The sequence below is a fragment of the Lates calcarifer genome, linkage group LG21, assembly GCF_001640805.2.
Source record: "Lates calcarifer isolate ASB-BC8 linkage group LG21, TLL_Latcal_v3, whole genome shotgun sequence".
NCBI lineage: Eukaryota > Metazoa > Chordata > Actinopteri > Centropomidae > Lates > Lates calcarifer.
In genome coordinates this window covers 10,147,132-10,431,767 of record NC_066853.1, presented here as the reverse complement: position 1 = coordinate 10,431,767, position 284,636 = coordinate 10,147,132, and the positions used below count along the sequence as shown (strand labels likewise).

Genomic DNA, 284,636 nt, shown 5'->3' with positions numbered 1-284,636 from the left:
TCAGGACGACCTCGCGGCTTTTGGGATCTGTTTGGGTCAAGATCGGGATCAAGAAAAGATACGAAAATGTTGAAAGTGACCGGCAACAGACACGTCAAGGCAACATATCTGAAAAGGGACATGTCCACATCAAGCCACCGTCTTTTCAAAACCGTCAATTTTCTGTCACTGCCAATAAAGCTGATCACACAATACAGCCAGTATCACTCCATTAATTTGATCAATAGTGTTAGTATGGCAGCACAGACATTACAGTTAGTTTTGGTTAAGTTGACTGTAGACATGGTCTTGGACGAGCACCCACCACCATTTCAAAGCTGTTGACCGTACAAACACTACAGATTTGGGTCAGTGTGTTTGACAAGCAGATTACTGTGTTGTTTAGGATCAATCGAGCGGCGCACAGATCACTGAACATGATTTTTTTTTTTTGCATTCCAAAACACATTTGGATTAACGGACACTGCAAATGATTATTCGGTTTATATCCCACAGCAGAGGCATCACAGGCCGGGACAGGGAGAGATGTGCCAACATTCCTCCCCACTGCAGGCTGAGGACTGAGCAGGGACAGTTAGCCAGGTGGAGAGAAGCCACTATGTCTCAGTGCTTGATACTTGAATGCTCTACCTGATACTCTATAGCTACAGAAACACACACATGCAGTTTCTCTCTAAAATCAGCTGCATCAAAACAGCAAATTTTTTGGTCCAACACTGCTTCTACACTACTTTTTTTCTATGCAGTTATCCACCAGTGTAGCTCTCCCTGCGTTGTCCTGGCTTTGCTTTTTGGGGCTTTTTTTTGGACGTACCAATACCAGATCCATCTTCGGCAACTAAGGTCTCCGCCAGCTCTTTGGCCTGAGCTAATCCTGGAATACTTTCCTCAAGCTCCTTACCCTCCAGTGGGCTCTTGCACTCCCCATTCTGAGTGGTTGCAGGCTCTAGAGGCCCGTTTGTGGCGGGCTTCGAGGAGTTTTCTTCACTGTCAGTGGCTGCCTGTGAGGCAGCAGGGGTGCAGTTGTCTGTCTGGTTCGTGCTGTCTGTGGAGACCTCTGTAGCATCAGGAGAATCTGATGCAGTGGTTTGCGTCTGGCTCGTATCTTCATTGTTTTCTATGGATGTTTCTGAGGTTTCTGTGATGGCGGGTGTATCAGTCTTAGTGTCCTTGTTTGCTTTCTGCTGCATGAGCTGTAACGCTGCCATCTTCATGAAGAGAAGATATCTGGAGAGGGAGAGAAGCAACAGTTTACCAGATGTAGAAACTCTCCATGTGTGGAGATGGAAATGCAGCACAGACACCGACCTGTGCTCGACAAAGGCCTCGATGAGCTCTTGGCGAAGACAAGCCAGGCGGTGGCGGTGCTGGCGGGGGAAGCCTTGGCGCTGACTCTCCAGGGGCAGCTCTTCTCCGTCCACAGGCAGGAAATTGAGGTCAGGGGGGAAAGTACGCAGAAGGTCCAGAATGTAGTGTCGGCCATCGTTTCCGATGATGCCTTTACACTCGACAGAGGAGCACAGCTCCACTGAGTCGTTCTTCTCGTTCAGCACGTTGTGTCTCTGGACCTACAATTTACACCGAGTATGTGAGAGGGAGGAACAAAGGATCTGAATATTCATTATCTCTGTGGCGGTATTTGTCAGTGTAACAGTGTCAGTTAGTGTCAACAAAGGCCATGAAAATGCAAAAACAAACAAACAATGCGTTTGTTTTTTGTTTTTTTTCCATACTTCATGACTTCACTACACTGTCTGAGGCTGTCAGATTCAAATGTTTTAGTTCCTGCTTAAGACATAAATATTCAAAAAATGTCATAAATACAAAGTTTCATTCAAAAAAAAAATTCATTTCATTGTAGTAACAGGGCATTCACTGGGGACGATATTCATGGCACTGACACAAAATAAATTAGTATACAGTGGTGAAGAAACATGACAGTTTTTGTACAACAATGGAAGTCAATGGTACAGAGGAATAAGGCCTGTCAGGTCATTACTAGTTTTGCTCTTTTCATGGGATTTACTGACAATAAGACAAAAGCTATGTATGTATGTGAAACAAGACGATTATTGACAAATTAATAATAACTAAGACAATAGTCATGTTACTGACCTTAAGTGGCCTGCTGGTCTTTTCCAGCAGCTCCAGATATTTGCTGTGAGACACAACGGTCTTTCCAAAGTCAATGGAGCCATAGATGACGCTCTGCTCCTGCTCACGCTCCAGGATACCTGGGATGATGGACTGCGCTGTAACGCGGTAGCCTCTGTAGTCCACCACCACTGTTCCCAGGGTGTAGAGACCCTCCACATCCACCGCCCCGTACGCTCGTACTCCATTCAAGTCGTTGGTGGGCGCGGCATGGGCGGCGGCATCTCCACCCAGCTCGCGATAGTGGTCCCGCACATCGAAGCCAAGGCTGAAGAAGATATTGTTCCAGATGAACATCTGCATGCGCGTCTCTTCGCCGGGGTTAATGGCCATCACGTTGCCATCAATTACCGCCATGGCTCCTCGAGTGGCAGCTGCTGCAAAGTCACTGTGGACCTGCAGCAGAACAAACAAGGAGGTAGCAGTGATTTAGTGGAGATGGAAAAGCTACATATCGCCTATCAGCAGAGTGAGTCAGCAGTTTGGGTGATTCAGCTTCATCTGTTCTCTTCTGCTGTTATTGTAAAGACAGATTCAGCACCAGAGGGCCGATCTAACACCATCTGCACAGCTGCTATAACAGGGTTTCTGCAGGCTTCACCAAGTCAAACATAGGACTTTTCTAAAACCACATAAAATGAAATTTAGTACGTGTGTCACCATCATACAGACCAAAGATATTAATGAAAACCAGTGGGGATAAGAAGGCCTGGTATTACTTAGCCAGGTGCATGAATTTATTGACATTTATATCACATTTCTGTCACTCCTTCCCCGCTGCAACAATAATTCCTAATCATTAATTAATCATGATGCACGACCTGGACCTGGACAAGCAGCAGAAAATGGATGGATAAAAGGATGGAGGGATAAACCAGCTAAAAAAAATAGCTTATTTATTTAAAAGGTCCACATGTGGAATAAAATAACATCAAAAATCACACATGAACATTTTGTAACTAATGTTACTGCCTGCAGAAGGCTAGAAAAAATATTTAAGAGATTTGTAAATGAAATGTGAGACTTTTTAATATTTGGAGGAATCTGAATCAGTGTTTTTTTAAGACTTTAAGACTTGCAGAAGCCCTGTATAAACTGAGGCAGATTCACACTATGGGACACAATCCCCGAAAGGCTCAACAGTACCTTGAATATGGCTCGCTCCCTCAGCAGACGCTCAGGCAGGTTCTTCCGGGGCAGCTCTCTGGTGGTCTGCAGCTCCTCGTTCCAATCTCTGGTCTGGAGACACACGAGCACATACAACTTATTAACACTGAAAAAAATAAATAAATAAATAAAAATGACTAAATGATTTATGTGCCTGGTGTTCTGCTGCGCTCACCTGTCCAGGTATGTGCTCCTCATAACCCAGGCGAGAAGTGTAGGCGTCCTCAGCTCGGACACAGTCCATAGCGTGGTCTACCTGCGGAGCTGTCCAGCTGTACACCTGGAAAGGCGTGGCTATCCTCTCAAAGGGGTGTCTCTGGACCCTGAAGCAGAAACAGAAACGTATCAGAGTCCAGACCATATTCTTGCAATTTTTTTTTTGTTTCTTTTTTTTTTTTTATTGTGCTTTAAGACTTTGACCTGCTGCCTCCTGGCCAGATCTTAACTGTAAAAGTAAATGTATTCTCACATGGTTAAATAAAGTTAATGAACACATGAATGAATGACTGTAGAAAAGAAACACTTAAAATAGAAATGTTACAATAATAAAGAGGATAAGCTGTGTAGAGAACAGAGGTTGTGATTCAGCTGAAGATACATTTCATTGGACGACAATGATGAGCACTGAGTTTATTGCTCTAAAATGCTTGATAAGTCATTCAGTATGAAGGGGAGTTGACTGGTGACAGGAGAACAAATCTTATTAAACTAAAGGCAAAGAGATGTTTTCACCTTTTCTTTTGCAGGGCAGTGAAAATTCTTCTTGAAGGCAGGGCTGATCTGGCTCAGCAGCTCCACCAGAGAATGGCTCAGGAAGCTGGGATTGGCTGGTTTGGGATTGAAGGTGTAGGTAGTAGATCTGTAATACACACACATACATTTCACCATCATAACTCACTTACTATGACCTGTAATCTATTTACTAGAGAGAAAAGATTCAGAACTAAACAAGCCTGGGTTGTGGAGTAGTTCTCCTGAGGGATACTTCTCTCTCACACATACCAACTACTAAAACATCAAGTACAGACTTAGCGGGGTGTCCAAACATTTGCACATGACACAATTACTGTTTCTAGCTCATGACAGAAAAAGTAGCAGTGCTTTAACATTTGAAGAAAGGGCTTGTTTTTAATGTTCGGTTTGCTGCAGGGGTGTGTATTTGATCCCTTTCACTTAAAAAAATCTACAGAATATGTAAATTGTCCAATTATATAATGGCTGTGATCAAGCTGTTAGAAACAGAAAAACAACCCTGCTCCAAGCACAATATCTTTCCCAATTCTACTTTCCAGTGTAATCCCATTACATCTCATTAAATTGGCTGCTAAGCCTTCGTTGGCATCCAAAATTAGGATCCTGAAACTGCTAAAAGGCCACTGTGTTCTCTATCAGTACTGTTGTTCATTTAAACAAAGTGGAACTACACACATTATATGATCTGTTTTCTGAATGGAAATAACTACTGTATAATCTGTTATTGATGGTACAGAGTCCTCTGCAGTGAAACCGCGAGCTATAAGAAGATATGAGGCTGAAATGTAAACTGACTGGTTGAGGTAGAAGCCACGTGTGGAGGCAGTAACGCTGACATGGCGCTCCTCCACAGTCACGATGTACAGGTACATGAGGTCACCGTGCATCTTCCTGTTTCCAGGTGGAGGGTTCCAGCCGCTCATGGTCAAGACCTTCAGGCACTGCATAGGCTGCAGAGGATGTCAGAGCCATAAGCCAAAGTGAAAAGCTAATGCCATAATATTTTTTAAAAAGCCAAAATGTTTTCTTTTCCTCTCATATCATGCCAACATGAGGAGCTAAACCTGGGCTGCTCCTCACCTTCCAGTCCTTGTTCTGTGGCTGGAGGGGCACCAGGGGGCGCTCTTTGCTGCCAGGCAGGATGTGCTCTGGGGGAGTGCAGTCGATCTGCTCCAGCTCGTTGCCCTTTTTCTTTCGCTTACCGCTATCTGCAACCACATGAGAAGGAGCGATGTGATGTGCCTGTACATTCCTTCAGACCTGGAACCCTTTAGATTAAATCTGATGAATTAAATATGTTGCGCTCGTGTCTGAATGATAAAAAGTTTAACAATCATCGGGATGCAGCTTGAGAGACGACAAAACAGTTTCTCTCTGTGCAAATGCATCGTGCCGTTTCACCATGTCCAAATCAAGCTGAGACGATCATACAGCTGACTGACAATAAAAAAAAAAAACACACTGATGAAGCCAAAAACGAGAAGAGCTACGGCGTCATACCTCCGAGGTCTCCATCAGTGAAGATGCTGAGGAAGGAGAGGGAGTTGCAGTCCACTCCGTTGTAGGCATCTGAGGGGTCCAGGCTTTTCAGCAGGTCTCTGATGTGACGCACGTGGATGCGAGCTTCGCGCACAGTATAAGGCTCTGCAGGAAAGGGATACAAAAGACAAGCAACACTTCAGCCTCATGAACTATGACTCAATTCTGTTTAGTCTCTGCCAGCGGATACAGCACCAGTAAAACCTCACAAAGCAAGATACTGTGCCAGGCTGTAGCTGGAGGGTAAATCATTAAAAGTGTATATATACGTATGAAGGTGAAACACCACAGACACGACATTTTCTGTGGCTGAGTAACGTGGATCAGGTCTGTTGGGTTGCACTTGTCAATACTGTCTGACTTTATCACTGGCATTAATGGTATATTTGTTTTCACACTACCTGGTTAGTCAATGACATTTTGACTGTGTGCCAATGAGATGAAACACAACACTATAGGCTTCGCTGTAGCTTCAAAACACAGGTTTATGTACATCATTAAAAGACACCGCATGAAGAGCTAGATAGCAGATGGTTAGTACAACCATACAGACTAATAAATAAAATCCTGCAAAGCAAAAAAGTTGAAAGTGTTTTCAATGAGCAGAGTGATTGTGTGTCTCTTCTGCGAGCTACATGCTTTACATACCTGGTTGAAACAGTGGCAGCATTATGACAACAGCTTGACTTTCCTAAGTTAATCATGAAGTAAGCAGCACCAAAACAACACAGCAAATTACCTTCCACCACTTTGAGCAGCGAGCCTTCCTGCAGGCCCTCGATGGACTTGAGCTCAGCAAAGTTGTCCAGCACGTTTCCGTCCAGCTGCAGGGAGAAGCAGGTGCGGTGGCAGGTGTCCTCGCGGTCCATCAACACCTGGTGGATCTCCTGGACCATTTCCTGTGGAGACACCTGAAGGAGAGGAGGGAACAGGGGAGATGAACTGATGTAGATAAGCTTCAGAAATATTTGCAGCTTGATACAATAAGATAGGACACATCAGCTGTGGTGGTTCAGCTAAATGGATTTTATTTTCTATATACTCACACTGCAGAGTAACTTAGTGTTCAGACTGATCAGAATTACCACCTGGCAGACATATGCCTCTGGCAACCAGTCTGAGTGCAGTTAATCAGCATGTGAAGTCTTGAGCGTTTTGTGAACTCACAGTGACCTTGACCTTTGACCCCTGAACACTAAAACCTAATCAGTGCATCCTTGACTCCAAGTTAATGTTATTTGAAGAAATTTCAGAGCAGACCCGGGGGAAAGGGACGGATGAACAGCCTGCCTTCGATCACAGCTGTTGCCAGCACTGAAGAGTAAAAACATCCCTGGGTCTGTTTCATATGATGAAGGAAAGCTACATTTAAGCTCATCTGACACCAAAACACTAAACAGCATTTTATCATGTAATAATGAAGGATTTTACAACTGTAGAGAGTCACGGTAATAACTCCTTCTCTGTTGTGATTATCACCAGGTAAATAGAAGAAATACACAGTCCAGGTTCAAGAGTATTTTACCAGGAACATGTACATATTTTATTAAACTGAGTGAAGGGGGACAACTGCTGCTCATGCAGAGCTAAATCCTCACCTGCAGGTCAAACGGCTCTGTACCAGGTGCCTGGATCTTCACAGTGAAGCCTGTGTCCTGGATCACTATCACTTCCTGTTCGTTAGACTCCTCTCCTCCGTCTGCCTCAGCGGTCCCATCCTGCTTCGTTTCCGCCTCCTCCGTGTGCTCGTGAGCCCCGTCCCCGTTCACCATGGCTGTATCTGCACTGTGCCCTGCAGAGGAGGAGACGAGGAGGTCATTGGTGAATAACGGGCCTCTCAAATCCTGAGATTGAGTCACTCGGATTTGATTATGCCAGCAACTATTCAGATTATTTGTTTAAGTCTGGAAATAGGACACAAAGCAGAGCTTTTACACCTTAAATTCTACATTACAAGTTCACAAATCTAAGATCTCACCTCTTTAACAACCGTCAAATGTGCATCTGCCATTAGTTAATAATCTGAGCAACAGGGAACAGCACCTCCAGACAAGTTATCCTGCCAACAACAACAAAAAACTACACAAACTTCTCTGCCACATGAACACAGAGACGCTGCCTGGCAGCCAGGTCGCAAACAAAGCACATGGACCCAGAGGCTGAACGACCTTTCCGATAACCTTATGAAATATTTATGAATGGGTCAACATAGCCGACAAAGCTAAGCTCTGGTGTGCTGGTGCCGCGGTGTCACTGCATTTAATTCAAACACAAGTGAACTCAACACAAACTACAGAATGACGGCGATGGAATCAATCAATCTGACTGTACAAGCATTTTCTGTCCAAGAACAATCTCTTAAAAAAAGAAAGTTGAAACGACAAAAAACAACAATCACAAATAAGTGTGTTGGAAATTTTACAATAAGTAACCTCAGCTGATCTAGAAAGAAAGAGTACCTCATTTCCAACACCAACCTGCTGAGACCAACACTGTTGCAACACAGGAGGGAGTTTGGCTCAGGGAGCCCTGAGTGACTGAAAACAAAAGATTTCAGCTCTCACAAGAGAGAATTACTGGTCACTTGCATGGCTGATTGTGACTGATGCAATAACAGCAACTCAGCTAGTTACCCACTTGGTTCTTTAATGGACGCTAGAGGAGTGACGTGAATGAAAATGAGGTGTTCGGGTGCTTTAATTCAGAGGAGCAGTTTATGGATGTCAGACAACTGTTTTCTCTCACTGGGACACAACTGCTGCCCAGCCAGTGTGTCCTTGCTCACTTGTCAAGGGTAACACAGCTTCAGTCAGGGTTGCTGAGGAGAAGGGGGCCAGAGGGAGGGGTGGGGCTTCATAACTGGACTACGACCCCGGGTGAGAATGAACGCACTAAAATGGTGGAGGAGCAAAGGGGAGGGAGGGGGGTGGGGGGGGGAAGACAGGCCACGCTCTGAATAACAAACACAACAGGCTTCAGAGCAGACACACAGTTTAATAATGTTACAAACCAGGGGAGAGTGAAGGCTTGGTGTCGAGTGTGTCGGTGCAGCTGTCTGCGTTTCCAGCGTCGGGGCACAGACGTTATCAGATCAGAGAGTTGAAAGGTTGAGACGGTGTTTCACAAGTTGAGCTGGATGTGTGGGCGACTGATTTTGCAGACTAGACAAGGAGAGTGGCCTTCAGGTTTCTAGCAGCCTACATCATCTAGGGCAGTGACTCTCAAAGTTTTTCTCCCCTGGTCATTTAAAGCCCCCCAGTTAGATAAAGTTCTTAAGAAACAAGACCATATCTGTGTTTTCACTGTTTTATAATCATTGTAACCTGAATATCTTTGGAATTTGGGCTGTTGCTCGAACCAAACATGCAGTTTAAAGATGTCGCCTAAGACTCTGGGAACTTGTTATGGATATCTGTCACCATTCTCTGATATTTAATAGACTAAACAATTAATCGATTGACCAAACGATAACCAATTTAACATAACATGAAAATAATGGCCCTATTAGTGCCTCACTTAAGCAACTCCTCTGCAGGAGTGAAAGGGCTGTTAGATGAGGAACAGGGATAGTTTAGCTTTTAGCTTGTAGCATTCACAAGATCAGACAGGCAAGAGCACGAAGCGCTGGTGTGATTGATGAGACAATCCAGCAGCCTGAGGAACGGTGAAGCTACGGTTTAACACTTACAGCACAAAGTCAGAATCTGCTATTGTTTAAGAGGGAAGGAAGCAATAAATTTAGATGCATTTCCTGTTGAAGTGAGCCACGGTGGTGAGATATTATCTGTCAGGATGAGACAGCAGTTTAATCTGATGGGAGAGAGGCAGGACAGGCCATCTGACATCTCTGATGAGATATCAGTGGTAATCTATTACTACTATTACTACTCTGATACTCTGACTTCCTGAAACTGAACCTCAGGTATGTCATGAAGGTATACATGTATGCTTTTCCTGAAGAAAACACTGGCACACAGGGTTAAGAGACATGATGATATGCATCATGGGAAGATTTGTCAGAGGTTTTATGTACCGTTTGTACTGCAGCAGCTGTCCCTGTAATATCTCTGGTTATATTAGCTCATCGTGTGCAATGTTGTAAAATCTGAAGCATAACTGTTTTATGGCAATGCTGGATTTGTATCATTGCATTGCAACATCTATCAAACCTAGCTATTTCATCATTTTATCTCTCAGTTAAACCCTGAATCACCAGACTTTCCAGGAATTTATATTTTTATATAAAACCACAAGATATTTTCTGCATTATCCACCCATATTGCTATAATATAACGTTCACCTCACTCAAAACAAACACTTTGTTGCATCCTCTGGCCTCATGCATTCTCCACTCAACTTTAAATTCTTCAAATCGTATCAAACCAGAACCAGATTTCTCCAGAAGGAATTTACACAAGCGCTCCACTGGTCCTTTCAACCAAACATCATTAAGCAGAATCACACACCTGTGGTGGAACACCAGGCAGAAACCCTCCACCAGGTCGACGTGAAGAATCAAGGAAATTACATAAATCAGATAAAGACAGAAGAGAGGCAAAGACCAGACAAACTGAGACTCTACAGCGAGCGACTGTGAATCAAACTGCTCAGAGTGGTAATTCACATGATCGTCTTTCAGATAACACGATACTTGGACATGAGCTTTTCTTTTGTTCGTCACCACAGCCCACTTCTCTTGTTGACAACAAAATAATAAACCCAGCAGCCATCTCTCTTTCTCTCTCTCCCTCTCTCTCTCTCCACTCTGTAGCCCTTGACACAGGGACCCTGACTGCTGCCATGGCAACATTAACCATCCAGACAACCCTGAAAACAACAACAGCAAAACAACAACACAAGGACTCTGTAATCATGTTTGCAGCAACACAAGGTGGCAAACTCCTGGTGGACAGACAGACCCTGAGTCATGCATCTGCAATCAGATTTTCTATCTACTGAATATAAAGCCTGTTTGGTGTCATGATAACATTAACATCAGAACTCCCTCTGAAGATGGTTATATCATACAATTATGTGGTAGCAAATGCTTCTTTTTTGCTGCTTTTCTTTGTTTTATATCATTTTCAGTTCAATATATTTAAGTTATTAACTGTTAACTAAACATAATAAGTCATTTAAAGACAACATCTTGGGCCCTGGGAACTTGTGGCACATTTTAATCATTTTTTGTTCTAAAGATCAATCAAAAACATCCAACATGTTCATTCATAATAAAAATAATCATTAGCTGCAGATTTACACAGGCTTGCAGGATGTATTTAAAGGGTTAAAAGATGATCACTGGACTAGCAAGAGGTTGAGAACCACTGGTACTGGTGATGAACAAAGTAATGTTGAATAGACACTGTGTGTCTGTGAACTGGTGAAGAGCAGTGCCGGGGTATCAGTGATTAACCAGGTCACTCTTCACCCCACTTGAGCAGTAAGACCCTTAAAACCACTAACAGTGACCCTCATCTCAATACATCTGCTCTGCCACGTGCTGCTTGTTACAACTCACTGACTAGGAGTCTGCTGTTAGCCTTGGTTTCAGACATGTTTGGGCCAGGAGTTCTGTCACTGTCACTGACACTTTGGTGGCAGGTTACATTTATGGCTGCAGTTAATGATCATTTTTAGAGCTGCAACAGTTGATCAATTGATCACTGAGCAGAAAATAAATCTGCAACTACTTCAATAATCAATTAATCATCCTACTGTAAAAATGGTAAATATTTAGTTGTTCCAGATACTTAAATGTGACAATGTGCTGCTTTTCTTTGTCATATGTGACAATAAATTGAATATTTCAGCATTTTGAACGGCTCAAGGTTTTTCAAGATATAACTCTGGGCTTTAGGAAATTTTGACTGTGTAAAAAATTCCAACATTTTTTTCAACGTGTTTTTTCCCCAACACATTTTCCCAGAGTGCAGGGGGGAATCTTAGATGTCTGATTTTGTCTGATCATCAGTTCAAAACAAAAAAACATTCAATGTATTTCAAAGTAAAAGCAGGAAAAGCAGTGAATTCTCTCATTGACGTACCTGTAACCAAACATGTAAACATTTTTGATTGAAATGTTGTTGAGCCTTTATATTTTTAAATAAACTGCAGCTAATTATTATTTTATGACCAGCTCTTCATTCATTCATTATCATTTGGGCCATAAAATGTCCATGACAGTCCCTATAGTGGAAGGTGATGCCATCAAGTTGTTTGTTTGGTCTGACAAACACTTCAAAACTTGACATACTATGTTTATGCACACATAAAACAAAGAAAGGGCATCAAATACTCATATCTGAGGAGCCAGAGAACATGTGGCATTTGTGCTTCAAAAATAACCTAAACTATTGAACCATTATCATAATTGATTCCTATTGTTGTTCAGCCAATTGACTAACTGATTAATAGACTATTTGTTCCAGATGTAAAGTTGTAGTTTATGGGTTTGTGCAGGGACTGACAGACTGGACAGCACATACAGAAGTAATCATCCAGCTACAGAAACACAGGAATTAATCTGCTATCAGATACTTCCAGCAATAAGACGCTCTCGCCTGCGTTTTCCCACTCAATGAAGCAGACAGACAATTCAAGGTCCCACATGTGACACACAGAGAGACAGGCTGCAGTGACTTTTGTTGCTCTACAAGTTGTGTAACGTTAACCGCACCGGCTGACACTCGTCTCGGTTTAATCTGAAGCCTGCCGACACCGCTCCGCTGCTGCTACAGCTTCACGACAACTTTTATCTGGCAGGATACTCACCACCTTACACCGCTGTTCATGTATCCTGAGCGTAACCTTCCCTCTCACCGTGCATGCACCATCATGACTTTTTCTGCGACGACCGACTTCCGCTTCCCGGTCGAGTAGGAACACTCGATTTGATCTTCCCCGGCAGGGGGGCGGGGGGAGCGGTTAGAGGGTAATTACGGAGTGCCGGGGGCCTCATCCACCTGACATCTCTTAAAGTGCTTTTATAGTGCCAAAACAAGGTGGCAACACATCCTTAACATAACCTAGTGGACATATACCCCGTAGATAAAAAAGACACCGTGTGTATGAATCCCCCTGTGTTCGTTCGGACAGTGAGCAGCTCCACTGAAGGTGACCTTCAGTTCATGGCTCTCACATGTTGTTACCGAACATGTGCGTCGCTACGAGTTTGTGCAACACAACCTGCTCCACCTGGTTAACTCAACAAACCGTGTGCCACACAAGTCGGTTCACGCTTTACCTGAAAAACACCGGGCCTCGCTGTCCGCGCTCGTGTTCGGGGGCACGAGGCGACGCGCTGACAGGGACAGGAGCTTGCTTGCTAGTTAGCCGATTAGCCAGCGAGCTAACTAGCCGCGCAGTGAATGGGGATGCTAATGTTAGCATGCCGGTGTTTGGGTTAGCCTCGCTTGCTCGCAGCGACAGTGTCAAGTTTGACTACGTGCTAACAGCTGTGACCCATGGATGTAGGCATGGGTTTGATCCCTGTGTGATGCTTGCTTGCTAATTAGCACAGATAAGTCTAGACTTAGCCTTTTATTATACTGATTAGCAGACGCAACTAGGTGCAAAGTGGACCCCTCTAAACTTGGAGAGGCTACCAAGGAGACGGGTAGGGGGGGAGGAGGAGGAGGAGGATGGGGGTCAACCCCTGTGGGTCAACCCCACAGACCACCACCTTGAGTCCGAAGACTTTTAAGTGACATAAGAAAGCATGGAGGTGAATGTCACCAGCTTTAGTGGATGCTAAAGGGCAAAATAACCAATAAACCACATTTAAAATAGGAATTGCACAGAGGTGTTAGCTACATAAGGATGCATTGCTGCTATATGTATTATAATAGGTGCAATCGGTGTGTGTTTAATGTATGTTAAGTGTTATAACAGCAGATATGAAGCAGTCTGTAGCTGCAGAGTCTCACCACAACCACAGGAATCCTTCAGACGTGTCTTGCTGGTTTCCTGGGCTCCATCCCCGGCTTCATCCGCAAGATCAACCGGATTACAGTTAGGCACTGACGCCGGGATGTCATCTGTCTTGCTCACCATGGTCGGCAGTCAGTGTGGCGACACAAATCCCCCCGTGCAGCTTTGCTTGAATATGTGAGTCTGTAAAAGAAATACAAAAAATCCCCGATCTGCTTCTCCGGCTAACGCAGGCTAGCTGGCTACATGCGAAGGGTACAAGCTTACAAAAACAAGTCTACGAAGGAAGGACAGCGCTGTACATGGTGGTGATCACACGTGGTTTTCTCCTCCCCTCCTCTTGACCTCTTTGCCTTTGCGTCGCACTTCCCCACCCACCGAGCGTGGCGCTACGGAAAGCAACATGTGACAAACCGGGATTTTTGTTTCAACCTTCTTTTTAGTTTTTTGGGGGACTAATACCTTCATATAAATATATTTATAAGCAGCAGTTATTGTTTTGGAGAGTGCAGAGGAGGATAAAATGGTTGAGCAAAAAGACAAAAAACACTGTTACTGTAATCAACATCACAGATAGAGATTGCATGGACCGAACTGACCTTTGACAGTTTGACCCAGATGTCATCAGCTCCTGTCAGTCACTCCAGCTTTTAACCCCTCAGTCTGGTGGTGGTGGTGGTCTCAGACTTGCTGATCCTTGCTGATCAAAATATGAACGTTTTACCATGGCCCGACCAACCTGAGGGCCCTCCAGGGATAAAATGAAATGCAGAGCCACAGCATATAAATACAGGAATACCACCTACTCCAAGGTTTACAGTGTGAAACTATGATGAAACATATTAATTTAGAGATATACAATATAAAAACACAAATACAAATCTTTCAAACTATTAAAAAGTCTTGTGGTTTGCAAACACGTTAAATATTTTCTTCTCTCTACCATTACTCTATTCTCTTTTCTTCTATTCTCAGTTCTACTGTTCCAGACCTCTAACAGTGACCTATGTAAAATTCATATTAGGACCTTAAATGAATTTAAAAAATCAATTCTTTAATTTAATCCATCTATATTCTGCTGCTATCCAGCTCATGTTAAATAATTAATTATATTATCAGGAATTATTGGGAAGCTGGGAAATACTGAAAAAAAAGTCTATAAATATCAACAAATTCACAGACTTTGGTCCTTATCATCTCCATTAAATACTAAATAAATGTACTATTCATACTCAAGCTCATTCAAGGATCAGTTCAATACTTACTTTTTACAAACTGAAAACAAGTAACTGCCTTCACTTCAGTGTGAAAATACACAAATTCATAATATCCAGGTGCTGACACCAAAACTGTGATTTCTGTCTCTAACATCAACACTGTCCCTTTAAAATCGCTTTCATCATTATATTAAGAAAAGTATGTTTCAAGCTCTAATTGTTTCTTGGTCAAGGATGGAGAAAAAAGTACAGGCAGCAGAGAACAGTGTTAGGAGTCTTACAGGAGGTAGAAGCTCCTTCTCTTCTACAGAAAATAATAGAGAAAATGAGGCTGGCCTCAAAACTTTCTAATTGTACTTTTATAAATATAGATTGGTCAATGTGCATATCTATCTATTGTCTTTAATAATTATTATTATTCACACTGAATTACTTAATGTAAAAGATAATATGTATGGAAAGTGAAATAATTTTAGTACCATGTTTTCACAGTGAATACTTTATACACACACACATATATATATATATATATATATATATATGTGTGTGTGTGTGTGTGTGTGTGTGTGTGTGTGTGTGTGTGTGTGTGTGTGTGTTTGTCATACGTGTTTGTTGAAGGTCTTTGGTTAGAGTGACATTATATATATATATATATATATATATATATATATATATAGATATAGATATAGATATAGATATATAGATAGATAGATAGATAAATGATCCAATTCTATATTTCTGTGACAACACAAATCATTTAATCACCTTTAGATATTTTCTCTGGTTCAATAACAAGCAGGCAGCAGACTAGACAATCCTTCATTTTATTCCAATTATGTGTATAGTAGATCACTATAGGAAGCTAACACAGTATATGCGGTAATCAGTCAACAGCTTATGCTCGCCCACGGACCAAAAACCATACAAAGACCCAGAGCAACACCTCTCTGCTTTTCATCGTTGGGTACCACACAGCGTTATTGCTAGAGACCACATAACATGTCGAACAAGATGTTTCATGATGCCACATACTGAAATGTTTCTGTAAGATTCAAAATAAAACTCATTGACCTCAACCAGGACAAGACTAAAGGACAGAGATGATTCTGCTGCTGACATTTGTTAGCATTATAATAATTATTATTATGAGGATTAGTGTTATTATTATTATATAGGCGTTCAGAAAGATGGAAGACATTCTCAGTGGGTGTGAGTAAATTATCCACTGGCTTTGCTATGTTTGAGTGATGCTAGATATGGTCTGCAAATAAGGAAAAAAATTAGGCAGTGGGTTAAGATTTTCTCCCTTTAACTGAAATATTCATGAAGAGACATCTTCATTAAGGCATCATACCACTCGTCTCCATGTTAATTTTAGTGGTGGGCCTCTTTGGCTCATTAGCGTTTTCCCTCAAAGCAGACAAACAAGTCGTCAGTCTCTGAGTTGTACACACTGGAGCAAAGACACATACAGCAGCCAGTGTTTGATTATTTATCCATGATGTTGCATTATGCATTATACCAAAGCACAGATTATTTAAAATGTGAAATGATGATTTAATATGGTGTTAAACTGATTATGAAGGGTGGATGAAGAGATTAATCTACCTGCTGCTTCGTTTGGATGACAAGTGGAAGTCATGAAGTCTAACAGTCTAAGTTCAGGGTTCCTGTTGAGGAAAAAAATGTTTTAAACAACACAGCTTCGTACTTTTATCCCCTACTGTCTCATAAAACTTAAGGAGGAATAGTGCACACAGTTACACTAATGGCTTACCAGCTGAGAGGTGAAATAAAAACCCTCGTCACATTTGCATCTTTGCTAAAAAAAGAAAAAAAGAAGACAAGTTCTTCACCCAGACAGTCTCATGTGGCATAATAATATGCCCATCTGCTTCACATACAGCACATCCTTGGTTCCCCTACTTGGATATGCCTACTATAAACTGTAACATAACAATTAATCATGTACATATTCAGTGACAATCAACAGAACCTTTGGAAATCAATCAAACAATCTGTTAGACAATTCAGAAAAATATTAAGCAAAACATACTGAGCTCAACAATTACAAAATACAAAGTTAAACAATCGTAAAATCTTATTTTCAACACCTCGAGTGTACTTAAACCAGTTGACATGACCTACCAATAATATATAAATATATTGATATATTGCTTTATTGAACACTTACTTCTAAAACATGATCCTAAACCTCTAACCAGAAGCTGCAGAGGGCGAGAAAAGCCTCACAGCAACTAATCACAATTAAATTCAGTTTCACAGGAAGGCTCGTGTCAGAGATAGCGACTGCAGTTACTGATGTTCAGTTAAGTCGTGGCTCAAGTATCAACCAACTCCCGGCAAAATATTTCTGAATGAAAAATAACTGAAGTGCCACATTACACATAGTTAAACCTTTATATGCAAAACCCTCACAGCATCTTATAAAAGTGTTGCTGAAACAGAAAGACATAAGACTTGAGTAAAGAAATGTCTGATGTTTCCACACTTTGTTCTGACTCCTGTTATTTCTCACATCCTCTATTATAAGGCAGTAATTACATTGGGGTATTGATCGGACGACAGTGAAATCATAATCGGCACTGATACATATAAGCAGTAACAGAAAGAGTATGTCCTAGATTAAAATACAACCATTCAAAGTGTTAATTTAATCTTCCTTCGTTCGCTTTTTTCCCTCCAAGAGGCTATTTGTTCATTGTTACACTAGAGGTCTCCGTGTGCATGTGTTTTGATAACACAGGAGAGACACACACACACTCAAATATTTTTCGACTGAGCCTGCCTTCTTGTCATTTACACAGCTATTTTCTTGGCGTGCGTTTCGACACAGCTACTTTGGGAATTTGTGTAGAACAAAAATGAAACAAATTGAAATCAGACCGTGCTTCAGTTGAAAACCACACCAAAACCTACAACTGTGTTCCTGTTTGTCCATTTTTCCTGAGGTGAAAATAAACCCACCCCACCCCACCCCCCACCCAAACGAAAACAACCTCAAACACGAGTGAGTTGAAGAAGTAGTCGTCTGTGTTTGCGTGTGCGTGTGTGTTTAGTACACAAACCACACCTGAGTGAAGCTCATGGTCCAACGAGTCAGAGTTGATTATCACCTGAACGTGGCCTGTTTATACCAAGCAGTCACTATGCAGAGGAGCAGCTGCACACTCATGCCTCAGTGTGTGTCTTTTTAGTAAAACACACAGGGTAAATGTTGTGTTGTTGAGCCCAGGAGGCAAAGTTTGCACATGGCCAACTCTTTCGTTGACTGACCTCTTGTCCACCAAAGACAGGCACTGATAAAAACGCAGACGGTGCAAATTTAGTTTTTGTTTTGAAGAAACAGTTTACAACTGATATAAAACTGAACTGAAGGATAATTACAAAAACATGTTATGAGAGTGAAAACGTGTGTGTGTGTATTATGTGTGATATGTATGATGTGCATTTCCTGTTTTTGATGCTTAAAAATGTTTTAATTTTACAATGTGCCTGGGGTTTGAAATAATAATAATAACAATAAGAATAATGTAAGTAAAAAGACATCACCTTTAAGTACATTATATTAAGGATGTTTCCTAAAGAAGTAAAGGTCGTCTGTGGTAAAATCATGATCCATTTTTTAATGCTTGTGTCTTGCCAGTTAAAACTATGTTTAGTTTATAGCCCTTTTGCACATCAGACATTATTGCTGCGTCTCAATTCGCGTACTCCCACACTCACACTTCCTGTTTTGAGTGTGTGAGTGCGTTCACACAGACAAGTATCCAAACACTGCACTCAAAATGGTCAAAAGTTGAGATGATGGTTACTTCTCACCCTCAATAGTCGCCATCTTGGCTACACAGCAGAAGGGGGAGGGATCACCAACGTATTTTCAAACTTGTGAAAACGGCAGCCGAGGAAAGACGACAGAGGGCAGGAGAGAGTAAAACAATCACTTTTAAGTCAAGTGAGCAAATTAGTTGGCGGACATTTTGGCGAGCGACGATCGTGGTCACATATTGTGATCGTCATTTCCTGTGAGTGCACGGCAGCCGTGTTCAATTTAAGACCACACCACCACTACATGCAAGTGTACTAACTGAAGTAGTCGATTTGAGACAACTGTGTTCGACTTAACTTGAAACACGCAGGTATTACTAACAACATGTGCATCCTGGCTCACTAACAAGACCGACTGAGACACCTAAATGGAATGAAGCCATTGTTACTGTCATTACTAACACCTGCGTGTCTCCTGTCTGCTGTGAAAAAGGTCTATTGTTGCTTCACAATCATTACTGACTGTGATTTAAAACTGTGTTTCAATCTGTTTTCTCCTTAAATACAGTTTCCTGTTGTTGGCGTCAATCAGAAAGTATATTCTGTGGTGTTCAGTGGTCATGGATTAAAAAAATCAAAACAAAAATAAAGTAACTGTAGTGAGGGAAACATATCATTCCTTCCAATCAATATTGTTCTACATGGAGGACTCACACAGGAGGTGCCCACCATGTCAGATATTTTCAGCGGGCCACACAAACATTTGGCCACACTGAGTGATTTATGGTTGGCCTTGAAAGGTCACAGTTGGTCGGGCCACACAGCTGGGCTGTAGTCCACCTAAGATGGCGGCTACCAGAGTCAAACGTACCCTCACCATGAATCTCAAAGGGGTTGCTTTGAAATTAAGGCCCCACAGTATATAGAGCATGTGACACCAGTGTAAACAGATCATTCTAATTTAATGTAAGTCTGACTTAAAGTGACACTTACTGAGTTTTGCCTTGCAAGTTGTTTAAGGTTATATCAAAGTCCATGTTAAAAAAGTTTCTATGGTAAGTGTGATATAATTCAATAGCTAAAACCAGTCTCAGTATCAATTCAGTCAAGGTGCAGAACAACAGTTAACAGCATTAACAGTCAGAAGGAGATATAGTGAACACACTGTAGGTAAAAGCACAGGTCACAGTAGTTGCTAATCTGCCTTTGTCTCAGCAGCAGGGGGCACTGCAGCTGAAGACACCAGTCTGGCAGCTTCATCCTGGGGCTCCACCGGCCCCTCCCCACCCCCGTCCTCTTCCTCTTCCTCCTCCCTCTCTAGACCCAGCGGAGGTTGTCTTTGTGCCACAGTGTGCCTGGAGCGAGCTCTGTGCCTCCGGGGGTGAAGGAAGAGCGCAGGGTCCGGCATGGCCGTGGGCTCCGCAGGGCCCATCACTTTCTCTATGGGCACGCACTCCCGGGCACGCTCTACTCTCGAAGACGCCCTGGCGCTCTTACGCTTGGGTTTCACCACGGGAGAGGAAGGGGAGGCTCCTGACGGCATCTGCTGAGAAACCGAGTTCTGCTCGGCACCGTGCTGGGCCGCCTGACTGCTGGCTCTGGCGAGGAGTCCCTGCCGCTGCTGCATCCGTTGCTGGTGCAGTTTCTGCCTGGCAGCGTGCAGCTGGAAGGAGAGGTACGCCGCCGCCTCTGTTTGTTTCTGCAGCTCCGTGTTGAGGATGGTGGAACAGTGGCTGCGGCGTTTGAGCTCCTCCAGGAAGTGGCGCTCCTTCTCTTTGAGATTGGCTCTGAGGGCTCCCACCAAAGCCCCTTTGTGACTTAGCTCCTTACGAATCTCTCCCAAGGTGCACTCCTGCTCTGCCAGGCGGTTCTCCAAATCCCGACAATGGGTCTCCAGGAGCTCCTCTTCCTCCTGTAACTCTGACACAGAGAAGAGACACAGAGAGAAAGTTAGAGCTTCATAAAATTCATGTGTATGTACACGTTCAACTCAAACATTAACAAAATAAGTAATCTGAGGGCTCACAGTGCAGCAGCAGACAGACAGGGAAGGGGGCCAACTTTGAATGGTGTGTTTACAAATACATTGTTATCCCATAATCCTGCATAGTACACCTTTAAATCAGTGAAACAATCCAGTCTCTAATTTGATAATACTAGCTCGAACATCCATCAAATTTGGACGGTAAATTCAACAGCAGCTACACATGAACCCCATTAAAAGCGAATGCAATCAAATAAAGTCGTGCTGCAACACTACCTTTGTGTTCACACTGTTTCAGAGATTACAATAATATATCTCATAATCATTTCCCAGAGCCAAATGTGACCTCTTTAAATGACATGTTCTGTTTGGCCTGTGGTCAAAAATCTTAAGATATTAAACAGACAAGGCACAAGTTCTCGCATTAGAAAAACCAAGAAATGTTTGGCATATTTGCCAAATTAATGAAGAATCAACCACTGAAGTTGCTGCTGATTGTGTTTTTGTTGATCAATTAAAATCAACTATTCATTTTCACCCTACTGTAGTAGCATTGAGTTGTACTGTATCGAACATTGATCCGGTATTTCAATCAGTTCAAAGTTCATGTCAGAGGAAAGTAAAACCTCCTTTACTCCTTAAAAACAACACACAGTTAACACTGCACTTCAAGTCTTTGTATACCACACAGTGCACAAAGGCTAGTACTTGTAATTCAGTTCAATCATATCATCAACCATCACTGAGAAGACAGCTACAGAGACAGACTACTACTTGAGGTCTTCTCCCCTCTCTTATGAACTTCAACCTCTGTTCCAAGGTCAGGTTTAATGCAGTATACTGCTCTTTTTTTGCTTCTGTAGACAACATTTATGCTCTTTCATTCCAGTAAAATTCCCCAGAGGACAGGGAGGTATGGATGAAAAGCCCTGAGTCAGTGCAGCAACCTCAGGGCTGACTGAGCCCGAGCTCACCAGAGGAGAAGGAGATTACATCCACAGAGGCCGGCGCTGATGTCTCTGCCCATAGAAATAGGGCAATAGTTTGCTGGGTAGGAGAATCCCACAGGGCAGTGGGAGTTTTGGAGGTGAAACTTTTAAGCCTGGGATCCATATTAGGCTTAAATGAAAAAGGGTGCTTCGTGTAGTACTCTGCCGTTTTCCCTTTGATCCTTTTCAGTCTATCATTTTCCTTCTCTATCATCCCTTTCCTTCCATATTCTCCCTCCGTCTGTCCCTCTGAGGACCGATCAGTGTCAGATTTTCTGTCGCCCATCACCGCCACACCCAGGTTGAGCTCATACGCTAACTATAGACTACCTAATGTGATCTTGATTTCCTTCAATACCCATCTCTCCCTCCTCCACGTCTGCAGCTGCCCGCATCCTGCCGCCTCGTCTTTTCCCCTTAATCGCTCTCCTCTCCACCTCTACCTCTCGCTGCCTCTCTCCTTCCACACCTCTTCCTCTCTCTTTTCCTGACTTGAACGTCTCCCTCCTTCTCAGCAAAGTGTGTAAGCGGACACCCCCACCGGGACCTCGAGGGGGGGCAGGGGGGTAAACGAGAGCAGGAAAAGAAAAAAAGAGGATGGATCAATTTGTCAGGGCAGGAGAGGAACAGAGGGCCGGGGCTGTATTGATGGATCGGGGGATAACCTGTCCTGGAAGAAGAGATGAGGGGCGTCTAATGGCTGAGTAACGCAGCCAAGCACAACCCATCCCACCCCCACCCCACCCCTTTTACTCGCTACACACACACACACACACGTTCATACAGCCTTTTGACTCCTCTTTCTCTGGTCCATCTCTAATTCGCTGTGACAAAATGGTGCCTATCTCTGCATCCCTGCGTCCAGACACCACCGATGGTCCTGCAAACGTCAGCTGTGAGCCAAATATGTCGAGGCATGCTGTCTCCACAGCTGCACTCGTACAGCCGTGACCGATTCTTTTCAAAAGGGGGGAAATTTTGGCACTTTTGTGTGGGAAGCAAAACTATTATAAACACACACACACACAGACACACAGGGAAACACAGATGCACTTTGCACCCATGATTTTGGCTGCGTATGGTTTGCCAGAGACTTCCTGCAGCTTGCTGGTGAAGAGATGAGGAGAGAGAGATAGTGATAGGGAGGCAGGGGTGAGGAGGAGGAGGGTGGCTGACAGGGATCTGCCCCCGGGGGGATGGGAGGGTGGGAAGGATAGAGGGAGGCAGAGACAGAGAGAGAGAAGGTTGACTGGGGGGGGGGTTGAGGTTGAGTGCGGTGAAGGCAAACCAGCCCAGAGAGATGTAAACATGTGTCTGTCTCTGTGCCTCTAAACCAGAGGAAGACAACACAGACAGAGAATTATTTCATTATAGATAACTACGAGCATTTAAGGGATTTTTTTTTAAAAAACATACCTATTTGGCTTCTGCCTGGAGGCTTCACCTTCAGCTCACTCGTCAACTCTGAAAAACACAAGACGAAAACACAGGAGAGAGCCATTAAAGAGGCAGAAATATATAATAAACCACATGAAATCAGATTGTTAACTCATAAATATAGATGCTCAGTGGTGCTGAAACGTCTTATTAAAGCTGCGTGCTGACATCTCCTGTTTGCTGCTGCTGGTTAACATAACAGATGCTCGATGCAGTTTCCAGCACATTTTCAGTCAGCTCATCCATAATTTATGAAGCTAAATCTGAAACTTTACATCAAACAACGAGTGCCAGAGACTCGGCCGGTGATGTCCTGTTATTACACTTGTCAACAGTCTGGAGAAAACTTTCTTCAATAAGACATTATTAGCATGATTAGCATTCCTCACTCCTCAGATCAATATTCACTTTAAAAAAAAACAAAAAACTACTGGCTTTGCAATTTGTTCTGAAGGGGCAGCGCAAAGCAAACAAATAGGAATCTAAAAAAGTCAAATAAAATTGAAAATGCTTGTGGTTAAGCTACGTAAGCAGAGTCACATTTATCAAAACATCTGATGTAGGTGAAAAAAAAACAGCTTTTACACAACATTTAATAATCATTTCAACCAAAAGCTGCACTTTCACACTGGAACACTGATGATTTATAAAGGTAATTTGTGATTTTTGCGATTCAGATGCTCTTAAATGAGTTAAAATTTCTGTTGTGTATTTTACTGCTGTGACTTGTGTTTCTTCTGAATACTGGTTCACTCCCTGTGATGTTGTGATGGCTTTAATGTCTTGCATTAGTGAATGGCCTATGCATCCATATTCCCTCTGCCATAAAAACACAGACAGACAGATAACAGACACTCAGCAGCTTTTTCCTGTCTGAATGCTGGAACGAATGATAAAACTGTTTTTATCAAAGACATGATTGTACTTTTTTTTTTTAGTAGTGTAGGAAAGCAATAGAGCTGAATCGTGCTCCTGTGTGACAACGCAGCAGAGTGGTTAGGATTATCCAAATATTACGTGACATGATATCTGGCTCGCTGGTGTTTTTAGATACTGGACGGATTATAGCTCATGTTCTGGCATTACGGCAACGAACGGTTTATGTTTTTGAGAAGATAAAGTATCAGACTGCTGAATGGTACTCGGTTATTAGTGGTGTTGGATTGTCCCTGATAAAAATATTTCAGCTCAGAGTCTCTGGGGTGATTTGCGGGAGGCAGACCGCTGGTCGTGTCTGGCCTGTCACTCATCTCGATGGTCATTCAGGGAGGCCTGACTGCAGGGAAATCTTGACATTAAGCTTCCAGCACACACTCACAGGAATGTGTGTGTGTGTGTGCACTGATTATTAGATTAATGTGGAGTACATTTGCATTTACATTTCATTTTCCCAGAGCCAGAGATGTTCAACCAGCAGCACCAGAAATCAGCAAAGTGGAGATTTTTGGATTCGACTAATTTTATTAAGAAAATATTTGCATTTTGTGAGATAATCTAAATCTCCAACAGCATGTGTTATTTCTAGCCTTTCTTTTCCTCTTGCTCTCTCTGTCACACCCTTTCTCCTTCCCTCTGCAGTCAGCATAACACGCCCACCCATGCAGCTGGCATGAAGAGAGGAGGACAGAGGGAGTGAAGAGAGATAATAGAGAAAGGAAAGGAGGTGAGGAAGGAGGAAAGGAAGGGAAGAAGGAAGGGGGAGTAAACCCAGCTCCAGAAAGACAGACTCCCTGATTGCTGGTTAAGTGTTGAACTGTGACTGCCAAATGTGTGAGGCTTTAATTGTCTGTCGTCTGTTATTATCCTCATTCACTACTGCCAGAAGCATTTACAAAGTTCGTTTAACAGCAGGAAGCCGAGTGTAAGAAATATTTCTTAAAAAAAACAAACAAAAACAGTCAAACAATGAAAACCGGGCGCTCAGCACATTTCAATCCAGTGTGTGTTAACGCTTTGTAGGTCAGGCTTATTTCCTGCAGCCTCACTGAGCGCTCAAGGTTTTTGTTTCATGGTTCGACCTTGAATGTTGCACAGATATCCTGAAGGACACACACACACACACAAATAATTGATTTCTATGACACAGTAAATTACATAAGAGAAAAAGACCCCATTTAAAAAATATTGATTTAGCTCATTGTTCAAGGAGACAGAAAGGTAAGCGCCTTCATGGTGATGAGGAGTTCAGAACAACAACAACAAAAAAAGAGTCAACAATACAAAGCAGACTATACAGCGCCACCGTCAGCTCAACCTTGCAGTACCCTTCCAGGCTACACATTAGCGAGCTGGCAGCAAACACCTATCACACCTACACACTGTGTTGGCCTATCAGCATCCAGCCTCATCACTTCATTTACAGTGTCTCTGCAGTAAAAATACAATCCAACAATTGACTGCCTGTTTATACTTACTGTCAAAATAATATCACCAGCCAAACTCTAACTACAGGATTTCTGACTTTAAATCTGTTAATAAATGTATTTTTGTTGTGGCTGTTCCAGTGAGTTTACTCCCAAAAAAAATCTAATGTTTGTTTCGATCCTCAAGGTCTCCCACATCAACAACAACAACAAAGAGCAGGATATTTATACAGACAAAAAATGACCTAGAATTAGCATAATAATTATGTTCCTGAGAGCTTCTCACGTTGCCTTAAACAACAGACTTTCCACTCTGCCATCAAAGCATCGTAAGGAGCTTTAAAGACGCTCGGCAGAAGGAGTAGATGGTCTTGAGTGTTTTAGTGAGCATGGAGCAATGATGTCCCTGCTTATGCAATCCCACAGAAACCTCTGAGGAATGTGGAAATGAGAGGCTGTGTTATAGGCTGAGCAGATTCATGGCTCCAGCTGCTGCTGCAGCAGGAAGAAGATATATTTGTGTTTATGAGATTTTGAGCAAGGAATGTGATTTTGTTATTAATTAAATCATTTTTATAATGCAAACTATTGTTGTGAAGGTTTAGCCACACTTTGTCTCGTAAATATATAAATATATCGTCAGCTCCACGTGGACAAAAACTGATAAACAGTCAGTAAAAGTACTGAGTGGGCTGCCCCCTGCGCTCGCAGAGGGAGACCCCGTGGAAAGGGAGAGAAGTAAACAGAAACACTCACCCTCTCTCTCTCTCTGTTGGGGTCTTTCTGTCACACACACACACACACACACACACACAGATACACACACACACAGACACATTATAACCACCACGCACAGCTTTATTGACCAGATGTGACTACACAGCAGAGCTACAAAGTGATGGAGGGGGTCGTTTTCACCACAACTGGTCACGTTGGCTCTGAGCCATCTCTGTCTCTTTCTCACACACACATACACACACACATAAACATACACACATGCACACTTAGAACCCCCCACCCCCCTTTCTGTATTTGTTTTACCACAATCCCCTTCATATGGATTACTAAAGCTATGGAATCTATGGATTAACTAAACCATGTTCACACAGATCTGTCTGAGGATGTATTGTGTATGTGTGAGACAATGAATAAATAATGTGTGTGTTTTGTGCGTGTGCCTGCTCCATGTGTGTGTTTGAATTCATACGCTTGTAATAACTTTGTAGCAATACAAAAGAGAGCTTCTCTCCCCTTCACAGACTTCATGTTTGAACTACAACCAGGTTAACGCTACATTCACGTCCCATTGTTTAAACCGTAATTAAGAGCGGCAGAGTGCGAAATCAGGGATTTCTGACAAGATATTTCCCACTTGGTGAAAAGAACTACAGACATGTCGACAAACTGTTGGAGGAATGGCTGAAAATGCATCGCTGCTGGGTGGTACATCAAAATAAAATCCAACACTATATAAGAAATGATACCTAAAAAATCCAAACTAGCTGATTTAAGCTGTTTATCTGGGGTCACTACAAAGTTAGCACCAGGGAAAACCCCCTTGAAATATTGTATCAACGCTCCCCAGTCAGTGTGATGGGTGTTCTTCCCGTTCTTCCTACATTGCATGAATACAGCGTGTTGGGTTTATGAATGTAAGGAAAGCCTCCAGGGAATTAATGAGATTAAATAAAATGTCCTCACAAGTATAGTAATAGGTGTGAGTGTGTGCGTTAATATGCACTCTCCTGATTATATGGACGACCTATCCATTAAGAACCCAAACAGGAAATGATGCAATCTACAGGAATAGTGGCATGACATCACCGTGTAGTCATTGTCTGGCATTGACTGATGGAGCACATTAGATGAACAATGAGGACTGTGTGCACATGGGCTCTATTTGAAATGAAAATTACATTCAGCTGCACTGCAGATTGTAACTACAGAGATATTAAATACTGGTCACACAGTCCCAGAGAAGAAGAAGAAGGTGAAATTCAAATGATTTAATGCTGGATAGAATCATTAGAATATCTGTGTGCAGGCTTGATGGATTATTATAAAGTGAAAAATCCTCATTAAAATGGTCACAGGAACTGTCTTCTTTCCAATAATCCATCAAGTCTGTAATTAAAAACCTTAATACAGCTTCTCTCTGAGGGTAAGAGGTCAATCAGAGGGGTCCTCGCTGAGGAATCGCTTTAATGTGAACTCGTTAGAGCTGAAATGATGGGACAGTTATTGATAGAGGATTTACCTGAAGGTTGACGAATCCTTTCAGTCACTTTTTTTAAAGTAAAAAAGGAGAAATTGACCTCGTTCTGTCACCTCAGACGTGAGGATTTGCTGCTTTGCTTCAGCATACATGATAGTAAATTGAATATCTTTGGGTTTTGGAGTCTTACTTGGACAAATCAAGCAGTTTGAAGATGTTACTTTGGATCATTTTTGTGACATTTCACAGACTAATTATCATTTATCAGGTCATTGATAAGGAAAAGCTCCTACCTGGTAACAAAGGAGTAAATACTTACAGCTTATATATGTTTCTATAAAGCACTGACAGGACAGTAACAACAGGGTCACATGAGTTTCTAGTCTCTCACACACACACAGGATCAGCAGCAGAGTGTCCCTCACCTGAACATCGTTTCTGCAGGGACAGGATCTCCAGGTGGAGACCGTGGAGCAGAGTGAGGTGCTCCTGCCTGAGAAACACCATGCTCCTCTCCACGCTCTCTATCTGCCTGGACAGGCTGCTCTCATCAGCCATGGCCGAGTCTGGAGAGACAGAGGAGATGAGAGGAGAGAGGGAATCAGGAGAGGACGGGAATAGAATAAAGACTTTTTGTTTACTCCACCAGCAGCACTGTGAAGCTTGAACTCCAGCCGACACTGTGAACGCTGCTTTGTGTCAGCCACACACACACACACACACACACACACACAGAGAGAAGTGCAAGTTAAGTATTGAGGTCATGTTGAAGCTATAAATAAGGTATTGATGACCAGGGAAATCAACAGAAACGGGAGAAACCATGCAGCTCCTGCCAGGATGCAGTTAGATCGATAACTAAGTCTTTGCATCAGACTAATAAGTCGATACAAGTGTCTCTGCTTACCTTTAAAAAGATGTTAAGTACCAAAATTTAAGAAATACGATTCGCAAGCGTTATAAAAACGTCCTCCGATCCGGGCATGCTGGCCTCCAGTGCTGGTCCAAATCCTGTAGGCTGCGGCATTCACCCAGAGACATTTTATCTGGAGCGTTAAAGCGTCTTTCAGCTGCATGTGACGCCGTTAGATTAGAGGAGGAAGAGGCTGGATGATAGCTGCGTAAAAATGCAAAACCACCACGACGCATGGCACCGCCGTCTTCTGGCAAAACCGCTCCTTGCTGCTGCTGCTGCGACATCTGCGTCGGGCATCATTAGGATGTTTTCAAATCGCTCGATAGGATGAAAGCTCGCGGAGGAAGTGCGCAGTCCATATTCGACACGCGCACTTTTTTTCGTCCTCCTCGCCCACCGACTGAGACATCAAGCTGCTGTGGACGGCTGCACTGAGGAAGCGATGATGAAAACAAGCCCATCGTGACCAGAACACGCGAGAACATCGTACGACAGAGTCAGCATCACAGCTGATTGGAGGGACCAGCCCTCACCGGCGCTGTACGTAGACTCTGAAGAGAGGATCAATACAGACCTCGTGGGAGTACAAAGGAAAAGTCAATACTTAAATGGCTCGTTAGAAAATAAATCAATGAATAAAAAACTAAATGTGATTGGATTATTATTTTGCTGCAAACCAAGATCAAGTTGTTTATTTTGGGACTCCACACACCGTGATTTGACGGGTGTGATTTCAGCACCATGGACAGAGACAGGCCGAGGATGCTGCAGTGGTTCTCAACCTGCGGGTCGCGGACCTCATGGGGGGCTTCGCAGGAACTCAGCTGTTGGGGTGGGAGAAAAAGTTCCTGTGTGAAGAAAAGGAAGTCACACTAAAAATGAAAAATTTAAATTGCAGGTCAAATAAGTAAAATGTATGTTAGAATAAAAAGTAGTGGTAGGTTCAATGTTCAGATTTTCATCCATAAAATCAAAGAAATTACATCGCTCCCATCTTAATATACCAACACTGAATATACAATTAAATACCCATACATTAAAACCACAGATTAAACAACATGAAACCATATTTGAATCTAAAGTTAATCTATACACATTTTTGTACAAGCTTTCAGTAAATAAACATGAATCCAGCATTTCAGATGTTGTTTAAAGCGCTGAAATGCTCAAAAAGAGGGGGATACTATGTTTTTAGTGTAGTTGAAGATTTGTTTTCAGTAATGTGATTTGTATGTTATGAGATGCAAATACTAAGAAAAAATAGGTTGTACTAGATTTCCTTCCTGCTCAAAATAAACAAAACGGTGGTAACAAAGTACATTTACTCAAGCGTCAGTGAGTGTGAGTGAGTGAAAGGAAAATACAACTTTAATTTCACTGAGCTTTATTTTCACGTTAAACAAATATTGTTATTATATAAACATATAAATTGGAGTTTTAATTACAAAACAATCTCTGCCAAAACATGAAAAAATAAAACTGTTATATTTACACTCAAAGACAAAATTCTGTGTAACGTGACAGTCTAATGCTCCGAGACAGCGGATTTCACTTTCAGAACCTCAGCTGGTCTCGGTCGCTTCTGTATTCCAGGTTTTTCCCCTTAGTGAAGGGTTTAAAAGTCCTCGACAAGCTGCACAGTGTCAATAGTCTTCACCGCTGTTGTTAATTTCATTTTTTAAACAGTAAACAATGTTCAACATTTCACCAATCACCAGGAAAAAGAAGTCTATAAATGAGCAAACAGGGAAATAAAACTGGTCTTATTTGTAGGTTGTGTTAAGGAAATGCTGCTTTTTATTCTCTAATATTGAAGCTAATAAAAAAGCGATGACGACCAAATGCAGTCAACCACCACGTTTATCATGTACAATGAGGAATATGAGGCTGTGTGGCGATACAAGTTCATATCTGCTGCCACTCTCTTGGCATTTCCAAACTTATAAAACCACTGTGTGTGCAGTAATGTTTTGAACTCCAAGTCATATAAGAGCAGGAACTGGAGTGAAGAGAGCGATACAGTAGCTTGTTTTTGGCCAGAGGTCCCTCAGCATCATTTCGACATTTACATGAGAAAGCGTCTGAACTACAAACACACAGAGCAACGTAATAAACAACTCTGGGCTCGTACACATATAACTCCAATTACGTTACAGCCTTGTACAACACACTCACAAATACAAGCTTGTTTGTTAGAAAGAAAGAACTTCAATTGTCACCAGTTGTCTTCACTACAACCACAAAGCTGCCCTACAAATTTAAACTAAAAAAAAAAAAAAAAAAAAATCTACATTCACAACAGAAATTCAAAAAGGGGAGATACTTTTGATCTTAAAAAAGGCAACGGGAATCAACCACAACAATAATTCAAATTCTACTGCCTTCCTCTTAAACAGTGCCGTTTGTTTAGTGCAGCGATGTCTGAGTTTAACGTGGACAAAAAGTTTAATTTGTTTGGCATCACTTAATCAGCTGCAAATACACTCAATTAGCAGTTTATTAGGTACACCATGAAGTCTAATACAAGAGTCCTGTGATAAATCCTCCTTCATGAGGGTTATAATGTTGTTTTAGAGATGTTTTGATTTTATGATCATTCTGGCGGCTGCAGTTTGTGGTGCTGTTGACCCGTGTTGCATTATACAGACAAAACTGAACATTACGGCCATAAAGAATGAGGATTTATTGCTGGATTGTTGTTTAGACTGTTTTAGCTTGGTGTTCCTTATAAACTGCCAACTGAGTCAGTGCTTTCAGCTGACTCTAAATTTACAATTTGGGTGTGATGTTTCCTTTGAACTGCAACCAAGTATGTGAGTGTCACTGAACATGCTGCTGCACTTTATAGTATCAACAGTTTCAAGCTCAGAGACACTGGGTCATGGAAACTGCAGCTGGAGAAACAAAAACTGAACAAAATTATGACCCAAAGTGGCAAAATGCCCACAACAACATGACTTACACGATCAACTTCACTATAAATCGACTGTTTTTCACAACAGGGAAATTCATTGAACATTAAATTCATTCCATCTTTAATCCACAACTTATCGTCAGTACAAATAAATTACAAATATACACAATTTAAGCCCTCAAGACAATGAATATACACCCCCCAAAAAAGCAACAACACAAAACATGAATGGCATCACATATTTCCATGTAAGGACTGATGTGAGTTAGAAGAGTAGGCAGCTGTGTGTATAACAGTTTGCTGTATTCACAGATCTCAGACCTGCTTGTTCCAACACTGACCTCAGGAATTTCTCTGCATTTATTTGTGCTAATTGGCTACTTCATATTCAAGGCAGGATGGCACAGATCTACAAAGATGTTACAAAATGAAGACACCTCTGGTGGTCTTGGCTATGCTGAGGTCACTGAGGTGATGATAAGGAGTTTGCTGTCCTCCACAGGCCGAATGAGGAATAACAGGTTCCTGCCTGTCTGAAAGCTCCTACTGCAGACTGTACACCATCATGGGATGATAAACAATACACACACAATCGTGAAAATATTATTGTCAGTTAGCGCTATCTACTATTATTTAGCTTGTTTTGTTTTCCTGCCATTCTACAGGTTTCAAGTGTACTCAACAAAAGCAGCAGCTGGTGTCAGAGGTTTTCTGACACCGGCCCCTGACGGACACTGACGTCTCTGGTGATGGCTGCTGGGAGGTCTTTTCTCCCTTCTGCCACTGTGATTGATCCGTGAGCCAATCGAGTCAGACTCGATTTAATTTTGTTCCTCAAAGATTTACTAAGAAAAGCAACCTGCTTGTAAGGTTCAGGGTTCTACTGTATAATTAAAATATTTGCAACGTCTGCTAAGACTGATTTACCTCTGATTTGTTCAGGTTTGGTGAATTCTTTTTCCTATATGTTTTAACACAATCTGACAAAGCACTAAATGGCTGTAACTGTTAAATGACTAATTAAGTCATATCTGTTTAATCTAAATGCAACTTCAACATATTTAATCTACATATGACTACCCTCTTTGTCTCCTCAAGTGAGGACTGGTATTTGTTGGATTTCCTTATTCTACAAACTTTCTTCCTATAAAGTTTTACTAATGTTTTTCCTCTATGATAACAAACAACCTGCCAAACACTGACAGTAAAGCTTGTTTTAGAAAGAGGTAAGGAACTATTACAAGCTTTCTGAGGTAGCAGGCGGCTTTTAGTTGAGGACATTTGGTGGAAAAAAAGACATATTCACCTCTGCTGTATTAGTGTTACACAACAAGAGGGTTTGGATTCATACATTTTTTTACTCAGTGGTAAATAAACTTTAGGTGAGATCTTTAAATATCCCACATCAGCATACGTCTGTATTTATGTAAAATATGTTTATAATATGTATAAATAAAAGGTTAATCTTATGATATAATTAAAGATATTCTGTATTTGTTTCTGCTTATGTATACATGAGTGTTGGAGCATTTGTTTTACAAACAGTGTGTCTTCACTTACCAGAAGCTACATTTAGAACAGATTTAGCTGAAACACCCTGTGGGACAATAAGGCGTTTGGTGTCGTTTTACAAAGCCTTGCATTGTTCATAAGAAATATCCTCCATCTGCCATTAGTGAGCCACTAATGGCACTTAAGGATGACGGGAGCACATGAAGCCCAAACTACAACAAAATGTAGCTTTCAGCATGAAGACTGTGTGATCTGCGTTTGGATTGAAGCAAATTGATTGCACCTTGTGTGGACGTACCTGTACAGTATGAAAGACACAAAGACTCCTCCATCTCCCAGCTATGAGAATACTACACACAGGCAAAACAGTACCAAAACTCAGCCACAGGGTGTTAACGTACAGCAATGAGTGTGGTTATGAATCTAATCCTTCTTGTGCCTCCTCTTCTCCTCCTCTCTACATCTCCTTCTCTTTCTCTTTCTTGGTCTCCCGGGTGCTGCTCTTCAAAAAGTCGCTCCGGAGCAGCCGGTAAAAGAGGACAATATTCATGGCCGTCATGATGGCCATGCCCACGCTGCCCAGCGTGTAGGCGAGCAGGGGCACCTTGTCCCTGTTGAGCACCAGCCAGCGGGTCATCCAGGCCAGAGTGTTGATGCGGAACACCACGTACGTGCCCAGGTTGATCATGCTGTTGACCCGGTACAGCGTACCCGTGGCAATGTTGGCCATGCGCAGGATCTGTCTCAGGTGGAGGAACACAGAGTTTATCTCCACCAACAGGGCCACCACGGCAAAGCCAACGTAGCGGCACGACAGCACAGAGAGGCCAAAACAGGTGATCACCTACAGGAGAAGACGATGAGAGAAGAGACAGGGAGGAGGAACGTTACAATGGATGAGGCAGAGCATTAATCAACAACATTTTCAGTATGTAATGTGCTGCATGGTTAATTTATTATGATTTAGCTAATTAAAATAATAAATACACTAATTATACACTTTTAAGTTACTTAATCTGGTGATTTGAAGTAGACAGTATCTGATATATTTTCCACCCATCAGCTGATTCTAATGCCAACATTAGTGCAAGAGCTTTTCAGAAATATTTTTATTAAGGAAAGGTGTTTTTTAATTGTTCTAATGCACTTGATGATTTCACAGGTGAACTCAGTGACTCACTCTTAAAAGAAATGTAGATTCTATCAGGAAAACACAAAGTTCATATAAACACGGCAGTCTATCAGTATTCATAATCTTTCATAACTTTGTGGTGATGACCGAAGATGGAAGGAGGTGATTTCCATGTTTCCACCATGATTTCTTATGCACTCGTGTCTGAATTTTTTCACTCAGTGACCACGAGGAAGGACACCACTCCCATGACTCATTTCTGCTGAGCAGTGCTTATGAAAGTCTGAGATGTAACAGACACTTTGACACCACAAGGTGGCAGCAACGTGGTTCAAAACCAGCCCAAAAAAAGATTCATGAGCACTGGCAACTGAACTGATCCTGTTTGCTGATATTACACTGAAGAATCAGGGGAAAGGATCATGACCAGTATCTGATGTGTTGTGACAGTGAGTAAAAGCTCTGCTGTCTAACTCGCTCACAGCAGCTGTGTTGCAGGTGTAAAATCTGAACGACAGAAATGTGTTGATGCTGCAACAAGTTGTTCGGCCAGCTCTCCACAGGAGCCGGCGACCCACTTGCACCACCACATTTCAACAGCTCCATTCACACTCAGAGCACACTCGTAGCGTAGCTGGAGGACAAACCGTGTCCAGACAGATTGTACTTTGGTTTCAGACCTGTTACAACCTAAGCTGCCATGTTCATAAATCAAGAGTAGATGGCGGCAGTGAAGGGGAGATAGTGAAAGAAGTGTAGAGCAGCCCACAGTAAATCAAGCCTTTGGTTAGTTAGTGCGGGTCATGGGATAAATACTGGTGTGAGAATAACCTGTATCATCAGTCGTGGCTGTCTGGTGTGTGCGTGTTTCCTATGGGGTCACAGGATGCCCTCTCTAATGCAGCAAACAGTCATGGGATGCGCTGTAGCAGGTTAGGCAACAAGGCATGTGAGGGAAGTCAGCGGTAACTGGAATTTACACTATGTGTTCACTGTTTTACACTGACAAAGGTTCAGAAGCTTTTCTTCTCTGGACATGTTCAACTTCCTGTAAAAGCATCAAACACCTGTAAACAAGTTCAATTAGTTTTAATGGGTTGTTAGTCTTAATATTACTTATTAAGTGCATTAAGTGTCATGCTCTTTGAAAATTATTCAAAATGTCATCTGAATGGTTTATGGCGGCATTAAACCAACACGAGTGCCTGGTTCACAGCAAATTACATGTTAGTTCATTCATATGTGCTAGTCAAGGGGAAACTTTGACCTGTAAGTGGCAACCACTACTGCTAATACTGTCGCTGAACAACAAACACTGATTTTAGGATTGGCTGACTTACACACACTCACCTCAGGTAATCATAGTAAAAATCAAACTGTTCACCGGTCGCCAGGAATGACAGCAATGACAAACAATTACAGTGACGACAGTGAAAGCACTGTATTTAGCAGCGCAAACAAACTGCCTCATCGATGTCAACAAGACACAGGGCTTTCCACTACAACAAAACAACACACACATATGTGAGATCATTGGTCGGTCACTCTCTTGTTACATCCCTCTTTGGTAAAACAGGTGCCCCGTTATCAAAATGTTAGTGACCTGTCCACCTTCAGTGGCTTTGGTCCCAGAAAATGGGAAATAATACGCGTTATCTCATTTTTTATTTTAACAACCAACGGACAGATGTTGCATTAACCACTAAAAATCTTAACTTGATCAAAAGTATGCCAAAAAAAAAAAAAACTTAATCTCTTTTCACAGCAGCTCAAAACTTTACTATTAAAATACCGCATATAGATTCCTAACAGTATAAATATGAAACATTTAAAAGAACAAATAATCTGTATCTGTACTGGACAAAGTTTGAGAGACTGTTTTTGTTTTTGGGTTAGACTGAAATGATGTGAGATCAAGAATCCCTTATTTGGGACAAAAACAGAAAACACGGTCACGCTGAAGGACAGTGTCCTCTGTTGTGAGCTCTCAAATTCTTAACGCTGTGACAGTTGTGATACGACACAGACGAGACACAACTCCAAAACAACAGCAGACAAAGACGAGGGATACAGATTCCTGTCAAATGGCTGCAGAAGATAAACTGTGCACCAGGGACCATAATGTAATACAGTGTGAACTAGACAAAAAACACACACACGGTGACACTGAATATGAATCCTCCATTCATCCATCTTTACACACAAACATGAGGGTCGTGTTTTTAAAAAAAGCAGAGATGAGAGGATGAGAGACAGATGATGAGACAAGATATATACTATACAGTGGTGAACATAAACATGCACTCACTGCTTTACAACCACGATACCTACAGTAAAAACAACACGTGAAGAGGTTGTGTGTGTGTGTGTGTGGTATAAATACCCACATACAAGTTAACACACCACACACACACAAACACACAGGCCAAGCCACAGCCTCAGCCACATCAACCAGTGGTCTTCAGCCTGGCTCATCTGACGTCTAATCTGATCTGGGAAGATAAAACACGATAGAGCGGGGGACTGGGAAGGTCAAAACAAACCGTTACACAACTTTAAGTGAAGATGATGAGGATGAAGTCAGTAACAAAGTGGGAAAATAAGGCTGAAAACACAACTTCCATTAATTAAATGACATTAAATTGTAGAGGAGCTTAATAATAATCTAAAAGTTTGAGACATTTTTAGATAGAAGATAAGATACATCAACAGAACAGGTCAAGGAGGACTATAGTTGATCTGACTGCAGCTGATTTGATTTCATTAAACCATAAAGGAGATGGAATCACATCAAACCTCTATTACATTTGGACACTATATGAGATGCTTCCTGAGGCTTCTTAATGTGAAAACATCATACTGTTATGTTCCTCCTGCACATGTATCTAGTTTTATGGTGGTGATCTCTCTTTTATTGACGTCTGTACATCGTCTGTCAGCCAATGAGAGCCGTCCGTTACCTAATCTCACTATAAACATTGATAGCAGAGCAGCTCAGAGTGTCACAATGACGCAATAAAGTTTAAACCATATGTCACTAACACCTACACCTCTGTAATACGTTTTAAGGCTACCAGCAGCAAATATTAACGTGGTGAACCATAAAAAGTTAGGCTGACAAAATGAACAAAAGAGCCACAATGTGTTAATCCTGCCAGTCCAGGGGGTTTGTGACTGTGACCGCTGATCTGACCATACCAGGTCATCACCGGGTGACAATCACCTCATGTGGCTCAGCAGCCAACCAGATACCAGCAGTTTGCCAAAATCATCATGTCGCTCTGTCTGTGAGCATAAGTCATCCATAAAGGACAGAGGTCAGCTCCCACACCCTGCACTGCTGTCAGCACCCTGAGCTCAAAGTCTATGAGGGGGGAATCATAGTAATCCCCCTACTAGCCCCTGGATCTATCAGACGATTGGAATAATTCAGCATTAGCTGGATTTTCCCCGCTAAGCTCTGCTGAAGCTTGATGTTCACATGTGACTCGACAGTTGAGTGGACAGACACCTGTCAGGTCACAGGTGGATTTTGATGACTTCTTTCGACAAGAATAAACTTTCAATCTCAACTTCAACAGACACAGACAAGAAGTTCTTCAAATGCTCATGAAAATAAAAACAACTGAACAACCTTTATCTATTGTCTACTGCTGTTTCCATGTTTGAGAATGAACAGTGGGTATTCATGGTATGGGGACAGAGGAGGGTAGTCTTTAGGTTTAAAAGGGATGGAAGAAGATAGAGCGAGTGTTATTTGACCTTTGGACTGCACTTCTATACATTAACCTCCTGTTACAGCCACCTGTATAAAATCTAAGCAAAGGGCTGAAAAACAAGGTGGTGTGGGTGTTTGTTCCCTGTATTTTCTCCCTGTGGGCTCAATTAAATGTTCCCTACGCACTGGTGAGGGACCTTCTCGTCCCACTTTCAGGGGGGAAACGCCGGGTGCAACGACGGTAGGCAAGTACAGCAAATGGTGGCATGAACAATGTGAAACCTAATAAGCTGGTATCTGTTTTCCTGACTTTTAGCTTCAAAGGAAACAATCCAATCAGATCACAGGTCAACCAAAAAGTGGGGTAAAGTTCACGTGATAAAACAATCAAGATGGCAGGTAGTAATAAACTGTGTGTGTGCTTTTAAATTGGCAAAGAAACACAGCGGCAGATAAAAAGCAAATAAAAAAAGACAAATTTCGCACCAAAAGAAAGATAACAGAGGCTGAACAGGTGCACACTTTTTCAATTTGTTTTGAAAAAGCATTTTTGCCTTTATATGGCATTGCTTTGTCTGCTTGCCTTTAAAAGTTTGCTGTTACTTTCTTCTTTAAATACTCTGTCAACGTTTTATGAAAGTCTGACACAAATGTATTACTGTTATTACAGTATGGACACGGGATTCCAAGATCATTAATCATTAAATCAGAATAGTAAAGGTGTGAGGCTTTTTATGTGTATCATTATTGCAGTGTGTGGTGTCACGTCCCGCCCTCTGCCTGCAGGATTTTCTCTAGTTTGCATTTAAACCGGACAGTCATTAGCCTGATGTGGTAGCACCTGTTAAGCCTCTACCAGACCAACCTGCTCTCAGTCTCTCTCTGCCCCAGGTTTCACATCACCAGGGTCTGGTTCCTTTGACATTGTTTACTGCCCTCACCACTCTCACACATCTATAAACTTACAACACCTCGGGTACAGCGGGTAGTCACACCCCATGCTTGTCCTTTTGTAAATAGCCTCGATCATTTAAAATCAACCTTGGCTTGTTTTCTCTCCTTGTCATAAAGTTTGTGTTACAGTAGTCGAAGCAGACAGAGAGGTTTTTATTATGACAAACCCAGTTTCCTTGCCTCTGGCTGATAACTTGCTGGCTGGCTCAGACAGAGGAGAAGCTCAAGTTTAGTACCAGTGCAGCCCGTTTCTTACAATGGACAAAATGAGTGTTGAATGATAATGAGATCACGTGGAGAAAAAAAAAAAAGAGGAGGGTGGTGCAGTTAGAGGAGGGAGGTCATTAACCCAAGAGGCTCACAGAAGCTTGACACACTCTAGCACATACACACAAACAACCTCCATCCTCAAAAACATGCCATCTCCCTAGAGTCTCATAGCAGCAGGGGTCAAAGGTGTTGGGGTGTTGGCAGCTAAACAGCTCTAAACAGCTGGGTGGAGAGTTTAGTATCAGCAGGCCTGGTGGTTACAGTCCTAAACAACCGCTCTCGCCACAAACATGATTGAGAAAGCACTACTTTCTATCACTCACATCAACAAGACATCTGTATATTCCCTGACCTCCTGTGATAAATACACCCTAAAAATACATTACTGGATGGGCAGTGCTTCCCTAATACAGGTCATTAAGGGATAGGAAGTGGTCTAGTGAAGCTGATGGAGAGGAAAGTAATAGGAAGCTCAGCAGAGAGATGTTAGCCATCTGGTCATAGGCAGACCATCAGTGGGTCGATGAGAGTGTGGGAGGGCTCAAAGTCTATAAGAGAAAATGGAGGGAAGGATGTTCGGCTTGGAAACACGAGACAGTAATGATTACACGCACAAAGAGGGAGTTCAAAGATTAAGAAAACACACACACACTGACACACACTGATGGCGGTCCTAACTATTATCATGCGACCTGCGTTAAACCTCGTCAGCTGACAGCAGCACAGCAGGCCGTTTCAGCGCCTCGCTGTCACAGACATCTGGTCAATTGACCGGATGCGCTCACACACAATTATTCAGGGCAAATATGATCAATTTGCTGTGACTGGGTATTCATTTCTAAGAGTATGTGTGTGTGTGTGTGTGTCACACAGTACGGGCTGAAAGAATGAGTCTTAGTCCTCGTCAGGTGAGGCTCTGTGAGTGTTAGGTGCGGCGTGTTTTGATGAATCACAGTCACTTGATGTATTCAGGCACTGGGTGTGAAGGGAGGAGCAATACTTTGTATGTCCTGGAGGATGTACTGTATGTCTCAGCCATTACCTCACTTCTCAGAGTGGCCAAAGAAGACGGGAGCCAGTGATGGCTTTTCCAATGCATTGTAATGCTCATTAGGACCAGGAAGCACCAGAAAGCTCGTGAGATCTGATGATATTCCCCACTGTTCACGGGCTGCAGCGACTGCAGCATTGTGATCCGATGTTGTAGTGTTTAACTTATCTTTGACAAGCAGAAAAAAATACACATTCCTTTAAGAAAGGAACAATTGCACTCGTCATATTTTACTGATTCACCACTGTTTTTCATTGTTAGGTTTATGTAGTTCCATATAATAACCCCACTGTAAAACCATAACATGTTAGAGGTTAAACAAATAAGATGTAACATGTTCATTTGTAAACTTAAGGGGTGTTAGAAGGCAGATGGACAGAGCTAGAGTAGCTGTTTCCTGTAAATAAATGGTCTTTGCAATTATAACATACAAATATTATATACTGGTAATATACTTTTGGTTAATTCATAATCCTTATTATGACAAAATCCCTGACAATGACTGTAGTTACAGTGAAATGGTTAAATCCACTTACTACAAATATTCAGTGTGAGGCTGTTCCTACGCTGCACTCTCACATGCTTGCATACCGCCCACGCTGCTTTTGGAGTCATACGCAAATACTCTGGTATTCCCACAGCAGGTGGATCTCAGCCAAGTTTGTTCTCTATCTTTTTCATGCATTGGTTCTTGGCCATTAGGTGTGGCGACCGCGGAGAACAAATGCACAGCTCCCACTTTGCCCCACCTTGCTTTTCAGCAGTGACAGGTAGCTTACGAAGCGTCAGCTCCCTCTGTTTTCTAAACCCGCTGATGGATGGATGCCTTTACAAACAGCATTCCTAGTTGTTATGCCAACTGTGAACAAATGCCACCTCCTTTTTTTTCAGGACACTCTGCTTTTCCAGTCTCTTTGGAAAGCATGGCACGTGTGTAGCACAACTGGTCTTCTCTGCTGTCTACCTGTAGGCTGAAGACAGCGTAATGTGACGCTCATTCGAACTAGCCTGCTCTGTTCAGGATGGATGGGACCTGCATCTGTGCAGCTTATTTCTACTTAATTAGATTTCATAGTCCTTAGCCTTGATAAGCAATGTGATGGGATTAAATTAAATATGTCATAAGTCTGTTTTTGCACACATGCTCTCAGCTCTTTTCTTCTTAAAAAATCATATTTTTTTCTTAAATGATTCATTGTTTGCAAGATCTTCTGTTTATTAACTTGAAAGTCCCAACCAATGCTAACAGTTTTCTTTTTCTGTCTTTATGGTCACAACAGGTGTTAATTATTCTCAGTAGTGTGCAGTCTGAGTGGGCATACATTATGTAAGCTTTCTGTGTCTTAAATCCGCATGGTAATGCACAAAGTCAAACATGTTACGCATCTTTAATGAGGCTTGATCTCTATGCTGCTGTGTAATTAAATTCTGTCAACAAACATATGCCTAACTTAAGAAAACATATCCTACCCACACATCCTGGAAGTTCACATCAGTTTTCAGTCCACAGTGACTGCTTTGTGCCTCACAGCAGCATTTCTATGGTTGATAAAGAGACGAGAAGCTGCACTCTTGTATGTGTGGATTTTGTGATGTGCTGCCCCTACATTAGAGGAGTGTGAACTGTTTCTAACACAGAAACAATGGACAAGGAAATTCCTCAATGTGAGACCATTTTACCATGAGGGGGAAAAAAAATCCCCCACAAAAACAAGACATAATAGAACCAGAGCGTGGAGGCTCTCATTGGTTTGTATTCCATGTGAGGGGGCGGCACAAGCTGCAGAGAGTAGGTGGACGGGGGGGGGATGGGGGAGACGCTTGGAGGGTATACAAGACAGTGTGTGTAATATATGGAGTAGAGCTGCAGCACATAAATGTTTTTTTTTTTTTTTTTTGGAAAGGGGGGGGGGGCGCACACATCTGCAGAAGCTCTCTCAGGAAGCGGGAGGTTTGCTGTATGTGTGTGTCTCTCTCTTGGGAGCCTGAGGTTCATGTGGAGACCAGATGTCTGTCCTCCTGTCTGGATATACGCAGAAAGGGGGTACCTCCTGGGGTTCCCCCCACAAAAAGATGACTGCTAAGAAACACACATACATCACGATCTTTGCCAAGAAAACCCATACACATTCCACTTTCCATTTTGCAATACGTGCCTCTCCCCACCTCATTGGCTGTCATTACTCGAAGTATGTGGCGTGATATTGTTGTCTTTGTATCATTCGAGGACCTCTCCCTCAGCTAACTGTGTGCTCTGCTAAAATTTCCCGCAAAAACAACAGTGGCTCCAGCAGCTCACGGTTTGCAAACATTATGTTGACACTGGAGCTTTTAAAAAGTAACACTCGTTCCACGTGGTTTGTTGCACCAAAGTATGGGTCGGAGAGGGGGAGTGGCAGAACCCACAGATTGTGGATGGCTGGAAATATATCTGTGGGCTGGAGAGCAAAAACAAAAACATACCATACATACTCAACCAGTTGCTGCTGTGAAATACCAAGAGGCCCTGGCTGTTTTATACATAATACAATGACACAAGGGTATATTACAGACCACACTTTACACCTCTTGTTGACATTCCCTCTCAGCAACATACTTGCTAATGTTGTTGTCAAACCAAGACTAACCCCTGGAGGAAGTGCATCCATCAGGAAATAGACCAGCTGAGCTTCAGATTTGTTTGTATATAGAGCTGCTGCTGGAGCAACAATGGAGACTTCAAACCAAATGTAAACTGTAAGGATTACAATACTTGCCAGTCAGTATTTGTCTGTACTGCCAGCAGCCAGTGGAGGGAGCAGCCAAATCAGAGAGAAGGGAGCTGATAGAGGAAAACAGACGTATAAACCTGGAGACCATCTTGCCAAGTTTTGTGCCTCTATCTTACACGGTTGTGATGCTGTCGTGGTGATAAAATCTGTCCACAGGCAGACACCTGCCAAAGTACTCAAAACAGAGCAGTTCCTGCCACAGTGGATGTCTCCAGGACCACATTCTGTCATGCTGACACACACAGACTCGCAAAGTGAAAGCTACAGCTGCTACTTGCTGTCGCGACTGGTAATAATCTGATTCTTCAGAGTTGAAGATGCAGAGATCCAAGGCAGATGTGGCATTCCAGTGACATGCGGCATCACACAACCAACAGCATGGCCAACGACCAAATACAGTGTGTTCCTGCCTCCGAAAGTGACATTCCCTGTTGGCTACATGAGACAGCTTCACACTCCTCCCACAAATATCTATTTTCATGCCTGGTAAACTGAGACAAGTTCCATTCATATCTGTGGTTGGTACAAGATGAACCTTGAGGAGGAAAATGTGACTGAGGTTAGATGTGAAAACATGGCAAATATGAGCGTACAAGCACCTAAGATCATTTCCAGACAAATGTGTGCAGCTGTTTCAGTGATAAACTGAAATCTGTCAATCAACTGAACTCCTTACAGAAGGTCCTTGGAGGTTGTGGAAGATGAAAACCATCTTTTTAACGTTAACATTAATTAGTTGCAGCTAAGTAGTATAGATTGTATAGATAGAGGGCACAATTATATGAGCCCATTTACAAAGGCTCCTCATCCAGGTGGAGGAATTATGAAGTAATCTATGAGAAGAATTGAAATAAAAATCCCAAATTCAAAATCCAAGAACCTAAAGCTGATAGACAAATCCAAGAGGGATCAATGTGATCACTGCTATGGTGGCTTTTACTGAGCTATGATGCTTCACAGTTCATCATGAACTATAGGAGAAAATATGACTGAGTTCTCTATTTTACTCAATGTGTGACAGGACACTCAGGCTGATTATTGCAATTTTGGAAATCGCACAAGGCAATTGAGCAATTAATTACTCCCCCAGAGCGTTACAAAATCCTGTGCGTGTTTTCTGTGTGTGAAAGAAAAAATGAAAGTAAAATGTTACAAAATTAAGACCCATGTAAGCAGAATAGTGGAGAGATTATCAAGAGTTCACTGCTTTAAATCTGAAGTGGACAAACTACACAGAGCAGATGTGATTGGAAACAGCATGGATCCTCAAACAGGCGATTAATCCCTGATCTGTTTTAGAGGAGTGTTGCCCTTGGCCCCTACGCCATGAAGATAATTGAATTCTGTCTAATGAGAGAGGGATGACATGTATTTACGGAAGGAAACAGCAAACATGCTGCAAAAACTTCAAACCCCTGTGAGAGGGCAAAGAGAGAGCACAAGGGCAAAACTAATCCACTTGGTGTTTCCACTGTTTATTATCACTGACAATCTCAAAAGAGAACATTGGACATGCTGTTATTCACATGCTTTCCTTCTTCACGGAAAAAAATATTCTGCCCTTCTAGGTCTGCCTGGCATCCTTCTCTACTGGCTCACATTTTAAATTAAAAGCTCACTATTTCCAAGAGTCATGGGCAAACAAGACTGAAAGAGACTCAACACGGGGGACGAGGGTTTTTCTTCTTTACAAGAACAGCAAACAAACCTCGGTTTTACATTAACCATGTGTACATCAGTTAGCCCAGCTCAAACGATGGAAAAATGTAATTTCGCTGTACTCTTTCTACACTAGTTTCAGAGACAACACATTTATAATTATTTTTAAAAGTCCTGTATGTTATTAAAAAGTCACTATATATAGGGTATGTATATGTTTAACCTCCTCAGAGGAAGGCACCCTATCTCTGGCTGAAGTATCAGGACTTCCTGTTTTCCAAAGGAGGCACGAGGTTATGGCTGACAGGGTCTCATCAGGCGTGAGTGAGTGCAGCAGGGCCCGCATGTTTCTCAGACAGAAATAAGAAGCTGTAATCTCCACTTCAGTCAATAAGACGGGGGGAAAGAAAGAAAAAAAACTTTCCATGGAATGTCTGACTTTATTATTTCTCCTGGACTGCGACAACAGGGATCAACAAAACTTGTGTTACACCGCATGCTGCTTCACTATATGCTTGTATAACAGAGGAAACCCTCACGACAGATTATGGATTTTTTTTAAAGGAAAAAATAATTATATGTGCACTTGAGCAGACAGACACTATGGAGGTTGGGGTTAAAACAGAGCACAACAGTAGGGGAGAAAAATGAGATGTGAGAAAAAACACACAAATGTCTGACAGTACAACCACGGCTGGGCAAGATACATAAAAAGCAGATAAAAACTGTTCTAACAATTTAAGAAACTTTTGATTACAACTTGCATCTTCCCTCAGAGCCAATCCTGTAGCTTGAAACTGTCACGCTGATGTTATTTTAAGGCTGAATTAATTACGTCACACCACACTAGTACCAACATTTACAAAAGTGGGTGACAGGTCTGACCACACCTGTAACATTAAAAATTTATTTTCATGATTTGCCTGTGCTAATTTATACCGCACATCTGTCAGCATATGAATATAATAATAGAGCATCAATTGTTGACACAGTGTTCAAAATTTTCCACTCAAGACACCCCCCCCCCCAAAGCATTTTGTCCAGATCTTATAATCACATGAAGCAGCTGGTTTGCTTAGTCACATATTAATGCTTTACATGCAGCAAGGTACGTTTGCTGGGTTACCACATATTGACATTATATGTAGTGTACTGAGAACTACATGAATCAATGTCAAGTTCAAGGTTTGTCTCTTCAACCACGTCACCACATTTATATTTCTGCACAAATCATTGTCATGTCATTTGACCAGGAAATGGTAGATTGAACACAGACTTTGTAAAAGGTATGAGGGACGAGGGAGAAAAGCAAATCAGTGGGCTGAAAATATGAGGAGATTAACCTCCTTCCCCTGACTGTATGACCAGCTGGTCCTGCTTGGTTCAGTGCTCACCTACTGGGTGACTTCAGATGACCACTGTGTCGAGCCCTGATTTGGTTTCCTCGTTTTACAATCCCTCACGAACCTCTAAGACAATAACTTCATTTATTTTAACAGTTACATGAGAGGATCGAGAAAAAAGCCAACAAAATATAAAAGAAAGAGGCCAGATGAGGACAAGATAGCAGAGGAGTGAAGGGAGGATGGCCTTTCAGAAAGGTACATGCCAATCAAGGAGTGAACATCGCTGAAAAGAATGAACGAAAGTCTTGATGATGGTACAATGGAGAAACGAAGGGAGCAAAGAGAGAGAGAGCTAGCTGGCAGAGAAGCACAAAGAGCCATGTGAATGAGAAAGAAATCTCCATCCCTCCCACACTCTAGTGACAATCTGAAGCCAGCTGGACTGGCCAAAGCACCCATTCACTAGGTTTCCAGGAAGTGGAGGAGAAAAAAAAGCAAAAGAGAAAACTTTCTGAAAAAAGGGGGAAACAGCTATCTTCTCTCAAAGTCTGTTAGAGTGAGGATTTCCACCACTGAAACACCGGGTCTCACCTGGGAAAAACTAACTCAGATGTGCCTTTAACTTTGATTAGAAACAAAAGACCCCTGATGTTACAGACTGGTACTATCACCACCACACAAACCCAGCTTACCCCCTCCGCAACCAAAAGCATCATGAGTAGTGAGAACAACGACATTCGAAAATGAGGCAAGGCCAGGTCAGGTTGTTGCAAAACTACCTTTAAAAAAACTACAAACTTCAAAACATATTACGTATTCTAAGAGATTCAATACCAAAAGAGTAAGAGGTGCTACAATTTTACTTGCTGCATCTAGTGAAACGGGACAGCTGCAGAAATTTTCTGACTCTGGTATAGCACTCAGCGACCACTGTGCTCGATGGAAATTGTGACTCTGCAGAAACCACCAAAAGAAATCTTGCAAAGGTTCACCATTCTCCAACTTTGGATCATTTGATTGGTTGTTCTGCCATGTGCCTGTTGCAAGAAACTCCTATATCCCTTATCATGCAACCATTCAACTACCAAAACCATTTTTCCTGGCACAGTCTCAGCCTCTGTGTTAGTGTAAACGTCCCCCCGCTGTGATTGTGTGAGAGAGATACTGAACGTTTTAGAGTTGTTTTGTGTGTAAATGTGTGGAAAAATATCTAGAGAGAACACTTGAAATGCCAGAAAAATATTAAAGATTGTATACATTTACATTGATATACACTGCATGTCCATGTTTAGATATGAAGTATGTTGATACAGCTATTTTTGGCATGTTTTTCCTCTGTTACTTCATCTTGAACATCAGCGTGCAATCTGCTTTTTTCTTACAGCACAAGTCTGAGTGACCTGATTTCTAAATTCTGCAGACAAATATTTCTACATACTTCAGAGTGAGAACGTTCCCGCATCAACACCCAAACACACACACAAATCACTGCTGCTGTACAGCGCAAATACACTCCTATCCTGTCAGAGGAAATTTTAACCAAAAAGCACTCATGAGGTGAGTAATACACTACAACAAGAGCAAGAGCTTGGCAACAGAAAGCAATACACAACATCAGCACGGTCTTGGATGTAGGTCACGCAGCCAGAAGGAGAGGGAAAAAAATATTCATTCAGGATGTAGATCTATATTGCCACTTCAGTTCATTTCCCTATTTATTCTCCATGGTGGTTAAAAGCACGAGTGCGGGGAGGGCTAAGTGATCTGACCTGTTCTTCCCTCAAGAAAATATCTCCCATCAGGCCAGCCTGCTGAGGGTCACCGTATCATGAAGATGACTGGCTCTTGTTGTGTGGTTAAGTGGATGGCAAAAGGCAGAGGGAGTCGGGTGGAGTTCATCTTTCTCAAGGCATGAAAGAAGGTTGAACGTTTGGCTGGGGGGGTGGGGGGGGCTGTGACACTGCAATGATTGTTTCTTTGTTCCTTCCCTCATTTGTGCTTTGTAACTAAACAAGACAGACGGGTATTTTGTCTTTCCCACGTCTGTGCCTCTGACAGGTATGCTGGGGTTTTGGTGTTTTGTCTAAGAGGTGATTACTGTGTATTGAATTCATAAAGGTGATTGGTGCAATGATGCTCAACGATTTCTTACACAGATGTAGAGGTTAGACAATCTCCTGTTAGTAACGGTCGATGTGAAACATCTGTGGCCATGATATAAAATTTTGTAGTGTGAAAGTGTTGTTTAAAAGACCTACCACAATGTGATGAAAGAGAAGCTCCCAGGACTGATTCAGCTTCTGGTTCAGCACCATGTCAAAGAAGTCATAGATGAAGTAACCTGTGGAGAGAGGCACCATTCAGCCAAGGTTAATGTCATTTTTTAGGTTCAACAGTTCATTAATCAACCAAAACAAAACAGATTCTTTTGACAAGAGCAGCCTCGAGCTGATCAAGTGTGTCGGGGGGAACCCTGCTTCCATGACGACAGCGATGGCAACCAAGATGTGTCTTGGAGAGGGGCTATTCATATCCACCACCCTCAACCCTTCCCCGCCACCCGCCGTATCCATGGTGACAGCTTTTCAGAAAGCTGGAAAAATAATGAAGTGTTGAGGATGGGGGACGGAGGGGTGCACTGGAGCTCAGGCCTTTGGTGAGGCTGGAACTAACCCCATTATGTTGGAAATTTGACACCAGGACCCTTCTGTCGACATGGTGACATGTCTGGGTTCCTCTCACCATAAACAAATCTACTTGCTACCAACAACAGAACAATTATTACAAGATTGGTATCAAGCATTTGGTTCGTTTATTTGCATAATCTGGTCTCCATAATAGATCATCTTGTTTCATAAGGGCATTCACAATGGACAAGGCAAACTCCTACCCAATACAGTCTTTTGAACAATAGCTTTTTTTCACAAGAGGTTGAGTTTGGGTCAAGTTTTGCTATGAATGGCCAACTGGAGCATGTGGCTTGTTAAATAAAAGTGCCAATTCACTGATACCTCTTATCTTGCCCCTGTGTTTTTATAACAATTCACGCTGTCATTCAGTACTGTCTGACACACCTGTATTCACAACACTCAGGTGGAAAAATGAGAAAACTGATCTTGCTTTTTTTAAGCATGTTATTTCTGCTTGCGTTCTGCAGCATGGGAATCGAGACCGTCTGGAGTGTGTTACACTGGCACATTCACATGAATGGGGAATTCCTCTCTTAAACCAGTTGGTCAAACAACCAGGTTTCAGGCTGATACATGCCAACGACATGACTGTGTTGAAATAACCCAGCTAAGCAGGTGAAACCTGATTAAGACACCTGGCTTAGTCTGATATTGACCGAGTTACTGCACCATGTAAACATCTTTCTACTGTGGCTTTTGGTTTTTGTGGTCTCTGTAAACTTGACTTTGTTAGAATTATGAATTCTTCTTTATACTGTATCATGAAATGGAGCAACAGTTACTATCAACATGGCTTTCTGTATTAGAGATAACTTACTTTTCCATTTTATTCATGAAACACCAGAGGGAGAGAGTATTCTTTAAACTAGTTACTTGCAGCAACACGGAGAATGAGCAGCAGTGTTCAAGTCACATGAAAACAGCTGAACACACATAAAACATTAACCATAGTCGGTTCCTCTGCAAGACATTGTTCTGGGCACCGGACAAGGTCTTCATTCAATGAGTGGGGAATCATTTGTGGCATGTCACTGCGAGGTTTGCAGCGTGGTATCCCAGCGAGCTGGGCTGAATGCACACATCTGGTGTACAAAAACTTGCTGAGGCCTCAGAAGAATCACACCACATTTCTGGTGGGAGGGTTTGGGAGGAGCAGCCCCATCACTGGCATCTGATGTGAATGGCTCATATAAATCAACCGACTTTTTGCGCAGTTGGTGTGTTGGTGATGTCACAGAACTGTCCCGTGCCTGGGACCGATCATAATGCCCCCCATTGATCTTCACATACCAAGACTGCTCCTCGCTTTGCAACTTCCAGGGCTGGGCTTCCTGAAAGAATGTCAGACATCCAGGGAATCCTTGGGGAGCCCTTGCTGCCCGGCACAGGTCCAATAAATTTGTGGTTTTAAGTGCTCTCACGTGCCACTAGTTGCTCTAGGATACTTTCAGGATTAATGAGGGAAAAGTGAAAACAGGGCGAGTTGCTATTTTAAGAATGTGGGATAGCACATGCTCTGAGGTTTGAGAAATCGTAAGGAAATCAAGCAAAATCTAATTTATGCTAGCCTCTAATCAGGTTTTTATAGAGTAGACTGTGGCCTATATTGTATTGTCACTAGTGGGGAAAAAACAAACTGGATAGAGACAAATTGGTACAATTTACAAGAGTACACACACACACACACCCTAAAACAAACCCAAACAGCTGTAAAGTCCATCTCCAATTAATTCACATTGATAAACCAGGCATGAGAGTGTTTAAATTATAAAGAGCTTGACATATGCTCACCATTGTAAGAACAATATGGTAAATATTAATTATAACTTTAAAGGACATTCTTACAAATAATATACATATAACACTAATTATACAATTCACTGATATTCAGTTATTCAAACTAATTGCCTGTGCAACCAATTACCAAAATACTTGTCAGGTTAAAATGAAATGTTTTGCATGGACTAAATAAACCCTCTGATCTAAAACTGCACTGACACCATGTAAGAAAATGAGAGTAGCTGACCTGGATAATATTACTTCCCCACTTTGCCTTAAGATGGCACTCTCCTCTCCACTAGCCCATTCAGATAAGGTCACAACTTGTAATTTAACAGTGAACGCTGTAGAGATGCTACTCACCGATTGAAAAGGACACCAGCGCATGAGAAAACACAGTGTGTGTTTCTATCAAATCTTCGGCCATCTGTGGGTGACGGAAAAAGCTGGAAAGATAAATGCACGAGTTCAGATAAATGAAAAATGAAAAAGCTTGTGGAGACATGAGAGTGATTTCTTTACAACTAATCCAGCTACATTTATGCACCTTAAAACCAATCCAGTGACCATATATACATTTTTATATTAAACACGTCATCTATTCTCTATCAAACTCTACATCCTGGTGGAGGATCTCAACAAGTTGCATGGTAAAAATCAGAGGCTGGTCGACAATGAATAACATGAACTACTACATCATCCTTTAATGAAGCTAAGCATAGCATATCCTAACTTCATTCAAAAAATAAAACAGTTTTTACTCGGTTACACTCACCAAAGCACGGCCCATATCGCAGTGATGAGACTGTGCACGAAGGATGTAGAGATATTCCTCCATTTCCATGCATTCCTGGCGGCAGATTCAGGCATGGGGAGTTTACTGACCCCTGCGTTGACAAGTCTGAAAAACCCGACGGAGCCTCCAGTCGTCAAAATGACTGAACTCAACTCCATGGCTGAGGTGTCCGTCTGATAGCTGAAGACTTCACAGGCCAATGTGTCCCCCCCACCACCAAAAAAATAAAAATAAAATAAAATGAGAGCGGGTGTATAAACGCGGCAGAGCCTACGACTGTGGTCCAGACAGAGAGAGGCGACTGAGGGCGACTTGTTTGCGACGAACGAGACAATCACGTTAACATACCGGTGTATTCCCCAATCACCGACGGTCACTCGACACTCAAAGAGGCTCGTGAAACGCAGGAAAAAAGCGCGTTTCTTTCACTGTTATTGTCCAGAAAGAGAGAGAAGGTGTGGACAAGACTGTCAAATGATTTCTCCGTCACTCGGACTGGATGTTTATGGTGTTTCTTCTGTAGAAAGCTGTATGGTCACAGGTGTAACCGGTTGAGGTGAAGCCTCGTTTATAGTTGTGAAACCGTCCTGTTGTAAAACCTCATCCCCTCGCTTGTGTAACTTTTTGACATCAACAGAAACCAAACAACGGCGTCTCCCCGCCCTACTATAAAGGGGCGCGGCCAAGAGCACGTTTCATGTGTTGTGCCGCGTTTACGTGCTGTCGGAAATGTCTAACTCACACATTGAAAACATACATACACATATAAATGTTGGAAGTATATTGACAACTTGTGCTTTACAGTTTTGTATTGACAAGAACTTGAGACATCATCGATCAAATTCCGACTATGAAAAGGTACAATCAAATTTGGAAATTTTCAAATCAATTAAAGGCTGCTCATTACTATGACTGTTATTACGAAAACAAATTCTGCCATCTGCTGGCTCCCTCTAAGAGCACATCAAGCCTGTTGCAAAGAATCGTTTTTTCCCCTTTATTATCCGAGTATCTTTTGGCACACACAGTTAATTTAACTCATCCATGAATACACACACATAAATGCAATTGGAGAGGTAAGCCATGAGTACACATGCGCCCGGGGGCAATGACCAGCCGCGCAGACAAAAGCATGTTTTGTGTCTCATGTTACCTTCAGGTGTTGTCGTGAATGTCTAATTCTCAGATTGAAGACACATAATCTACTGTACCTATACCATGCAGTAAACTGTACATCAGCGAAACCAAATTCTCTAACCTCTGGGCCACAGCTGCCAAAAGCATCTCTCCTTCGAGCCGGATTTGAACCAGCGACCTAAGGATTACCATGAGTCCACTACAGTCCTCCGCTCTACCAACTGAGCTATCGAAGGGAGCTTAAAGTGAAATTCCGGGAAAATCACCAGTACCCAGTCATAGAGTGTAGCACATGGCAAAAATAAAATCTTGCCATTTGCTGGTTCCTAAATTGGAGCACATCAAGCCTTTTGGAAATAATCCTCTCTTATCCAAGTATGTTTTTTACAGACAAAAAGGAAAAGTGGTCGTTCATGAGTGGTGAACACATTAACACTCATAATGAGTAGTGGGAGTCGTTAGGGGCTTAGGTGATTTGTTTAAGGGCATTTAGCAGTGGGTGATAAGCGAGGGGAAAGCGCTGTTCATCCAAATGTCCCAAACCTGGTCCTCTAACCTCTGGGCCACTGCTGGCAAAAGATTCTCTCCTTCGAGCCGGATTTGAACCAGCGACCTAAGGATTACTATATTTCTACTACAGTCCTCCGCTCTACCAACTGAGCTATCGAAGGGAGCATAAAGGGCTATTCCGGGAAAACCATCAGTACCCAGTCATAGGCTGTAGCACATGGCCAAAAAAAAAAAAAAAAAAAAATCTTGCCATTTGCTGGTTCCTAAGTTGGAGCATATCAAGACTTTTAGAGATAAGCTTCTTTTCTGAAAAGAAGAAGAATCCTTTCTTGTCCAAGTATGTTTTTATAGACACAAAATAAAATTGGCCTGTGCATGTAATCTATTGATGAGAAGTGAAAACAATAACACTCACAAGGAGTAGTGGGCAGTCGCTGGGGTGGCTTAGGTGCTTTGTTCAAGGGCACTTCAGCCGTGGATGCTGAGGAAGTGTAAAGCACTGTTCATCCACTCACTACAGTTTCCACCAGGGATTCAAATGTCCCAAACCTGGTTCTCTAACCTCTGGGACACAGCTGCTAAAAGGTTCTCTCCTTCGAGCCGGATTTGAACCAGCGACCTAAGGATTACCATGAGTCCACTACAGTCCTCCGCTCTACCAACTGAGCTATCGAAGGGAGCGTAAAGTGCAATTCCGGGAAAATCACCAGTACCCAGTCATAAAGTGTAACACATGGCAAAAATAAAATCTTGCCATTTGTTGGTTCCTAAGTTGGAGCACATCAAGCCTTTTGGAGATAATCCTCTCTTGTCCAAGTATGTTTTTTACAGACACAAAGGAAAAGTGGTCATTCATGAGTGGTGAAAACATTAACACTCATAAGGAGTAGTGGGAGTCATTAGGGGGCTTAGGTGATTTGTTTAAGGGCATTTAGCAGTGGGTGATAAGCGAGGGGAAAGCACTGTTCATCCACTCACTACAGTTTCCTGCCAAACCAGGGATTCAAATGTCCCAAACCTGGTTCTCTAACCTCTGGGCCACAGCTGGCAAAAGATTCTCTCCTTCGAGCCGGATTTGAACCAGCGACCTAAGGATTACCATATATCCACTACAGTCCTCCGCTCTACCAACTGAGCTATCGAAGGGAGCTGAGAGATAAACTGTGGAAATCACCAATACCCAGTCATAAAGTGTAACACATGGCAAAAAAAAATCTTGTCATTTGCTGGTTCCTAAATTGGAGCACATCAAGCCTTTTTGGAGATAATCCTCTCTTGTACAAGTATGTTTTTTACAGACACAAAGGAAAAGTGGTCATTCATGAGTGGTGAAAACATTAACACTCATAAGGAGTAGTGGGAGTCATTAGGGGGCTTAGGTGATTTGTTTAAGGGCATTTAGCAGTGGGTGATAAGCGAGGGGAAAGCACTGTTCATCCACTCACTACAGTTCCTGCCAAATCAGGGATTCAAATGTCCCAAACCTGGTCCTCTAACCTCTGGGCCACAGCTGGCAAAAGATTCTCTCCTTCGAGCCGGATTTGAACCAGCGACCTAAGGATTACTATGTTTCCACTACAGTCCTCCGCTCTACCAACTGAGCTATCGAAGGGAGCTTAAAAGGAAACTCTGTGGAAATCACTAGGTTCCGCCCATTACACAGATAAAGCCTGCCATCTGCTGGTGCCATGTTAGGACTTTTCAAGCCAGTTGCAAATATATTATTTTCTTTTAGAAGAACAATCCCTTGTTGTCCAAGTATGTTTTGTTACACACAAAGGGAAACTGTCCTGCACATTTAACCTATCCATGAGTTGTGAACACACAAATACAAACAAGAAGTACTGGGCAGTAGTTGAGAGGCTTAGGTGTCTCGCTAAAGGGCACTTCTGTCATGAATGATAAGGAAGTGGAAAGCACTGCTCATTCACTCCCCTCAGTTTCCTGCCAGACCATGGATTCAAAATATCCTAAACCTGCTTCTCTAACCTCTGGGCCACAGCTGCCAAAAGAACCTCTCCTTCGAGCCGGATTCGAACCAGCGACCTAAGGATCTCCATGTATCCACTACAGTCCTCCGCTCTACCAACTGAGCTATCGAAGGGAGCCTAAAGGGTGCTTCCATGGAGGTCACCTCTTCACAGCACATGGCAGAAACAAATACTGCCATCTACTGGTTGCCTGTTGGAACACATTATTTAGTTTGACTAACTTAAACTTTGAGCAGCACACAACAAAACTTGAGCAGTGTCTTTATCATCTGAAATATTTCTAAAATACAACCTGTTATTGACTGTGTTTTTGTTGTAATTGTCTAATTTGCTTATCCTGGCTCAGAAATTTTCAGCTTCTTTAGATGTTTTTGCCTAATGTGAAGCAGTTTGTAACATAGATTTAATAACAATAGCTTTATTGTACCTTGTATTTGTATTGTAGCTCCTAAATTTAAATCAAAATTTTGCCAAATTCACACTATACCTTACTTAGGTAAGCACTATGCCTGTAGTATGGCTGCATTTATTTAGATTTTTAGAGACAGCAGCCAATGGCCTAAGGCATTTCAGCAGATGAAAAAAATACTTATGATGAGTTCTTGTTTTATTAACTTCTTAATAGTTTTGTGCTATTTGATTTCTCAAATAAAACAACAGCCACTTACGCAAATAGTATTACACAGTATATTAGGTCTATGTCTGGCAAAAGCGTCAGTATGCACTAGAAAGTACTGTCGGACTGGGAAACTAGCAAATTACGAGGAGCACTTGAAGACAACACATCCATGGATGTATGGAAATAGTAGTTCATTTCACATGTAGCTAGATAATATGTAAGGGACTGAGCATGGTATGAACAGGTGTTTTAACTCCTGTAAAAATCACAAAGTGAGATCACAAAAAGTCTGGATGTGGGAAAAAAGCAGTTAAATATAAAAATTTTTTGCTTTCATAAGTAAAATAAAGTTTTCTAAAATTTGAAACCTACCAATGTTAAAGCTTTAACTACAATGTCTGACACCTTTACGTACGAAGTTAAATTCGTCTTTGTTATCCCCTCAACCACTGAGTAGTACATGAGCTTCTACGTCGACGTTAAGTAGACACACTAAAGTTAAGTACATGTACATCGAAATTAAGAGTTAGCAATTAAGTAGTTACTTTCCACCGTAAAGGTAAACTCAAACAGTAACTAGAGTTGCTGTTGTTATTTCACATTAGCTTCAACATTCACTAAAGTGCTTAACCTACACGTAACAGCCAAATAAAACAAAGGTAATTAATTAAGTTTCTTGATTGACGCCATTGAAGCAACTGAAGCGTTACGTAGTTACACACCTAGCTATTAAACGTCAACCGTTTACGTTTTCTTTACAGAGTCCAGAAAACTGCTCTTCTGAAAACTAAAAACAATTTTGTTGGATACAACTTCGACTATCAGTCTTTCTCATTGTTGTCACTCATCTGAACTCCATCCTCTGGACCTGACGGCGCCTCCAACCCTCCCCGTGGCGTTGGGTGGTGGTGGGAGGAGCTCGAGGAGGAGCACGGGAGCTCCGGCTGCCTGTCACATGGGCGGTCCTCCAACAGAGTTCGTGCCTGTCCTACCCACGTTTGTTTGTCTGTCTGCTGGAAATACAGCGGAGGATCATTTTACAACGGGAGGTGCAACGTTTCTTCTGACGGCTGTCTGAGAAAACGGGTGAGCGCTGATATTTCGCTGAGTCATGCAGCTAAATGTATGAAATATACAGAAGCCTGTATAATAGAAAACGTATGGTGCTTTCATATCTCCTGTATATTTTGATTTTACTTCGCATTACAGAAATCAAGGTGTATAGCAAATAATGTTATTCTGAAATCAGAAGCCTTGGCGTACATTTACAGGAATATACAGTACTGTGCAATAGTAAAGTGGAGATGCTTTAATAATACCATGGTTAGTTTTTTATTAATCAGTTAGCTTTATACAAAAACTCAACACAACTCAGATCAGTATTTGGTAGTCTACTGCACTATACAGTACTGTTCTTTGCAGAGAACAGATTGGTGTTTGCTTTACATAATTATGTTTGTCTGCATTGTTTATTTTGTCATTAAAGGCTGTGTAAGAGGCAGGTGAGAACTGCAAAACACCTGGTTTTTAATTAGCTGTGCCAATGTCTGCAAAGGGGACATGGAATATGGGATTCAAGAATTTTAATTTATTAATTTGCACAAAGAAAATACAAAGGAAAGAGTCTCAACAACAGGTAAATACATAATGTGCAAATGGGAACAAAAAAAGGCCAAAAGAGTACATCACATGATTAGTGGATTCATCTGTGGTTAATTTCTGGCCCTAAGTTTAATGTAAAGAAAAAGCGATTTAAATGTACCTTAAGTAAGCTAAATGGCACTCCTTAGTGTCTGTGTCGGGTGTGTCCTTTTTGCTTTTTGTGTTTTTAGTATGAGCCATTTGTAATGCAAGACAGTTGGCCTGACAACAGACTGGTTTTCTTATTGTATCCATGTCTTTCAGTTACAGTATGAATCGGCACCAAGAACTGGGACAAAGTGAGCAGGAGCAGGAGGAGGTGACTGGGCTGGTATGTCAGGAAGACGACCTGAAAGACGGACAGTATGTCACAACACTTCTCAGCGGAAATACAAGATGATCAAGTTCAAGATGATTATTTGTTTGAGTAATTTGTATTTGGAATCTACATTTTCACTCACTGTTTTTCGCTCCCTGTCTGTTTTGTTTTTATGAAGGATGAAGGAAGTAACTGTAGGCGACCAGAATGTGCTGCTAGTCCGTACCCACGGTCAGTACAGCGCTATTGGAAACAAGTGCTCCCATTACAACGCTCCTCTTGTCAAAGGTAAGCCATCATCTCTTTACACCAATATCTGAATTAATAACTTGACAAAATGTTGTATTGAATTTGAGTAATGTTAACTGCATGTCCTCTGATAATCCAGGAGCACTGGTTGGTGACAGAGTCAGATGTCCCTTTCATGGTGCTTGCTTTAATGTCAGAACTGGAGATATTGAAGAGTACCCAGGTCTGGACTGTCTGCCCAGCTACAAGGTGAAACACAGTCCACAGAAATCAACATTTAATAACATTTCCTGCTCTTTTAACAGGAGTAATGTTTGTAAAATAGAATATAAGTGAAAATATATTAATTCTGTCATTGTGTACAGTATGCAAATCCATATTAACCACCACACTAAAAAGAGGCAGTAAAACTTACAACTCAGACTTATCCCTTGTTCACAACATTGGTAGTTCAGTAACCAGATGTTACTGTTGTTCAGGGCACTTCCTCAATCTTTCAAGATCTGTCGATATTTCCCTTTTTTTTTTACCTCTGTTCACAGTCTGTAAACATGACTCTGAGCTTTTAGATGATTTATCCTTATCCTTATCATTTATTTCTTTCAACAGGTCAAAGTTGAGGATGGCAAGGTGTATGTTTCCATCAACAAAAAGGTAAGAGACAGCAAGTTAAAGGCGCTTAAAAAGACTGCAGTGTTTCCTTTAGTTTTGTGTTAAAATGCGCTGTTATAGCTTGTTTATTTGTTTCTCTCAGACTATTATGCTGACCAAGCGGGTGAAGGAGATGTGTAGCTTGGCACCAGACATCAAACACACTATTCTGCTCATAGGAGGGGGTAAGGGCTCAATGTAATGAATACAGAAACCTTTACTTGAAAGTTTAAAGCCCCATGTTATCAGTCTGGGTTGCTGCTTAAGTATTTTAAAAGGTTTTTATCCATAAATAGGAATTTTGTTGGATGAAGAAAGAGGCTCTGCTACTGTGTTTCCATCTCTGAGTGTACGTTGTGAAAAATTACATTTTACTTGTGTTTTCAGGCCCTGCCTCCCTGGTTTGTGCCGAGACGCTGAGACAGAACTGCTACCAGGGTCGAATCATCATGGTCACCAAAGACACCCTACCTCCATTTGACAAACCCAAACTGAGTAAGGTACGGCCATAATAGAGAGGTAGCTTGTATTCGTATGTGTTTGTATCCAAGCGTAGATCACCCTGTATGCAGATATAAGTTGTTAATAAATGGCGTTGTTTCATTTCAGGCTATGAATCTGGACAGCAGCAGCATCCTCCTCCGGTCAAGTGACTTTTATCAACAATATGGAATCGAGGTGTGGACGCAGAAGGAGGTGAGAAGCAGAGGGGACAATCTGTTTGGGATGTACTCACACCGTCTTTGGGAAAAACCCTCTCTGTCTTTGGTCTTTGTTAAGAACTGTGTTTTGTGTTGCAGGTGGTGTCGGTAAACTCAGCTAACAAGGCGGTGATGTTGAACGATGGCATTTTGCAGCGTTACAACCAGCTCCTCATCTCAACTGGCTGTAGGTTAGAGCTGTCATGCTGTAACTCAAGTCTTTCGGAAACAAAAGCAATAGAAAACAGTGCAGTAAATTGCTGGGGTAGGATTTCCATGTGACACAACAGCAGCATAATAGTCCTTTTGTCCACAGAGCGAGGCCGCTCAGCTGTCCTGGGTGTGACCTGCAGGGAGTGAAGTTACTGCAGAGTTATGAAGATGCCAGAGAGATTCACAACTCCTGCCTCGGCCAGAAGGCCGTCATCATCGGAGCCTCCTTCATAGGTTATCAAATCAGGTTTCTTTACTTTGCAGAATGAAACTGGCACATCATTACCTTCATAGCCCTCTCTCTTGATATTAAAAATGCAGTTTAAATATTTAAAGATAAAGATTAAGATAAAACAGCTTTATGGCATGTAATCACTCCTATTGCAGGCTGTTTAAGTGCGTTTCATGACTATTATACACAACAGGTATGGAGGTGGCATCCTTCTTATCAGACAAAGCTGCCAGTGTGGCCATGGTTGGCTCCACCAGATATCCATTTGAGCGGTCTCTGGGTCCAGAGATCGGCAAAATGACGATGCAAGTAAGTACTGAAAAGTACACACAGTATCATTTTTAGCTTTTATTAAATGTAATTAATTTTAAAGCGCATTTTTCTCTCGCAAGATGTTGGAGGAACAAAATGTGAAGTTTTACATGGATGACAGAGTCACAGGAGATAAAAGGAGAGAACGGGAAGGTAACTCTAATTCTGTTAGCACAGGCCTGGTCATAACAGGTGTTACTACTTACATTAACGATGAGTCAAATGTCACCTCTGAAACTGAAACAGCTAAACCTAAACCTGTGCTTTTTTACTATGACGTTTCAAAATATCTTCAATTACAAAAAACTAAAAATGTGCCGCTTCAAACCTGGTGTATATTCTATTGTAGATTCCTAAAATGACTCCTTTTTTCAGGTGAAGGAGGTGGTGCTGACCAGTGGTACAGTCCTGGAAGCTGATGTGGTGATTGCTGGAATTGGTAATTTTTTTATTCCAATTCAAGGTGTTGAGATATACACATTTCATCAATATCACAGAACACCAGTCAAGTTTAGTACTATTTTAACATGCAGACCTTTTTTTCATATATGGACCGCTGCTGCTTTGTGAACACTCAAAACATCTTATTAGTAACGGTCACTGGAACAATCCATTCAGTCTTTCTTGTGCAGTTCTGCAAAAATCATACACAAAGATCTGTTGTTGTTTTTTTTTTCAGGTGTAATCCCCAATTCAGACTTCTTGGCAGGAAGCAAGGTGGAGTTGGATTCAAGGAAAGCTGTGATTGTTGACAAGGTAACACACAGTCAATATAGGACATAGAGCCTAGAGCTAAAATTAAATCACTGTGTTAATGAAACATAAACGTGGCTTTACAGCTTTATATTTACAACTTTCTTCAACTGATATGGATAGCAATATTCAGTATATACAGTGTACATGTCTTTATGTATTGAGGCTCTTGCTGTAAACACCTTTATCTTCTCTAACAGTTCATGAAGACCAGTATAGCTGATATCTTTAGCGCTGGAGATGTCACCTCCTTCCCTCTGGCCATTTGTGGAGACCAAAGGGTCAACATTGGTCACTGGCAGATGTCACAAGCTCAAGGTCAGAGACTCAAGTCAAGAGGCAAAGGCTGATATGATGTGATTTGGTTTGGGGTTGCTGATGAAGCTGAGTTTTGTTTAACTATTTCCACATTGGACACGTTTTTACAGGCAAGACAAAATGTCAGAAACAACATATTATGAAACATTATCATGCTCATGTCTTTCTTTCTTTCTTTCTTTCTTTTTTTTAATCTTAGGAAGAGTAGCTGCCTTGAACATGCTAAACAAACCAACCAAACTTGAGTCTGTTCCTTTCTTCTGGACTGTGCTGCTTGGAAAGAGTGTCAGATACACAGGTAAATTATTTATTTACTCTATTCACAGATAGATGTCACCCATACATTAAAATATTTAACCCCAGGCTGTGATGATTCTCATTTCCCCTTTTCATTTCCTCATTCTAGGCTATGGGGAAGGATACACTGAAATTATATTCAAAGGCAAAGTGGAAGAGAGGAAATTCCTGGCGTTTTATATAAAGTGAGCAGCTGTAGAGTAACCCCTGAGGCAGGTGAATGTGAATTTATGCTGTTTGTGTTAAATTTCTTTCACTTCTCCTTCATCAACAGAGACGAGGTGGTGGTAGCTGCAGCCAGCCTGATGTTCGATCCAGCTGTGGCCCGTCTCGCAGAGCTGATGGCTAGGGGCCATATTATTAAAAAGGCACAGGCTCAGTGAGTGACATCCTACATTCACACAAACTGGATTATGTGTTTATACTGTTGACATACAAGTTATTATTGGTGATGGGATAAAGATGCTAAATCCATAAAGACTGTGTTAAAAAGCATGCACCCATTAGCTACAATGAATTTAGCATCAACTACTGTATTACACCTGCATTGACTGATATTTTTTTCCCCACTTTGGCCACTTGGGGGCAGCAGAAACAAGTTGAAATGTCATTACCTTTTAAGGTGATAATGACAACTTGATAGCAAATTTTGGTTATTGACACACCTAGCAAGAACAGATCAAGGTTATGAGGATGAGTACAAGAACTGTTTAACCTCCTACCTTAGGCCATGAACTTAATGAGTTACCCTTGTAGCATTCAGTTGGAGTTGTGTTGGTGGTCACTTCCCTTGTAGTTATGTTTTGTTATGTGCCAACTCCAGACAACAGGCAACAGAAATATATGATCCTTAAGCACCTAAATGCTCCATTATATACTGCAGGTGACAGCTGTAGAACCAAAATAATGACCTGAGAGATGCTGAAAAATTGTGTAGAACTGATGCTAACAGTAGAGTTGGGTGTGGGCTGTTAACTTTACGCAAAGTCCTGTGATCAACTGTCAGTGTAAAAATATTAATTATAGCACCTTTAACTACTGTAATACAGTTCGGATTTTCATCACACTTGTGGGATGTTGAGGATATACCTGCCCCAAAAACAGACAGTGAAGTCATGTAAAACTATACAGAGATATAAGTTACTACGTTGCTGTATTTTTTATGTTAACATTGTACATTGTAAAACTCACAACCTGGATCCTGCTCTTTACTGAATATTTGTTTTCATCACTTATCTTTTCAGAGCTGATGACCTGAGCTGGCTGCAGATGTGACCATCGCTGTGCCGTATCTAGGAGTAATGCCTCTCATTGACGATGGATGTCGCTTCTCTCTCTCCCCTGTTCCTGTCTCTGTCAAGTAGTTTCAAACTAGATTGTTCCATTTATTGCCTCAGGCCTCCTGAAAACCAACCAGACCTCTTCTGTGCTTATTCAGAGCACTGTTACCATAGTAGCAAGCACAGCTTTATTGAATTTGCACTTTGTGCACCCAGTGAATAATCTGATCTGTGTGTAGTGAGCGCAGTGTGAGTAAGACTAAACTGACTTCACCTGCATTTATTCCAAGTTTTGACCAAGCTACGTAAATATATCCAAAATGTTTTTATGAACCTCAAATTTTAAGATTCCAAGAATAGTACTTTGTAGTATAGCAATTTTTCTTCAACTTAAAAACACATTCCACTTCACCTGTCTTTTCTGTTGGGACGCTTGTTTCATGTGTACTGTAATGCCTTAATCCATTATAATGCAACTGTTTACAGCTGAGATGTAGCTTATTTATCATTTACTGTAACTGAACTTAAGTGGTTACTTAGAAAATCTGGATATGAATATTTTGTGGTACGAGAGTAATGCTCAGGTATTACATTAATTATTAGGTTTGGGGATTCATCAGCGTTGATTATCTATTTAATATCCTATTTACTGTTGTCAGCCTGTGGGTTCAGTATGAGGATGTGTTTTCTTTACTTTCTTTGCTTTCTTTATTTTTTTTCCCTAGTTTTTTGTGTTACACTTGCTACAGTAAATATCTGTAGATAACTGTTGCTGCCTCATTTGACAGTGTGACAGTTGCTTTTTGCTTTCATGTGTGGTCAAACATTTTTACCGAACATTAGACAGTGATTGCATTTCTGAATCTGCTCTAATTGTTCCCTTTTTGTGCTCTTGTGCGTTTGTGTAACATCCACCATCCACTGTCAGTGTGTTTCTCCTCTATTACACCATCATGGCAGAGAACAGATTTTGGCTACACAACACAACATTAGCAGGATGCTTTGATTCTGGTATTTATACATATTTCATCTCAAGTGATATTCACTCTGGTTATGTGGAATTTACTCAATGAATATTTTGTTGTGACACCATTAACCCCATTGTTTATTATCATACTACCATGACAGCCCTGACTGAACATATTTATAAACCATGTGATTGTCTGTCCTTGACTAACATCACTACAGGCACAGGATGGCTTGCACAGTAAAATATCTGGCCTCTAAAGACAAAATTTACAAAACAACATTTTTTAAAAATGTGTTACAATTTTATTTTTGCAGTTGTTCTCAGTCTTCAAAACTATTTCTTCTGTATTCAGCTGCCTCTTTATTTGTTTGTTTTGGAGCATTGTTTGACACAGGATCCCAGCTTGTCTGCCAACAGAAACGGGTTGAGGTGGCAGCACTGAGGAGAAAAAAGAGTAACAGTGGTCACTCTGTAATCTGTTACTACAAAACCTTAAACAAACTTTAACTAAGTCAAACAAACCTGTTACTATCAAAGCTTAAGCTGTGCAACGGCAATAGAGGCTTATTTTTAAATATGCAAAGCAGCACAATCAATTTAGATAAATAAAAGATCATTTAATTTGATGGTTGCATGCTGGGCCCAAGATACAACCCCTCTGGATGCAGTCACTAATCAGTCACTGAGAATTAAAACATTTTAAGTCAATAAATCCAGAATATCAGCTACCTGTGGTGTTGACTCAGATTTGGTCTGCGGTTTATCCAACATCTGAATTTTGAAATCGGGGAAGAAACGGGAATTCTGGAGGATCGCTGCCATCTCTCCGTCTACCTCCACTGCAACGTCTTTCTGTGTAGCACAAGAGGTAAACATTAACCTGGTCTATCCACTGACATAAATCTGATTTTTGATATTAATAAATACGGTATGTGTTTTTCTTGTTGGAACAATATGCCACAGGTTAGTACATGCTCTTATATAAATATTTATCAGCAATTCAGTACTGGCCTAATTATAAATTTTATTGTACCTTGAAACAATGTGATGAATCAAAGTCCAGCTGATCTGGGAAATCTGCCACAGTTCCTCTATAGGTCACTGTTGCCTCAGACTTGACTGGACCTTTGGGCAGCTTGAAGAGCCGATAGGTGCTTGAAGCATAGCTGATGTCTCCTACAAAATAAACATCTGGCTCGGTTGTAGAACGAACATTGATTACACATCATTAAAAAGTCTGACCCTCCTTTTTTTTTTTTTTTACCTGCTTTTGCTTTGAGCTCACTGTTGTGGACCACAATCTGGCTTGCTGAAACAAGATGTGGAGTGCTGAAACCCACACTGTGGGCCAATGAAATGAGGTCTTGCCAAAACAGAGAGCCGCCCATTCCTTCACCTAACACCAAACAGAAAGACATACTGTATTCTCGCCCTCTATGCTTTATTTTAAATGATAATGTGGTGGCATTGTACCCCACAGGACTGGATCCTGCTTCATGTGGTCAGGGACAACTTTGCTGGCGTACATGTCACTGAAGAACAGTTCACCTCCCTCCTGTACAAAAGAGGGAGGGATGATGTCAGTTGTGGATAGTTATTATATTCATGGCGTAGTGTAGAAATGCTTCAGACTAACCTTCAGGACGTTGTAGGCTTGCTGCAGCACCGCTTTTTTATCAGGACACAAACAGAGCACACAGTTGGACCTGGGTGGATCAGAATTAGAAAAAGCTGTGTTATAGTAACAGACCACAAAGTTCACTGGCAGATCTCAGATCTCATAACGATGCTTTAAACCTACAGCACAACATCCACTGAGTCATTCTGTATGCCAGCTTCACTGAGCTTCTCCATGTACCCCTGGACAAAGGTGACGTTGGGCTCCTTATAGCCAAACTTCTGTTGGTGATACTCAATGTACTGACGAGACAAAGTAATCTAAGGAGAGATGAGTAAAATGAGTAGAGAGCACAGAAATCAAGTGTCAAACAGGTGTGTGTACAGGCATGTGTAATCACCAGCTCCTCTGTCATATCGATCCCGGTCACACGTCCACTCGGTCCAACAAGTTTACTGAAGGCATAACAGTCTCTGCCAGAGCCGCTGCCCAGGTCCAGTACTCTGCAGCCCTCCAGCTTCGCTGGGAATGGAAGACCACAACCGAAGAACCTGCAGAAAAGAACCATTAATGACAACAGTGCATTAACTACAAAACTACTGCTCAATGTCTCAATCTCAGTGCACTGTACAGCACATGATGATGTATCAAAAATCACGATATATAGGTTTATGATGCAGAAGTGGTGTAAAAGGGAGAAAAAACGGAAAACTGTACCTTTTGGTGACCTCTGGGTGAACCAGGTTCAGTGCCTCTGTGACACTTCTTGGCACTGAGCAAGGCATAGCGCAAGAGGCAGCGCTTGTTTGCAAATCACCAGAGGACTCCAATCGACTGCCGTAGTATTTCTGCACAGTACACAGTCAAAAACTGTTTTTACACATGCTTTAACATTTAACTGCACTGCTTTACGGGCTTTCACGCATAAATTTAGTGTTACAAAAATCATATCTTCACCACCATTACATACTGCTCACATGATAAGAACCAGATTTGTTCTGTTAGAAGATTAATCAAAACTTTTCCTATAATTTCTTAACAACCATAAGTACAGAAGTTAAATAACACGAGGACAACGAATCATGAGCAAATGAGAAATGATTCTCTCCTCATTAGTTTTGTTTGCACTCTCCACAAGTTGTTATTTACAAAGCAGTGGACTGTCTATGCCACTGTACTTTGCTGCCATTTTCCCACTGCATAAAACCAAATAAGGATTTAAAAAACATATTTCTTTGCAGGAATTGTGGCATAAACTTTTAAGTGGAATTTTCGATTTAGCTGGAGAAATGTCGATTATTTCAACATCAAGAAAGAAACTTCAGTGTGTTAGAAATGAAACTTGACCGAGCAGCTGTTGAGCAATGTCAGAGCTGCAGCGGAGGAAAGTTCTTTATAAAAACTCAGCATGGAAATAAAACGGACTCAAACTCGTACCTTCACGTTTTCCCGCACGTCGTCACAAGTCGCCATTACGACCAAAAGAGCAACAAAGTGACTATTAAAAGAAAAGAAAAAACTCTACGTGATTGTGAGTGAGAAGCTGTATTTGGGTCAGTTCAGTCCTCCTCTGTTACAAACAATTAACTCTGTGTAATGCACTTTCTTCCTCTGCCTATTTGAACATGCTGCTCGCATCCAAAGTGAACTAACACTACCGCCACCCTCTGTTTCAGGGTGTTTGTGATAACAAAAAGCCCTGATCCTGTAGCAGAACGAGACTCAGGTTTACTGGTAAATGTGTATTCAAGGATTCAAGGATTCAAGGAGCTTTATTGTCATTCCAACACATGCGAACATGAGGTGAAACGAAATAGGATATTCTGGTCCCGGTGCAAGCCAATTACAGAATAAATAACTAACTAATAACTACCTAAGTATGTCCTCCATTTAAAATCTTAATCTGCAAAGTACCCAGCAGACATGCGGGACACGTGCAGGTTGAACAGCCCAAAGTGTGGGCTGAGTGCAGACGCTAAGAAGAATGGTCCCTCAATTGCCCACCAGGTGGCAGGTGACCTATGAGGGGCAAGTGTGTGCCAGTGTGGGCAGGTGACCTATGAGGGCAAGTGTGTGCCAGTGTGGGGCAAATGTGCCGACACATCCTGAGTCATTCTGTACCGAACCGTCACAAACAGTGATGTCACAGAGAGTGACGTCATCAGTGAAACTTGAACGAGGTTTTGTGACGTCACTGATGACATCACTGTTTTCGCTCATGAAATAGGCAGGAAAAGGAAGACCAATTATCATCAGGGATACACCCAACTGACGCACCTGCACAAAGACCATCCTTCAACACTGTGGTACCTCAGGACAATTACAAGACATTCACCTGGAGATCAACAAGTCATCTTGTGACGTGATAAAGAGCTGGGGAGTAGGACCAACTATCATCAAGTCAAGGATTATCAGGATTACCTATTGACGAACAAATGGATGCCCCAAATTTAGCACCAGAGGACCAGAGGAAAATAGACATAGAGTTGCTCCTTGAGCTCCTCTACTGTCAGACTAAAAGAAAACTTGGTCTAAACATGGTCCTCAGAAACGAAAGCGTGACAATAGACCCTATGCTGGAAAAAATATGGGCTGTGGTTCACAATATCCCTTTTCGAATCACAGCAGAAACTTTTCATTTTTTCGAAGATGTGGTGCTAAAAGAACTGATCTCAAAATTAGGCAATGAACATGCAGTGTTACGCTGCATTATCTCTGGAAGCCCTGTAAATGAAAGAATATTCATCAACATTTTCACAAGAAACCTGATCAACCCACAGAACTACGGCTTCATGAGTCGAATGAAAAGAGGTTTAAAAGCTAATTGGCCCATTATTCTGGGTACAGCAGTCGCAGTCACAGCCGCGCTATGGATTGGTAGACCATGTGAGCCTATAATTTATGTTGTAGCAGCATGATCTCACCCACTGACACACCTACACAAAGACCATCCTTTAACACTGTGGTACCTCAGGACAATAACAGTGGACCAGAGAAAAATAGACAAAAATAGAGTTGCTCCTTGAGCTCCTCTACTGTCAGACTAAAAGAAAACTTGGACTAAACATGGTCCTCAGAAACAAAAGAGCGACATTGGACCGTATGCTGGAAAAAATATGGGCTGTGGTTCAGAATACCCCTCCTCAAATCTCAGCAGAAACTTTGGTTTCTCAGAAAGAGCTGGGGAGCAGGACTTCAGCTCTCTGTGCCGCTCTTTGGTTAGTAGTATGGCGGCAAGGGTTTCCTCCGGGTGCTCCGGTTTTTTTCCCATATTTCACTTGATTAGTTTCAATAAACTGTTTCTCATTAATTTCTGTTTTCAAATCTGTGCTTGTTCATGTTTACCTCTGCCTGAAAAGCTGCTGTTTAAGTTTGGACACAGCTCCAATATTACTGGTCTTAGGTCTTGTCCCTTAGTAGGATTATATAAATAAAAAACTGCTTCATCCATAGACATTTTGATTCAATTTATTATCACGCTGCAGCCTCTCCTCCCTTGAGGCCTGTACTACGAAGCAAGTTCAACATACCCAGGATATATCTCTTACCTGGCTTCACTAAGCCCAACAGCTGCAGTCTAAATGTGTCATTTATTGTATAAATGTGGTACAACTTAAAACACTTAAAATCGAACATTGCTTTTAAATACTGGACTATGACCTAAGGCTTCAAAACATTTCACTTTTTGTAGCCTAACTTCAGTCAAAGTGACCTTGGTCGGAGTCCACATTTGTATAGTCAAATATGTGGCATCTGAAATGCAGCACAGCCCTGGATACTTCACAGATAAGCCTTTGAAATGTTAATAATACTGTCAGATGTGAGGGATTCCAACTTAGGGTGATTTGCTGCTAAAAGTTAAAATCCTGCGTTTTAAACCTGTGAGTATGTCTTCTACTAACATGATTCTATTGCTGTTATAGTAAAGCTGGACTGCGGGAAAATACAAAGCATTAAAATCATTTATATCAATATCAACTTATGAAAATGCTTTTTAAAGTTTAAATGTCTAGATGAAATGTCTTATCTACTTTGTGTTATTTTTCTATCGAGGAAAAGTTATTTCCTGATTATAATCATTATTGTTTTATTGCCCAACCCTAAGTCTAACCTCTCTTTTCTCATGTTATTCTGTACGAACATCGTTTGTTTTTGTTTTGTTTTTTGCTTTAATGTCTGCTGTTTTTAAATGGTTTTTCATAAGTTGCTTTTTTTCTTCTCTTCTCTTCTCTCTCTCTTTTTTACTTTTGCAGTGAAATCAGAGATGGATGGTCATGCACTGATTTTGACTTTTGTTGTCTTAGGTAAGAGTCTGGACTGTGATTTTCATAATTATGTGGCTCATGGTTTCTAGTTTGCATGCCCAACACTCTTTAAATTCTTTTGAATGCAGTCTTATAGTTAGTTTATAGGATTATTGGATACACTGAGGTAATTTCTCTCTTCCTGTGGAGCTACAACTTTGTCTATAGCTGCCATACTTGTCTGTCAAAAGTGGCATGTGATAAATAAAAAAGTTTGAAATACCAGTGTATACCACACATCCCCATGCAAGTGCTACATTTATCAATGACAGCAGCGTCACTAGGAGGATGTTGGGGTGGATGGTAGGCAGAGTTGAGTTGGGTCAGCTTAAAATGTTACAATAGGCAATCCCAGTGAAATTCATATCTTTAATATTCTGTTTATCATCAACTCTCAGGATCTGGCTTCACCTTCTTCGCTCACTCGTCTTACTCGCCCATTCACCTCCCCACTCGTAGATATCACTACGTTGACATCCCAATGAACTTCACCCAAGCCCGAGATTACTGTAGAGAGAAATTCACTGACCTGGCGACCATTAGAAACCTGGAAGACATAAGCATGTTGAATAGACCTACTATGAAAAAAGATCTGGCATGGATCGGGCTGAGTGATGATGTGAAATCCTGGAAGACAGCTTTGGTTAATGATGCTAACTCCTGGAGGTGGTCAGTGACTGAGCAAACAAGCAAAACAAATTACTCCAACTGGTATATGGGTGAGCCAAATTTTGGTGGAGGAAAGCAGGTATGTGTGGGAATAAACGTTTATGGAGGATGGACTGACTACATCTGTAGTGCGGCAAAAAAGAGTGTTTGTTTTGGTAAGAAAAACATTTATGGTAAAGAGCTTGAACTGTCAGTGAAAAACAGCATAGCAAATGTGCGCACGCACACGATCACTACTTTAACATCCTTTTAACAAAATCTTGCTGTTTTGAAAACTAAATAACAAAGCAGCACTCACAACAGAAATCATGCCATGCCATAAAGATTCTGTCAGTTTAAATTGACCTGTTTGACATTAAACTCAGCACGGTGTGAATATCGTCAGAGCAAAGATATCCACTCACTGTCAGTCAAGTGTGCAGCATACAATTTGCTAATGATCTGTTTTTATGTCATACGTGTTTTTCTTTTTCTCTCTAAGTTCATCTTCAGACGTTTTGGCTCAATTTAAAAAAAAACTTGAACTGTCTGTGAAGGTATAAACCATGTAGGAAACATACAAAACATCTCTGTCAGTGCAGTTTGGAGGGTGGATTAGCATTTAGTACTTTTCTGTTTTAATGTCTGGGTTTTGTAATATTGGCCAGCACGCAAACATTGTCCTTTAAACTGGCTTGAAATGTAAGAAGAATCATGACGACCCCATTAGGTGCAATTACTCTCCTATGTTATATCTGTAACAACCAGAGAAACCACAAGCAATAAGACACAATAGCACGAGTCAGAGACAGGAACTTTACAAAAAAAACATACTTTACTTGCCAAAAGAGGTTCAGGAAATCTCAGCACTCACAGCAGAAATCATTAAAATGTTAACCTGGTGTATTCGCAAATACAAGTGTCTTTGGTACATTAGGCACTAAAATGACTCTAATAGTCATTACATTGGTTTTACTTTTTGTTGCAGATACAAATGCAAATGGAAAAAGCTATGTGTTCATCTCAACTGAGAAAACATGGCAGGAAGCCCAGGCATACTGCAGAGAGTACCACACAGACCTGGCACTTATCGAAAACGCTGAGGACAACGAAGCTGTGCGTTCCTTGAATGCACAAAGTATTGCATGGATTGGTCTGTACCGAGTACCATGGACTTGGTCAGACAAGAGCAGCAGTAATTTCACAAACTGGGCATCTGGCAGCCCAGATAATATTGATGGAGATGAGCACTGTGTGGCTGAGTATTTAGATTCAAAATGGCATGACACTCCGTGTCAAGACGAAAATACCCTCTTATGCCATGAAGGTAACACAGAAATTCTTTTTGGTTCTATCGAGACACATTCTCAGTTCATTCAGTAAAATGATTATGTTTCTCTTTGGTTTGTAATTGTTTGTATATTGGGCTGTCAAGATGGAAAGTTGAAGTCTATCCTCAGAGTAAAGCTTCAGTCTGATGCTGACCTGACAGATGAAGCTGTCAGCACTAAAATCCTTCAACAGGTACAACCTCTTGTCTCTTTCACTGGCTCTTTCTTTCCCTTTCTTTGAACTGGTAAAACAAAAGGGAATGAAACTACAACTATACAGATAGAAACTGCTACTACAGAGAATTTGACACAAAATGAGAAATAAAACCTTCTGATATTTCTTCCTCCTCAGATGAGTACACTACTAACAAAGCAGGGATGGACTGACTTCAGTCTGCGGTGGAATATTCAGCCCAGAAAACTAAAGGAGGTGAAAGCTGCTGGTAGTGACTGTGGAGTAAAATGAAGTAATGCTTCATATTATCGTAATACTTTAAACGCATTTTCAGGATTGAATTAATACACCTATACTGTAATGTTGCTGTGTTCAAAAAGTGTAAGAAATGATATATTCTATCCTTTATTTTGATGAATTACTTTAGACAGAGCAGACTGTTTATGATGTTTAAACGTGGCAATGGAAAACATTAAAGTAGAAAATTCTTTCATTTATTTAAAGTTCAATGACCTGTTTGGCAACACAACAAATGTAATGCTGAATAAATATTGCCAAAGCAAGGACATGTAAGACATAGTTATCAGTCATTATAAAATATCACTACTGCCAGTGACAATAACTGAGAAAATTTTACTTTGCACTGACAAAGTTATGTTTACAAAGACAATCAAACTGCCAAGTATATCTAATGAAGGTTGACAAAGGTCATCAGTGAGCAAATGTGAAGATAAGGTTCCTCATCTCAGTCAAATCACCTTCTTTGGTTAATCCTCAGCCACCAAAGTCTCGCAGCAAACTGTGTCTTTGATTTGGATGAAATTCAAATTGCCCTTCACATCCTTTGCGGAAAAAGTCTCATCAAGATTTACATTTTAACCTTAAAGGTGAAGGTATACTGACTTTGCATGGCTCAAACTGAGAGCAACAACAATTTGTTGACTCGTAAGATAAGAAATGATGGTTGAAGCTGCAGGTCTTCCTCCTCGAGCCAGGGATGTTTTGCTGGGAAGCAACATGATTTTAGTCAGAGAGGGTAGCATTTGTAGTTAATAGGCTCACTGGCTACTGAAATAATAGTTTGCTTTCATTAAGACAAGTAACATCCAAGATTGACATTTAAAAAAAATATATGGTGAGATGGGTTTTTAACATTTTTCTTTTTTACTTTGACAAACTAAATATTTATTAAGCCAAGCGTTTTTTTGTGAGTAGAGAGCAATGTAGATATTTTCTATCTTTAGTTTTTCAGTGTGGATTTAAAGTTTAAGCCTACAGGTAATACAATAGTTGTGAGTATGGATAACTTTATCTATCTAAGGGTGACCTCTGACTGTGAGTGTAGTAAAATAAAGTAATGCTTGATGTAATCTTAATACTTTAATAGCATTTTCAGAATTGAATAAATACTCATATACTGTAATGTTACTGTGTTCAAATAGAGTGAGCATATTCTACTATTTAGTCAAAGGTTTAGGGTGAATTTCTATCAAAGTTAATGTTATCTGTAACGTTTTACTGCAGAATTTAGCTTTTACTTATTTAATGTTGATGAATGACTTTAGACAGAGCAGACTATTTCTATTATGTAACTGTGGCAATAGAAAATGTGAAATTAGAGGATTCTGTCAGTTGTTTAAATTAATAACCTGTTTGACATTAAACTCAACACTGTGTGAATATCGTCAAAGCAAAGATATGTACTCAGTAAAGTCAGTGTGCAGCATACAATGCGCTAATGATCTGTTTTTATGTCATACGTGTTTTTCTCTCTAAGTTCATCTTTTGATGTTTTGGCTCAATTAAAACCGGACCCAGATCCCAGTCAGCTCGACCACTTGAAATGGTGGTCTTGAGTACGGATTATGTGTAGTCAGGTACAGTCTGCATCAGGTGTGAAAACAGCTGTACTGAAACACAGAAGCAGACTGCTATTTAGAGTGTATAACACACACACACTCACGTACACAAGTATATCAGAACAGAAAGTGATGAATGAATGAGTGACACGATGATAAATCTTCTAATTGTAACACACACACACACACACACACACACACACACACACACATATATAGTACTTATACTTTTCCATATATTCAGTTAGAAACCTCATTCCAGCTTTAAACAGGTCCCAAGACTTTTAGGCTATCAAGCTTTTTGACACCTTGTATGGTTTTTGAATGACAACAGTTTACATTTTATGCCACTTTCTGACTATTTTTGAGTTTATAAGGAGTGTCTATGGGAGAAGGTTAAACTCTGAGCTCCTCTGCTCTTCTCACACACAATTTCTACCTCAAAATGTAAACAATTGGATATGTTTGGATGAAATTCAAATTGCCTTTTTAGTGGATTTTTCCGAATGAGAACAATACAGTTCATAACAGTTTGATCTGTCAGTCAGAATCTCAAATAGCTCTGCGAGAAAAGCTGATATGAAAATACATCGCACAGGGTTTTGACAATCTCAGTTCAGGCTACTGTTGCTGTGGTGACTGACGAGTAAGTGCACTCCAACACTGCAGGGGACAGTAGTGCAACGGAAACAGGATCATACGGGTATTTGCAAAACTGCGCTCATCCAACGTTGGCGTATTTTTTAACGTAGGCCCCTAGTGTTTAGTGGTAATGCCTACGTAGATTCGTACGTATATCCGGCGTAACTGTCGTTTGTGAAATCCTCGAAAGTACGTTCATCGTGTGGCCGCCGTCGTTCGTCGTGCAGCTCCATGAAGACAAATCAACACAACGGGAAACCACAAAAAAGACCTTAAAGCTTTGAATGAGAGATGTTGTGATAGGCGACTGTGTGTGCAATCAGGTCGTCTTCAACGTTAGGAAATTACTCTGGGCGTAAAGGTAGCGAGGTGTGTGATGTTTTCTTTTTTGTTACCTAACATTTAGTTGTTAGCCGCCGTGCTAATTTTAGCAGTCGGCTAGCTTACCGCTTCATCCACGCTTGGCCTAATCAACAACTAGACTTAAAACGCCCGCTAATGTTTCGCAAACTTGCTGTGCGTCTTATTGTAAGGCTTCATTAATTGCAGTTTACCCTTTAAAATGTATCGAATAAGTAACCACTGAAGTCTGGTGGTGTTTAAGTTTTGTTTAATGGTTCAGAATGCGCCGTTCAGGCAGCCATGTTGTTAAGCTAGTCATAAACGGAAATAACGTTAAATAAATTTTACCCACTAATGTTTTATGTTGAGTGTTTAATCAACTTCCATTGTTTTAAATCAAGTTATTACACCCGTTTCTTTGACACATATGTATAATCTAAAGAGTACGATGTGCTAGAACTAGCCAGAGGATTCACCGTGCTAATGAAATGCGGAGTTTAACTTTTGTGCGTTAAAATGCAAAAGTCATTTACTGTTTTCACTTCACTTATAATTCCTCTCCCCAGAGTTTTGATAACATGCAGACACTAAAACTAAACGCTTAAAACTGGGTTAGTGCTAATTGTAATTTTTTGTGCGCTGTTTTGTTTTTTCAGTGGTGAAGCACTATGGCAGCTACCTTCCCCTATAGAGGGGTCCCTGCGGGGATGCCACCAGGTGTACCCCCTCCTGTGCCGGTCCCTGACTACATGTCTGAGGAAAAACTGCAAGAAAAGGGTATGTTGACTTTCAGCTAATGCAGCAAATTCACAGTGGAAAGCTAAGATCTTGTATCATAGTTGGATCCAATAAATTTTGTCATAATGGAGTAAATATTCTTAAACCCTACAGCGAGAAAATGGCAGCAGTTGCAGGCAAAGCGCTACTCAGAGAAAAGAAAGTTTGGCTTTGTGGATGCTCAGAAGGAAGATATGCCACCGGAGCATGTCCGCAAGATCATTAGGGACCATGGAGACATGACCAACAGAAAATTTCGCCACGACAAGAGGGTCTACCTCGGGTAAAAATGAATCATATAGCAGTAAATGTGTTGAATTAAAACTAGTAGTAGAACTCACTTAATCTTTTCTTAGCTGAATAACATCTTCACATGAAGTTTACTGTAAATTTAAGCTTTGAGATTAAGTTTAAGATTGCCTTCATCTACAGTTTAGTTTTTTTTGAATTTCTTTATTTGTTTGCTCATTTGCTGATAGCATCTGTCACTACCCTGTCAATAGCTCATCTTGTATCTTTCTTATTGTTGAACAGTGCCCTCAAGTACATGCCTCATGCAGTGCTGAAGCTTCTGGAGAACATGCCCATGCCCTGGGAGCAGATCCGAGATGTGCCTGTCCTCTATCACATCACTGGAGCGATTTCCTTTGTGAATGAAATCCCCTGGGTCATAGAGCCAGTCTACATCGCCCAGTGGGGGTAAGAAAGAGTGTGGTGTTGAGTGACGCTAAGCACAAGTGCATTGGGTTTATTTGTACTTCCACAGTATTTCTAATTGTTGGTATTCCTTATCTTCCTTCCAGCACCATGTGGATCATGATGCGTCGTGAGAAGCGTGACCGTCGGCACTTCAAGCGTATGCGCTTTCCACCATTTGATGACGAGGAGCCGCCGCTGGACTATGCTGACAACATCCTGGATGTGGAACCACTGGAGGCCATACAGATGGAGCTGGACCCAGAGGAGGACAGTTCAGTGGTGGAGTGGTTCTATGAGCACCAGCCCCTCAAAGACACTGCCAAGTAAGCCTTTACATTATTCTTTAAACACAGATACGTCAGGATTTTTGTGCCAGCAGAATCAGACAGTAATTAATTTGTACTCTCCTCAGGTTTGTGAATGGCACCACGTACCGTCGCTGGCAGTTCACACTGCCTATGATGTCCACATTGTACCGTCTGGCCAATCAGCTGCTGACAGACCTGGTGGATTTCAACTACTTTTACCTGTTTGACCTCAAGGCCTTCTTCACTTCCAAGGCTTTGAATATGGCCATTCCCGGTGGACCAAAGTTTGAGCCACTGGTCCGGGACATCAACCTCCAGTAAGTACCTCCTACTGATCTACAGACTTAATGCTGTTATTTTTTTTCTTAATTTTGCATGTTTCTCATAAACGTTACGCTCCCTTTTATTCCAAACAAAACATCAAGGAAGAATAGATACAGGATGACTTGTGCTTCAGCTGATCCTTCTTTGTTTCTCCCACAGGGATGAAGACTGGAATGAGTTCAATGACATCAACAAAATCATCATCCGACAGCCCATCAGGACAGAGTACAAAATCGCTTTCCCCTACCTGTACAATAACTTGCCACATCACGTCCATCTCACCTGGTAAGTGGTAGTTCACTGAAAAGTATTTCTGATTAATTAAAGAAAAACTAGCTTAGACCACACCCTTGAACTTGCTCCTCTGTTTACTAAATCTGTTATAACATCTCTCACGTTGCCTTTAAGAAATAAGTTGATATTCATGACTTTACCTGTGCAGGTACCACACTCCAAATGTGGTGTTTATCAAGACAGAGGATCCAGATCTTCCAGCGTTTTACTTTGACCCGCTGATCAACCCCATTTCACACAGACACTCTGTCAAGGTAAGTGTGGTGTTTATCCACCTTCCACTTTTGGCAGCTGAGAAAATATGTATAATACCCTCACAACAAAACCTAATCAAAGTTTTGGAAGACATCCTCTTACAAAGGCGCACTTGCATTGGTCTGCTTGCCCGTGCGTAAGAACTGGAGGAACATGAAAATGAATGGTGGCTCTTTTATCACCGGCTGCAGATGCAGTTGGCCTGTCACCATTCAGATATCAGGTTTAAAAAGTTAGAATATTTGGCCTAATTTGAGATAAAAGTTGAGCAATAAAACAGAATGCTACAGCTGACGCTAAATCACTTTGTTGTTTTCATTCTGCTATCCCCTCAGAGCCAAGAGCCTCTGCCTGATGATGATGAGGAGTTTGAGCTTCCAGAGTATGTGGAACCCTTCCTCAAAGAGACCCCACTCTACACAGACAACACAGCCAATGGCATTGCTCTGCTGTGGGCGCCAAGACCCTTCAACCTGCGATCTGGCCGCACAAGGCGCGCCATTGATATCCCCCTGATCAAGAACTGGTGAGCCAGCTACACGCGTTGGAGCGATAACTTACTGATCAGATGGCGTTTGTGGAAAATTCAGTTGTTAATGGAGAGCATTGTGTTATTTTACAGGTACCGTGAACACTGCCCTGCAGGACAACCAGTGAAAGTGCGTGTGTCATATCAGAAACTGCTCAAATACTATGTGCTCAATGCTCTGAAACACAGACCACCCAAGGCCCAGAAGAAGAGGTGAGCATCATTAGACACTTTATTGATTGATTTCCTCTTAATCTGTGTTTTGAATTGAAGCTGTTTATGTGCTCGTCATCTTGTTGTTTCCTGTAAAGATTTTCCCTCTGTTGTCTTTCAGGTATCTGTTCCGCTCCTTCAAGGCCACAAAGTTCTTTCAGTCCACAAAGCTGGACTGGGTGGAGGTGGGCCTGCAGGTGTGCAGACAGGGCTACAACATGCTCAATCTGCTTATCCACCGTAAGAACCTCAACTACCTGCATCTCGACTACAACTTCAACCTGAAGCCTGTCAAGACACTGACCACAAAGGTACAGGCTCGAGTGACTTGATAGAACTTTAAGAGTTTGTCTTTCTCAGTTACCTGTCATTTTTCCCGTCGTTGGATGCGTTATGCGTAAAAAAGTGTTTCAGTTTTTGTCGTTCCATTATTTGTATAAATTTAAAATGTAGTTAACGCTCCCTTTTTTGTTGGTAAACAATGTTACACTGCTAACAAAACCATTGTAAACCTTAAACTTAATTGTTCTTGTTTGTGTCCCATAGGAGCGAAAGAAGTCCAGATTCGGTAATGCCTTCCATCTGTGCAGAGAGGTGCTGCGTCTCAGCAAGCTGGTGGTGGACAGCCATGTGCAGTACAGACTGGGAAATGTTGATGCCTTCCAGGTAGGTTCAGCTACATACTCTACACAGCACATCCCATCTCACTTGAGGGCTAGCTACACCTGCCTTTCTCTGTAGTGTAGATGCTCACAATGTAAAACACAAGGTATGTACTTAAATGATGTTAAATGGTTTTTAGGAACTGTGATCAGTTTGTTGTGGTGGTTACAGTGGTGCTGCTGTTTTAACATTAGATGCACATGGTTTTTTGGTTGTTTTACTTGATAATTTCACACTTGGTTAATCTCTGAACCTTGTCTGTGTTGCAGTTGGCTGATGGACTGCAGTACATCTTTGCTCATGTGGGTCAGCTGACAGGCATGTACCGCTACAAGTACAAGCTGATGAGACAAATTCGCATGTGCAAAGACCTGAAGCATCTCATCTACTACCGCTTCAACACTGTAAGTACTGTGTTGTGGATCAGCCAACTATTTTTTAAATTAAAGATAGTGATGTTGAGTCACACACACTCTCTGCACTTGAAGTTTGACTTCATCTTTGGGCTTATCTGTGTGTGTTTGATCAGGGCCCTGTGGGCAAAGGTCCAGGTTGTGGCTTCTGGGCTCCCGGCTGGAGAGTGTGGCTGTTCTTCATGAGAGGCATCACGCCACTGCTGGAGAGGTGGCTGGGGAATCTGCTGGCCAGGCAGTTTGAAGGTACACACACACACACACCTTTCCATGTTAATTATTTGAGCAACAAGTGGTATGATGCACACACTCAGAGGCATTTATTGGAGAAAGAAACTGTGGCAGTTTAAGCAGCTGTGATTTTTGATTGCCCCCGTCAGGACGACACTCCAAGGGTGTTGCCAAGACGGTGACCAAACAGCGTGTGGAGTCTCACTTTGATCTGGAGCTGCGAGCTGCGGTGATGCACGACATCTTGGACATGATGCCTGAAGGTATCAAACAGAACAAAGCGAGGACCATCTTGCAGCACCTCAGCGAGTCCTGGAGGTGCTGGAAGGCCAACATCCCATGGAAGGTCAGTGCATCTGAGATAACTTCACTGTGACTGAGTAATGCATGGTAGAGGGCTCTGTCTGTTGTTGAGAGCAAAGGATTAATTATGAAATCCCTAAAGTGCTGCTCCATTTTAGTTTAGGATTTGTGCGACTCCAGTGTCTTAAGAAAGATGTCATGTACTTGAAGTGTTTGAGTCAGGTCAAGTGTTTCAAGTGTACCCTGATAGAAATGTCAACATACATTATTTATCTTAATTTATGACCCGTGTGGAAAACACTTGCATTAATATACAGCAAATTTGTGGAGAAGATAAAAATCAAACCGAATAATAGTGGCTGCAAAAGTGACAAGCAATGAATGAATAGAAGTCTGATTCCAATTTTTTTTTCCCCATCACTTCAGGTGCCAGGCCTGCCCACTCCTATTGAGAACATGATCCTGCGCTACGTCAAGGCCAAGGCTGACTGGTGGACCAACACGGCTCACTACAACCGTGAGCGAATCCGTCGTGGAGCCACTGTGGACAAGACTGTGTGCAAGAAGAACCTGGGCAGACTGACCCGTCTGTACCTGAAAGCTGAACAGGAGAGACAGCACAACTACCTGAAGGTAACACACAGAATCTCTCCTTCCCAGTTAATGAAATGCTGTATTTTATGGTAAACTTTAAGAAATTTGTCACCTCTGCCTTTACCAGGAAGTGTGGCAAATTGTCCAGCTCCTTCCTTTGACACCTGTGCAAAAATAAATATAATTCCTTCATAACAATTCCTAGTGAAGTTTTGAATGATGTCCTCTTACAAAGGTGCACTTGCATTGGTCTGCTTGCCTGTGCGTAAGAACTGGAGGAATATTAAAATGAATGGTGTTTTTTTTTTTCATTTATCAGTGGCTGCAGCTGCAGTTCTCCCTTCACCATTCAGATATAGGTTTAGATAATCTATGCAATGATTATACTCCTTTTTAATATTTATATTTTTCTTAACATTAACCTGTTCTTGACTTCTAAATTTATATTTACTTATAACTACTTAATACAGATAGTAATTTTTGCTATTGCAGCTCTGTATCCAAAACCATGTATGACATATTTTTATTGAAGTGTACATGTTCTACCTACAGGATGGTCCCTACATTACTGCTGAAGAGGCAGTGGCCATTTACACCACCACTGTTCACTGGCTGGAGAGTCGGCGGTTCTCGCCCATCCCCTTCCCCCCTCTGTCATACAAACATGACACCAAGCTGCTCATCTTGGCTCTGGAGAGGCTCAAGGAAGCATACAGGTAAACATACTTGGGGCATGGCCAACTTTATCAGCAAATGTTTATTCATATTTGGCACCACAACTGCCAGAATATACATTTTCTACATTATTCAGTTTGTCTCTGTGTCCCCTAGTGTGAAGTCTCGTCTGAACCAGAGCCAGAGGGAGGAGCTGGGGCTGATAGAGCAGGCTTACGACAACCCTCACGAGGCCCTGTCCAGGATCAAACGTCACCTGCTCACACAGAGAGCCTTCAAAGAGGTCAGGACCAAGATGTGCAGATATTTTTTTGGGGAAATTTACACTTACAGATGTAAAAACACAGCATTTCTCATGGATGTAAACATAAGAGAGAAGTATTTCTTATTTATGTTTGGTAAAAGTTGACTATAGTTGCCTTGAATTTCCTCTGTTTTGCCGATGTAAACATATTTCTTGGCCACCCCGTCGTCTTTTGCAGGTGGGTATCGAGTTCATGGACTTGTACAGCCACCTGGTGCCTGTGTACGATGTGGAGCCCCTGGAGAAGATCACTGACGCCTACCTGGACCAGTACCTGTGGTACGAGGCAGACAAGAGGCGCCTGTTCCCACCCTGGATCAAACCCGCCGACACTGAACCACCACCACTTCTGGTCTACAAGTGGTGCCAAGGTCAGGCTCATTGGAAAAGAACCAATAATAGAGCGTTATTGTATGACACCTAATCATATTGTGTAATATGTCATTATGGATCTTGTGTCATTAAACTGACAATCCCACTTTCAAACTTTATCTAAGGGCATTTTGTTTATTCCCTTCAGGCATCAACAACTTGCAGGATGTGTGGGAGACTGCGGAGGGAGAGTGCAACGTGATGCTGGAGTCCCGCTATGAGAAGATGTATGAGAAGATCGATCTGACGCTGCTCAACAGGCTGCTGCGTCTTATTGTCGACCACAACATTGCTGATTACATGACAGCCAAGAATAACGTGGTCATCAACTACAAGGTAAACACACTTGTTCATTTTAGGTCTGATTTATTCCTGTGTAATCTTTACACATGATTCCTTAGTAAGTGATATGTAGCTCAGTGTTGAGACATACTTGATTTTAAACTGAAATGTTTTCCACTCTGTCTCTTACCTTTGTTCTATCTAGGACATGAACCACACCAACTCCTATGGCATCATCAGGGGGCTTCAGTTTGCCTCATTCATTGTGCAGTACTACGGCCTGGTGATGGACCTGCTGGTGCTGGGCTTGCACCGTGCCAGCGAGATGGCCGGCCCGCCTCAGATGCCCAACGACTTCCTCAGTTTCCAAGACACAGCCACAGAGAGCGCCCACCCAATCCGACTGTACTGCCGCTACATCGACCGCATCCACATCTTCTTCAGGTGGGTCTGAATCGCCAAAATGGTATGACGGCCATTTATAACTGTGTACGAGAGTGAGAATAAGTTTTTTTAAAAGGAATTTTTCTCCCCCAGGTTCTCTGCTGACGAGGCTAGGGATCTCATTCAGAGGTATCTGACGGAGCACCCAGACCCCAACAATGAGAACATCGTGGGTTACAACAACAAGAAGTGCTGGCCTCGTGATGCCCGCATGAGACTGATGAAGCACGATGTCAACCTGTGAGTTCCACCTCAACACTGTCAACTTTAGTTAATTGTAATATGAAATCTTATTCAGTGTCGAATGTTGCCTTAGAGTTTGAGACAAAAAGTCGTAACTTCTCTCAACTTACCTCCCCAGTGGACGTGCAGTGTTCTGGGACATCAAAAACCGTCTGCCCAGATCTGTGACCACTGTACAGTGGGAGAACAGCTTTGTGTCGGTCTACAGCAAAGACAACCCCAACCTGCTCTTCAACATGTGTGGTTTTGAGTGCCGCATCCTCCCCAAGTGCCGCACTAGCTATGAGGAGTTTACCCACAAAGACGGTGTCTGGAACTTGCAGAATGAGGTGAGAAGCTGAAGCCCAAAATAAAAAGTTGCTATGCTGCTAACTTACTTCTCATGGTTGCCATTGTTACTGAGTTGTCACACTGTATTTGGTTGTGTAGGTAACCAAAGAGAGGACAGCACAGTGTTTCCTGCGTGTGGATGATGAATCCATGCAGCGATTCCACAACAGAGTGCGTCAGATCCTGATGGCCTCTGGGTCCACCACATTCACCAAGGTCAGCAAACAACTTCATCCCAAAACACTAGATTGGATAAATCAAAAAAGTAACGGTGGGGATAGTTACCTCGTCAGAGTATTTCAGCACATCCATTCTTTACCTCCAGATCGTGAACAAATGGAACACGGCTCTGATCGGCTTGATGACGTACTTCCGTGAGGCGGTGGTTAACACCCAGGAGCTCCTGGACCTGCTGGTGAAGTGCGAGAACAAGATCCAGACGCGTATCAAGATCGGCCTCAACTCCAAAATGCCTAGCCGCTTTCCTCCTGTGGTCTTCTACACTCCCAAAGAGCTGGGTGGACTTGGCATGTTGTCCATGGGCCACGTGCTTATCCCACAGTCAGATCTGCGGTAAGTCAGCATCTCTGTTTTCATTTCACCTCTTGACGGTAAATGTCTTGTAAGTTCATTTAACTGTGGTACCACATCAAACTGGATGGTCGTGTTTCTCTGTTTTACCAGGTGGTCCAAGCAGACAGGATGTGGGAATCACCCACTTCAGGTCCGGAATGAGTCATGAAGAGGACCAGCTGATTCCTAACTTGTACCGCTACATTCAGCCATGGGAGAGTGAGTTCATCGACTCTCAGAGGGTGTGGGCCGAGTACGCACTCAAGAGACAGGAGGCCATCGCCCAGAACAGGTGAGGCCTTGTCAGTGTTGGCAAGAGCTGTGATTCATTGATCTGCTGTTCTACGCGGGTCCAAGTATTTTTAGTTTGAGCACATGAGAGCTGAGGCTAGACGAGGCAAATAGCAGTGTGTTTTCTGTGCTGTAGGCGTCTCACCCTGGAGGATTTAGAGGACTCGTGGGACAGAGGAATCCCCCGCATCAACACACTTTTCCAGAAGGACAGACACACGCTGGCTTATGACAAAGGCTGGAGAGTCAGGACAGATTTCAAGCAGTACCAGGTATATGATGGAGACCCTCCTGATGTGTTGATGGGCAACAGTTTGAGATTAACATTCAGTACTGACGTCCATGTCTTGACTGAGTGCAGGTGCTGAAGCAGAATCCCTTCTGGTGGACCCACCAGAGGCACGATGGCAAACTGTGGAACCTGAACAACTACCGCACAGACATGATCCAGGCTCTGGGCGGTGTGGAGGGCATCCTGGAGCACACACTCTTCAAAGGCACTTATTTCCCCACCTGGGAGGGTCTCTTCTGGTGAGGGCACTTTGACATTAGGAATACTTATGGTGCACTTTGGGAAATAAGGACCATTTCTATCCTCCCTCTCTGAATGTATACTTGCCAGAGGAACTGATTTGTTTACGTGTTATTCAGTTTATTAAAGCAACATCACCTGTGTTTCTGGGCTTTAGGGAGAAGGCCAGTGGCTTCGAGGAGTCCATGAAATGGAAGAAGCTGACCAATGCCCAGAGGTCTGGTCTCAACCAAATCCCCAACCGTCGCTTCACACTTTGGTGGTCACCCACCATCAACAGAGCCAACGTTAGTACAACCAGCAGCTGAAAAATAATTATTTCCAGATCTTTTTATTTTACCAGTCACTGTGGGAAGTGTCTTAAGGGTTTATAGCTCAAACACTGGCTTATGGTCTTTGTCCTTTTTTGTGTCTAGGTGTATGTGGGTTTCCAGGTGCAGCTTGACCTGACAGGAATCTTTATGCATGGCAAGATCCCCACACTGAAGATCTCCCTCATCCAGATCTTCAGGGCTCACTTGTGGCAGAAGATTCATGAGAGCATTGTCATGGATCTCTGTCAGGTCAGGTTCTGGATAGATTTTCAATCTCTGCAGTACAGGGATTATAACCTTAAAAAATTCACTCAGAGAAGAATATCAGATTGAATGAACTTTGATTTGATTAACTGTTTTTAATGTTTTTGTTTTCAGGTGTTTGACCAGGAGCTGGATGCTCTGGAGATCGAGACAGTGCAGAAGGAAACCATCCACCCCAGGAAGTCATACAAGATGAACTCGTCCTGTGCAGACATCCTCCTCTTTGCGTCATACAAGTGGAACGTCTCTCGTCCTTCACTGCTCGCTGACTCCAAGTATGACTTCTATACATATATTTACGTGACTCTGTATATGATTACTTAGAGGAAAAAGTTACACTAGAAGGACCTTACCTTAGCTTCATAGCCTGTTAAGATAAAAGTATTCTACAGGCTGTATATCATGTGAATAAAAATGTTCACCTGCTCCTACAGGGATGTGATGGACAGCACCACCACACAGAAGTACTGGATTGACATTCAGCTCCGCTGGGGTGACTACGACTCGCATGACATCGAACGCTACGCCAGGGCCAAGTTCCTGGACTACACCACAGACAACATGAGTATCTACCCCTCCCCCACCGGAGTGCTCATTGCTATCGACCTGGCTTACAACCTCCACAGGTTAGGATTGTTTCAAGAATGGTTATGTGACCAGTTATGATGACAAATACTAAATGACTAACTTCATCATCCTTGTTTTAGATTAGCTTTATTATTATCATTATTATTAGCTGCTTGAATTTGTTGTTATTTACAGAAATGATAATATACCCTTAAGTAGCATTCTTGGGTCACTGAAGAAGGCAAACCAGTAACTTTACTCTCTGATGATTTGAGTGAGTAGTGTAGGGCATTACAGGTATCTAAAAATAAACTAGAAAGCAGTCAAATTCTTGGCAAATTCTTGATGGCATTTCCTGGATTTTTGCAACCACATGTTCATGTCTACAAATATGTTCTGTAGCATCCTGTAACATTTTCACACTAGCTTCCTAAGCTGTTGTACATGAACACAAGTTTGTCTTAACATCAGATCAGACGGCTTTGGTGGGTATATATACACTGACTTCCCCAAGGGGTGTTTTACTTTGGGTGTCATCAGAGACGAAATCAGAAAAAGAACAATATCAATTTAATTCTGAACCCTGTGTTTGATTTCTTCTTCTGTAGTGCCTATGGTAACTGGTTCCCTGGAAGCAAACCTCTGATCCAGCAGGCCATGGCTAAGATCATGAAGGCCAACCCTGCCCTGTATGTGCTCAGGGAGCGCATCCGCAAAGGTCTGCAGCTGTACTCTTCAGAGCCCACTGAGCCCTACCTGTCTTCACAGAACTATGGTGAACTCTTCTCTAACCAGATCATCTGGTTTGTGGATGACACCAATGTCTACAGAGTCACCATCCACAAGGTGAGGGCCAAACGTTTGACTTCAGCATAATGTGGAAATAACATGTCTGAATAGGTAGCTTTCCCATTGGAATATTTAAAAAATTAAGTTTTATTCACGTTTCTGTGTCTGTCTCAACAGACCTTTGAGGGTAACTTGACCACGAAGCCCATCAATGGAGCTATTTTCATCTTCAACCCCAGGACTGGTCAGCTCTTCCTCAAGATCATTCACACATCTGTGTGGGCTGGACAGAAACGTCTGGGACAGGTACCAACATCTCTATCGCTACTCACTTTCCTAATCACTGCTGCTTTTTGTGTTGATTACTATGATTCTTCTTGTTTAGTCATTTGATCAATGGTTAGTTTTGAGTCGTGTGTACGGAAAAGACCTTTAAAATATCATAGAGTGAATGATATGCAGGGTAACAGAGAATCAATTTGTAATTATCCTCATTGGGATGATGATAAGAGGCAGAAGTAAGTGAAGATATTATATGTTTCTGAATTTCAGCAAGCCCTCAGCTAAGTGACATAGGCACACCCTGTTACCTCCTGCCAGAGTGTCTAAAGTCATTCTTGTTTTATCTCTGTAGCTGGCCAAATGGAAGACAGCTGAAGAAGTGGCTGCCCTGATTCGCTCCCTCCCTGTGGAAGAGCAGCCAAAACAGATCATTGTAACCAGGAAGGGCATGTTGGATCCGCTGGAGGTGAGACTCTTACTTACGAACCGTGACATATCATCTGTGTCATTTCTGAAAGCTGGATACATACTCCAGTGCTTTCCTGTTCTAAAGCCATTGTTTTCTCCATGCAGGTCCACTTGCTCGACTTCCCCAACATCGTGATCAAGGGCTCTGAGTTGCAGCTGCCCTTCCAGGCCTGTCTGAAGGTGGAGAAGTTTGGAGACCTGATCCTGAAGGCCACAGAGCCTCAGATGGTGCTGTTCAATCTCTATGACGACTGGCTCAAGACCATCTCGTCTTACACAGTGAGTTTCACTCCCTCCCACAAGAGATTATTAGATCTGTCTCACTGTGCTGCATCTCTGGAGGTTATTCTGTTGCATTATTGAGGTAAATTATTACACATTAACAAGCTGTTAGAAAGCATCTGTGCTAGTATACCTGAGCTAATTTCCCACCAATCTCATCTGCTTGCATCTATCTTTGGTGAAATCAGCTTTATTCCCCTGTGTGATCAGTTTGTGTTTGGTGGTCTGCTCCTTCTCTAGGCCTTCTCCCGACTCATCCTGATCCTCAGAGCGCTCCACGTCAACAACGACCGTGCAAAGGTGATCCTGAAGCCTGACAAGACAACGATCACTGAGCCTCATCACATTTGGCCCACGCTCACCGATGAGGAGTGGATCAAGGTGGAAGTGCAGCTCAAGGACCTCATTCTGGCTGATTACGGCAAAAAGAACAAGTAAGTGGTTTGGGGTTTGGGATTCATTTTTTGGGGCTAAAGCAAAGGCAGCATGTAGCTCAGATAGTTACTGTCAGTGCAGTTGGGACTGCTGTTTTTAAAAATACATTTTTTTATTTCCCTCCAGTGTGAACGTGGCCTCACTGACCCAGTCTGAGATCCGTGACATCATCCTGGGTATGGAGATCTCTGCTCCATCTCAGCAGCGCCAGCAGATTGCAGAGATTGAGAAACAGACCAAAGAGCAGTCGCAGCTCACCGCCACACAGACCCGCACTGTCAACAAGCACGGCGACGAGATCATCACCTCCACCACCTCCAACTACGAGACCCAGACCTTCTCCTCCAAGACTGAGTGGAGAGTGAGGTGAGCAGGCGGTTACCTATAGTGGTAATAACTTTCAGCTGTTTTTATTTTTCCATGTCAGTTGACGTTAATGATCCGTGTTCGTCACCTGTCAGGGCCATCTCTGCTGCCAACCTCCATCTGCGAACCAACCACATCTACGTGTCATCTGATGACATCAAGGAGACGGGTTACACCTACATCCTGCCCAAGAATGTCCTCAAGAAGTTCATCTGCATCTCAGATCTGCGAGCACAGGTATTCATCCGTAGTCCTGCACTCAAAGAAACAACCTGACTCTGTGGTTATTGAATATGTTCTGAACGTGCACCATGGTGTTCCAGATTGCAGGCTACCTGTATGGCACCAGCCCACCAGACAACCCTCAGGTGAAGGAGATCCGTTGTATCGTCATGGTGCCACAATGGGGAACACATCAGACAGTCCATCTGCCCAACCAGCTGCCTGGTCATGAATACCTTAAGGTAACACACATGTAGTATGAGGGAGTGTTCTGTGGCTCCTTTGTAACAGCTTCATGATTCACTTCTTTGTCCAAGCAATTTTTAACTTCTTTCCTCTCCTTAAACAGGAAATGGAGCCTCTCGGCTGGATCCACACCCAGCCTAATGAGTCGCCCCAGCTGTCCCCACAGGACGTCACCACCCATGCCAAGATCATGGCTGACAACCCCTCTTGGGATGGAGAAAAGACCATCATCATCACTTGCAGGTAGATTTCATCACCAGACACCTGCTGAGCAGCTTGATATTGTTTCCTCTGGTTTTTAATTAGCGTCACAAATAAGCCAGTGTCCTACTTTTCAGAGCTGTAATAGGAAATTGACTGGCACTTAAATTAATTTTACCTCTGGTTTTCAGCTTCACCCCAGGCTCGTGCACGCTCACAGCCTACAAGCTGACGCCCAGTGGCTACGAGTGGGGTCGTCAGAACACGGACAAGGGCAACAACCCTAAAGGTTACCTGCCCTCTCACTATGAGAGAGTGCAGATGCTGCTCTCTGATCGCTTCCTGGGCTTCTTCATGGTGCCTGGCCAAGTTTCCTGGAACTACAACTTCATGGGTCAGTAGCTGTAGTTTCTGTTTTCATCAGATGATTCTGCTTTAAAACGGTTTAAAACCACAGGATCACATCTGTAATATCCTCTGTGCTGATGTTTGTTTTCATTTGTGACAGAAATAGGTGGCTTATATTGATATTTCCGCTCTGTCCCTCTGTCAGTTTGATTGATTTTTGCTGTGCGACTGGTTCACAGCTGAAAATCTATCACTATCCCATGGAACTGCAAATAGCTTTTTGATTCTTTAGACTAATATGTAGTATGTTGTTACTTATGTGTTATAAAAAGTGACTTATTAAAGCAAGACTGTCATTCATGTGATGGTGCTCAAACCGCCGACACCATGTTGTAAGAATACACACAAACCATTTTAACTTGTCTTGCAACAGGTGTGCGCCACGATCCCAACATGAAGTACGACCTGCAGCTGGCCAACCCCAAAGAGTTCTACCATGAAGTCCATCGGCCCTCGCACTTCCTCAATTTTGCCTCACTGCAGGAGGGCGAGATCTACAACGCTGACCGTGAGGACATGTACGCTTGAGATGTTGTCAGTGTCCTGCCCCCGATACGATTTGTAGATAGCCAGAATCATGTGGGAGCCAGTCCAGAACAGCCCTTGTAATATTTCTATTGAACACATTATAACTGTGATGTTTGGAAATTTTTATGTAAAGGCTTTAGGACGTTTTAGAAATCTGTTTTTGATATTTTCTACAGATGTGTTATGTTTTTTGATCCTCACTCTCTCCTCCCTTGTTTCACTAAGGCTTCTTGAAGTAAGTCTTTGATTTTTGTGGCTACTGGTACATTTAAACATATGTGCGTTTGTGTGTAGTTTTCTGTACACAATACTTGAGTGTAATATTTGATGAGTAACTAATTCAAAAGGGTAAAGACTTAATTCCCCATTAGCCTTTTTGAGAAATGAAAGTTGTATTTCCATGCCAGTAATGCCCGTTACCATGTTGTACTGTGACATTGTAGCTTGGCTTTAAATAAAGATCACAATTTTTATAACCATTTGCCATGTGATAATGTAAAATGCAGTTTTTTGTGCAGTTTCATGTGGTGTACGCAGAACAGAGGAGAAAGCATTCATGCTTATTTAATTTTAACAGCACGGGGAACTTTTTTTTGGCTCGCTTCCCTCTTCAGAGAGGCCGGAGGTCAACGTGGCTTCCAGTGACACACTTAGCTTGGTTTGGTTTCGTTTCAGTGACTTGCTCAAACACACTTCTTGATTGATACCAGGGACTTTACAGCCATTGAATCTGGCATATGAAGTCATACTGTACTTTCTCTCTCACACAGCTGCTTTTATTTTGGTCATTTGAGAGGCATTTATTGGACAGCTATAGGTCAGCATTACTAACTGCAAATCTTATAGAGGAAAGGCAATGTTCACGCTCCGGTGCATACATCAGTATGCTCGACTTGGCAGGCGAGTTTGTGCATGTAGCTGTGTGTGTGTGTGTTTGTGTGCTCACATTACATTGGTTAGAAAAGTAGGAGGATCCTGCAGAGAGTAGACTGCAGGATTACTGTCCTGAACTGTCCAGCCTTGTTATACAGAGAGTGTGGGGTACTCGATGTCCTTGGATTTTAATTTGTTGTTGTTTTTTTTTTTTAATCTTTTATTTGTGTGTAGGCTGTGTTAATGTGACCACACCGGGTAAATGCCATGACGTGGTGTTGTCGGAAAAAGCAGCGGGTCAAGTTCAGACGTGTCTGCAGCGTGGGTCTAGCTATTGTAGGCGCTTTAAACTTTACCCCAGCGCTGGTTTGAAAGTATTTTCACATTCATAACCATCTCGTTTTACGGCGGGCTGACTGACATGCAGCGCTGACGAGCCACTGTCGGTTTCGATAGCTGATACAGAGCATGTGAATTGAGCTCAGACATGGAGGGACCCGATGCGCATCCAGACACCAAAAACACGGAGGACTGCTTTGCCAGGACGTGCTCAGCTCTAACCGTGGACGATGTGTACGAGATAGCCAAGCTGATAGGGGCCGAAGTGGAGAAGCTAATCGACGGTTACGGCAAAGAGAGCGTCGTGGGGCTGGTGCCGAAAATAGTGAAAGTGCTGGAGCTGCTGGAGAGCTTCGCGTCGAGGAACCTATGCTCACAAGCTGAAGGAAGAGGAACTACTCAAGACCTTCGAGACGATACAGCTGCAACAGCAGAAGAAACAACGCAGTGGGAAAGAAAGCGAAGAGGGCAGCGATAAAAATGAAATACGGGTGAGGGACATTGGAGCTCTTAATCCTCCCAGTGTTTTGTAAACAATATACCAGCGGCGTCAGTGCTGCCATTACAACAAGTGTGTAACAAGGCAGTGCTTCGTGTTTCTCTCCCGAGTCGTGACCACCGTCTAGGCAGGCCACAGCAGAGAACAGTACAGCCTTCTAAATGTAGCTAAAAGATTAAAGATATAGTAGATATTAACTGAGACGAGTTAAAACGGAAATAGATTCACTTTTAATGTAATTAATTGTCTGAGCCCTGGTGTTATCTGTTACCTGTACTGATATTTCTAACCCCCTAACCCGGAATACCAGCCGTGCCGCCCAGTGTCGTCAAGGCAACCGCGGCGTGACGGTTGGGCTGCTGCTAACGATTTATGTGTCGATACCGTCTATGGTTGATACTCAATTAATGGTCGTTTTTAGTCGTTTTGGTCAACAATTTGTCTTACATTTAAGAATAATGTCCATACCAATTTTTCAGATTCAGTTTTCTGTTGGTAAACTATGCAGTGTAAAAGTAGCGGTTTTAGCTAGCCTTGGTAGAAGTAATATTAGCGACTGTTGTCAAAGCTGAAGCTAGCTAGCTAGCTAGTTAATTAGTTAGCGGCGCTTCTTACTCAAAAGTAGCTAAGTAAAGAAGAGTACTCATTCTTTAATCATGGTAAATGCGGATGTACAACAATCTTTACTGACAGAGGAGTAACCAAAAAATTGGGGACTGTGTATATGTGGTGTCAGTGGGCCCCCTTCACCTGTTCATACGTCAAGTTTTGCACATGTACAAAACATTGGTTATTACTACTGGTTATTAGAGTGATCAATGAGCTTTTTTATTCCATACTCATAATACTACTGATTATAGGCTGTTGTTTTACTTCACAGCACTGCTTATCCATCAGCATATCTAACCCTTTACACTTTAATCCATAGTATCATGGTATTGTAGACAATCCACTGTTGTTGTAGTAATAATGGCTGATAAACTAAGTGAAGAGGTGTGGTTCACAGGAGAATTTTCTGTTGAGATGTCTTGGAGCAATTCCAAATCAGTCATCTGTAATGACTAAATAACAAAAATGACACACCTACTTGGACACAACTTGTTTTGCTTAAGCCAGATTCCTAGACCCTCAAGAGAGTGTCCTGTCTCTGAGAGTCTGGTTTTACAATCTGGGTCCCGTCCTCTCAAGCAGGAGCTGCAGCAGAAGGAGCAGCAGTGGAGGAGGACGTGTGAGGAGCTGCAGGTCCAGGTGCAGCAGCTCCAGGAGGACAGGGAGGAGCTGCAGAGCAGGCTAAAGGGCAGCCATGCACAGGAAGGTATATCCTAGGAGTAAATAAGTAAAGTAAAATGTTAAATGTGGTGCTTGTTTAAAAAAAAATCTGGATTGCATCTGCTAAATTACCTTCCAAATTAGTCTAAAAGCAGCATTTCAGCCATTCTGCTATTGTTTATAATCCTGACATGACTTTTAAAATCCCACCCCAAACATCAAATGTTATGACTCAAATGTTTCCTAGAGCCTGAGGGAATCATTAGGACTTATTTTCATCTGTGAAAAATGTGTGTGAATAACATACACATATAACATTTTATACACTATTGCCTCAGAGACATAAGCAAATCACCTTCAGTTTGGCTATGTTGATTACCTAGTCTCCAGTCCAGGAATGCAAATGTATGTAAAAGATCAACCGTGAAAAATCTTAGTTACACGAGTTACAGTACGGATTCAAAACAGTGGATCAACGGTCATAATTACTGACACTGAAAGTGGTCAAACTGGTTGTTGCAGTGTTAATAATGTAGTTTTTTTGCAGGTTGAAGTGGCAGAAGTTCTCACAGGTGTGTGAGAACAGAGCACAGGGCTGTGCTTACCAACATAAAGAGGATGTTGAATAAAGAGTGACTGACAAATTTCAGCATGCAGAAAACTTACCACAGTAATATGAGCCTGAAGGTGGAGTAATTTAGCTGACTCTTGTTTTCATGTACAAACAAGAAAAACATGCTGTCTTAATACCTCTGTGATTTATTTGACAAGAAGCCATGTGGCAGGTGAAAGTGATCATTCATTTTATGTCCCTGCTGTGAGGCTTCATTTTGAAGTTCAGATGTGCTGTTGATTATTTAAAGAAATTAGTTTTAAGGGACCACAGAATTTGGTTTAAAAGACACACCTCATTTTTGTTGCCTGTATGTCCAAGGGCTCAGTTTATCCAGATCATAAAACAACATCTTGCCATGGTGTCTTACTGTGCGATAGCTTTGGTTTTATTTGCCCATATCCAGGTCAGAGATTTCTGCCTCCAGTCCAATACAATGGATGTGAATTAAAAGTTATCTGTGGTATGTTTGCTTGAAAAAAATATACATCTTGATAATCCACAGTTCTCGCTGTGAACAATTTAACTTTTTAATGAAAAAATAGGTCCTAAAAGTATCCTAATTAACTGGCACTTAGACTCTGGAAAAAGAAGTTGATGAATTTTCCAAATGTTTTCATAGCTGTGAGCAGAACAAACACACTTTTATTTAAATCTTAGACAAGAAAAGTTTTATGCTCTTAAGATGACAGTTTGTTTGTGCTGTTTACATGTGTGTGTTGTGTATACACGTGTTAGACCGTGTCCAGCGGCAGGAGCGAGAGGTGATGCTGAAGCTGAAGCAGGTGGTGGACAAGCAGAGAGATGAGCTGAGGGCTAAGGTCCAGGAGATAACTACCATCTCCAAAGAGGTGGAGGCGGTAAGGAGACACAGACACGCATGTATGTATGTATTTGCACACTGACACTGATTAAAAGGCAAATATTAATGCACAGCAGCTCTCATCACATTTTTCTCTAGACCAGAGAAAGAAGCAGAGAGAGAGAGAGCTGTGATATTTGCCGGTGTGCATGACACATGTAACACGTGAACACACAAACTATTATACTATTATAATGTTTATGGCCGTGGATACAAAGGTCTCCTTCTCTAAAGGCACGCTGACTTCACAAACAACAGTGTGTTTTACAACACTGTCATGCAAACATTTTATGTTTTGTAACAGTTGTAGACATATATCTTCCTAATGTACACACACAATTACACAGTCACGCATCACATGCAGCTTCAAAAGACAAGTTACATCGTGTAAACCACAAGAGTAAACTCACTGAAAGTCAGGAAGTGTGTTATTTCTCAGGGAAAGAGGGCAGACTTTATCCACATAGTTACTAGTTGAGGATTAAGCTGCACTTCAGATAAATCTGGGCAGGGTGTGTGTATTCTTGTATGAGTATTTGCACGTGCCTTTATGTGTGTCAAGGCACGTATACCACATGATCTAAATAGCAGCCATAACTGGGTGTGTTGATGTTAATGCTTAGCTTTAGGAGAGACAGAAAAAAACAACTCATGGTCAACTAAACTAGTTTCTCTGTTTGCTCTAATGGATGCCTAGAATTTTTTTCATCCTTAAAATGAATGCTGCACTTGTCTTCGTCATTGTGTGGTTTCATTCCTATTCCTCTTCTCCCCCCTACACACACACACACACGCATCTGGTCCAAATCCAGTGCGTAGAGACATTTTCACCTCATTCTTATGCGATTGTAAAATTCAGACTTTATATATTGTATGTCTGTGTGTGTGTATGATTGTGTACGTGCAGCTCCAGGAGCAGCTGGACCGCTTCATGAAAATGAATGCAGAGCTGCGACACAAGCAGAATGTGCTGCAGGCTCAGCTGAAGAGCACCGTGGAGAGGAAGGCCGACATGGAGGCCGACCTGAAAGAGAAAAGCAAAGAGATAGAAAACCTCCAGGCACAGCTGGACAGAACCAACAGCAACAGCTCTGTATGCATGTTACGTTTCTGTTTTCTTTCATTAAAGTTCCAGCAAAGTACGTCATACTGTAATCTAATCACATGTATGACGTGTGTGTGGGTTTGTGTCTCACATTCAAAAATATTTATGATATTATAAAAACATCATGTATGATAGTTGCTCAAGATTAATTTTATGTATGATGTATTGATGTCAATCAGAAGCTGGTAAAACTGGTCACGTGACATTGCTTTCAAGCAAACAAAACAAAACACATTATATCTGCCTGTTTCTCTTCAGTCTCCCCGTCCAATGACTCTGTTCTCTCCCATCAGTCCAGTCCGAGTAAAACAGCTCGCGAGTCAACGAAAAAGCCGACAGCTGACCAGAAGGATCCCGATCAGCCGTGCTTCACTAAGAAGGAGGTGCGTGATATCCTTTTCGAGAGGAACGAGCTCAAAACCAACCTGTTTCTGGTGCAGGAGGAGCTCAGCTACTACCAGAGGTGGGTCCACTGTGTGTATGTGTGTGTGTTTTAGTGAACTGAAGTCTGCTGAAATGCAGATGCATCAACTGCATCATTTCTTACCATGGACAAGTGGAGCAATCACAGATTTAATTAACTTTTTCTCATGATTTTACCTGATGGAAATGATTGTGTCTGTCTCTGCAGGGAGATCCTGAATGAGGAGCGGTGTCCAGGTTTTCTATTAGAAGCCGTCCGCTCAGCCATAAAAAAAAAGAGGAGGCTCATTAAGGCCAAGATGCTCGGAATTCCTGTGAACGAATGCAGCAGCAGGTCTCTGACACACATTTATCATATCCAGAAATAACGGTGTGGTGTATGAATATATTCAGGAGCACAGAACACAGTTTTATTCACAGTTTTTGTTGTGTTGTTGTCATTTTTTTCCTCCAGTGATGAGGAGGAGAGGAGTTCTCTGTTTGGGCAGACAGAAGTAGACGGGACAACAGCAGACGAAACTGACAAACCAGCTGAGTCACGCATTCAAAACCTGTGAGTACAACTTCTGCCTGCGCTGCTACACCTGACTGCTAGTACCTGTAACCAGGATGCCTATTCATATATTCACATATTCATGTTTAAGCATCTGTCTTGCCTGTTCTTACGATTTTGTTGTGAGAAAATAGAAGTTAATCGGCTGATAGAGCTGTGGAGGTACATCAGACATAAACGGTTAGAACAGAACAGAATTTTTTTCACACGCTTTGAACCTTGTGGCTTAGACAATGATGCGGCTAATTTATAGATTTTTACGGGCTGACGAACTTCATGCCGCAAAAACATTTAGCCTCATCACATCAGACCAATGAAATTACCGAACAGGTCACAGTGGACCAAGGAAACTGTTTGAATTAGATCAAACGCACTCACACTAAATTCTTCAGATCAGTCATTTTGCGCTTAATGCACACACCCTCATCATGGAAAACACACGAAGAAATGCATATGATGCGGCTTTTGAGTTAAAGGCAATCGATCTGGCTGTAGAAAAAGGAAATAGAGCTGTTGCATGTAAGCTTGGCATCAGTGAATCAATGGTGAGACGTTGGAGACGGCAGCATCAATGTGTAAATATCTCACGTTACAACGTAGACACCTGCGGCTTATAGACAAGTGCGGCCTGTATATGTACTTTTTTTTTTCTTTTTAAATTTAGTGGATGCGGCTTATATTCAGGTGCGCTCAATAGTCCAGAAATTATGGTAGTTCTCTGAGGAGCGAGATCTGCAGCAGGTCAAACAGGTCTGTGTTATCTCCTGACTTCACATGTTTCTGAGGTTATCTTTAATCTGTGTGTGAGTGACCAGAACAAACGCATGTTGTGCACACAGTTTCTTTTTATACAATTTGTCCAAAGAAGAGCACATCATTAAATAGTATATAGTCAGTGTATATATTTGACTTTTTCTAGTAATTATGTGCCCATGAAGCAGAGACCAGGCTGATATTACAGATGATTTCTCTGTACAGGCAATCTCAGGAATATCTTAACGCCATTTGTTTGAAGTTCGGGAGGAAGAAAGATGAACGTCTGGCATGTACCAAAAGTCCTGAGATAGAAATGAACCCTGTTCTTACGATGTTTTATTGTAGCACGATGTTTACACTAAAACACCATTTAACAATTAGTTCTCCAGCTAGTAATTCATCAAATGAAGAAAACTGATTTTAAGTGGTGTCTCGTGTTTGTGTTTTTACCCTTTAATTAAGTCGGTCTTCCTAGAAATGTGCACGTTTAGACAGACCACATTAACTAATTTCAGCTAATAAATTAGGGTAGGGATTGGGAATTACCTAAGACTCAAACTTACCCAGTATCTATGGGAAAGTACTTTGGAGTCGAAATAAATATATGTTTTTGCCCAAAATCTCTGAGACACAAGTAGAGAGCAGATATCATAGTGAATGATCAATAACACTAACTGAAGCACTTTGCAGTAAAAAGCCAAATGGCTCAAAACCACCACTGTTATAAAAACTAAATCAGAGACACAGCTGACATTGTCTATGTCAATCAAAGCATTGGTTTCATCTCTCTCTGCTGACGCTGTCACCATCCTGGGATCTTCATCAATCCTGGTCTATATTTAGCTGTAATCCCTGACTACAGATCTGACCTCAGGCCTGTCTTTTCTGCTCTGCAGCTTTGGCTTCCTGACGCGGTCGGGCAGCGGCCGGAGCCCCACCCACATGAGCAACTCCGCCTCCAGCTGGGAGATCATCGGAGACTCGGAGGCCACAGACGAGACGGAGCAGCGGCCATCATCCTGAGCCTGGTCAGTCATAATGTCTCCCTCTGCTTGAGGCAGAAAATCTGGTTGTAGCTCAGGAGAAATGGTCAGGAAGTCCCCAGTGTGTTTAACAAAAAGCACTATGGGAATATGAGGAAAGAGAGTGCGCGAGTGTTTTTAAACAAACTATTCAGCTTTATTTTGATCATAATTACTTTACTTCCTGTTCTTCTTCCACCAAATGATAAATAAGAGGAACCGTTTTATTACAGTATAACCAGCACACTGTACCATGGTATTAAGATGAATCAGCTCTTCCTTTTGTATGATCAAAAAATATATTTTTCTTCATTATAGGTAAAGTTTTATTGTCTGTAATTTCAGAAAACTGAGGTTACCACATAAAGATATTTATATAAATGCTCCAGTATTTTTAACAAAAACCAAAGACATTACAAAGATTTATATTCTGAAATTAAACTATCCACTCTACTAATATGGGAAACTACATATTAAGTTAACCTCTACTTCACAAGACAGCATTGGTTCATTTTATAACTAATAAGAAATATTTTAGCACAAAAAATAATCATGTAACTTTGACCTCAGTTGGGGAATTTGTAAGCCATGTGTTATACTCATGTATTTTTTTGTGTTTGAAGCACTTTTATGCGCAAGGAAAAAGAAAAAAAATTAACATAGTAGCAGACTCTTCCAGCAGTGAGTGCTTTAATAAGCCTTAACTTGTTAAAAATATATTTTCTTAATTTGCAGTCGTGGGTTGTTGTATAGCGCCAGAGCATTTGGCTGGTGTGTGTTTGATACTGGTGCCATAAGTGTGTGTGTGTGTATACAGACACGTGTTTTGGCTGGTGTACTGGCCTCTGCAGATTGGTTACTTTACTTTTAAAGGAAGTTGTGCGCTTCCTTGTGGAAATGAGAAGTGGTGTGTGTGGGGATTTCTTTTCTCCAACATTAGCTGACAGGTTAATATATTGTAATTATCTGATCATTGCTATATGACGCCTGTTCCCTCTAAAAGTCTGACCGTAGCACTACTCAGACAGACCAGTGGTACTGTATTTATTGAGAGACAATGTATGACCCTCCAATCTGATTTACTGTGTTCGCAATCTGTTTTTGCAAGTGTGTTTTTAATGCCGACTAAAACACGTATGAGATGAGTTGCCATGTGAGTGAATTTTATTGAAAATGTGATTTTAAAAAACTATTCAAAAAGTGGATTTTCTGTAACAGTGAAATTTCAAAATTCAATAAAATCAATTTAACACAGACCTACGCTGAAAAAAAATGTCTCAATCCATTTTTTCCCCATGATTCAAGAAAAATAAGACACAATACTAGATTCAGAAATGGTATTGTGCAACACATCGCTGCTGTTGAATGACTGCTTTTTTACAGGAGCTCAAAGTGACCACGTCATACTTATTTTCCTGACTTATAAGGAGGACGAAGGCTTTCTTCATCATCTCCTGGAAGATTGTCAAAATAGATTCTGGGAAAAAGGGTGAACATCATGGGGTGTGTGTTCATGTGCCCCACCAGTGTGTGCGGCGTGTTTCTTGCGTTAGTGTTCGACCATCTTTAAAAAGCTCTGTGTCTGGCTGAATAGAAGGAAGTGGCTCTGACTTCCCCAGGAAATGGGAAGAGGAAACCCGGGGGCTTCGACCTCTCTGGCTGTGCTGGAGCCACAAGACGACCCACTGGAGCGAGAGAGAGAGAAAGGGAGAGAGGGAAGGGGAAGGAGGGAAGGGTGGAGGGTAGACAGAGAGATACCGCCTCTTATTGTGTTCCCCTCAGACTGGAAGGAGAGAACAAGTTGAGAGGAAAGAAAAGAAATCGGGAACAGACTGGACAGCTTTTGGTTTTGGACCGGTGTGGAGATGAAGTTTCTCCTCAGAGCTCTGAGCGCTCTGCTCTGCTGCTCGCTGTCCTCCTCGAACACCCTGGATCCTGCCGGGAAGAACGTCTGCCACTATATCAGGTATGATCAAACTTAATCTTCACCTCACACTTGGCTTTTTACTATTTGATTAATGATGACTGCAGGAACTAGTCGGTTACAGAAGCTTGTGACCAGAAGATTTTGACATCCCTGGCTCGGGATGAGGATATTAATATTGTTCCTGTGACAAATTTTTAGAGCCATGGGAATGTATTTCTCAAGGAGAAGTACAGGACTTTGTCTGAATACAAGCTAAACATTTATACCCTCTTTTCCTTTTGATTATTTTCTCTGGATTTATTTGCTAAGTTTCAGATTGGTCAGACTGATATGCTCAATTTCTGTATATTCAGAGATCCCTCCACCCCTGTCTGCTGCACTGGATGGCGTCAAGATGGAAGAGAGTGTACTATACGTGAGTTGAACTGTTTTAATGGACATGGAAATTAAGCTAGCAAATTACACTCTAATCCATTTCTGGCATCGCCCATCTCTACTTCTACCATACCAGTCTCTGGTGTGTATGTGTGTTTGACTGCTGCCCAATGTGTTGTATGTGTCTGGCAAAACTATATCCTATACTATACTATATCCAGGCCAAATCAATCACTCTTAGGACTTCTTATTAATTTAGTTAAATACACAGAAGCTAATAGTTCTTAATTGCTCTCAGAAACATTCTTTGGAGAGGTCACCAGTTGTTCATGGACACACAGTTTTAAGGTCAGGTAAGGATAAAGTCCTGGGTTACGACAGCACAAGACAAATATGATTCTCCTACAGTACTCTGTGTCTCTCTGTGTGTGTGTGTGTGTGTGTAGCTGTGTGTGAGGGTGAGCAGGCCTGCCAAAAGGATGAGATCTGTGTGTATCCTGGAGTGTGTCGCTGCCCACCTGGTTACTACGGAGCTCACTGCAAAACACGTGAGTTACAACCAACAACAGAAGCTGTTCAGCATCAAGTCACAGATGCGTCCGTTGTAATAGTTTGATTTGGTTGTTATCAGGCTGTCCTCCCGAGTTCTGGGCATCAGACTGTCGTCAGGTGTGTCGGTGCCACCCACACGGCCGGTGTGACCCTGTCACCGGTGAATGCACCTGCAACCCCAACCGCTGGGGTCCGCTGTGCCAGTACCCCTGCAAGTGCACCCGCCACGGCCGCTGCCACCCCATCCACGGAAACTGTACCTGTGACGAAGGCTGGTGGACGCACACCTGCTCCAAACCTTGCCAGTGCAGCAGCAGCGGGGGCTCCGTGAGCCTCGGCTGTAACCAGCTAAACGGCCGGTGCCAGTGCCAAAGAGGGTACTGGGGGCAGAAATGTTCCCTCACTTGCAGCTGCTACCTGTCACCTTGTAATCAACGGACCGGTGTGTGTGAGTGCGAGGCTGGGTGGTGGGGAGGCAGCTGTGACTGGCGCTGCAACTGTGACCTCAGGCACAGCAGCTGTGACCCAGCTACCGGGCAGTGCCTGTGCCATCCGGGGTACCAGGGTGAGTTCTGTAACCAGCCCTGTGAATCTGGGAAGTATGGCAACGGGTGTAAAGTGAGGTAAGTTTGTGGCACGTGTGTGTGTTTACAACGCTGGACATTTTATTTCTCATGATGAACACTGTCCGGTTCCCCTGACTCTATCTCCTGTCCTTAGTTGTGGTTTCTGTAAAGACGACCAGCGTTGCTCTGCCACTGATGGCACCTGTGCGGCCTGTGCACCCGGCTGGAATGGCACACAATGCGACCGCCCGTGCCCGTCTGGTTATTACGGTGACGGCTGCCTGGAGAAGTGTCCACGGTGCAGGGACGGTGAACCCTGTGACCCGAAAACTGGGGAATGTTGGAGGTGTGACTCTGGATGGACGGGACCCAGGTGTGCACACGTTTGATGTATATGTGACCACTGTACCTAGGTTACACTTTATTTCACAAGCCTTGTACTTCCTGTACATGATGAGACAATGTTTCTTGGGTGACTGTGTGTGATAAACATGCAGGAAAAGTCCGCACATGTATGGGGCAATATTTGCAAAAGAGGAAAAAGCATTTTGGGTTTAGCATTAGAAATCATTGTACTCATTATTTGTGTCCTTGTTTGCTGCTCCCTGTCGCCCAGGTGTGAACAGACCTGCTCTAACAGGACATTTGGAGACGCCTGCAGCTTCCTGTGTAGCCCCTGTTTCCATGGTTACTGCCATCATGTGACAGGAAGATGTGTCTGTCAGCCAGGCTTTCAGGGAGAGAGGTGAGCTGGGTGGTAGAAACACTCACACACACACACACACACACACACACATACGATTTAACCAGCCACACCAACACACTTTGTTGGCAGTGTTACTGTTGTGATACCTCCACAAACAAGACAAACTAAATCGAAACAGAGAGAGGAATGCACGATAAACCGGATGAAGTTTTCACCACATTCTTAGCTAACAGACAAATCTAGGCCAACCCCAAAACAATCATCACTGTTGTGCCTTCCTGAGCCAAAACACAAAAACTACATACGCTCCTGTCAGAGCTCACAGCGTTTTCCCTTACAAAAATGATTATACCAACATTTAAAACTGAACTTCAAACCAGAGGTAAAAACCAAACTAGCTTAAATAAGCTAGCTAAGCTTACATAGAGACTTTTTTGACCTGAAAAATTTTATGACTTTCCTGTCACTGAAAAATCTATTTTGTTGCTCCAGCAGCTCAATTATTAAGTTTGTCACATCATATAAACAAAGTAGTAGAAATTTTGCCAAAATAGTTGACAAAAAGAGGCACCAGATAAGCTAATCCTGCTAATAGCTAAACGCTAAAGCTAACTAGCCAAGTTTAGCCCTTTACATTATTGATCGTCCAAAGGGATTATCATCGTTAAAGGCATAAAATAAAGGTTTAAACCCTCAAACATTTAACCAGTTTATGTCTCGGCTTCACTGTTTCTGTAGTTGCTTGTCTTTGTAAGGTCATCTGACATACTTTAACTACCAGTACTGTTTTTTAGTAATACAGCTGCAAGAATGAACTGGTTCATTAAATCAAATCTAAAGGACAAACAGTGAACAAACATGAAGAGTGAGATGGGAATTTTGTTTTGTTTCTTAAACCTTAACAAGGGGACTTTTCAAACCCAGACAGAATTGTTGAGAAGATCATTCTTGTTAAGTACATGAAATTTGAGGTTAGCAGGTTGAAACATGCAGAACCTCAGTTATGGTCCCTTTAATTTTCCTCTCTACGAACCCACAATGTTTATTAGTCATTACAGTATATTTTCTCTGAGTTCTAAAATAGATCATGATTCAATGGTCATACACAGAGTTTTTTGTTTGCTGTGGTGGTGTAATTACGTGATTCTCTATTTTTTCCAGCTGTAACAGCAGCTGCCCTGCCCTGCAGTACGGCCTCAACTGCTCCACTGTCTGTGACTGTGGTGAGGGGGTCAGCTGCCACCCAGTCACTGGAGTCTGCCCCAACAGTATGTCCACCCACCCATCCATTTATCCATCCATGGATTAGTGTACAGGCCTACATCACTGTGTTTTCTGATGTGTTTGTGTGTGTTTATCAGGTGGCAGAAGTGCCGTAATAGCAGGTGTGCTGGTCCCTTTGCTCCTGTTGCTGTTAGCTGTGCTCTGCTGCTGCTTGTGTTGTGGAGGAGGTCCTGTTGATGGTAAAGACAGGTCTGTACCTCACTTACCTTTGGGTCAGTCCCACCGCTCACACTTCTGGTATTTTGTGAGTCAACACATGTCTACTTGTGTCACTGTGAGACCACCACTGAGCTCACTGGGACAGGCTTGGTTAACAGAGACAATAATTAAGACTCACAGAAATACAAGCACATGGCACATAGAGCCCAGATAATTTGTTAAACAAATAATTAAGATATAAATCTCTGTCCTAGGGAGACTGTGGCTGATGGAGGCTTGTCTGTTCGGATGAAATATCACGTCTACAGCGTCCTGGCAAACATCAGTGCTGCCCTGCCCTGTATCTCTAACTGGTCCTCTGGTCTGCCTCGTGTCACCGGTCAGTCTGATAACACAGTAACTACAGTGTAATACAGTAATACACCTTAATTCAAAAGTACAGCACAGGACAGACCATGCTTTAAACTATGTGCTCTCATGAGGAGTGTGCTCATGCAGTGGAAGTGAGCACAGTTATTTTTCAGTGACATTGTGCTTCATGTTGACTTACAGTGCTGACACATTTATGTACTTAAACCTTCACTTTTTGAGGAGGAATGAGTGCACAACGCATGAACTCAAACTGAAATGTCAACAAAGTTAAGTCACTTTGCTCAAAATATTACTCAACTGTTTATTTTCAGGCTTTCAGCCTTTAGCTGTTGAAAAATGTATCTGACCCCCTTTGCACCTGGGGGTAAAACACAATTGGTAATTCCTGACTTATCAGGAATTACCAATTGTCTATTTTGATTGTACAGCTTCACTGCAATTAATATATATATAACATTTGAAAGTTGTGGAGTTAAAAGGGAAATGTCCCTCTGTATGGTTTGACTAATGTTATCTTTGATATTGTTTAATCTATTTTACACACAGTATCTCACCACGACCCAGAGCTGACCTTCAACCACAGCTTCATCGAGCCTCCGTCCTCTGGCTGGGTGATTGAGGGGTCGTCCTTTGACAGTGACGAGGAGGAGGGAGAGGCTCTGTACTGTGTTCCTCCAAGAGAAGGTTGGAGCTAGGGATACTTCTCACTAAACTTTACATTGCCCTCTTTTGGTGGTGAGCAGAACTGCCACTACAAACTGGACTTAAAATTCTCTTAAACTTCCCACTCATATCCTTGTTGTCTGTCTCTGTCCGTCTCTTTGACAGACATCCCAGCAGTGGCAGGCGGCGAGTTCCAGGAGATGAGCTCAAAGTGCAACATGTTCCTGGATCCATCAGGCTTCAGCAGCGAGGACATCACCTCACCCTTCAACATACCTCGCACTTCCAGCATTGCCAAGTCCAAGCGGCCGTCCGTCTCCTTTGCGGAGGGCACCCGCTTCAGCCCCAAGGAGAGGCGCGGCTCGGCTCAGGACCCCAGCATTCTTCGCAACAAATCCAAATCCGGCTGGGGTGTTTTGATGCTTTCTGCCCTCCAGAGTCAGGGAAGAGGGGACGAGGATGCAGCTAAGGGTGAGGAGAGGGAAGATGAGGTGGATGTGCAGGCGACAGACAACCAGGAGTCAGGCTGTGAGGTAGGGGACCAGGAAGTAGAGAGAGCCCCATCCCGTGCCACCTTGCAGGTCCCTGGGGCATCAGGAAGAAGACGGACCATGTCCAACACAGCTACTCATAAAGGGAACCAGCTGCCAACATCTGGCTCTGATGCTCAGGCAGGGGCCTCAAATAAGGTCACCACAGTGTACATGACAGTGGGTAAGGCAGGTAGACCCGTGTCTGAGACCGAGGGCCCCGTTCAGGCCATGCTGCGGAGACTTGGCAGCCTCCAGAGACAAAGGGAGCAGGAGTCTGGCAAGTCCAAAAACAAGGGAGGCGAAGGGATTACCAAACCACCCAGGAGGAAGCTCGGAGCTCGGGCGACTGTGTGGGAGCAGGGTGGGCCGCCAGCAGGGGAGACTGGTGTTTGTAAGCCCGTGAGGAGGAAACATGCCTCCCACAACTCCTCTGACACAGCAGGAGCTAATGATGCTCCACCCTCGGAGGGCGGCACTCCGAAACGGCCGCTGTCGTTCATTTTGAAGAGCGTGCCCGAGGTGGCTTCAGCTGAGTCAGGGTCAGATATGAGGGCTGAGGGAAGCACGAGGCAGGACTCCGGTACAGGACAAACTGAGAGTGGCTACCTGACCGTGGGACCAGCAGGAGACGCTGCCAGTCTCACTGAGGTCATCGCCAACGAAGGAGCGGTGGTCAGTGCGAATGATGAACCCTGCTATGAAAATGTCATGATTAGCCACTCATAACCACGTGACTTAACCACGTCATCAGCAGGTCTGATCTCAATACAGATGCATATTTATTTTTCTGAAGTTGTTACAGACACAAACTTGCCATTGTAAATCTTTGTTAACAGACCAGGAATTTTTGAATTGTGGTGTTATTTTCAACAGTATGGCTTGCTGCTTTTATTAACAAATGAACACGATTATCAGGACAACTGAGTGATAAATATTTTTATTTGCTCCAGTGATCCACGTTGTGTTAAGTGTATACACACACAAGTACTGTAATATCTGGGAATGAGGTTTATAAGATTTGCTGCTGTACTGATGCTTTATTAGTCATGGATGAAAACACAAGTAAGACCAGACTGGAACAGACTGTGAACATGCAAATGACTGCGACTCACTCTGAATCACTACACAATGCATCCTGTAGACTAAAGCCACTAAAATTTAACAGGGTCGTTCTGTTGGTGCATTGTTGTTGCCCTGTTGCACCAATCAGTAGATGTCAGGAAGCTGCTGGAACTCTAAAAGTGTTTTCACACACTGTCAAAGTGTCCTCGAGCATGAACCCAGCTGTCACTGCACTCTGACCTCTGATGTGACTGTCACATCGTGCTGCTGTTGGGTAAAAACACACCATTGCAATTTGGGGCTTTTTCTTACTCAAAGAAGAAATCTGTATGACCAAGACTTTATGACCTCATCTATCCTGCCACAAGTGTTTTATATTTCCATTTCACTGTATATATGTGCACAACTAGTAATGAGAAAATAAACATGTTGAATTCTGTAGATACATGACTTAGAAAACAGTAGTGATTTCTGGTCTGTGTGGGTCTTTGAATGGATGCAGTGTAACAGACTCCTTTATTATTATGACAATGTAAAAACTAAGAAACGACAAGCTGTGAATTTATAAAACATAAATCCCTATAACTATTACAAATAAACACTTTTTTAGAATACAAACATAGCCTACACTTGACTACGGTTGCGTTTAATAATGTAGGTCAGCTGATGTTAAGAACAGATTAGATAACTCAGCAGAGTTCAGAAAATCAACCAGCTGAACTTTGGCCTCAACAAGCCGTGTGTGGACTTTCACCAAACTCCAATATTTGCTAAAGCTGACGAGCAGCTAGTTATGTGTTACACTGAACATGGTTGACACACTTTTCACAGCCAACACTGCCTGTTTGACTGAGAATGAATCCAAATGATCATATTAAAATAACCCTAAAATACTTTTGAGACTACTTCTCTGCCCCGGTGGTGTCTGAGCAGCCGAGCCAGTACCTAGCGATGGATCTGGGATATGGAGGCATGGCGGGGTCGACTCTCTTGGTACTGAGGTCCACTCTGTAGTATTTATCTAGACAACACATGAAAGAAGACAGTCATTGTGAAAATAGAAACAAATAGCAGTCTGGAAATGTTCACTGTCATTATGTGTTTGGTAAATCATAAACATAAAGGTGAGACATAGACATACACAAGTGCATGCACAAGGGAACCGCAGTTATTTTACTCATCTGTCTCTTTGTCATGCGGACTGATACACATCATGTGAAACTAGTTATAATAAGCCTTGTGTGGTGAGACACAACTAGGCAAAGTTTGATAAAATTACTGAGTCCCTGCCCTCTCTCCTCGGCTGTCTGCTGTCTGCATCTGTAACTCAGCTCACAGGTTTTCTTTCACGAGTCCGTCTGAAAAGCTGAAACATGTTCTTGGGGTTAAATTGGGTTTGTGACATTTCAACTGCAGTATTTTGTGTGTGACTCGATCAGAAAGAGGAAAGACAGGATTTTCTCTGTTGTTTTACTTGATGTTTTCCACCACGTCTCTGTATTCTTTGAACCAAATGAATATCCTCCTTTGACTAATAAAGTTAAAATGGATTTGATCTGATTACGGGCCACATGAGGCTCTGATAGCATACCAGTAGCAAGTGCTCATGGGATATGTAATTGCCAGCCTATCATATCCTGTTTGTATTTGTCTGACCATTCCCAACCTGAATCTGTCCCTGCTGCATTACCTCCTTTGAAGAAGTAGACGCTCTGAATGGGCAGACTCCTCTGCATCTCCCAGTACGACCCGTCGTCCCTAGAGTCGTAGTTGCCTCTGTTGTTCTGGCGGTATCGATCTCTCCTCCTGTCCTGGTCCCAGTCTTGATCCCACCGTCTGTCCCAGTCCCGTCCGAGCCTCTCCTCCATCTCCATCCTCTTCTCAGCCAGCCTCAGACCCATCTCCATGCCCCTCTCAGCGAAGGCCTGACCCATGTTCATCCCCTGCTCGGCCATGGAGCCCCAGAAGGGTGAGCGGCTTTGCCTCCTCCGACCCCACTGCTGCCCGTACTGCTGGTTCCACTGTTGACCCTGCTGCTGACCCCACTGCTGGTCGAACCTGTAGTCGTTGCGGCGTGGTGGCGGTGGTGGCGGTGGTGGCGGTGGCGGCGGCGGCGGCGGTGGACTCCTGGAAGTGACATAGATCCTGCCCGCCATGGCAGCATTCACTGGAGACTTGAGACCCTTCCAGTCTTTGTTAATGAAGTGGTGTTTGTCGTGATGCTGAGGCACTGAAGAGGGTTAGAAAAACATTAAAGTGACAACACCTGCCTGCACTCCAATCATGCAAAGTGATTGATAACAGCAGAACTCACAGTCAGAGAAGAGCTTGCTGAAAAAGTGTTCATAGTTGTTGTAGTATATGTCAGTGTAGCGTCTGAACAGTGTGGATGGAGACCTCTCAGACATGCGGATGCACTCCTCATGAGACGGCTGGTGCAAAAACTCGTACGTGTAGTACTGATCCCCTGGAGAAAACAACAAGATGTCAAATGAAAATCTCTGTGTACACTTGACATTGAAGTAACTTTATGTTAGATGGACTGTATGATGATATCTGGATTTACTGTGTAACACCTTTGAAAAAATAGACTTTCTCTCTTCCGTGGTGACCAGGGGCAGGGAGGGCAAACGCTGCATCCACGTGATCAGGAATTTTGTCAAAGCCCACGCTGATATCTCGAGGATAGTCGTCATCCAGTACGCCGTTATCGAACCTCCAGTACTGGTTTCCCTGTTGAAAGTTTTGATTCATTTGAACATTATTTTCCTGTCACAGCGGTGGTTTAACACACTGTTAGCTGGTGGATTTAATGCAAGATCTCCACCTTGAAGATGTAGGTCTTCCCTTGACAGTTGACACGGGTGAAAGCTGCATCGACTGGCCCGTCGATACCCCACACGTCCTTGATGAGCTTTGGATAACCAGGGAGGACCGACTTCTGGTCCAGTTCAAAAACATACACCCCTAGAAAACACACGAGTTCATAACCATACTCTCCTAAAGCTTGCATACTTCATTATAATCCTGCTACAGGAAAAGGTAGACCGCCTAACAAGCCCCAGAGATTACTATGTTTGAATAGTAGGGGGTCACTCACCTCTGAAGGCATATATAGAGCCATTTTTTAGCTGCATAAAAGAGTCAAAGGACCTCCCGCTGCAGACCTCAGCATCCGGGTCAGGGGCTTCCGTGGTGGCAGTTGGTGATGGGGACGGTGGTCGTCTCAGCTGCTGCATCCATCCCAGGGGGTTTGGTTGTGAAGGGGACGCTCTCTGTAGGTGGGGGTGAAATAGGTGTCATCTGTCTGAAGGGGACTCTCTGCCGAGATGGTTTGACCATTTCCAGTGTGGTCTCTGGATGCTGCTGGGGCCTGCGGTCAAAGTCTGAGACGGTCTGCTCAGTGGGCTCCGGCTGACGAGCTCCACGGGTGAAAGACTCCGCTGGAGTTCGAGGAGGTGGAGTGGTGCCTTCAAACAGCTCGTCATCGTCCTCTGCAAACACAAAGGTGTCCCCACGAGCTGAAGGGGGATGAAAGTGATGTCAGTCGGTCGCCACGCTTGGCTTGCACCTTTTGACTGATGTATTTTAAACAAATGAGCGGAGATGTTGTCGTACTCATCATGCCACAGGTGGCCTCAAAGTCAGAGCAGCAGCTCTGGTAATACTTGCACATGGAGTCACACTGGCACTTCCTCTGAGAGTCAAAGCCATTCTCACAGCGACCCATACAGGACTCTTAAGATGAGATGACAGTGTTAAAGAAAATGATTTGCCTCTGTTGTTTCACTTTATTCAACTTCCTCTGTGTGTTCTTTATTCCTCTGACCTCATGAACTTCCTCCTCTGGATAATAAAGTTAAATTGGATTCAATTTGATAACAGCTCATGGGATATGTTGTTTTTTATTATTTACAGTATGTTTTTCCTGCTTATCGTATCCTGTTTACATTAATAATGGTAATTGGTGCTGAAACAAATAGTTCATTGATCAACAGATAACGAATATTTCTGATAATGGCTTCATTGTTGTGAATCATTTATCAAGTGAAAATGCCAAACATTCATAAGTTACAGCTTTTCTTTTTTTTACAATTCTCTGGCATTTTACAGACTAAAGAATTAACCGATTAACTGTAAAAACAGTCGTCAGATCATCATCCTTTTGTATGAACAGAGCATCCAAAGTCGATACCTCTGACACCTCTGTCTAAAAGTTGGACAAATGAATAATTCAGATAAATGTTAATTATTTTATCTGACTAACTTGTAGTTGAACGTTGTTAAAATGTTAGTACATGACCAAAACAGACAGATAAACTCTGTGTGTTCTGGCCAACATTTTAATGACAGAGACACATTATCAGGTCTGGCTGTAACATTATAATGCTGCTCTGTCTACAAATACTTTAAAAACAGATTTTTAATCTACTCACCGTCTGCAGCGAAAGTCTCTGCGAGCAGAGCGAGCAGCAGGACGGCCCGCAGCCCCATGTTGCCTCTGCTGTGTGAGAGGACAGAATGAGAATAAGTAATGACGGACCGTGTGCTCCCAATCATTGGAAACATGTGTCAGTCACCCCACTTCCTTGTTTGCTTTAATCTTATTTGCAAACCTCTTTCTACTCGAGCAAATAAACAGACACACACACAGAGAGAAAGTGATCGATAGGGAACAAAAGTTGAAGCCATGTGTCTGTCTGTTGACCTCTGACCACTCTGCTTTACTAAGACTAACATTCAGGGGAGACATTTTAGTGCTTTTACTTGAGCAAAAATAATATCTTTATGCTTCATTGTCACACATTTACTTCATTAAGTATAACCATACAGGTTTCCTAAACCAAAGTCATCATTTTTTAACAGTTTTAAGTGTAAGAGTGCAAACTGTAATCGTAAAAAAGTAGCTGTAGAATCACAAAGAAGTGTCTTTGATACAGTAAAGCCCAGTGCGTATTTACATTAATACATCAGGAAAGAAAATAAAGATATTTTGTGTACTTATACATGTGTGATTTCACTTTATGCATCCTATCAAAGTCATTTATATATCTGCTTCAAAATAATCAGTGTTGCTTTGGGTATTGCTGAGTGTTTTCTCAGTGCTTTCAATTTGCTAGATTTGTCCATTGTCCCATTTATCCACACTTTGTCTCTTTCATGTAATCATTTTATTCTCAGTATTGTACACATTCATTTCTCCTTTTTATCCATTATTCCAGGAAGCATTACAATCTGACACTTAAAATATAGTCTGTATCGTTTTAACTATTTAACACAATTCTTAACGCAGGCAAATTAGACTCCCATAACAGATTAATAATACAAACTCAAAGCCTTCACACAGAGCACATTTTAAGAAACAAAGAAGATGTTGTTCTCCAGTTCCTCCAGCAGGGGGCCGGTGGTGTTTACGTCCCCCGGTCATGATGAGCATGCTCTGATCGGGCTGTGATGCAGGAAAGAGGAGGAGGAAGAGAAGGAGGAAGAGGAGGGGGGGTGCTGCCTTCCTTCCTTCCTTCCTTGCACATCGCCGGGCAGTGTTCAGAGCCGGTGGGCGGTGCAGACCCTCAGAAGCCTGTGGATGCTGACCAGAGGAAAGGAGAAGTCAGGTGCTGCTGCTGTTCGGAGAGCGGTGCCACATTTTATACTGTAGCTGGAAACAGTGCGTTGGATGCCGTGGAAGGAAAAAAACTGTATGAGATGAACAGGGTCTCTTTGTCTGCAGGACCCTCTATGAATGCAAGAGAAGAAACAGACAACAATAGTTTATTTTTTCCTTCGAGAAACGAGTAGGATTTGGCTTTGCTGGGATTTTGCCTCTTTAAGGACGCTCCTTCAAACTGATCTGAAGTCAGCTGTTAGCTGCTGGGAGGAAAAAGAGATAAATCAGTAGCTGTGGAGGCAGGACTCTGCGTAAACATCCTCTGACCTGCTCAGGATCTGCTTATGAGTCTTTATGGGCTTACTGCCAGGAGTGACAGCCAGAGAGAGGTGATGCAATTCAGCGAGAGCTGTCACTTTTAATTTACAATTGATGCCTTGGTTGACGCATCTGTGGGAGTAGGCTGTGTTTACAGGACTGGACAACAGACTGGGTATAACTGAGAGGCCTTTGTAAACAAACACGTTGAAGGCCACAGACTCTGATCACACTCGCTGCTGCCGGTAGATGATCTTTTCTCTGACGCTCTTCCTGTGGAGGCTCTATCGACATTTCTCCATCATGTTCAGCTCGGACAGACTCACGGTCCCGGATTATGTCAGCCGGCTACAGAGAGGAAGGAGCGGATCCGGGACCGACCCAAGGGCGGTCTCCCCGGGCATCAATGCCGACGTCCAGGCAGTCTTGGACACCTCGCTCCCCGCCCTGCGCTCCGCCATCAGGAGGCTGAAATCGGCCAAAGATACCTCGCACTCGGACGAGACCCGGAGGGCCATCGCGGAGATCTTTCAGCTGGTGGAGGAGGCCTGGGTTTTGCCCACCGTGGGCCGTCAAGTGGCCGAGGAGATCTGCAACAGGATCCGGCTGGACGGGGGCCTGGAGCTGCTGCTACAGCTCCAACAGACACCTGCCGTGGAGATCACGTATGAGTCTGCAAAACTGCTGGAGCAGATACTGATCTCAGAGAACAGGTACAGTGTGTACAAGGGTGGACAAAATAATGTGAACACCTTAAAAAATCTCGTTGAATACTTTTATTGTTCAGTTTCTGTAGAGATTGAGTCAGACCGGTGTTTTATTTGAATAAACAGAACTATACAAACACTTTATAATATAATAAAATACCAGGTGATGCTCCATAGGATCTTCCAAGGGCAAAGTAACTGAAACATCTTATACCAAGATTATTGGAAGGTTGTTTCATCAGATTGTAAATGTCAAAGGTGGTATTGTTTATTTTTGTTGATTTTAGAGCTCATTTTAATTCTCAACAGGTGATTTTTTAGTTTTCAATGAATCTTAATAACATGTCAGAGAAAAAGTAGAAAGTGATGCCTTGAAATTGTTAGTTTTGTCTAATCAACAGTCCAAAACAAAAAAAAAAAAATAGTTAACAGTGACATAAAACAGAAAAAAGCAGGCAAATGCTCAGACTGGAGAAACTTGCATCTATAAATGTTTGACATTTTGCTTTGATAAATGACTTCAATGATCTTGAATTGTCAAAATGTTCTGCTGCCAAATCAGTTCACGGACTGTTTTTGCACTTGCTGATAATTTGTTCCGTTTAATAATAGATGGCTGTCACCTACAATATTGTGTGAGTCACACTTTGTCATTACATTTACTTTTGTGTCGGCAGAGATTATGTGGCTCGTATGGGTCTTGGGGTCATTCTCAACCTGACCCGACAGCAAGAGGACGCCCAGCTGGCTCGCAGTGTCTCTGGGATCCTGGAGCACATGTTCAAACACACCGAGGAGACATCCGTACACCTCATCTCCAACGGTGCCCTAGATGCCCTCCTCTTCTGGTGCCGGGGGACGGATCCCACTGTGCTGAGGCACTGCGCCGTGGCCCTGGCTAACTGTGCCATGTACGGAGGCCACCGCTGCCAGCGATCGATGATAGAGAAACAGGCGGCCGAGTGGCTTTTCCCACTGGCTTTTTCCAAAGAGGATGAACTCATTCGCTTCCACGCATGCCTGGCTGTGACTGTGTTAGCTGCGAACAAAGAAATCGAGAAAGAGGTGGTAAAATCTGGGACCTTGGAGCTGGTGGAGCCGATTCATCGCATCTTTGGATCCGGACGACTTTGCCCGCAGTTTACTAGACAGTGCAGACTGCATGCAGGGCAAGACAGCAGCTGATCTCCAGCATCTCCTGCCATTACTGGATGGCACAAGACTGGAGGGAAAGTGCATTGCGGCCTTTTACCTTTGTGTTGAGACCAGCATCAAGTCTCGTCAGCGCAACACCAAGGTACAATCACTGTGTACTTTCCACAGAGCCCAAAATTTTAGGTAAAACTGTTTGGTAGCTGTGTTGTGACTGAGTTTTAATTTGTCCTCTCTTTCAAGATATTTCAAGAGATCGGAGCAGTGCAGAGTCTAAAGAGAATCGTCATGTACTCCAGTAATGGTACAGCCTGTGCCCTTGCCAAGAGGGCGCTGAGCATGATGGGAGAGGAAGTGCCAAAGCGTATCCTGTCATGTGTTCCCAACTGGAAAACCTGTGAAGTGCAGACGTGGCTGCAGCAGATTGGCTTCAGTGCCTTTTGTGACCGTTTCCAGGTGGGTAGAGTAACAGGGGGAGTCAGTGCTACATGGGGGCATAGGGATACTCCTCCATGTGTCATATTTGCCATATTTCTAACTATATTGTTGTACAGGAGCTGCAGGTGGATGGAGACCTCCTGCTGAACATCACAGACCAGGATCTGAGCAGTGACCTGGGCATGACTGCAGGCCTCACCCGAAAAAGGCAAGTAGTAAAAACCCTTTAACATGAGGATCTGAGCAAAGGCAAACCCTGTCTAACTCACCGTTTCAATCCAACTCTCCAGGTTTCTGAGAGATCTGCGCGTGTTGAAAACATACGCCAACTACTCCACGTGCGACCCCAACAACATAGCCGACTGGTTAGTTGAGGTGGATCCTCGTTTCCGTCAGTACACCTACGGCCTGGTCCAGTCGGGGGTGGATCGCAACAATGTCCAGAGCCTGACTGATCAGCAGCTCCAGCATGACTGCCACATCGACAACGGAGTCCACAGAGCCAAGATACTGTCTGCGAGCCGCAGGCCTTTAAAACCCTGCCACACAGATGCCCAGCCCGCGGGGCCTGATGTGTTCATAAGCTACCGCCGGACAACCGGTTCCCAACTGGCCAGGTAAGAACTGAAGCAGGATTAGTGGATGAAGAGGTGGGAGAGTGGGTTAAATGAAAGCCAGGGAAGAAACAGCAGTCATATGCTAAAGCCTAAGGTAAAAATATCTGTCTTTATTCATCTGTATTTAAACGTTTTTCACTTCCTGTCCTTGGCCAAAGCCTTCTGAAGGTGCACCTGCAGGTTCGAGGATACAGCGTCTTCATAGATGTGGAGAAGCTGGAGGCCGGCAAATTCGAGGACAAGCTGATTCAGAGCGTACAGCGGGCGCGTAACTTCATCCTGGTCCTGTCCGCCAACGCACTCGACAAGTGCATGGGTGACACTGCCATGAAGGACTGGGTGCATAAGGTCAGGAGCTTCTCACTCTTGTAAATGTAAAGGACTTCATGTTGAAATGTTGGGTCTCATTACAGCTCACTGTTTGATGTTGATACAACAGGTGAGCACCAGTTAGCTGGACTAATCACATCAGATTTGATGAGGGTGAATATAGCGTTCAAACTGGACTGCACATTCATTTGTCTTAAAATTTCCAGTGCTTTGATTTGGGGACTGGGGCTAATCGCATGAATGACGTGTTCTTTTTTTGACCCTAGAATACCTCCTATAACCATTTAACCTTATCACTTTATGACAGCTGAATTTAATAAAATATATCACGACTCTCTTAATTCAAATCAAATATGAATGTGCTACGAGAAGAAGTGGAAAGTTTAGTGGTGTGATGAGCAATGCTGTAACATTTCTAATTATGGCAAATGAACCTAGTGGTATAGTTTTGCATTTCCCCTTTGTTAGCCACATGTCCCTTTTAGATCACTCTCTCCAGATTACACATTCAGTTATGTACTACTAGCTACTTTAAGCATTGCAAATTGTGTGTTATTGTCCCGTGCAACAAAATCTGAAAATGTTACCAGCCTTTATCCTCTGCAGAATGCCTGGGAATTAAAAGTGCTTATCAGTTTGTTCACGTTCATGATTCCCTAGCTGAGCTGTTTGTTCGAATTTGCAGTGAATGCCACATACACAAAATAATCCAAACTAACTAAAATACATAGATACTGGTCATTTGTGCTTTTACATGTCATCATACTTTAGAATCTCACAGACTCAAAGAAATGATTCTTTATCTTGCAGGAAATAGTCACGGCCCTGGCTGGTAAGAAGAACATAGTTCCTGTCACAGATAACTTCATGTGGCCAGATCCCATGTCTCTGCCAGAGGATATGAGAGCAATTCTCAATTTCAATGGCATTAAGTGAGTAACTGAAACACTCTGCACTCTCTGTGTAACTAGGACAGTACATTTTGGTGTTCACCACACAGCAATGTGAGGGAAATCTGTCTCAGTGGGTTTAACACGTCTGATGTAATGGTTTGTTTGTGCTTGTGTGATGGCTGAACAGTCTCTCCTCATGCAAACATTATTAATATTTCAAAGCTTCATATTTCTTTCATGATTTTTCTTTTTTCTTGACACAGATGGTCCCATGAATACCAGGAGGCCACGATCGAGAAGATCCTTCGCTTTCTGAAAGGACACCGAGACCAAATCGATGGCCCAGACACCTGCAAAGAGCAGAAAAAGAAATAAACTGACGTAAACAGAGTTTGAACTCAGTTATGATAACTTTCAATGATGCCAAATTCCACAAGGCCTACAGTGAACTGGCCGGCAGCTTCCCCTGCTCTACCTAAACGCATGTGAAGTGAATTTGATTATGTTTAGATTACATGCTCACATAAAGACCTAATACGATTAGAGCTAATATATTGGAAACAATAAACTGAATTTTAAAAAAGGAAGTTCAGATTGTATATAATAAACTCTAAGCCTTTAATGTTAGTATCCTCATACTGTTGTATATGTGTAATCAGGTACAGTATACGCCTTCTGTCTCTCAGGAACATAACTGTGATAGATCAGCCACAACTGGTGCCCAGCAAAATCATCGATTTCTGAGGCATCTGCTAACACTTAAGTCTTCATAAAAGTTATAGGCAATCAACTCATATGCTGAACATTCAGAGGACCAGAGCAGGTCACATTTTACTGATTTTACTGACCTGATGTCATGATGAGAGTATCCACGGTGGGAATAATTTTGTACAGACATAAACAAGCAACATACTGTATAACTGCACCCTTAATTAAACCAAATACAGATTTAAGGAGTGTACAGGCAACAAAAAACACACACCTAGTATTAAATGTTTTCTTCCATTGGTAAAAGTGGATAAAATCTTCACTCTCTCACGTACATTAACTGACAGTACTCTAAAATGCACTGGTTGTTATGAAATGCTAGAACTAGTCCAGGACCCCTGTGCAGAAACTCTGAGACACCAGCAGATGAGATGAATAATGGGTTTTAATGTTAAGCCAGTGGTTAGAGCACAGATTAGGAGGGACAGACAGCAGAGGCAGGCACAGAGGAGAAAACTCAGAGACAGGAAACAATGGGGGAAACTAGAGGTCATGGGTGAGGGAGGTTGTGACACTGGTAGCTCCTTGAAAATGATGATGATTCAAATTGTTTAACAGTGTCTTGTTGACTGCCACAGCAACAGTGCAATACATTAAACTCTGATTTAATACTGTCGACGTGAGGTTTTATTCACCAGTGTTAACTCAGTGGCTATATGTCCGCTAATTGAAATGTCCTCCTCATTCCTTTCTGTGTATTTAATAGATGCAGTCTAGTGGAAACAAAACGAAATCCAGCAATATGATATGCCAAGGCTTGTGTAAATATATAGGATCAGCTGCAAATATATACCTTTACACCACCTGTGCAAAAAAAAAAAAAAGTCTGCAAATGAACCAAAGCAGTCATCAAGACTTGTTGGTCACATACTGTTCTATAAAACTAACTTACTATAGCCTGAATGCAACTGCTGTTGTGCAGGGATTTTATCTGATCTTGCCTTAATATTGTTTGCCTCCAGTGTCCACCTTGTAGCATTTTTTAACACTGCTCAGTCTAACTGACATTGACAGCACAGGATTCGATTTTTTTATCATGTTTTTTTAATGTTCTCAGTGTGAAACAAACAGAATTTGGTCCCTTTATTTGAAACACAATAAAAAACTGAAAACTTGAAATTCTTCATTTGAGGTTCATTTAACAAATTTATCCATGATCTTTATAATTTTCAATAAATAAACTGATTCCAACTTATTAATATTGCACAAGTTATTAAGATGAAGAACAGACCGTTTTATTTGTCCGTTCTGTCACACAGTACTTTGACCACATGATCCAACCTGCTGCTGCTCTGTGTCAAAAATGATCTTTATACCGATCACCTCACAGTAATTCAGTTATTACTTCACTTAACCTCTTAACTTCCCTCTGTGCATTTTAGAGCTGATTTTGCAGATCTTGTTCCCTCAATGTGCAGCTAGAACGTGACCCATGTGTGTGTGTCAGCTGTGGCTCTGTGCTCTGGGGCTATCCAGTGTTGTTTGTGGTGGTGGGGAGGGGGGGGCTCTTGACTGTGCAACCTGCTTCATGGAAAAATGAGGGAGGGGTGGAGGGTAAAGGTGTAACTCAATAATCCCCCTGCTGCTGCTACAGTCCTGCTCTCTCTGCTGTGGAGTACTGATAGTTTGGTCCGGACATGTCTGGCACAGATGATGCATTAACTCACAGGACAACATGGATCTTTGGTACTGACTCTTTGAGAGTTTTATGGACCTCTTCTATCACTTCAGGTCTGGGATAGCCCTCTATATGGCTGACTCTCCACAGACAGTGTACGAGTACTCAGATTTTTTAGTAAAAGTACCAGTACCCCAGCACAGAGTATTAGCATCAATACTTTAAGTACCAAGCAATCCATTTCAGACTAATGGATGTTTATATTATTGGAAAAAAATCAATGGATTAATGTGAACATCACTGGGCTCAGTTTAACCACTTAAGACAGGTAGTTGATGAGACTACTGAGTCTCTTGTGAATTTGTCCCTCAGGGATCAAGGAAAGTCTTATTTTGTCTTATCTTAACCTATAATAATACATCATCACTTATTTGTTGATTATATATTGTATTATTAATCCAAATCTACTGGTAACTAGTTTTCAAATAAAAGAAGTGGAATAAAAAGTACAACAAACAGACAACAACAAAATAAACAAGTAATAGTATTTCATTGTTTTGGAACAGTGACAATAAAGACTATTCTAAAGTATGAGTCCTCAAAATCATACTTAAGTACAGTTCTTGAGTTCATTTACTTCATTACTTTTCACCACAGGGAGTGTGAACACACAGGAAAATGATGTGGAGGTTGAAATAAGGCTGATCTTATATATCGCACTCTGCATTAGCTGACATAGGTAAGGTCTCCAATTTGAATTTGCAGCAACTTACTGACTACAGCTGTAATTAGGAATCTCACCTGTGTCAGGTGATTTGAAATGTTGCTAGGAATAAATTAACCTCTACAGACACATTATGTTGCACTCATGCTTCATGTTATTGAACAACTGAGGACCTCTTATGGTGAGCACCTCACACTATTGTGTACCATTAGAGCTACTGACATTAACCAATTAACAAATTAAAAATGGAACTGTAAGGCACATTCTTTGACTTGTGCTTTCATTTTGTGATCGTATTAAATCACAAAATGAAAGCACATACAGAATCTTGTTGCCCTGATAAAAATAACTAAATAGGGGTGAATGTTTTGGCCTGCAAAGATTTAACAAAGTTCCAGTGTCCAGTATCTATTTATGAAGATGAAAGAGGCTTTTCAGTAATGTCAGTCAGGAGGGTGATTCTTCATCCTTTGGTCTTGATCATTCTGGTGTGACTTGCTGGAAAAGTCTGATCTCTCAAAAGTCTCTCCCAGCATCACAGGCGGACATGACGGATGTCTCTGTGTCAGAGCTGCTCACCTCACACACACACACACTGACTCCAGGATGAACTTTAACTCTGCAACGTGGCCCTGACCTCTGCATTTCTTCAGGTCAGGATGCTGTTGAGTCTCCGTGGTCTCTCCTCTGGTCTAAACACTGCAGAGTCCTGGAAAGAGGTTTTAAAAAGGGGTGGATTTAGATTTTCTCATTTCATTTGTTGAGAATTTCTTGCTTTTATAATTAGAAGCATCATTAAAAAGAAGGAAAAGAGAGTCAATGAGACAAGAGCAGGCTCACCCAATTATTCCAGCGGGGATGAGGAGGATGATGGCGGCAAAAATGGAAAGGAAAGCCCTTCATGAAGTGCAGGGTGGCCGGGTAGAGCGAGTTGAAGACACCACTTCCTGCCAGGAAACATAAGCTCTCCACACAGGCAACAGAAGCAAACAGGGCACCTGGAGGAAACACGCAATTATGTACACAACCTGCGGGACAGAAGCTGTCCCTTGTGACAAAGGGATGTGTGCTTCAAATTAAAATGCACCGTTGCATCACTAATTCACACAATACACAGCTGACACACTGAGCTAGCTCTGTTCTAATGCAGTCCTCACATCCTTAAATCATTGCACAGTTTGCTGTGTTAAAAACAATCAGTGTTAAACATGTGGAGTCTTTCCTACATGATCAGTGACTGACCTTGCTCTGATGGGTCCACCAGCTTTGACAGCTTCGACCTGAGCACAGGAGTCGAAGCCATGAAGAGGAAACACAGACCATAACCTGGCAGCAGACAAATGAACAAGTTTTCACTCTTGATGCAAAAGTTAATTGTTCAATATCACTGAAATAAACAAGAGTCAGTCAATAAAACTGTTAGACTTTTGTCATCCAGCCTGTACAAGATCCCCTTCATTCTACATTTCTCAAAGAAATTTCATTGTCCAACAGTGAAAAAGATGATGACCACTGCTTTTTCACCTCTGTATATTTGTGAGTACAGTATTTGTTCTCATTCTGTTATGAGATGGATTGTACATTACTGTGTGGCTAGTCCATTGTGGATGACATTAATTGTTCCCATGGGTTCTTAGCAGAGAAATTTCTTTACAAAACCTGGCAGGAAGAGGGGGCAGTGGAGGACACTTAGTTGCCAAGGTGCTCAGCCTGCCAGCTTGTTCAGTCTGTCACATGCTGGGCTGTACTGATGACAGCATTTGGCTGATAGCATGAGATCATTTACACCTGTGGACAAACCTTTTGCTGGAGCTGGGGACGCTGATAACTAAGGATAATAAAAGTAAAAAGGGCATATTCAGTCTGTGTCTGTCTGTGTAATGTCATTGAATGGATATTTTGTGTAGTCTGTACTTTTACTGCAAGGGATAATTCCAGGAAAATGTATATATCATCATGCCTTACAAAGAATATACTGTCTATGAATAGAAAACCTTTATCATAGAAAGCCAGGGCTGGAGAGCATTGACTCACTCCAGAGCCTCTCACCTGTGAACATGAGTTGTGTGGTGTTGGCCACAGAAACGACCAACAGCCCGATAATATTGGAGACAAGACCCACAAGAGCCACCCAGGAGTCCTCCAGGCAGTGCTGCATGATCCTCAGCCCTAGCAGACTGCTCAGGTAGGCCAGGTGCTGAGCTGCTGATCCGTAGCCAATGAGGGCCGGCCCCCAGCACAGCGGTGAGCTTAGCTCATACAACACATACAGCTCCCTGCTGCCGAAGTGTACAGTCACCACCAGAAAGAAGCACAGCGTGTAAAGCCACAGCTTGCATCTGTGAAATCGTCCACCACCCTCGCTACTACTGCCTCCTGTTGAGTAGAGGTGCCAGACAGCCTTGTGGTGGCGAGTGGTGAAGAGCTTCGCACTTGGGTCTGGCTGGACAGACTCACGGACAAACACGTAAGCGTACAGAGCTGAAACCAGGTTGGTGGCCAGGACCAGCCAGAACGGGTTGATGTATCTAAAAACAGGCATGAGTGTATAATGTGTATTATGATAGAGATTCTGATTTTGTGCGCTGGTGTGAATGATAGTGCTCTCAATACTATGACTGTGCACATATTTCTTACCCTTGCGCCCGCCGCCACTGCCCCCCGATAATGCTGGCCAGCATCCCAGACAGTCCCAGACAGGCCTCCAGCACTGCCACCCTGGAAGGTACGGGACTTTCGGTCACTGATGTCTGCCACGTATGCAAAGCAGCCTGCCAAGATGGCATTGAAATCACCTGAAAGGCCACTGAGCAATCTGCCCACGAGAAAGTAGACCACAGGCAACTTCAGGTACATCACCACCAGGTAAACCACTGCCTGCAGTGCCAGGCCGAGGTTGGGGAGGATGAGGACTGGCCTGCGACCTGCGAGGTCGCTCCATGAGCCCAGGAGAGGCACCACCAACAGGCCTACAGAGAAGCCCCCCAGGCTGATGTACAGGTTCCAGTGGGCCGTTAACGTTTCCACCTCCTGAGGAAAAAAAAACAAAAAAACATAACAACCTTGCATCCTCTGTGTAATATTGCCCATCCAATTGCCTAATTATCAGACTGTCCGACATATCTAACCACTACTACTCGCTCTAAATCAGTGTTCCTATTTAAATTGTGCATGTTCATCAAATCCCTGTCACTTACTTTCAGCTTATGACCACTGTTCCTCTTTGTCAAAACAGTTAAGGGAATTGGATGGTAACTTAAAAATGTACTCCTAGATTGATTAGATCTAAGACTGATTAGATCTGTGTGGGGACTAAGAAAAACAACCTTTTGTCCCCACGTTTGTAGAGTTGTAATTGTGATTCCCTGACTTCAGACTGAAATCTGTTTCAGTTTTAATATTATTTTATCTACAGCTATTGTAAATCCAGAGATAAGTTCAGTTACTACAATAAGGCCTTTTTACATCTCCCCTATAGTTAATGAGCCACACTTGGTCCTTATGTAACTACCTGCGTAACTCACTAACTGACATAACCATTAACATGACACTATGAAGTGAAAACAAAAAAGGGGCGAATTTACTGCTTTTCACCACATCCAGACACATATGTTGTCAACAGCAGCACACTGGTTGCACTGGGAGTCATGCTGACGTATGAATGTGACGGTTGAGTATTTAACGGTAATTAACAAACAGACGTTCTACCTTCTGAAGAGGGTGAGGGGGCAGGGAGCCGTTGGTGCACTCTGACCTCTTGGAGCCGTTGTAGCCCAGGTCCTCGCTGATGCGGTCCCACAGGTACTGAGTGGACAGAGGCGCCTGCAGGGCCAGAGAGAACATGGAGAGGAACAACACCGGCTCCACCGAAACCGGCAGCGGGCATGTACACGGTGGTCGCACAAAGCTAGTGCTCGGCACACCAGCCTCGTCTTTGTGGTCGACCGAGTCCGACATTTGGTCGTCCGCTGATGTGGCGTTGAGAACCTCGCCTGGTAGTATCGCTGCGGTGTCGGACTCGTCCATGTCGAACTGGTTCAACTGTAAACATTAACTGTGTTAACGTTAAATCCAGCCTCAAGCGAAACATTAACCTGTTTTCTATTCCTTTCCGTGGCGGCGTAGTCGTTTGACTAACAAGCTAATCATGCTAAGGCTAGTTTGTTTACGCTGGCGGCGTTTCTGGTGGTCTGTGGTCAACATAACCTGGGCTTGACAGTAACTTATCTACCAGCTCAGCTAAATGAAGGAAGCGATACTGGAGCACAATAAAGCGTGGACTCAGCAACGCCATCTGGGCGAAGAGGTGAACTACACTTCAGTGTGTTTTATTTTTTTGCTGAGACTAGTTTTATATTCAGAGTTGGCTAAAAGTGTTGGGACCCTCACACCTCACTGAAAGAAAGCTCAAATCTTACGAAGTGTCATGCACACCTGCATGCCTTTAGTTTGCCACAGAATAAAACAAAGAACCTGTGAAATTAGATGAACTACAAAAATCTTCTGAAATGACCTGGGCAGAATGATTAATACCCTTTAGGAATGGTGATAGGTAACTGGGATTGTAGTGATATTTCAAGCAGACTTTTGTCTTCAATCAATATCACAGGTGTCCTCAATTTTCTAATTAGTCATTCAGCCTGTTTAAATTAGCAAAGTCCTCACTGTGCTGTTCAGTATCACTACTTGCACCACCCTGAACATGGGCAAGAGAAAGAAAAGAAATTAATATGAGGAGCAAGGTCAAGTTAAAGGCTACAAAACCATGTCCCAGGAGCTTGATGTTCCTGTGTCCAAGATGCTAACATAATTAAAAAGTTTAAGGTCAGAGGGTCCCTAGACACGGTCGCAAGAAGAGAACTGAGCACAGATTGAACAGTGTAGTCTGAATGGTAGATACAGAGCAGAGGAAAACTTTATAACAGATACAAGTTGACCCCCAAAATCAGGGTACAACAGTGTCCAGTCGCACCGTATGTTGCTTTCTGAATGAAAGTGGACTCCACAGGAGATGACCCGGGCAGACCCCACTTTTGAAACAGCAAGCATGTTGACATTACACAATGCCTCTGGGAGAATGTCCTGTGGATGGATGAGACAAAATCAGAGCTTTTTTGGTAAGTCTCATCACAGAGGAAAAAAATGAAGCTTTAAAAGAAGAGAGCACAATCCCACTGTACACACTGTGAGGAAGCTCTGTTATGTTTTTTGCTTTGACAGTTAAGGCCATGAGTATTTTGAAACTGTAACCTTAATAATGTTCTCCATCAATAACCCGTGACTAATTGTAATGATGAGGTGTTTTAATTAAAATGTTAAATTAAAAAGTCATCTTAAGTAGATCTGGCTGACTACAGCAAACTAGTTCCATAAGTCTTAACTGATTATTTGTTATTTATATATGAGATTTAATTAAGCCTTTTGTCAGTTCTCACTGCTGAAGTCAATCACTTGAAGTGCTGCACTGAACACACCCCACTACTACCCAGGTCCATTTGCCAGAAATAATGAAAATGAAAACAGTTTCCGTAATTTGTGATGCTTGGCAAGGAGCTCTGTTTTGCATGCTGCAGTTAATTACCACATTTGGAAATTCAGTTTCCTTCTGTGTCTCATCCTTCAGTTAGATGCCAAATACTTTCTTTTTATTTTAAGGAATCTGTGTAGAAAAAAACCTTGCCGCATCATAGGCAATGTGTGAGTTGCAGTTTCCTTTGTTTGCATGGTACAACATTTAAGATATTTAAAACAATGTGCATTCAGTATATCTTGACTGTGTATACATCCTGTACAAATAGCCTGTGAGGGATGCACTAGAGAATTACACATGAACCAAAATACAATATTATGATCATCACAAAAGATTTTTGACATCAGGAAATGCTTAACAATTTAGCAGTAAGTTTGTTGGTCCAGACAAGTGGCTTGTAGTAAGGAGGGCACTACAGGAAGGACAGCAGAGACAGAATAAATCTACTCTGTTGTGTCTTTAGTGATTATCTCATTCACATGGCATTCCTTACTTTATCAGACGAAAATGTTTTTTTTTCATATAATTTATCTGCTGTTTGAAAAGGGTGTACTTTTGTAACTAACACAAACACAATGTGCTGTCCTTGGATGACCTTTCACACGTTTCACACCTTCTGATGTCTAAATATGAATAACAAAGGAATGGCATGTTGCACAGTTGAATCCATTTAACTTAACTATATTCCATTTAGAGTTCACCTTTATGATGTAGGGCTTCTTGAAGTATCACTTTGGCTGTTAAGAAAGTGGAAAATACTTTATAGCTCAATACAAAACCACTCTAAAGGCAAAAAAGGAATTTATCTCAATTTCCATTGATTCAGTTTATTCACAAAATGACAAAGTTTAAAGTGGTGCCGAAAAATGATTCATCAGGAAAGTTTAAGCAGGCATAAATGTTTGCCTGGTGTGTACAGCTGCTTTCACAATTCACTTTTCAAACCTTATTCGTATCAAACTCTTTGATCCTTACTCCAACCCTAGGTATACACTTTACCCCATTCCTTAGCAGGGTTCATGTCTTGACATCCATCTGGTTCGTTGTTGAGAAAAGTTGTTAAAAAAATTAATTATGGTATTATCTTTGCAAGCATTTTGAAACATTGTCTCTAGAGTCTCTGAAGAGAAGTATGTACAAATGTAATGTAAGTCAAAATATAAATATATATATATATATAAATAAATAACTAATATTAAGTACTTTTATTATTCAATTTGAAAGTATTTTCCCTTGTGCCCTGTCAGGGACTTTCACCTTTAGAGTTATTAAATAGAAACTCGAGGGTTGAGGGTTGCCTCAAGTGATAAGATACCAATCATCACACACTCTTCCATGATGCTTCAACCTGTCACTATACTAACACACACAGTAGGAGGATGAGCTGGTTTGTCTGCATTTCAGCCACTGTGGGAGATCTTTCCTTGTAATCACTGCATTGTTTTTTTATGAGTTACACCCATATGAGTTATGTGCAAGGTCTTTAACCCTGTTACATAATGGAACTTTGTTTTTTACAGATTGCCCTTTCCTGCTCCTCCTGGACAACAATACCTTATGGCGCTTTGTAGTTTCTATCTGACATTTGGAGTAAAACGCTTTAGTATTAGTGCTATTTAGTGGTACTTGGTCCAATGTATCTTACTCACTTTGACAATTAGTAATTCATTTTATTTAATCTCACTTTAATCTACCCATTACTGCATTAAATGCCCATAGGTATGAAATAATGTGAGTGTCTTTGTCTAGATGTGTTAGCCCTGTGATAAGCCTCTTAATAACACCTGATGCAGACAAAGTGTCTCACATCTTTACCGTCAAGATCAATATGATAAGTTTTTCTGTAGATTATTGTTCCTGGTTGCTTACCTTATCTACCCCTGTATACACACATGGAAACACACCTTCTACACACCGTCCCCTCACTCTAAAGTTAATTTTTAATCTTTGTTCAGTATATACCCGTATATAAACCGTGACTTGAAATGTTTCTGTGGTCACTAATTATTTTTTCTCTGTGATTCTTCAATACTTTGGATGTCCATCACACCTTGTGGATCATGGCTGGATTTCTTACATGGCTGTGGAGGTATAGGAATTACATTGTGATAGTTCTGACACCTCTCCTGCTTCTTCCTCTGCCGCTGATCATCCCAACCCCGGTAAGGCCATCAACATCTGTGAATGTGGACATATTTTAGCCCTCATGTGAATGAATAAGGATGACATCTCTAATTGCATGATGTAAATTAATTCAAAGCTATACAATATGTGTATAAGCCACCATTATGATTCTTAAAGCCCTCAAATGTTGCAGAATATGTATAGGTTTAAGTCTGTGTTTCTGTTCTGCATTGTTGTTATTGAGGTGTCATGTAAATTATGAGACCTTTTGCTATAGCTCTTATTCCTTCAAAACAAAGAAAGTGTGGCTTCAAAATGCAAAATAATGTACGGTATGTGCAGTTAAAAGTCTGAATTGCATCAACTAAACTAGTGCACTAGTATGATCACTCTTTGAGTTAAATTAGCTTAATATAACATGGCAGATTTTTTTTTTTTTCAAAGCACAAATCTCCTCTTATTACCCTTTAATCTCCTTGGGCAGATGAATAACAAGCTGCATCTCAGCTGCTAAAGAAGTTAGGTTTAACACTTCTATCTGGTAGCTGATCAGACTGACTTAAAATAAATGACAGGTCTTTCCCTTCCTTTACCAAAACATAGAACAGGTCAAACATCAAAGATCACCTTCGGCCAAAGATGATCTGATGCCAAAAACACTAATGGACTAACTCAGTGTGCTCAGCCTTCAACTCATGCAGATGATATCAAACAGCAATTTTCATTACAGAGGGAGACAGCTTAAAAGTTATGTGATCAAGACAAAATAGTAACCTTTTCATCACTAATGGTAATATTAATGTGTAATGTAATAAGAACACACAATGAAATCTTATAAGACAATTATTTTGCTGCTATTTTAGTAGCAGTTTCTTAAGTTAATATGGGTGATACGTAAAGAAAGTGGTAGGAGAGATTGTGTTTGTGGTTCAGGTAAATATTAGAGAGGTGTTATGTGAATAGGGCACATGAAGATTTGTTTTTTGGGGCTGATTCTGTGGTTATCTCAGTTATGATCAAAGAGGGAGAGGAGTTGAGGTTCAGTAGGAAATGATTTTATTTAGTATTTTGTGAATCGACTGCTTTGTTGGTTTAAACACACCCCCTATGTTGCAGTGAGGTGTGCCAGGGAGGGCTTTACATGGATTTTGGGTAGGCTGAATCAAATGAAGAATCTATTTCTGCCCTTTCTGGTGTTTCTAAATTAATTTCCTAAATCCACAAAGTATATTAGAAAAAAACAAAGAGAGATGGTTCTGGTCATACTGTATCCAAATCTGTAGCCAAACTTTGTGATACTATTGCAACAAAATGAGAGGCAATCTTTGATAATCAACAAGGATCATCAGACGTCAGTCCGAAATGCTTTATTTATTGCTTTACATTGTCTTCTCAACAGTAACATGTCCAGGGAAGTCCTCTGTCAGTGACCCTTTGTACCATGTAATCTTTGACCATGACAAATTGTCTCTGTCCTTCATTTTGTCACTTTTAACTTCAATCTGAATAGGTATGATTTTTCATACACATGACAAAGAGTCTTTTCCTTATTTTTAGATTTTCTTTAACATGACAGAAATCTAGCTGCTGCATACAGCTGTTTTGGTGTTCATCTTTAATAACAAGCCATTAGTGGGCCATTATACAGAACATTAGCACTAAATTAGATGGTAATTAGCAAAAACCTCTTGATCGTTACAGCTGTACAGCAGAAAGCAGTTGTTTACTTTGCATTTCTAAGAAAATTATTATGCTATTTTTAACGGCTGACTGCAATTCTTTCAACGACAAAATCTCAGCAGCAAGCATGCATACATTTTCCTCAGAAAATTTAGCTTGTAGTTATAAAAGCATGTACTCCGAATGATTACAACAGTTATCAGAGAATTGTAAACCAGGCTGACTGAGCTCTCTGGTCTGTTGTAGTTCCCTCCCAGGCTTTGATGAGTGTCTCTCTTTCTGAAGTCAGGTGGAACAGGTCAGTTGTGTGTAGTTGAGTGCGCATTAAGGATGTTAAGTGACACAGTTCTTGTTTGTCATTACAGGAAGCAAAATGTGGCTATGCGATAATCCTCATGGCGCTGTACTGGTGCACAGAGTGTATCCCTCTGGCTGTGACCGCGCTGCTGCCTGTCATTCTGTTCCCCATGATGGGTATTATGGAGTCAGGCGAGGTATTTCCAATTGTATATTGTATTCACAGATTTTGATTAGCCAGAATCAGAGTTATCCTCCAACATGAGTTTTTTTTTCTGTCTTTACCCAGGTTTGTATTCAGTACCTGAAAGACTCCAACATGCTCTTTATTGGTGGCTTGCTGGTGGCCATTGCTGTGGAGCACTGGAACCTACACAGGAGGATCGCTCTTCAAGTTCTGCTTATTGTAGGAGTGAAGCCATCTCTGTAAGAAATTGTATTCTGTACACACATAAATATACAGAAACATACTGCAGCTACAGTACACATAAGTATGGGAACCTGTTCACATATCTTTGTCTACTTTTGATCTGGGGCTTTTTTTTAAATGGTTTGGGCGTAGAAATCTTAATTCTTTGTAGAATGCCTGTTTAATATGGGTATTATGTTTGAATGTCCATGTGCTTTTTACCATATAGCGTATGGACTCAAATCTCTTTCCATGTTTTCTTCAACCTTCACCTTATCTAATCACTTGTTTTGTGCCCTTTCCAGCTTGATGATCGGTTTCATGGGCACCACAGCCTTTCTGTCCATGTGGATCAGTAACACGGCCTCTACAGCCATGATGCTGCCTATCGCAAATGCTGTGCTGCAGCAGTTGAGTGACACAGAGGCCAGCGCTGAGGAGAGGGAGTATGATCTGACTGCTGCAAAGGATGGTCAGGAAAACCAGGCGTTTGAGATAAGTGAGCTCAAAGCAAAGGACAGCAGCATCAACATGGGTGTGTGTGTGTGTGTGTGTGTCAGTCTTTGTTTTTGGCCTCTTTTAAACTCTCTCTTGTTGAGGAGATTATTTGGTTGTGGGTTTTTTTTGTTTGTTTGTTTAAAATTTTCTAATGGTATTTTGCAGATGCAGATAAGGATGGTGACACCAAAGACATTAAGGAAATCAAAGAAAACAATGTTATTTCAAGTAGGTTTTCTCACTTTGCCTTTTAAGTAACAGCCTGGTTTAGAAAAGAATAAGAAAAGATCGAAATTCTTTAACAGAACATGGAAGCAGAGGAATAAAAGTGCAAGCCAAATGTATTGTTTTAGTGGTTTCAGATAGAAATCTTAACCAATCAAAGAATGTTGGCTCTGTTTATACAATTTTTATTTTTCAAATGATCACTAGTGATTTGGTTGAGTTTCCTGTAATGTCAGCAAAAAAATAGCTGCTGCCTCTGCAAAGAAATATCAGACTAAACTTTTACAGAACCTAGTCCCTGGTAAGTTAAACAATTACAGACAGTGGTAAGCCTGGAAGACTAAGCAGTAAATACCTGTTGTTTTTTTCCATTGCTGAAGGTCTCAGCTTTGTCCCTCCAGAGGTTTATGTGAGGACTCCAGAGGCGGAGCAGAGAAGACTGAGGAGAGAGCAGAAGTATTTGAAGCTGTCGAAAGGCATGAGCCTTAGTGTCTGTTATGCTGCCAGCATCGGGGGGACGGCCACCCTCACTGGAACCACACCCAATGTCATCATGAAGGGCCAGATTGATGAGTATGACATGCACATACGAAAATAAAAGCACAAAACAAACCATTATAATTGTGCTTTTTGTTGTCAACCTGCATTTGCACACAGTGGCTCAAAACAGCCTGAGTAACTAATGCGTTTGTGTTTGTCACTTCCACAGAGGTTGTTCAGATAAGTTGATTACTAAAACTTTGTGTAATTCAAAATTACTTTTAACACTCATGTAGTTGTATTTTAAAGCCATGAAAAGTAGATTTATCACTTACTACTGATATAGTAAGTGATAGCCTAAACAACAAAAATAACATCCTGGTTGTAAAAAAAACAAAATAATTTTTATCCAACTTTCTCATCTCTTAAAGAGAGTCCAGTCATATGTTTGGATTTCTACTGTGTTGTAATCACAGTGTTTTATTTTTTTTTATCATCAACAGACTCTTCCCAGAAAATGGAGGTGTTATCAACTTTGCAAGTTGGTTTGGCTTCTCATTCCCCAACATGGTGCTAATGCTCGCTCTGTCTTGGTTGTGGTTGCAGTTTATGTTTTTGGGCTTCAAGTAAGTTTCGTGGACAGGGTTCATTCTCTTTTCTGATATGTTATTATGACCAAAGCATCCACATCATGAAAACAGTAATTTATTTTCTCGTCTTATTCCAGCTTTAAACAGTCCTTTGGATGTGGAACAAAGAAAGATGGTGACAGGCAGGCCTACCAGGTAATCAAAGATGAGTACAAAAAGTTGGGCAGGATGAAGTTCGCTGAGGGCTGTGTGCTGGCTGTCTTCATTTTGCTGGTTCTTCTGTGGTTTACCAGGGAGCCTGGGTTCATACCCGGCTGGGCCACTGTGCTCTTCAACAAAGACAAGACGTGAGTACAATAACTGTTACACTTTCCATGACTCTGCAGTGAAGAGGCCTTAATTTGACTCTGTCTAGGTCAGGTCAACTATTAAGGCTATATCAATCACTAAATATTGGTTGTGAGTGCAGATTCAGTGTCAGGTGTTTGATTTGATAATTAGAAATCAAAATGAAACCAATATTAGATATATGAAACTGATCTTTTTTTAAATGTTGTTTCTAAACAGGTATGTTACAGATGGCACTGTGGCCATATTAATGTCTGCACTCTTCTTCTGTATCCCGTCCAATTTTCCCGGGATGTCCAGGGATGGTAGGCCAGCTTACAAGTTCTTATTGATTTCGTGTATACAACAGGTGCAATAAAAATGTGTAAAAATGCTAACGATGCACCATTTTTAGGATTGCATTTTAACAATGTGACAACCATAAAATGTTTCTGGGCTGTTTTATATGAGATTAAGTTGTTATAGTGGAACATCTGTATTTTCATGTTTTATTCTGACATTCATTGAGCAACCTTGATTAAATTGTGAGGGGGAAAAATAAATAAATCACCATGTTTTAAGAGAAATAACATTATATATGTTCAAGCAAGAAGTGCATGTGCAAGTCTGGACATCACAATGGGAAGTTTTCACTCATTGTTGCATCACATTTTATGTTCGTCGGCAAGTCTGTCACATGTAGATAGCAGTGCAGTTTTATAATCACATATGTCCTATCTGTGTTCTGTAACAGACAAAGATACAGTCAATAACTTTTACAGTCCCTGACAACTCATCGTGCTGATTCAGTGCTTTCTAATAAACGTTATCCAAACTCCTTCCTGAGTTGTAGCCTGATAGCCCCAAGGTCAAGCCTGTACAACAACACATGCTGTGCTGTTACTTAGACAAACTACTTTTGTATCAACGATTATTTTTTTTCCTCCCTCTGTAACTTAAGTTAAGCGTGTCCTGCTCCTGCCTATAAGCAACAAGGTCTTTGCTGCTTCTCAAAAAGTGGAAAAGCAGAGTGTTTTGTACACAGAGAAGTGACACAATGATTAACACACGCTGAGTTTAAAAGGTGTGATGCAGACTTTCAGGTGCCAAAGTCCATGTCTCACCTTGGACAAAAGAAAAAAAATGTTTAAAAGTATGAATCCACATTTTAATATGATTTTGATGGCTTACCACTCTATCATGTTTCTTTTTATCTTCACAGGCCGTCTTTTGTAGTCACAGTCTATCACACAGTCACACTATCTTATCTGTAGTCAATAAAAACTAGGCTTTCTACAGTTAGGTTAGATATATTCGTATTATTATTTATGACCGTCCTAACCAATAACTGAAAATAAACTGTCAGCTCCTAAGATTTCAACTTTCTTCTTCTGTGTCTCCTTGTTCTAATAGCTGAAGCCCCTTCAGCGCTGCTCAACTGGGACATTGTCCATGAGAAGATGCCTTGGAACATCCTTTTGCTCCTGGGAGGAGGCTTCGCATTGGCCCACGGAAGCGAGGTACTGCCATTGATCAAGTCCACATTTTTCGGAATATAAATCTTTCTTTACATGTTTGGATGCTGATGTGTGTTTTCCCTGCTCTGCATAAAGACATCTGGACTCTCTGTGTGGCTGGGAAAAAGTCTCATACCGCTGCAGAGCATCCCTCCTTTTGCCATCTCCATCCTGCTGTCTCTGCTGGTGGCCATGTTCACCGAATGTTCCAGCAACACCGCCACCACCACTCTCTTTCTGCCAATACTGGCCTCCATGGTGAGACAGAACAAGATACTAACCCAGTCTTTAACTTGTACTCATACATCCTCTGCATAAAACAACCATGTCCGTCCTAAAAAACGGCTTTAATCTTCATCACACACAGACAAGAAGAATTTCAGTTTGAGAAATTATCAGCAGTACTAAAAACTCTTGGGGACCTTTTGATATTTATACCTGCCTGATCATCATCTGTGTGAATGTCCTGTTTTTTTCCAGGCCACTGCCATTAAGATGCACCCACTGTATGTCATGTTTCCCTGCACCATTGCTGCCTCACTGGCTTTCATGCTGCCGGTGGCCACTCCACCCAATGCCATCGCCTTCTCCTACGGCAACCTTAAAGTTATTGACATGGTAAGACCTTTCAGAGAAGATAAAGACCCTGAAAGTGGGTGTGTTGACGTACAGGCAGTGTTTTGGATAAAGGCTGATATCCAATTTTTAGATAAGAAGCTTATATTAATCCTTATATCTGATTATTATTGTGTATTTGCATATACACAATATTATAAATATTATCATGGAGACAGAGCTCAGGCAGACTGTGCAGTAAATGCAGCATATACATGGCTCAGTAGCTCAAGAAATTAGTATTAATATTATTGGATTACCATAAGACCTATTCTGATTGTGTTGACAAAACACTGCACAATGGTCCAAGTGTAATTTTGTTCATGCTGTATTATTTCTCTGGTTGCTCCAGGCCAGAGCTGGATTCATTCTGAACTTTCTTGGCGTCATCACCATCAACATCGCCATTAACACGTGGGGTGTGGCGATGTTCCAGCTGAATACCTTTCCCAGTTGGGCTAATACCACCAAAACTCCTTGAATATGAACTCAGGAAAAAGGAAGCCTTATCTGCTGATTTATCAGGATTCCACCACGTGAAGACTGGGCTGTCAGGTGTCTTTTTAAAAATGCTGTTTAAAGCTCTCATGTATATTCCAGCCAGCACAGCTTGATGTGCACAGAGGCCTGTCCTTGAGTGCTGATTCAGGTTCTTCTTCTGTGCTGCTTTCAGTCTTATGTCCTGACTCACACTGATGATCCTCAGAAACCAGCTGTTCATGCTGACTGGAAACACTGGAGCAACATTTGTTGATGTTTTGACTAGACTGAATTTGACATTAATCAATCTTCTGGACAGTTAACAAAAGCAGATCAGAAGTTAATGTTGTTAGAGTCAACACTATGATTTTCACCTACAAGACATAATATTTAAAAAGTGTTTGAGTGAAAATGTATATTGTGACCAGAAATAAATATTTGGAATAGAGATGCTACAGGTCAAGGGTATGCTGTAGTTTTTGACTGAGGCTGTTAAATTCAATGATGGGCTCAAAATCTCATTGCCATCCATAGGATTAGGATCTCTGGGTCCCCAATTGATTTAAAGAGATCCAAGAGGACAGCAGGCAAATCCCTTCAAAGGGTCAATGTGGGAGGAATGCAAAATGACTGGAGGTAAGGGAAATCAATTACAGGAAACTGACTAAAAACATTTGATTGAACTCCTTGGCAGGGGTCGGTATATCTGCTGTATGTGAAGCAAAAAGGATTTTAAAATGATGAATCTACAGCACACAGGGGTCAAAGGAGTAAGCAGTTATGAAATCAAAAACATTTTTGTTTAATCTAGCGACCATTCCTCTGGTAAAGACCGAAAGACGGCATCACTCTGAGGAAAAAACTCTTTAAATTGGTACTCACGGTACTGGAAGTTTAATGAAGGTGTGATGGATGTCCGTTATCACAGGTAAGACAACATCTGTATGTCATGATATCTTCTGTCTTACGTCTGACTACTTCAGGTCTGTTTCTGTATGTGATGTGAATGGGTATACATGTTCCACTCAGTGTTTTAATGCTGCAGTACATTTCCAACCTTAAAGCTCAGGTAGATTATTAGTATCTGGTCAAAGTCTCAGGTTATCGACGCAAGAAGTAGCCAGATTTTAATCAATATGATTCATAACCATCTGTAATTATCATACACCTTGGAAAGCTTAACCACTTGACTGTACTAGCATTTCTGAACGTTTTTCTTTTTTAATGAGGCCTGAATCAGTGATTAAATGGTAATTGTGAACATAACATACTGAGAACAGTCATTTGTGGAGGCAGCTGCACATTTTATCATGAAATATCCCAGGGACAGGGAAGGTAATTGCTGAATTTATATACATCTCACCCTGAGCCAAACTGTGATGTATTCAGTGATAAATCCCACTGCCTCGGGCACTCTGAATGTTTTCAAAAGACACTCATAAATCATTCTCTTATTACATGAAATATGGAATCATCTTACACTTGTCTGCTGCATTATTAATATTTCTGTTGGTCAAAATCATTAAAATTGTTATAAACCTGATGAAAACAGTAACAGTGGACAAACAGGTTGCTCCACATATTTGACAGTGGGGCAACACACAAAAAAGCAAAACAAGCATATTTCTGCTTGACAAAATCGTGTAAATCTTTTTTCATTATTTTTGGACTTTACTATGTTCAGGCTTATTGCTTGTGAATTAATGGATAATTTTACATATTTTCAGGAAATAGCCACCACTTATTGACAGACAATATGCAACAATATGCAGTGATAAGGGCTTGCAAGTAGACAAAGCTTCAGTTTCCAGGGGCACAAACCAAAATGATAGCAGAATAATGCTGTTTTTTTTTCTCCTTTTTTGTCATCTTTTTTCAGCTGCTTATCAAGGCCCAGGTTGCAGTAGCTGCATGCTGCAGACAACAGCACAGCAGGTTCACATAGTGCAATGGTGGTTAAATATTAAGAAGACTGTAAGTCTACAGCCATGCTAGTGGCTCTGTCAGGCTGCATGGTAACATGCTCACAAAGGCAATGCAGATGTTTAGCAGATATACAAGTGTTTACCATGTTCATCATCTTAGTTTAGCTTGTTAACATGCCGACGTTTGGTAACTACCAGTAAACAAAGCCGAATGTTGTTAGTTTTGCAGGTATTTGGTCATTACCAAAAGTTCTGGACAGAGTCCAGCATCCATAAGAACTCGAACCAACCATTAGTAGGCTGCACACACGCCACCTTAACCTCAACTATCTGTCAATGCAACAGATGAAAATGATACCTTTTGTGCTGACATTGCAGTTGTTCAAGCACAGTTGTAGCCACATGTCAGTAACATTACAGCAGGTGTTTTCCGTCAGCAGTTAAAGTGCCTGCTGCGACTAGGGGTGGGGTGGGGTGAGGTTAGAGAAACAACAAACCTTAAAAAATTTCACCTCACATGAATCAGAGCATCAATTACTTCTAAATCATCATTCAGAGTGTAATCTATTGAAGAGGATTGACACAGGTGAATCAAAACAGCAGAGTAGTAGATGCATCAGCATGTCCAAATTCCTCTTGAATGACAAAATGCTGATTTGCATGTAGCAAGCTCAGATATGTGTGAGCCATCAGCATGATTACATCTTCCACTGACAGTTACCTGTCACCATGTTGTAATCAATTTCTTTGTTTTTGATCAGAGTTTAAGCTGACTGTAGTAAAAGTGGGTGTAGCTCTGGTGGGAGTCCTGGATTGAGGTCAAGAGTTTTACAACTTGGACTAATGCAAACACTACTCACTGCTGATGATCAGAGAGGCACAGAGAAACACAGCTGCATTGCTTTTACATTCTAAACGTGTCAATAACGTGTTCAAGCTCTGCAAAACATGATATTGCAACTGAGAACACCCGAGCACCGGAGCAATTATTTCCCAGAAGACAATGAGACTTTCACCAATGTGCCCCCTGGAATTTCTTCCCACATTACACCCTTCTCAAGATCTTCATCGTTGGCAGAAAGAGCCTTCGGCAGTAGCCCTGCTCTGCAGAGGCCTTGCGCTGTAACACGAGTTTATTCAATCTGTCATTAATCCTGTGTCTCTCTGCCATTCTGCCTCGCCCTCTCGCTGAGGACAGGGTTTGTTCAAGGTATAGCTACAAGCTAAGGGTGCTGATGTTTTTCTGGTTCATCGGGAGGATAGGATAGGAATCTACCTGTATTGACATACCTCTACTCCCTCTCCCTTGCTCGCTTTCCCACCCCTCCTCTTTCACTGTCAACGTTTTGGAGGAGAATGGAAGTTTAAAGCTCTTGAGACAACAGAAATTCTTTGAGAGGCATCACCATGGAGCATCTTAAACATGCTTAGGAGCTGCCTGATGGTTCTGAGATTAGTTTGACGTGACAGCCTGCAGACCACAACAACCTGATTGGTGGTTTGGTGCCTGATTGCGACAGTTAATCCTTTTGGTGAACTAAAATTTCCAGACTGACAGCTTCTCTTTGCCAGAGTTGCCGGTTCTTTGTGGTTCAGCTGTAATGGTGCATGCGCTCTCGCATGCCTCAAATGCTCTAATGATCCTGCCTGTGTTTACTTGTGCACGTTTGTTAGAAAGTGAGTTGGAAACAGATCACATTTAAGATCACCTGGGTGGGACTTAGGTGAGTTCAGAAACCAGGGCACGGTGCCCGCTCGCTCTTTGCCACTGGCTGTGATCAGTAGTGTATCTTGTGTCCCATTCAGACAAGTAACCATTCAGTGAGGCAAAGAAAGACTGATGGAGGGAGGAAGGGAGCGCTGCCAACTGCCAGTGGCTGCACCAGTAGATCTTTTGGAACCTGTTGCAGCAGGTTTTTCTTTCTGTATATCTTATTTCTGGGCTAGCCTGGATGTGCTCCAGACACACACACACATATCCACCCACACATACAGAACACACACACACACACCGTATGAGGATGATATTCTGAGCTGCCAAAATCTGAAACCAGCCCATCAACCACTTCCGTACATATTATAGACAGTCAATCTAATCGAAGTGCTTCACTGTCAGGGTGAAAGGGGCTCGAGGTGCACAGATCCATGAGGGATATGGACTCAAGATGTGGACAGGTTACAGGTCTGAGTGAGAAAATCTGAAACCACAAATCCACAAAGAGAGGACAGAGGGCAATTCTGAGTCACAGGTTAGGTGAGTTCACTTGAAGCATATTGGCTATTTTTGCTCTTATTGATTTTTGATTTTCAAACTTTTTACCTCATGTTTATATGGTAACTAAGAGACACATTGCAACACTGTGCTGCTCTGTACTGAAATTGTTGGCACTGCTGTAGGTGTTGACTGCTTGTTAACCTCTATAAACTCACTGATGGCAACCTTCTCATGTCAGTATATAATACTGACAGTTATGCTTAAGGTGAACATTAACACCTGTTCTTGTCTTCTGATTATCATAGGCATCAAAGATAATTAACAACTTCATAAAAAATATGTACAGCTGAGCTAGAGAAATGTGCTGATAGCTGCACTGTGATACTACTGATACTAATGAGACTGCAGAAATGTTGGGTAAATTTGTTTAAGTGAACTTAAGTGAAAAAACAAGTTAAAGAACAATAATTTTTATGTAGGCTTTATTGGCGTATAATATTATTTTCAGCATCCTAGACTGTTAAATGTTCAAAAGTTGCTCCCGTCCTTTTTATGCAGTCTGAAAAAATTATTTTAGACTGCATAAATTAACAAGATTAATGCAACAGGTTTTGTTTTCTCTTTTTAAGTTATGATAACGTCTGGTAAAATCATGCTGAGCTAAGTGACAACATTTACACAACTCAAGTAAGGTCAAAGCGCTTTCCCCCCACGTTCAAAAGTATTACTGATTTTCATATTTTCAATATTACAATCAATATTTTAAGTTGATCACACATAAACATAAAGTTGTGTGCTTAGTTACTGTAACTCCACATCACACTAAATCCTTTTAAAATATAACTCAGTTAAGTTAACTGAACATGATCAAACAAGTTGAGCAAACCTTTGATAGTAAGCTGAATCAATATCTGGTCATTCATGCTGACATGTTCACAAACAGATTTGTACAAGTTTTTAAGAGTCAGAACCTTCAGCTGCGTACGAGGGGTGGGGACTGAATTCAATACAAACCCTTCTCGTTGTATTTATTATTGTGAGAAGAAAGAGCCATGTTTTAATTAAACATGTTTTCATGCTGGTCAGTCTGCCACTATACTACAGATTTGTCTTTAGAAATTTGACTTAATGAGTTAAGTTAACTTTCAGAAGTTCATTCATTTAACTCATTTCAATTCCAAAGACCTCAAATCCTAAGAACTTGCATTTACTAGAATTTTAAGTTGAATTAACTTGAAATTAAAAGCACACTGTATTTACGTCCATATTAATGAGAAAATTTAAGTTCATTCCAAGAAATTCTTGTTTGATGTTTTGCAGTGACAGAATGTTTTTTAAGTTGACAATCTGCAGTCCATTGTCTAGTGGTTCTCAATCCTTCCTCAGCTTTACTTAGCAAGTTGACTTCACACTTCACTTCACAACTGTACCTGTCCCTTTGTGAAAACCTGCAACTTGTTTCTCTTGTTTTATCTATTTATTTAATAATTTAAACTTTAGATTTCCAAACATTAACAAACCCAGTGGTGCTGAGTCTTCATAAAATTCTGTAAGTGACACTTTATTCACGCTTGCTTTTCAGACCAGCTTCCATCTGCTTACGGGAGAAGTTTTTAAAATATTTCACAAGTACATTTTTATTACATTGGGATCACTTGGATTCAAAGCAAATATTATGCCCATCAGCCAAACACAATGCCTCAGAACATTGATTCCCCTCAAGACATTGGCTCCCTCAGTCAAGCCTGTCACCAGTTATGACTCCATCTAACTCTTTTATTGCCTTGTGGAACATATTCAAAGAAATCTTAGCGAGTTCATAGACATGTTACATAAATGCATGTAAGACAAAATAATTGTTATAATTTCACAAAATATAATTCAAGCTAATTATAGTACCTTAAGAAGTGCATCCATGAAGTGCCACGTTGCCATACAGAGACCGTCGACCAAATGTGTGAATGTTATGTCTTCACAGCTTCAGAGCACACATGCTTAAAAAAAATAAAATATATAATGTTTGCAACAGGTAGATGAAATTAAAAGTAATGTTAGCCACAAGAGATTTTATCAATTTTAGAAGATGATGCCTAACAGTTCTACAAAATAACACAGGGAAATGACAGAATAGCCCACTTTAGAATATTGCAGTAAGTTAATGTAATAAAATAATGAAATGAGATTCATTGTCCCTGGTGCAATGAGGAGGTTTTATGGGAGTGCCACCAAAAAGAAAAGGGAAAAAAAACAAATACAAAAGAAAAGAAAATTTTTCATTCATCGCGATCAAAAGAGTGAGTAATGTCAGGTTTGGAGTCAGTTAAATGAGACATAGATTTATAATCTCATAAGTGGGTGTGAGTTTTGATCATGTCTCAGATTTGATCACAGTTGATAAAAAATGTCTGTAGTGTCAAAAATGTTATTCTCTCAAATGTCCAAACCTCCCATCAGGTTTTAAATCATTTAATGAAAATCTGAATAATATGAATAATCCTGCTGGATGTGGTTGTCCTAGTAGTTTGGTCTATATTTGGTCTATATTTGGTATAAATTCACTTTGAAAATGTCCCAAAACACTACTTCAAATCCCACACATCACGCTGATTATATGATATTGTATCGTGACCAAAAATTATGCCGATTTCAAAGCATTTCCTTTTGCTGATATAAATTATTAATTAGTTTGATCCAGAGAATGAAGATAAGATCAATATTGTCAACTAAATACTAAACAGCTGCAGTGTCTTGTCAACAGATTGTTGGGCTTGTCATGTTTATTTGTTGGCTTTATTTCAGGCCTTGGCAGTAACCGCCTCTGACTTGGTGTGATTTGCATATTAGGATCTTATCATGTATCTACATGAGGGGGAAAATAAAAACAATACATGACACTTGAAGGGAGGGATATAATCAGGCATCCAGATAGAGTTTAAAATGGAGAATACTTACATCTAAAAAAATGTAATATAAAATTTATTGTATATATATATATATATATATATATATAATTTTCTTGGCTGCTTCATATACATTTTTGGCAGTAATATTCCTTTTACAGTGTTTGCTTTGGCAAAAAGGTGAAACTTTGTTAGTACTTGCATGGACACAGATCTTATAAAACAAAAAGCAAGATTTGCATATAAGCAGCTTATCATGCTGCTGTCTGGAGGCCAGAAAACAACACTGATGCGTGTGAGAGGTTTAAGGATAGGTTCACATTCTGTCTCCAAACAGTTGTCAGGTGGTAATTTGAGCAATGGAACAGGCTTTACTGGCTGCAACTATTCGTTCTGTTCACACTGGCCATTTAAAGATCCATTTTTGATGTGTTTTCAAAGTAAAATATGGAGTACAAACACAGTAAAAGCATTTATATGGAGCATCATGCATGCCTACGTCGTCTGCTGCTTATACTGGTCAGCATCAGTAAAACCATAATACACTTAATCTCTATAATTTAAAAAAAAGTATTTAAAAAGTATGTAAACAACACAGAAAACGTGATTTTCTTTAATCAAAATCACTGATTGATACAGTGAATAGTTTTCCCTTAGGTACAAAAAATGCCCATCACCTTTGAAAAATCCAAATGGGTGGTTTCTAACCACATGAACAAAGAATATTCAGTCTATTCCAAAAAAACAAGATAAAAAAAGATTTTCTAACCCTTATTTTGTATCAGAATATAGGAAAGAAACATTAATGTCTTCCAGTATAACTAATTCAGTTTTGGTTTATGTTTTTAAAGTGAGCAAGGGCATATATAATTTCCAGAGATATGTTATGATAAAGACATTATTTAGATGGTTAGAGGAGTGAGAGGACTCAGGAATTACTTTCAGAACAGTGAAGTGTTGTCAAATGACTTTAGTTGTTATCATTATTATATAATTATTTTTCAGAAACTCAGATGCTCAGCTCTGTAACTCTGTAACTTTTAATGATGACAAGGCTGCACATGCACACACACATACGCACACACAAACACACATTATCTCCACTGCTGAAGTTTCTACTTTTCTTACTGTAAGTGCATCCGTTCTGGCTGGTGGCACTGTGTCTGTCAAGCAGATGAGAGGATTTGTTGCCACAGTGGTGAAAAGGCAATCTCTCAACTTTCATCTCGCCACTTCAGCCTTCTTTGATCTGAACAGAAAGAGCTACGATTGCTACTCCTCTCACTTGCTCGTACACACACACATCACAGGAGAGGTTGATCCCATTTTGTCCACCTCAGCATTATTTGGCTTTATGTGACCTAACAGCCATGGTTTGTTGGCAGTTTTAATGAGCTTGGTTTATGTCGGGGTTGAGGTTACCTTTACTGGAACTTGGGCCACGTGTCTCTCACCTCTGCTGGGATCAGATAACACTTCTTCACACACAGCCAGATAACCCTGTGACCCGTGCACGTCCACTAATGTCAAACCTGGGAGTTTTAATGCACTGGCACTGACAATGAACTCAACTGTACCCACACCTGCATTCATACTGTCAGAGATTTAAAGTAGAAAAATGACTCAGTAGATATGATCTCAAGGGATCAGTGACAAAGACTACTTTGTCTTAACACTTAAGATTTTCTTCCTGTTATGAGGCAACAGCCATGAAAAGAGAATATAAAATATACATAGCTGTCTGTCAACTATCAGTTGTACCTTCCTCTCCCATCTGACACTTTATTGTCTTGAAAAGAAAAGACTGAAATATGCTACCATTAGCAGCGGCTTAGCTTAGCATAAAAATTGGAAATGGGGACAGCTGTTTCCCCCTGGTTCTGGAAGTCCAGCCAAAAAATATTCCTGCTTATTAACCCCCGGTAAAACCACAAATTGTCATTCTTACACTTTGGTTTTTGTATGAATTTAACAAACAAGATGTAATGTGTTAATTAGTGAGCTTTAGAAGTGCTGGTAGGTGGCGTTTATCACCTTTGCTAGCTGTTTCCCCGTTTCTAGTGTTTACGCTGAGCTAAGCTAACCTAACTGAAAATCATGATACAAGTATTTCAGGGGCATCTCTCAGGACAAAAGCAAAAAGCGAACACTTGAACAGCCTCATGTGACCTCTAATTTGAATCGATGCAGCTCACAACATTTCTAATGATATATCTGGTTATACAGACTCCAAGTTGGGCGAATCAGTGACAAGATCATCAGACCAGAAAATGCCACTTAGAAAAGATGAAAAATAGAGTTTCTCCTCAAACGGAGCCTGTTTTTATTTTTATTATTTTTTTTTTATTTTTTTTATCTCTTCACAGAAGCAGATTTTGGTGCAGCATGTCAGACTCCTCCACGTTTTCCCCCAGCAGCTGCAAGTCTCAAACATCAACCCCTCAGGCCAGCCTACACACCTGTGAGCCCTGTGGGACTTCCTGCCAGCAGATGGCAGAATCACAGGTACTGAGCTGCCCCAGGCTTTTCTGTTTTAACCCAAAACAACCTCTTCTGTGTGGCGCACACAAAACCTACCAACACCTCTAAAAGCTCACTTATTAACATGTTATATTTTATGGTGACTCTAATGATCACACCACAAGCTAAAGAGGGCAGGGGTGTCTGCTTCACCCAGCAGGAGACCAGCACCTACAGCCTGAGGGCCGCAGCTGTGAACAGGAGGCACAGCGCTGATGGGACCATCAGTTCAGGGTCAAGATCCGCACCGGGACGAGGCCCTGCCGACTCTCACCGTTTCCACCCATATTGCAGACAGTTCAGCGATGGAGAAGTAACGGCTTCAAGTTGTCTCCAACAGTGCTCCTCTTCCTTCAGCTGTCTGCAGGAGTTGTGCAGCTCAGATACTCATTCACGCAGCTCCAGCAGCGAGGCACCACAATCCTGGGACCAATACAACGAAGGCATACAGGTATTTTTTTTTTTTTAACTTACCTGTTATTTCAGTTGTGCAATCCAAAACAAGCTGTTAAAGATACACTGCTCTTTGTTCCTCACATGGCAGGACACACATCCCTGCACACACTGAACAATTTCCTTTTACTTTTTCCATACTTACATACAGAGTTCGTACCCAGAGCTACCAGCTGTGCCCATGGAGGCCTCCTGCTTCCTGTCTCAAAGCTACCCATCCCACAGTTCATCAAGCCCTCTAAAACAGGTGAGTGATCAGGTTGAGCACAGTCAGCGAAAACTTTATTGTGGCTGTTTATCAGTCAATATACATGACTCAGCCAAAGCAGATGAAAAAAAAAAAATTGTGTTCTCTACAGGTCTCATCTAGACTGTACCCTAATAATGACCAGTCCAACAGCTCAAAATATTCTCTCCAAAGTCTCTCCAATCAGTCACACCAGGAGAACACCACACAGCCCCTCTTCCCCAAGCCCATTTACTCATACAGGTAATATTACATCATTCTTTGCCATATTTATGTCTATGTTATAGATTTCTTGAAGTTTTTGCTAAACTAAGGCAGTTCCAGTGAATATGGATGCGATACCTTAAACTGAATTGCCATTGTAAATGAATGTCTCCTTCATCACTGCAGTATCTTGATCTTCATGGCTCTGAAAAGCAGTAAAACAGGAAGTCTGCCGGTCAGTGAGATCTACAGCTTCATGACTGAACACTTCCCATATTTCAAGGTACCACAACATGTGTTTTCTTTCTCACACACACACTGAAAATGGATCCCGGGCTCACGAGCAGCACAAGTCAGCCAGCCACAAGTCTGAACCACAGATAATTCTTTGCACAGGCAGAATCAGGAGACTTAGAGCTTTCAAACAGTGTATAATTTGTTGTGTGAAGCTAGAGTCCAGCACCGACCAAAACACACACAATCTGGAGCTGGAGCCGTGCCTCTGCAGAGTGGTCATGATAGTCAGCTTTTTCCCCCTTGCTAGTTATTTTCCAATCAGCTGAACTATCTGAGTTCTTTGCTTTGATTTATTGATTTCACACGTGTTGAGCTGACAAATGGGCTGGAATGTAAGGCCCGCCTCCCCAGTCTCATGAGCAGGACGATGTGTGTACATGTTTGTAGCAGCAGTTTCTCTAGTTCGGTCGGTAGCTTCACATCTATAGCTGAAGGGCTCAAGTTCGTGTTTTGTTGTAAGTTAAAGATTCTCCCAAACCACATCTGTGTTGTAGCTGACATTAATTACTTTCATTATATACCTGTAATGATAAATGACACGGTGAAAACAGCAGTGTGCTGCACCTGCAGCTGGGTGGCTCTGGACCAGCTGTTAAGGCGTGAGGCTGACATTGGGAGTAAAATGAGGATATGTTTTGTGTCTGTTTAATACAAATTCTTAGTGTGTTTGCATGTGAGTGCACGTAGGCGGTTATGGGGCTGATGCAGGGACTGTTGAATGATTCAGAAAATCAAATTTGATGTATATTACCAGATATATAATTATTTGCATTTTATTGAGATGGTAGATTAAAGCACATATTATAAATTCAGGCCCCTGTAATTTAATATTGATGAAACTGAAGGCAGCTGCAGGACTGGACCTCTGTTTGAACCCATAGCCGTCACAAATACTGTAGATTTTTCAAAGGATTCCAGATATCTAAAAATCAGATAAGTTCAGACTCACCCTCTCTGGAAGGACCTAAAAGACTCGCCGCCATGTGTATTCAAAAAGGCACCATATAGATGGCTGCTTTCCAAACAGCTGCCTGTAACATTAAACACAGGCTGCAGGGCCAGAAAATATATTGAGACAGATGATAAAGTGAGGAACGTCAGGTGTGTTTTGTAAGAGCCGTGATTTTTTTTTTTTGTAATATATTGCAATAACTTTCTGAATATTGTCAAGTATCTTTGAGTTCATTTCTGTGGACACTTGCTATGGCATGCAGATATTAATAATTCCTGTTGGTGGAAAAATGAATATATGTTTTAATATCCCCTGCAGGGAGGGTGCAGTTCCCTGGTTTCTGAAGAAGAGATTTCAGTGACATTTGAAGAAGATAGTTGTCTAATTTGATGCATATACTCTGAAACACTGTCAGGTAGTTTAGTCAGTTGACACACAATTACTCTGCAACTATTTCTGATAGCCCATTAATCTTGCTTTAGGCTGAACATTTACCGTTTTGGCTTCTAAGCTTTGTTGCCTTTTTTTTATCTTATGTGACATACGTGATTAAATGTTTTGGGGTTTTGAAGCGTCGGCCCTCTCTGTGTTCAGACAGCTCCTGACGGATGGAAGAACTCAGTGCGTCACAACCTCTCCCTGAACAAGTGCTTTGAGAAGGTGGAGAGCAAAAACGGAAACTCGTCCCGTAAAGGCTGCCTGTGGGCTCTCAATCCAGCCAAGGTGGAGAAGATGCAGGAGGAGCTGCACAAGTGGCGCCGCAAAGACCCTGTCACTGTGCGCAGGAGCATGGCCAAGCCAGGTGGGTCCCCTTTGCTTTAAATCAATCAAAGCTGGATGGTGAGTTTAGCATTATTTGATTCAAACTTTATTTGACAGAAGAACTTGAGCGTCTTGTGGGAGCGAGACCGGACAAGCTCAGGTCTTTGCCGCCTTACCCAGGGCTTTCATCCAGAGTGGGCCCTATCTACAGCGCCACCTCGTCGTCTTGCAGCCCGGCCCAGCTTCGACCTTCCTGTCAACCCGTTCGGCATCCACAGTATGCCCACATTCGGCCTCAGCAACCTTGCTACGTTCCCCCCGCTGTAGCCCACCCCAGCAACTCATTTGCCCTGTACTCACCCTGTGCGCAGCAGCCGGCAGCTGGCGTCCCACCATCCACTGGAGGCCTGAACTCACCCATTGCCGGGAAGATGCCACCGGTTTATAATTACGCCATGCAGGCTGAGTACGGTGTCGGACTCAGGAGCATGCAGGACTTGGTGTTGGAGGGAGACGCCAGTTACGACATTGACACGCTCAACCCCAGTCTGACTGACCTGCAGCTGCAAGGTATGACAGTGCCATAGAAGCTTTCACTGTGGTGATCTAATGAGATATCACATCGTGTACTACAATGTGAAAAGACTAGTTCGGCTTCATCCAACTTCTACACTGCAAATAATCACCTTAGATATCGACCGATGTACTGGCATTGCTGATACTATCAGGGAATATTAGATTACAAGATGGCGCACAGTCAAAATATCTTCCAAGATTAAATAATGTGCAAACATAAGCTGCCATATCTACATACTGTCAGTGTTTCCTTATGAATTATCCACATTTGTCTCTCCCTTCTTTATCCACCCACTCCCAGCCTAGCTCCACTTACCTCTCATATTTTACCATTGCATTCAAGTTACAGAGCCAGTTCGATTTTTTCAGAAAAATAAATACCTGCTGTTCTTTGAAAAACCCAGGAGGCCCTTTAACAAAACTCACTGCTTTTCTGAAGGTATTTCCAGACTCCTCAAAGGCTCCTCTAACCATCTGTGAGAAAAATTACCTGTTTGCTACACACACCACAAAAGGATTTTTAAATGGTTTTCTTGTCTTCCTCTTATAGTGCTTAATCAAAGGAGCTGGAAATTATATTTGTCCTTGTTTTTTGTAAACATTGTCTTATTCTGTGTAAGAATGTTCAATATTGGAATGAGGAATCAATATATACAAAAATAGCTGAAGATAAAATAATTAGTTTGGTTTATGACAGACTTTCTTTAAGAACATAAAGAAAGTATATCTTCTATCCTGCAACAGTTTTTATAACCTGGAGAGTGTATTAGTGACAGTCTCCAAAACACAGCTGAAGTTTCCCCCCTCTGGTTTTAGGTAACATGTGGGAGGAGTTAAGGGAGGACAGCCTGGTGTCAGATCCACATGGATCCACTGCTCCTGCCCTGCGGGACCCCCACACCCAGACCAGCTGCCTGCAGGTCGCTCCTCCTGTCAGTCAGATGTCAGAGCTCACTGCTGTCGCTCGGTGTAAAGCAGAGTACGAGGACGAGGATGCAGGCGCTGGACGAACCTTTGAGCAGCACAGCTATTTGAATGGACTGCATCCCATGGTTTACTCAGGGGTGGAGAGCTTGGCTGGGTATCTGACCTCCTGCACCACATCCATCTCCTTAATGTGAAGACCTGATGGTTGATCATCTCTGACCACTGATGATTGATATTAACCTGAATGGGAAGTGTTGTAACTAGCAGCTTCATGCCAGAGTATTAGCTTAGTGGTTATCTAACCCATCAGATCCTCCGTTTACCACTGTGTGATAGACTCTGTGGGGGAACTAGCTATCAAAATATTCACTGATAAAACATAACACACCTCCTGTTATATCTTTTTTGTCAATACACATTTCTTTTCCCCCAGTTTTTGGTGAATTAGTAAGTAAAACTGTAATTAAATACCCTATTGAAAACTTTATTTTTAAATGTATTTGTGAATTTAGCTATTTATTTACCCTTTACAAACTGTTCTGTCACACTGATTTACAAATTTCACCTTGTTGTTGTAATTAATAGATTTTTAAGTCATTTAAAGAAAATATCAATAATTGTATTTTTATTTGGTCATTAGTAAATCAATTTTCCAACCTAATTAAATATGATTTAGGTATTTGTTTATAAGTTCATAACCTTATTGATGCATTAATATATTTGTACATTCTTGTCATTTATTTTTATCAGCTCTCTTAGTCAGTCAATATCAGATAATGAATTGCTTTGTTTCTATTTCTAAGAGTTTAGTTCCTCCATACACATTAAATGTTAGAGGATGTCCTCTGCTTAAGCACCTTACTATGAGCTGGCTGTAACATAAACAAACTGCAGTAAACAGGGCAGTCAGTCTCTGATTAAAGGGCCAAAAACCATCTCACTGAATATGTTCAATATGATATTACATTATTTACAAACCTGTGAGACTGTGTATTGTATATTTTACAGTCATTCATTTGCTCCACTGTGGTACGGGCATGAGGAAAACTCAGTTTGTTTATGCTGATGTCTAACGATGAATGATGCTGCCATAGGTGCTGTCCTGGCATCGGTGCAGTGACACTGTTGTCACAGAAGATGGCAGCAAAGACGCTTTGTGACCTGCAGCGGTCACCCAACAATCCCATCTTTTTCTCTCTGTCTGTGTTGATTTTTGGTGGTTTCAGTGTGGTGTCTGTGCAGAGGTTAACACGTGAAGGCCTCTGAAGTGTGAGTGTGCTCACCTTGAATCTGAGTTTTTTATTTTCGGTCTAGAGGACATAATGCATTCAGTAGCATCAAACTTCAAACAAATTAACAATACTTTATGTGTAGTTTTTCCTTTATCCCCCATATATTTCTCCCAGACTTCACGTGCATTCAGCATAACTGGTGTGACTGAGAGATCTAATCTAATATCTACAGGTAGCAAATTTAGTGCATAAAATAAAGAGAGTCAACCCAGCTCTGAAGGCCTACTTATAAAACTCTTGAATGACACTCTTATATAAGCTATTAGACTTAATTGCATATTCACAGATCTACAACTATATCAGATGCAAATTACTAATTAATCCTAAAACATATCTGGAAAGAATCTTTAATCAGTGCTGATATTAAATTTAAACAAGTGAATCAACTTAATTATTTTGGAATAAATCTGTTCCCCCTAACCAGTAAATGTAATGAAATTAAGCCAACACAGTTCATGCAGTATACTTAAATGTGGCTTATATTTCCTTGATATTCATTCATTTCATCAGTGCATTGCATTGCATAAGGTTTAGGCTACCATAAGATTTCTCTTGTTCAATGCATTGTTTTGTGATTTTTGGAAAAGAAGAAGAAGAAAAAAAAAAACAACGTATATCAAGATTTTGAAAAAATCCCATATTTATTGCAGTGATGGAATTCCGGCTGTCAAAACTTTACATACTTTTTAATTTTATACTTAAAACATTTATCATAAAGTATACACAGTGTTCAGTACTACAGAGAACATACTGGATATCAAAATTGGTATCTGACTCTTGACTTTTGGCTAATGCATGTTTTCTGACACTTCAAAGTGGCTATTTATTTAAAAAATACTCCTGACGTCGTAGTACTATGGACATGAAAACATAAGACAAGTGACACACTCACATAGACAAAGTACACATCTCTGTTTGTCGTTCAACTGAACAATGACAGATCACAGGAGGAGGAGGACTGAGTCATTCAGATGTGTGCTACTACGAACTTAAGAAGAGTAAAAATGTCATGACTTTCCTATACAAACTATATAAATATACATCTGAATGGATTAATTATTGTTAATAAACTTTTGTAGGGTAACTTCATTTCTGTCTTTGTCTCGTGGTGTGTTTCAGGACAAACAAGACTCCTTTTCCTCTTCATATTAACGATTATGAAAACACAGAAATTGTAAATTAACCAGTGTTTTCCTGATGATCAAGTGGAACCCACATATACAGACTGAAATCAACAGTATGTACAGACACTGCATGTGTTTACTGCCCACACTCACACTCACACACACACACACACACACTCAGATCCAAACTGATGATAAAACTGGCAGAATTCAATGTTCCTGCAAAGAGCTGAAGGGAGATATCTGACTGTTCAGGCGGCTGAACGCCTTAATGAAAATACATAAAAGTTAACAGACAAGAGACAGAAACAGTGTTTTAATGCCAGTGATTTGTCCATCAGTTTGTCTGTTTCTGGTCCTGAAATGGTACCTGGATCATGGAAAATGTCTAGAACAGGGAGGAGTAAAGGGCGGAGGTTGGAGGTCTTCCTATGGCCCCCCACTGTAGGAGTAATCTGCCTTGTTGTGCATCACCAGCTTGTTGTCCACAAAGTAGAAGCTGTCGGACTGCGTCTCGTAAGGGTGCAGGATCATCTCACGCACTGAGAAGGAACAAATTCACAGCACTGTTAGATCTTATTAAAAAAATAAAAATAAAATCTGTGTGTGTGTGTGTGTGTGTGGGTGTGTTTGTCGCGACACTCACTGATTTCCTCGGACAGTGCGGGGAACTCGTAGATGTGCTCGCACGTGTTCTTGCTGCTGGGCATGCAGAAGCCAAACTCGAAATCAAAGCTCTTGAGCAGCTGATCGCGGAAGTAGTGTCTCTCAATCATGCGGAAGTTGTTGATGGGGGTGTCACCGACTGTGAACTCCACCCTGCAGAGACACGGGGGGTAAATTTAACAAGCTAATCCAGATTATTTAAACATTTGATGTAAAGAGAACCTTTTAAAACCACTGCTCCACCTGTGGGATGTTTTGGCCTTGGTGTACTTTAGGTGTGTTTTGGTTCGGACTGGACTGAAGTTATACATTGTTTGGAAGCTCTAAATCTCCTGATTCTAGTATTTTAGGATCCACATTTCACTGACCAATGGAAAAAAGTCTGCTGTGGCAGTGTGCAAGGCAGTGGAATACTGGATTTAAATGTTGCACTGAAAAATAAATTGGCAAAAAAATAATGTTTTGATTTTTCACCCAAGGTTTGTGTAAGGAGTGCTGTGTGACCGAGTCATAGGGTAATACACAGAGTATCGACGCAGCAAATGGGGCTCGTAGGTTAAAGTTGAACAGAGGAAGTGGATCATAATCACCTTTGTTTTTTCGTTGACTAACCTGGAAGTTTGTTTACAACCTGTCTGACCTTGCTGGAACTCTGTACTTATTGTAACTCTGAATAATAAGAATAACAGAAAAAAACTACGTAAAATTATCCTTTAAACTGGTAAAAAGCTAAATAATTATATGGTGCACAAAACACATTATATCTAATATACACTGAGCTCTTTCAATAAGTTTGGATTATCTAAATGAGTCAGCTGTTGGATGCTCGGGAGCACTGACTCAGTGGGCGGGCTGGGCTGCTCTGTATGTTCATACTCATCATCGTCAGCCTGTCGTCACACACTGAAGCCCACACACCTCCCACATCCGGTCTGTGTTTTCTGTCAGACCAGCAGGGTCGGAGGGACATTATTGCATCAGTGAGCTTATTCTCAGGAGAGACCTCTCTCTCTCTCTCTCTCTCTCTCTCTCTCTCTCTCTGTGACACAGTCTTCATTTGTCATTTTGCGGAGACAAACACACACTGAACTTTGACTTACGTGGCTCCAACCTGCCGCAGCTGCAGGAAGGCCGGGGTGAACTGGTATCGGACGAAGCGGCCAGCGTTGGGGTCACAGTGCTTTTTACCTCCCGCTAAAGAGGAGACAATTAAAAAAAGAGAAATGAAAAAAAAAAAATCTAATTCATTATTTCACTTTTTTTTTGGATTGGAGCTACAGCTCCCTGCCCAGACAGTCTTTTTCCCTCTCAACGCTATGGACCTGATAAGGGTCCATAGTGTTCTGTCTATAGAGGTTTTGGGCTGACCTGGTGTTGGAGGTTTGGTGATCTCAAACAGGACGGTCCCTGTTTCCATGTCACGGATCTTAAACCTGGTGAAGTCAATCATGTGGACATTTTCTTCTGGAGAACAAAGATAATCTGAAAGAAAAGAGAAAGAGGAGCCTTTAGACTGTTCAAACTGTCACTGTCTATTTTTTCTGTTTCTTCTTTTTTTGATGATACCACTTAGAGTGAAACAAACCTTTCCTGTCAGGCAGCAACCTGCCAATTAATAAAAACCATCACCTCTGTTGCCCTCTGTCAGGATACAGTGTGATCTGTTGTTACAGGCATGTCTGAACTGCTAGAATTTACTCTAATTGAAACCTGCTCTGCGCTGAATACACTCACTTTGACCCCCTTTTTTTAGATGCTCACCACTGCAAGCTCACAAAAATGCCAGGGAAGCTATTTTTTACACATCAGATCTTCCTCTGTGCCAAGAAACGACACTGACAATAAAGAACAAACTCTCTGAGTACGTCTGCCGCACTAATAAAAGCCCAGAGATCAGTTGGGGTCACGCGTTGTGAACTGTCAGGCCTGTTCAAGGGGGAGGGATACACAAAGCAGAAAAAACACACACACTACTCTGGTTTTCTGTGCAACAGCTAAGTCATTAATCTTATGTGCCTGTACTTGTGTGCACCAAAAAGTTTTAACACATCCTTCCGATTTAAAATGAACAAAGAATCAATCCTGCTTCTTCTGATGTGTGAGGAAATTATTCCTGTTGTCAGTGTGCACATACGGTACACTTCAAAACAAGTGAGTCAGGTGTATTTTTAATAGCCAGAACCACAAATTTGCCCCAGAGGGCTTTGCAATCTGTATATTACACAACACCTTTTACCATTAGACTTTTTTTTCCAATAGTGAGAAGAAAATTAAGCAACCTCAGGAAGATCAACAGAGGAGGGGCAAACAGAAATACCACTGTTTACATTACTTCACTATGTGTGTGTGTGTGTGTGTGCTGTATGTTAGTGTGTTAAGTTTCTCTCTCTGTCCTCTTTCCTCCTTAGAAGCCTGGGAAACTAAACACAAACACAAAGCACTTCATGAAAAGATAATCATTCATTCAGCCTGCGTCCAAGAAGAAAGAAACGCACTGTCTGCTAAAGCTGAATCTGGATTGTTCTCTAATCCTCTTACTATATAATACTATATAGTGCTTTATTTTTTCACACAACAAAACAAGAATGCGGAAAATGAAATGTTCAGAATGATCATATATATAGTGCAACATACACATCGGGCTTGTTTTATGGTGGTGACAGCATGCTGTACCCACTGTGTGGGAGTGCTGCTTTTATTAAGCTATTATTTCATCCTTTTTCATGCGTTTCATTTTTATTGTTTCAAGGTGATTTTATGTTTTTACCACTTGTTTTATATCTCTGCGTAGTTATGTTATGTCCTGACCTCTGTGTTTTATTTTTGTTAGCTCAGCTATTTTGACATTTAATTTGAAGGACTAGTTGGAGATTGAAATCACAATAAAAAACAAAAAAACACTAAAGACACATTTGCACTTCCTGACTGTAGTATTGGGAAACTGGATGGTCAGCTTCATACCTGTGATAACGAAGGTTTATTTGTATTATTGTTACTTTTCTGTCACAGATGGTTGTTTGAACTAAACAGCAGGATCAGCAAATCCAGTGAACACAAGCCCACTGAAAGACAGAAACCCAAGTATCCTGAGCAGGGTGACAGATTTGGCCATGCTGGCACTGTGTGTGTGTGTGTGTGTGTGTGTGTGTGAGAGAGAGAGAGAGAGAGAGAGAGTGTATATGTGTGCATGTGTAAGCATGTGTGAGACACTCCCCTCCCAAACAGGGAAGGATTAGGCCTAAGAGGCTTATTGTGTTTTACAATCACATGGACCGACTGGTTAGGAAACACACACACACACACACACACACACACACACACACACACACACACACACGCGCGCATTCACACACACAAACATACACACACCAGCTATCTCATTAGGGTTATGGTAAGGGCAGTTATTATTGGCAGTTTATGTTGCATAAGTGTTGAAGGGTCTTTCTTACTGATGCTCTCATGCAGCACATTTCAAAAAGGAAACAATAATGGAGGTGAAAAGATTCACTGACTTTATCACAAACACACATAACAGCATCTGTGTATTTGTGCACATGCATATGGTCTCACAACACACATACACACACACACACTCACACAGTTGCATCCTCTTCTGTTTCCGAGGGTTGGGGAGCAGATGGGCCACACAGGCTTTAGCCACCTGCTTGAAGATATTTATAGACCTTTTCATAAGGTACAGCACACCATACCTGACCCCTTGTCTAAAAATGTCCCTCTTGTGAAACAATGCTATTTAGAGCCTGCTATTTAACACAGTGTAAAACAAGGTGAATATCGCAGATGAATGAAAGCTGAAATCTGAAGCCTTCTGACCGACCCCAGCAAAGATGACAGTATCTTACTCTTACGCTGTGACAGAGAAAATGCTGTTGACTAATTAGACACTTTATTGGCAAATATATTATTTACAGAAGTGATGAAGTCAGACGGCATCACTGTCAACCCACAGGCATGACTTTACAAACCTTATCAACATTTTAAAACAGCAGAGCAGTGAGAGTGTGCCGCATTAGTGTTCCTCAGTGCTTCATACAAACAGACAGAAAAACTTAAGCTTTAAGCCAATAACACAATACCCACATCATCATTCGTCATATAATCGTCACAGTTCTTCATGTGGTTCATATTGGTTACAGGTATAAATCACATCCATACAAATCAGTGTTGTTTTTATGAATTACATGTCTATATAACCATTTATATGTAAATAATGGATGTTATTTCATCTTCCTGACTCGTGTTGTCATGATTTTAATGTGTTGATGTTCACTGATGTGAAATACTGCATTAACTAAGATTAAGAAACATCTGCTGCTTAAGTTATTCACGGTAATATCCAGAATAATTAAACAGCTGCAGTTCTTAATAATTAACAACCACATGTCTTGGATGATTACGTTTGTAAAAACATGTCAGGTTTCATGTTAACATACTGCTTATGTGTGGTGAGCGTTTCCATGGTGAACGTCACAAGACCGGTCAAGAGAGATTTCCATGAAAAGCTGCTCTGCCCCCCCCCAAAAGGGTCTGTTGCCTTCCAAACTATATTAAGAGGGTTAGAGAGCTGTTGTTTGATGTACTGCCCTCTAGTGCTCGGTTCATTTGATGTGAGGTGCTTATCTGCTCTGAGAATATCACTGTAAGCCTGGTGTTAGCCTGCGACTGTGGTTCTTCTGAAGCAACAGTGAGAAAAAACGTTCACACACTATTTGTAGAGCACCTGCAGTGATCGCTGTAGAGAGTGAGTCTGAAATGACCACAAACACTGCAATCATAAACTTAATCAAAGACTGTTTTATAATACTGTGTGTACTGTGAATGCTGCATATCTGTTCCCCATTTATATGCATCTATGATATGATTTGTACCCAGAAATCTTTTTTAAATTTAATATGACAGTAGATAGAGATGTAAAAATTTTAAAGTGAAAAACACAAATCCTTCTTTTAATCCAAACTAGCTTATGTAATTGCAGCCTCAACATTATTATCGTTAAATCACATTGTGATGTGGCATTTAATTAGATTAATAAAAGTCAATGAATAGGATTAATTAAGGGTGTGTAAAATATGTAGGGATTATCAGCTTCTCATCTGTAAAAACATGACAGAAAATCAATAAATGACACAATTTTCTGAACTTAATTGTCTGTTTTAGCTGAATGAAATGAAAAACCATAACCATATAACACATTATTTCACTATTTTAGTTAGTATATGTTACTATTTTAGTTTCTGTCAAAGATTGTTTAAAAAACTATTGGCAGAGCACTCTGAATGCATCTGGTGTAGCCACCACTGAGCTCGCTCTCTTCGTGTGCAGATGACCGATAGATGTATTTTGTGAATCAGAGATGGCAACTTGCCAAACCTGCTGCAAAAGACAGATGGAGCATTTCATCTGATAGCACAGCCAATTACTTTCAACCAGTCCAGTACAAGAATTCCCACATAATCGTGTCACTCCGGCAGCAAGATGAAGCTCACTGCACCACAGAAGAGCTCGACTGATTGTACAGTCTTTCGGGGATTTGTAGGAGTGGTAATAAAAACCTGCCCTTTTCAGATACTCACTGTTTAGTGACAACAAGATGAGGTGTGAGCTGTGGAGAGAGAGCAGGAGCAAAACACACAAACTGAACGACAGGAGTCATTTTCAGTTGGTGAGAGACAGAGGAGGAAGAAGAGATAGAGAGAAACATGGAGAAAATGACGGAAACAGAGGAGCTGCAGAGAACGAGGAGAGCTCATATCTGAGCAGAGAAACTGTAAATCTGATTAATGTAGCCTCTTTTATAGGCTGCAGTTTGTCACAGTCTATTTTTTATGACCAACCAAGGCCTTGTTATAGGTTTCCACCTGGGAATATTTAGGATTATTACATGCTGCATCTCTTATTTTGGGCAAAACATTTTCATTTGTTGAATTGTAGATTCTGATTTATAAAAGGAGGAATCCACCAACCAAGAGATTGTTGTTCATTTACACATTAAGAGAAATGAGACTATATAATTTATACTGCACTGATGTTTTTCAGGTCTTGATAATATAATAATCTTACTATAATGAGTATAGCTAGACTAAGAAATGTGTATAAATTGTCTATGCAGTTGACAAAAACATATGATCATATCTGACCATGTAGATGCTCACAGCTCTAAAATAATTAGTCTAACACATAAAGCCACTTAAAACAACAACTTACATTTCAGTTTTTGTGCAGATTAAGCAGATATGCCTTGTTAATTTGTGAGTTTTAGATGTGCTTTTAGGTGATTTTGTTACCCTCAGACAGGGACAGACTACCTTCAGTCTTTATGCTAAGCTAAGATAACAGGCTACCACACTAGCATTGCTGCATAAGTGACTGTTAAGTAGCAGGAGAAGAACACTTGGAGGAATTATGCCTGCTGTAACTAAGACATAGCATCTAATCAAACTGTTAAAATCTTCTAATTAATCACATTGTCTTGACGTTATGAGGGTGGATTATTCCAAAAACACCATGATATACATGTCCATGCCTCAGTTCTTTCTTTCTTTCTTTCTTTCTTTCTTTCTTTCTTTCTTTCTCTTTCACACACACACACACACACACACACACACACACACACACACACACAAAGTGCTCCACTTCACTTCCTTCAACACTGTCACCTAGCAACGCTCCTTCTGATAGTGTGCCAGCTCGATTAGTCTGTCTTTTTCCTTCTCCTCATCCACCTGGCTGCTCCACAACAACAAGGTGCAGCAGCGAATCAAAGGAGAGTATCTTGGGGTTAGGCATCAGTGGTATGTTAATGAAATGCTCCACGTCTGGGATCTGACGGAGGTATATACCTGAGGCCTCCTCCTCCTATAGAGGGCCTACCTCTTGCCTGATTTCACAGCCTCGAGGCACTGGAGCAATAAGACTATGCAGATTTGATGCAAAATGTTAAGATGACATGTTTCAACTGTGACTTCAATTACAATATGACATGACAGATTACAATGTACGTCTTCTACTCTCACTCAGAGGAGAACTCTGGATTTATGCTTCATGTCTTACTGTGATTTCTGTGTATCTAATTTCTTGATTTTAGCATTAGAAAGGATTTTGTTGTGTAACTACAAACAATCAATTTCATCTGTGTAAACACACATTAGTCACAGACCCAAAGACCAACAGCAGATTCTTGTTAAACATAATCATTTTCACTGTGCGGGTAAAAAATAAAAAGTCAACACAGTCCTGAAAAGATCCCTCTGGCTGCAGCCCCTGTAAAGGGAGTAAAATTAGCACCAAGTCTTGAGTCATGCTGTGCTCCTGTATTCACATACACAGAGCCTGTCTGACACCAAAGTGGCATTCATGTAGAGCAAGCGAGCTGCCACTTATAGCTCCTTAATCCCCAAGATTAGCCCGGAGTTACAGACTTTCAGCAAAGGGATTGACTTCACATGCCTTATTCTTTCCATTTGACTCTGTGGTCTCCCATCAGTGTGATGTGTGTGTTGACTTAATCCCACGACATGAGGAAGAACAATGCAGACAATGTTTATTTGTCTTGCTGCTGAAATAATCCACAGCCGAAGGCAGGTAGTGACATTAGCATTGCACCTCGATGTTCACACCGTGATGTACAGTGCACCTGTGTGTGGCAGGCTGTTTCATGTCTCTCAGTTAATAGCACCTGTAGGCAAACTGGCAAACGGTGAGGTTCATGGAGAGGTTGCATTCTGAGCAGCTGAATGCAGATGAGATTCTCTCCTCTTATCTTTCCCTTTACTGAATCTCAGAGTGGAAAAAAAACATAATGTACCTTAGTGGGAGAATTTTATGGGGACATATATTGTGATCTATGCTCTGAACCGTGAGGCCATTCATAGGAAGACAAAAAAAAAAAAAAAAAAAAAAAAAAAAAAGAAAGAAAAAGAAAAACCTTTTTGCCTCATTCAACCTTAAGCCAGTATTTTGACTTTTTGGGAAATGTGCACAGTTGATTTATTGTTGGGTGTTAGCTGAAAAGATCAACACCACTCTCATGTCTGTCTAATAACTATAAAGACACCTAAAAGGTCACAAAATCCACCTAGTGCCTCAGTCTTGTAAGTCTCACTAATGAACGAGCTGTACCTTGTGTGTTTAGTAATGTGAGGTCCTGGCAGGTATATTTTGTTACCCTGGCTAGCTGTTTCCCCCTGTTTCCAGTCTTTATGCTAAGCTAAGCTAATAGGCTGCTGAGGGGAAAATCATGTTAATAAATAGACAACTTTTCACAGTAGATGGAGACTTGGCTTTAAATACATGTAAATGTACTCAAGTATGAATGGGCTTTGGAATAATTAATGTATCACTAGCACACTAAGGAGTGTCTGCTCTTCAGGTGAACCACATGACACCACTTCATTATAGAGTAGGATCTAACCTCTGTCTCCCCAGGCACACACACACACACACACACGCGCGCGCGCGCACACACACACACACACACACACACACACACGCAGACTGTCACATTTAGGGTCAAGCTGTGAAGAAGAAGAAAGAAGAAAGAAGAAGAAAAACCTTGTGGATCTGGGAAGTGAAAAATGCATCTTCAGCAAAATATCAGTGATTTTTTTATTTATTTTTTCTATGGGAATTAAATGCAAACCTAACCCTGCAAGCAAATATAAATGTGTGATTAGAGCCATTACTGCCTATCAAAGTTACAACCACTCTGTGCAACAGGTTTCTGGAGGCAACTAAAACATTTCAGCTGCTCTAATTTCTCCATCAATACACAACCAGGAGCCCAGGAGAGAGTAATCCCAGCACTGGGATAAAACAGTTACTTTATCATGCTTTAAAAGTTGAAGTCAGTCAGGTTTCTTATGTAAATCTACAGGGTAGATAGTTTTACCCATAATGCATGTATAGACAAAGTAATATAAGTGAAGAGCTCCCAGCTCTGGAGAAAAAACTAAACAAACAGCAAATAGAGAATTCAGTGGCTGTTTTCTGTTCAGGATCATCTCTGTCAAATCTGATCCTTAGATCAGGAGAAGGTGGAGCAGCCGCTGTCTCAGCTAAAATACCTTCATCACACATGAACAGATTATGATATGTAATGTTTTGGAGCTTGTTTAGGCAAATATTTCTGCACAGTCCTAAACATAAATCAACTTTAATATGTACGTTTCTGAGCAATGATCTAGAGAGATATTTATGCTTCTAAAGATGTTCCTCTAATCATCGCTGTTTTGTTAAGACTGTCTAACCTCTTTGGAGTGTCTTTAAATATTCTTTAAATAAAACAAAGAGGAAGAGAAATCAGTCTTTAGGTGATCTGGTCATAACCCACATAAACAAGTAAAGATGGGTCAAAAGTAGATGTTTTATTTAAAGGGGTCACAAACTGGGGTTTGGAACCACAACCAGGTTTAGACCTCTTTCTATCTTAATGTCTTCAAACTGTTGAATATGCCATGAGCACATAACAATGTTCAGCTTGAATCATAATTATGTATTTATGGAGAGCTGTTTGTGATCTGGCATGTAGCAGCAGGGAGCCATGGGAATATTTGTCTGTGGAGAAAGGTATGCTCTGTTTTATCCTAATTTCTTTTAAGAAAAATTTAAAGGGTATTACAAGGAAAGATCACATGCCAAATGTTCCACCAATGAACATCTGACATTTCTCCTCCAGTAGTGACGAGGTCTTTAGGACTTTTCATCTCTTATTAGTGCCAACAGAGTCTTTGGGGCTTCTTTGCCTGTTGGTCTGCGCTAATATGGTGTAGTACCAAAACCTGAGGATACCGACCTCCTCTACTGTCCTGTTTAACTTCAACACAGAGCTTCAGTCAGATGATGAACCAGAAACATCAGCACCAGCCGGTAATCACTGAGTCACTGCTACTTGTCAATAATCCTATCAAACTCTGATACACTGATTTAGATTTTAACATTTGTAATATTAAGCTGACGAAGTCCTCTCATGTCACATCACTCTGAAAGAGTAAACCTCGTGACAGCTGTGCATGGGAGATTAAGAACCGGCTGCAACCAATCAATTTTAATTAAAGCTTTATCTATTGTGTTGGCAGACATCACAGAGTGGATATCCCGCCCTGATGTAGAAAAAAGCACTGCTCTGTGTCTCAGACTTATTAAAGCCAAATAATTGATCACCCATTAGTGTAAAAGGAACCACCCTGTTCTGAGTAAATCATCTGGATGAAGCAAAATTACACACCAGCATGGATCCTTTGAGTCGAAAATACCCACAGTACAACGGAGTGAGGTAGAGCTTCTCCCATCCTGTTACATAATAATTCAAATTTTGTTTTGTTGTGAAGGTATTGCTCTGCTGTTTGTCTGTGTCTATTCTTGGAAAGCATTTTGGTATTTGCTGTTGCATAAGGTTTGGAAAACTTACTCACATGCTAAAGAAGTCTGAATGGTGGATATAGCAGGACCAAAAGAGAGGGTAAAATTAGCAGAACTGCTAAAGATTTAGGAAATTTGTCATTATTAAATACTAGAATATTAAACGATAGCAGGTTAAATCAGGTATCTGTTAGACTTAATCTTGTGTCCTTAAAGGAACCAGTAAGCATCTGATGCTTGCTCATCCCATTCCTTTCAGAGCTCAGAGTCACGGAGCTGCATCAGACAACTTTTGAAACCAACAGTCCATCAAACATATCGATCATCCAGGTGTGTGGAGGTGAGAGCTCTCTTTTTTTCATTCTTCACAAACGACCTCTGTCTATTTTTGTGCATACAACTTGGTGCAACACTATGAAGGCCTCCTGAATGAGTGATCACCCCCCTCTATATCCTTGCAGGCTTTTTGCCAATCCAGAGAGCTATAAATACTCCTGCTTTCGGACTTTTGTTTTGACTGGAACCTAAGGAACAAAGTCAAAAACAGAATAACAGGATCAGCCAGTCTCACAACTCAAGGGTCATTCTGCTTATTGAACTACTTGTAAGGTATCTCCTCATTTTAGAAAGTCCTTAAATAAAATACTTCATAAAATATGCAAAAAATAATGATCAGCTGTTCTAAAGCTGAATATGAAGCCTCATTGTCTTATCACTGAATTAATATTAAATTAAAGTGAAACTTCAAAGTTTCTGGAAACTGGAACATTGATCTGCTTTTAAATTAGGGAAATCTGCACTGGACTATCATTTGTAAAAATGCTAGGGCCACTGCAATAAACTGTCACAATTTAAAGTATTAATATACTTAATGCCTTTAACTGAGCAAAAATAAAATGGCTCACAACTGCAACTGCTAGATTGTGAATATTGTGAGAGACAACCTATGAATGTAGATGAGAAAGATGTGGTGTTGATTCAAGGGAATGTGATGAAGATTGGATCATTGAAGCGATGTGACACTTCATGAAACATCATGCTGACTGTAAAGTAATAGCTTCTGCATTGAAAAGGATGGATTTAATGAATCTAACAAAAATCACCTCACAAGGCTCTTATTAGCTCAACCTTATCACCCTCTCTTCCTGTCCGTCTGCAGCTGTATGCTTTTTTCATGCACATTAATGGTGAGGCATCTGGAGCTCTGAGGTTGCTATGATCCAACCGAGGACCGTATCTTTATCTTTACATTTAAATACTCTTGTAGTCATATTGAAAGACTAAAGAGGCACGATTTTTCCTTTTTATCAACAGGAAATTCTGACTCTCTTTTGCTGTTTGCTCTCTCCAGTGCACTTACATGGAAACACAAGTAGACGTGGTGGTTGAGAGGAAAGCGGGCACAACAGAGAAGTAAACAATTTCAACACAAAGTGATTCCACAGATGCACTTAACATAATAGAACAAAAAGGATCATTATATTTCACTCCTCTGTTGTCCGTCAGTAATTATTCTAATTCTTGTTATTTATAAGGTCACACAATGACAGGTGCCAAGATTTATTTGGCATCAGCAATATTTATGTTTATGTTCTGTCTGCCTGCATATTATAAATCATCCATGATGTAAACAGTAAACCGATAATGTGTCATTTTTCATATCACAGCAGCGCCTCTTGTCTGCCTGGATTATATTTCTTCTCCTCTCTGCCTGGGTGACAATGAGTGCGTTGTGGCTGCGCCTCACTTATCGGCACTGAACCACTGTGACAGACTGGAGCTGGGCTGCCCCAAAATGGTGGCATTTACCTCCCCAAAAGCACAAATTGGAGAAATCATTTACACTGCAGGGTGAGGCATTTTCTGCCTAACCCTCCCCCTCTTTTTTCCCAACTGCGAATTTCTTTCTCTTGCACCAGAAAATGATAGCCTGAATTGTGGTGTGGTTATCTCTGTGGTGTGGGTCTTTTGTGTGGTGTAGATGTTTTTGTTGGGCCTTGGAAACAAGGCAGCAGATTCAGGATCAGTTAATTTGTGTGGACCCAAATATCATCCAGCTGTGGTTCAAATGACTAGAGATGTCATTATTGACAGGTTACGGCGACCATCTTTGACCATCAAGGATCTACTTTTTAGTAAACGGCTTCGACTTTGACTTCGACTGCAGGGTCATTAATTACCTGTGGTGTATCCAGTCACTGCAGAATGCTGCGTTACAGACCTCCTGACATAATCCAGATTACATGTCAGTGGAGAGCAGAGATTACTGCACCATCATGAGTGATTTAGGTATTATTGCACTGATGCAGCCCTAGTATTGCTTTTCTGCTGGGGGGGGGGGGTACCAAATGAAAACAGATGTGATGGTCTGAGAGTGGATGAGAGCAGAGAGTTGGTGTTAAAATTGTTTGGTTTTGTGTTTGAAGGGCAAAGTTTCTCCAGATTTCACTTTGAATCACTGCTGTAAACATGAGTTCATAAAAATAAGTACAAATGAACCTTTTACAGTGTTGGAAAATAATAAGATCTTTCCTTTTACTGAAAGACCAATCCATAAATTTGAGAGTGAAAGCAGGATTTAATCCTGTTCTTGAATAAAGTGGGACAATCATATTGTTCAGATTTGGTTTACTGATAGCAACAATTAAAAATGCAACTACTTAGTGAATTTTTAGGATCTAATTGGGGTTTTATTCATGATATGTGTTAAGAAATTTGGTTAAAGTCAGGAGAAGGGGTAGGTTCCATTCAGGATTCTTGGAGAACTGATACTATCTAGTGAACCAGCTTGTGTTTCCAGCAGTTCTGTACAAAATTATTGTGATCAAGAATTAGTCCAACCTGTAGCCCACTGATGCTGGCGCTTCAGGTCGAGGAAAACTTGTTTGCTGGGAACCAACTTTTTGGGGTTTCGAACCAATTTATTTTTGGTGAAAATGGCACCAAAAATAAATGCACAAGCCAGAATGGAACCCGCTCCATGTTGGTGGAAAAGCGGGAACAGTTGCTAAGGACAGAGTTGGGTCACATTTGATAGCGAACATATTGAGATGAGGTTGAAAGCTCAGATATCTGTAAGGTATCTTTGTCAGCAGTATGATGTTGTATGATGTTTTGTAGTTCTCATGAGATGACTTACAGCCTCTCAGCCGCCTTCAACAGCTCACCTGTTCCTGTTTCTGTGACATAACATGGAAACTCTTTCCACAATATGTTAAACATGGCTGATAGTATTCTTCTCTTGTGTTTGTTCCAGCTGACTACTGTCTGTGAAGAGCTGTAATCACCGGATCACATCTCTGGCCACCTGTTACCTCACAGCCACAGGTGCCTTGAGGTGAGGATGTAATAAGAGCCAGTTTTTTTTTTTTTTTTTTTAAAACCGGATTTGAGAAGCACACCTAGAAGTCATACATACAGTCACCTTCAATGTCTTTTGCTGCCTACACATTCAGACACAAAAGACATTCACACCTACAAACATGCAGATACATATGTGAGGAGAAACACGTTGAAGCATTAATAGTAACACAGGTAAACTCAACAAGCTGTCTCCCTCATTAACAGGAGAGTACAGTTATCTAAGGTCCGACCCCCAGCAGACAATAACTGTCCTTGGATGAGACATCAAACCTGTAACAGCTCACTGACCGTAATAACGACTGGTTAAAAGTGGTTAGTCTTATTCTAAGCTATAGAGACTCTGAGGACCTTTCAGACTGTGTCGCTGTCCATGGTATCAGTGTCTGCTTCCTCCGGACAGCCAATAAAAACAATAAATGAACGCAGATAATATGTTATGTTTCAATATATGCAAACGGAAGCAACAGCAGATGGGTTGCACTAATCTCCTCCAACTGTAAGGCTTTAACTACTCTTCCCATCGTGCCAATTACAGTGGCAGGTTACTTACTCTTGGTGATCTTCTGTAGCCCAAGCACATCCTCGGGCGTTATTACGGTATTTCTGCGCAATTCTTCTTCGGTTGTAACCGGGATTCCCATGTCTGATGAGTTGCAGCCTTGCTGCACTTTCATGTCCAACGAAGGAGGTCTGTACGGTGCGCAGCCTGACAGGAACTGAGGTTTTCTTTCTGATGCTCTCGGCGTCGTCGCCGCCGCCGCAGGAGCCGATTTACTTGCGTCGGAGCCTTTTAGTGACGCGCTGGCTAATACACCGCACAGCAAACAGGCTCTGTGCTGCTACAAGAATAACTCATTCTCCGTGCCTCCTCCCTTTCTCGATCCGGTAAAAGATAAAAATCAGCCCTTAGCTCCCTCCCTCCCTCGCTCAAGGCTCATCGGCTCTCTCACAAGCTATTTAATCCAAATCCTGTGGCTTTAAACCGACCAGTGGTGCGTGGCTGATAGTCTGCGCGCCTCCTCATCTGCTCATACACCAGTGCTTGCACGGATGTGCTCCACTCGGGAACAGTAACTCATCGTTACTCAATATTCGTTTCTCGCCTCAGACATGAACTGCTGTCTCCTGTGCGGCAGAAGTTCGCTGGTGTCAGAAATAAGCACTTGAAATGGTAATGATACTGTTTATCATCACCACCGGAGCTGAATCAGCATGTGGGGAGCTGCTTCTGTCACTGAGAAACGACTGTTTCTCTCTTTTAGAAACACAGGTTAGGTTGTGCATTTTAGCTTCTTAAACCCTGAATGCTCTAGAGGTTTGACTCTTTAGGTTTGGCTCTGTAGCATTATACGTGCCAACAGGTAAGGCACTATCATTTTCTAAAAAATAAAAATTAACATTAATAATTTTTGCCACCTGGGGGGCAGCAGAACAACTTGTAGAAACAAGTTGGCATATCAGCCATTCAGCAGAAACTGAACAGCAAGTACAAATTTGGAGTCATGTGTTTCAGGCCTCCTGGTGACTGTAAATTCATTACACAACTTGTTGCTCTGTTTTTGGTCTCCTCCAACTCCAGGAAAATATCTGCCCCAATACATTCACCAGCTTGTTGCCGACATTTATGCTTGGTGCTGGGCAGGTAGTTTACAATGAGCTTATCAGAGCTCTGTTTTGCTGAAAACAGCTGCCTGCTGGAAACAAGGCTGATGAGAGCCGTTAAAGAGTCAACTGAAACTGTGATTACATCAAAACAGTTAGCTACAAGAAGCCAAAACACACTTTAGATTTAAGGGGGAGTCTTTTAAATAATCTTCTTTGGATTCATCAATACAGCCAACTCCTTTCACATTACAATACTAATTTAATCCATTGTTGATAAATAAAAAGAGTAGTTACCTCAAAACTCAAAGAAACAGAGACTACCTTTCAGGTATAATATTTTTATTTCATTTTTTCCATTGGAAAGTTGCTTTCCAGATGCCAGCATCCCTGAGAAAGTGTAAAATGCAAATCCTCTGGACAGCCCCATCAGTGAGCTGAAACAGGCCAGCCAAAAGATATTCACATCTGCAAAACACAACCTTGCACAGCCACCTGTCTTGTGTTTAATCACAGACTTGCCGGTTACCCTCCTCCACTCTCTGAGGTCAGCCTTTTTGCTTTGTGATGAGGAGATAGTGCCTCCCTCTGTCTGGCAAACTTAACTGCAGGGCATGTGCAGAGCTGAGAGCTGTCCATGGTAGCACTGTGTGAGGAGTGATATGATTGTCTACCCCTCAACTCTAAAATCTGTGGATCACAGGCGAGGGAGAGCGTGTTGAAGAGCAGGCCGATTGGCATCATTCCAGTTTGAAACACATAGGCAAGTAAATAAAAATAAAAACAAAATCAAAGGTTTGTAGGTATGGTTGTAAATAGGATTGAAACAAACTACTAATACAAACTTTTAACTTAAATCTACCAGTCCCCCTATACCCCCCCTTTCATAAACATGATAAATCATATCATTTTTTATGAGGTCTGTAGACAGAGAGCATTGCTACTGTTTTTACCGGTGTTCCAGTTACTTTGGAAGTCTGTGACAGTCACAACTTCTCATCCCATTCAGAATCATTCACAATGGCACAGACTCCCAAATCCTGCCAGTAAAAGCAATAACAATAGTCAAAAGCCGTTAGCTTGTGTGGCTAAGTGGCTGTCGAAGAATTTCCAAGGGATGGTCAGCAGCGCGGCAAGCCCAGACCCCTTGCTATTCCCTCCTGTTAGCCCACAGTCGGCTGGACTCCTCTCTATGCGGTCATCTCAAAGCAGCCCCTGCGGTGCGTCTGCATGTCTCTCACCCGGCGGATGGACTGGATCTGGGGGTGGTGGGCTCCCCACTCGTTCCAGTGCTTGTAAGGGCCCATTTCAAACACATACTGGTAGCCGCGGTAGCCAGGGTACTGGTAGCCCACCCAGCTTTGTGGGGAAATAGAGAGTGGAGAGATGTGAATCTTCTTTCTTTGCCATAAGGGATATTCTACTATTCTTACTATACCAATATTATTATGTGAGAGAGGCTTTGGTGAAGGTCAATTGGGATGGCCTCATCTCTTCGTTAATTCTGTTGTTAACCTAGCTAGAAACACTTCCAAATGATCTCCTCTTAGTGAAGTGACACTTTGTTACTGATCTGAAGTCAGTTTCTTTGACCTTTAAGCCACTGCAACCCATCAAAAAAGAGAGATACAACCAGATGTGACTTACGTTCCGCCAGTGACCTGAATGCTGGCGACACGGTCCTGGAAACCATAAGACCACAGGCTTGGAATATCCTCATCGCACACCTCCATCTTACGACCTTCGAAGTTTGTACATTCATACAGGCAAATCTTGTGGTCCTGGGGGTCCTATAAGAAACATACATCACTTTTTAAATTAGTAACTGTGTAATCACTTTCCATACAGATATTGTGGATATTGTTGTTGCAGCTTCTGGTTCAATCTCTGTCCCAGAAAACAACAAAAGTCCAATCAGGTTCACTGAGTTTATGTATAAATACAGTTATTGTTATGTAATGCTGATTATGAGTTTGAGTAGAGATGAACTCACCATTCGGACAGGCCTGACCGACATGAAGCGGTCACACCTGTAGCTGTTGGACCAGGTGTCCCAGCGTGGGTACTCTCCCTTCTCCAGCATGAACATCTCACCAGTCATGTTCTGCTGTTCATAACCCACCCAGCTGGACAGACAGACAGATAGATATTTTACTTGTAATAAATCAAGGAGAAGACATACGCTGATGCAACACGTATGTGGATGGCAGGTTTGGTGACTTACGGTCCACTCTCTACCCTGATGGAGCCGATTCTGTCAAAACCCTTCTCGCACAGGTTACGGCACTCTCCAAACAGGTCCATCCTACGGCCTTGGAAGTTCTCGTATTCGTAGAGGTATATCTGAAAAGTGAAACAAGCTGAATGCATTTATTTCTGGAGTCAAGTGTTTCCAATTTAGTTTTTATGATTAGTCAATTTAAAAAAGAAAAGAAAGAAAGAAAAAAAGCAGTACCTTGTAATTGCGCAGCCCTATGGCAGAGTGGCTGCCAATGCTGCCTTGAGCACCTGAGTGAGACATGATCAGATCTAGAGAGAGCAGAGGCACAGAGTCAGTCAGCCATTTTCAGTAATTATGCTAATTACAGTAATTGCTGTTTCTTTGCTCAAATACAGCATGTACTCCAATACACCAAGTGAGCATGGTGTGTAAAATGGCAGCTGTGTGAGCACAGGGATTCCTCTTGTTGACAAGAATCATTCATCCATCACCATCACAGCTGTCCAAAAGCCCTCGACAGAAACCATGAGCTGAAGCACCCCTTATTTTTAAATGTAATGAATGTCAATGTGAAGATGTTTGTGTCTATGTGCTTTTCAGAGTTAAATGGGAACATTTTGTGGTTCTTCATATGCATATTGCTTTAAAGTGACATAGGGAAAAAAAAAAGATTTTTAGATGTACCTTCATTACATGATAGGCATACTTGGGATGAATTTATATCCTCAAGAACCGTCTTTAAGACTTTAAAGGATTGACCGACACCAGCCTGAAAAGCACCACACCCAGCATCACAGATGGTGCTCTATTGCACCTGTAACCACACCCAACAGTGGTGTCACAGTGTACTGACACACCCTGGAGTGCACTTCTACATCACTGGAGCAAGGTGAGGATTAAAAAAAAATATATAAATAAATCAGGGGGTGTTAAGTGGCTCTTTTAAAACACATTGTAAAAACCATTTTTATTTTTTTTCTATAATGTACCAAACATAAACCTCAAGGATGAGTGTATTTCCTTTCCTTGTCTTTTTTGACTAGATTTAGATTTTTTTTCTTACTTTAACGTACATGCAAGTATTTGTAACACAATGTTGTTGTCTGAACATGATTACGTTCCAGTAAAATTTGGCATTTTTTCCATAAATTTCCCGGTACGTCTCCTGATGTTCTGTCCTCTCCCAAGCAAGAATACTCAATAACCAGCCACAAAACAATTTCTCTGTCCAACCCTTCTATGTTCAGGTTTCTAAAGGATAAAGGATTAGACACAGTCCCTCATCTTTCTCATTAAGTTTACCTCAGGCAGAGCAAATGAACACAAGAACGGCTCTAACAGATGAAATCACACCCTGCTGCATCTTATGTCAATATTCCATCTACTCAGTCCAAAGTCAAGTTTAAGAGGAGTCAATCTTTGCTTGGTTCTTTCAGTCCAAAGTGTGAGCAGACAGGAAAACCACAACATTCCCCTCAACACCCAATTATCCTAGCAGCTCTTAAAGAGTTAGAAGACCTTAGAGTGGAAACTTACAGTTAAAATTGCAGGTTGAAACGGACCGACCTTTGGAGAAAGTGATGGACGCAGGCGTTGTGAGCGGGGATATATATATACATTCACATCCGAACCAAGTCTATAGAGGCAGGATCCTGACTTCTCATTGGCTGTGAGCTGTTTCGATTCACAGTGCAGGGGTCAAAGGTCACACTGCTTATCTGTGCACAAGTCATGCTGACTCGGCTGCCTGTTTTGTTGTCCAGCACCATTGTGGGGGGCCGGGGGGACAGTCACTGCCATCAGCAGAAAGTTTGCTTGCCTTTACACTGCCCCCCCCACCACACACACACACACACACACACACACACACACACACACAGTTTCTTTTGCAATCACCTCTCTCACGGTCTGTCTCTCACTTTCTTTCTAAATTCTTTTTCTAGTTTTTTCCTGCTTCCTTTCTATTGTGTTCTCCTGTTTCTCTGTGATCTGTTTTTGTCTTTCACCTCCATATTATCTCTCTCTCTCTCTCTCTTGATCCTTGGTGCAGCCGGTCCAAGCCTTTGAGCCCTGTGTGTGTAATGTGCTGACTGCAGGAACGGCATCCATCTCTCTATTGTTTAGACAGGCGAGTGTTGGAACCTCTTTTGCTTATTATAGGCTGTAATCCATACATACACATCTCACACAACCCCACCTACACACTCAGTATCATATGCATGTGCATATGTGCATGCATACACGCAAAGATATTATTTTGTTCTTGTGAAAACAGGTGATAATCATGTGATCACAAGGCCACAAATAAATGTCTTTACAGTTTCTATGAGCAAAACAAAAGATTCAAATGTTGTCTCTCTGTGTTGTAATAATTGATTTTACATGTAAGGCAAATGGATATTTACCTGTGGATGTCTCAAACCTGTGTCAGTATTATCTTTTAAATACTTGACAGATAGTGCTTGATAGACAAATACTAGACAGATTTTCTTGTAGCTGCCAGACAATGGTGAAAGGACTGTGGGCAAATGTCCACAACACGAACCTTTAAAATGAATTATTAGAGCATACTAAAATAACCCTTGGGAAATGTCATCTTTTGTTTTTGTCAGTACAAAGACAATATCTATAAGACAACACATCTGGCATCTGATCTATTTTTAGACATTTGCAGAGTCACAATTAGATCAGGTTCTCTCTGATTCTAATCATTTTCCCACTGAGAAAATGTACTGCGTTACATCCATCCACTAGCTATGTATCGTGTGCTTAGAGAGTGATGAGGGGGCTGGAGCCAGTCCCAGCTGATACTGGGTGAGAGGCGGGGTACACCCAGTCTATCACAGGGCTGACACATAGAGACAAAACAACTATTCACACTCACATTCACACCTACAGGCAATTTAGAGTCACCAGTTATCCTGACCTGTCTTTGGACTGTGGGAGGAAACTGAGACGTCAGTGCTAATCACTGCACCACTGTCGTACATTATCTTTGAAGATTCAATTTAGAAACATTTACAAGGGGCATTTCCAAAATATACCCCCTCTTGTATATTTTATGCAATAAATGCAGACCTGGAGTTATTGTGTTGAAAAGGAAAAACAGCAGCAACATTTCACTATGATTAATTTATTTTTTATCGCTGGGATTTAGACATGTCTCTGAACCTTGTGTCTTGGTGTTACCATATTCTTACTATGGTGTACCATGTTACATTTACAGTGACAACATTTACAGTCACAAATACTGTGCAGCCTGGCATGAAATGTCAAGATTATGTCTTTCCGGGTGTGACTGAACTATCGGTTTGCTTAAACATGTAGAAATCAGAGAAAAGGTACAATCGATGAATTAGATAATTATCTATTTTTCACAGCCTTAAACAAAGCTTTCTCATGTAGAGGGTGTCCTGTCTTTGCAGTTTGGAAAATGTTTTCACATACAGGAAATAAATGTTAATTTTAATAAAGTCATACCAAATATTTTTACTTTATGTTCTGTGTGTGATGTTGAGTTTGAAGGATTGCACAGTTTCCCTCAAAACAAACAACTATCAACTTTACTGTTTCAAACAATGATTTTATTCCTCATCACCCCAGTTTATTTAAGGTATGTGCAGCTTTGTAATGTGTGTAAAAACGATAATGTATTATCAGTTTTTGTTGAAGTTTCCATTATTTGTGTAAAAGTTTAGAAAGCTCAGTGAAATGACATTTGCAAGGTTTTTGGCCCGATGACTGTTTTAGTGAACAGCTGTTTTACTGCCATAGAAAAAAATAAGATATGCATGTATACTGTATGCAGATGTATACATTTTTATCTGTTAGTTGTACATTATGTTGTTATTGTGTGGCTGATGTACATGTGAGTGGTGGCATGATGAGTGAAAAGGTGAAAGGACCAGAGATGTGGAGTCAGTAGAGGTGGACATGAGACCGGAGGCAGATCACAGCATTCACAACGTGAAGAGGACTTAGTGAGTACACTTTTAAAATAGAAATCAGATTGTTTATTAGACATGTTTGTCATTTTGAATCAGCCAAAATATTCACTTTTTTGCTTTGCACTTAGACACTAAATGTTTTTTTTTTTCTTTAACACCAGACTCACTGGCAAAAATACCCATGTCTGTGATGATCTGTGTCCTGGACCAGGCAGTGCCAGGACTTAGTCCGGCCCACTGGTCATGGACCGTTTGGAACTTGTGCTTATCTGTACTGGGCACGGTGCCCTGTGTCCAGTCCTGCTGCAGCGAACTAAAGCCCAGCAGCTCAGTGATGAACAATGACTGGACCAGCAATGTGCTGACTCCTGCCCTGACCCACAGGCCCAGCTGCTCCTCAGCACCAGCATGTATAAATAGGTCCGTTTTCTCTGGGGTCGGGACAACGTTTTTGTGGAGTCCCCTGCGAGCACCAAACAGCTATTCTTTGGGGCCGGTCAGGTAAGCCCTCCATCTCAATCCATTCAGCCCACATTCTGCCTCCTGCACACCATTGTCACTTTACATTTTTCTGTTGCCTTTGTTGATTCTGCTGAGCCACATAAATGCACTGGGAGAACAAATATGCACTGTGCCTGCACCAACAGCTGGCTCCATCAAGTGTGAGCGTGTCATCCACCTCAAGAAAGGTCTCAGACCCAAACAGATGACATGCAATAGGTCATGTGTTCTGTTATACAGATTAAATACTTAATGAATTTGTGCACTAATGCAGTAATATAAGATTCAAATCTATTTCAAAAGCAGACATACATGATACACGGCAGTACATTAATTGTTAGTGTGGAGGAGGTGACAGGTTGTGTTTGAGCTGTGTAATGTTTTCCTCAATTAGCCTCTCAGTATTAACACAATCACGATTCTCCCTGCTCTCTACTCCGAAGGTAAATCAGTATTGATATAAACGGTAGCATGGCTCTGAATAATCCCACCCCACTGGGACCATGGAAGGTGAGTCCTGTCATGGATGATCAACAAAAGCAGATTACATTTATTTTTTAATTTCATGCCTGGCCTGATGACAATGATGTACACACATCAGTGTGCGGAGTGTGTGTGTACGGCATTTGCATGCTACCTGTGTGCATTTGTGTCTTCCCCAGATCACAGTTTATGACCAGGAGAACTTCCAGGGGAAACGTCTGGAGTTTACTTCAGCCTGCCAGAACATCATGGAGTGTGGTGTCGACAACATCCGCTCCCTGAAGGTGGAGTGTGGATCGTAAGTCAAACAAACAGCTCAGCAGAAAATTACCTGTGGTATTGGTGAACCTCTCAGTGTTAAAGTATGTTTTTAAAATTCTACCTAATATCTGATAATCAGTCTGTTTTTTAAATGTGTCCCAGTGATCCAGCAATGATGTTTACATGCGACTGTATGTATGTCTGCTTCCTGGGGACAGCTGGGCAGGATATGAGCACTCCAGTCTCTGTGGACAGCAGTTTGTGTTGGAGAGAGGAGAGTATCCTCACTGGGAGTCGTGGAGCGGCAGCAACGCCTACCACATTGAGAGGATGATGTCCTTCCGCCCCATCTGCTCTGCTGTGAGTGTCTCAGCTCAACAGCTTCTGTTTACCTCTATCTGTCTTTGCATTTCTCTCCAGAAAGAAATCCAGAGTTTGAAGGAGCTACATTTGACTAACCAAACTGACTAATTTGGGAATATAACCTTGGATTCTTGTGTGGCATGCAAGTTTTGTCCTGATGAAGAGGCTTTTTTGACCTCTCTGATTTTTAGATTCGTAAGGATTTATGACTATTTACATAGAAAGCAAAGAGAAGAAAAACACAACAACACAAGAAAGGCTTAAGAAGTGCTTGTAGCATCTACTAAACAACCATTTGATTCTCATATTACTGTGTTCAGTGTCAGTCTTCAGCATAGACAGAAAGTGAAACACGCTCATGTCTGCTACTGAATACATTTGTAAATGAACGATACAAAGTGCTTTGCTACAAAAAAGAGTTTGGTTTCAGTAGAATTTGGTCACTTTGCAGCATCATCATAACTATCTCACCCTCTGCAGAACCAACACAATGTTTATGTACTCCAACTGGCTGTCATCTTTACATGCAGAACCACAAGGAGTCCAAGATGGTGTTGTTTGAGAGGGAGAACTTCATGGGACGCCAGTGGGAGATAAATGATGACTACCCCTCCCTGCAGGCCATGGGCTGGGGCAACAACGAGATCGGATCCATGCAAGTTCAGAGCGGCGCGTAAGTCTCGACCTCTGCACTCAGATGGACCAATACTGAACAGGACAGTAGATCTTTACTTATATGACACAAGAATTGAAAACGTGGTATAAAATAAATAAAACACAGGACAATGCTCGTCTTCATATATTCATAAACATGTGTCACACGCTGATTTGCGGTTACAAGTGTAGAAGACTGTATTTCACACTGCTAACACTGCTATCTGCAGACTAGACATCTGATCCACCTCCTTAACTTAAAATGTAGCATTCAGTTATTGTTTTGTCACTTTTGTGTCACAATATGTTTCAGCTTTTATATTGTACACAGGAGATGCTCATATTTTGTCAGGTTACTTGTCTATTCTTCTTTATTTTACTTAATTTATTTATAAAATACAATATATATTATGTTACTAGATAACTGTATCAACAAAAAATTAGGATTGGCGGTGCCCCCATTTCAGTCTCTTGACAAATATAAAAGAAGCTTTTGATTTCATTAAAAGCCGATTTGTTATTTTTCTGAATATAATCACTCCCAAAAGAAATCAGAGGTGTGTTTAATTTAAAAGGATTAATTTAAAATGGCCTGACCAGAGTTTGTCTCATCACCTTTCATATTTCTCATTACTTTAATGTGAGTGACATACTCACAGCAAAAGGCATATAGTATTTAACTGCTGCCTTCTTCTCACATAGTTTTGAAGTGTGTTTATTTTTTAATCTTTGTGCATTTCATACCATGTAGGTTACATTTATTTGCTGTGTAAACCACATATTTATCATAAATCACTGCCTTCCTCTCCTCCTCCAGCTGGGTGTGCTATCAGTTTCCTGGTTACCGTGGTTACCAGTACATCTTGGAGTGCGATCGTCATGGCGGCGAGTACAAACATTACAGAGAGTGGGGCTCCCATGCTCAGTCCTTCCAGGTGCAGTCGCTGCGTCGAATCCAGCAATGAGACCTGCGGCCTCCTCTCCCCAACCTCTAACTCTTTACCTCCTCCACCTCCACCTCCTCCTCTTCCTCTTCCTCCCTTCACCCAGTCATTCCAGTGCCTCCTGGTGCTTTACCATCAAGATGTTTACAGCACTTTTGTTTTATTCTGTTGCCAAATGAAAATAAAGAGAAATGATGGAAAGAATTAAAGAAAGAAAAAAAAACAGCCACTGAAGAGAAGCTCCTGACTGATGCCCCACTGAGGAGAGAAGAGGAGGAAATTAAAGGGCAGGGTGGTGATATCACTCAGAGTCATTGCTCCTCATATTTGTGGGTAAACATGGTGCTACCAGTGAAAAAAAAAGAAAAAAAAGAACGAATGGGCAACTTAAAATAAAAAGAATACAAGAGTCTGCTGCTAACCTCCATGGTGCTCAAGTGTGATTTATTTTCATTCTTTGCTTTTGGGAAGTTTTTTGTTGCAGTACATTTACACCAAGGCTGCTTCGTTTGCGACCATTTACAGTCATGATATGTTGGTTTCATAACAAGGGGCTCACAAGTCTACATGAACCCTTTCACAATAAAATATGCATTTTGAGACATGAAAATAATGCACACATACATCACCAACATCATCATCAGGTCAGTGGTTAATTATTGGTCATTAGCAACAGTATTTTGTGAGAATACTATCGTCAGCTGCTGCTGTAACAGAGGACAAACACTTAATACTTAAATCACCAAATTTCAAAATGCAAACAAGTTAATGTATAGTGGTTTCTCCACCCATTCACTCAATAAAAATCATTGTATACACAGGACTAAGGTTTCCTGATAACAGCATAACAACAACAGTAAGGAAACCAAACACATTTAGTTTTCTTAGTTCACTTAAGCCATTCTTGTTCATCTGTATAATTCAGTTGAAGAGTTGGGGGCAACACACTTTTTAATGCAAGTGAGGCTGATATTTGAGGGTAGCCATGACTGTTGAAGTGTTAGTGTAAGACTGAGGGAAAAGGCTCAAAAACGACACTGCTCAAGGGTCTGCTTTCTTGTCTTTACCACTTTTTTTTTTTTTTTTTTTTTTAAACATTTTCAAAATCACACTCATAATGTAAAAGAAACAAGACACAAAAACAACCTCTTAAATTGTATATAATATAAACAGATAGTAAAACTGATTTAAGCTGTCTAAATTGTGGGAACTCGAGAAAAAAAAAAAATAGTCGAACTCCTCCGGTCCACCTTAAAATGTGACGTTATCGTTGTAGCCCCGCCCCGGTGAGGTGAGAGAGGAAGTGGATGGGAACAGGCAGGCCAGACCGACTCTGACAGCAGAAATACGTCTGTCTCTGGGGAGCAAAAACACCCGCAAAACATCAGACCCTGGGGTTTGTTCCTCGACATCGAAGTCCGGATGGTGTAGAAGTAGAAGATACGTCAACATGGTACACACATGGGAGCATCTCTCCACGATGCTGAAACTACGGGTGTCACTTTTCGCCTTTCTTCTCGGTCTCGTTGTCTCCGCCGGTGACGCGAAGCTGCTCCGGACACGACGCCTCACCCCCACCGCGGAGGAAACGGTAGAAACTTATGACAAATACTACAATTATGTTGACTTAACCGGACGTTTACAGTCTTTAGCCCAGAAATACCCCCACATAGCCAACCTGTCGAGCATAGGTCAGTCTGTGGAGGGCAGGGAGCTCTGGGTGATGCGGATCACCAAGGACCCCGAGATAGACTCACCGGGGAAACCGAAATTTAAATACGTTGGCAACATGCACGGCGACGAGACCGTGTCCAGGCAGGTGCTGGTGTACCTTGTGGAGTACCTGCTGGTTAAATATGGGGAGGAACCGCGCATTACTGAGCTGGTAAACACCACGGATATTTACATCATGCCCAGCATGAACCCCGACGGCTTTGAGAAGTCCATAGAGGGGGACTGCAGTGGCGACAGCGGGGGTCGAAATAATGCCAAAAACATGGACCTCAACAGAAGCTTTCCTGACCAGTATGACGGAACCACTGTCCCTCCAGATAATATACCAGAGGTCATGGCTGTGATCAGGTGGATCCAGGAGAAAAAGTGAGTTTTTGTTCTCTAAGAAACACAAAAAAAAAAAAAAAAAAACCCCCAAAGTTTCCTCAACAGTGTCCAAGTTCTCTGGAGCACAGTTTGGAGTGGTTTCAGCAAACTTCACTGATTTCACACTGACACTTTTTGGTCAATGTTTAACTCCTAGTGGAGGTTTTAGGTCATTTATTTGTCTTTTGTTGAAAATTAATCAGCAACCCTTTTTGATAATCAACTTATTAACTGAGTGTCTTTGGGTTACACACTGACAATTTAAAGACGTCACCGTGGTGGACATTTATCTCGCATTTTATAGATCACACGATTAATTGGTCACTCATTAATTAATTAAAAAAACATTAGGTTCCATTTTGAAAATCCTGCAGGCAGACTTTTAAAAAAAAAAAAAAAAAGCCTATTAACAAATAATCAAAATAATAGTTGTATAGTTACCAAACATTTTTGTCAATGAGTGATTTAGTTGTTAGAGCCTCAGGGGGCAATAGTGTGACTCATAACAAAGTCAACAAGGAGTGCTGTCCTGGGACGCCATAATGGCATGATGATGGCATGATTTGGAAGATGTAGACTTCAACCCTGCATTCACACAAATATTCACCCAGTTAAAGTCCTGCAGAAAGGGGAATTTCCCTCTAAGAAGCTTCACACGTTATCAACATATTTATTTCTGTGACAACCTATAGTGCAATTCTTTCCTCATAACTTTCTAAAGGGAAAATTTTTTTCAAGGTTACTTTGGTACAATACATGTACACTGATGCCACGCTAAAGTCAAAGCTGAGCTTTAAAATCTATGTTCAATCTTTGCTCTGTGAGACCTGCTGAATATGAGAGTTCAACAGTTGAATTGGCCAAATCAACTGAGTATTTCCCACATGTGCAGTCTTTTTATTGCCACATTTCCTCCTGACTTCACATTGACCAATAACATTTAATGTCCATATAAAAAATGTAAAATTTGTTTTTGCACAGACTTGAAAAAATATGAAATTAGCCTTTAAGGCTGCTGCTAAAATCTGCCATTGTCCTTCTAGATTTGTGCTGTCGGGGAACCTGCACGGTGGCACGGTGGTTGCCAGTTACCCCTTTGATGACTCGGCATCCCACCAGCGACAGGGCCACTACAGCCAGTCAGAGGACGACGCTCTGTTTCGCCACTTGGCCCTGGTGTATTCCCAGCACCACTCTGTGATGAGGACCGGAATGCCCAACTGTGCTGATGCCATGGAGGAAACTTTTAAAGATGGCATCACCAATGGGGCACAGTGGTATGACGTACCTGGTAAGATGATTCATTGTTTTCATTGTATCTTTTACTAATTGTTGTCGCTGAATCTTGACCTGTTATAGTGCAAGGGGATGGTTTATCCAGTCAGTACTCTCTAAATTGCTTTGAGTTTTCAAGCAAATTGTAGCAAACAAAGGTCAAGTAAAAGTAATAAGTTTGGTTAACCTGTTGTTGCTTGACTTATCTCACCTAAAGGCAAGAATGTGTTCTTTCATTGTTGGAGTGTTATCAGCACGTGAGGGTTCGAGTGAACGGTATGCACAAGCTACAACCTGTTTAAGGAGACTCAAGAACAAGTGATTATACTTTCTTTTACACCTGGTGTAGCACAACTTAAGCTTTTGCCATGGCTGGATTTTCTCACATTAAAGATTGGAGTTCAAATTTCTGTGCAAAGTAACTTAATCCCAGAAAACCACTTGAACTAGTTTCCTTACCAAAGCTGCTTTGAGGCAGTCTCCAGTAGCTTTACTCCCTCATTTAATACGCTCAATTAAAACACAAAGCAAAGTTCATTTGTACTGCAAGTACTTTTGCACTTCCTGAAGCTGCATCGTATAACTGGTTATAGACAGTTTTAAGACCTACATACTGTAGAATAAAAATTGATTGATGCTTCATACTCAGCACTGGGAATGACCCAAAAATTATTTCAGTCTCAGCTTTTTTAGTCGGTGACGCACTGAGTAGTGTGGCCTGGTTTGGGGTTTTCCAGGTGTCAAAACACTGAAAAACTAAGTATGCAGGTTCAGACTGTGCTACTCTACTCACCTTGTTTTTCACCCAAAGCGTGTAATTACTGAAAGTGTTGGAGCAGTAGACAGGTTTACCATTCCACGGTGCTCATATGACAGCTTACTCTGGGCATATTAAAGCGTGTGGGCTGCTGGGTTAAATCCTCTGACTTGTCTTGAATGAATGTGTTTTACCAGCTAAAGTAAATGCAGCTTATGTCATTTCACCAGATTCTACAGTTCATTTGGGTTCAGAAACGGGACATTTTGCATCACTTGGGCAGAAACTTGATCAGTGTTCTCTCTGCTTTTGTTTTGTTGGTTTGTCTGCGGGGTTGGGAGGTGGTGACGTAAGTGTATGCAGCTTCAGGTTACCACACTGCTTTTCCTGTTGAGATGTGCTTTGTTGTAGTAAATTTCAGGTAAGGGTTGTGATTTACCATGAATTTAACAGGATGCAAAATTTCAGAGTTTCTATAAACTTAGCATTTGTTCCTGTTGCAGGTCACTTTAAGCTTGTTGTAATGTCAGTACATGTGATACTGTCCGTTCACCACCACAAGGAACTGGAGCAGTAAATCATTACCAAAGCCTTGAGCACATATTCTTCATCAAGAGCAAGAGTTTCCTATTACTTGGCTGTAATTGTCATCAGAAAGTAGAGGCACAGTGAGCAGTGAATGGCTGTTTTAGCTGGAGATTACTTGTTTTTCTCTCTGTGGTTTGTCAATGAAAACAGCCAGTGTGCAAACGGACAATTCAGGCTGTTACATGATGCAGTTATCAAAGCTCTCAGCAGCAGTGTCCGTATCTCATGATGAAGATAGACAGCGAGAAGTGTAAAACAGTTGAATAGACAATGCTCATGTCTGTCTGACACGTCTCGGTGGGCGAAATGTCACCACTAAAACTGGGCTAATGGCAGATGATGGAAATGGTCAGGACATTGTGTGACATAATGAGAGGTCCAGGCAAAGCGCCAGAACCAGAAGTCAAGAACAGGAGATTATTTTGTGTGGTGGGGCTTGAAATAATGGTTCAGCATAACATATTATCTTGACTCATAATCTCTGGACACGGTTCAGCCTCAGAGGGCATCCTTTTTACTTTTGAACCGTACTTTGTTTCATGTGACCCGCAGCACATATCGAAGGCTTTTTCTTCGCTTTTTCACTTTCATGATGTCAGCTTTGTTGCGTCATTATTTAGACAACTCCGAGTCTACACTGTTTGAAAAGTTTAACAGTGTGTAAAACAGTATGCATTGAGATACACACATACAAGAGAACAAGGTCTGGAGTATAATTTTACTGTATGAAAATACAGTTCTATTGCTGAGATAATCTAAAGTATGAGGTCTGAGCGTGCTCTGGCACCTCCAGGGCACGCTCAGACCTCATACTTTAGTGCTGCATCACTGTAAACTGCTGATAGTCATGTGATGGTAGCACTCTCTTAAATAGTTTTTCCTCCTGGATTATCAGTTCAAATATTAGACTAAAAATAGGGCATATATTTTTTCATTGTATTGTCTCTTACATATCAAGCACCCCAGTGCCCTACACAGAACGTTTAGCTGTTAGCACCGACTTTGGCTCTGTTGTCTGGCCAGCGGTTAAGTTCAGGGTGTGTCCCTGGATCCGGTACATGGACAGGATATTTAACTTTAGCGCAGCCCTAGTCTGTCTGTGTGTTCGTCAGACTCTGTCAGCATGTGGGGGATGTTTACTTTAAGTTATTTGCTTCCAAGACAATAGTATTTAACTAAGTGCATGACAACACCTGGTGAAAAGTGTTTGTTGTTTCAGGCAATGTGTAGGATTTGTCGCAGCTGAATGGACCTGGTGTTATTTGCTCATCATTAGCGGGTGTGATTCTTCTAATGCTCAGTTTGGTTTGGTTGACATAGCACCCTGCTGTCTCTGCTGCCGCCACTGAGGGTAAATCCTCTAATGAATCACCCTGACACATCACCGTGCACTACACATATTCAAAATAAGTTCAGAGGATGTGGTTCCTATTGTCCTGTGTGAATGTTTGTACCCTCCAGTTTAATACTGATGGAAAACTAAGCTAAAAAAAATTAAAGCGAATCTGTTCTGTTAGACCCCTGAGAGACAGACGACTGAAAAACACTCCTGAAACTTGAGCATGTAGAGTGTGTAGTACGTCTTCTGAAGTGGCCCTTTCCAGTTTTCAGTGAATGGCCTGGCAGCCGGTCTCCGTCGCCCTCCAAGTTTCAGACAACTGAACAGCTGCTGCTTGACCAGGAATGACTCAGAGGAGCTTGAGTTTGTGGTGTATATTTTGGTTCGCCTGCTCTCAGTGCCAGGGCGTGTACCGCAGCACAGCCTGCGGCTTGCTTTCCTCCTTAAATTGTAAGGGATGAATTGTAATTTTCTTCGCTGCATTTCCTCCAGTTTCTGGGGTCAGTCAGTGATTTGACTTTCAGGAAGATTTCATCATCAGGCAGACAGACTGTTAAAAAAAATTGGCCGCTGAAGTATGGGTGTCTGACAAGTAAACCAAATGGTCAGTACAAGCAGTGGTGTTATTACACTTAGATGCTCAGTGAACAGAAAGGAATGAAACACAAAAGATTGCAAAAAGGACAGAGTAAAGTGGTATTCATGGCATTATCATATAGAACAAAGGTGTTAGAGTATTATCTTTGTGTTTCTGGATATCAGGTGCTTTGTGTATCACTTTCAAGCAAGCATTTTAAATACATTTATATGAATTCCAGGAAAAAACCTAATATAAGTTAAAGAGTGTACTTGGCTGTGTCTTTGTTGTGCTTCACACAGATAGCTAAAGTTTGTGTGTTAAGACCAGCATTTTCTTTTGTGCTGTGGCTGACGTCCTAGTCATTGAGACTGGGGGGAGGCTGAATTTATTTGTCAGTGTTTGGTGTGCGAGCCTTTTCACTTTGTCTGCTGCAAAGTGGCAGATAGTGGACGTTTTATTGGGTTCCTGTGGCCACCCAGCAGGCAGTCATGGCAACCCTCCAGCCAGAGAGCCTCTGGCAGCGTCCTGTCATTCCAGAGGGATGGCCGGCCGAACAGCCTGCCCTCCTGTGTGTCTTTCTGTTTGCCAGGCGACCTAGCCTTCCAGCAAGGCAAACTGCAGATGTCATGGCTTTTTGCCACATTAAACTCTATCTTTAAACTGTGGCATTGAAGGAGACACAGACAGACTCTGGCCTGGAACCAGCATGTCAAATTCACTGGATCAGAGAATTTACTTTATGAGTGCTGTTTCACATGTGTTGCACAGATCACTTTAATTCTTGGGTTTAGACATATTCTTGTCTTTTATACCTGAATGTATTATGCATTTTCTAACATGTCCAGTCTGTGATATTTCTGGCTTGTTATCCAGGAGGGATGCAGGACTACAACTACCTCCATGGAAACTGTCTGGAGATCACCATGGAGCTGAGCTGCTGCAAATATCCTCCTGCTACTGAGCTCCTTAAGGAATGGAATCTGAACAGGGAATCCCTACTAGCCTACATGGAGGAGGTAGAGCTTATAACAAAAAAAATAGTAATAATACATCAGTATTCATATTAAGCCACAGTCAGACGTCTTTGGTATTTACAATTACCCTGTCTTCCAGGTACATAAAGGTGTTCGTGGATATGTGAAAGAGGCCGTCAGTGGTGCTGCACTCGCCAACATCAGCATTGTGGTGGCAGGCATTCGCCACAACCTGACCACCGGGAAGTATGGGGACTACTATCGCCTTCTGCTCCCAGGAACATACAACATCACAGCTGTGGCCCCAGGGTGAGTAACACCATCGGACTTCCTTCACATAGCAGGTTTTAAAAAACAGATGTTATGTGTTAAAAGACTAAAATTACCAATGGTAGACAGCAAGCAATGAGTTAATCGCTGCAAAATGTGTAGTCAGTAGTGCTCTTTCAGAGAGTGAAGCTCAGTCTCAGTGTTTCAGAGGAGGAAATGCATGCCATCAGTTGCTTCCTCTTAGAGTTGGAGAGTGAGTATTTTGTTATTGAGGTGAGGAAAAAATACTTTTCACAAGTTCATGGGTGAATGACTTCCTGGTTGAGAGATTAAAAGGAAATTATTTTTTTGTCATCTGTTCTTCCTGGTGATTTTAAGGTGGTCTTGAAGTATGTTGTTTTTTTTTTTTTGTTTTTTTATGTCTGCACACAGATACACATCAGTGACAATCCACAATGTCCAGGTCATGGAAGACAAAGCCAAAGAAGTTAACTTTACCTTGGCACCTGTGGTCAGTGAGGCCTCAGGTAGTGGCATGGTGCCTACATTCTCCACGCCAACCACCAGTAATACAAACGTCTCCACCACCACCACCGACTCTTCTGGCTCCACCCAGACACGGGTGGCTCCCTCTTTGCTTCCGCCTGAACACCAGCCCATCCAGCCCCAGGAATTTCGTCACCATAACTACGCTGACATGGAGCTCTTCTTACGCAAGTACAGCAGCGAGTTCCACTCTATCACCCAACTTCACTCCATTGGAAGCTCTGTGGAAAAGCGTGAGCTCTATGTGATGGTCATCTCAGACAACCCCACTGTTCATGAGCATGGTATGTCTTAGGTAGCAGTATACTAGAGTCATTAAGGGATAGTTCCCTTTGTTTCCATGCAATGAAGCCTGTGCCTTTAATTGACAACGTGTGCATTCTTTGATATTATGACAATGCTGCATGATAATATGGATTTTCTGTTTCCATGCCAGGTGAGCCAGAGTTTAAGTATGTGGCCAACATGCATGGTAACGAGGTGGTGGGCCGAGAGTTGTTGCTCAACCTCATTGAGTACCTTTGCCGTAACTATGGTACTGACCCTGAGGTCACTTATTTGGTCAACAACACCCGCATTCACATCATGCCTTCAATGAACCCTGACGGATATGAGGTAGCCGTTGAAGGTAAGAAAAGGTTGTTAGAAAAAGGTGTAGCATTTCTTTAGTGTGTGTTGCTAACTGCTATCAAACTTACAGCTGTTGTAAGTGAAAAAGGACCAGACCACATTCATATACATACATATGAATGAGTGATCACAATAAATAAACAGTATATTCCCTGTATATATAGTGTTTTAGGTTTAGGAGGTAGACCATCCATATTTTTCATGAGTTTGCATTTTGCCGGTGGCATATCTGCCCCATCATGCTTCCGTCAGCACTATTAAAGCGTTGGAAAGTTTCACAAATCACTTCCTCCATCTGCGACAACATTTTAGCTGTTAGCTGCTGCTGATGTGTGATAGGAAGTACAGAGGAGATGGTGGAGATGAGGTTGTACAAATCTTCAAGCAGGAACATGCTGTGGTTACAGATGCAGATAGATGTAGATGACTCTTCATTATTACTTCCTCACAGGAGATGTGAAGGGCTACAAAGGGCGCAACAACAGCAACAATTTTGACCTGAACCGCAACTTCCCAGACCAATTTACCCCCATCACAGACCCCAGACAGCCAGAGACTGCAGCTGTGATGAGATGGCTGAAGAGCATCCCCTTCGTCCTGTCAGCCAACCTCCATGGAGGCACGGTGTTATTTTGAGCTTTTAGTACCAAAGATTATGAAATGCCAAGCAGTAGTGCATATTGACCTTTATTTTAACAAGGTTTTTTGGTCTGTCTTATCTTTGTGTTGTGGGATTCAGGTTCCTTGGTGGTCAACTACCCCTTTGATGATGACAAAGAAGGGATATCACAGTACAGCCCATCGCCTGACGACAAGGTCTTCCAGCAGCTGTCCAGAGCGTACTCACAGGTAACTGGACACTGTTGAGGCCGGATCTGTTTCAGGCTGGGATAATGTCTGTTTGTGGTTTCACGTTGTGATTGAAAACAAAATGTGGAGCTGGAGCACTGATGGAAGCCATGTAGAATATTTGTGACAGACAAGGTTTGAAAACTTGAGTACAACAGTGCTCATTGTTGAGTTCTCACTTGTGTGTGTTTTTGTGCATGCAGGAGAATCCTCTGATGCACAATGGACACCCTTGTGAGGACCTGTACCCTGATGAATATTTTGAGGATGGCATCACCAATGGAGCCAACTGGTACAATGTAGCTGGTATGCCTACTTCTCTCACCCTCCTTTCTTTCTCATTCATTTTTCCTGTAGGAGATTAGGCAAAGTAGCCATTTATATTTGAGGCTTTTATTTATTCAAAGTTGTATCCTATTCAAACTTCTTTTTATATCCTTAAAAAACACCAAAGATTATTATGTATGTTTTCTGTATAAGCTAGGTCATCTGGTTTGTCTTCTAAAGGTGTATTCAGTCAAGCTAGAGTAGTTGTGGGCTTCACCCGTGTTGCAGTGCTTTAAAAATGGACACAATATTGGTGTTATGTTGTTGACAGTGTTGACTGTCTATATCTGTGTGCAGTTAATTATGAAATTCAACTTTAAGTCACTATGTGCAGAATTTGAAGGGGTGAAAGCAACACATGCACAAATCGCCACTGGGATTGTCTCAGTTTTCTACACAGAGAAAAACGTACAACATCATAGTTGCCATAATCACATCACCCTTCTGCACATAGTGGCTTTAAGTTAAAACTTTGTAATTTGAGGTGGAGTTTAAAGGAGCACATTTTTCCCAGGTGGGATGCAGGACTGGAACTACTTGAACACCAACTGTTTCGAAGTGACCATTGAGTTGGGTTGTGTAAAGTATCCTCCGGCCAAGGAACTGCCTAAGTACTGGGAACAGAACCGAAGAGCTTTGCTTCAGTTTATACACCAGGTAACAAACACAGATCTCAACATTACTTTGAGCTTCTTCAACACTTTCACTCAGTTTTGCATCAACTCGTGTGTATGCGGTTATGTGTCTCTTTAGGTCCACACAGGAATCAAGGGCACAGTCTCTGACAGTAGTGATGGAACAGGAATTCCCAATGCCACCATTAGTGTGGCAGAGATAGACCACAATGTCACCACAGCCCGTACTGGAGACTACTGGAGACTGCTGGCCCCCAGCACGTACTCTATCACAGCCTCTGCTCATGGGTGAGATTCAAAAAGACTAGATTTCTGTGTTGTTAACAATCCTGATTTCCGGTGCTGTTAACTTTAAATAACTTTCTCTGCTGTTCAGGTATATGCCTGTAAGAACCTACGCCACAGTCTCAAAGGACAGAGTGGAGGTGGTGGACTTCAGGCTGACACGTTTACACTCAGACTCTAAAGGCCAGTCTCAAAACGGCCCCGTGCCCACCCAGAACCCATCTGAGAAGGAGTTTCAGAGCCTTATCAAGAACCTCTCTCTGGGCCGGGGTTTGGAGCAGCTGGTCAAGAGCACAGCTACAGAGGGCATCTTCCATTACCGACGTTACAATGAACTGTCCGGTGTCTTGAGGAGCTTCTCTCTTAATTTTCCCAAAATTACATCTGTACGCAGGTAGGCGGACTTTATCTTGCTTCAAGCCCCATATCTGAACCAAACCACATTATTTCCCTGTGAGAGTGCATTATTGTTTGACATCATACCTCTAAATTTTTCTTCTTCTGTATGCCAAAAGTGCTGTCCAGAACCACTGTGTTTCATAACTCCAATTACTATTCTTGTACTTTTAATACTCATCTACATTTTGGTTTCTTCTCTTCTGTGTCCAGTTTGGGCCAAAGTGTAGAGTTTCGGACCATTTGGGCTTTGGAAATCTCCAACAAACCTGGGGAAGCTGAGCCATCTAAACCCAAGATCCGCTTTGTAGCAGGGATCCATGGCAATGCCCCAGTTGGCACAGAGCTGCTGCTGGAGTTTGCTGCCTTGCTGTGTATCAACTATGGCAAGCACCCAGCCATCACCAGGGTGAGTTTTGGAGCCCTTCAGGAAGTATAATTTTTAATAGCCTGGACCATTAAATGATGCTGTGTATGTGTCAACTGTGTTCAGCATGCAGAGAGTTCAACCTTTTGAAAAGTGGTAAATTTTGTTTATATGAATACACAAAATTCAAACAGAGAAATCCACACTCTTTTTGTTACTTGGATTGGGTTCAGTCAGTTATCGGAAATTTAGTTTTAATAGAGAAAAAATAGTTCTGTAATTGTTCTTACTCCATTTCCCTCCCCTAGCTGATCAACGAGACCCGGATAGTCATCGTGCCCTCTGTCAACCCAGACGGAAGAGAACAGGCTGTTGAGAAGCAGTGCTCCTCCACCCAGGGCTTGACCAACTGCTCATGGCAAAGATCTGGACACAGATTTCTTTGGTTAGTTGTATGGATTTGTGTGTGTGTGTTGTGTGTGTGTGTGTGTGTGTGTGTGTGTGTGTAACTAAGAGCCCAAGACAAAAGAAGATGATTCTGACAACTCTGTTTCCTGTCTACCATCTGTTATCAATCTTAGGTAACGCGTCACAGCGTGTGGTGGAGGCCCAACCGGAGACCAGAGCGATGATGGACTTGATTCAAGACAAGGGCTACACTCTCTCTGTAGCCCTCGATGGAGGCGCCCTTGTTGCTACTTACCCTTATGACAAGCCTGTCCAGTCTGGTAACGATGCAGAAAACTGCTTCTTGATCGTTTTGTTTTGACTGATTATCAGAGTTTTCAAGTTTATAAAGATGTGAAAAATGTCATTTATGGTATATTTACTCATTTGTATTTTAAAAATCAGTGTGATGGAAATCTCTGAGCTGGTTCACTTGTGATGAAAGAGGTTTCAGGAGCCTAATCATAAACGTTAGCCCATGTTTTACATAACTTATTATTACCTCCATCCCTCTAAGAGAGACTAACTGGTCATGAGTCACCAAGATACTGGTTGTTTGTTATGGCTGTGTACCTCATCATTATCTTCACAGCTATCCTAGGAATAGACAGTGAACTACTGCAAAGGTCACTTTGCACATTCATGCTCGCAAGAAGATTAACCCTTTTCAGTTGGATTCTACATGAACCTTCTCATACTGTTACTTTTGAGCCAGAATATCAACTTTGCACACAACATGCATATTTTATTTAGAACTGCCTGGTTGCCTTGAAATTTACTGAAAGAAAGTTATGCTCCCAAGAAGATAAAGAAGATAAACCCTAAGCCCTTTTGATTTGAAAGACTCCCAAGCATTTTCTCTAGTGCCACCCTCAGGACAAATAATATATTTTTAGCCCTGTTATTGGCTATGTGATTCATTTCTTCTCATGTCCAACACTTCACACAATATCTAGATGCCACTAGGTACACTATGTTTGGATTTGGTTACATAAAATGTTGAGAAATGCAGTCACAGCACAAATGTGTTTTTCCTCTCAGCCAACAGCTTGACCTGACAAGCTTTTCACTCTCAGTTATATATGTTAGATAAGAGCAGGACAAACATCATTTAATGAAGCAAACTTTGTCTGTATGCTTTTATTTAATCATTTTCTTATCTTTCCAGTTGAAAATGAGGGCACATTGAAGTACTTGGCGAGTGTTTATGCCAACAACCACCCCAAGATGCACCTTGGGGACACTGGATGTTCAAATAACGGACAGAGTATGTAGTTCAGCCACTATAAATAATTCCTGTTGTCATTTTGGTCCTGAATATCATAAGATGTCAGTGGTTAATGGCTAATGGAACTTTTCTGTTATTCAGTGGGCAACATCCCTGACGGAGTTATGAGGGCAGCAGAGAGACAAAGTCACATGGGGAGCATGAAGGTAAGTCTCTCCACCCGAGTATCTGTGATAGCAGTAGTTAAGTTGGCATCCATGCTGCCACTACATAGTGTTTGGGTTTTACGAGGATATAATCTGAAATGAAAAAGCACACTTCATTTTTCAGTCGAGTTGAACAGTTTTGAACTCCCGAGTGTTAGTTTGGAGACATCTGTCAAATGAAATGAAAAGTGAAGCAAAGTCTGAAACTGGCTTGTGCCCCAGTACTGTCTCATGTGTCATCTTGTGTCTACGTGTCCCGCCAGGATTTCAGTATGGACTTTGGCCACTGTCCAGAAATCACAGTGTATACTGGCTGCTGTTTGTTCCCTCCTGCTGAGCAGCTGGCCACACTGTGGGCTGAGAACAAGAAGGCTCTCCTAAGCATGTTGGTGGAGGTATGATGCAATATTTTATCAGTACAACATGGAGAGTTTAAATGACCTGTCCAACATTGACACACATAGATTTTTAACAACCACTAAACCAGTTTTAAATTAGATATTTTTAGAGAGTAATTCAACAGAAACATGAAGGCATAAATATAAAATATGGATATACAGCATATAATCCTCACATTAAGGATTTAAGATTTTTGATGACCTATTTAAGAGTAGAATTTTTCCGATCATCAACAACCTCGATTTTCCCTCCTTTTCTACCCCCTCCAGGTCCATAAAGGCGTGCGTGGCGTGGTGAGGGACAAGAGTGGAAAGCCAATTGTCGGGGCCATCATTGTACTGAATGGGGGTGTAAGAGTCTTTACTACAGAGGGTGGATACTTCCATGCGCTGCTGGCTCCTGGCAACCACAATATTGAGGCTGTTGCTGACGGCTACCAACAACAACGTCGAGAGGTACACAGTTAAATACAGACCATGTATTATGCAGGATAGGAATGTACGTGCTTTGAGGAAGATGATGGTGATGGGATAAAAGGAGGATGTTGGCACTCACCACTAGTTATTTCAAGTAGCCTTTGAGTGGCATGTGGAGATAAAATCCATTTCCTTTTTGAAAAATGCATAATGATTACTGTGAGTGTAAAACATTGGTGCAATTGATGAAGTGTTAAACTCGTAGAGCAACTGTACTTTATAAACACAAGACAGGAACCTGCAGCTGTCACTCTCAAATTAATTGACAGGTGTTATAGTATTTGTCGAGGCTAATGATTTTGTAGACGTGCTTCAGATTTGTGTTGAAAAACATGAACTGGTTTATCAAATTGGTTTATATAACAGGGATGACAATGAGGTTAAAACAAGAGACTCACAGGGTTGATGCTTGCAGAAAATAGAATAAGTATCTTGTTCAAAAGATGCAAAACCCACTTGTAAGTGCAACATTCCCAGATTTTGGCTTCATACGACTTGCGTAATTCATAAAGAAGACCGTCAATTCAATTTTCAAATTTGTCTTTTTTTCTTTAACTTATTTTGTTCAAAAAACATTTGAAATACAAGCATGTCTCCAACATCATAACAAAAATCAACAATTCACAAATAAAAGTATTAAAGAGACATTAAGAAAAAAAAAGCTGTTCATGTTGTAGAGAGTCTGTGTGAGAATATTACTATGGTTCCCTTTTAATGTCAATGTCTATGAAAGGTGTTGGGCGGAGGACACAAAATCTCTCCACCACCTCCACCTTTCCGTTTGGCTGCTCTGAGATTTGAAGTGTTGGGTAGGCCAGCTCTTCAAACAGATGCTCCTTAATGTTACGCCCCAGCTCAAGACTGTAGGCTGTGAGCTTCCCGCAGGGACTAAAGAGCAGGTGATCCACCACTGAATGATATGTCTGCTGGTACTCTGGTACCGTGAAGCCGTGGATCATCAGAGGCTCTGGCTGACCAGCCGACACACCACAGGAAGTCCTCTCTTCAGTAAATAGGGCTCTGTCGCCGTGGGGCAGTTTGAAATCTGGAAGAACAGCAGCGTTCCTTACATACCTGTCATCCAGGGGTTTCTGGGGGTGCATGTCACTCTGCTCACACACAAAATCCAGATCTTGACTTGGGGCCAACATGTGTGTTCGCTCCTTAATAGCTTCCCCATATTTCTTAGGACATCGAATACTCCGTCTTAGGCCATAGGGACGCATCTCATACTTCTGAAAATTAAAGGGACATTAGTTTCGAAGGCTGCCTCTTTGGTTCTTTTGTGTCTTGCTGTCGTAAAACAACCAACAAATCACACTGATAATGAAATAAAGGAAAGAAATGAGGATCAAGAGCTGCACTTACTCTTCGGGTGTGTGTTCAGGCCACATTGCTGAATCAGGTTTTAAATCCTTCTTTCCTGAGTTTAGAGTCCACTTTCCCCATATTTTAAACTGCACTTAAATGATGCACAAAAAGTGAACTGTGGTAATTTACCTCTCAGAAGATAGCTGAGTGATTTTGGATTTTTATGAACCAGCGTTCAATTTATTTTGGACATACAGGACAACCTGCACCAGATTTATACCAAGCAGTCACACCTGCAGGTGAGACTTGCTAATTAAGTAATTAACAACCCCACTTCTGTGTGGAGCTTTAGCTGACAGCTAAATGCCTTTAATCCATTTGGAGAAAACAGCCAGGATGGATGAGAAGATGTGGTGAAGCCTGTTGTTATATTTTGAGTGTAGTCTAAAGAAAACAACTTAAAGAAACATCCTCGATCCTTGATTTGAATTTCACATGCCACTAATGTATTTGTCAAGTCAGCAAATGTTTGTGAAGTTTTTGAAACAAATATTTTTTAAGTACCTTGATTAACATGGCCTCAGTTTTTGAGATGGATGTGTACTTAAATGCAGCAGTGTGCAGTTTTTATTCAGAGATACCACACCTCAAAGAAGTACAGAAGAAAAGAGTTTGATTCTGAAGGCTCAGAGTTTTATTGAAGTTTATTCTTTTTGCTGTGTTCCAGGTGGTGGTATCTTCCTTTGAAGCTGCCAGCCCCATCATCATCGAGTTTGACATGGACAACAGCATCTTCGGTCTGCCCAGAGAGTTTGTGGTGGCCAGTGCAGGTAAGCATGTGTATGGAACTGGCTTTTGTAACCAGTGTTGACTATAGGCATTATGTGACCTATACACAAAAAAATAAAGCCTCCATCATGTTTTGTACTTTGGCTGCTGTGATGTGCTAGAATGGTATTCCAATCTGAAGTTAGGTGCTGTCTGGTTTCTGGGGGGGATGGTGGAAATTGTTAATTTTTTCACATTGTTTTTGACCGTTCCTTACCATATTTATGAAAGAATTGTATTTATAGTCAGAAGTCTAGTCACTTCACCAAATACATGTTTGTAATATACATGGTCTACCTTAACTTGTACAGCTGGTCAATCACAACAGGATCAGCAGACTGTGATCAAGTATGTTAGTCTTGTGATCTTCAACACAGATAACAGCCACTCAATAACTGATTCCTCTTCTGAAGTTCTGTTAAAACGCACTATAACTCTCTCTTAGTGTTTATTCAAAGAGTTCAAACTACTCATAAAAAAAGAGTTTTGACTAAAAGGAATTTTTGGATCTGATTGCCCCATTGTTTACTCTGAGCTGTGCGACTGAATAATTGTTTTAAGTTTTTAAAATGTTCCCTCAGCTGTGAAGCTGTGTGTATGCATATGTGTAGATGTGCTGAGTTGTGTATTTCTCTCCCTCCCCCCCGCAGCGGCCTCCATGACGGCATTGGTGGTGACAGCGTGCATCATCTGGTGTGTGTGTGCGGCCAAGTCTAACCGTCAAAAGGACGGCTTCCACCGATTGCGACAGCACAGAGACGATTACGATGACGAGATCCGGCTCACTTCTATGGGCTCCAAGAAGTCCCTGCTTGCCCACGAGTTTCAGGACGAAAGCGAAAGCGACGAGGAGACACTGTACGCCAACAAAATCTGAGGGCAGTTTACACCAATTTGGCTGTTGGCTCAGTATTTTTATTTTGATCTCCCCCTTAAATTAAACCCCTGGCCAGGGACAGGTTGAACCTGGGGCAGCATCTTTGTCTCTCTTTATGACTGGGATAAGAGTGATAAAGACACTTTGTTCTGTTATACCAACAAGCTCTGAGCACTCGCTTCTGGTCACCCAGTTATTAGTGCAACTAAATTGATACTTAAAAGAACATCTTGCTGGTGTCTCGACTGAAGGGCTTGTTTTTTTTTCGTGCTGCATCGCTGCTTGACCAGTTCAACAAGAGGACAGAGGGAGAAGGTGATAAAGAGAAAGGGGCCAAGACAGAGGTTTGGTCCTCTGTGGTTCTCATCCGTCCTTTGTTGCAGGTTTTTGAGTCCCGCAGCTTTTTTTTTGTTTGTTTGTTTCCGAGCCATTCGAGAGCGCTATGGAAGACCACTGCCTGTCCTGCCCAGCTGAGGGGGTCAAGCTGATAAAGTCCAAATAAACTCTTATTTCGCGGATGTGTAATGAACTCTGGATGGAAGTGCTTAATCTCACACAATCTCCCCACTGATATGTCATCACCATGCATTTCTTTCTATACAGCTTTGAGCTAGGAAATTAGAAATGATTTTGGCTTCTTTTATTTAAGACAGCATTGCCATGTTGAAGTGTCCGAGCCTTTGGGAGACTGAATCCAATACTGTGCCTTGGCTTCTGTAAAGTTTACAGTCTGATCTGGCTGCAGTATATGAGAGAAAGCAGCAACATAGTGAACAGATTAATACTTGGTCCATGTTGGAATTTGATCCATCCTATACTCAGGTGGTAGGAAAAAGAAATTATGATTAGAGGACTGCTGAAGTCCAATGTTGCACTGTTTCTGCACAGGTGACTCTAAGCAGGCTGACCTGGATTCAGTAGTTTTTGTACTTTTTTCCAATGAGTCAATGTTGTGGCCAGAATCAGGGAGAATTTGTTGAACCAAGCTTGAATGAAACCCAGTTAGTGCAGGGAGCTCTGACTTATGCACGGAGGTCAGTTGCACTAAATGGAAAGCAAGGATTGTCCCATATCATTGGCCAAGAAAAAAAACATGGATCTCTAAATAGGTTATCATGAAAAGAAGAATGTATTTTGTTTTCCTTTTTGTTTTAATAGGTTTGTTGTTGGAAAGTTTGAAACTGTCTCTACATGGAAAATGTTTCATGCATGTCACACTGAGTCTGTGCCCTGTTTTTGATTTTTACCATGTCTATAATCTCTCACTATAATGAATATCAATTTTATTTTCACCTGAGTATCTTGGTGCATTTCTCCACTAAACAATACTTTGAATACAAAAGTCATACCAGCTTTGTCCGTCCATTAACGATCAGTGTCTACAAGTCGGTGTCAGAGCAACAGGTTGTGAAAATAAATTCATATTTTCTCAATTTATTGTAAAACATAGAGGATATAGACCATAATCCATCTGACTGTTAGATGTGGATGAAAGCTCTGCAAAGACTTGCTTCATTTAGCAATGCAGTAATTTCATTGGTCATGGGACAAGAAAACCTGAGTGGGGTATATGGACAAATCAGCAGAGTAGGTTTCAGGTGAATGGCCTAAAACCATAATCTATGAGGTGGCTCTTAAATTGGGAATGCTATGCATGTTTTTCATCACATACAGTACTTTGAATGAACACACAATTGTTCACTGAAGAATTTGCCTTGATTTCCAGTTACTATGAGAAGATACTCTCTCCTCCTCCTTTAACAAATGCAGCTGTCGGTCAAGTTAAACCTGATGTCTGTATAGAGAGACAGTTTTGTATATTATTTTTCTTTCCTATACTGTGTCTGTGAATGCGTGTGTATGAATTTTGAAAGTTGAGCGTGTGTCAGGGTCACGCAGTGTTGGTGTGAAGATTTTATATTAAACTGGAATCAACTGTAAATAATGTTTGCCAATTGTGAATGGGAGAAAATATGTGCAATTCATGTTAACCATGAATCTACACACACAACAAAATATGTCATAGGAAAACCTCTGTGTGATCATGATATGCTAACATGCACAAAAACTCATAAAACACAATGAAATAAAACCTCTCACAACACGTCTCGTGTTGCATCATGTTTTTTTTGTGCCACTTCTTTGGAACAGACTGCAGCAGCGAAGAAAGAAGAACAGAATTCACTCATAATAAAAACAAGTGTAAGTGTGATTGAATTTTTTACTGTAATTTTTGATCAACTGAGGAAAATTGTGCCTTTTACATTTTTTCCTCATGTCTAGCTGTGTGTGTAATCTGAGTAAAAGAGCTATTCATCACGTTTTAGGCTGCAGAAACGATGCAGATGCTAGTTAGATGTGTAGTGACTTAACATTGACGCTCAGGGCTGTTGTTACAGTGAATGAAGGATTATCAGTCTTCTATTTTCACTGTCATTGTTAGGAAAGTTTAGAAACAACTGACATAAAGTAGATGATGAAGACACCTTTTACCAACATATATATGTTTATGAAATTCTTTCTAGTTGGTTCACTAATATGTGTTACGATGGAAAGGCAGGCAGATGTTGAGATGAGCAGACTTTTATAATTTTTTAATCATCTGGCATGTGGTGATATATAATACTAGAGTCTGCTGTCTGTCTGTATGCTGTTGCTTTGTAATCACAAACACCTTATGTATTATTTATTTGTTTATTTATCCAGGTCCTCTTCTGCTTTGTACATACATGCAGGGGTGAAAACTGGCATGGCAAAGCCCATGAATTTATATTCATGTATATTCATGTATTCAGGATGCTTTTTAATACTTAACATAAAACATAACCTTTTATTGTAATTGTAAAAACTTAATGTGGAGGCCCCAAATGACCTGTAGGTGGCGCTGTTTATATTACTGGGGCAAGAACATTTCTTTCTTTTTTTTTCTTTCTTTTTTTTTCTTTTTCTTTTTTCTCCTTTTTTGTGTCAGTCAGCAGATAGATGCACACACTCTCTCTCTTGCAAAAGTGAATCTTGGTCTTGAGTCTTGACAAGACTGACAAGAAGTACAAGACTGTCTTGCACTCACAGCAGAAATATGAAAGTATGATTTATCTTTTGTACTGTATTTATGCAAACACTTGTTTCTCATATGAGTCTTTGCACTTTATAATGAATACATAATTATAATTTTTTGAAATCCTTTTTGTTCTTGTATCTTTAACTAAGCTGCTGCTGCTTGAGTCCAACAGTAAAAAGATGAAAGCAGCGTTTGGAGACATTAATATAAGATGATACGTGTGGAGCCTGGGCAGTGTGCTACCTGAGAGGCTCAGCTGAGGGCGATAAAAACTATTTCACTTTTTTTTTTTCAAGTAGAGCGTCTTCTAATGACACGTGACACACAGCGGAACTTGGTGACGTCGCAGAACAACAAAGATGGCAGGAATAGGAAGCAGCAACTACTGGGAGGGTAAGAGAGCAAAATTTGACTCGATTTACACTGCGCAGTCTTTACAACAACATCTAGGACGGCACACATAGTGTCAACAATCAATTTCCAAGTGTAGCTGCCGGCGAATTTGGTTCATACATTTATAGTTTAAACCCATACGTCTCCACAACGCCTAGCTACAAGCTAACGGTGGCTAACACGTCGCCAAGCAAGTTAACGTTGTTCTTTAAGCTGTCAAATCTGTGCCGCCTAAACGATTTATCCGCTCGGTACATGCGGAGGTAGTTGTGCCAGCTGTTACACCCATTAGATGATAATGAGTAGAAATAATTTCTACATGTTTCCCTGTGCTGATGAACGGCTGATTAAGTGAACTCGTTCAGCTCCCTCCAGTGATACAAGTTAACAATGTTTGTTGCAATGACAGTGATCTTTCTTTGGCTTTGGCAACAAACTAAAATGAGTAGTGGTGGAAGACATTCAGATATTAACTTTGGTAAAAGTTACAATACCACAGTTAAGATGTGCTTCGCTACGAGTAAAAATCCTGCTTTTAAGCCATCACAAAGGCTAGGCAACATTTTTTTGCAAATCAAGTTTTTTTTTTTTTAAATTAGGTTTAACGTTAAAATCCACAACTCAGCACAAATTAACTTAAAATTCACAGTAACTCAGGGAATAACAGGTAACAAAACAAACAAATCTGTACACATGTAGCTGCTAATCCAAGTAAAATAAACAAAAGTAATAAAATAAGAAAAGAAAAAAGGGGATCACAGTATAAAATACCATAAGACTTTATAAAACTCTCCATGGTAATAGGCAACGTCTTGGTCATCATTAATTTTAACAACTGGCAAAAACTTTTTTTTTTTTTTAGCTAAATAAAAGTCATACCTCTAGAATATTTTTCACTGAAATGAAGTAGAGCAGAAGCATAAATTAGCATAAAATTGAAATAAGTAAAAAGTACCTCAAATATGTGCTCAAGTGCAGTACTTGAGCAAATGTACTTAGTTACTTTCCACCACTGAATGCTTTGTCTGGGTGTGTGTGTCTGTGTTACAGATCTGCGAAAGCAGGCCAGGCAGCTGGAGAATGAACTTGACCTGAAGTTGGTCTCCTTCAGTAAACTGTGTACCAGCTACAGCAGCTCCAGGGATGGACATCGAGGAGACACGTAAGATCAAGTCCTCTGTCACATGTGCAGAGTTAACGACCATCTAAGGCAAAAATCTGTAAAGGTTCTCAGTCATACAGACCATGAGATATTTAAAAGTAGAAAGGCAAAGATTTTTTCTGTTTATGTAACATTCTCAAAGATAATGAGGTGCAATTGCCTGGGTATGTGGGTGGAAGCTTGCCAGCACAGAAAAGGAAGGAAGCATACATGAACAATAGATTGAATACATACCAAGTCCAAGTGTGTTGTTCACCTGTAATAATATCCTAGGAGGGAGGTAAGTGACGGAGAAGTTTCCCATGGAGATCTTGTTATTATAACACCACCAGTGCACCTTTGTTTCTTTTGGCAATGAAGGCACATTATTAATTCAAGTTCATTGTTCATTTGCCCTTAACTCTTCCTTAAGATATTTCCATATTATTTTCACTGTTTGAACCCAAGTGCTCAAGATTCTTCGCACATGCATTAATCCTTTCATATTAAGTTTTAGTGCTAAACTTGACTTTTAATTTTGTCAGGGTATCTTTTATTCAGCAAAACAATTCAAACCAATACCAGTACATTTTTTTACTATCTCAGTGACTTTCTAAGTTTTCTCCTTTCTTTGTTTTTACTCCTCAAGGTCAGACACCACCCCACTGTTAAACAACTCTACCCAGGACAGGATGTTTGACACCATGTCAGTGGAGATTGAACAGCTGCTGGCCAAAGTAAGTAAATTCTCATGGGTCAGTGGCTCGTGAAAGACCAGTGAAAATACTGTAATAAGAACAGCACTGGATTTATGCCAAGGCTCTTGTCCTTCATCGGTAGGAAAACACACTGCAGACTCTACCTCTTCGTGTGATTTGCATTTAACCCTGTTTGATTCCATTCACTGAAAAATGTAACTTTTTAATTTGTAAGTCAAAAACAGCTGGTACATTCAAATAGTGATATTGTGCGGTTTTGACCACTAAAGGGTCTGTTTGCCCCTATAATGTGTTGCTTTATTTAGCTGTTTGGCTTGAAAGGTCCTGTACATGCAAAATATGATAACACACAGTCTCATCGTGTTTTGCATGTGACATTTTGTATCTGGATTCTGTTTGTCTGTGGCTGTTTTTTCCATCTGTGTATCCCTCCCTTCAATTTCTGTCTTTCTGTCAGTTGACTGCAGTTAATGACAAGATGGCGGAGTACACCAACGCCCCGGGAACGACTTCTCTCAATGCTGCACTCATGCACACTCTTCAGAGACACAGAGACATCCTACAGGTCTGCCCTCATCCTCTCAGTTTTTACCCTAACTTTTCAATAATGTTTATGTTTTGTACTTGACACTGTCGTTTTCCGTTTCACCCACACCCTCTGCATTTTCACTTTTATTTGTTTCCTTCTTAGGATTACACACATGAATTCCACAAAACCAAAGGCAACTTCTTGGCTATCCGAGAAAGGGAAGACCTGCTGGGGTCCGTCAGGAAAGACATCGAGTAAGTACCTGCTGACACCAGCATGTGTCACAGCTGTGTGAACATGGTCACTGTATTTTATTATTCACACTGTAAATGCAGTTCTAATGCACAGGACTATTGATAACTCATTAAATGTATTGACTGGTGAAGGTACAGTAGATGGGTAGTCAGTGCCAGCACACAGTCTCTTATTGTCTCACTGAAATGAAACTGTACTACCCACAAGACAAATAATATTGTCATGTGACGCATTGCTTGTGTTTGATCTGGTTGGCTGTGGAGGAATAAAACCAGCCAGGCGTTTTTCACGGTACTCCTATGTTATAGACCTTATTCCTTGGAGGGATAGTTGAACCTTGACTTCCATGTGGCACGCTCTTGAAAAATGTTGGCCATTAAAACTGGAGAAGATTCATGACCTCTTCGGCCTTGTATTGAGAAAGTGTGTCCTCTCTTCAAATTGGCTCAGCTGTGAGTCAGTGTATTGAAATGAGATGGAGGCTCCCCCGGACCGTGACTCTTGTCCCTTTTTTTTTTTTTTTTGGTAATGGCTTATTGATCTTTAAGACGCAGCAGTGAGCGTACGGTGAGCACTGCAGGACTCCTATTGATCCACCTCTATCCATCTAGTATGCAGACAGTCTGCAGTGGCCTCAGACAGACGTACATGTTCCATAGACCTCACAGCCACTTTATATAATAACTTTTCTGATTAAGCTCTTGTAATGCAACATTAAAAATAGAGCCCCTGGTGTGTCTGTTTCATGATAAGTTGTCAGTCCTGTTACTTAATAATTAGCATGCTACATGTGGAGGATATGCAGTTGTACAGGTTGTCTTTCATGTCTCCTATGGAGAATGCAGAAAGGGTTCGCTGACTATATACAGTTGGCTCATACTGTAGCTTTACATATCATGTCTGTATTGAGTCAGTCAGTATTAAACTGTGTTGCTGAATCCAAAAACATGTGTTCCTTAAAACTTGATGAGACCACATGCTCATCAGGGACATGCTACACTGACTAATGTGTCTCTGTAGACCATTATCAAACTATTTCTTAAAATCCTACCGGTATTATTATTATTATTATAGTAAGGAAAGTCCTGTTAAAACCAAGGTTAAGGAATGGTGCTGTTGGTGTATTGGTATTTATTTGTAGAAGACTGAGTTGTGGAGGAAGGTACCACTTTTCCTCTCAATAGCTTTCCTTCTTTATGTGTAAATGGAGAAACTATAATTTTTGTTTGGATAGGGCATTCTTCTTTACACCACAAATAATTATATTCATTAAACCCACTTGCATCAATGTGCCACCACACCATTACTGTCTAATAATAACTGCAAGTCATGCTGCATAGAAGCAATCAGACTGTATATCTACTCAGTTAGTAACATCCCATGAGGTCAGCAGCACTACATGCAACAGTTCACTCAATCTTCTCATTAAATCACGTTGCAAAGAAGTGCCACCAACCCTACTAATGGGCTCAGTGCTGATGAAATCTAATGCATAGAAATGAGCCTGTGTTGTTGAGCCAGTGCTCAGCCTAACAATGACTAATGTGTCCAGGGGCTGCTAATGAGGGAACCATCTGAGCTCACAGGTAGGGGAATTACAACTGCTGCTGTTATGGCACAGTGCAATGAGATGTCGAGTCATGCTTTACAAGAGATTATTTCTTTTGAAAAACAATTTGCCCATAACCTCTCTCACTGACCTTTGCTGGTGGGGTGTGGGAAAGATGATGTATGAATTAACAGCATATTAAAGCAGCCATTTCCTGGGCAGCTGAACGGCTAGATTATTATTTTATTATTATCTTTTCCTGTAATTCAACTTGTGATGTATAAGAAAACTGTGAGCTAACTTATTATCACTAACACACATTCCCTTCTGACTGAGAGTAAGGAAAAATTCTGTGAGGGAAAATGAGAACTACAAAATTATTTTCCCCAAATAACAGAGGCAAGGACCCAATATTTTGACTTTGTGGTTTGATAAAACTAAAGTTGCAGTTATATGTCAGGTGGCTAGAGCAGTGACTTCCATCATAACAGCAGCATAACAATGAAAGTGACACTACCGACAGTTTCAACAGTTTTTAATAAAATACGCCACAGAGTAGGTTCTGTTTTGAAAGCAAGACGTTAAGGTCAGTTTGTTCAGACCCTACGCCAAGTTTTGAAAGATACAATTCATATAGTGATGGATGTGTCGGCTGCATTTGAGCATTTTGTCCCTTTTGTCAGGTAGAGGGCAGTAGAGATCTTGGGCATGGAGTAGAACTGGCCAGGACGTTGTTCACTGTAGATTTGTATGTGTATCAGGGTTGTTTACAATACACACACACAAAATCCATACTAATTAAAAGAAATGGCGTACACTGTCTCATTTATGCAAGCACCCAAATGAGCAATATGCCATTTTATCAAACACTGTATCAATATCTTGCAGACTCTGTCAACAAAACATACTCTCGTGCACACATGCACGTACACACACACACACACACATTTCTTGTGTGCAGCTGTGCCGTTCATAAGCGCAGCATGGAGCAGAGCTGAGCTCAGACCCTCTGCTCCTGCTTTGATTTTAAATGTCAGCAACAAAAATGACAGCCAGCCTGTGATTTACATTGGTGCCCTTTTAAAAAGCCTTGCTGGAGTGCTGAAGCTGGCTGTCAGTACAGGCAATTCCAGCCCTGCAAAGACATCATCCCCGCTGGTGGGGCAGCCACCCCAGACTCAAAGCAGCTATGGTGGAGTGTGCTGTGTGTGCACTGAATATAGTATTTCCATTCAGTGCCTTTGGATGGTGCACTGGGGATGAAGTAGGCACATTTGCTCTTGGGCTGCTTATAGGTAGCTGGGTGGGGTTGGATGTTTATGGTATATGTGTGTGAAAACTCTTATGTTACACAGCTCCTCCTCCTCCCCCTGCTTCTCACCCAACTGGAGGGTGGGGCTGTTAAATGACCAGAAGCCCTGGAGAGAACTGGGAGTCAGCTGTTCACGGATGCTGATAGCTACGGTTGCATGAAGCAAAAGAGAATAGGTGGTATGATGTGTTTGCTCTAAGAGTGGATTTAACAATTCATCCATTAACTTTGATAGCTCTGCTACCAAACAGTTCAGTAGGAGAGCACACCACTTAATTTCTGCTCTTTTATTAACCTGAGATTGTGTGTTGCTGTCAGTGTGTGGACAGGATCGGTGGTCTCTTGCATTCATGATGCTCACAAAACACTGGTCTAAAGTCCCACCCACCCACTCTTTTTGAATGAGATGCCCATTCACAAAATTTCTAGTGATACAAATTTCAATGCCAATCCAATGGCTCCCTCTGCTCTTCATGTTTATTATTTATGGCTGTTAAAATTCTTCAGTTGAAGTGAGTGCATGGTGAGTTTTTGGGTAGATGGTTGGATGGAGGAATAAAGAGGCAGGAGAGAGAGAGAGAGAGAGAGAGAGTGATACAGAAAGCCTAATCCAGTTTGTGCACAGCCAGAGGACGATGTCAGGCCGAGCCCAGTATGGCATCTTTAGCTGGGCTGCGATTTTTGGCATTTCCACACATAGCAAGGCAGAATTGGGCTGGCTTTCTAAATATGGCCCAGCTTGGCAGCAGGATGACCATCACTGCCCTTCCAGGTGGTGTTGTTGCAGTATGCTAATCAGTTCAATACATGTGGTCATGCAGGTGACTAGAGAGAAGCTTTGCTTTGTTCAGCTTTCAGTATGGTAGAAGCTCCTGATGGTTTCACCACTCCTACCACCCTGTTCTTGTTGTGTTGTTTTGTGACCTGCTCTACAACAACCATACTGGTGCTGTAATAGCTGTGTTAAGTTATTTCTAATGCAAACTGAACATTTCCTGCTGCTGCTGCTTCACATTAAAGGCTTTCCACTGGTGAACCGCAAGAATGCTTTTACTGTAAGGCAGGTACAGGGATTGCTGTGGCCTTGGCACTGACTGCTGTTTGATAAAGACTGGTCTACACAGCAGTTATTGGATCAAATTGATTATTGCAACAAATAGTAAAAGCAGAAGTTGCTGCAGTAAGCTTGTCAGATAAAGAGCTTTGGGCCACATTTGTTTGCATTTTGTGTGAACCAGCAAAGCTTCACCATGTGTAACTGTTCCAATAGCTCCTTCTATGATACTGATCGCAAAAGCTACAGTTGGTAGTCAAGTGCACGGCTATCAACTGTCAGATAACTGTCAGCTTGGTCTGTCAGGATCCTAAGACTTCAGCTGAAGGTATCCTCAGCATGGTTGTGAGGTCTGGGTGGTGGTGTTTTTGACTTGGATGACATAACAGGACTTTGTCATTGCCTGATTGCAGAAAAGTGCCATTCTCCTATTGTTTTTGATCATTACTAAATGATCATTTTCACATCACCAAAACAAATATTGCCACATCATTGTGTTTAATTTGTGACATTGTTTTTTTTGTTTTTTTTTTTTTTTTTTTACTAATGTATATACATGGCTTTTTCAGGACATATAAGAGTGGCTCCGGGGTCAACAACAGAAGAACAGAGCTGTTTTTAAAGGAGCACGAGCACCTGAGAAAGTAAGTTTCCTGCACCCTTCTTTGCCATATTTGAAGAATTTGAACCTATCAATGATCCAACTTTATAATTCACTTAAGGATATTTATTATTCAGTGTTTTTTCAACACCAGCAGTTCAAATATAGCTACCATTTTTTTCAGAGCTGTACAGCCTCTCCTGGTGAAGCAATAGCCATAGCTTCTCAGAAATCAAAGCTAGGATAACTCATCTTGAGGGTGCAGTCATTTGGAATAACACTGGAAATCACTGCTGTTGCTGATGCTTGCTCTGGCACCCCTTGGTGCTTCATCTCTTTATGCTTTTGCCTTCTAACGGATGGGATGTTTTCATTATGTTGCACTCATTAATCTAGAATTTGATGTATAATTCAGGATAGAGAAAACAGAGTAGATTGTATTTGAGTGCTTTCCTGGCTAGTTGAGACACAAAACCTTTGTGCATTGCTTAATGGCTTGTTAAAGAAAATATTGGATGGGACATGGTTTAGATCCAGTTGTTGGGCGGGGTTGTACTCAACTGCCTTAAAAGTCATATTTTCTACTCTTATTATGTAACTTTGCATCTTAAGGCTGCAAAAAGTTAGGTGTACTCTTCATACTGACACAGCAGGTTAAGGCATGATCTGCCAGTGAAGTAATTAGTGCCCTCCTATCATTTGGCTGACTCTCAAACACTGCAGAACAGCATGAGGTCGTGAAGTTTGTGAAATCTGTGAGAGGCACCCTATGTGGAAAGTAAAATTGAATGTCAGCAGGGCACACACGCGCACAAGGAAAACACAACAAACCACAGCTTTTGCTGTTGCCCACGCTTTAGGATCCCATTTAACAATTTGAACATAGTCTGCAAATACAACGCAGCACATTGATTTTGTCTGTGGCTAAATGTTTGTTTCCTGTTTCAGTCTCTCAAAGGAATAATGTCCCCACTCACTCACTCCCCATCACAGGGCTCTTAATTCATTTACAAACCGGCTTTACCTGCTCTGACGTGGCACGGCTAATGTTTATCTCTCAATTTATTAAGTGAAAAGGGGTTTGTAGTTTTGGTTTTGAGTGACTCATATAGAGGGGGTGGACACAACAGGGTGAACACCTGTAAAGTGTAATAACATATTGCAGTCCAATAAAATAACCCTTCAGTCCCACAGCAATATTTGAGAACACTAATGATGTGATTCTTCATCAACACTAATGTGATTTGGCTTTGTCTCTAGAAAGCCTTTCTCCAGATTTTCATTACTATATGTGAAAGGAAACACTGATCTATGATCAATGTTTGGTTTAATATCTAAGTATCAACATACACACAATTGTTAAGGTAATTTGCCTGAGTCAGCAGATTATTCAATCAAATTTAGTTTTTAAAAAATCTGTAGCACAGAGGAGGCTGACAAAGAGTTGGTGGCAGCATGACAAGGGGTGGATCATCTCACTGTAAATCCATTTTCCTAATAGGCTGTGTACAGTTTGTGCATGTGGGAGTATGCACACACTTGTGTATTCTTGTATTGGTGACTCTATAGATCATATTACTTGATGTTTTTTTTTTCAGGGTTGAGCAATGGCAATCTTGAATTTGGTTTTTAATTTCATGCCTCTAAAACAACAGCATTACAATTGCATCAACATTTTCATTTGAATCAAGTTTGACTTAACCCTTTTAGTCCACCTCAGTTGACCTTGTCCCTGTAACAGCCTTAGTTGTGGCAGCCACATGGTGATTAAATTGCTGATGGGTGAACACAACTGATGTTGGTGTTTATCCAGAGAGTATTGTGTGGGATTTCTTTTTGGGTGATTTGGTAGCCACATAATTTCAATCAAAGTTACTTGAAGGATTACTGTGATAATTATCACCCAACAAAGGATATAGGATTGTTAAAGCAGTGGAATGTTTTACACCCTGAACTGCAAACCTGTCACTGCTGCAGCTGTTAGCTGGATTTAACAGTCACCCTTTTTCTAGCCATCTGCAGCTCAGTGCAAATACCTCTAATGGTTTGCAGGAGAGGTGCTCTGTTTGATTGTATATTATCATACACGGATGCGCTAATCTGCCTGTTATTACATGCCAATATTATTGTAAATTTCAGTATTTTGATCAGTTACATTCATTCAGTCAGAGTGGTCCCTGGCCTCATGTTACATCCCATAAAAATGATTCCAGTGAGTTACTCTGTATTGACAGATTCCCTGAGTTGAGGTTCAGGACTCAGAGGAAAGACGTTTGCCAAGAGAGTGATGTAGCTGCAAACTGCCACCATTTCTTGACTACTTAAGTGAATTCAGTCACATTCTGTCAGTGCACCTACACAAGGGTCTCAGTGATTGCATTGTGATACTCACTATGACACTACTAGGAAAGACCCACAAGTGAATGTTGTAATGGATTTGTGTGCTGAAGCAGAGAGAGAATCATTCTTCCTCTCCTGTCTTTGAAAGGGAGTGGCCCTGAAAAATCAGTCCTTGTATGTTGTACTCTGGCCTGAGTGAGGAGGGGAAGAATTTTTCTAGATAATATGATCTTTTTTTTTTTTTTTAAGAACTTCTAAGATAAAATCCTCTTTGTCCTCATCTATTGAAACTGGCCTCCAAATAGCCAAACTGAGCACTGATGATAAAATAATCTGTCACTATCTGAGTGTGAAATAAGAACAGACACATTGTGCTGAACCTCCTCCGCCTCGTTGCAGCCAGCTTCATTCCCAGCAGTTAAGCTCCTGGGCCAATCTAGCACAATAGATCAGGATATTGATAATAAAATTATCTTATTAAACCACAACCCATATTAGAGGGCTTCCCCAGACCAATGACAAAGATGGGAGGGGAAAGATGCGATTGGAGATGTGGATCGGGTTACGCTTGATTGATCCTATTAGAGCCATAAAACAGGAAAGAGGGCCTGAAGAGAAAAGTACTAAAATGTGTTAGTGGCCAGAGCAATCGTCTGAAGTCTCACTCAAGGGGGAGCACAGATACTCGATAAAGATGAGAGATCTGAGTTAAAATCCTCTTTATCTTGTTCAGTCTGTGATACACACTTTTCAAAAGGCATTTTTAAGGATATGAATTATGAATAATGAGGTGTCCTCCACATGAACTTACCTGATCTATTTGGCTCTAGAAAGATTTCTGGGATGTTCTTCAATTTAAGATTCACATCATGTTATTGAGAGCTGTGGAGTTGTCATTGAGCAGCTCAGCTTGTGATAAAACCCTGCTTTGTGCCCTTGGCTTTTTACCTATGGAAAGTGAGCCTACATGAAGAATACAATGGTTTTAGGGTAGATAATGCAATGTATGATCAGTACCCATTTGCATAAGCATTGTAGTCACTGTGTGTGTATGTGTGTGTTTGCGAGAGGGAGGGAGAATAATATATTGGCAAGTGATGGTACCAGCATTGCCAAACTGATCAGCTAAGACTAATCACTTCCAAACAACAAAAAAAGAGAAGTCCCTGCCAGTTAATCTACAAATTACTGCGGTGGGTGGAGTGCTTGCCAGCCTGCATTCATTTTCAACAGAGCCTAATGAGACTGACATACCTAAATAAATTTTTAAGATGGCCTCCTCTCTAGTTTTTGCTGGTACTGATGAACCTTTTGTGGTTCCTCATAAGTCAGACCTGCCTACATACAAGGTTTGAAAGCTGTTGTTGCAGGATATGACTATAAACAACAGTAAAATTTAATACTTCAACAAGAGTCTGTAATAGTGTTTGTGAACTGTAACTTGTTTAGGTATTAGAGCTTGTGTAAGGGTTGTTTATCTTCTTTTCTCTGTGGTTTCTCTCCATCTCTGTCTTATTCTTCATCCCTGTATACTTATTTTTCCTGTCTCTTTATCCCATAAGGGTCAGTGTTCATGAATAAACTAGAAGGAGGGAGGAGTAGGTCCATTAAAAGTTCATGCTGGACCAGCTCTAATGGTAGTGGTCACACTGATAAAGACTTCCTGTCAAACAGGATTTTTTTTGACAGTGAAGTGAGGGTAACTTTACACCTCACATACAATTGCTTGGATTTATTGCTGTCTGTTTGCTGCTGAAAGTTACTTTTTTCTGCAGTTTCCCTTCAGTCTCCTCTTTTACTCATTCATAAGTGTCATCTTGGCACTGTACACTGTCCTGTCTCAGGATGTCTGAGCCTGAGCAAACAAACGTGTGTTAAATCACCTGTTGAAAGGCCTATTCAGTGTCCAAAATTGTGTGGCAATACTTGTTATACTTGCTTGCACTTTATGTTTTATGTCATAGCCATTGTCATAAACATTTCCCCTCAGTGTGTATATTTTTTAAAGTAAGGTACATTATCAGTGTTTAATAGAATGTCTCCAGTGTCATTACCAGCATGAGCAACAAAAATTTGGTGGGTGGTGAATGTCTTCAGGCATCTTGGTATCAGTTCAGTAGCTATAATTAAACCAAGACAGTTTATGGCCCATCTAAATGATTGAATTGCTCAGTAACAGAAGTTATTTATGGAAAAAAATTGGATTTTAACTTCCAGAACCATGATGGCCAATATAACCCTACAACTTCTCCACTGTGTCTCACTTTCACTTTCTACAAGGTCTTATTTGTAACAAAATGTAATTAAGTGTAAATACAGTGTCATTTGAAACTGTAATGCATGCGGTGTAGTGCATAGTAAAGTGATGCTGGCAAAGAAGAAGATTTTAAATATTTGTCAGGATGTTTGTGGGTGCTTCTCCATCCAACAGACCTTCCCAGCATTTTAAGCAACTTATTCACCGACTACAGCCTCTGTTTCTTTCTTACTTTGTTTTTTTCCTTCTTTAATTTTCTTTTCTTTTCTGTCCCTCCTTGTCCCCAAGTTTGAGACCCCTGCTTTTATTCTGCTTGGCCTGTTGTCTGTCTAACAAAGTTTGACCAGAGCTGCCAGTTTCCTGATACTATTATGCAGTCAGTAGATGAGAATCCTGAGGATTTGGGGTACAGTCTTGCCCTATGCGTCCTGGTTGACCAAAGCTTAGGAGACCCAAACAATTCTGTGTAGAATCAGTTCAGAAAGTTTAGAGATTCAGTTAGAAGTGTGGCACAACTTTTGTTGAGTGCATTAATCACATTTACTGACTACGTCATATGTGTTGGTCTATAATTATCTACTGAAATGCATTTTCCCGTAAAGACATTACCAAAATTAAGATCTATCTATGTTGTGAGGGAAGACGCCTTTTTCTGATTGATTCCAGTGGGTTTGAAGTGTTTTGCTGCTTACTGGTATGCACTCTGGGTGCTTGGTGTTTTTATTTTCTTTCACAGACCTCCCATTTGACCAGTGTTCATCTCTGGGCAGTAAAATGCTCTACATCACCACAGCTTTTTCTCTGCTGTCCAGTCGCAGGGTATTTGCAGACCCTACCAACTGAACAAAATGGAAGACGAGTATGTAGCTGTGGTTACTGACAACACATGATATCAGATACTAAGTTTACATAAACAATATCATCTTTCAAGTCAAGGTCCTCTTTCTTATGCTGGATTTTTAAACATATTGATTATAATATATTAAATATATTAATTATCCACAGTAAAAGCAGCTTTACTATGAAGATCATCATCTCTGAATCTTACTGAGAATGCATCAGTGGATTTTGAATTGGCTCTGAGCTTTGATTTGTGACAACTTAAGCTCTTTGCTGATGCAGTTTGCTTTCTGCAACTGTTGCCAAGATTTGCAAGACTGTTTCCTAGGCAAAGTAATTAATGTTTCAGTTTACCTGGCTGATTTTATTAGCTGCCTCATATTGCTCTAAAAGCCAACCTGACAGAGCATTACTCTCAGAAGGCTGCTGTGAAGTATTTTCTTTCAGAATATCGCTTACATAGTCTAATAATCGATGAGTCAACAGAAAACAAAGGAAAAGAAGTTATTTGTTACTTAGAGTGGTACCTGCATGACACTGCCAGTGCAGGCTGGTTGTAGTAGTCCTGAATGCAAGCTGAAAATGGACACATGCACATGAGCAGTAAGCAGCCTGTCTGGGTCTGTGTTCATGTGCGTGTGAATGGCAAGACGTATGTGGGCAAGGAGTTTTTATTCATTGCACCGGGAAAGGCAATTAGCTCAGAGCTAATGAGCAATTTAATGACTGCAGCAAAAACACCACTGACCGGGGGAAACGGAAAGAACCCACTCAAAGCTGAAACCACAGCGGGCCACATATACATGAGCATTATGGCACAGTCAACCTCGCCACTATTGCTGCGGTTTGATAATGGAAGGAGCAAAACATAAATCCTTTCCCTCATTTCATCCCCGCATATAAAAACTCCATGAATCAAGGCTCACCTCGGCTCACAGCCACTCTCTCTTCTGCTCCTCAGCTCATGATTTACAAGGTGAACACTGTCGGGAGACAGACAGTTAAAGGTTTAGTTTTCTTTGTCTGTCATTTGTCTGTCCACCATTTTTTTTCTTTCATCTTTTAAGTCTGGCCATCGTCTAACCACATTCTACTTAAGTTGTTGTTTGCCTATCTCAGACATACCACCTTTTTTTAGGTCACTGCTAGGTGCCAAAAGCCACAGCCACTCAGTTGTGATTAGACTGAAGAATAGTGGTTGTTGCTGTTTTTGTTTAAAACAGTATGGACCTACTTCCATTGTGCTCTGCATCAAAACTACCCGTACTATTCTTTACCGCACCCACCTGCTCCCATAATCCATTTCTGCCAAACTTGCCTGCCAGCCTTCATTCTGAATTTTGTGCCAGTTATCATTTCACTAAATGATTTGATTCGTGTAAATGAGTTTCAGTGTGACAAAAACAAAAGATATGATATTACAAACAACTGCCAAATCACAGTTTGGTGCCTGTATGTGGAGCTATGATCCAAGAACAGAAGGCTGTCCAGCCCACATCGTGACTGTGCCGTGTCCCATGCAGTGTCCACAGTCTCATGGGCAACACTCTTGTGATGGTATTTAGTAATGCTCCATTTGTTAGTATCTCTCTCATCTCTACTACCTTTCCCATAACTCTTCGGGAACTGTGCGAAAATTCATATAAACTTGTCTAATGAGATTGAGACAAGGTAACAATTGGGCGATTAAATACAGCAGTTAAACTCATCCCTGTTGAGTGGTTGAGGTCAGTCTTGCTTGGCCCACCAGCAGAGAGAAAGACCTTAACATTACAGGTTGTTAGCAGGACCAGTCTCAAAGCAATTCCATGAATATATAATCCAGAAAACGATCTGTCCTCTGAGAGATCAGTCGGTCAATACTCGACCATAAAAATGACCTGCACAGGGCTCACAGTCAAATTTAGTTAGACCCTCTTGATGGTATTGCTCTGTTTTGGAGTTTCCCTCCCACTGTGTGAGACTCTGGCAACACTCCACCCATGGCGTTAAAAGGAACGATACTGCTGGGCTTTTCTCTCTGCTGCTGTCAGACTGTACAACCAGCACTTTTCCCAACAACCCACCAGACACTCCACAAACACCCGTAGACAGTAATATGTGTAATGGTTGCATTTACACATGCAAATCCTTCTCTCCATTGCTCGGCTTTGCTCATGTAAAGACACTGAAGATGCAAATATCTTCATTTTAACTTTGCTTGATACCTACCTGCTGCTGTAATGATGAATATTCCCCCCCTGTGGGATTAGTAAAGTTCATCTTATCACATAATTGTGTCATTTTTAGGGCTGCCTAAAACACAAACTGTTTTTCAGCTCTGTGCTTTTTCAGCCTTGCAGTATTCCTTCTGTAATAATCAGCCTACTTGTCTTTTGAGATTAGTAGGTGTTCCTTGAATTAATCATTTTTGATAAACTGTGTCTTTGAAACTCCTCTGAGAGCTGCCCAGCATCTGTTAGATAAAAAGAAACTGTTGGCTCAGCACATACACTTGCCAACAATGCATGCGTATATGCAGAACCTAATAGTAAGTTTTCCCCCTCACTTAAAAGGAAAACAGCTGCAGGGCAGATGGGGGTCACCCCATTAAATGTAAGGTAACCTACACACTCATCCATCTTTCTCTGTAAGTTTAACATGTTATGATTTTCAAAGTGAAAATCATGGATGACAATATAGAAACATTTCATATACTATGATCATGTGCACAGAATTAATCAGAATTGGAGCATTATTGTTACAGTCGGCAACTGAAATCACCATTACCATATTTAATAGAATGGTAGTGTCTTTATTTTAGCAACTGCGGCCAACTGAGAAATCCAGAAAAAAAGAGTCGGGGAATAAAATAGCGCATGTACACACAGCTTTGAAGTGGCCCTCCAATTGTTGGAAAAGAGAGCTACAAGTTGAAGTGGTAAAATAACTGCCACCCGGGACATGTGATGGTTGTGGTGTGGTAAGGGTTTGGTGTGAATAAAGTTAGAATCTTTGAGTAATCAGCCCTCTCTTCCCGTCACTTCTGTTAGTTACACAAGAACGCTATGAGCTCAACAGAGATGACTTATTGAGCATGACAATGAGAATGTGGAGCTATTGAGTGGATGTTGAACTCTGAAATCCAATCCCTGCAGTTATGTTTGTTTGGTTTACTTTAGTTCTCTGGAACATTATCCAAATTGATTCCAATTAGGGAGTAAACCGCTGAGAGCATTGTTGTTTATGAGCAACCTGAGACACAAAACTGGTGTTACAACATAAAAGGTTTGTGTGTGTGAGTGTGTGTGTGTGAATGTGTGTGAGAGTATTCTCTGTTGGACAAAAGCAAACATTTGACACTCCCTCTCTTATAGTTAGGCAGAAGATTAAGCTCCATGATCTCTGAGGTGGAATCCTCTCTGGGTCTACTTAGTCCAGACTCATCCATGAGGAGAAGACGAACTAAACAGTCACACTGTTTAGTGCAGAAGTTTAACAGAAACTTACACGTCAAAGCCAAATGTTTTTCCCTTGTATTTGTTCTTGCATTTACTACAGACTGGGGGAGTAAACATACACCCAGTGGCCACCGTATTAGGTACACCTGTGCAAACTACTGCAATTCAGTACAACAGCACTGGTGTAACATCTATCTCTACAAAGCTCATAATGTTTTTTGTGACATTGTGGGTGGAGAAGTGTAGATTCAATAATATGTTTATTATTTAGTTCATACTTAAAGGTGGTGTTGTACAGGATGACATTATTTTGAGAGGTGTTTCATTTTTTTTTTTTTTTGTCCTTTACATACATAAGGGAATCTGAATATTAGAAACACCTCAGAATATAATCCAGTCCACTAAAATATCACCACTTTAACCTTAGTGCTAAGAATTTACACATTCATGGCAAGGTCACTAAAAACTGAATGTTATAAGCTTCATAAAGATGGATGCTATGGCATGGCTATTCTGTTGGATTTGATTTTGTGTGCCTAATAAAGTGTCTGTGTTTGATTGAGTCACATGACTCATTTTGTTAAAAATTAAAAGGTGGCTGCTCTAACTAAAATACTGTGTCTAAAACAAGCAGCATATTTAACATCGAGTGCTGCTTTTTTCTTATTTCAAGTCAAGTCAAGTCAAATTTTATTTATATAGCGCCAATTCACAACAGAAGTTATCTCGAGACGCTGTACATATAGAGCAGGTCTAGACCGTACTCTTTATCTTATAAGATTTACAGAGAAAAACCCAACAGATCCCACCATGAGCAAGCACTAGGCGACTGTGGCAAGGAAAAACTTCCTTTTAAGAGGCAGAAACCTCGAGCAGAACCGGACATTATTTGTGTTGAGGAAAAGATCCAAACAACAAAGGATAACAAGTAGCACACACACACACACACACACAAACATAAGAGTGGGAAGATTGAAATTACATTAAGCTGTGTTCTCCCAAACTGGTTTGTTAATCTCTATGTGGGAGTTGATCAGATTGATGTGCAGAGAAGAAAAAGAAATCCAGTCCCAACCAGCACATAAGTGCTAGTTAGTTCTGTATTCATCACTGCCAATCTGAAAATGATACTGATTATCACCCTCAAGTTGATTATTACCATTCCTTTTTTCTACACTTGCTTACATCAGTAACTAACAGGTCTCTTTTTCTGTCTCTCTCCTCCCCCCTCCCTCTCGCTGTCTGTAGTTCGGACCGACTGATGGATGACACAATAAGGTAAGACCTTCTTTATGTCTTGAACATATTGGAAGACATATATTTGCATATGACAGCCCCATCCCCCTTCTACATGGTCCTATCTACCTGCTGTGCCAGACTCAAAACCCTCAGTATGGATCTTAACATGGCTGAGATGTCAAGCCTCATAGCTCCTGTTGATCTCCTGTAGAAAACTTAACCTTGTTTATCACGTCTCATCCTTCAGAAACAACCATAAATAAACAGGGAATGGAGGAAATTAATAAATTCAACATTAAATGGTTTTTGTCTCCTTAGCCTATTTGTGGACTGCATTTTTACGGGCTGCAGCTGGAATGCTTGGACCTGTATATATCAAACTATGAATTTGTAGAACACATTCTCCTGATTTAAAAAAAAAAAAAAAAAAAAGACATTACCGTTTCTCCACAGATGACTCTTAATTTCAGAGAAATAATCTCTTTGTGTCAGTTTGTGTTGTTATAGTCACTTGGACACTTCTCTAATATCCAACAGCCTGTTATCAGCCACCCAGGAAACCTGATTTTTTTTCTCATTTAATAGATGTTTCTTATTGTTGTGCTCCTCAGGAGTTATAGTTGACTTCCGTGCTGTGTGCCAACGGCCGGCCTCTCAATATAATCTGTGGATAAAATGAACAGGGTTTGCTCAACACAGAATGACAGACTAACTCCTCCCACTTCACTGATTCATGAGTGTTATCCATCTCTCATTACTCCCCTTTCTCCCCTCAGGTCTACATAAATATGTTGCTTAGGATTTACCCTCATTCGAGTTTGTTTTCTCTTGCCGTCCTCCCTCTGTCCTCTCCCACCCATTACCTTTTCCATTTCCAGTCCCTGTAATGAATGGCGTTAACAATGGTTCCCTGAGGGCTGGCTAGAGCAGCAGTCTGATTGGTGAATTTTTATCACTAAAATGGCACACGACGCTGTGGGATTTTTCTCCCCTTTCGCTTCCTCTCTTCCCTTCTTTGAACTGCTCATTTTTGTCCAACCGTAGCTCCTATTTTCTTCTGCCCTCGTCAAAAAAAAATCTTTACCACTGAAGTTCACCATTCTTTAAATACTCTCTCTCTAAACTAAAATGCACATTCAAAGAGTCATGCTTTTGCTTATTCATTGTGCGCCATGTTTCCAAATACCAAAATATTTCCAAATTACGATTGCAGTAATAATTCGGTCTCTTCTTTATCTAATTTTATAGTGAGGTGATAAATGTAATGGTCTAGAGTCCGAACATGTACCACTGATTTAAAAATAAGAAGCCCCCAGTTAACCATCAGTGTCTGTAGAGAAACCCTTTAATCTGACAGCTCAGACCCTAATTTTCACTTGTCTGTGTTGTATATCTTGTAAAATAATAAAAAGAAATACAGAGGTGTGTTTTCATACAGAATAATCTCTCCGAACTATACATTAATTTAACAAACACGCTCTGAACATATTCTGTGTGTTGTGGAGGAAGGATCCCTACTGAGATTTCTAGGTATTTTTTGCTTTTAAGGTTATTTTTTCTCCTCTGAATGCCTCTGAAGCAGGTTTCTGATGTAGGATTTTAGATTATATAAATAAAACTGACTTAGACCGACTTCACTTGACAGGCCTCTTCCCTTTTCAACAGTGATCACTCACTGATCACATTAAGTGTGTGAAGGGGAATCTTTATTCTCCAGCTCTGATTTTCATGAGCTGGTTAACATTGAGATAAAGGCGTGTCGAGGTTGCTGGAGTCAGCAAAGTCTTTTTTCCTGACTGAGGAGAACATGATCCCCAAAACACGGATCCAGGCCAAGACTGTGGACTGTCCCCTCAGCAACCTCCACCCGCAGGAGATGCCATGACCTCACTTGCACACTCAAACTTTGCAAAGTTTGACTTTACTTGCTTGAAAACAGCATTCACATGCACACAAACACACACGCACACACACCCACACTAAGCCTGCTGTTCATCAACTTCATCAGCCAAAAGAGTAAACAACCGTGGTGATTACTTTGTTTTGACCAACGTCCTGTGGGGCTCTGTCACTCGAGGGGGTGGGAGGAGTTCGTCCCCTGTGGCCAGTGCTTACGGGTTGTCACCCTGCTGTTCAGAGTTACATAAAGCTGCCTGCAGTGCTGAAAAAAAAAACCCCCAAAAAACTGTGGTACAAACTGTTTGTTTCTTGAGCTTATTAACACTGTTTTTACCCTGTAGTTGATGTGACACATGTTCATTTCACTGTAGACATTTGAAATGATCAAATGTCCTAACAAAGGATGCATATACAGTATGTTTTAAAAAGATACTTTAGAATTATTAGATTACCTTTTTGACAGTGTAATGTAATAAGCTCTTCTTTTTCCCTGATGTCAACATCTGCCACAATTGCTGGCATGTAGCACAGTGGGTACATGTATCTCTGTGATAAATTTATTTTTTTCAATTGTAAAATGCCCTCAGTATATGTCTTGGCCTCAGTATTTCAACAAAGAAATCTATGGGAGCTATATCAAGATTTTGTTTGTATTATGTGTTTACAGTATGTTAAAAGAAGTAACTATGACTTCAATTGTTATTTATATAAAATCTCTGAATGCCTGGATATCTTAAATATGTGTGAACATCTTTAGGAGATAGAAGAGGGAGCTAATTTCCTACAACTCAACTGCTCTGATCCCTCTGTAGAAGTGAGGGATGTTATTGATTAGTGTGTGTAACAGATGCCACAGAAAGCAAACATAGAGCCTGAAACTTCCTGCCAACTGCCCAGCTGCACTTTCCTGCTCTGAGAATTGCTGAGGCCCAAGATTGAGAACAAGAGGAGGTGCAATATCACAGCAATTGTACACCTGCAAAAAGTCACAACACATTTCTCCCTGTGGGTTAAATATCCGATTTTAATAATAATAACAATTACAATAATAATATGTATTGATCTGTCCGATTGGTGTGGACTTGTTGGCATGAGGCGCAACTAATGATAAAGTTGATTTTCAAGCAAATATCAGCAGATATCTTTCTCTACATTTTCTACTTCTGCCTTAAAATGCATTATGTAGTTTTTACTGTAAAGTTGTGGTCTTGTGTTGAATCATACATGCTTTCCTGCACCAAAAAGAGTTTTGATATGACGTAACCTAGATGTTGAGCTTGTAGGTTGGTGCATGGTGCAGAGGGGGTTGACACATACGACCACCACAGTAAAAATAGTAGCTAGGGATTTAATTTAAAAGATAGGACATTTTCTTATTAATTGATTTTCAGAAGATATATTTTGAGTGATTCTGTTGTCCTCTGACAGTTTGTAGCTTTAAACTGCTCCACCTCTGACCCTTTTAACTGGATGCTTGTTTCCACAAAAACTTCCCCTGGTGGTATTGAGTTTCCAATCATATGTTGTCTCATTTGCAGCCAAAGGCACTTTACAGTACTAATGACCACAGCCACGTGCAGTAATGTCACTTCTTAACTCATTTCATTCTGTCTCTTCAGTATTGCCATGGCGACCAAGGAGAACATGACCTCCCAAAGGGGCATGCTGAAATCCATACAGAGCAGGGTCAACACGCTGGCCAGTATCCTTTATGCTACAGATCTGTGTGGTTTTGTGCGGTGAACCAGATGGAAGACAAAGTAGATTGAAAGCTGAAGAGTTCCTGGTGTGAGATCAATATTGGCCCTTCAGAAATCTATGATGAGGGACCATTGGGATGTACAAAGTAGTTGTGCTACTTTGGTTATCCAGCCACACTGTTCCACAATGCACCTATCACTTTGTAAATGCTCCTTTGTTCTGTGGATTTAGATGCCAGAAAGGCAAATGCAAGTAGTTATTTTTCTTATTTTATTTCTAATAACTTTGATCACAAAATCACAAAAATTGAGGAATTTAAATACTTGTGATCTTCCTTAACTTTTGACTTTCCTAGACCGTTTCCCCACCATCAACAATCTCATCCAGCGAATCAACCTGCGGAAGAGACGGGACTCTCTCATCCTTGGTACAGTGATTGGCGTCTGCACCATTCTCCTCCTCCTCTATGCTTTTCACTGAAACCTAGGCACAGTGACATCTTTAAAGGAGCAGGATTGATCTGCTCTTTGTAGTGTGGGAACCCCAGGAAACTGAGCTCAGTGATAGGAGGAGCCCGGAGGCCCCTGAGCAGAAGGACATTCAGTTGGTCCAGTTTCTGGGACAGGAACAAATTTGGCCAACATGAACTACTGAACTTGTATTTAGCAGTGGGACAGATGGAGGGCTGGTGGTTGGGTGCTCTGCTCTTCTGCCAACAAGGGAATGGAGACCAAAAGTACAGATAAGACTAGATTTTAAAAAATCATATTGATAACACTCTTGAAGAGAAACTATGTGGCGAAAGAGTGAAGAGACTGTGTGATGCATAATTCTTTTTCACAGGTGGAAGGATTTTTAGTTGAATTATCCTTTTTAATTGATGAAGTGGGATGGATAGTTCGTTGTGGGCTGTAAAATGTGAATTAATAAATTATTCATATCAGTATGTGCAAAAAATGTGTGACACTATTCAACATTTAAAACATTTTATTTTGCAAAATATATTAAGTCTTCTAATGAAAGGTGTATCAGGCCCTCTCATGTCTGTTTGAGTTTAACCATCAGGATGCCAAGCAGGGCACTTAAAAATTATTTCATATGTGAAGAAGAAAAATTCAGAAGCCACTTTTTTGCATGATTTTGGGTCATTTTATACCTCTATTAGAGAGTTTAAATAAGAGGAAAGAGATAGAGATAACTAATGACTAGATTTGAACTGTAGTCATGGTTTGTGGTCAGCAATTTAAACTTAAACAAGCATCCTGCTTTGGGGCCCTGCTCTCACTGAATTTACACTTAGAGCTGAAGTAATCACTGACAGACAAGTAATTAATCAGGCACCATTTTAATGTTTGATTGTTAAAGGTGTTATATGTAAACTTTTGCTATCACTATATAGCTAACGTTAGCATTAACAGCTGTTCTAGCTGTCTAGAAGTTCAGCATCCAACTTCATTCCACCAAAAGCTGCCTCAAGAGGTTTCTGTTTCTAACACTTCTCTTCTTCTACTAAAGTTAGCATGCTAACCAGATAGCCCCCAGCCTGTCTCGTAATACCACGGAGTCTTTTTAGCATCCAGTCTGCCCTCAATCTGAAATGAAGACATAGCGCTGCCCAGAGGGTCTAACCTCCTGTCTTGTAAACAGCTGAAGCTCTTGGTAAGTAAATATAGCACCATTTAAAGGTAATTTTCCAAACAAACATGCTAAGCAGCTTTCCCAATGTGAATACTTGCTGCCTTCCCTTTCCTAAAATACAAGGTATTGCTATTAAATAATGAAACTGCGCTTATGAGGATAAAACCACGTGGTTCGCAGTCACACCGAGTGTTATTTATTAAAGGTTGGGTATTCACACACAACTGCTGTAAGCTTCCAATAAGTGACGCCTTTAGTTCACTGCTAGTTACTGATTAAAGTGCACATGTTTTTGCTAAGGTGTTGGAAAATGATCAGCTTAAAAGTTGAGCAACGCATTAGCTTGAAATTTTTGAACAAGGCAGCCGAATCTTTTCGTACATTAACTGAGGTGTATGTGGGACACTGCATGTCATGTGCACCTGTGTTTGAATGGCACAAAAGATTTTGTGAAGGCAGAGAGGATGTCCAACTTCTGAAAACATTCAACAAATTGAACAAATTGAACTCCTGATCAAAAGGAAAAGCAGTTTCTGGCCTAAAAACAAATCACAGTGCTTGATCAACTTTCCTATTAACCTGATCTAGCCTTGTGTGATGACAGTTTCTGAGACTACTGTCCGAAGAAGACCTACTGCACTGCTTTGATCAGTGGAAGACCTGAATTCAGCAGTGTGTTGATGCAGAAGGGGAGTATGTAGAAGGAGAAAAATGTTCAATAAAATTATGTTACCACATTAGCCTCGTTAGTTAATAGCCATACCTCGCATAGCAAACTGAATATCTGGGCATATGAGACTCTGGGAAATTGTGACGTGACATTTTTCACAATTTCTTGACATTTCATAGAGCTAATGATTAAGCGATTAATTAACAAAAATAATCAGCAGATAAAGCAATAATGAAAACTAGAGCAGCACTCAATAGAGCACATACTTCTGCCAAGGACAAGTCTGTCTCAGATCTCAACACCATAAATATGTCAGATCTTTTACATTAAGATGTTATTTCCTAAACAATTTATCAACAAAGTTTGGTGCAGATGGGTTCAGTACTTGTTGCATAACAAACAAACATACCTGGGTGAAAACATAACTTCCTTGGAAGAGGTAATAATCATTAGTTGAAGTCTTTACATTCTTATCAGTATTTGCAATAACTTATTTTTGGTCTAATCTTAAAAAAGTCAGTTACTGAATGTGTGAGTTTTTGGATCTCATAAGACCAGCTAAACACATCTATCTTCAATCGGCTGTTTGCATTTCTCTGTGTCTGGTCATTTATCCAACCATCACTCATAGACTAGCAGACTGTTGAGTGCATTGGCATCCATGATAGAGTGATCACAGTCTTACGAAATAAGCATCTTGGATGAAGTGTCTGTGAAGAGTGATGAAACGTCTTCGACACCAAACCAGCCCATTCTGTTGCTATGTCCAAGTTTGTAGAGAAGTAAAATGAAACTGATGATGCACACATCTCCTGTTATGGTGCACCAAGTATTCATCCATTAACGAAATGATTGCAGACAGGGTTAGGCTCATTAGATTAAAGTCTTACTTTGTTGGTGGGGGTGTAGGAATGTGAAAGCAAGGCAGCTGTGTGAGAACTATCAATGTGTTTTTGTCTCACAGCTTCAGACTGTTACTCGACCAGAATCCAAATAAAAACGGGCTCACTTCAATGGACTGGAGAGGATAAATTTGGTTGCTTGGCCTCATTCCCTCTGTTTGATGCTTTGCTCACAAAGAAAGACTAAAAGTAAAAAAAGCTTGGCAAACTGGAGTTTTTGTAAAATGTCTTTATGTTTATCTTCCATTTTTAAAGGAGTAATCTTGTCTGAGTTTTACAGCAGTCAGACAACCCCTTCCACTTTTCCCTGAATATCTCAACTTCCTTTAGGAGGAAAACCCTATGCTGAAGTCTAAATTTGGTTCACACATGTATATGCTGTCAGAAGACGGCAGAGGTGCTGATGCATTCAGCTCCTGAATATTTCAGCCACTCAAACTGAACAGCACCCAGGCAGAACTAAGCACTTCCCTCAGATCCTCTCACTTAGAAGGGCGGTGCCACAGTAGCTTTTGACAGGAAATGTAAGACAGAGGTCTGGTTCTTCACTTCTTTACATCCGTTTTCTAGAGCTGAGAACTAATAGTGGTTATAAAACCCAGACAGACCTTACCTTCAGTGGTGGGAGAAAGGTTGCAGTCCTCTGTTGTTTTCAGGATTGCATCAGGCCACCACTGCAGTGTGTGTAGGTGTGGAGGAGCCCCCCCCCCAACCATTTATAGTCCTCGTACTCGGGGTGGCCATGATAAATGGTGTTTATGTGCACTGAGGCACAACTGTGTATCAGGACCTGCTGTATATACAGGGTTTAGATATACTAAATGATATTGTACAGGTGTAGCTCTCATTGTGTCCACCCTTTGTATATATGTATGGTAAGTAAAACAGGCACAGTGTAGATCACCTAGTGCGAGCACACCCGAGCACCATCATTGGGTGAAAGTGTTTAATTTGTCCAATACTTTTGGTTTGTTACCAATACCTGCAAAACTAAAGACCTTCATCTCAGTAGTACTTTGCTAAACTACAGACATTTATTTCACAGCCCTGCTGTGTTTAAGTGCAGACTCTGAGAGCTGCTAACATGACTGTAGATTCGTCTTCTAAACTCATTTCTGCCTCTTCCCATCTGTTCAGCGCCACAACCGTACCATCAAAAGGCAACACTTGGACCATGCATGGTAACATTTATTCCAGTCATGCAAAATGTACACCACAGAGATGAAAACTGGCACATACAATATACTGCAAAAGAAACACAGTAATATATAGATATGAAATGAGGGTTTGAACTGTTTTACTGACAGAGCAGTGCTTATAGGCTAGACAGTTGACTGACCACCAGTTTCAGAGATGGAAAATTTGGATGTTCGACAATAACTCTAGGGCAGTTACCTACACTTGGCGTGATCTACAGAAATGGCAGCAATGTAATGTAATATTTTTTTTCTTTTGTTTGGTAGTAAACATGAGGATTCTTTGGATTTTGCTGCTTTCAAATGTTCGGATAAAGTATGTGAGTTTATTTATGTACAACTATGAATTGGAATGAAATCGATATAAACCCATTTTGCACAGAACATTGTGCTATTTAGTGTTAGTACTTTGCAGGTCGCAGTTGTTGATGAAGTTCAGTTTAAAACTTGGTAGAATCACTTAAGCTGCATAGTCTGATAAATTGAATTTCTCATCAGTCATAATTAGCTGGTGTTTCTCTTGTTTCACTTGTATGAGCCCTTAAACAAAGACTGGAACTGGAACTCAACACATGGCATCACTTTGTATCACTTTAAAGGGACTTTGTCCAAATGATTCCTGATTACACAAGTTATAAAATAAGCATTAATGCCCAAAGAAAAGCTGTGGCTTTAAGTGATGCTACGTGATCGTACAGTGATGTTACCTGTGCTTGTAGCATAAGCCTGTAATGTGTCAATACAACAGTCCTGTGTATCCACAAGGGACTTACTACAGTGACTTCTCTCTGACAAAAGTGACAAATACAGACTATCTGTCGTGCTTGGATTTTAAAGAAAGATTCTTTAAATGCTATTTGTTCCTCAGTCAAACTCAGGTCTGCTCATTTACAAAAAAAAAAAAAAATAGTGTGTTAGCCGGTTTGGCCCATAGCATGCGTACATATTGCATATATATTTTCCCATATAAATACATTTCATACCAATACAAGGAGCAGAAAAAACATTCAGTGAAACTATGGTATTTAACAGTCAATGTATCACAATGTAGCAATGGTAAAGGAAAATGAGGGAGTAGAAAGACAGTATAAGGCGAAATGTAAAATGGAGTTCAAGGGTACAAGATGGAGGAACAGAGACAAAATTGAAGGATAGCATCCAGTTAGTCTGGTTTGGTGGTATAAGAATTAGAGGATGTGAAAGGAAAAAGAAGGAAATCAAAGATGGTGGGAGGTTTGGCATGCGTTTCTGTCTCTGCCAGAGCAAGGCAAGGGTTCAGGAGATTTTGGGAGACATAAAAGGGGGCTGTTAGAGGGTTAGATCACAGTCCTCACACATTCTACAGTGGGTGGATTCACATGACGAACACAAATCACTCTTCCATGTGCAAACCTGTTCGCCTCTCTGACTCAACAAACAACAAAAGAGACAACTAATAACAGTCAAAATGAAGGCAGACGTTTGGTTATCTACATTCAGGCATGCAGTTGGTCTCAATTTTTTTTTAGTTCAAAAAATTATAATAAATAATAAAAATTAAAAAATGTGTTCCCTGCCCCTTTTTCACAAACCCTTGAATTTCCACTGATGATCCAAGTGCTGACAAAGCAGCCATTGTGTCAGTCTTAACAAACCCAGCACCACTTGGCATACAAACATTTTTATAAAATGTACATCTATATATATATCTATATTCATATATTCATATTTCAAATATATCTGTTGCTGTATATGCTTTGAATGCAAGAGGTTCGGTAAGGAATATATGAGGATTATATGCAGCTGTCCAAAGTTTGAAATCCACGCCCAGAGTCCGTTTTTTAAAGGAGCCCAATCCCAGACATAGAAAAAGTCTATCGTTTGCTCTCCACAAGTGTCGATCATCCTCTTCATTTCAAGAAGTCCATTATTCCAAAAAGAGACAATTAGGAGTTCTCCTGACCACATACAAATCTGCATTTTCTTTTTCCTCTGTTTTAACCTGAACAATTTTATATCAGGTTTCTGGTTATTTTTGTCAAGCAAATGTTATTGGATTCTAATGCATGCATCTCTGAATGATTTTTTAAAACTGTTTACTTGCTGCGATACCTAGTCTCATGAGTTGCCTATTTTTTTGCTTTCTCAGGATGGTCATGATGTAGTTACAACATGGTGTAGAGTTAGGAATTGTATTTATTTATTTTTTTTTTGGAATGGGCTGTTTTTTTCTTGTTGCATCCGTGGTCCAGCTTTCACGGTTTCAGGTGTTTTTTTTTTCCTCCTCCTCAGGTCCTCATTGTTTTTGGGTTACTGTAAAACAGAAAAGAGGAGAGGTTGGTATTGTCATAGAAAGTCAGGTTCATATTTTGATTGCTGAGGCTCTAGTGTTGTGTGGCTTTGAGCAGCAGGGTAGCCCTTACTGCACAGTCAGCCCACTACAGTCACTGCAGTACTAAATCAATCTGCACACACACACATACACATACATGGCTTGGAAATGTGCTGAGTTTGGACACAGAAATACACACATCTCATGCTTGCACAGTAGTGTCATATATCTCCCTGTAATCGTAATGCAGTAGGTATTCTTTGTTGTCGAACACTTGTTGTTAAAGCGGCGTGCGTGTCTGTGAGCGTACACATACACACATATTGTACATCATTTTTAGCTGATATCCCTCTGCATATTCATAAACTTTATTGTAAGCATCAAATTTTATATATGTTCTGTCAGTGAGGCTGCACCAAATACTGTATATAAGTGTGATACATTATCACAAACGTTAAAGCTGGCAGTGGCAGATACTCCTCAACATCATAAAACTTTAAGACATCATTGTATCTTGACATTTGTCCTAGTTTGTCTTTATTTCTGTACCTGAAACTGAGACGTAGACTACGATGATGAGCACGCCCAGGATGATGGAGACGATACTGAGCAGACGAGCCAGTCTACCCAGCCTCCTGGCCCCGTCCATGTCCCCCGCCTGGAGACTGTTTCTGGACTGGAGACACACACAAAAAAACACACGGTATTACCAAGAGCAAAGCACACATGGAAACATTGCATATCATCAAATACAGAATGTTAGTTTCCTGTGAACTCGTTCAAATGAATGATATAAATGTGTTGAATACCAAATGGAGCGTTTAGTGAGGATCTGAAGAAATCGAATGCATTCACAAGCACTTTAAGTATAGTGCCCATTTCATTCCTCCTACCATATAGCAAGGATACCATTAGGGCGGACATCTTAACCTTCATGTTCCTGACTTCAGTGATAATGTTGTTATCGCTAGCTTTGGAGGCAAATCAAATTTAGCTGCAGGTGGAGGAATAACTGAAAGTGAGCTTCAGTTCACTGAGAAACAGCTGCTTCTCAAAGTTCCTCTCAAACATCAGTTAGAAAGATTAAACCCAGAGGCACAACTCAGCATACTCTGATTCATTAGATACTAATTAATGATGCTAAATTAGAAATGCTTTCATTTGATCTATTATTTTCTTTGTCATCATATCTATAAGAGTAACAAGTGTTCAAATGGAGCTCAGTTTTGACACCATACTACTCTAGCTGCACAATTTCTGGCCAAACATTTCTATTTTTCAAGCTGAGCGTGTAGACAGTTTTGATGTTCATATTTCACATATCCACAGTGTGAAATACAACAGCCTCAATTTATCAATGACGGTGAAAATGTAAGAGAAGCATCAAGAGAAGACATTCTCAGCTGAATCACCACAAACAAAAGGAGTTTACAGATTGGATCTTCGACCGCCAACTGGAGAAAGTTCCCTCTACAGCACGGGAGCTTGACTCTCTCTAGTAGCTCTCTGAGAGTAACATTTTAAAATATTTATCAAGTGGTTTCCATTAATCGACAGCCGAGTTATTTTAAAAGGGAAAGGACACAGATGTAGTACAGTAATGTTGACTCGTCTGCTGTGTGCTATAGACTCCCCGTAAACTAAAATGCCAACAGAAATTTATTCCCAGCTGTGAATGGTGAAATTGTCTATTTCAGATTGGGATTGATGGAAGGATGTGACTTGCAGAGCCAATTGGATGGAGTAGGCGAGCGTGGCAGTGTGACGGGGTTGTATATCAACTTAATGTATATTGCTTTATGTACGCTGCAGATGCAGAGACAGGATGATTCATGCGTATGTGTGTGAGGCACGACGGGTGGGAATCCTCCATCTCTGTGCTTCGCTTTCACCTGTGAGACTCCCCCGAAATGACACATGAGCTTTGTTTTGCCTTTAATTTGATCCTCAATTTAGTTTGCTTTTAATTTGTAAAACTCTCCCATGCACATCACTGCACTCATTCACAAAGCTGCATGACAAAAACATGAGCACATCCTTTTGAACGCACAAAAGCAACTAACCTGCTGCTAAATACACTCCCATACAAACAGACACACACACAAACCAAATAATATCTGACTGATACTATTTGTCATTTGTTATGTCTTAAAGGTTGAAAATAATCCTGTTGATTTCCTTTCTTCAACAACCTTGCTACAAAACACAAATTTTTAAAATAAGGATTTACTAATTTTAAATATTCAAATATTATTTAAATTCCTACTTTATTAAATAATATATGATGGTTTGTACTGTACAAAAGTGTAGGAGAAATTACAAATGCCTGGTCTTTCCCTGAAATGAATCAGGATGAAAGATATAAGCCCTGTTTAAATGTGGGAGAGGACACAATAGAAAAGGCTCTGGATGACTCATGTACTGTATGCATGTGATGTGTGTGCAGGTGCTGCTTTATGTTAGTTTGTATACAACTAATATGTTGAGCGATTTCAGCAAGTTCAGGCTGTCCGCCCAGAGGACATCCAGTCAAAGGTGGGCCAGTGTTTGAAAACAATGACAAACTCGATGCCAACTGACAGCAGGTAAAAATTATCCTGTATTATTGGTTCATCCATCCATCTTGCTTGTTTTGTCCAGACTCTGACTTCTTTCACTCAAGTAACTGGAACTACAGACTATTTGGCATTTTTGCATGGTTATGATTAATTGATCATCAAATTAGTAGTTGGTTAGTTTAGAATTAGCCGGCTGGAAGTGTGAAGAGCATCAGGAAGTCTATAGTTAGTTGACTGAATACTGAAAGACTCAGAATATTGTCCCATTTTAACACAACCTGGGTATGACAGCTAATGTTCGGACAGAGCTGTGTTTCTTTCAGCACTAAATAACAGTTACAGGTTGTGGTGAGGTAATGCACAACAACACTGGACACTGGAGAGCTGGGAAAAAAAACACTGCCTGGCCTAATGAATGCTACCTCCTGCTGTCTCACACTAGCCGTGTGACTCCACGCATCCATCACGCAGCATGAAAACACTGCAGGCTTGTTGGGATGGTGCTGGATATGGTTGTGTGGCACTCGTCGAGCCAGTTGATGACGTACATCTGAATGTCACAGGACTGTAACTGGCCGAGTTAGATAACGCACCTCACCAACAGCTCGAAACTCAGAGCTGGTTGTGAGTAAATACATGCTATACTCACAACCATACATGCTAGTCAGCCTGGGTCAGCATCCCTGCGGGGTGGTTTTAACTACATTTTGGGTCCATGTCCTGATAAAGTGAGACTGTTTAGAGGTCAGACTCAAGGGGAAAATATTATTAGAAAAGTGTCACTCATACTGTGTGTTAAACCGAGAGCTACAGCGCACAGGTGAAGAAATCACATGGAACAAAGCTTGTGCTCTAAATTCAAACCTCACTTGCACTAATGGGACGGTCCTGGGCGTCTTTTACTTCTTAAACCTGATGAAAACTTTAGGAGCTGTCTGTGGTGCTGATTGTGTCTTTTTAAACTAGAGGCTACAGTCTGTGCAGTACAGCAGGAAATGGATCTCCCTTTCCACCTCATCTATAATAAATTACACAGCTATATTTTTGTAGGACACTTTCTCCATTAAGGTAGTGTGAGTCTGAAGCTAAATTACATATATGTGTATTTTATGGACAAAACAGGGCCCATTAAAAGCAACTCAGCAGTAGAAAGTCATCATTGTCTAATGATTTTACTTCTTTCATTTACCCTCAATTACTGCTGCTTTAATTTTCCACCTCAGTGGGAAAAAAAAAGATGAACCAAAGATGAAAGAGAGAGATGTAATTAGACAGGATGTTACATGGAGGGAAGATGAGGTGAAACATTGTGTCAAGAGACTAGTTTTTCATGATAAAAACTGTTTTTGAGTTTAATAATTTATTCATAATGATCTTCACTGTGTGGTATTTTTGTAAGACATTACTTTTATATCATTTTGCTTTTTATTTATTCATTTATTTTCCACTGTTGGTTTTGCTTTACCCAAAACTTCAACACAGATGTGGAAGGGATTCCCCGCCATCACCTCACAACTGATTACAATAAAAAGATATAAATTTAATATGTATATTAAATTTCAGTATGTTGTGTGTGTCTTTTTGCCTCATTCAGTCGGTCCATAGTGAGGGCACAAAGCTGCCTCAGTATCAGATAAGATTACACTGCAGAGAGAGAGAGAGAGAGAGAGAGAGAGCCCTCCCTCCATCCTCCCTGAACTTCTTCTAGTTACTTCAGCCCCTTGCTCCCATGAGCCTCTCTGTCTCCAGGCTGTCTCTGGTGGCGGACTTGGCACAGGTGGGTGGTGGATGGTGAAGCCCTGAGGTGTTCCACTGAACCACTGAGGTGCTGCTGTCTGGGGAGCTGCTTTTAAACAGCAATAGTTACACTGATATCACGATGTGGTGTTTGCGACAACAGTAAGTATTTAAAATGTATGTAAACGTCCTGTTTGCCACTGGGATTGTAAAATATATAGAGGGTAGTCTGATTCTCATGGGAACATTAATACTCACAAAGCATTATCAGGAATGCCTGTGCACCTGCTCGTAGCAGCAATGTGATGAACAAGATCATACAGATACAGGTCAGGAGCTTTAGTTAATGTTCACAGCAATCAGGAGGTCACACTGTGAGATCAAGACCTGGTTTACAACTGACACCTGAGTACAGAAGAATAAAATAAAATAGCAAATAGCGGAGAATGAATCTTTCCAAGATTAAATTTTACTGTAGTAACATAGAGTGTCAGTCAGTCCTGAGAACAGGTGTTAAAGGTAGAATTTCTTGGGGTGACGATAATTAAGAAGATACTCATACTATTCAGAGATGGAGACACTGAGTGACATGAATGCTTTGATATTATTTCTTAACATAAATTGCAGGACCTCTCTTTGAGGGTCTCTCGCCCGTACATGTTGTAGTCATTGAAGGCAGCATCAATATCTTTTATGGATGAGTTTAACCAAGTTACTGAGGTTACCAGAATGTCCATATTCTCTATAATACTTCAGATACTGAGATGCATCACGCCAACACCCTCCTGTTTTTAAGGTTTACGGGTGAGATTGTGGGAGGGGACTCGGGTAAACAAGTATCTGCTGATCTTTGCCCCTTTTTGGACACTATTTAGTGATAATGTACCGGATGTTGTTCATACCAATGACAGGAGGTCAGGTAAAGGAGCTGGCTGGCGGCTAATGCTCGGGGGAGACAGTAGGGGGGGCTGGCGCAGGAGACGGTGACCTGAGGTGAGCCAAGGGGAAGGGTTTTCGGAGTCGGGTGTCATGACACGTGGAGAGGACTGGATCGCGCGTTCAAAGTTTGCTGACAGCAATTTTTTGCCACCCCATGTTGGGACGATTCTCAACTTTTCAGAAGTAAAAAGAAGCGTTGAGGTCCAAGCTGTGAGGTCTTCATGCGGTCTGGAACCAGGTGTGCAGGCCGAGGGTTGCACGCGAGAAGATACCTGGCCACAGGTGCAGGAGACGCAGTGGAGACAAGGCCGAGACTGCAGCGGCATCGCCGGAGTGAACCAGAGCCTCATCCGTCAGGAAGATGTAGAGACTGTTACAAGTGGAGAGACGGGCCCTCGAACCGGATCCACCACGATCAGCTGATCCTCTATCGAAAGCTGTGACTTCAAGCGGTGAAAATCCTCCTCTAACTGTGAGTACTGGAGTTTGCAGTACACACACACACACACACACACACACACACCCACACAGCCATTATAGCTGAGTTCAATCAGATGTGGTTCACAACAGTAGATTCTACGTTCGTACGTACGTGTTGAGCAGAAAAGTATATAAGGGTTTACAACTTGTTTAACTTTGAGGCGAGGACCTTGTGTAGCTCCACTCCTGTCAGTCGAGCAGAAACCTGAGGCTACAATGGGCAAAGACTCAGCTGAAGACCAGAAAACTTAGCCTGGTCTGATGAATGAACCTGCCTTGCGTCTACTGTCCAGGCTGGTTGTGGTGGTATAGTGTGGTTAATGTTTTCTTGGCACATTTTAGGGCTTTCAGTACCAATCAGTCATGGTTTGAATGCCACAGTCTGTCTGAGTACTGGTTTTCGTAACCACAGTTTACCATCTTCTAATGGCTGCTTCCTGCCTGATAATTCACCATGTCTAAGTTCGGTGTCCTTCATTGGCCTCCTCAAGTATCAGTTCTGAATTCATTAGAACTCCTTTGGGATGTGGTTGAATGGGAGATTTGTAGCATGTGGAGACACGGTGGTGCAGTGATTAGCACTGTCGCCTCACAGCAAGAGCAAGGGTTTGAGCCCCGGTTCTCCCTGTGCCTGCGTGGGTTCTCTCTGGCTTCCTCCCACATTCCTCCAGACATTGGGTTAATTGGTTGAATTGGTTAACTGGTGACTCTAAATTGCCCCTATGGTTGTTTGTCTGTATATGTTGGTCCTGTGATGGACTGGCGATCTGTCCAGGCCTCTCACCCAATCTCAGCCTGGGGATAGCCGCGACCCTTAACGGATATGTGGTATAGATAATGGATGGATGGATGGATGGATTTGTAGCATGAATGTGCATCATGTCAACATGGATCTCAGAATCTCGTGGGAAAGTTTCCAACATGTTGTTGTTCCATGAAGAACTGAGGCTGTTTTGAGAGCAAAGGAAGGCCCTGCCCAGTCAGTATTGGCATAATATTCCAGATAAAGTGCTTGGTTAGTGCATGATCTTAACTGTTTGTTAAAGAGCGCAAATTATTTTTAATATCAGAGATAAGAGTGTTTGTCATGTGTCACAGGAAGGAGTTAGTTAGTTAACATAATCATTCAATAGGCTGTAATTCATAATGCTTCAAAAGGAAAGGATGATAATACCTCTGAAAGACAATGATATGAAATTACATGACAAAAAAACAATTTAATTGTAGGAGTAATTCTAAGAATAAAAACCAACTCATTTAAAATTTGGAATATTTCAGGTAGGCTCTGGTGCAATCTCAATGTGAAACCACAAAAGCTACATTGATGCACGTGTCAATCTGGGCTCCTGACAGCACAATAAGAGATTTTTTCCTCAGTCAGGCTTCAGCCTCTTACTTCCAGGACTGCAATGTGAAGCTATGGAACAAACACAGTCCCATTGGAGCCTTTATTGATCTGGACTCACATCACAGAAAAAAGCAACATCAGCACCTTAAATCAATGGGAGCCCCTTTCAGAAGACACTGCCTCTTTAGGCTGCTTATGGAAAAAGCTTAATTAAAAAAAGGTAGATTTAAAGAATGATAATATTTTCCATCAATCATTAAAAAAATAAAGGGGGTGGGGGGGTATGGTGTAAAGACTGGCTTCTATGTCAGCTTTCTTGTTTAATATACTGTACCCAATGATTGCCTCAGGGGCTGCAAGAGATTGTGTGTGTGTGTGTGTGTGTGTGTGTGTGTGTGTGTGTGGTTGGTGGGAGGCACCTTTCGCTTGGCTGATGAATGTCTATATTGATTCACCGGGAGAGTAAGCCTCGTCATATTTGTTTTCTGAATGGGAAATTCTACCCTCAAACTGTCTTGTCCAGCATTCACTCTCCACACACACCACACACACACACCACACACACACACCACACACTACTTTGTCTCCCTCCCTAGATCACGTGTCCAGCAGAGGAAGGTGGAAGCTAGTAAATCAGTAAGTGCCCCCCTCTTTGTCATTAATAATGGAGAGCCAGCAGCAGCCTGGTGGAGAGGGACACTGTACAACCAGGAGCTGGTGTGTAGTTATGTAGACTCGCCATTTTTATCACATTAAAATGGTTTGTTTGCTTTCACACCCATTATTTCCTATAGAACATTATTTTTTTTGTATTCCATCTATTCCATTTTTTTTGTCCCTCTTGCAACTCTACTCCTAATTTTGACGTGTTTACTTGTAAAAACTAGAAAACTTTCAAAATTCACATGGTTGCTGGTTGGTCTCTTAACTGGTTGTTTAAACCACCTCAGTCTGTTTGGGTGCAAGGAGCTTCATGGCCTCTAGGGGCCGCTAACAGGGCTTTTAGACTCAGTCTTGTTACAGTTGCCATTAAAATTTCAAACCACTCAGCGCGCTCAGATGATCTAATCTGTCAGACCCATGATGGCTCCACTCTCATTCTTGGAGTTATAAAGTGCATTCTTGCTGCTGGTGAGGATCATAAATTTTAATTGTATTTATATCTTGGTTAGTTTGTGAACTGGAAACGCAGTTCAAATACACTAACTAAGTGTTAGCATCACAAAAACATGAGGCCATTATGGTACATGCCTCATTCCATTTAGCACATCCCTAACAAGTGAACCACAGGCAGACAGCTGTGTTTAGATAAACCTGGGTCAAGTTCACAGTGTAGTTCATAGCACAAGACGCTGTTCTCAAGATTAATGGAGGACGCTGCCATTAGTATGTAAAAATGAGATTATTGTTATACAGTTACAAAGTGCTGGTTGTTCTCCAGGATGTGGCAATTAAAACTAAATGGGTAATTAAAGGGGTACCATTAAGATAGAGGGGGAAAAAAACACTAATTACTAATCAGATTAAAATCAACGTGTATAAGACAAACAATGACATGAGAAACCTGCCTCACTCTTACAGCCGTGCTAGCTGCTCTGTGACACTGTACATAGGCACAGGGGAACTCTGAGCTAAGAGCTAATATTGGCATGCTAACATGTTCATGATGTCAGTGCTAACCTGATGAAGCAGGTATAATGTTTTCCATGTTCACCATCTTAGTTTCACATGTTAGCATTTGTTAATTAGCAGTAAACACCACAGTAAAGTGCAGTTGAGGCTGATGGGAGAGGCAGTAGTTTTGCAGGTGGTCATTCATAACTATTGGACAGATTTTGACCTGATGATGGCGCTACATGAAAAGTCAGGTGATCAAATCATCTTAACAGCGACATAAATATGTGAGCCAAATTTAACTATGATCAAGTCAGTAGCGGTTGAGATGTTTCAGTCAAGAAAGTGATAGATTGATAGACCGGCTTTGATAACTAAAGCCCCTACATGGCTAAAGGCACCCCTGCCCCATGCTTTGTAAAGCGGGAAGGTGCTCTAATGGCATCACTGTCCACAACACGACCGTGTTAGTTTTCCATGTATCCAGTTTCATCCACTGTGGAACGCTAATGTCATTACGAGCACTAGTTTAACATCACAAATGATAAATAATTCTGTCTTCTGTTTTAAAATGAGCAGGTTTTCTGGCTGTAGGACTTTGATAGGCTTTATATAATTGGCAACAGCAGTATGAGGAGCTCCCAGACTATGTCTGCAGTATTAGATTGCTAATAAGAAGTCATTTACGTATGCACACACACATATTCGCACACATACACAGTCATCAACCCAGCACAGCATTGCGAGTCCATATTTCACAGGCAAATCTGCAGAGCATGCAATAACGCTCCTGCAGTTTGGGCCTTCCCATTACTGGGATAGGCTGGTGTGGGCAGTAAAAACCTATTACCCCAGCCTCTCCAATCCCCATAATTGACTGCACATCTTCTGCGTTTGCCCAGCCACAAGCCTTCCCCAGCAGAGCATCTGTCAGAGATCTGTGGCAACAGCCAGCTGGAAGTTGGCTTTTAGGTGGTCCTGCTGCTGGAAGTGGTGGTGGTGGATGATGATGGATGTAACTTTTGGCGGTCCTGCTGTTAGCAGTGCACCATGTGCTGGTACAGAAAGATGCTGACTCTCTCACAGGGCTAAATGAGGCCTCAACAGATTTGACTTAATTACAGTTCATTTTGGTTGTTTGCAGGATAAAACATGAATACTTACTTACTGTCCAATGTTTTGTGTCTGTACCTTAGTTATCGTGGTTACAGTTTAATTCTTTGTTGTGTAATAGTGAAATGCAGATTTTGTACTATGGACATAAAGAGCATGAAGGTTATGTCTCCACCACCATAAAAAGATCATACAAGTGTGTAGTGTTCAGGTCGGTTTGGAGTTAGGTGTGGGCAACTAAAACAAACCTGATGGATATTGGGGATTAATTGATGTTTTTGGCCTGACGCCAACACTGACTTGTTATTACATGTTAGCTTAATTAGCATTTCAACTTAGCAGAGAAATGTCTGACTCTAGAGCTGCTAGATGCCGGTCTATGTTCACGGGCTAACTTTGTCTGCTGTTTGGTGCTGGCCAGGTAGTGAACAGTGAATTTATCAGAGATTTCTTTTTTTTTTTTTTTTGCTTTTTTTTCTTTTTGCTCAGATTAGATGCTTGTTGATGTCAGAAAAACCAAAACAACGATCTAAATAAACTGAGAGGCTTTGTAGAACTGTAGGAAATCTATAGAGTTGGGTGATAAATATCTGTGGGTTTGTCACAATTTCATGTTACAGTCACTGTCACTCTGGTGTTATTAGTTTTATTTAAGTTTACATTATCTTACTTCGATAACTAAAGATGAGATTCCGGTTTACAGTAGGTTCTTAAGACAGTACATAATATAATAAATAGTACATAATGGTACATGAATATCAAAAGTAGCTGAAAACAAAAAATTCAGTTCAGCTAATGTTGAATGCAGCTTTACACACTCATCAACTCTGGGCACCTGTGGAACACCACATATTGCTGTGGGATTTCATATCAAATGGCTGCTAATGTATAAAAAAAAAAAAAGAGAAAGAGAGACATGTTCCTCCTTTTTGTCCTTTTCTGTTCAGTTTCCTTGAGTCTGGGCTGTTTCCTCTGACCTCTCCACATTAATGCCATTTTTTGCAAGCAGTTGAGCAGTTTCTCTTTTTCTATTCAACTTTCCACAAGTATCCATTTCACATGGGCGAGGAGAATATTAGCACTTAGTAGAGATCTTGCACTCCAGGGCTGTAATCATGTGGTATGAACCCCATTACTTTTTGATTCATTTGTTCACAGCAAGTGTAAACCCCTGTTTTCCTGCTCTGACTCACTTGCACTTATCTGACATCACTGTGGTATCTGATTCAATTCTTCCATAATCCAGTGATAGGAACTACTTTATGGCCATTTGCTGTCTCTCTCACACTCATCTGCCCTTGTAGCGAATGATGTTTTGATCTTCTTTGCGAGGCTGTATCTCCTTTCCCTACCCCCAGGAAAGAGAGAGGATGTTGATCGCTGCCACAGAGCTGGGTAACTGCTGCAATCTGCCCTCTGCAGAGAAACTAAATTGACTTCTCTCGCCTTCTATTGAGTTAGTGGCCAGCTCCAGTTTCTCCCTCCTTCACTCTTCTTTCTTCTGCCCTCTGTCAAAGCCTCTCTCTCTCTCTCACACACACACACACTCACGCAGTCTCCGTGCCATTAGCAAGTGGCTGACTTGTGAATGTCAGTGGGTTCACTATGATGGCTCGGTGAAGAACAGGCTGTCTCGTGGACACTGCCTGATATTCCCTTTGGTGTGTAGGGCCCACAGGAGTGATATTACAGCACAAATGTGTTCACTGCATCGCCGTGTTCTTGTTTCTCTGTGGATCTGAGCGTTGGCTGCCGTACAGTGTCAGAAGTAAAGTGTGCAGAAAAACACAAATGGCCGTGCCAATAGCAACTGAGCTGTCATCAGCCAAAAGGAGTTAAAAACCTGACACAACAGAGTTACTACTGATGGCACTAAAAGACTCCTGGTAGAATACTGCCAGATACTTAATGCAAAGGTCTGTCAAAAGCCTTATTTATCTGTACCACTCAGGTACAGGTGATTGCCTTCTCTGCTGTTGTTTCCTGGCTATACATATCCCAGCGCAGCCAGAGGTCACGCACAACAAGACACTTTGTTCGGCTTTGTTTCGGCTGTTACAGAGCTTGATGATCCACTGTTTTCGCCAAATGGAAAAAGTGATTTTTCCCCTGAATGTGCAGCTCGCAGCCTTTAGGGAGGAGAGAATGGTTTAGGAAGTAGAGATAAATTTCCTTTCTTTTTTGGGACTTTGATGCTCTCCAGTTTCAAAACAGTTATTAACTACAACATTCAATATTGTACAGTCTTCCTACAGATTTCATATTTCCTCCCTGAGCCACTCACACTTACCTAGCTGCAGAGACGGTGGCACACCCTGAATTACTTCTTAAATTAGTGAAACTCAATTCATTTCCTTGAGTAAATCAATTACAAATTTGCAGAATTTTGAAAAGAAAGTCTTCCTAAAAGACTCTAATTGACCAATTTTTGATTTACCAACATTGGTTCCAGAAGGCAAAAAACAGTGGGTGCTCCAAAAACCCTCACTACATCATATTTCATTTATCACTCTGGTACTTTACAGGCCTTGAACACATGTCAGCTCTTGTGTGTTAACTGATTTCAGGCTTTGTACACATTAAATTATTTTATCTGGATTAAATCCTTCACCTTTGAGCTTTAAGCTTAGAAATATTGTACCAGCTCTTCTAATATAGCATCCTGTTTTGTTGTAGCTCTTATTTTTATGTCAAATTTTTGATGATTTTGATTCTGAATAAATCGAAAATTATATCTCTAAATTACGATTCAGTTACGTGGTGCCCATCATAGCTCTGACCTGGAATGACGCACAATCCCATTAAAGAAGTCTGTTGCTCAAGCACGCATACAAATAATTGCAGGGCCTCATCAGTAACACCGGCACTGATGTACAGTTTCAATTCCAGGGCAGACAAGCAAACACAGATGTCTGAATTATTGTCACTAGTGGTGTCAGTCAGCTTGTTGTTGATATGTTTTCGGCTTTGCTGCAACATCACCAGCAGACTGCATAAGTTGTGTGTGTGTGCCAAAGTGAAATGAGGGTCACCATCAATTAGGTGCAGCCTACTTTATCAAAGCTGCACGGTAACTCGTTTTTTTTCCTTTATTGCAAAACAATTCATTGCTCGTCAGGACACACCTGACCTTCATATCATTTGTATCTTGCTTCAGTATCTTTTCTCTGGCTGATTGAAATACGCTACAGTCGTCAATAACAAGTCCACCATTTTTACTGCAGACTTCTCACCACTGCAGAGGGTGACAACCAGGAAGTGTCAGTTTTCACTTTTAAAGACCCAGAGTGCGTCCTCACCATGGATCTCTGTAGGCTCACATGGAGAGCGCTGAACAGTTGCAGCGTATTGAGCATCTGTGGCTGCCTGGTGTGGCTTAGCTGCATCATGTATCAGCATTTCCAGCATCCTAAAACTTTCAGTGAGAGGATTAATCACCTGTCAGCTCCTCTAAGGCAGAACAACCAGCAGCTGAGTGGCAGCAGCAGACCTAAGATCATTTAAAGCCTCAGCACCGGGAAAACTGATGATGCACCGAGGGATGGGTGTGTATGTGTATGTGTGTGTGCGTGCGTGCGCGCGCGTGTGTGATATTCATTCGTTTATCAGGGATCACAGAACCAGCTGCACTGCACTTGCTACAGATACAGAAGTGAAAGCATCAATTCTCATCCAATGAAATAAGCAGCTTTTGGAGGAATTCTGGGATATTCATATTCTGATGAGACATCGCACTGAAATGAACTGAAACAACTTTTTATTTTGATTTTTTTTTTTGCGTAGCTGCATCTGAGGGCCTCTCTCTGGTTTTGGTGGAACTGCAAAACCAGTTGCAGACACTGGTGTGTATTCACATTAATACTGTTCACACAGGATAGACCAACTGTCCAACTGTTGAGTTGAGTAAAAAAAAAAAATCAGTCACAATTTTGATCACAGCGTATCCAATACTAAATCAAATATTTGCAAAAGATTTGCTGTTTTAGACTCCTGTGAATCAAATACTCCTGAATTAAGCAGCAATTTAAGTAATTTTAAGATATCACCCTGTGCTCTGTTAACTCGTGATGCACAGTTTGTCATTATTTTTTAACATTTCACAGAAAAACAATTTATGATTTATTATTATTATTATAATTATTTCTATATTCTGGATGAGTATTCCCCTCCCAAGCAGTTTGACAACCATCCTCTCACAGACTAATATTGCTCTTGGCTGAGAACAGTATCCCCTTTGACTGAAATATCATTCTCACCTCAAGGCACTTCAAGTAGACAAGAAGGTAATAAAACCATGAGAGAGATCACAGCAGAGATACATAGGCCTGGGAAGTGTCCTGCCTTAATTTGTCATGACAGTTCTGAATCAGATATCAGACATATTTTCAAGTTTTGACACTTTACTAAGTTTATGAAGGTTGAAATTACAGACTTAGATAAATGAAAAACAATCTTTGACTCTCCTACTGATTCCTCCATTAACTGACAGGTGCTTATTTCTAAGTGTGAGATTTTAACAAGGGGCTGCACTTCACAGTCCAGCACTGAGGTGATGCTGTTCATGGATCATCAGCATGTAGTTTATCCCTCACACTGACAGGACAGAATAAAGTATATTGGCGGGTGTTTTGGTAGTTCTGGTGATCCGCAGGGACAGTTTAGTAAAGCGATACTCACCATGATGGAGTACACCAGTGCGACGATGCTGACGGGCCACACGGGGCAGAAGCAGGAGAAGATGACCAGGATGAGGTAATCCCTGGGCTTCGGGGTCTCCTGGACGGTAGCGTTCCCGGTGGAGGAGCGGCTCAGGCTGGCCTTGGACGGAGAGAGGGGGGCGGCGGCGGCCAGCTGCCCGACGGAGCCCGACCTTAAGGCGACGCTGTGGCCGTTCTGGTCGGCCTCCAGGCCCTTGTCGCCGCCCATGTTGACCGTGAAGGAGCTGGACATCTTCATCCCGTTCCCTCCGGGCTCGGTGGTCACCGCCAGCAGCTTCTCCGTCTCCTGAGAGTCCGCGGGCTGAGCGCCTCCTCCACCCTCACCCAAGTTGGACTTCTGGAAGTCGGCGTCCGTGTTGATGGCCATGTTCAACTCTCACTTATATCAAATTATATCAGAGATGGAATATTTGTAAAACTGCTTTAAAATTTATTCCATAGTAGGCTTCAGCTGAACACAAGTTTCTACAGCTGATGTTTCGACTGAATAAGCAGGAGTGTGTGTGAGCAGCAGCAGCTGAGGTGCGGCGGGTGGATAAAAATGAGATTATCTGAAAGGTGATGTGCTTTGAAAGCTCGGGTGTAATGGCTCAACCCCCTGAAACAAATGAATAAAATCAGAGAGCAGATGTAAGCAGCGTGATTCCTCCAGATACCATTCTTCCTCTTGGATCACTTTCACTCTCCTTCCCTCACGCTCGCCGTTTGACTCATTTCCAAAGGGGATCAGATGAGAAAACCTCCCCTCCTCCCTGATAACATCCAAATCAGTCAAGAGGGAACTCCTGTCTCCCGCCGTGGTCCAGTCCCACCTCTTTCCTCTTTAAAAGTCTGATCTGCTCTGTTCAAAGAGACGGTTTTTTCTTTCTCTTTTTCTTTTCTCTCTCTGAAGCGTCTCTCTCACAGCGGACTCTAACATGAGCCACTTTCTCCTCCTCTCCTCCACTGTTTCCACGCTGCTGCAGAACGGCCGCTGTACTCAACTTGGGACCACTGACAAGGTACCAGGTGTAAACAAAGCACTTCCGGTGACGAAGTACAAAATAAAAGCTTCATTTGCAGACAAGGGGCTTTTGAATATACAGTGAACACAAATAATTAACCCACATAATATGTTCTATTTAACATATTTAATTTATATTTTCTTAAAATAGATTTACAGTTGTTATTAAAGACTATCTGATTAGTAGGACATTTAGTAATAATCTTTAATAGGGAATGAGGCAAAGCAAGTTCTGTCCAGTGTTAAAGAACTTTTAAATACTTATTTTTTTGTTTAAATTCTAATTCTCAATTACTCTGAACTTATTCAATTTATGTTGTTATCAATTATGTGTGATAGTAGCTAATAATAAGAAAATAAATACAGAGCAACATATGTAAAATGACAGAAATACTAGCCTGTATAAACAATATGGCCTCTGAACGTACTGTAGGTGAGCTGATGGTTTAAACTCCAGTTCCTTCAGTCCACAGGTCAAAGTGTCCTTAAGCAAAACTCTGAACCCCAGAAATGACTCCCAGTTTGTGCTTGTGAATGGGAACAAATTAAGTGTCCCTGAAGAAAAGCATTTGCCAAATAACACTGAAAGAGGAAGGAAGGAGATTTAAAACATATGCAGTAGCCTATATGATGTACTTGTACCTTACATAAAGTATAAATTAGAGCTAATCAGTTTAACATTAAAGCCCACACAGCTTTATTTATCTCTTTCTTTCCAAAATGTGACATTTGTATGTTTTTCTTTTGAATCCATGATCGTCATGCTTCCGGCATTAAGCTGGCTCTCTCTCGCTAACTTGACATATCTCATGTTGGAGCAGGGCAGTCTGGCGCTGAGCATCACCCCTCCCTCCTCCTCCTCCTCCTCCTCCCCCTCCCTTTCTTTCCCTCTTCTCAACATCAGCACCAGTGGTTTATGGAGGAGAGCCAGTGGCGGATTGTGCTGCTATGCAGAATTTACTGTAGCCCCCCATGTTTCAGTCCTGGGCAATAAGGCTTCCAGTGGCACAGCCTGGCATCGTAAATCAACTCTTTTTAAGTCAATTTCCTGAATGGCTTTTACATTTACATCATCTGAAAATATAATTCCCCTGAGATAAACTACATATGGTTTCTGATGAGTACTGTATTGAAAGTATCCTCAACTGTTTTTAGTCTCCTTAGTCATCCTGCCTCAGATCAGGCAGGACTCAGCAAGATCTGCATTGGAAACTGGTTGTAATGGGCTGAATGCTACAGCTTGAATGTTTAATCACGTTTTTTTTTCTTCGATCTGCTCCTATTGATTTTCCTCATCCTTAGACTGGTGCATTAGCATCAGCCTCATTTCCCTGAGTGACTGCTACGCTGCACTGTGACCTTTGGTAGTGATGGGGTAACAGTGCAGAAGGTGATTCCCTGAATGAAACTGAGCTGAGTGTGATGCAATACTGTTGATCCACCAGTATTTCATCCAAATGCGTTCAGATTAATTTTTCACTGCATGTCTTTGTCCTCATTTGTATCTGGTTTTCCAGGAACTGCCTGAAAGGAGATCTGTCAGAAATATCTCCCCCTTTGCATTATATTTCCTCTGTGTCCTTCCATCTCTTACTTTTCTCACTGTCCTCCTCCACCTTGTAATAAACACTCTGCAGAGAGCACTTGCACAAAGCAAATACAGGAAGGAGACAAGCAGTAGATGAAAGCCAGATTGTTGTATTTTTACAAGTCCCTAGACTCCTCATGCAGATGTAGTGCTGCTTAGGCCCAGGATAATTTCCACAACAGGGTTCAGGTTGAAACAGAGGGATAACTGTGGTCAGAGCCCCATCTTGTGGAAGGCCAGTGTGCTTACAAGTTCTAAGGAAGTGACTTGGTTTTTAATTTAATTTTATATAAATACCAACTATAAACGACACTTTAGAAACAACAGAGCCAACACTTCAGTTCTCTGGCAGAGGGCGCATTTAAACACATGGGTCCAACAAAGTCGTTCCAGTAGTTTATTAGAGGCAGTTTTTCAGGACCGGGCAGATGAATGCTCAGATTCCTCTCTACATGACAGTGGAATATTCAGTAGCAACAAAGACACACAGTTAGTAGTAATTATAGCATAGTTATTCACGTTCTACCCCAAGAGTTAGGTAAGAAGCCTTTCATCTCTGTGTCGTACTGTACAAGTGTAACTGAAGCCAGTTTAGTCTGACATAAAGACTGGTTCAGACAGGTTCTATATTACAGTAAAATCCACTGACCTGGACCTCTAACACTCACTAATTTACTTATTATATATTTAGTTTGTTAAATCCAGTCAACAAATAGTGCAGCACCTGGATTAAACAAAGTAGATAAATAATGAGCTTTCGAGGTGCTGGGAGGCTAGTTTTGTTACCTTTGAACAGAGCCAGACTAGCTGTTTCCCACTGTTTCTTCTAAGACAAGTTGTGTCTGCTGGTTCCAGCTACATATTGAGCATACAGAGTGGTATGGACCTCTTATCTAACTCTGGGCAAGAAAGTGAACAAATGCACAGTTTCCATTATTTTCTGCATTCACAATCTTAACATTTATAGGTACATCTTTAAACCTTGCTAAAGACATTAATATAATATAAATACAGTGCAAGCAATTGATTAAACACATAAATAAATCCATGAAACCAAAGCACATTATATAAGACTATAGACTGTAGAGGAAAAGGAAAGATACCGGTATCATTTTATTTATTTTAGTAGCAGTTTAGGATTTGTGATTCAACAACATCACTCTTCTTTTTCAGGTTACTTTGCTTCTTCTCCAGCCATAGCCTCAGTTTCTCCCTGTCAAAACATGCCTCTGTACTTGTCCTTGTCCTCCTCGTTCTTCTCTTGCATGCGCACGTTAAGCACAGCCAGCTCCCTCTTGACAGCCTTCTTCATGCCGGGGTCCAGGTCCAGCACCCTGCTGAAGTCCTGCCGAGCCTCCGCCTCGTTCCACACCTCCATGTGGGCCTTCCCTCGCAGGTAGAAGGCCTTCACTGAACCTGAAGGACAAATACAAACGCATAGTGTTTGACAGCAGCCATTCATGTGATGGACATCTCCATCTTAACTGAAGTATTTTAAACAAATAAATTATTTTAACAACTTTTTACAGCTCTATTACAATTATCTGTGCATCTACAAGATGAGTACGTAGCAGTATGGGCTGTGCGTGTTTGTGTTGAAATAGAGGCACCAGATCTTTTACAGGGTCAGACTTTTATAGACACATGAGACATACATTTGCAGCTACTATAAAAACTCACATACACACACACAGTGAAAAACATACCCAGCTTGTTAAAGGCTGAATAAACTGTGAAGCTGTGTTGCTTACACAGCATGACAGTCTTTCACACTCATAAATCAACGAGCTGGAATGTAATAAAAAAACTTTTTCTCCTTTAAAAATGTCACACAACTCCATCATCACTGAGGAGTCACACACACATCATCCTGTGTCGGTGCCAGACCTGGGTGCTGATTGATGATGTCGCTGGTGTGCTCGATGACCTCGTAGTACTCCTCCATGCGTAGCAGGCACTGGCAGTAGTTGAGGGTTAAGGTGTTGGCTGTCTTCTCCAGTTTCAGCCAGGGGGCCTCCCAGGCCTTCTCCTACAGGTGGAGAGTAGTTCAGATCCAGGTCAATACATACAGGAAGTGCCATGTTTGGTAAAATACCACCCATTCTATTGTAATTCTGTTGTATTTTGAACAAGTTATTTGATTCAGTCACCTTAGTCTGAACATTTTTGATGCAGATGATGGCCTCTTTGTACTTTTGTGTGGCCTCTTGGTAGCGCCCTTGTTTGTAGAGCTTGTTCCCTTGGCCGTGCAGTACAGGGACGACCTTTAGCCTCTCCTCATCACTCAAAGCCCATGACTCCCTGTTGTACTCACTGGGCTGCTGTACCTATAAAACACATGGGAGTTTGCTTCTGAAATAATATATCAGATTTCATCATTTTTACATTTTCGTTTCCAGTGGAGTTCCTCTCATGTCTTCCTTGCTCAAGCTCAACTCTAGCCTAGCTCTCTCTCACCTTGAGCAGCTCGAGGATGAAGTAGAGCGGTTTGGGCTCCTTCATCAGCTCATCCAGGTCGTCGTAGCCGAGGCTGTGGTAGGCGAACATGTTGGCCATGCCGCACGTGTGCATTTGCCACTCGACTGGGTCTTTGCCTTCTGCAATGCGTCGCATGCTCTTGGACACGAGTGGGTAAACGCCAGTGTGCTGGGGAGGATAATGAGAGAAAACTGAAAACAGAATCAGTGAATGATAATAAATGGTCTTCAGTCAAAACTCAAGGCTTAAGGTGACTGAGGTTTGACTTTAGAGCTTCTTAATTTGCAATAGTTGACTAACTTGTCCCTAACGCCTCTGTATGATGTCTGTGGAGTTTTGCATTTTTCACAGTCTATGAAGCAGCTCCAGGATTAAGATGGCATCATCACAGTAATACAGTCAAAACATGAGGAAATTCTTATTTTGTTGTTTCCCCTTTAATCCAGACTTTTCAGTGTGTCTCCTCAGGGTGTCACTGTGCCCTACAAAGACCAACCCTGTTGTCATGTTAACTGAATGCCACCAGAGAAGTTTAAAAAAAAAAAAAAAATCCTAAATGAAAATTAAAAAATGGGAAAAATTAACGCCTGATATGACTTCTGGATGTCAAACATTGTCAAAGATTTGTAAGGTTAGTGGTTGAAATTGTTTTTGTTTTTTTTGAGTTTATAATTGAGCTTTACCTTTAACCTAAGCATGACATTTAAATTGAGTTTTATTGTGATAACTTTAATTCTCTTTGGGGACAAGAAAAAACAAGAATAGTTAATGTTGTGCACAGACTTCATTTTGCTGCTTTCAGCACCTGAAAAGTGACGTGATGATCATATTCCTTTACGTACACATACCATCAACAAGAGATTAATGTCTTTTTAAGTTGTTTCCTATCACGTCCAGTCTGTTTCCTCAGTTCAGCATGTTAGGTTTGGCCTCCACTGGATGGGAGTGATGCTGCAGCGCACGTCCTATGAAGTGTGTGGAGCAGCCATGTTTGTTCAGGGGAGTGAATAAATGCTGTAAGCCCAATCAAATCTAATCAGAGTGGAGGGGAGTCAGTAGTGCTGATTCAGCAGGAATCCGAGCCGATTAGGGGGAAAGCGAGGCCGCTGCAGATTAATGACAGTATGCCTCAATCCATCTGTCTCTGTCAGTGCGCCACAGACACACACACACACACACACATGCATGCACACACTGTGAGACATAACAAATTGTAGATTACATAAGATACACATACAGCAACACATATCTAGAGGAGGTGTGTTTGCGTCGTAACACCTGTCTCTGGTATAGAGACATATGTGCTTATATACCAGATACCTGTATGAGCTTTCTAAATAGGAACCAGTCACTCAGAAACAACGTCCATAAAGACAAACCATCACTCACAAAATATGCAGGGAATTCAAAGGCAAACTGAGGTGACCAGTTCTGTTATCTATTAACCCTGTGTAGCCCTAAGAGTAATACTATTGCTGTTATTATCTGGTTATGTTCAATTTTATATTTCATGACCATATCGGCTATGAAGGATGATGCAATATATGCTTGTGCTTTATGTTTAGGCTTTAAATTTATAATTGGACCACACACTCTGCCAAAGTGCTCAGTCATGCTACTCAGAGGAGGATTGTACTTACAGACTATAATCCACTGTGTAACACATTACAACAAATCTGTAGCTTTTTTTTTTTTTTTTTTAAACACTCACAATGGTGTCACACCAGAACTCAGCCACCTCCCCGATCCTCATGGAGGACAGCAGGGTCTCCCAGATATCCAGTTTAAACATGTTGCCAATCACAACCTCCATGGGCGTCCCCACCACTTTGCTGTCATCTATCACCGTACGATCATCGTCACATAGCTGGGTGCGGAAGTGGAATGTCACCTGAGTGGAGAAACACCACAGAAGAGACAAACAGAGGGACTATATGAAGCTTGTTTCCTAAAACTGTAAAATGTAGACAAAAATGGAGTTGTAGTTAGAACCTGAGATGCAGGTTATCAGAAAAACCTTAAAATTAAAAGGGCAAGAGGAAGAGTTGTCACAAGTCAAAACTCACAGACAGGGAAAGATAACATATTTTGTTGAAACAGGGGCCTATTAAACACAAGTGAACATCAGTCTCAACAAAAATGTTATGTCACGAGCTTCACACAGCTCAGTTATTCAACAGGGCAGACAGACATGAGGAAGGACAGACATGCCAAGGTTGCATGGTTGTATAACATCCAAGGAAAGTTGTGCTCCCACTGACTTGTGGGTTCAACAGTTGTAAACACTATTGGGGAAACTTGAGGAGCAGTTTAGAGGATGGATCAGAAAGTAGAAAAAAGATACAGAAACTGTAACATGGAGTCAAGAAGCCGCATCACAGCTGATATAAAGTAGGAACACCCAGGAAATTTAAGGCCATTTTTCAAATGTAAGAATGATTTCATACAGTATGCCGAAAAAGCTTTCATTCTTTAAAAATGATCCGACACATATTGTATGACAGCAGTCTTTAGGTTAGACTTGTTTTGTCAAACCTGATGCAGCCAGTTCAAAGTATATTGGCTAAGCTCTGAAAAACAGTGTGCTAATCTAAGTAGCATTGAGTGATATATGTCCTCTATCAGCCTCTACTGGCTGCCAGTGGGAAATGTAACAACATAAACGCACCTCTCTTCAATCATCCTCTTGAATTGTAGTGACTTAAAATTGGCACAAGCCAGAAAAATGAAATCCATAAATCACGAGTCGTGAAGTAATTATGCCATATTTAAAACCAACAAGTTTTATGGAGCCTCTGTTTGGACATTCTCTAATTTTTTGATGCCTTGCAACTGTTTTAAACTGATCTGCTTCGTCTCTGCGTGGTCACGTGCTGCTCAACACAGTATGATAATTATGTTGAATTTCATTAGTACCTCTAATTAGATTTAGAATATTGAAACTTGCTTTGTGAGTTATGTTTTAATTCATCCCGTTTCATTTGTCCAAAACCAGAGTCATGCAGAGCTAACCTTCATCTGGAAATATGGTTTAATTAGATTAACTTACAGAGCAGTGAAATAGCTGTGGGCCCACACAGCTAGGTCTGTACTAGATGACAGCAAAGTTGTTTGAAAGCCTAACTGGAAATAGAGACATATTTGGTGTATATCCATCAGTGATGTTCTGGGATGTAGTGTAGTTAATGTGTTGAAGGCCTACAGTACCTTTGCCCCGGTGATGAATTTAGGAATTTCTCCAGTCCCTCCATGCAGGATTGTTTTCTTGATTCCCTCTGATCCCAGCAGCAGCGTATCCTGCATATCCGACATCTTTTTTATCTATTGGTATGGCTCGCATGTATATCTGCGTGTATCATGCAACATGTGCTGGGAGTACGTATGACTTGGAGGTGTTGTTCCCGGTGGATTATCTTAGGTAGGGATAATGAGATTACAAACTTCTCCTCCTCTCCTTATGTTTCATCATCTATCTGCCTCTTGTGTTAATCATCAGCACTCTGGAAGCACCAGAAACGTCCAGAAAGGAGGAGAAGTAGGGAGTCGGGGTGAGAGAGAGGTCTGAAAGGAGAGTCTAAATCTGTTGAATGTACCACAAGAACAGAACTGCAGCATGTGTGAGAGAGAAAGAATGAAAAGAAACACAAACAGGTCTGTGAGAATAGGACATGGTTTCCATTCTAGAGGAAATTTCCTGGATTTATGTGGATGTGGTGATCTGAACAACGCCGAGAATACTGAGAAATGGTGGAGCAGACAATTACTGTATGGACTCCTTGACCTTGTCTACTAAACATCTGTCTCCCATCTGGGTAGTGTGTGTAAGTGTGTGTGCGCACGTGTGTGTGTGTTTGTGAGAGAGAGTAATCCAAAGCTCCTGTAGTGTTTGCTAACAAAGTCTGCAAGCAGTTTGAGGGGGCAATTATTCTCAAACATTACCCAGTGTTAATACCTTATTCCATACTAATTGCACAAATAGAAAACCCCATAACTGCGCCTTGGCAGTGCTCACAATTGTATAACTTTACAGCTTTGTGTTTCCTCTGTGGAGCAACATGAAGCAAATGAGTGGGTATTTCACCATGAATTATCAGGCAAGGGCTGCTGTCTTATCTGTATTCAAATAACACCTCTATATCTTTGGAAAGTGCTGCAACATACTATCAGGTTTGCCTTTTTTCCACTGATGTGACAAACAGGATTGAGCAACAGTTTGGTATGCACTTGGCAGCTCTCCAAGGCAGAGGCAAAGAGCAGATTTTACACCCTCTTGTGGAGGAGGCCTATAGAGCGGCAGAGAGTTTGTCCTCTTCTTCATCACACTGGGCACTGGCCTGAAAGTGTTGATAATGTGGACGTGTAAAAGCCCCTTGAGACGTTTCTATATAATGCTAAGCTGCACAAATAAACCTCATTTAACTGGACTTGCTGTGACATCTTCATAATTTATCTTTAACCTTCACAGACTATTATAGACTATTATAAACTGTGACCTCACACAGGTGGGAGCAAGGTGTGGTGGTAGATTCATGAGCAGTAACACTGTACAATTAATGACGTTAAATTTAAATCATTAAAATCAAGTAAATGGTACGTCCTTTGTCTGGATTTTGCTCCTCCATCCTATGTCTGTGGTTTTGGAAACACTGAAACACTGAAAATGCAACATGGGCATATGGTGGGGGTGCTTCTCTTGGATGACAGGTTGGTGTTGCTATAGTTACAGCCTTTTACATCATCATCATATCTTAGAGTTTAAGAGAAAAGGGGATTTTTTTTTTTTTTTTTTTTGATTAATCTTCATTGCTGGACCCCTGTCTGTAACCCGAAAAGAAATTTTCAGAGTGAGTTTGTTCTGAAGGAGGTCTTGAGTTGCGTCTGTGTCCTCAGCTCGGGTCATTTTTTTTCCGACCAGCGAGGGTGGGGGATGGAGGTGGGGACAAGGGAGCAGCAATCCATCCAACCTGTTGGAGAAGTAATACTACGACAATGGTGTGTGTGTGTGTGTGTGTCTGTGTCTTTGTGTCAGAGTGACTCACATTGCTTGCGTCACACCGCCTACACCTTTCTCTCTTGCTCTGTCAGTACGTGTCTAGGTGCATTTGTGTTTGCGTATACATGCATAATCTGAATTTGCTGCGTTGTACAGTGTAGCATGGGAAATTGGATGTTCCAGTTTGCTGAACCACGTGCATACACGTCTTTGAGAACAGGTTCAGCTACAAGAGGCAGTGATGCCTGCGGGAGGTAGAACCCGGTCTCCATCACATTGGGCCCTGCTGGAAACTCATCACTGATGCATTAGTTCCACTTTAAGCAAGTCATACTCTATTTCTGGAAAGTACAGTCATGGATTTCCTGGGGAGGAGCCGTTCCCTGTGTAAAAGCCATTCATTCATATACATGACACACGGGGGAAGGCTCCTTCCATGACGCACAACATACACGCACATAGCATAATGTTTATGAATGTGTAAACCTTTTGTGCTGCTGCTGCTGTGGGAATGAGGCTCAGAGAGAGAGAGAGAGGGAGAGAGGAATTCTTTCTTGCTTTGTCAGATTGACATGTAGAGCTGACCCAGCAGATGCAAAAGGAAGATAAACAGCCAGTAAGAGCAGTCAGTAAACAAGTTTGGGAGACATCACATATACACACCACTTACTTTGCAGATTGTTAAAATAGATATTTTAAAAACCTATACTTTGTACAATTAAAAATAATGCATTGTTATACACTACACTTAAATATTTAACTACACGTAAAATGGTTAACATTAGCTCAGGAATTGAAGCATTGATAATGAAAATCCATCTATATAAAATAATACTGACATTGAGGCCTCCTTCTGTTGACTATTGAGTGCTTTTAATTTCGAAACTTGCAGTAGATTTTGTTGATTGAACTTAATATTACCTTTACTAAAACGTGTTTTGAGCTGATCTGAGGGGAACACATGGTTAATACAGACATGTGACAGGAGCAGCTTTAAGGGACATTTTGAAAGAGGAACTTTAATTACTTGTACTAATTAGTACTTGTAATTTTAAGTACAGGATCTGTATGCTTTTTCCACCGCTAACACACACACACACACACACACACACACAGATCAAGGCCAAGGCACCATGTATCCACCACTTATGTGTTTGTGTATATGTGTATTTCTCAGGTTGAGCAGAGGTGACAGGGTGGAGGGTCACACGGTGAATCACAGCCTCCCTGACGCTCACACAGACACACACATTTATACACTTATACACAAAGCAGGTATGACTAATCTACCTATTGTGGACACTTACATTCTGGTCTAGATGAACACACAGATATTCTTCCAAACACGCAGTCCCACATTAGGATTGCTCTCGGAGAAGCAAAGGTATGTGCACATTGTATCCTCAGCTGGAAATATGGAATACACACATATACACACACACACATGCACATATCAGTATTGCATGTGTTTCATCTGTTCTGATTTTGGAAGGAAACCATCAGAAACTTCCAACTTACAGATACTTTCCAACACTCTCCTACAATGATGATGACATTTCTGGTCTTTTACTCTTCTTTTATTGAATCAGTTTGAACTTTTTTATTTTCTGGATGATTTATAGGTTTTGGAAAGTCTGGCAAAGCCAGTACACGATTTTCACTTTGCACATTTTGGTCTAAGAACAATATGGATGAAATGTGTGGAGCTGGATGTTGCAGAGCATGCTTTATTTTTCTACAATGATTAGTTACAATAGTAGTTAATGAAGTTCAGGACTTTGGGGAGGTTTTGTAGAGACCAGTACAGTGTGTATGTGAGAGGCATTTACCTGGTTTTTAAGTTGTTGTTTCAGACCTAAATCTTGTAGCAGAAACTTTGTTTTATTAAGGGTGGTTGACCATTAGAGGCTAGGTTAATTGAAATAGACTGTGTGTAAAATGTGCAGTAAGATGCTAAAATCATGGACACAACCTTGAAAGCTTGTCTATATTTATATGACAAGAATTATAGATGCAAGGTCTGGTCCAGTCCAGTGTCCTGCCATTTGCGAGTTTCAGCTGTTCCCATCAGGCCACAGATTCAGAGTATGAAGTCTTAAAGAGTGGAACGAATTGCCGGGAATGTTTGAATGTTTGAGTGTTTTTTCCCCTCTGTATACACTGGCTTTTGACATCTAAATGTATTGAGTATTTTGAGTTTTGTGCACAAGAGTGGAAGAAACACTGATATGATGTGTAACATGTATTATGTAACACAATAGTGAAATAATATGATTCAGTATCTTCTAAAATATTAAGCTGTAAACTAAATAAAGCTGACAGTTTATGAAGTCAAGAAGTGGTTTAACTTAAATGACTGTGATTATTGTTTTGAGTCTACATGTGTATTTTTACAGTAAATAAACACAACTCTACCAACACATATGTTGTATCATGACAGTAGCCAAACTCTAGAGACAATAAAAGTATTTGAATAAAAATACAAGACTGTTTACACTAACAGGCTCTAAAGGTTATGTAACTTGACCAAACTGCAGCAGGAATCAGGAGTAATATCCACAGGCTAATGAGCTAACAGGCTAACAACAAGCTCTGAGTCTACTGTGACTCTGGTACGTGAATGAATCCAGCAAGCCCTGAAGTCCCTAGTTGGTGTCATAAGCATTCTTTGACATAAAGGGCTGCAGTTTGGTATATACGGGAAGCGTTAAGGGCAGTGTGTCTGTACGATAGATGGTATCAGCATCACCCAGTTCGAGTTTGTAAAGGTTTCTAGTACTGAACAGTCTCGGCAGCGACAGTAAGTCCCGAAGGTGAACACGTGTCAGTCAATCATCTACTGCATGGCTTAAAATAAGCTACACTTTGTTATTCAACACTAAAGTGAGTTTGTTACTGTATTTAAGACTAGTCTATACTTATTTATATAGCTGGCAGTTATATAGTTAGATTTGTAACATACATCCCGGCAGGCGGGAGAAGCAGGGAGCTGCAGCATATGGCTTTTTCCTGGGGCCAGTGCGTACGTATTGAACTCGGTAGGGAAGATTAGTTCCTTTATTTTAGGCCAGCATTCAGAGCAAATAAGCATAGGAAATCTTTCACACTAGCTGCTGTTGTTTTCATGAACAAATGAATCATCAGTTGTTGGTATTACTCTCTTCTGCTCTGTTTCTGTTCAAATTACCTTTCGGGAATAGTAAAGAAAGAAAGTAAAGAACCTCGCTCCAACTCAACCATTATCCCTGTGTGTATACACATTCAGAAATGTTTGCATTACTTGAAGTCCTCCAGCTATGTTTTCATGTTGACATACTGTATGTCACGGCTGCAACACTGAATACCATTCAGTATTATCCTATTTGTCATAAGTTAATGACACCTTTCCTGACAACACAGTGCACTCTTTATTTTAACAGAGAGGCCAGTGAAGCACAAGTTCATCCTGCATCAAATAAGAGAATTATATAACAATTTGCAAACAACCACTTAGGTAAATGGAAGAAAATTTACATTAGCTACATGTATTTTTACCTGTGCCAGTGTAATGCAAGTATGTGGTGCAGAAATTATCAGTGATAGTTTTTGTGCAAATTTATTCCAACTCCAATTTCCAGATTTTGATGTGGTATTGCTTCTGCGGTGTCATGAGGGAGAGCATTAATACACAAGTGAGTGGCACATTTAAATCTGTCCAAATCAACTGAATCTGTTTTAGGGTTTACTATTTTACTACTTAGGCAGAGTAAATGTTCAGGCTTCACCAGACCGTATCATTCATAATGACAAGTGATGACCAAAACTGATGAATGAGAACAATAAAAAGTCACTCCGTTTTCTCTTCTAGTCCACTAGATTAGGAAGTGAAATTGTTAAGATTTCCAGTCCATCCCTCATATTTCCTCCAAAGATTTGAAAAGGATAAGTGAGATGGCAGCACTTTAGTCAAGCCAGTCAAATCCTCCAGGCGCAGGCGATTTCATATTTGGATCTTCTATTCAACTTTTTAAACTGTATGCATGCTTTATTTATCCAAGTGACCAAAATGCAGGAAAGCTGCACACACAACTTTTATTCATAGATTACAGATGTCTGTGGAATTTGAACAATCACCCGCTCGACTTAGCTCTTTACAATGTATCTTCTGAACTAACTCATGGCTGAATGAAAGTTTTCTGCTCCTTATTTCCATGTATTCATCACCAGATCATACAGGTGATATTGTTTCCAACCCCTGTAATGTTCCACACATTTCTACATATTGTAAAACAAGGTCACAGGTTGGAAAGGATTGTATAACAAATGGCAGCCTCCCAACCATGTCTTACAAAAGTCTGCTGTGAGTCAACAAGACAATGATCATTTTTGTTCTATGCCTGGATAAACTCTGGGAAAAAAAACAAAAAAAACATAATGGAAGCGATATTTAACCCCGAATTACACAGATCTAGGCCATGTAGTGATGATCACTTAATTCCCTGTTCCTTGTGTAATTCCAGTCTAATCGCGCAGTAAAAGACGTCCCTGACATGTGCAGAGCAGACTGTTGGCTGCTTGCCCAAGCAGAAAAGGTCAGAGGTCAGAGTCACTGCTCTCTAAACCGCTGAGAGAGAGGACTTTTGACCCTGTAGTACCTCTTCTGACCAACAGGAGGACTGCTGGATCACTCATTAAGTGAGTGTGTGTGTGTGTGTGTGTGTGTGTGTGTGTGTGTGTGTGTGCTGTAGCTGTCCTGACTTGCAAAATTCTCAGGAACAGCCTGCACTGGAGTCTTGTGAAGTCATGCAGTGGGTGACAGGCGAGAACTTTCTGGAATGACACATTAGCTCAGATTCCCCATGTGTGCACATCAGTTGCAGCTCTTAAATTACTCATGATTTTTACTTAACGCAGTCTCCGTGGAGGTGAATTAAATATACATAGCTTGGTAACTAATTATTTTCTCTTGCGTTCCATAGCCTGTAATCTTTTAGCCAGTGCACAAGGATGTGTATTGTTTTGCTCTGATATTCATGGCCCTGTCCTAATCCCCGCTATCGTCAGAGATGCTGGCCTTTGGCTCTTTGGCTCTGAGGCTCTGTGGCTCTTCCCAGCCACAGCTCCCCCTGACCGGGCCCCTGCCGTCCTGCTCTCCGCCTGGCCCCGACCTTTAGCTACATACCAGAACACATAGCAGCAAGGACAAAGGGCAAATGCACACGACACATAAACACACTCATACAGTACATACTGGCTCCCTGTTTCTCAGGCACACGCTAACACAAAGGTGTCCTCTGTGGTACAGGAAATATGGGATCTAGGTGTGTGATGTGCAAGGAGAAGGAGATAGAATAACTTTAAGTGATCAAACACACACACACACACACATGCACACTCACAACATGGTCACTGACACAGCCACCTTCACAGTTCACACAATCACATGAGCTGGGTTACCCAGGGTGACCAGTTGGCCATATTCTGGGAGAAGTGGGAGCCAGTAGATAAATGATTGCTATCCCATGCACACACATACATAAATACATAGTCATAAATTGCAAAATACTCACAGTATTCAGGAATGGGTGAAGTCGAGATCTTTCCCAAGAAAAAGCAGAAATACCCTGCTGAAATTGTCCTTTAAGTAACACTGTACATTGTATTTATTCTTAAATAATATTCATATTTAATCACATGTTTTATTATGTTTTGCACTTGTTTCTTGACAAACCAGCCTCAACAGGTCATAGCAGCAGTGAAGCCAGTTTGTTTTAAAGTTACCATATTTTTAAGTGCCACCAAAAAGAGGATTTTAGTGATATATTAATGCAGTTTTATTAAATAAAAAGTGAAAATAGCCACAATTAATGCAGCAGAGGCCAAGATATCCTGACCTTTAGGTCCTAATACATGTCATATCTTAAAAACATTGGAGAACCTGATCATTTTTTTTCCCTAGACTAGGAAATGCCCACATTATTTCAATTCCACATCCCCAGTTTGTAACCCAGGATTTCTGTTAAATAAATGTAGTGTCCAAGCCCAGACTGAGATTATGTCACTGGATCAGTTTTACAGACTTTGCAAAGCTCCTCCAAAGCCACAGAAGACATTACACAACTGTTTTCACAGGCTGAGCAGTGCTCCGTGTCTAGTACATTGACTTTAACATGTAACATCAGCAGAATGTCCCTTTAAGAACTACAAATATGTGTAGAGGAGCTGTTGAGTAAACATACTATAAAACTAGAGAACAGAGGTACTTAAGCCATAATCTACAGCAGTGCTCATCAGCAGGCCCTCACAAAACTTTTTTACATTACACCTTGTAACAGTCCTATTAAAAAGGATAATCTTTTAACTTCCTTAACTTCTTGATTTTTAATTCCGAGAGCGTATTTCTGTAGCTGCGACGTGTCACACCCAGGTGGCTGTAAGTTGTCAGTGGCGTCAGTAGTAATTGACAGTATAGTTTTGATGAGACACTGACAAAGACGAGGCAAATCCTGCCATGCCCATGCTGTGAGCTAATAGAGCTAATTGATCTGTTAGACCCAACGGCCCTGTGCAGATCTGTACAGACCTAATCCTACTGTTTACTTTCAACAAGAGCTCATGCCACTGTTAAGTCATCTGCTAAAACATCTACATCTCTCTCTCTGTCCCCTGCATGTCAAACAAAACACAAATTAAGACTGTATGCAGACACAGAAACCTTAATCACAGGGCTAATAGAAAACAAATAAGAGAATCTATGGGTCAAAATATTAAAAATCACACCCATACTGCACTGACTGAACCAGAGTATCATTTACACTACCCTGAATCCACAGTAGCATATTAACAAGCTCTGATTTTTTTGACTGTTTAATTTAGTAGCATGCCAAGGCAGAGACATTAAAGGCCATAAAACTTATTTCATTTAAATTCCCAACAACAGACTTACTGTATACAGTAGATTCATTATTTTTTTTACATAGGCACAAAACATAGCTTTTAATTCCCTTTTTGGATCAGCTAATAACAAATAAAAACCCCTTAACCATCAATTCTTGTACCAAATAAAACAACAAAAAAAAGTCTCCCCCAGTCTCATGTTACACTTAAACTGTGTGAGTGTAGAGAAGAGTTAGTGCCATCGCCTACACAGCACAGCAGCTTTTCATCTTTCATGACCTCTCTGATGATTTTACCCTTGACTGAACAGTCAATATGCTGTCTACCTAAATAGGAGGTGTGTCACAGGTACACCCTGTTTGACATCAACAAATTAAAATAGTTTGATTATGTGTGCAGCAGTTGTTATTCAACCTACTGCACAGGTATTAATGTTCTGTTGTTAGCCAGCTTGATTACCTTAATGGAATTGCTCTGGCTTATGGTTTTATTGTCTCTTACAGCATTGTCTGCCCTTTTCTGGTTTTTGTCTGGCGCTAAATGCCACGAAGTCATCCTATTACGAAATCCTGACTGCGCTATCGTCACTACTCATCGTTTAAAGTAGTTCACTGCTGTGATCAAGCTACGTGATGGTGCTGTATTGACCTTTTCAGCTGGGCTAGAAGGGATATGAGGGGGGGGAGTGAGATATTGAATGCGATTGAAGTGCAGCCAACAGAGAGAGACAGGATCGACCTGAGTATTTCCCTCAGCGAGCTGGACTAATCTGTTGGTTGGACCAGGTCAAGGGATTAAACGGGTGGTGTTCAGCGGCCATCCTGTCTGACCTCAATACACTTAACCTGGCCAAGTCCTTAAGACAAATCGTCTACCTGTTTAGAAGCAGATGGATAAGGCTACAAAAAGATGCAGGAACTCAGCAGCAGACTATTCAAAAGGCCCAGCTGGGGGTGCGGTAACACATTTCTGTTAATTTATGATCCTTGGAGTGTTGCACAGATTTTATCAAATTATATTTTTCATATTAAGACAATTTCACCTTCTTTAGCACACCAGCAAGTTAACAAACAAAATGTAGGCTACTATTCCTCAAAAACAAGTAAACCTGAGGCAAATTTTAATGTCAAAGCCATAGATGTACTTCCAGAAACACTACATGTGAGTTTCAGATTGTAAAAAGAGAGAGAGAAAAAGAGAGAAAAATCATTAGCTTGTTCTTTCTGAAATGTATAACCTGTAGACCGCCTCCTGTACATTTTAGTCTGATTTTTAACTCACCACCTCGAGGCGCACTACCTATCTTTAAAAGGAGACTGAGCTGCATTGCTTTGGAGCTCTGGAGTTAAACCAAGTTATGTGAATAATGCATCGATCCCAGCCTTACAGTATCACAGTCCACTGGAACACTCTGCATGACTGAGCACAAACCCAGTGAACTTGGAAGTTTCTAGCTAACACTCCTGGGAGAGATTATCCACTCAGAAACCCTATTTGAAACCCAATGTCATTTCCTGACCAAGGAAGACCACTGAAATAGCCAGACATTTTGACTGGAGAACCTGATGGTGAGCACACCCTTGCGGGAGACTGCACAGTGTCTGGCGGGCTTTAATGTGGACCATGTGCTCTCGCTGGGCTGGACGGAGTCTGGTCTTCACGAGCAACTATTGACAATTTCCTCAAGTATGCGTGAGATGCACACAGAGAGGGACACTCCCTGATACACACACACTCACACACACACACACTTTTTCCATCCTAGTGAGGTTGTTGCATGCAGCTAGAATCAAAGGTCATCCTGTTTTCACATGGGTGCTGCATGTGGTGAACAGACACACATATACACTTACATGCTATCTATCTATCTATCTTATCTGTCTGTCTGCCTGTCTGTCTGCCTGTCTGTCTGCCTGTCTGTCCATAGCTTTGTTTTTAGTTACTGAACATTCCTACTTAAAACACTAGAAAACTACCTCTGGTCATGGGCATGCATCCAAAGGATGGCACCAAGAGAATGAGTTCAGCTTTCACTTTTTCACTTGAGTAAAATTAGAGGAGGCTTGCAGGTGGCCTATATTCACTACATACAGTTAGAGGGAAAAAAAACTTTTGATTTGAATATACTGCATGTTTGTATTTTAGAAATAGTGTCATTTTCTTCTTTCCTCTAAAATACCCATTTGTAATCCCTTGTTCATCATAGTCTTCTTTTCTTCCACTTTACCTTAAATACTAGTGGGAAATTGTGAAGTTATTTTTCCCCCAGATTTATGAATTAATGTCAAGCTGTCTTATGGAATGCGACACCATCAATAACATTTATGATGCTCGGATCCAAGATAGAAGAAGACAGCTCCACTCTATATTCACATACAGCAACAACAATAGCTTGGGGTTTGTGTTTGTATATTTTGTATGTTTAATGGCTTGCTCAGTCATGTGAAACAGGAACGAATTATTCCAGCAGTTCTCTATTCTATTTAGCACTTTAGAAATTGTTGCACTTATTCACTCTTTTGCTGAGGATTAGATGCTGCTTTCATTTCTTTACAAGAAGTATGAAACTAAAGCATGGAGCCAGTTAGCGTAGCTTAGCCTAAAGACTGGAAACAGGGGGAAAGCACTAGCCTGACTCTAATTTTATAGGGGGCTACTTGTTTGTGTCTTGCTGGGCACAGTGACTTCCTGGAGTCATAACCGTGATTGTTACCAGGCAACCAGCAAGGACTCCATGGTGATATTGATCTTCTTATCTAACTCTCAGCAAGAAAACGAAGAAGCTTGTTTCCCAAAATGTCGAGCTATTTCTTTCACCTTGATGGTTTCACCTATGTTAGCGCTAAACGTATACTCAAGCCACATTAATCTACCTATTACAGTCCTGTGAGGGTGAGTGGAAAGGTATAGCAGAACACTGTGTGTCTGTTTATTAGCGATTGTGCCCACAGTATGCACGCATGTATTACAAGCTGAACTGTATCTAAAAAAGAGCCAATGTTTGCTGTCCTCTTCTAAGTGCTAATAAGCAACAGTAGCTTAGAAATCCTAGACAGCCCCACGTTCACCAGTCTCCCTCTGCCTCTCTCTCTTACAAGGGATTAAGTTGTCAGGTTACATTGAACTCTGAGAGCCCTCCACCCAGACAAAACCGTCTTAAGGTGCGGGCCATCCAGTTATTTATAACTCTGTTGGGTAAGCCTCCACTCTCTACAGCCCACTTCAGCGCATAGACATGTATGGGCCTCTGTGTTCAGCTTTATCATCAGGGGGAACACATCACAGTGGCTGTCTGTCTGTGTGTGTGTGTGTGTGTGTGTGTGTGTGTGTGTGTGTGTGTGTTTTTTCATCTACTTTGTATTGAAAAATTGGGTGATACTGTATCATCATGTTTCATTCTGTGTTTGTGTGAGAGAGAGTGAGTCTGCCCATCACAACCATTTAACAAGATTGTCTGACCACTGCTCAGACTTTCCGAAGAATTACATAATAGGCCTTCGCTGAAGAGCACCAGACTGACAAGAGCACCTTTCCTGACGTCACTACACACACACACACACACAGAGTAAATCAGGAGTGCAGGGTGCAGGCAGCAGATTGCAGACACAAAATACCGGCCCTTTTTCCTTTTGTTAACACTACCCTGCGTCCCACTCTCACTTCCTTTCCCACTTTCTCTCTCTTTCGCCTCACAGCCCACCTATCTGGAACTACTGTCTATTTTGGGAGCTTGGTGCCGGCCAAGTATCGGCTGCAATGTGTAGAACACATCACGGGTAGGGGCCCCTTTGAGACGGGATACGTTCTGGCTTAAAGCACCGTTGCGAGTGGGTGTAGGCTGCTTTGTATAATCTCTCAATCTCTGGCTGTATGTTGGTTCAAATTAGATTTTAAACTGTTCTGTGACATGTTAAATGACAGTTTTATCTTTGATTCAGCATTAGAGAACTATTATAATACATAGAAATGGTCAGATGTCAGAGTTTCTTTTTTGACTAGTGTCTGATTGGATTTACACCTGTGTGTTTCCACATTCAAAACATTCATTAAAAAATGCAGCAATTGCTAGTTAGATTAGTTTGTCTAAGCTTTGTATGAAGGCTGAACAGTTTTAGCAGAGGTAGGTACCATCGATACTCTCCTCATACTCATAGGCCCTTGTATGATTTATGGTCATCTTCATTATACAGTGAAATATGACAAAAACCCTCGGAGACAGTTATTAACTGTTTCAATGAATTACTTTATTTATTGTCCATTTATCAAAGCAGGGCAGCCCCCCTCAATAAAAGTGATGCGTGAGACAAAACAGAAGACTACAGTGATAAATCGCCTACATTTAAACCAAGACTGTACAACCCTGAAGAAAGGCAGCATGAGAAAAACCAGACCTCACCACATTTCAAGTGCTGACATTTCTACAATTTCTCTTCAGTTCTCATGAGCAGCTCGCTGACATTTTTGTGCATTTAACAGATTTTCAAGCAAGTGAATACTCTTATTAAATCAATGTGTTTATTTCAAAAATATTTTCACTTTGTTAAACTCTTTTTTTCACCCACCAGAGCAGAGAAACCCCTTTAGAGTCCATCCATCCATCGGTGAATAGTATAACTTTACTTATATATCATGAAGAGACAAGCTGAGAAAAACAGTTAAAAGTGCTGATGTGGGACTTTCATACAGTTTCTCTTTTGTATCTGTGGACCATAACAAATGTTTCTGAAAAACATAAAATTAAATAAGAAACGTACACTGTGAATTCACATTTTCAGTGATTTACAACGGCGTACATAAATGCAGTAATCAAATATTCATGTAAATAGGCTGTATTATAGTTTTATTTTATACAGTACATCTTTGTTGAGTGATAGGTGAATGATAAGTCATACAGGCCTTAACAAAGACAACAATGAATGCATAAAAAGTCTGCAAAATCTTTGCATTTTAGGCTCCAAGTTATGTTTCTTTCATTGCTTACTTGTGTTAATTGCCAGGAATGAGACAATCATTCTCTTAGCATTTCTCTGTTTTTACTTCATGTGATTCACAGTAGAAAAAATACATTTCTTTAGTTTTCAAATCAAAGACTACAGCCGTTGTCTAGACGGTGCATTTGATATATTTAACTCTGTGGGCTGTGTAATGGCCCCTGAAATTGTAGTTTTTTCAAGAATGAGCCAACAGCTCCAGACACCATAGTTTACCTCTGCATCAGCTGAAAAGAAAATGTATTTCTCACCTCAGCTAACCATTGCTCTGCTGCTGCTGTGTTTTTTTCTTTTCTTGTTTTGACCTGGCAAAGGCTTCAGCATGAGGCGCTGAAACCCAAGTCCCTTCATTTTTAATAAAACTCGCCTCAGTGGCTTGAGTGTGATAGGACATGGGTTTTATTGGAGCATTGTGTCATGAGGTGACGGTGCACCTGGGACCTCATTAAAATACAGTTGGAAGGAGACAATTCTTCTACTACAGCCTACACCTAATTTTAAAAAAAGACACTGTATATAAAAAATTACTCTATATATAAATTGCCAGTGCCTGACAAATTTGAGCAGCCGTGGATAAGCTTCACTTCCCCAGATTTTAAATGTCCTAAAGGAGCTGCCATAGAGAAATCAAGACTTTTCATGGACAAAGTACAGTACAGATGGCTCACCATAAGATAATGTTGTTATACCTGTCACCATCAAAATCTAGTGACAAACTGGCAGATGGCTGGAGATTACATTCCACTTTTAACGCACCATCACATAACACATTTAATTTTGTAAGTCACTGTAAAAAAATGTTGAGTTGAGTGAGAAGAAACAAGGAAATCCTTTTTTGAGTGGTGTCACAGTTGGTGTTTGTTAATCACCTCCAGGACAATGGTTGCATGACAGCATTCCCTCATATACTGTATATATACCTGCATTTTAAACTTGTTTCACAGCTGTTGTCTTTTAATATGTTGTTTCTTTTTTGGGACAAAGATGATGGAAAGAAGTCCAGAAAACTATCATCCTGTATCCTGTATCCTGTAAATATATTAGAATGACGTTGTTAAACCAAAACCAGAACCAAATATGAAACCATGAATTTGTTCATATGGTCCTGAACTGTGTTCTTTAATAATACAAATTCAAAAGTTAGGCGTTAGGCAGTTAGTGAGTTAGGCACCAAAGTCTGCTTGATATTTTTTCATATTTACACAATCTAAATAGCTTATAACAAACTCCTGGTCGATTGTTAACTGATAATCATGCTTTTGTAACAGATTAAACATTTAAAAATTTTGTGTGTGAGTGGCGCATCAGTGTGATGTCCTGATTTAGTCCCTGTGTGCTTCAGGCCGCAAGATACACTTTTCCCTCTGGGGCTAAAGGTCAGGGAGGATTGTGGGAGCACGCTGCGCCACAGGCTGTGGTTGCGTCACCGCCCGTATTGAGTCAGGTGCACTCCCAAGGATCTCACTGCCAGCTGCCGTCGAGGCAGGGATAATCTGCCTAAGCAGCTTTCACATGATTTCACCCACAGGGAAGAATTTAGGAGAGGTTTGTAAACCTCTTCAGACCTGGCCTTGGAGCTTCTTCCTGCTTTGACTTAAGAGGTGAACAAGGGCTGTAATGCAGACACTACACCAGAGGATACTTCAGACTAAAAAAAACACACGCATATAAATGTGCACTTATCTAAAAATCTAGGATATATGCATCTTGTCCATTAACACTTTGAAATAGACAGCCAGAGAACAAAGTATTCCTAAAACACATTGCCTATCACTCCATTAGCCATTAAACTGAAAGCACCACTATGACACGAATATGCATTAGCTCAGATCTTATATAGATGTCCTGAGAGAAATCCTACAGCAGGTAGAGGACAGAGTTAGATTGATCTGTTTGAATAGACTGTAGGAAGTTTCTCTGACCTTCTCTGTGAGGGTCAGACGAACTTGAGCAGATGAAGTTAATCTACCAAGGGTCAAAGTCAACGGCCTGATGTCTACACATGCTGTGCAAAGATGTGACTAGTGTTACATATTCCAAAGGGCACTGTGCAACTCTGTCCTTGGAGGAAAAACTGTCTCAGTGAGTCCTTTGTGTCCAAGCAAAGCTCTGACTTTTGGATCTTGATAGTGCTGCAGATCAAATTTTTTAATTGTTTTCTGAATTAAAAAACAAACTGACTTCTGTAAGCCTAAAATGTAAGTGAAATTCCTACTTAAATTCTCACTTGTATTGACTTTGGAGTTGCTTTGAAACAACATTTACCAACAAAACAAAAATCTATTTTCAAGTTGGGGAAAAAAAAGAGAGATGGCACTTAAACCACGAAACCTTTTCCCTTCAATCAGCTTTAAATTGGTGTATTTTTGTCTTCCCAGATGTGAAAAAAGATAGTATCTACTTTTCTCTCTCTTTCTGGATGTCTTATCTCTCAGTAGCTAAGACAGATTATAGCCTACTGAGCTGTTTGTGCACAAACTAACCCTCAGCAGATGCCTGCCTGATGTTGATTAAAGGGTTGCAGTGGTGAAAAATTTGCTATTAGTAAAAATTATTGGTTAAACAACAGCAATCTGTCATAAAAGACCTTTTGCACTGCAGACATTTTAATGCACAGGTGATATAGCTTAAGCTAGTGCTATATTTTCCACGTCCGAGAGTATGCAAGGGTCTGCTGGGGTTGGAGGGATGTCAATTTCGTCATGTACACAAAGCTTTGTGTCAGCGTCCGTGTAATCTAATTAGTTCCACATTACCTGTGCTTTTCTATATTTAAGTCAAAGTGCACACCCGCTCTGCTTTGTGCTATTAAAGTAGTGTTGGTGTGATATCTGTGCAGGTTTAGACAGAAACTAATCTTAACCAGAGACAATAACTACAAATTCACATCATGGTACAGCACTAACCACAATCTCACCTTCAGATACAGTAAATTGCTTGAGTAAGGGATTGCTATTACTGCTAACAGAGCAGCTCACACCTTAAGAAGATTATTGTTTATGTCCCCTCCGGCAGTATAATGTATGTCTCAAACAGGAAGTGTGTTAGTTAAGTCCATAAGCCTGGAGCACTTACTGTATGTGCTGTGGTTCAGCGTCTAACGTCCAAAACTCCAAAACTGACAAAAGAAACAAAGTACTTGATAGAGTTATATACACGTAATTTAATGGTGATTTAACCTTTGTTATAATGCTAAATGGAGATTCAGGAGCCTGATGTTGTTCATCTCAATTCAGTAGTTTACCTATTGTGCGATGTCACAAAAGCTTAAAATGTATAAACACAATTTTTTTAGCACTAATAAAACATTTCTTCTTGTCAGTGTAGCAGAGTACAAATTATACAACCATATATATTACCACTGATGTTGTGTTGATTGACTCAGGCCTCCTTTGATGATGCTGCTGTGTGTTTGTCTCTTGCTGTTCTCGCTTTCTCACCTTGCACAGCTGGCGCAGCAGCTGGCAGAGGCACAGGTATAGGCCACCCAGGTCTAGCGGTGTGGCGCGGGTGTGGCACATCTGGGTGGGTGGGTGGCAGGAGGGGAAAAAGGGGGAGGGGACGCACGGATGCGCACACTCATGCATTCAAATCCATAGGAGCTGAAAGCACAGTGGTCCCATCCCGCTGGGTCAGGTGGACTCGAATTACAGGTGCTTCTCTTCCGAGCCTCGTGCACCCCCCAGCCTCCCCCTCCACCCTCCTTCCGCAATCTCTTAATGCACTCACAGGCCGATTCACCGGGAGTGGATCAGGCAGGCGAGTCACTGACCTGAAACAAATCTACACAGCACACAAGGTCAAGGCGTGACCCTTATATGCACTGTTATGGCGAATTGAATGCAGGGTACTGGCAGTGCTACTTGAAGAGGATGTACAGGAGAGAGAGTGGAATAATCCCATGTTGGTGTTTCCAGTGTGTGTGTGTGTGTGTGTGTGTGTGTGTGTGTCTGTCACTAGAGTGAGGAGGGATTGCGGGGTTGAGGGGGATGAGGAAAAGTTCTGCCAAGCATGAGGACATGGAGGTAAAAGGAGGAGCAGACAAGAAGATAAGGAGATTGGGGAACAGACAGACAGAGAGCTGGAAGCCAGACCACATTAAAGGTAGTTGATAAAGAAGATGATGTACTTCAGACAGGCTAAGGACGGAGTCTACTTGGTTCTTGGTTCCATCTGTGGTGTTAAGTAAGAGCTCGAGGAGTGAGAGGAGGCGGCCAAGAGCATGTGTGCAAAAGGAGAGTAAGCTGGGGCATCTGGTTTTGTTAAGGCCCCAGAACATTCCTTCCCTCTGTTCGACTCTGGCTGGCAGCATTTAAAGGGACACGTTCGCACTCATATCCTCCTCTGGGCATTGCCCTCTCTCTTGAAGTTCGGTTTATGAGCGCTGAGGGTCACAGGCAAGATGTCTGTCCGTCTGTTTCTATGTGTGCTCTTCTGCTGACGCTCAGGGTTGTTACAGAGAACAGCTATACGTCCGTCATTACACAGTGGAGTAAAAGCAGAAAGCATGTGGATGAGGGCAGACCTCAGCTGTCCATCAGTTTATTTCTTTCTTATTTAGCTGTTATTAGTTTGGGGGGTGACTTTTATTCTCTGTCGACACTAGCAATTAGGATTTTTCTAATAATCAACAATCATAAAGGCATAAAAGTGGAGCCAGTTTGTCAGTGCTTTGATATTAGAATGATTCATTCAGTGATTCAACTTTATTAGCTTTGGCTGTGATTACTGATCTACTGAGCCCTTTGCAAGGCTCCCTCAGAGGTTTGTGTTTAAACTCTGAAAGGATTATCTTCAAGTGAAAATTCACAGGAAAATTCTGAATTGCTAAAAAAATCCATTTCAGATGTTTGTTTTCCTTTAAAATTTTAACGAGGAGCTGTATTTCAGACCTGAAATGAGAAAAAAAGACTTGCATATGACTGCTGATGCCTCACTAGAATGTGTTTTTTGGGATGATGCAATCCAGGTGAAACTTACAATTGTGCCAACACTGTACGACATTATAATAACATGCCATTAAAAACAAACACTAAATTGCACAGCTATCATAAAAACCAGTCCTGAATGACAGAGATGAATTCCATGATGCAAGACTTTTGTCACATGATACAGCAGGTGTCATGGCATGAATCCGAACACATGAACGTGCCTGCATAAGTAACAGGGATTTTTAACAGCGAGGGACTCTGCTCATTATTTTATATGATGGTCACAGGCTGGTTCTGATCCTGCCATTGTCCTCGGGTCGCCTCCTGTGGGGAGCAGGTTCTTCAGTACAGGAAAGAGCGGACCACAACAGTTCTTCAGCTGGCAGCTTTAGTTGGTACATGAGGACATAAAGCTTGCCAGTGAAGAACTGCTGTAGGTCAGCCAGTGAGCACCCAGCAAACACACTTATACATACTACATAACCTGAGGAAAAATATATGGACGTAACATCAGAGAAGTTGAGTGTAGTTTCTCCTGAAACTGAAAGGGACATTTTGAAGCTCAGTCTGCTGCTTGCTGCCATCTGTAACTCACGCTAATAGGATGAGACACCTCTCAATCAAGCAAAAAAAAAAAAAAAACCCTAAACATATTCCTGCTAAAGTCCCTGTATCTTCTTGATGAAACAGTAATTATCAAAGGAAGAAATTAGTGAGTTAAATAAGTTGTTGAGGCCATAATATATTTTCTGACTTTGTATTTCCAGATAAAAATTAGGACTTTTTTATTGGAATTCTGTGCAGCTGGGAGATTTCTTTGGAGCCAGCATCTAGCAACCATTACTTGTGCTCCATCTTAAGGCGCTTCCACATTGCCTTCAGCTTTTGGCCACGGTGGTTGCCGCTTGGCACTCAAACACACACGCTCCTTCTTTCTGTGCGAGCTTTAAGGGGAACTTGTTGTGGGAGAGAGGTGAGGAGGTAGAGCGAGAGAAAGATACCAGGGAGGAAAAACTTTATAACATTCTTTTGTCCTTATTTGTGAATACTGTGGTTTTACAGCATGTTTAAATGTGTGTGCACGCATAAACAAACAAGCTGCGTGTGCGCACCAGCGCGGAGCTATCCTGCATCAGACATGCCAGCCTACTGTTTTAGCATTCTCTCTGCTTTAGCACTAATTGAATGCAGAAGTCTTTGCTAGCTAAGATAGCTTGGCCTCTGGTTACAGCCTGGAACTCCTGATAGAAAACAGCTCTTGTCCTGTGGGGCAGTTCAGTTTACAGCAGCCATACAGGGCTGAATGAAGGAATTTTCCTTGCAGTTTAGACACTTCCACTCCCTTGGGTGTGTGACTGTTTCACCAACACGTCAAGTATTTTGTTATTTCACCTTGAGAAAACCCCACAAATTTCCATCCCAGTGAATGTCAGTTTAAGAAATGTCAGTAGAGGGATGAAGCCCTTAAGAGTAACGACACAGGGCCAATTTGGTCCATCATCTTCTTTGCTATGAAGTAGTTTTGAAAGTTTAACCATGGCCTAATCAAGTGTTAGAGATTAAAAGTGACAAGAAAACCCTTTATGTGATGTACCACTTTAACATCCCCTTTCAGGCGGCCACTGTGTAATACTTACGAGTAGCCCAGGATTTGTCTTGCCTGGATTCCATTCAGCTGGACTGACTTCAACTATTGCAGTCAGTCAGTCTGAAAAGCCTTTCCCTAGCAGCATTTTCTTTCACAGTTCAAGGACAGGACTTTGGGCAAACTAGCTCTCAGCAGCACAGCGAACCCAGCAACCCCTAGAAACTCAACGAACCCCACGCTGCTCTGAGCAACAGTGGAAAGCTCTGGACTGCGCACGCGCGCACACACACACACACACACTCAATGTGACCGAATGCTCCTCTTCCACTGAGACTAGTTTGAGAAAGAATTCTGAATGGGTTGTGGGCCTTGATCTTGTACTGAATCCAGAGGGATCCATTGTGGGTGTGTAATATTGGAGATGAGATCCAGGGCAAAGGCTTTGCTTTTGTTTTCATTGAGCAAATTTGTAAAGAGGCATCTGATAGCTCCACTGGCCTTTGTTAACAGTGAGAAGATGAGTTTCTCCTGGTTTACACAGGGACGGAAAGAGAGGTAAACAGATAAAGGGAATAAGAACGGAGAGAAAAGGTTAGTGGAAAAGAGCAGCAGATACTAACAGGGTCAGGAATCAGCCCTGCCTGCTACAAGAAGGCAAGCTGGTGACCATGTAATTATGACACAGGATACAACAAAACAACAAGCCTCCCTCTGGCAATACACCAGAATATAGCAAGTTGTCAGTTCAGCTCAAAACACAATGTGCAAAGAGGCAATTAATAGTTAGATTTTTTGCAAACCCCAGTTGGCAGAAGTATCTGCTGCACACTGAGGAAATTGAGCAAAGTTGTAGCATTCGCTTTAAATGTAACACTCTACAATATGAAGAGTGTTGTCCACTATTTTCAACTAAAACACACACAAAACCTTACATTGCAGAAAAAACACCTTTTTCCATCAACTTATCCCAACTTTGTATATGATGTGTTTATTTTATTCCAAATATTTTAGCCTGATGTGACCTGTAATCATTTTCACACAGCACATTAGCTGCTGATACTGTAGCTTCTTCTGCGATATCAAATGCTTATGTATTCAAATCTGATTAAGAAAACTCAATGTTAAATCTTGTTTTCTATACTGCAGGGTAGAGGGGGAAACTGAAAGAAACACAAGAATAAGTAACAAAAGACACAAAACAAAAAGGACTATACAAAAATAATTTACATCCTCATTTTACACCAATCACATGCATTGGTTGGTTTTTTCATGTAGCATAAAAAAACGAAGTTTTGCCTCTGGCAAATAAAAAATAAATAAAAAAGCCTGTTGTGACAGAGAGCTTCAGTTTTTTTCCCTCCCCTGTAAATCTAATTTCCAACCCCTATTATTCCTTAGCTATGTTCTCTCTCTGCTCACGATATGTTAAGCATGCACACTACACGAACACCGCGGCCATCCCAGAGTGGAGAACACAGTGTACCAGAGGAGTGATTTATTACACAGAGCTGACGATTCCCAGGACAATTACAGCCAGCCTAAGCAACAGGCTGAAAATGGCTCCTTGGAGTGTGTACGCACAAACACGCGAACACACAAGGAGCAGACAGTGCATGTGTGTATGAGTGATTCAAGCACTGTTGGCAGTGTGCGAGTGATAACTTAAGTCACGAAGAACAAGGCCCACTGTCCCCCAGACTGAGTCATTACTCTTAGGTTAACATGCAGACAGAGAAACGTCCCATGTGTATGTTTGCATTTCAAATGTTTTCAGTTTTTCCTGAGGCAGCTTAGGAGACAGATATACTAAATATCTGTTAAGCTCCAAAAGCAAAGACAAAACTCACACTTAGATAAAAACCAGGCCAAAATGTGTGTTTAGTGGTGATGAGGTGGTGGTTAACTGGTGGTTAAGATGAGGGCAAACGTTAAAGCTTAAATGGGGTTTGACTAAAGTAATACTTTAACCAAAGTGCTCTGAAATGCAAAGTCACTGTGAGTTTTTTCAAAATAAATTACGACCTTCTGACGCTTTGCAAAACAGCCAAGTGTCAACATACTCTCAAACAAAAAGAGATTTAACTTCACACAGAGAGCGCTCCCTCTGGGGTACGGGAAACACCCTTATTTGTTTCCAGCGCGACCTAACTCATTTTGAAGGGGCGGCTGTGGGTTCAGTTTGAGCTGTAATGGCCTTTCTCTGTAAATTTTTACTGCTATCTAATTGCTGAAGTATGACTTAAAAAAACACACCGAGGATGGAGAATGGATTAAATCTATGAGTGTTTGCCAACATCAACATATCCCAGAGGGCTGTGCAGGGAATGACTTGGCCAATGCAAAAGAATGGGAAGCCCCATGAATCATCCTAAGAATGCCATTTCTTATCCAAAATCGATTGGAAAAAAATGCATCCAGTCTGTACTGTGACATATGAAAAAGTGGTAATAGAAGCTAAATGTTTCCTCTGCAACATGAGACAGCAAAAAGCAAATGAGGGGACACTAGAAACCACCACACGAAGATTTAAGCCAGATTGCATGCTGTATGTAAATGCAGAGCTAAAACTATAGTTGAGTATATAGCATTGTTTTCTACACCAGCAGGATTATCTTACATACAGCATATGCTTGCTATGTTATGAGGATGAGAGCTGCTTTGCAACAGATTCTGCCAAGACTCTTATCTGTTCTCCAAAGGCATCAGCAATATCCATTTCACAAGCAGCATCACCCAGCCCTCATCTTTTTGGTATTGCAGTAATCTAAAATATTTTCCCTTGAAAGCCACAAGCTTGGCAGAGCAGCTAATGTTAGCTTTGTTACAGCAACCTTACGGCACACCCCAGGGTAATTAGTTCAATACCAGCATAACAATCGCACATATCCAAGTCCAGTTTGTCCCATATCAAACTGTTCTCTATTAGAACGGAAAAAAGGCTATGAATACATAAAAATTAATTTGTTACATTTGTAGGGATCCAGTCCTCTCGAATTTTCCCAAACATAACATTTATGGGATTCAGGGTTGTAGTAGTACAAGGAGAAGTCCTAAAACATTTTCCTTGTTTTTTGAAGTTACAATTTAATGCCTGGAAAACATTATAAATGTCAACATAGGCCACAAAATTAATGCAAAACATGTGGTCACTGATATCTGTTGTAGAATTTGCCTATAATCTATAACATCAATAATGACTGTACCAGTAATGTATATCGTATAAATTAATATCTAAGGGAATTGGCACTTGTTTAATCAAGCCAACACGAGCTCCACCTATAAAAATGCTTCCTTTACTTCTGCATTCTTGTAATATGGCAAAGAAATCATCATCAGTGTGAATGGAAATGATGCAGTGCTCAGTCAGATGTGTCATCTCATTTAAATCAAGGACCCATGTTTGCAACAGTCCTGCTCTGAGATTTTAGAAACTATTTATAGCCACATTAAGTGTTTGAATTAGGGCACATAATTGGAGCAAAGGTGATTATTAAACTTTAAACTTCTATACTTATGCATTACGCTTATGTGCACATGCTGACAGTGGAGTCTGCCATTGTCCCAATTTTGACTGGTATGCACTTGATCATCTGTGAGCGCCCCCCCAGCCCCCATAATCCTTTTCCCAAGGCCATGACAAAGTGCTTTCAAGTCAAGAGTGGATCAATATATTTGCCAACGCTTTCCTCCTACAGCCTTGAATGGGATTAGTGAGTAGAGAGGGAATGAATTTCAACAGAGACGTATAGACACTAACACACATGAGCAAACATTGCTGAAGTGTAATTCTGGTGGAGAGGCATGCTAAGACTAGCACTCTGTCAGAGTAGGTTCATCATTTGTACTGCAGGCTTCTCAAAATGACCAATGTTAAACGGGGGGATGGGAAGCGAGTGGGGACTGATGGTTTTGAGCGTTTGTGTGTGTGTGTGTGCGAGAGGGATAATGTGATGCGTGAGGAGTGTGAGCGAACAAATGTATGCATGCATGTGGAGAGGGAGGGGGGAGAAGTCCACACCCTATTTTATAGAAACTCAACCAGCTTGTTCTCTCACTACACACGGGCACCATGTGAATTGTGAAATGCCACTTGACACTGCTGACAGAAAATGAGGGAGAATGTGTGTGTGTGTGTGTGTGTGTGTGTGTGTGTGTGTGAGTGAGCATATGTGCATGTGTTTGAGCCGTGTGCATCTATATTGTATGATTCCTGTTTGTGTCCACGGCTGCTGTTTATCTGGATATGAATTAATGATTCGAAATGAAACCAGGGACATGTATCAGGCGTTCTTTAAACGTGGACTGAGGTCCCTGTAAAAGGCTAATGTGTTCCTCATAGGGGGTTTTGTCTGGTACAGCTGTTCCCCTGGTAGGAAACATCCAGTAATGTCCCAAAGTGCAGTAATAACAAGTTTTCTTCTAATCTGGGGGACGAAGCTGGAGGGCTGGGGGTGAAGGAGAGGGATACCAAGAAAGACAACAGTTAGGGTGGGGCCTGCGAAACATGGCATAAACAAGTGACTCAGCCACATCCGCGCACACCATATTACCTCAACAAGGCATTTTTTCTCCAAAAATACACCACCAGCTACAACAACCTGAGAGCAATTATGTTATAGTCATTATCCACACACGTGTGAAATTTTTTCAGCACCCTTTAATCCAGAGAGCGCAGCTTGTTAATGCACTGATTTCCTTAAAGTGCACGGTGTTATTTGCTTAAGGAAGAGGTGATGTGAAGTCAGCAGGTGGGGAAGAGGAAGAGGAAATGGCCCTTCCAGTAAAGTCTTCCAGAGGAGTCTAACAGGATTTTATACCAAGCATCTGGGGCCAGGAATGCATGGGAACAGTATGGAGTCTGCGTGTGTTTATGTGTGTGTGTAGGAAGAGAGGGCATTGTGGATGGTATCTGCCTCAGTGATGTCATACAAGGAGAAGCAGACAACCTGATCCCGGTGTTCCCACCACACACAGATGAGACAATGACGCAGCATGACTCTGAATCTGCGTACGTGTGTCTGATGTAAGCTCCCTGCGAAGGACAACGAGTGTCAAATTTTCTACACGCACGCACACACACGCAGACAAGAGGAAGGATCAAATCATGCTCTGGAAAATACAACTGAACGGGGAGGGGCGGAAAGGGCTCCTGAGACAGTGAGATGCAGAAACAGAGGGGTGGAAGTAGATGGGTGTGAACACTGGGTAAACGGGCACAACATAAAGAAAAGATTTGTGTGCTTCCTCTGGCTGTCATCTCCCTTCCTACCACTGGGAAGAAGTGTGTCAAAGAGTACATTGTTTCTCTCCATGTATCTGTTTGTGTCCATCCCTTGCTCTGGCTAAATGCCCCGTCGTCCCCATGAATTCATCCTCCTTCTCTCTCTCCCTCTCTTTCTGTATATATATCCTTTGTCATCCTCACCCTCTAACTAGGAGTTTAGTTAGCGTGCTGAAAGACAGGAAACGCCTGTAGGGCAAATGAATAAGAAGTGGCAGCTGCCCATGCGTAGTATAAATCCAGAGAATCTCCTCAGTGTCATCCCTTCACCCCACCCATCCTCCCTCCAAAACCACTGGTTGACTACTTGCCAAAATAGTAAAACTAAAGCAAAAAGTAAAAAGCTCTATACGTCCACTGTACACTACTTAACCAATGCCAAGTGGCAGATAGACACTGCTTGCAACTAAGTGGTGAACATAGTGGAGCATTTAGATGCTTTAAAGACAGATATTTCCCTCAGGAGCTGGTGGAGACCAAAAACAGAAGTAAAAGTTTCAACTCTGCTGGAATCCATGGTTTCTCTCCTGCTGCTACTTTGAGGGCCTCTCTAAACTACAGGAAACTCAACAGGGGGAACAGTTGAAGAGGAGCAATGTGAAAAAGCAAAACATTCACCTGGGTTTAAGTTACTCCATTTACTCCATTTTTAAAATCCTTTCCTCATCTATCAATAAACTCTTTGTTGTGATTGAGTAATGGTTCTCTACTGGACAGTTTACATTACAACCATACAAAGTATGCTTAACCTTTAACCTCTGCCTTTCACATTTGTGTGGAGACAAACATTTACTTTATCCAGTCCAAACCCAACTGTCTTCTCCAGCTGCGGATCAGCACCCATAAAGGGTTACCACGCTAGTGTGGGTGGATCCCCACATGATGTAGAGATCATAATTTTGTTTATGGGTTCCTGGTTTTACGAGCTGAATTTCTCATTAGATTGAAAAGGATTAAGAAGTGCACGTCTATCACACTGACAGAAAATGAAATGATAAACTGATGACAGTTTGGTTGGTCAGTGAAAAATGAACCGTTCAACCATAGATTCATCCCTCTCCTCTGAGCAGGGTGTGTGTGTGTGTGTGTATGTAGGGGGCACGGCTGGGGTATCTTACACTGAAAAAAAGGGAATGTTTGTATAAGTGTGTGTATCTGTGTGCGAATGCGTTTCCTGCTGTTCTGGCCCCAGCTGTACCCCGATGGCCTGAGAGCACTGAGTGCTAAGCTAACAGAGACGAGAAAGAGACATTCACTCGGAGTTAGTGAGCTGGTAGAGCTGGTCTGACATGAACGACACCACCTCTACACCACCAGCAAACATAATAACACAGATCCACAGAATATGCAGCCTATTAAATATCCTCCTACTACACAGTTATTTACTTAATACAACAGATACAGCATTAAGTTAGGTTCCAATAGTTGTAAGTCTTGAATGAGGCCTGTACTGACTAGACTGTAATTACTGACTCACTCACTCTGTCCGGTATGTTCTAGACAGTGAAGTAGTAAATAGTTACAAGTCAAAAAGAAAAAGAAATGCGTACAAGTGCACCTTCTGACTGCATATCTGTCTGTCATTGCAGCAGAGGAGAGATTACACATGGATTGAGGTGCAGGGCAAATAAAGTATTTAAAAACAAAACAGGGAAATAGGGTAGTCACACACTTTCAAACTTTATTATTTTCATTATCAGTAATCTTTCACTTATTTTTTTGATTAACTAATTATTAGTCGATGAAATGCCTAATGACTTGTTTTGTTCTAAAAGACCATGATGACATTTTCAAATGTCTTGTTCTGTTCAACAAGGATATTCAATTTTAAATGATGTAACAGAAGCGCAAAAAAAGCCCTTCATTTGAAAATATTTGTTTTTGCTCAATTAAATAATTTCAACAAAACATTGATTATAGGAATTTTTGCAGATTAATTTTCTGCCAATCAGCATCATCAACAGTACAGTAGAGATACACAAGTGCAGTTAGTGTATTGATAACACTGGTGTGGTTAAGAAGCCATCTTATACTCACCATGGATCTTTCTGTCTGCAATATCCTGAAGAAGACAATTTGAACCTAATAAATAATTTGAACCAGATTTTTTGAAGTGTCTACTTGTCTGTAGCGCTTGGTGTCCTTTTAGCCTGCCCATTGCCCCTCTCTATGACTTCTTTAACCTCCACCCATCCATCTTCTCCGCACTCATTTCTCATGCGCTTTGTTAAGCGCTTCTTATGCTTTCCAAGCTTTCATTTTCCTCCATCTCCCTTTTACTCTCCGTGATCTCATATCCTTCATTATCATCGTCCTAGCTCTACCTTCACTTTATCCCTTTGCCTCCTCCTTATCCTGCACCACTCTCTCTGTGTCTTTAGGTTGGTCAGTTCAGCAAGGCCGAGTTACATTCCTGGGATGCCTGCTACATATGGTCCACATTCCAGCCGGTCTGCCGAGAGGCCCACCGCTCCTCACCGCTGGCCCTGCAGAGACCAGCCCACAGCTAAGTGTGCTACAGCATTGCTTCAGCCTAAAATAATCTTAACGCAGCTTTAGTTTAGCTCTGCCTGTGCCTGCATGAGGCTAGACCTTATTAAGCTTCTCCAATCAAAACTCAGAATTCAGATCCAATCTGAGCCGACGATGACATTTCATTTAGCTCTCTTTCTTTGCATGCCGGCTGCTGCGGTTTCTCTCTCTGTAAATCCATACCCACGGGCTACTACCTCCGTCACTATCTATGTATGTGCATGTGTGTGCAAATTCTACAAGCCACAATAGTCCCTGTGCTTTAACTAGGTCACCTACAGAAAAGTGTGAAAAACTATACCTGGCAACTCCATGTATAAACTTACTAGAAACTGTTAGTTTTGCAGTTTTTGTTGCAAGAGAGAACTTTTCCAGTGGACAGGCGCACATAGTGCAACATGTGTTGTCCATATGAGTACAGGGCTGGTCTGGTAAACCACACACAGCCCTGGTGAACAGCGGTGACAATCTGTATCCATGTGAAGCAGTTACAATATAGTGTGGGACACAGTTGGAATCCTGTTAGCACTGCATGACCAACTACTATATCTCATACTTGGCCATGCAGCACACACTAACTCATCCATCCGTCCTGTGCATGTGTGCACATGAAAGCACAGACAGAGAGGACATCTGTCTCTCCATCAGACGGTACCATACACACACACACCTACGCACAGCACGACAACACCTGCCAGGGAGCTTTGGTTTTCTTAACCAGACGCAGACACACACATCCTTTCAACCCACTTACAAATTCTATACTTGTTAACCTTTTACATCTGTGTATTTAAATATTCAACCAGCAATGCTGTATTCATCCTAAAGCATGTAAAATATTGGCCTAAGCTAGTCAAAGTTAGCCCTATGAGGCTATGGGTGTGGCCATAAAAATGTGCAACCTCACTGCAGCTACCGCATTTCCACCGCAGATCCTCCCTTCTCTGATTGGCCATCAATAACCGTCAATGTTCAGTCCTGCTCAGTTACACCAAGTCACTTGATGAGCTAGTCATTCATAAGCTTAAGTTAGCAGAGGAGGAGTGACTCATCAAATGACACATTTTTATATTCTATGGTTCTGATCAATGTCAGCGACGCTGACAGGGTAAAATGGTTCCAGATCCTTCTGTGGGTATTTTGGAGAGTTAAGTAAAAGGCCTGTTTGTCAGGCTAAGCCCTTCCCAATTTGCAGACCCACAAATATACACATATTTGCAGAAAATATGGCAAATACTCAAACACACACACGCGAAGATAAATGCATTCATATGCACTCAAATTAACAACTTCCAGGATGACTTGACATTTGACTCTAGATAATAGTGCACAGGGACACAAAATTGCTGGCACAAACACCGGATTCCAATCTTTCTCCTCTCTTACATGCCCTTTCTGTGTGTGTGTGTGTGTGTGTGTGTGTGTGTGTGTGTGTGTGTGTGTGTGTGTGCCTGCGTCTGGGGAGTGGCGCAATGGACGTCACTGCTGGACGGCTGTATTAATCACATCAAGCCACGCAGAGATAACGACTAGGCCGACTAACCACAAACACACACATACATAGGTCAATGCAATGTGGCTAAACAATCAGAGCCCAGACAAAGCAAACACTCAAACAAGATGACAAAGGGGAGAAAGAGAGGGTGGAAAAGAGCTCATAGGGGAATAACTTCTTAACAGTGCCGAGTGGTACACTTTTCTGTACAGTACGGAACAGAGGAGTGTCTGTAGTGGTGAATGAGGATGTTATCTGAACAGCAATTCAATTAAGGATTTATAAAGTCATCTGAGGCTGCAGATTCAGTTCCTTTTTTATGGAAAAAACATTGACATTGATCTGCTCCTCTAATCTGGAGCGTGCTGTGTTTCATGCAGTTATAATTCTTATAAGTTCACTATGACACTTACCTAACAATAACAACAATTTCACAGTATTTGTGTATCAGACTTTTAACACTCATAATGTGCCATTGTGAGCAAAGTCAGTGAGGCCTTGTAAATATATTGTCACGCTGCTATATGCGAAACTAGTTCCAACACAGCACTTCCTGCATGGAATGTGGGTGGGGTGTGTGCTGGAACTTCAACATTATTACCACAGAGGTTAATTCTCATAAAAAAATGAAAAAAAAAACAAACAAACAAAAAAAAAAACAGCCCAGGGCCTGGGCATTCAAATAGCGGCATCCTGATAATCTAGATGTGTCCAGTGGCCCGGACTCTGACTGGCCTGCAGCATCATGTATAATTCACTATTCATAGCCAAAGAGGAGATAATTACAGCAGGCCGGGCACTCTTGAGGAAAGGGAAGGCAGCGGAGGGAAAGCTGAAGTGAGCCCTGTGCAAACTAACAAGCATTTTCCAGAGCATCCCCAGCCTGAAAAGCGCATTGTCTTTGAGACATCATGTCAGGACATGGAGGAACAAAGAGGGGGAAAAAAGGACATTGCTACTTTTTCTATTTATTTGAGTGAGCCTGTCAGGCCTTTGGAAAATAAGCAGCAAAGGGAACCTCTAATGAATCCCTCAGAACTTACAATCCAGGCAAGGAGGGGTGGGGGGGCATAGTACAACATGGCCATGATTTGCACAAGGTCAAGCTATCCATCAGGAGCTTTTGTGCCCTGCAAAGATTAGAGACGACAAGGTCTGAGCTGTCATTTGGCTGACATAGATGGGATGCAGGTGGAAAAAGCCACTGGTTGTTAAACAGAATGCAAAGACGGGGGGGATACGGCAGCTCAGCAGGCCAGTCCTCAGTGAATTATAACCAGACTCAGTTTGCAGTTTTCTACCAAAGAATTTGAGCTTTGGAACCGGAGTGTTGATAAGTTGTCATATGTTAACTCATTGCTCTCCTTAATGTTGAAATCCTTAAACTGAGATTGCACAAGCAGAGGGTTTAGAGCCCTGAACGCTGCCTTTAAAATTACATAACCGCTGCCACTAGAATTCATAGAGAACAGGGTTGGGGGGTGGGGGGGCAGAGTACATAGATTGTCTAAACTTGCAACAGGTTGATGAGCACAGTCCAATAACCAGAGGTGCCAGTGGAAAAAAAAAAAGATAAAAAGGGCAAGCAACAGAAATCAAAAACAAATGTGAAAAGTTTTTTTTAAAAAAACTGCAATATTTCCCCAATATGTCACATGGATACACTTATTGATTAAACTGTTAAACACAGAGCTGTACTTAGCCCTTACCTCCATCAATTAACACCTCTGTCAGTCCTGGAAGTAGATCCTGTTGCCATTGACCTGAAGTTGGTTAAAAGACGAGATCAACTGAAGGCACCTGGAGATACTGAGGGGGAGGAAACAGCATAAGACAAGCTTGAAAGGGGAAATGAATGACGCGGAGAGAGAGAAAGAGGAGAGAGGGAGAGAAGGAGAGAGAGAGGAGGTGGCAACTCTCCACATCCATGTTGCGCTACAAAGGGTGGGGCCTTGAGGAATTCACTCCTCTATCTGCTTTCCTCTCGAATTAAAGCTTATCTTAATTAGCCTATAAAGGGTCAGTCTGCCCGTGCACTCAATTATGATTGAGTTAAACGCGTCGCAACACCGCGGAACGACTCCTCGATATTCTTTGACAAGTCGTGCAGACTACAGCGAATATAGACCCAACTCTTAACGTCCCCCCCCTCCTTCCCCTCTGGGTTTAGATTCATTCAACGCCCAAAACCGTTCGCCTTGGTAAAGACACACCCTCCCCATCATATATCTAGTAAGATTCTCGCGCTGTGTCGTGGGCAAATACAGAAAATAAAGATTTTACACGGGCCTCGACCGACCGACACACCACCGACAGGGGCAGATCACTCCCGTTTCTTCAGTTTAGACTGACAGCACATCTTGATAAAATGATAAAACATGGTGAAATGTCTTTAAGATAACACCGTAGCACACCCTGTTCTGTGGCCTTTAAATGTCACCTCCGCTAAAAAGTTTGCAAAACGTATTTGACAGTCGCACTTACTTTGATTCAGGTGAATCCGCCGGCTCCACCGACAGGCACTTGTCACTACGGTTATTACTGTGTCAAATATGCGCAATTTGTGCCGTGCTTGGGTGAGATTTGAGCATTATTAGGGCTCTGTTCGGACTGTTTCCCCCACGCCCAGTTTGCCTGTGGCATTCAGCAGGGCTGGCTACTGTAAAGTTGCCACGTCCGTTGCATTTCACAGACTTATGAAACCAAAACGACCTCAGAAGCAATAGGAAAAAAAAGAATACTCGACTTACTTCTTAACTGCGTAATAGTCCAACTGATCTAGGCTACTGCGAGAGGTTTAAGCCAAAAGATGCGCACATCAAGATGGCAATACATTTGTTATGTAATATCTTCCTTAATGAAAATGACTGAAGAGAATCTTTAAAGCCACTGGTAGATATAAGAGTCTCGGTCCTGACTCGCCACTGTCGAGTAGGAACAGTCGGTTTTGTAACATTATTCGGTGCAGAAGCCTTACACAGACCCTCAGCCACACCTTAACTCTCAATCAATTTTTTTTTCTGACAGTTCCAGAGGTTTCGACGAGACGCGAATCCCGCAAGTTCACCCTGACAAGACTGTCATTTCGTGTATCTCGTGCACTCCGGTGTTAACCTTAAAAAAAAAAGAAGAAGAAAGAAATAAAAAAACGGTCCAATCTGAGTATCCGGTTGGCCGGTCCCACCCCGCGCAGCTCGCTGCTCCTCAGGGCTCCCTCCCCGGTCTCTCTCTCCGGTCCAACTCCTCTCTTCAAACCGGCTTCTCACTCCGATCAGCTGGCAGGGCCGTGACGTCAGCACACGCGGCGGGCCAATCAGACGCGTACCGGAAAAGTCGCCGCTGACGCCCACCGTGCACGCGCGGTGATGATCAGGTGCGTGGGCCAATGGCGGCGCGAATCTCTGTGAGAAATAAGGCGGGCGCTAGGAGGGGCGACCAATGGGAGTACATCCGCCCATGGGAGGCGTTTTATCCTCTGACCTATTAGGTGTTGGGAAGTATTATGTGTGATGTGTTGGGAACTTTTCAACACCGGTAGGCTACAGATGAAATTAAAATTATAGATTGTTGTAATGAAATGTCTTAACTTAGTGTTACTGTAGGTAATGACAGACCACCAGTCAACACATCATAAAGTCACAACAAATGTCAAAGTCTGTTGTATTGTTTTCAAGTCAAGTCAGTTTTATTTGTACAGTCTAAAAAAATCTCAAATGGGCTTTAGAGGTCTTTACAAACTGTGCAACTTATGTTATTATCTATGCTTTGACACATTCTTTTAAGGAAAAACTCAAATCCTATTCTGATCATACAAAAGTCAAGAGTCTGGCACTGATGTATACTACTCAACTTCTAACCCCTTAGTCCTTAGAGGCCTCTAATGTCTGTCAGTTTCTTTTAACTGTTTCGAAGTCCAGGTTAAAAGAAAAGAGCCATATAAATAATCTATTATATTTTTCTTTAAGTTAAAAAGATTTTAGGGTCACATTAAAGATTCTTTGTGCAGTTGTACTGGTTTGTACAACTGGAGGCAGGTACGAACTCTGAGTATTGTGCAATAAAGAAACGTCAGTAGGTTAGGGTGTTATTATACAGTATGGTGCTTTATTCACTCCTAAAAGGCACCAGGACTACCAGTTGGGCTTATTGGTCTTTAATCCTGACAGTTATTTCACCACTGGTACAATGTCCCTGACTGTCCAAGCAAATGAGGCAGTGAAATGTTACTTAGCTCCAAAAAGTAAATTAGATTTATAGCAGAGGCACAGATGCCATTTGTGATCAGAGACACACAACAGGCTGGAACACACCCCTCTGCCCACCTCTGTGCTTCATTACATACATGTCCCGTATTTGGTCTCCTCAGAAGTCCCCACGCTGAACCCAAAATGTGCAACACTGAGGTCTAAACAACCAAAACTCCTTAGTATTTTAAATTGTTTTTCAGCATTCAGTTTAGCATCTTTTTTAAGCAAACACAGCATTCCTGTGGTTTGGAGTGGAGTAGGAATCGGGTTCTACTACCAAATAAGTGATTGCACTTCTCGTGGACGGAAACCTCAATTGGAGGCTTGCTTGTTGAAGTCACTACAATCCCACATTTGGAAAAAGAGAATGGAGTGTGCTACATTTTCCCCTTCGAACCGGAGGAAACAAAAATTAAACATTTGTGTGCCAGCTGTGGAAGTAACTCTCTCTTGAGGACTCAAGGTGAAATGAAAACGCACATGATGTAATTTACATGATAAGATCTTTGTTGAGAAGATTAGCCATGCTGCTGTTCGGATACAGTGGGAATAGAGTCTGAGGATTTGAGTGTGATGTGAAGAAATGTACAGCAGGTTTATTCCTGAAACACGGCAGAGTATAGAGTCTTTGATACTAACAAGCAGTGCCCAGTGCTGCATAATTGAAGATACCTGAAGTCTTCTCAAGCCACCGCAGTGCATGCATGAGAAGAACCAAATCTTGAGTGAATTTTCTCATTACTTTTTAATGTAGCGGGTTTGTGTGTGCATGTTGCACAGGGATATTGTCAAATAGTAGCATGGATTTTGAAAACGAGGATCATTTACAGTTCTACTTGCCTGTGTACATGCTGTAAGAACACACAGGTATTTCATGCTTCCTCATACAAATTGTACACGTATGTGTTCACATACAAAGATAATCAAAAGAATGCAGTTTACATGGCGCCATATCGGCCCATCTTTTGGCTGCAGCACGTAACATTCAAGTTAAGCAGATCAAAGGCAACAACCTGTCAACCCTTTTGTTGAAGCATATTTTAAACAGGCAGTAACACAATGCCACCTCAGCACAGTGACACAGCTTTTATTCTGTGCCTCAATTTATGTTGATGCATTCACAAAGCCGGGCAGGAATGCGCCACAGGCACACATCGTTCAGGAAACCAATCCTTCCTCCCCTCAGCGTTCTTGAATGGTCTCAACCCACATCGTGAGGTGGTTGTTTCCTCACAGAAGCAGACTGCAACTGTCCCCCCCCTTTGTGTCTGTTGACTTAAACCCATCAGAGCAGGATGCACCATTAAGTTCATATCTCAGGGATGGTGCATTCTCATACATACATCAATGCTGTAGAACTAATAAAACTACTCCCTGGAATCTGAGGGAAGCGCAAGCTAGTTTAGTTTACTATGAGTGTCCAAATACTAGCCACATCAGAGGTGTTTATATGAGTTTATCGGGGCTGAGTTCTCTATAGAGGGGTGGGTATGTTTTTGGATTAGTCCTCCATCACTTGAAATTGAAGGAAGTGTTTGATTTTGGGATACTTTTAATGACATTTCTAGAATTTGAATATGATTGTGAAACCTTTAGTTTGGCTAATACTAGTAGAAGTGGTAATATAAAGATTGAAGTCTAGAGTATTAAACCTTGCCCATTGGGGAAGTTGTAATAGAACTCAGCTAAGATCTGCTATGCCAATTCACTCAAATTAAGATTATGATTGAGAGGTATCATAACTGTAGATATGCTCATATGATATATGAAATGAAAACTTGAAAGTCTTCAGGTGTAGTAGAAAAGCAGAAATCTACAAAACCTTTTAACTGTTTCTGAGACAATGTCTCTTGGGTCTCAGTTGTTTGGTTGTGTATTTTTCTACCCATAATGACAGAAATGTACTGGTTGATAGTTGTTTTTCTACCAACTATAAAGCTTAATAATGTGTAATGCAACATAGCTGAAGTTAGCATCTTTTTAGCTTTATTTTATCTATATCTTCACCTGCACCGTGCAGAGAACCACTCTGATACACTAATCCAACAGCACATTTTTAAAACGAATAACGTTATAATATAACTATAACTTTTTTGACATCAAGTTACAGAGGATTTGTTTCAGTTCTAACATTTGCAACCTGAGGTTGTATTTTTCTTGTATTGGATTGCATTACGTGGAAAGGTGGCTTGTTTCTTCATCAGTGTGGATATTTTGATGAAGTTGCCTGAACTTGTGTCTGTAGATCTGTCTTGTTTGAATATATGCTGTTGTTATGGAAGCACATTGGAGTGGTTTAGCTTGATGACAAATGACCATGAAAAAACTTCATTTCCTCATCTAAAACTTCATTGTAATTAGATGAAAAGTGTTCTTCACCCCTCTTCAACTGTGGTGTCTCACCTTTGACAGAATGACTGTGAGGTAAAATGAGTTGATTAAGGAATCAGAGGGAAAATGCACTGATTCATAATTTTACCTGCAAATGAGTCAAAACTTAATTGAGGACTAGACTGCATTACTTAGTAATCTGAATCGCTAATTAGCAGTCTCTCAGTTGCATCACATCTGCAGCACATTCAATGGCTGCTCCTGCTTAGTGAGGCTTTAATTAACTGTAGTGTGACAGGTTTTGGCTTATAAGGTTAAAAGTAGAATTAGAGTACAGTAATTTATAATCTTAGAGGGATGGTGTTTAGTCTCACGTGAACACAGGAACACTATTTAAAAAACATCCCATCACCCAACAATGTAGCACCATGCTAACCTCATATTCTAGCATTGTAACCCAGTAATATGCATGATACTGCATATTTATTGATTTGTCTTTTCACCTTAGAACATTTATTATTTTTTTTCAAATCTTGGATGCGAACTCACCATTTACAGTACTGGCATATCTCCCTTCTTTTTAAGGCCATTAAAGGACTCCTCAGAATGTGTGGTTACAGTTCATGACAAATTTGGTTCATGCAAACAAGCTGTGGCTCAACTTCCCCACCAGCTCAAATCACCCAACTGTTACCAAACTTTTTTTTTTTGCCCAAAATACAAGATTTTCAGCAATAAGGAAAATAAACTTTGGAGCTCATGAAACATTCTTTAACAAAAGTTACAACATTATTACAACAGTAACTGGTTTGCAGAGTGCATGTGTGCATTAGTAAAAACAATGAATACTGTAGGAGAATGAGAGGACAGTCAGTCTGAATGGCTTCTTTCGATCCTTTGATGCATGTATGCTAAACCAAATGGATTATTTCTCAAAGTGAGGTAGCATACCTCCACTGTTATTTTACAAATATAGCCTGAGAGGATTAGTGTTATTAGCCTCACTGAAGAAAGCAACATATGTTGCCATCCGTCCTTTAGAAAAGACTTGCATCATAAAGTAAGTGAGCCTTGACGCTTAACCTCCGGTGTGACGTGTGTGTAGCATATCAGTGGAAACATAATGCTGCTACTTCCTGTGTCTCTCTCAACCACACAACTCCGACACAAGAACAATGCTGTGATTTAAGTGGAGTAGCACAACCTGTTCATTAGAGCCACACGTTTTCCATCCTTGTTTCTCAGACTTCAATACATCCTCCTCCTTTCTGTCCTCTTTCTTTGCTTCTCTCACTTGCTTTCAGAGAACATAAATCCCTATCTTAAATAGATTCCAGGAAGCGATCTGCATCTCAGCCAGGTAAGAAGCAATCTGGAAACTATTCAATCCAGGCAATGGCTCTCCAAAGCAGAACAGAAAGAACACACTGCACAGTCACTCACTACAACAGGTGGGGAACTTTCTGCTTTGAGTGAGAGAGACTGACTCTCACAGATGAAACCTGAGGCCATGAGTCACAGGGTTCAAAACTGACGACTGCAGAGAATATTACCAAAACCATCCTGGCCATAAAGGATCACAGTGTTATGGTCCAAGAAATGCAGCTCAGTCATAAAGAGGCTGAGGCATACAGGGCAACTACAACA

General features: G+C 41.4%; 22 protein-coding genes and 6 non-coding genes across 31 annotated transcripts in view; 11 read left to right on the top strand and 17 right to left on the bottom strand.

The window, feature by feature from the left end:
* The window catches only part of cluha (clustered mitochondria (cluA/CLU1) homolog a), a 20,793-nt gene extending 6,884 nt beyond the window's left edge, over positions 1 to 13,909 (bottom strand). Inside the window, 14 exon segments of the mRNA XM_018687246.2 lie at positions 1 to 27; positions 815 to 1,227; positions 1,309 to 1,568; positions 2,116 to 2,550; positions 3,301 to 3,393; positions 3,497 to 3,644; positions 4,054 to 4,076; positions 4,078 to 4,180; positions 4,870 to 5,024; positions 5,155 to 5,282; positions 5,575 to 5,718; positions 6,353 to 6,524; positions 7,212 to 7,405; positions 13,542 to 13,909. The exon segment at positions 1 to 27 is cut by the window's left edge and continues 75 nt beyond it. Of these exon segments, the coding sequence (XP_018542762.1) occupies positions 1 to 27; positions 815 to 1,227; positions 1,309 to 1,568; positions 2,116 to 2,550; positions 3,301 to 3,393; positions 3,497 to 3,644; positions 4,054 to 4,076; positions 4,078 to 4,180; positions 4,870 to 5,024; positions 5,155 to 5,282; positions 5,575 to 5,718; positions 6,353 to 6,524; positions 7,212 to 7,405; positions 13,542 to 13,668 (2,422 nt within the window). The 5' untranslated portion in view covers positions 13,669 to 13,909.
* A 1,661-nt stretch (positions 13,910 to 15,570) lies between these two features.
* Positions 15,571 to 29,744, bottom strand: ccdc92ba (coiled-coil domain containing 92Ba). The gene is made up of 4 exons (XM_051078957.1): positions 28,447 to 29,744; positions 27,965 to 28,105; positions 22,941 to 22,988; positions 15,571 to 20,471 (listed from the first exon to the last, which is right to left on the bottom strand). Exons 2-4 carry the CDS (start codon positions 28,095 to 28,097, stop codon positions 19,747 to 19,749), a joined length of 906 nt encoding a protein of 301 aa, XP_050934914.1. The 5' UTR covers positions 28,098 to 28,105; positions 28,447 to 29,744; the 3' UTR covers positions 15,571 to 19,746.
* Positions 29,745 to 29,822: 78 nt separating this feature from the next.
* tlcd2 (TLC domain containing 2) lies at positions 29,823 to 51,682 on the bottom strand. Its single transcript, XM_018687222.2, has 4 exons — positions 51,027 to 51,682; positions 50,615 to 50,697; positions 48,041 to 48,123; positions 29,823 to 33,725 (listed from the first exon to the last, which is right to left on the bottom strand). Exons 1-4 carry the CDS (start codon positions 51,203 to 51,205, stop codon positions 33,339 to 33,341), a joined length of 732 nt encoding a protein of 243 aa, XP_018542738.1. The 5' UTR covers positions 51,206 to 51,682; the 3' UTR covers positions 29,823 to 33,338.
* A 652-nt stretch (positions 51,683 to 52,334) lies between these two features.
* Positions 52,335 to 52,420, bottom strand: trnay-gua (transfer RNA tyrosine (anticodon GUA)). The gene is given in 2 exon segments: positions 52,335 to 52,370; positions 52,384 to 52,420. It is a non-coding gene; the product is annotated as a tRNA-Tyr (tRNA).
* A 349-nt stretch (positions 52,421 to 52,769) lies between these two features.
* trnay-gua (transfer RNA tyrosine (anticodon GUA)) lies at positions 52,770 to 52,855 on the bottom strand. Its single transcript is given in 2 exon segments — positions 52,770 to 52,805; positions 52,819 to 52,855. It is a non-coding gene; the product is annotated as a tRNA-Tyr (tRNA).
* A 430-nt stretch (positions 52,856 to 53,285) lies between these two features.
* Positions 53,286 to 53,371, bottom strand: trnay-gua (transfer RNA tyrosine (anticodon GUA)). Its single transcript is given in 2 exon segments — positions 53,286 to 53,321; positions 53,335 to 53,371. It is a non-coding gene; the product is annotated as a tRNA-Tyr (tRNA).
* Positions 53,372 to 53,754: 383 nt separating this feature from the next.
* trnay-gua (transfer RNA tyrosine (anticodon GUA)) lies at positions 53,755 to 53,840 on the bottom strand. Its single transcript is given in 2 exon segments — positions 53,755 to 53,790; positions 53,804 to 53,840. It is a non-coding gene; the product is annotated as a tRNA-Tyr (tRNA).
* Positions 53,841 to 54,220: 380 nt separating this feature from the next.
* trnay-gua (transfer RNA tyrosine (anticodon GUA)) lies at positions 54,221 to 54,306 on the bottom strand. The gene is given in 2 exon segments: positions 54,221 to 54,256; positions 54,270 to 54,306. It is a non-coding gene; the product is annotated as a tRNA-Tyr (tRNA).
* A 406-nt stretch (positions 54,307 to 54,712) lies between these two features.
* trnay-gua (transfer RNA tyrosine (anticodon GUA)) lies at positions 54,713 to 54,798 on the bottom strand. Its single transcript is given in 2 exon segments — positions 54,713 to 54,748; positions 54,762 to 54,798. It is a non-coding gene; the product is annotated as a tRNA-Tyr (tRNA).
* Positions 54,799 to 56,263: 1,465 nt separating this feature from the next.
* Positions 56,264 to 63,359, top strand: aifm4 (apoptosis inducing factor mitochondria associated 4). Its single transcript, XM_051078876.1, is given in 20 exon segments — positions 56,264 to 56,390; positions 57,216 to 57,308; positions 57,443 to 57,552; positions 57,653 to 57,762; positions 58,123 to 58,167; positions 58,268 to 58,349; positions 58,552 to 58,664; positions 58,774 to 58,860; positions 58,965 to 59,056; positions 59,182 to 59,312; positions 59,504 to 59,619; positions 59,703 to 59,750; positions 59,752 to 59,775; positions 59,998 to 60,061; positions 60,302 to 60,378; positions 60,576 to 60,693; positions 60,893 to 60,991; positions 61,100 to 61,175; positions 61,265 to 61,369; positions 62,235 to 63,359. Coding segments are annotated over 19 exon segments (1,620 nt in total). The 5' UTR covers positions 56,264 to 56,390; position 57,216; the 3' UTR covers positions 62,266 to 63,359.
* A 160-nt stretch (positions 63,360 to 63,519) lies between these two features.
* Positions 63,520 to 66,886, bottom strand: zgc:153372 (uncharacterized protein LOC767695 homolog). The gene is made up of 10 exons (XM_018687218.2): positions 66,296 to 66,886; positions 65,576 to 65,706; positions 65,259 to 65,409; positions 65,042 to 65,178; positions 64,877 to 64,946; positions 64,714 to 64,795; positions 64,505 to 64,636; positions 64,274 to 64,416; positions 63,970 to 64,092; positions 63,520 to 63,678 (listed from the first exon to the last, which is right to left on the bottom strand). The coding sequence occupies exons 1-10, from the start codon at positions 66,329 to 66,331 to the stop codon at positions 63,601 to 63,603; spliced, it is 1,083 nt and encodes a 360-aa protein (XP_018542734.1). The 5' UTR covers positions 66,332 to 66,886; the 3' UTR covers positions 63,520 to 63,600.
* A 99-nt stretch (positions 66,887 to 66,985) lies between these two features.
* On the top strand, positions 66,986 to 71,813 carry LOC108890360 (C-type lectin BML-2). 2 transcript variants are annotated; one of them, XM_018687223.2, is made up of 6 exons: positions 66,986 to 68,739; positions 69,112 to 69,162; positions 69,561 to 69,986; positions 70,799 to 71,137; positions 71,246 to 71,334; positions 71,494 to 71,813. In XM_018687223.2, the coding sequence occupies exons 2-6, from the start codon at positions 69,123 to 69,125 to the stop codon at positions 71,605 to 71,607; spliced, it is 1,008 nt and encodes a 335-aa protein (XP_018542739.1). In that variant the 5' UTR covers positions 66,986 to 68,739; positions 69,112 to 69,122; the 3' UTR covers positions 71,608 to 71,813. The 2 variants fall into 2 exon arrangements, with proteins under 2 accessions (XP_018542739.1, XP_050934831.1); XM_051078874.1 differs by lacking the exon at positions 69,561 to 69,986.
* A 2,189-nt stretch (positions 71,814 to 74,002) lies between these two features.
* Positions 74,003 to 89,656, top strand: prpf8 (pre-mRNA processing factor 8). Its single transcript, XM_018687224.2, is given in 44 exon segments — positions 74,003 to 74,186; positions 74,816 to 74,936; positions 75,051 to 75,219; positions 75,471 to 75,635; positions 75,740 to 75,958; positions 76,048 to 76,260; positions 76,427 to 76,552; positions 76,710 to 76,815; positions 77,152 to 77,342; positions 77,439 to 77,558; positions 77,680 to 77,869; positions 78,105 to 78,224; positions 78,491 to 78,625; positions 78,751 to 78,880; positions 79,015 to 79,211; positions 79,595 to 79,801; positions 80,315 to 80,478; positions 80,594 to 80,720; positions 80,920 to 81,112; positions 81,262 to 81,449; positions 81,601 to 81,839; positions 81,933 to 82,079; positions 82,201 to 82,411; positions 82,512 to 82,628; positions 82,738 to 82,985; positions 83,097 to 83,112; positions 83,114 to 83,277; positions 83,413 to 83,548; positions 83,638 to 83,807; positions 83,966 to 84,095; positions 84,225 to 84,371; positions 84,501 to 84,661; positions 84,821 to 85,012; positions 85,562 to 85,799; positions 85,920 to 86,048; positions 86,377 to 86,490; positions 86,598 to 86,771; positions 87,015 to 87,208; positions 87,336 to 87,575; positions 87,671 to 87,812; positions 87,899 to 88,039; positions 88,147 to 88,286; positions 88,436 to 88,638; positions 89,026 to 89,656. Coding segments are annotated over 43 exon segments (7,017 nt in total). The 5' UTR covers positions 74,003 to 74,186; positions 74,816 to 74,827; the 3' UTR covers positions 89,181 to 89,656.
* A 481-nt stretch (positions 89,657 to 90,137) lies between these two features.
* rilp (Rab interacting lysosomal protein) lies at positions 90,138 to 98,750 on the top strand. The gene is given in 9 exon segments (XM_018687235.2): positions 90,138 to 90,759; positions 90,761 to 90,883; positions 92,083 to 92,206; positions 93,512 to 93,633; positions 94,543 to 94,728; positions 95,034 to 95,203; positions 95,372 to 95,497; positions 95,618 to 95,716; positions 97,369 to 98,750. Coding segments are annotated over 9 exon segments (1,296 nt in total). The 5' UTR covers positions 90,138 to 90,540; the 3' UTR covers positions 97,496 to 98,750.
* A 425-nt stretch (positions 98,751 to 99,175) lies between these two features.
* Positions 99,176 to 106,134, top strand: scarf1 (scavenger receptor class F, member 1). Its single transcript, XM_018687233.2, has 11 exons — positions 99,176 to 99,460; positions 99,775 to 99,836; positions 100,243 to 100,344; positions 100,428 to 100,971; positions 101,069 to 101,287; positions 101,531 to 101,659; positions 102,782 to 102,888; positions 102,982 to 103,093; positions 103,318 to 103,442; positions 103,982 to 104,119; positions 104,264 to 106,134. The coding sequence occupies exons 1-11, from the start codon at positions 99,360 to 99,362 to the stop codon at positions 105,355 to 105,357; spliced, it is 2,733 nt and encodes a 910-aa protein (XP_018542749.1). The 5' UTR covers positions 99,176 to 99,359; the 3' UTR covers positions 105,358 to 106,134.
* On the bottom strand, positions 105,553 to 110,295 carry vtna (vitronectin a). The gene is given in 9 exon segments (XM_018687234.2): positions 105,553 to 106,714; positions 107,384 to 107,923; positions 108,008 to 108,160; positions 108,270 to 108,426; positions 108,521 to 108,660; positions 108,794 to 108,896; positions 108,898 to 109,214; positions 109,312 to 109,431; positions 110,130 to 110,295. Coding segments are annotated over 9 exon segments (1,782 nt in total). The 5' UTR covers positions 110,263 to 110,295; the 3' UTR covers positions 105,553 to 106,595.
* Positions 110,296 to 110,880: 585 nt separating this feature from the next.
* On the top strand, positions 110,881 to 117,137 carry sarm1 (sterile alpha and TIR motif containing 1). Its single transcript, XM_018687236.2, is given in 9 exon segments — positions 110,881 to 112,329; positions 113,001 to 113,424; positions 113,426 to 113,620; positions 113,719 to 113,931; positions 114,030 to 114,121; positions 114,204 to 114,530; positions 114,689 to 114,878; positions 115,671 to 115,792; positions 116,017 to 117,137. Coding segments are annotated over 9 exon segments (2,139 nt in total). The 5' UTR covers positions 110,881 to 111,865; the 3' UTR covers positions 116,129 to 117,137.
* On the bottom strand, positions 116,889 to 123,388 carry slc46a1 (solute carrier family 46 member 1). Its single transcript, XM_018687245.2, is given in 9 exon segments — positions 116,889 to 119,572; positions 119,704 to 119,747; positions 119,749 to 119,861; positions 120,106 to 120,189; positions 120,913 to 121,391; positions 121,501 to 121,583; positions 121,585 to 121,893; positions 122,572 to 122,904; positions 123,298 to 123,388. Coding segments are annotated over 9 exon segments (1,506 nt in total). The 5' UTR covers positions 123,304 to 123,388; the 3' UTR covers positions 116,889 to 119,517.
* On the top strand, positions 122,891 to 134,090 carry LOC108890375 (solute carrier family 13 member 2). 3 transcript variants are annotated; one of them, XM_018687242.2, is made up of 14 exons: positions 122,891 to 123,169; positions 126,489 to 126,555; positions 128,563 to 128,691; positions 128,784 to 128,920; positions 129,209 to 129,438; positions 129,567 to 129,629; positions 130,007 to 130,199; positions 130,610 to 130,732; positions 130,834 to 131,043; positions 131,264 to 131,349; positions 132,437 to 132,543; positions 132,637 to 132,798; positions 133,021 to 133,158; positions 133,508 to 134,090. In XM_018687242.2, the coding sequence occupies exons 3-14, from the start codon at positions 128,593 to 128,595 to the stop codon at positions 133,634 to 133,636; spliced, it is 1,677 nt and encodes a 558-aa protein (XP_018542758.1). In that variant the 5' UTR covers positions 122,891 to 123,169; positions 126,489 to 126,555; positions 128,563 to 128,592; the 3' UTR covers positions 133,637 to 134,090. The 3 variants fall into 3 exon arrangements, with proteins under 3 accessions (XP_018542758.1, XP_018542759.1, XP_018542755.1); XM_018687243.2 differs by having other exon boundaries at positions 126,483 to 126,555; XM_018687239.2 differs by lacking the exon at positions 122,891 to 123,169 and adding an exon at positions 123,397 to 123,980 and having other exon boundaries at positions 126,483 to 126,555.
* Positions 134,091 to 137,142: 3,052 nt separating this feature from the next.
* On the top strand, positions 137,143 to 149,405 carry foxn1 (forkhead box N1). Its single transcript, XM_051065626.1, has 9 exons — positions 137,143 to 137,814; positions 143,042 to 143,180; positions 143,353 to 143,646; positions 143,800 to 143,895; positions 144,008 to 144,138; positions 144,286 to 144,382; positions 145,943 to 146,150; positions 146,228 to 146,680; positions 147,503 to 149,405. The coding sequence occupies exons 2-9, from the start codon at positions 143,061 to 143,063 to the stop codon at positions 147,805 to 147,807; spliced, it is 1,704 nt and encodes a 567-aa protein (XP_050921583.1). The 5' UTR covers positions 137,143 to 137,814; positions 143,042 to 143,060; the 3' UTR covers positions 147,808 to 149,405.
* Positions 149,406 to 149,521: 116 nt separating this feature from the next.
* On the bottom strand, positions 149,522 to 165,269 carry unc119a (unc-119 homolog a (C. elegans)). The gene is made up of 5 exons (XM_018687216.1): positions 164,986 to 165,269; positions 152,064 to 152,177; positions 151,796 to 151,889; positions 150,676 to 150,848; positions 149,522 to 150,571 (listed from the first exon to the last, which is right to left on the bottom strand). The coding sequence occupies exons 1-5, from the start codon at positions 165,107 to 165,109 to the stop codon at positions 150,459 to 150,461; spliced, it is 618 nt and encodes a 205-aa protein (XP_018542732.1). The 5' UTR covers positions 165,110 to 165,269; the 3' UTR covers positions 149,522 to 150,458.
* A 1,255-nt stretch (positions 165,270 to 166,524) lies between these two features.
* On the bottom strand, positions 166,525 to 168,558 carry crybb1l3 (crystallin, beta B1, like 3). The gene is made up of 5 exons (XM_018687228.2): positions 168,493 to 168,558; positions 168,262 to 168,380; positions 168,031 to 168,163; positions 167,685 to 167,827; positions 166,525 to 167,396 (listed from the first exon to the last, which is right to left on the bottom strand). The coding sequence occupies exons 1-5, from the start codon at positions 168,556 to 168,558 to the stop codon at positions 167,228 to 167,230; spliced, it is 630 nt and encodes a 209-aa protein (XP_018542744.1). The 3' UTR covers positions 166,525 to 167,227.
* A 4,619-nt stretch (positions 168,559 to 173,177) lies between these two features.
* On the top strand, positions 173,178 to 175,815 carry cryba1a (crystallin, beta A1a). The gene is made up of 5 exons (XM_018687229.2): positions 173,178 to 173,216; positions 173,369 to 173,487; positions 173,669 to 173,810; positions 174,344 to 174,486; positions 175,285 to 175,815. Exons 1-5 carry the CDS (start codon positions 173,178 to 173,180, stop codon positions 175,430 to 175,432), a joined length of 591 nt encoding a protein of 196 aa, XP_018542745.1. The 3' UTR covers positions 175,433 to 175,815.
* Positions 175,816 to 176,527: 712 nt separating this feature from the next.
* Positions 176,528 to 195,205, top strand: cpda (carboxypeptidase D, a). Its single transcript, XM_018687225.2, is given in 22 exon segments — positions 176,528 to 177,511; positions 178,555 to 178,802; positions 182,924 to 183,066; positions 183,164 to 183,333; positions 183,727 to 184,124; positions 184,277 to 184,468; positions 184,922 to 185,089; positions 185,210 to 185,319; positions 185,523 to 185,625; positions 186,161 to 186,303; positions 186,400 to 186,569; positions 186,658 to 186,960; positions 187,176 to 187,371; positions 187,638 to 187,739; positions 187,741 to 187,774; positions 187,911 to 188,057; positions 188,945 to 189,043; positions 189,146 to 189,210; positions 189,474 to 189,605; positions 189,879 to 190,064; positions 192,124 to 192,226; positions 192,875 to 195,205. Coding segments are annotated over 22 exon segments (4,089 nt in total). The 5' UTR covers positions 176,528 to 176,861; the 3' UTR covers positions 193,102 to 195,205.
* Positions 190,078 to 192,107, bottom strand: LOC108890369 (uncharacterized protein C22orf31). The gene has a single exon (XM_051078886.1). The coding sequence runs from the start codon at positions 191,309 to 191,311 to the stop codon at positions 190,784 to 190,786; it is 528 nt and encodes a 175-aa protein (XP_050934843.1). The 5' UTR covers positions 191,312 to 192,107; the 3' UTR covers positions 190,078 to 190,783.
* A 1,264-nt stretch (positions 195,206 to 196,469) lies between the features above and the next one.
* On the top strand, positions 196,470 to 218,388 carry gosr1 (golgi SNAP receptor complex member 1). The gene is made up of 9 exons (XM_018687227.2): positions 196,470 to 196,555; positions 197,606 to 197,717; positions 198,346 to 198,433; positions 198,873 to 198,980; positions 199,107 to 199,198; positions 203,684 to 203,758; positions 213,841 to 213,870; positions 217,350 to 217,432; positions 217,787 to 218,388. The coding sequence occupies exons 1-9, from the start codon at positions 196,522 to 196,524 to the stop codon at positions 217,909 to 217,911; spliced, it is 747 nt and encodes a 248-aa protein (XP_018542743.1). The 5' UTR covers positions 196,470 to 196,521; the 3' UTR covers positions 217,912 to 218,388.
* Positions 218,389 to 221,808: 3,420 nt separating this feature from the next.
* Positions 221,809 to 239,647, bottom strand: trarg1a (trafficking regulator of GLUT4 (SLC2A4) 1a). The gene is made up of 3 exons (XM_018687230.1): positions 238,615 to 239,647; positions 224,698 to 224,824; positions 221,809 to 224,129 (listed from the first exon to the last, which is right to left on the bottom strand). Exons 1-3 carry the CDS (start codon positions 239,020 to 239,022, stop codon positions 224,113 to 224,115), a joined length of 552 nt encoding a protein of 183 aa, XP_018542746.1. The 5' UTR covers positions 239,023 to 239,647; the 3' UTR covers positions 221,809 to 224,112.
* A 1,988-nt stretch (positions 239,648 to 241,635) lies between these two features.
* On the bottom strand, positions 241,636 to 247,133 carry aipl1 (aryl hydrocarbon receptor interacting protein-like 1). Its single transcript, XM_018687226.2, has 6 exons — positions 246,932 to 247,133; positions 245,436 to 245,615; positions 243,704 to 243,892; positions 243,397 to 243,573; positions 243,134 to 243,275; positions 241,636 to 242,662 (listed from the first exon to the last, which is right to left on the bottom strand). The coding sequence occupies exons 1-6, from the start codon at positions 247,034 to 247,036 to the stop codon at positions 242,463 to 242,465; spliced, it is 993 nt and encodes a 330-aa protein (XP_018542742.1). The 5' UTR covers positions 247,037 to 247,133; the 3' UTR covers positions 241,636 to 242,462.
* Between the last annotated feature and the right edge of the window lie 37,503 nt (positions 247,134 to 284,636).

Coding starts and splice junctions, on each gene's coding strand:
- ccdc92ba (XM_051078957.1), bottom strand. CDS start 28,097: ATGGCTGATGAGAGCAGCCTGTCCAGGCAGATAGAGAGCGTGGAGAGG. Junction 22,989..27,964: donor CCTGCAGAAACGATGTTCAG/GTGAGGGACACT, acceptor TGTGTTTTTCAG/AGTTGACGAGTGAGCTGAAG. Junction 20,472..22,940: donor TCCAGGCAGAAGCCAAATAG/GTATGTTTTTTA, acceptor TCTCTGTGTCAG/AGTTACAGGAGGAAGAGGAG.
- tlcd2 (XM_018687222.2), bottom strand. CDS start 51,205: ATGGAGTTGAGTTCAGTCATTTTGACGACTGGAGGCTCCGTCGGGTTT. Junction 48,124..50,614: donor GCTGGTGTCCTTTTCAATCG/GTGAGTAGCATC, acceptor CTCTCTCCACAG/GTTACTTCATCTATGACTTC. Junction 33,726..48,040: donor TTCTCTTTCATCACATTGTG/GTAGGTCTTTTA, acceptor CTTCTCCTGTAG/GTGATCACCTGTTTTGGCCT.
- zgc:153372 (XM_018687218.2), bottom strand. CDS start 66,331: ATGGCGACTTGTGACGACGTGCGGGAAAACGTGAAG. Junction 64,417..64,504: donor TGAGCTCAAAGCAAAAGCAG/GTAAAAAAAAAA, acceptor TTTATTTTGTAG/GAGACATCAGCTATGCTTCA. Junction 63,679..63,969: donor AATCTGAGTCAACACCACAG/GTAGCTGATATT, acceptor TTTTCTCCTCAG/TGCTGCCACCTCAACCCGTT.
- LOC108890360 (XM_018687223.2), top strand. CDS start 69,123: ATGGATGGTCATGCACTGATTTTGACTTTTGTTGTCTTAG. Junction 69,163..69,560: donor TTTGACTTTTGTTGTCTTAG/GTAAGAGTCTGG, acceptor ATCAACTCTCAG/GATCTGGCTTCACCTTCTTC. Junction 71,138..71,245: donor TACCCTCTTATGCCATGAAG/GTAACACAGAAA, acceptor TGGGCTGTCAAG/ATGGAAAGTTGAAGTCTATC.
- scarf1 (XM_018687233.2), top strand. CDS start 99,360: ATGAAGTTTCTCCTCAGAGCTCTGAGCGCTCTGCTCTGCTGCTCGCTG. Junction 103,094..103,317: donor CCTGTTGATGGTAAAGACAG/GTCTGTACCTCA, acceptor TCTCTGTCCTAG/GGAGACTGTGGCTGATGGAG. Junction 103,443..103,981: donor TGGTCTGCCTCGTGTCACCG/GTCAGTCTGATA, acceptor TTTTACACACAG/TATCTCACCACGACCCAGAG.
- LOC108890375 (XM_018687239.2), top strand. CDS start 123,952: ATGGATGAGACAAAATCAGAGCTTTTTTG. Junction 129,630..130,006: donor AGAAAACAATGTTATTTCAA/GTAGGTTTTCTC, acceptor CCATTGCTGAAG/GTCTCAGCTTTGTCCCTCCA. Junction 131,044..131,263: donor CTCTTCAACAAAGACAAGAC/GTGAGTACAATA, acceptor GTTTCTAAACAG/GTATGTTACAGATGGCACTG.
- foxn1 (XM_051065626.1), top strand. CDS start 143,061: ATGTCAGACTCCTCCACGTTTTCCCCCAGCAGCTGCAAGTCTCAAACA. Junction 146,151..146,227: donor CAGGAGCATGGCCAAGCCAG/GTGGGTCCCCTT, acceptor TTTATTTGACAG/AAGAACTTGAGCGTCTTGTG. Junction 146,681..147,502: donor GACTGACCTGCAGCTGCAAG/GTATGACAGTGC, acceptor CTCTGGTTTTAG/GTAACATGTGGGAGGAGTTA.
- unc119a (XM_018687216.1), bottom strand. CDS start 165,109: ATGAAAGTGCAGCAAGGCTGCAACTCATCAGACATGGGAATCCCGGTT. Junction 151,890..152,063: donor CACCAAACCTCCAACACCAG/GTCAGCCCAAAA, acceptor TCTCCTCTTTAG/CGGGAGGTAAAAAGCACTGT. Junction 150,572..150,675: donor CGCACTGTCCGAGGAAATCA/GTGAGTGTCGCG, acceptor GTTCCTTCTCAG/TGCGTGAGATGATCCTGCAC.
- crybb1l3 (XM_018687228.2), bottom strand. CDS start 168,558: ATGTCTCACTCAGGTGCTCAAGGCAGCATTGGCAGCCACTCTGCCATA. Junction 168,381..168,492: donor TAGGGCTGCGCAATTACAAG/GTACTGCTTTTT, acceptor TTCACTTTTCAG/ATATACCTCTACGAATACGA. Junction 167,397..167,684: donor ATTCAGGTCACTGGCGGAAC/GTAAGTCACATC, acceptor TTCCCCACAAAG/CTGGGTGGGCTACCAGTACC.
- cryba1a (XM_018687229.2), top strand. CDS start 173,178: ATGGCTCTGAATAATCCCACCCCACTGGGACCATGGAAG. Junction 173,488..173,668: donor CTGAAGGTGGAGTGTGGATC/GTAAGTCAAACA, acceptor TCCTGGGGACAG/CTGGGCAGGATATGAGCACT. Junction 174,487..175,284: donor ATGCAAGTTCAGAGCGGCGC/GTAAGTCTCGAC, acceptor CTCCTCCTCCAG/CTGGGTGTGCTATCAGTTTC.
- LOC108890369 (XM_051078886.1), bottom strand. CDS start 191,311: ATGCGTCCCTATGGCCTAAGACGGAGTATTCGATGTCCTAAGAAATAT.
- gosr1 (XM_018687227.2), top strand. CDS start 196,522: ATGGCAGGAATAGGAAGCAGCAACTACTGGGAGG. Junction 199,199..203,683: donor TCCGTCAGGAAAGACATCGA/GTAAGTACCTGC, acceptor TGGCTTTTTCAG/GACATATAAGAGTGGCTCCG. Junction 213,871..217,349: donor CTGATGGATGACACAATAAG/GTAAGACCTTCT, acceptor CTGTCTCTTCAG/TATTGCCATGGCGACCAAGG.
- trarg1a (XM_018687230.1), bottom strand. CDS start 239,022: ATGGCCATCAACACGGACGCCGACTTCCAGAAGTCCAACTTGGGTGAG. Junction 224,825..238,614: donor CACTGGTGTACTCCATCATG/GTGAGTATCGCT, acceptor GTGTGTCTCCAG/TCCAGAAACAGTCTCCAGGC.
- aipl1 (XM_018687226.2), bottom strand. CDS start 247,036: ATGTCGGATATGCAGGATACGCTGCTGCTGGGATCAGAGGGAATCAAG. Junction 243,893..245,435: donor AGTTCTGGTGTGACACCATT/GTGAGTGTTTAA, acceptor TATCCTCCCCAG/CACACTGGCGTTTACCCACT. Junction 242,663..243,133: donor CATCATCAATCAGCACCCAG/GTCTGGCACCGA, acceptor TTTGTCCTTCAG/GTTCAGTGAAGGCCTTCTAC.